Source organism: Micropterus salmoides, unplaced genomic scaffold, assembly GCF_014851395.1.
Source record: "Micropterus salmoides isolate LMB-PRFRI ecotype aquatic unplaced genomic scaffold, ASM1485139v1 Ms_hic_scaffold_8, whole genome shotgun sequence".
Lineage (NCBI taxonomy): Eukaryota > Metazoa > Chordata > Actinopteri > Centrarchiformes > Centrarchidae > Micropterus > Micropterus salmoides.
Window position 1 is genome coordinate 37,213,510 of NW_024044570.1, and position 230,069 is coordinate 37,443,578.

General features: G+C 42.6%; 4 protein-coding genes across 12 annotated transcripts; 2 read left to right on the forward strand and 2 right to left on the reverse strand.

Moving 5' to 3' along the window:
- The first annotated feature begins 2,756 nt into the window (after positions 1 to 2,756).
- LOC119893069 (craniofacial development protein 1-like) lies at positions 2,757 to 13,782 on the forward strand. The gene is made up of 4 exons (XM_038704996.1): positions 2,757 to 2,817; positions 4,040 to 4,205; positions 11,011 to 11,169; positions 12,314 to 13,782. The coding sequence occupies exons 1-4, from the start codon at positions 2,757 to 2,759 to the stop codon at positions 12,402 to 12,404; spliced, it is 477 nt and encodes a 158-aa protein (XP_038560924.1). The 3' UTR covers positions 12,405 to 13,782.
- Positions 13,783 to 16,958: 3,176 nt separating this feature from the next.
- On the forward strand, positions 16,959 to 107,030 carry bcar1 (BCAR1 scaffold protein, Cas family member). 2 transcript variants are annotated; one of them, XM_038707192.1, is made up of 8 exons: positions 16,959 to 17,416; positions 76,293 to 77,000; positions 94,267 to 94,416; positions 100,677 to 100,772; positions 101,566 to 101,940; positions 103,587 to 104,462; positions 104,757 to 104,843; positions 105,616 to 107,030. In XM_038707192.1, exons 1-8 carry the CDS (start codon positions 17,405 to 17,407, stop codon positions 106,159 to 106,161), a joined length of 2,850 nt encoding a protein of 949 aa, XP_038563120.1. In that variant the 5' UTR covers positions 16,959 to 17,404; the 3' UTR covers positions 106,162 to 107,030. The 2 variants fall into 2 exon arrangements, with proteins under 2 accessions (XP_038563120.1, XP_038563119.1); XM_038707191.1 differs by lacking the exon at positions 16,959 to 17,416 and adding an exon at positions 56,767 to 57,149.
- Positions 107,031 to 109,718: 2,688 nt separating this feature from the next.
- Positions 109,719 to 126,716, reverse strand: zgc:158868 (uncharacterized protein LOC791147 homolog). Of its 7 annotated transcripts, none has more exons than XR_005442922.1 (8): positions 126,403 to 126,716; positions 124,767 to 124,821; positions 120,837 to 121,033; positions 120,546 to 120,594; positions 119,399 to 119,517; positions 114,105 to 114,215; positions 113,664 to 113,860; positions 109,719 to 110,313 (listed from the first exon to the last, which is right to left on the reverse strand). XR_005442922.1 is itself a non-coding variant. In XM_038707196.1 (8 exons), exons 1-8 carry the CDS (start codon positions 126,547 to 126,549, stop codon positions 110,304 to 110,306), a joined length of 756 nt encoding a protein of 251 aa, XP_038563124.1. In that variant the 5' UTR covers positions 126,550 to 126,712; the 3' UTR covers positions 109,719 to 110,303. The 7 variants fall into 7 exon arrangements, 5 of the variants coding, with proteins under 5 accessions (XP_038563124.1, XP_038563123.1, XP_038563126.1 ...); XM_038707196.1 differs by lacking the exon at positions 113,664 to 113,860 and adding an exon at positions 111,022 to 111,089 and having other exon boundaries at positions 126,403 to 126,712; XR_005442923.1 differs by lacking the exon at positions 109,719 to 110,313 and adding an exon at positions 111,578 to 111,843.
- Positions 126,717 to 147,111: 20,395 nt separating this feature from the next.
- LOC119894289 (G1/S-specific cyclin-D1-like) lies at positions 147,112 to 152,843 on the reverse strand. Of its 2 annotated transcripts, XM_038706959.1 has the most exons (5): positions 152,281 to 152,843; positions 150,598 to 150,813; positions 150,081 to 150,240; positions 149,034 to 149,182; positions 147,112 to 147,509 (listed from the first exon to the last, which is right to left on the reverse strand). In XM_038706959.1, the coding sequence occupies exons 1-5, from the start codon at positions 152,482 to 152,484 to the stop codon at positions 147,348 to 147,350; spliced, it is 891 nt and encodes a 296-aa protein (XP_038562887.1). In that variant the 5' UTR covers positions 152,485 to 152,843; the 3' UTR covers positions 147,112 to 147,347. The 2 variants fall into 2 exon arrangements, with proteins under 2 accessions (XP_038562887.1, XP_038562889.1); XM_038706961.1 differs by lacking the exons at positions 147,112 to 147,509; positions 149,034 to 149,182 and adding an exon at positions 149,227 to 149,518.
- Between the last annotated feature and the right edge of the window lie 77,226 nt (positions 152,844 to 230,069).

Consider the following 230,069-nt stretch of genomic DNA (forward strand, 5'->3'; position numbering starts at 1 on the left):
TATGGCACTGAATCATCCTCACGTTTTGAGACCGTTTGACGCCCTGTAAAAATATTTGTTTTTTATAAATCACAAAAAAGTTTTTGGAAGAAGGCAAACACAAAGGTCACACACAGAACATCCTTTTATTTGTTAAAAATGAAATCAGAGCTTTTAGACACACTGTTAAAGCTAGGGCAGGCAACGTTGGAGAACTAGTAATGAGACAGAACGCCCCGACCCCCATCATTTGAACCCACTGAAATGACCGGCCGTGTTTATTACAGTCCTGCGACAGATACTGGATGTTTGATTCATTGATTGCTGTCGAGATGTAAAGAGATTATAATAAAAAGCGCAGTTCTGAAATAAACTGCCTGCCCTAGCTTTAAGTTGCAACTTAACTGAAATATAGTGTAGCAAATAAATTAGATTAAACTTCCTGACATCCTGCTGATGTAATACTTCTTTGTCCATTCAGTGCAGTCTCCACACGCCGCAGCATAAACGGATAACTTTAATCCATGCAGGGCCCTGATCTTTGGACATGGATATCTGTGTGATCCAGATATTAGGGCTGTAAGGGTTCTGAAACAGAGACAGACACCGCGACAAACTTCCACGGTCTCGTATCGCGGATTCGATGGACAGAACCGTGACACACCCACTCCCCGGGCTGTTGGGCTCTCATTAAGCTTAACTGTGGCGGCGGCAGCTGTGCTGGGGCAGGGTGGCGGTGTAAAACGGATTTGTATTTGATATTTCATTTTCAAAGTCTTAATCTGCTGTACATTGGACAGTATTCAAATGCAATAAGTGGAACATCCCCCCAGCTCTACCTAACGAGCTGGGTGCACATAGGAGACATTTGCCTCAGGCCTTTCTGCCAGAAAGCCTTTAAGAAGTCAGGTGACGTAGCATAAAGTGTGACACAGTCAGCGTAGGGATGAGGTTGGATGGATGGATCTAACAGAAACACAATATTTTCACCGTGGGGGCCGCTGTTTGTGTCCCACAGGCTGGATGAATAACAGTGTGCTGGCAGATTTCTTTTGGGCTCTCTGGGCTGGAGTCATAATATGAGTTTAGTTTTATGGCTCTCTACAAATTCTCAAGTTGGGTTTGTACAGTCATTTAACCTCTTAACATGTTCAGCCGATCAGAGTTGATAAATATGGATCATAACTGCCCCAGAATCATTAGGTGGATATCTTAATCATCATGATCAGAACCTGATGTGTGTCTAGAACTCTCATCAGTTAAAGGGGCTATATGTAGTTTTTCAATGAAACATTAGAGCCTCACTGTCAGCAGGCTCTAACGTCACTCATAAATAAGGCCTGTTTTTTCTGTTGGATCAGCCATTATTCTGTTTTAATGTGAAGGAACCGGGTCGGGTTCTCTGCGTGCGACAACAACACAGCTAATGATATGCAGTCCACTAACACCACAAAACAACCGGCTCCCAGCTCCTAACGCCGACTAATTGCTAATTTTATCTGGTACGAAATACTACAGTTATCCTGTGTACCACTGGTATTATGTTGTGTTAAGTGTTAATTTACCGCTAAAAAGCAAACATGGAGCGTTTTTTTTTTATACTAGCCTATAGCGATGCAGCCAGCTACTTCAGCACAGATCCACTGTTGTTTGCTTCATAACGTTCAGTATAGATTTATTGTGGTTTTACTGATACTCTGGTAGACAGCTTCTCCACCTCTCAGTCGCCCACATAATCTACAATAATGCAACAAAACAAAGTGGAAGACTCATTCGCTACAGTAATGTTACTTACTGTGATAAAGTGTGACAATCTCATTATAATATTCAGTCCAGCTCACTAACGGTTTCATTATCATCCAGTACATGTAGCTGTGCTGACATTGCTGCCTCCGGTGACAATGCTCAGATAGTAAAGATAGTTACTGAAAAGCAGCAGGCGAGCTAATGGATATGTGTCACGTCTGCTAAATGCAGTCAGTGTACCGTTATCATGTAATGAGCATGGATTAGTTGAACCTCGAGCTCATAAATATAAAACGCTGCAGTGGGAGTTGACCTGAGTTTCCAGCACGTTGTGTAATACTGTCTCCTGGTGTTTTGGTCGCTGAAAACATACATACATATTACTCCTTTTAAAATAATTTAAACACACACAAAAAAGCAGAAGTTTTTATTGTCTTTTGATATTCTCACAATAATCATCTCTTTAGACTGTGCTTAGCCTCTTATCTCTGGTGAGATTTGAAACCAGCATTAGTTCTCATGTAGTAAACAGTGTGACAGAAAGTAGATCAGTTCTTTTTTAATATGATTATGTTTACATGCACACAAGCATCCCAGCGTTGAGTCTTCTTATGGTAATATCTGTGACACAGCATTTTCATGGAACGTGGAGAAACCTGGTTATCCAGCTCCCTGTAGACATGATTCTAACAGTGTCCAGGTTTCTGATAGTGAGGGCTTGTCCTGTGGTGGCGAATGATGAGTGTCTTCTAGCCTAAATGGCTGCAATTTAGGAATTACATTTGTAATCAGTGGAATCAGCATAGTGCAGATTTGCAGTACATTATGTAGATCCATGTCTTTCATTTTTCAAAATCAGGATTTCAAAGTCATTTCTGTAGCGACTGACTTACCTCAGCAGCTGGGACTGGACCCAGTGTAGTTATTTTATCAGAGCGTTCATAGCTTTCTTGACCTTGCCTGTAGTGCCACCATCAGGTCATGTGTCCTTGTTGTGTCCTGATTTTTGGTACGCTCATTCATTTTCCCACATGAATGAGTTCCTATACTTTAATGCCCTCATGGCCTTTCCTCTAGCACCACCCTCAGGAGGTTTACAATCAAAGACCGGAAACCAGGAACATGTTTGAACCTTTAGGCCAGACTATGACAATTGATCCTGCAGTGTAATCAATAATCCTGTGCCTTAAATATATATAGCTGATAATGTGAGCAGCTCAGTGAGCCCCTGAGACAGACTCACGATTAATTATGACAGCTCATGACATTTCTTCAATAGGAGCCACACACACAGCGAAGTGTTTCCCATAAAAACCGTGTAATTATAACTGTATATCACACAGGCGGCCACGCCCCAGCAGCCAGACAAGATGCTAGTTATGTGGAGCAAGGAATGTCCCATCCTAAACGTTTACATCTGAACCAGATATGATCCTGCGTATAATTCATGGGACTGATTATGCATGAAGCTGTGTGCTCTGTAATTACAGCAGCATAAGATTAGTACATGGATGATGGCTGTAACTGTCCCCAGAGCCCCAACAAATGCTGCCGGCTCTAATGTGTGATGTGCACACTGTAGACAGCTATTGGCTCCAAATAGTACTATAAATATAGTAGTATTTTGTATTTATAATAATATGCGGATGTCCATCACCTGAGCTTGCTGTTGCCTTTGTGTGAATGTGTGTTTAAGTTTCTTCTCCTTGGAACTTGGATATCTTTCTCTTGCCTGATGAGACACGCCCTTTCACAATGTTCTTCCTCATCATCTACGGGGCTGTGCGCTCTGTGTAATTATGGCTGCATATAATTAGCATACATAACAGGGAAAGCTTTTCAGAGCCGCCATGATGGATGCAAGTGGTTGTGCAGTGCTGATGGTCCCAGAGGATGCAGCGATTGTTGCTCACATACAGTAGTTTCCCTATCTAACCTCGCAGTGAAACACAGACAGATGTGTCTCTCCCTGTGTGTGTGTGAGTGAGTGAGTGAGTGTGTGTGTGTCTCCTTATATAGCATGTGTGTAGAGGGAGAGGCTGGGGTTTAGATGCAGAATGGGCTCAGCAGCTGTATAGATTAGATAGGTGCTAAAAGGATGCCATTTTGTGTATTATTATTTATTCATTTGTTAGGGAAAGTGCACATTAATCAACATCTGAATGTTTATTCAGACATTATCCATGAATATAAATATACTTTCAGTGTTTCCTGGTAAACAGATTTTTGGTGAAAGGCTAGTTTCACCACAACCAGCTGTTTCAAACTGCTCTATAGACATACTCTGCACTGTTGCTGTTATTTTTCCACACAGAGTTTAGCACACTGTGTGTCTGTCTTCCTGTCAGGGTGAATCAAGAGGTGTCAGCAGACTCCAGAGAAGCTAAGAGTTATCTGAAGAGCCAGAGCACCAAACCGGAGGAGAATGGTGACGAAGAGAAGAGGTCATCGGCCAGCCAAGCGCATCTTCCTGGCCCCAGGTACCCACACACGTCTTTACATAACATAACATTCAACCCCAACACCAACATATACAGATGAATTCATGATGAATGAATGGATTAGATGCAGTGTTTCTCCTGTGAGCACTGTCTGCCTCTGCTCATTCTTCAAAGGACATCTAAATGAAAGGTGCTGTTATAACAGCAGCGCGGCTCCTTAAATGAATAGGGCAGTATGTAATGTGTGTGGTTGACTGAATGTTTGAGTGTGAGCAGAAAGTGAAAGCGAGGGGAGCAGAGGAAAAGATGAGTAGTAAGTCTGTATGTCAGTCTGGCAGTAAATGTACAGTTTACTGGCTGTCTGTCTGTTATTTCCCAACAGCTGGAATAGTGAAGGGGGTTAGCTCTAGCTAACATCTCCCCTGGGCTTCAGACTCTGGTCTGGAAGCTGAGCAAGAAAGCTTACTGTATTTTAACATTAGTTACATTTATAGGAAGAAACATTAATTAGCCGCATGTCATAACTACCTACTTGTCCAGTGTTACGAACACCAGTCACAAGTTAAGACTAAGACTAGCAGTCATCTTATGTGCATGTGTTCTCGCACAGACTTCACTCAGTAAATAAACTGGTAGGCTATGAACTTACGTTACAAGTCACGGAGGATATTTTACGCACGGACCAGGTAAAGCAACATTGAACACACAGGGTGCAGATGTTGGTTTCAGTTGTTTGATAGGCTGCGTCATTAATAAGCCAACATGCTGCTCACCTGCTGCCGTGATAACGGATCGCAGGTGGAAATATACAATAATAAGAATGTTAGTGGTCATTAAAACCTGCTTTCACAGGGTGGTATAATGTGAAAATTTGAGATTTTGTTGCTGGGGGTGCAGGTTTTTACAATGACGATGCTGGCTCAACGTCTGTCTGTCAGCCGTGGACGATGGCATCGTCTATCAGCATAACCCTAATGTCTAATGACCCTGAGGTCATATTAACAGGGTTTCCCTGTCGTTATAAGGTTTATGTGGTGAGGCCCAAAACAGCTGGGGGGCTGTGCCATGAATTTAAAATCACTGTGGAGAACTAACTAAATGTCTTCCTCCAGTAGACTTCTTCTGATATGTTGGCTAACTAATGAATGGCACTGCAAGTGGTCTTGGTGACAGGACCTTCACCACAAAGGAGCTCCAGCGTTGCCTGAGGCATCACATTTGAAGTAATAGTGGTAGAAACTTTAAAGAGATGTGGATATTTGTTGTCTTGTCGAGTAGACTAATCGAAATTAGACTCTATTCACCCTGCACTGTATTTTAGCAATCCTAGGTGTGTGGCAGTTCATTTTGTATTTGAGCTTTCATTTAGACATCAGTGGACTGAATTTCCCCATTACTGTAGGCACTGTGTGTGTGTGCGCACGCGCTTTTCCTTTCCTCCTGTTTTAATACCTTTTGTTGCCATGGCAATAAGTCATCTGGGGATGTGCACATCTTCCCTCCAAAATCCCAGACAGGAAACAGGAAATCATCTTCCAGCAGACAGGAAGTGCAGTGTCTCCAAAAGCTATAAGTTATTTTCCTATTTATCTCAGTTGTGTGTCTGTGTCTGTGGGACACCCAGCAAACAGGAAAGGGCCATCAGCACCACTCCCTCGTTAACCTTGTGTGAGGTTAGTGTTTGTTTGTTGCAGATTGGGATGATAGCACGGCTCTTATGTAACATGGCAGCAGCAGCAGTGTGTGTTACTGCAGGACGGCAGCTTTCTGTGCAGAGTTTTGCTGTGGAATGTGAAAATGTAGAAAACAGAGGAGCAGGTCCTCCTTCAAGTGTTCCAGAATGTGTTTATTAAAATGAAATATTGAGTGGAGCGTCTTTTTAATGTTGTGGTGTTAAATTGTAAAATGATGTCAGCCTCTCATTCCCAGTGAAGTTTTAACAGGGTGCCTGTAGGGCCTTATAAAGGCTTGAATGCAGTTTTATTCAGTACAAGGAGCAACTTTTATTTCATTACACAACTTTGTATGATGAAATGAAAATTTGTAGTCTCTTCATGCTACACACATAGAACTAAAACTTTGCTCCGGTGAACAGGTGACAAGCGCTCTGCGACTAAACGGCAGCGCTCTATGGAGAGTAACCATGGCTCTGATTTGATTACATTACAATACTGTGTTTGCAAACCACATTATTGCACTTTTGTGTATATAGCAGTACATTTAAATTAAAAGTGGCAATATACTACTTTCGAATTCATTATCTGAGTCTGACATTTGGGAAACAGAGTCCATCATGACTGCGTTGGAGCACCAAGCATCATCGACGTAAACGTAAAGTCCGCCTCCTCTCATCTTGCCAGAGTCTTGTGCTCTGACAGCTTGGAACATGCTCTGCAGGTCTCTGTAGATACGTGTGCACAACGGTCTCTGACTTCTGTTGCTTAGCCAACCTGAGTCCCATTTTGTCGAGACTGGACTTTTAGGAGCAGCCCTAAGTCCTTGGCGAGCATGGTACCTATACCGGCTCTCTTTCCTTTCCTCTGAGAGGCCACCACACTTGCAGTGGTGCATCGTCTGGTGGATCTGTCTAAAGTCCAAAAACCCAGCTTCCTTCCCCAGTGACTGTATTTCTGTCATAGGTAACACGTGTTTCAGCAATAAGACTGAAAAATGCTGATGAAAAACAAAAGTATAGTGAAGTTTGAAGGCGCTATCAGCTGCTGCATCTACATGTGCTGATGTTGCCATAAAAAACTTAAATGTATTATTGAATAAAAAAAAACATTTTTGCAGATTTCTTTTACAACAGAATCAGGACCACCAGGTGCACATTTTAGACAGAGAAGATGGATGGTTTGAAAGAGGTGTCAAGGAAGCATCTACACCAGGGTTGAGAAGCCGTCATTGAACAGGGGAGGGGGTCTACGCCACCACTTATCCCCCACTTACAATGCTGTCCTTTCATCACTTCCCAGGAAACTCAACAACAAACGTAACCTATTGGCCTCAGGTGAAGATGCCAACGATGGTCGTTCAGTCTTGGCCACAGGTAGTCTTAACGACTGTAATGACTGTCGTCACAGCAACAAGGAACACTAACGAACCAGCGGTATCGATGACCCGGGCCAACGACCCCACTGAGGTTAAATAGCTGAGTTTCCCTGCCAGTCAGTCAGAACTGAAGAAGTCCTTTGGATGAGGGACGAAACATCTTCCAGTATCTTCAACCAAGTCCAGTTGCCCTTCATTTTAACCCCTCGTTGGATAACTATGACCTGGATGACTGAGAATCTTCATAGACAACAGAATCAGGAGTTTTGATGTACCGTTTCTCTTTCTGAGAGTGAGATGTTCAGATGGATATCCATCTCATGTCTGTGTGTTAAATACAGAGCTGCAGTGAGGGTGTTAGTTTAGCTTAGCATAAAGACTGGAAGGTATTCTAAAAAACATTAGAAAAAAAAAACGCACCTCGAGACCGTGGACTCCTATATCGCGGATTCAGTCTCAGTTTCCTAACCGTGACATGTTATAAATAATAAGTGTCTGTAGGTGTATTTTGAGCTTCGAACAGAGCAAATGCCAGCTGTTTCCCTCTGCCTTTATGCTAAGCTATGCTAACCACGTCCTGACTCCAGCTCCAAACAGACAACAAACACACAGACATGATGGACATCGCTCAACTTTTCATCTTACTCCCAAAAGGAAAGGGAATAAGCATGTTGACCTACTCTAACATATTGTACAGCTCTGTTTACCTGAGCATTAACCTTTATACTCCCAGCTGCTCCTGACTGCAGGCGCAAAGCTTGTTGCAAGTACATTTGCAGTTTACTAGATGTCCAGGCTTTATATATGACATTACAATGTTCAAAAAGTAACAAGCCTGATTAAATTGTACCACTAACTTAACATTAAATGTAACTCTCTAATATAGACAAACAACCTGTTTGAACCTTTATACTAAATGGGTTTGGGTTATGGATATGTACTTAGATGCAGCAGGGTCCAACCAATAAACTCTCATTTTATTTCCATAAATGGAAAAAAAAAGTATCAAATATTTATGAAATGGTGTTACACAAGATTCCACTGTAAGGGTTTAGTTTAACTGAAGGTGACAGTTTCTCAGGAAAATGTCTGCAGAATGGATTTAGCATCACTGCTGGTTATTAAGTAATGCATGTCCCGGGGAGATGCAGAGACATCAGTAAGAATCACAAACAAACAGCAAAACAGAAGCCACACATGCTACACTTACAAGAAATTCTAGTGTCTGAATATATTAACAGTACAGGTGGAAGAGATTAACTGTGGCTGCAGTGCAAGCCCACTCTGAAGTTATTGGACTATTCATGAACACGTCTCAGCCTGCACAAGGACACGTGTTAGGACACACGCACACACTTGAAGCAGGAGCACTACAGCAGCTGGCTTGGCTGTGTGTGGTGAAGCACTAGGAATAGAGACTATACAGAGAACCAAGATGTTTAGTCATAGAAGGAGTTTGCACTGCACACTATAAACTAAACTAGCAAATTTGAATTGTCTCAATTTAAAGCCGTGTTAAAATACTCTAAACAAGTTTGGAAATGTGGCATTTGGTTGAGCTTCACTGCATGAGCAAACCAAACATCAACACATTGCACATACATTTAAGTGCTTTAATGAGGTTCTTGTGGCTGTGTGTAATTGTGGAATACCAACATGACTGTAATTATCAGTGTCAGTGTCCGGTCATGCAGCAGTAAATGAAAAGCTCGGCCTACTGTGGTCTCCAGTAGAACGTGCTTTCACAAAACTTTAAACTTATGCTTATTAGTCATTCAACTTAAATCTCATCACTGCTCACTCTTAATCATGCTTTATCATTCAACTTGAACCTCCTCATCAGACTGTTCACTTTCTACAATCAGCCTCTTCTGGGCTCCTGGTTCTGACAGAGCCCTGGGGCCACAGCATCACAAGGTTTGTGGGATCACCATTTTTTTATACAGCCCATGGATCATTCTCCTTGATCTGTGGGGAGGACAGCAGGACCAACAGAAGATCTGACTGGACCGCCATCTACCTGCTAAAAGCACTCCTAGTACAACTTTTGTAATCCGCTCCTAACACTAGCTTTCACGCTGGCTTATTTCACGGGGGTATTCGGCCAACCTGCCGGCTTGCTGCACTTTATGAAATGTATGGAGCAGATTTTATCCGCCTCTGAGCAGGGAAAGTTGATGACAGACAGAGACAGAAAGACGGAACGATCTGTTTGTGAAAAGCCACAGCTGACGTGCCGCGGCACGCCGCTGGTTCCTCTGGACAGCTACGTGACTGCGGGATAAAGGCCTTTTCACATGGGATAAAGCTGCAAACTTTTGTTCAGTATGAAGAAGCGAATGCAACGTAAATGCGGATATCCTTTCCGCGCTGATCTCCGTATGAAAGCGGCTACACTCTCATGGTGCGTTCCATTTGATTTGGGAAGTCGGAAATTTAAAAGTCGGATCTCCTACTTGGAAAGTCGGAGCACGGCACTACCATGGGGTAGTGTATCTTGTATCTCAAGATGGCTGCTCTGAGTATCTGAGTAAGCTGTAGTTTATATTGTTTATTAGTACTTCTGTGTACTTGTGTCTCATATAAATTTTCCAACACAAAGTGTGACAGTTCACTTCCCCAGTCCGACTGCTGTTGTGCCGTTGCCTGTTGTGGGCTACCTTCCTGCTGGCTTGGCTTCACAGCATCTGTTGATGGGTCAAGCCTCTGTGGTCTTGGTGACAGCGTCTGGTCTGGACGTTAAAACGAGACCGTTTGGATCTCACTCTTCGTATGGCCCTGATTAATGTCAGATCACAGGCCAAGAAAACTTTTGTGCGGAATTACTTTTTTACATCCCATAAATTGGACTTTATGCTGCTGACCGAGACTTGGCCTCTTGTTGGTGAGTCCGCCCCCTTTTCTGAGCTCCTCCCTTCAGACTGTACATTTTTTAGGTCTCTGTGCACCACTGGCAAAGGTGGAGTACTTGCCACCTTCCAGTGTGGGCTGTCTGCATCTGTCACCTATTCTATTTGAATGAAACGGATCCTCTCGGACGCTGTGTGCGGTTGTGTATCGTCCACCGGAATTCAACAAGGATTTTATGCAAGAGTTTGCTGATTTTATAGCAGGTATCAGGTTAAACTATGACCATTTTATAATTTCTGGTGACTTTAATTTACATGTATGCTGTGATCCACCTGCAACGCACAAATCTCCCGGTGCAGACTCACTCCCTGCTCATTTTTATACATAAAATATTTAAAAAATGTTTGCAGGTCACAGATGTGCGAGTAGTTGTAAAAAATACCGTCTCAAAAAATGTTGCAAAATGCAAGCATTTTGGTTGCTGTCTGGAGCCCTGCTGAGTGTGGCTTTGAGTTGAGCTCATGCATTTTCATCGGCCCCTCTCTTGTTACGCAGTCTCTGCATGTACACAGTCGTACAAGGCTCCATGACAGAGTTGTTTGTTCTAGAAACAGCTGATACTGAAATCCTCTCTTTGTCACACACAGTGCAACTCCCAGTGTAACTTTCATACCTGTTCACCGTGATGAATACATTTGTTCCAGTTTACTGTAGTGATGTGCATCTGGTGGAATCCTTCCACTTCTGTTCATGTGAGTTTAAAAAGTCATTTTGACTGAGAAGACTGTGACAGAATAAGATGACCATAGAACAGAAACATTTGCTTTGTCCTTCATTATAATGTTTCTGCCATGTAGCAGGAGCATGATTGGCTGCTGTAGCATTTCACCTTGAGTGTGAGTCTATTTGGGTCAACTAAAGGTTCCCCCTCTTGTGTTTGCAGCGCCAAGCGGCCGGCTGGCATGACGAGCCTCCTGAGTCGTATCGGGGGGAAAAAACCCAAGATGAGCACACTGGAAAAATCTAAGATGGACTGGGACGCTTTTAAATCAGAGGAGGGCATCACTGAGGAGCTGGCCATCCACAACCGAGGCAGAGAGGGGTAAGAGACTGTCAGTGTGCGGTGGTGTTCACCTGTGAAGTGTTCATTGGAATTGGAATAAAATGCTAGGGTTTAACTCCTACTACATCATTAGGGCTTTTACTGAATCCTAAAACACATGTTGCCTTTTAGCTGGAAGCAATTACTGCTTTCAGCTAAACAGCAGCAGACTTGAGTCTAGCATTTAGCATTGATGGATTCAAATGTCAGTTCAGTTCTCATGATCCATGTTGAGTAGCAGTGGATATGTTGTACAGAGAGTGTAGAAAATGCAGTACAGAAATTAAATGTTTTGAAAAAGGCAATTTTGAGGTCACCGTGCTATTTGCTAACTATGGAGCCACATGCCAAAGAATGGCAGTCAGTCTGTTCTGCTGTTCATCACTTCTACTGTTTCTACCGGTTTGACAAAACTGTAAACAAGGCTGCAGGAAGTACAGTGGGCTGGGGTTGAAGCAGTGATCTTTAAGAAAAGAAACAGCAGCTCACTGTGTCTCCGTCCGTCTCTGATCTACTTCAGTACTTGAATTTCTCCAGACCTGCATGGGTTTGAGGTGTGGCTATATGCAGTTAGAGCTCAGCAATAAATGAAGATAAGGTTAATACTATGAATAATTCCATCATAGATTTAATAATTAATAGCATATAATATGTGATAATTATAATATGGAGATACAGTGTCCAGTGAGTACTTACAGGGCTAGATGGCAAGCTACTGTAGCTGACAGGCTAACTACAAACATACCAGCCAGCCACCCCAGGGGAATATCCTGAGTGTGTACTGCACTCTGTTAGCTGCTTAATTGTCATTCTGTGCCTGTCTTACACACACACACACACACACACACACACACACACACACACACACACACTGATACCAACATGTACTAACTACTTCTAACCAAGCAAAAGGAAGGGGGCTACTCAGACACAATAGGGACTCAAATCATTCTTTGCGCACGCACGCACGCACGCACGCACAGGGGGAAAATTGTGTAACTGCTTCCTGTGCCAGGTGGAGAGAGGTGTGTGTGTGTGTGTGTGTGAGATGAGCACATTGCTTCTATATTTGTCCTTAATTGTATTTTTAGTATGTGTTTGTACTTGATCAAAGTAGGTCTGATGTTCTGTGTGTGTGTTTTAGGTATGTGGAGAGGAAGAACTTCTTGGAGCGCGTCGACCACCGGCAGTTTGAGATAGAAAAAGCTGTGCGACTGAGCAACATGAAACAGTGAAACTCACAGTACACACACACAGCGTGGAACCGATGTTTAGACTTCCTGTATCCAGCTTTCTCTCTCCCTCTAATGACAGAGTTGCTATTCCCCCACTAAGAGGAGTTCTGGTGCTGTGGCTTGAGTCTATATCAGGATGGGGATATTAATAGGCAGTGTGTGTGGTGGGGTGGGGTGAGTGTTCCTGTACTTCCATCCTTTTGAGAACCAATTTGAGTTTCAAACCTTTACAGTGAGGACGTTTTTGGAAAGTGAGGTTGTTCTTGGTTATTCTGGTCTATTTACAACTTTTGTCTTATTTTTGTAGTTGTGACCATTATTTCTAACTGTAATTAATAACATTGTACCTAACAAGTTAAGTGCTGAGATGTGGGAACACAGTGACAGTCACTGAAAAAATGTATCTCATAAATACTTTAATGCATATGTTAGGATCTGGTTAAGGTTGCATTAAAGGTTGAGGTTGGGTCGGACAGCGGGTATTTTTTGGCACTGTAAATTTCCCTTTAAAGTTCACCTTCAGACCCTGCTTCCACATGGCAAGAACATGTTATCTGTGCAGTCAGTCGATCTCAGCCAGGTGTAATCTACATCTATAGAGGGTGATCTCATCCTGAGGAGAAAAAAATACCCCAAGAAGTTGAAAGGTCACCTATAACTCCGCCTCTTTCTGCTACCTCAAGCTGCTCAACAAAAAGCTTCAGGTGCTACCTTCCTCGGCAAAAGAAAACTGTTTCAGCGGTGTCAGATGGTTTGAACTCGAGTCAGGAGAGTTTCATGTCCATCAAAGTTTTAGAAATACTCCAAGCGATAGTCACCTAATATTGCAGAAGGAATCCTGCCCCAGACACTACGTTACGTAGTGCTGATGGTTAAAGCCCCCATGTGTAGGTTTTGAACATTTCTGACTTTATCATTTCCTATTTGTACAATAAAATAACACAGGAGTGAATGAATGCTGTGAGGTTTGATATGTGTCAGATGTTTGGTTAGATTCAGACCATTTTTGACTATCTTCCATTCTTTCAGTGTTGATGTAATGCCTTTTAAGTTTGAACATTTTCATACTTTGTATCATGAGACACTGAAACACCATGCTGACCACTGAAATGCTGATAATGTGTTCATGCTTTCTGCGGACCCTGTAATGTGTACTACAGTAGAAGTGTAATCAGCCAGATCCATCATATCAGCGGAGGAGCACACTGGTTGGAGCAGATGTGATGGCTGATATCGGCCTGTCCATCAGGTGTTGCTTTGTCCTGTTGAGCTGACAGGTGGAGCGTATGCATTGTTAGTTTGACTGGAGGTTTGATACAGTGCTCTGTTTCTTCATGTAAAAGTTAAACATCCAATAAACACAAACGGATCATTTTAAGTCTGCTGGCTGATTTATTTTTCTTTGCTGAGATGCCAAACTGTTCCTGCTGTAATTCTACTGCTGACTGCACTGACCACCTGCTTTATTTTGTTAGTGCATGACAGGAAGAGCAATGTATTGGATAGCACTGTTGGCGGCCGCACCCTCACACCCCATACCAAAAGGCTTATTGTAATGTGTATCAGTGTAGTTGTCCATGTAAAAAATTGGAAATAGTATAGTAAAATAATAGTAGTTTGACAAAATGATCTTAACTCGAGGTCCAACAGCATCTCATGGTTCAGCATCAAATTGAAGTTGACTTAATTGTCATGGAGATGGCTCTGTTTTCATTACTAGCCAACTCCATGACAGCTGAGCCAGTTAGGACTGAACTTCCACGATCAGATCTGATCCTGTTTTTCATTTGTCAGATCAGGGAGCTCAAACCTCTAAGCCCTGTCCAGAAAACTGAAAACATAAGTCCAAATCGAAACGTCCCCTGTGAAGTTTTCTTCATAAATTTAAACTGTTTACCTGTTCGTTTGTTGGATGAATATAATCTAATCATGATGATGATGAAATCCATCAACTGCAGTATGTCAGGTGGACCACAATGACTGGATCAGACTAGAATTGACTAAAACGACATCAGCATTCTGTATATCCTCTACAATGGATTGTGAATGTGTCTGAAAATAGCTTCTGTTGTTTAAACCACAGCAGGGATTCTGATTGTGTTCCTGCAGAAAACACACACACACACACACACACACACACACTGACACACAAATAGTCAGAAAGGGCAGCTGGGCTCAGCCATACCACACACCATCCTGACAATTCATCCATTCCAGCTATTCCAATCATAAAGACCTACTGATTTCAAGCAGCTCTCTGTTACCAGAGGTGTGTTTATGAATAACAGACTCAGTTTCCAGAGTTTGCTAATAGATTTTCAAATTGTAAGGAGAGATGTGAGGACCTCTGCATGCAGTACAAACATGTTGAAATGTCTTCATACTGCATATGTTCTTTAATATTGAAATTGAACACTGGTCTATGTTGTATAGTGAACCAATACCGTATTTAAACCATTCAAATCTCCCAAACATACAGCAGCATGACCTGCAGAGCAGCTGTCTGCAGGCTGATGTTAAGTTTTATTAGATCTTAGTGCTGCATTTGATACCATTGACCATCAGATCCTATTACAGAGACTGGAACATTTCATTAAAGGAACCGCTCTAAGCTGGTTTAAGTCCTATTTATCAGATCGATTTCAGTTTGTACATGTTAACGAGTCTTCCATGCACGCCAAAGTTAGTCATGGAGTTCCACAAGGATCTGTCCTCGGACCAATCCTGTTCACTTTATATATGCTTCCTTTAGGCAATATTATCAGGAAATGTTCCATAAGCTTTCATTGTTATGCAGATGATACTCAGTTATATCTATCGATCAAACCAGATGAAACTAATCAGTTAGCTAAACTTCAAATGTGCCTTCAGGATGTTAAAACCTGGATGACCTGTAATTTTCTAATGTTAAACTCAGATAAAACTGAAGTTATTGTTCTGGGGCCTAAGCACCTCCGTGATACATTATCTAAAGATATAGTTTCCCTGGATGGCATCGCCCTGGCCTCCAGCACCACTGTGAGGAATCTTGGAGTTATCTTTGATCAGGACATGTCATTTAAGTCTCACATTAAGCAAATTTCAAGGACCGCCTTTTTTCACCTTTGTAATATTATAATCAGGAACATCCTGTCTAAAAATGATGCAGAAAAACTAGTCCACACATTTGTTATTTCTAGGCTGGATTACTGCAATTCCTTATTATCAGGCTGCTCGAAAAAGTCCATTAAGACTCTTCAGCTGATCCAGAATGCTGCAGCACGTGTTCTGACAGGAACCATAGGATAGGATCATATTTCTCCTGTTTTAGCTTCTTTGCATTGGCTTCCAGTAAAATCCAGAATAGAATTTAAAATCATTCTTCTTACCTACAAAGCTCTTAATGGTCAGTCACCATCTTATCTTAAAGAGCTCATAGTACCTTACTACCCCACCAGAGCACTGCGCTCCCAGAATGCAGGGTTACTTGTGGTTCCTAGAGTCTCCAAAAGTAGACTAGGAGACAGAGCGTTCAGCTATCAAGCTCCTCTCCTGTGGAACCAGGTTCCAGTTTGGGTTCAGGAGGCAGACACCATCTCCACATTTAAGAGTAGGCTTAAGACTTTCCTCTTTGATAAAGCTTATAGTTAGGGCTGGCTCAGGTGAGTCCTGAACCATCCCTTAGTTATGCTGCTATAGGCCTAGACTGCCGGGGGATTTCCCACGATGCACTGAGCTCCTCTCTCCTCTACTTTCTCTCCCTCTGTATGCAACCTCATCCCATTATTGCATGTTACTAACACAACTTCTCCCCTTTCTGGTAGTCTTGTGCTTTCTCGTCCCTCTCCTCTCTCCTCCTATCACTTCCTGCAGGTGTTTCTGGCTCTGGAGCTGTGGAGTCTGGATCTGTGGTTGCGAGTCACCTGCTACAACTATTGTTACTAGTCCTATTGTTATTATTGTTATTATTATCATTAACATTACGATTATTATCACAGGCATTACTGTATTTATCTGTACCATTTTTCATTTAGTCTATAGCAACATCACCTTTACTGTCTGTACCTCTGTGCGCATATTATGTAGGCTGCCTTCCATCTCTCTCTCTCTCTCTCTGTCTCTCTGCCCTCTCTCTCTCTCTCTCTCTCACCCCAACCGGTCGAGGCAGATGGCCGCCCACCCTGAGCCATGGTTCTGCTCGAGGTTTCTGCCTCTTAAAAGGAAGTTTTTCCTTGCCTCTGTCGCCTAGTGCTGCTCTTGGTGGGAACTGTTGGGCTTCTGTAAATATCATGGCAGAGTATGGTCTAGACCTGCTCTTTTATGAAAAGCGCTGTGAGATAACTGTTTGGCGCTATATAAATAAAATTGAATTGGACTGAATATACATCATTTGTAGTAAATTGTCCTTTAAAGGTGTGTTCCATAAATGCCCCTTTGGTACCGTGCAGTGGAGGTGAAGTGCGCTGTAGGTTGTGGGAAGTGAAGTCCTTGCAGTGAGACTGTTCCTTTAAGGCTGGCCGGGATCGTCCCTGTGGGCGCACGGCAGCAGACAGCGGCAGAGGCGGCGCTCTTCCCCGTCCGCTAACGGTACAGACCTGTCAGCATAACGGCGGTCGCTTCACCTCCCGTGTCATCTTTTACTAGCTTTACTGAAACATTCCTAAAGGGGTCGGAGAAAGAATCCGTGGGAGAAGAGAGGAGCGGCGTAGGGACACGCAGGGCGGGAGGCGGAGTAGAGAGAGCCGGGTCTGCTGGACGCTGAGGCGGCCGCGCCGCTGCTGCTGCTGCTGCCGCCGCAAAGCCTGCTTTTTCTGCGGACACATTTTACACTTTCACTCCCGACTCAGCGAAGCCCCGACCCCTCTGTGGAGCTGGATGTTTGCCTTTCCTACAGATTTCACCATGGAATGGATGAAGGAGGACTGACACTTGGGGAGCCGTGAAGAAAAGATCGATCTGTTGGAAAAGTAGCATCTGGAAAAAGCCCACCAGGAGCCGAGGAGAGTGACAGCAGCAGCAAAATGTCTGTCCCTGTAAGTATGCCAGCCCCGAGGCTCAGGAAATACTTTTTTTCTGTCCTTCAACGTTTGCTATTAGCTGCTTAGGGGTGATTCTTCTTCATGGTAGAGCAAGACTTAACACGGTTTACCAATTGACAGTTCTTCTCCATCCAGCACACACCCAGGTAAACCGTTCCACCAAGCACCACTATTAAAATATCAACTTTCAGAACTGATATTAGCCTGTTGGTCATTAAAATCGCTGGCTGCTGTAAGCCCATTCTGAAAATGCACACTACATTGGACTTTAGTGTTAACGTCACTTGGTTAGTCTGCTGGAAGAACCAATTGACTGCTATGCTCAAGTGTAATACCAGCTAGCTACTGGAGCTTTGCTCATTAGTAAAGGGGCATTAATGTGCCAGGTCTGTGAGTGCTCTTTGGTTGAAGGCCCTATACTGGGTCTGTAGTGTTATACTGTAGCTATTCTGGGCAGGCCTGGCCTGTCAACACACAGACACAGCTGATCTCACTGCTTGTGTGTGTTCTTGGGATGGATTTATGTCTGGGATTTTCTAGTGCAGGCTGCTGCTGTTGTTCTTCATCACATTCCTCAGGATCTGTTTCACAAACTCTGCCTGGAGTGAGTGTGTGTGTGTGTGTGTGTGTGTGTGTGTGTGCACGTGTCAGCCCTGTGTAGTCAGCTACACCACAAATGGAAAACGGCTTACATTTATTGGATGACTTCCATCATTAGGAATGCACACTGGTGACAATGAAATTTCCACTGTCCATGTGGTTGATAATACTTCATTTCCTCAGCAGAGTACCATATGTGTAGTTTCAGAGTACCTGTTGTGCTGTATACACAAGCAGATGTGCACTCCATAAAACACTGCTTCGTTATGCCCAGATTCATTGCTAGTACTAGTTGATTTCCAGTGGGATTTCAGAGGGAATTCACGAGTGTGTGCATGTTTGCTCTTGCATTTTTTGTTGCCACAGGCTTTTAAAGCCTTCTTGGAATATGCTGTCAGTTTTTGTAAAATGAAAATGAAAATATGCTCCTTTCAGGCACTGCCAGTTGATTGTAAAATGCACATAAAGTTAGATATCACCTATAACCAACCAAAGTTGGCATGTACTGTCGAACATGTAGAACATTAGAACATTAGAACAGAATAGCCTATTGTAGCTATTAAGGCTTATGCACTAGTAAATAACTAGTGAATCACATATGAAGTATATAAAGGTATGTTTTGTGATGTGTTGTTGATTGACAGCTCTCTCGGCATATCAGAGCCAGCTGTGGTGGTTGCTGCTCTCTACAGAGGACCAGGCTGTCATCTGTATGAATGTATATTAGTCGCAGTGTGGAAAGGTGTTGGTCTCCACCCGCTGAGGTGCCGAGGTGGGACTGCTGTTCACTTTGTCAGTGTGGAAGGATGTGTTCTGATCTGCTATACCTGGCATGCACACACAGACCTGCTGCCTCCTGCTGTCTGACGAGACACTCAAACATGTGCGTTCCTGACACGGGAACACAAAGGCAGAAATTGTGATGATGCCATTAAAGTGTGTGTGTGTGGGTGTGGATGATACAGACAGACAGACACCAAATGTTCAGCTGGGTGCTTCTCAAACTGTGAAATATCAGTTGAAAAGCTTACTTTTCAGGATAACCTCATGTTTTACAGTGGTCTCTGGAGGGATACATATGTTTAAGCCATTGGTTAGAAATGTTTCAGTATTGTTTCAGAGAAAGCTTGAGCCATAATCCAAAATTGATCAGAAATCCAAACTGGATGAGTCCATTTGCTCATTTTATGAGTTCTACAAAGCTTAGCTTCTAATTTCATTCCAGCATTAGTTGTGTGACAGCAGAATGTGAAGTGTGCTGATATAGGTCACTGAATTGGCTAAGAAATCTGAGGATTGCCCTGATCAGGTCATGAGAATCACTGACTGGTTCCTGTTCTCAGATATCTTTTACAGATCACCTCTGCATAAGAGACCCTGTAAGTATGTTTCTTTAATGTTCTGTAGCCATGCGAGCGGCACAGCTCTGTGGATGGAAGTTCTTCAGTTGGCTGTTCCTCCATTTGTTCCAGACTGAAATATCTCAACAACGTTTGGATGGATGGCTATCACTTTGCTTCACAGGACAAATTATAATAACTGTGGCAAACCTCACTAGCATGGCTTGAGACTCTTAGTTGTGTTTTCATAAAGTCCTCCAGTCATATCATTTGTAACTCCACATGGAACTCCTCTGTAAAAGTAAATTTAAGACTATTGTAACCTTTAAGTGAGTTTAAAACTGCAGTGAAAGAATTACAATTCTACAAGAATTAATTATCAAAATTGTTGGTTAGTATTCTGTTTATCGACTAATCAATAATGCAACCGATTATTTCAGATCCACTCGGTATGATCGGTGATGATGATACAAGATAGTTCATTTCTTGTGTTGAATATGTGTTGGCAATGCAGTATGAGCAGTCAAAGAAACGGACTGGACTGTTTGTTGAAATTCCAGTGCATTGTCATTGGTTGTTTTAAAATATTAATTTAAATGAAGGGATTCTGATGATCGTATAATTTAGGGCTGTAAAAGATTCATGTCTGTAATTACTGGACACACACAAACAGCATTTCATGGTGGTGGTAGTGTTGGTTCAGCAGCATGTTGCCATGGTTACAGAGAAATAATAAGTGTTTACCTACTAGTGGTGTCTGCTGGTGTGCGTGTGCACATGCACACTGTGTATTTGCTCAATAAGCTGGAGCAAGGAAGTGCATTGTGAGGTGTATTTGCTGTGTACTCCAGATGTTCTCAGGTACCGCTCTGTTACTCTGATACTGACATCTGGTACTGACATCATTAGTGACATCACCACACAGAGCAGAATCAGCCAGTGACCTCCTAGCTTCCACAGCAACCGTTCCCATGATCCCTCTCACCTGGTCAATGTCACATTTATCTGTGCTGTCTCTCCCAATGCGCGCGGACACACACACACACACACACACACACACACACACACACACACACACACTCACAGCTTTCCATGACGCACATGAGCATGGCAGGTTTGCTCCTAGAAAGTGTCTGATTTTGAAGCATGTTAGACTGAGCGTGGGAAAGCTGATGTGGGATGATCCTGAGTGATTGCTCTGCTTCTGTGTGGAGCTCAGCCTAGCTGACTGGCTGGAGGCTCCTCTAGTGTCCATTAGTCTTTTGCTCACGCTTACATGTGGCATCAGAGAAGGGCTGACCTGACAGGTGTTTACATCATTCATGCACACAGACACAATAATAAATGCGTGCATACACAATTCACCTTGAACTCATTGACACCTGAAGCTCACTACCTTTAACAAAAACGTTTTAATTAAATCATTACACTGATGGAAAACATGTAAGTCAGAAGCTCCTGTGACATGAGATAGCTTATACACACACAAACACACACATATATATATATATATAGTAGGGTTGGGCTGATAGACGATGCCATTGGTCCATTGGCGATGGCTGACAGACATCACGACGTAGAGCCGGCATCGTGATTATAAACCCCCCCCCAGCAAAAAATAATCCCAAATTTTCACATTATACCACCCTGTGAAAGCAGGTATTAATGACCACACACATTCTTCTTATTGTTTATTTTTCTTCTTATTGTTTTATTTTTGTTGTAAGTATGCTTTGCACCTGCCTCGGAGTTATTCTCTTCTCTTCTCCGACACACCTACGCCTCAGGTAAACACCGCCTCTCTCTCCCCCTGTCTGCTCCATTTTCTCTGTCAGCAGTAGGCTGTTTTATAAAGTCGATGGAGAATTTGTGTTTTTTCCGTATATTTCCACCTGTGAACGGTAGCAGGTGAGCCGCACGTTGGCTTATTAATGACGCAGCTATCAAACAACTGAAACCAACATCGGCACCCTGTGTGTTCACTGCTGCTTTACCTGGTCCGTGTGAAAAATATCCACCGTGACTTGTAATGTAAGTTAATAGTCTGCCATTTTTTTTAACTGAGGTCTGTGCGAGAACACATGCACATACGACAACTGCTGCCCTGCCAAACAGTTATCTCACATCGCCCAACTCTATGTTGGAGGCTACGCTGTTGACAAACGTGATTGTAGATTGCATTCAACCGCAGGTCACCAACGTTATCATAGACGGCATGATTTAGACAGATGGGGGTTGAGAAATGGTTTCTCGTAGCTTCGGTTAGAATTCAAGAGTGCTGGTAAAGCCCTCAATATACTTGCTTTTTAACAATGCGTAGGCGTAGACAGGCGTCTGCAATGCAAACGGCACTTTTCACATACTTGCCTGTGTACTTTGCGTGTACCTGGAGGATTAAACCTGAATCCACTAGGGGGCAGACCAGGACTGGATCATCCCTCCCCGACACCGGATTATCTTCCTTGACAGCCTCCGAATTTGCACATCGTAAACAAACCAAACATACCCACACTCGAGCAACTGCATACAGTTCATGTGCAATTGTTTAGGTGTTCACTTTTTGAGACTGAATCTATTTTATTAACATTCAATCCATTTAGGAAAAGGTTTTATAGCCCACATACAGAACAGCTTTCAATATCTGCCTGTTCTAAGTAACACACACAAGTACAGTAAAAAGGTCTACTATCCAAATCATTCTCAAAATCTAAATATTGGCTCTTTTTCATTTTAATATCGGCATTGGCCCCCAAAAACCCATATCGGTCGTGCTCTAGTTTTAATTGCCTGCATTGTAGTTAGTAACTAGCTAGCTTTTCACTGTCTGGACCAACTCTGCTGTAAAGAGCAGAAGATGCTGTACATAAATACAAACCTATTCTTTCTTTTCTGTGGCAGCAAACACAACACTCAGCCTTTAGTAGGTGTTATACTGCAACCTGAGCTTATCTACTGACTAAAGTAACGTAACTAGACTCGCTTTTACAACAAACCCCCTAGACTCTGTTACACACAGGTTTCCCACAAGCCACCTTCCTTGTAGGGGAAGGCTCGGCCGGTAACACACAGGTGTAGTTAGACTATGTGTGCGCTAACCAGAGGTTTAAATATTCAGGTTCATTACTTAAGCAAAAGTACTAATACCAACCTTACTGTGAAAATACCTCACTACAAGTAAAAGATCTTAGTAAGGCAAAAGTATGCAAGTATTATAGAAAATTTACCTTAAGTAGTCATTGTGCAGTAAATGTTCCCGTCTGTGTGTTACTATTAAATCTGATGTTTCTTGATTAATATTCCTACTCTACGAATGTGGATGCTGTACATGTTTCAGGTTGTGCTCATTTTAATAACTTTATATTGGTTAGTTTCTACAGCAGTGCCCCGAGTAAACTTCAGTGTTGTATATGATATACACTCCCCTGATTCTATTCCAGGCTTTTACTGCAGCTTCTTTCAGTTCTTGTTTGTTTTGGGGTGTTTCTCCCTTCAGTCTCCTCTTAAGGAGGTGAAATGCAGCTCTATTGCACATGTGTCAAACTCAAGGCCCGTATTTTATGTGGTCCACGAAAGCTTTAAAGATTCATGATTGTCCTAAAATAAAGGTCTATGCTGCCATAAACTACATCTCCCACAATGTATGTCGATTTTGTGACCCGAGAAGTGATGGCATCCCACCACTAGATTGCGATGTTTCCACACCCACTACGGTAATTTTCTGACATGAGATGAGAAATGTATACAAACAATCCCTAAATGTCCAAGACCAGAAGAATTCATGCAGAAGGAAAGCAATTTCATGAATGGTGGGAAAGTGAATAAAAAAACCTTTGTGCTTCAAGGAGAAAACCTGTCTTTTGTGTTATGAGACAGTATCAGTGATGAAGGATTATAAGGCAAATGGGGCTAAAAATCGTGTAGTGTTAACTAGGCTTAGGCTCCAGTAGCCGTAACGTCTGCATTTTTCCAGGTAATCAAACTGTCTGTCATTAGTTGAATGGATCCCCTCTGCAAGGCTGTATGCAGCTGGACTATTTGTTTTATGCCACATCTGTCCCTCATGTTATTAGCAGCTCACAGTTATTTGTTTATACAGTCTTACAGTTGCAACTGGCGCTTTGAGGGTAACCGTATTGCTTATGTGGCCCTCGGTGAAAATTTGTTTGACACCCCTGCTCTATTGGGTTAAGGTCAGCTGACTGACTTGGCCAGTCTACAACCTTCCACGTCTTCCTCTGATGAAGTCCTTTGTTTTGTTGGCAGTGTGCTTTGGCTCATTGACCTGCTGCATGATAAACTTCCTCCCCATTAGTTTCAATGCATTTCTGCATAAACTGGCAGACAAAATGTTTTTGTCCACTTCTGAATTCATTCTGCTGCGACCATCATCAGTTCCATCGTCAATAAATATTAATGAGCCTGTTCCAGAAGCAGCCACGACATTACCTCCACCATGCTTCACAGATGAGCTTGTATGCTTCGGATCATAAGCACTTCCTTTCTTTCTCCACACTTTGGCCTTTCCATCACTTTGCCAGAGATTAATCTTGGTCTCATCAGTCCATCAGATTGGGTTCCAGAACTTTTGCGGCTCATCTCTTTACTTCTTTGCAAATTTCACTCTGGCCTTCTGATTCTTGCTGCTGATGAGTGGTTTGCATCTTGTGGTGTGGCCTCTATATTTCTGCTCTCTGAGTCTTCTTCCAGCAGTGGATTGTGATACCTTCACCCTGCACTGTGGAGGTCGTTGCTGATGTCACTTCCTGATGTTTTGGGGGTTTTCTTCACAGCTCTCACCATATTTCTGTCATCAACTACTGTTGTTTTCCTTTTCCTTTGCTTGCTTTGCCCAATGTTTGTCCAATGGCTCTGCTCGATTTTCCTTCTTTTCTCAGCTTGACAATGGCTTGCTGTTCTCCCACAGACAGCTCTCTGGTCTTCATGCTGGTTTATCCTCTTTAACAGGAAATGGAGTCTTTATAGGTTTGAACCAAGGATGAAAACTTAGACTAGTCATGCAGAGCTATTTAATGTTAAGACAATCAACCTAAAAGGCAACACCTGGGCAACAAGAAACATCTGTCTGTCACATGTTCCAATAGTTTTGCTCACTTGAAAAATGGGTGGGTTCAAACAAACTTTGCACGTAATTTCGTACTACAGCGTACTGTGGAATGACAATAAAGAAATCTTGTCATAACCCTTATTTGGTGCCACCCTTCTCTTCTGTCTCTTCTCTATCAGTTATAAATACACAGACATGTGTACCATGTATAACTACTGTTAGCAACTGTAAGTGGCTTGCATATAATTAATACTATATATTTGTTTAATGTAATTGTTTAGGCTTTTTTGGTTTTGTTTAATAAATTTTCTTACGGTTCCTCTGATGAATGTACACATGGACAGTTGCTTGTAAACCTTTTCCTCTGCTGTTGTTGCTCTGCTGTCCCTTTCAAAAATAAGACGCGCAAACACCTACACCACCACCCTGCAGTAGGATAGGTGGGGTTGCTGCTTGGCCACTGAAGTACTAGCCGTGTTTGTGTGTGTGCAGTAGTAAAGCTTTTCACCGCCATATTAATCATTGCCACTTGGAGATAGAAGCACTTCCTCCCATCCCAATGCACACACACACACACACACACACACACACCTTGCATCTCAATGTCCCCTTGTTCTCCACATTCTCTGCAGGGAGTTGTTAGGGGCAACAGTGTGTCAGTCACACAGAGGGAGCCAGGTGGTGTTTTTGTGTAGGACAGGTAGACATGAGTCACAACAAAACCTGCTTCCAAAGAACACCAGTGGATTGTTGTGAATGTAGGTGTGGACACGTGTGGCTGTTTAATGTTTTACAACTGGCAGAGCAATAGCAGACTAGCCGAGAGGGTGGAAAAACAGATGTATAGAGGTGCAGGTGCAGAGGTGTCAGTACATTTCACACACTGTTGCATCTGTTTGAAGTGTCAGTCTGCTAAAACGGTGTCAGGTACAGCACGCCTTAGTGTTTGACTGCAGTCAGCACAGCAGAACACATGCTGCACACACTAACATTCATGTTTATATTATCATATTATTAACACAATTTGAAGGGATCTTTAGCAAAATGTTTGTTCATGTCATGCATTTGTGTTAAATGAATAATGCATTGTTATTGGATTTTTAGAAAATCTCACGTCGTTATCAGTATTGGCCTCCATTAAGCTCTAATTTGAATTATGGTATGAGCCTTCAAGCCCTCAGTAGAAACCTTGTATGTATTGCACATAATGTTTAGTTATTGTGAGGTTATGTCCTTATCCATGCCTCCATTAGCCATAAATGCTTTAGTATTGATTAGCCACTATGCTGGTACAGAGCTTTATTGATTGATAGACATGTAGGCTACATGTACAGTTCAGAAATCAAATCTCTCTATCTCGCACTCTCCATTCTCTAAAATCTACTATCCTCATCAGGAGACTTCCATCTGTCTTTTTCACTACATTCTGTGTGTGTGTGTTCCTGTGTGATACACAATAAGGATCAGTTTGTGCAACTATTCATCTAAATATTATTCTCATTGCCATTCAGTAGTACTACTGCATATCTCAGGATGCATGTAAATGTTCCATCATTTCCTCGCACTACCTTTCTTCAGCATGTGTCGCTTATTTCACCATTTTAATTATACTTCATTCTACCTTGTTTAAGTGTCACTTACTTATTAAATCTGCCTCCTTCAGTTCTCTTCGTACTCACACACCTAACATACCCCTGCTGCAAACACGTCTCTCTCTGCCTGTATGTCTGCCATAGTGACCTTCTCCGTCAGTAGTAGGCAACATTGTATCAAGTCCCCCAAAAAAAACAGAACTTGTCTTCTGGACTTTTCCTCCCGTGATTCCGTTCACTGCAGCAGCTGAGCTGCATGTTGAGGAGGCATGTTGAGGAGGCGTGTTGACGACGTAGCCTATCAAAACAAAACCAACGTGGTAGCTAACGAATAACATCTGGCTGGTGTGTTCACTGTCGCTTTACCTGGTCCGCTCTTGCTAAATATCCACCGTGTCACTACTTGTAATGTAATCACTCTGTGTTTCTCTGATAAATGCTACAATATGTCGCTAAATATACCTGGGCGGGCCGCCGAAGTAAAGTGTATGTGTGGGAAACACTGACTGATCCGTTGTTTTTCCTTTTTACAAGCCAGGTGTTTAACAGTGTCGACGAGACTGTGTCTCCCTCCATGTTGTTAGAGAGTTTGTGAGTAGACGGCTGCCTGCAGACGCAGAGGGAGAGAGAGGAGCAAACTTAGGCAGGAAACATATTAAGTAACTCAACATCAAACTATATCGGTATAAACGGTATTGACTAATTTTCTATCTCTTTTGAAATTATATCGGTATACCGATATACCGCCCAGCCCTAGTTAGTAGTCTATATTGATTTTAACTTTCAGTTCACCAAAAACAGACTGCGGCATCAAACTTTAGATTTTATGTGTGGAAGACCGCCCACTACAGATTTTCGCCAAGTAGTTGTTGTATGTTGATTGACAATGCATTTACAGCTGTACTTTCATGTGGTTGAGCACTTACCAATTGCAATCCAATCCCCCAAAAAGCATTTTTATGGCAGGTGTACAATGTGTCCTATGTCTTTAACCTAGCTTGGCACAAAGACTGGAATTGGGCTGCGAAATAAATCTAATTTTATTTTTAATTGTAATTTTGGCTTCCAACAATTATGAAAACAAGATAATTGAGATAAAACGGTGAACAGCACTCCGTTTCACAAGAATGCTCTCGTTTTGTCTTGTGTTATAAATCAGCCATTGTAGGATGGGTTAGTAACTTAAATCCAGCACACGCTTTCCTTAACAGCATCACGCTTTTCACACCTCCCTAAAAGGCTGTGGCATGTTCAGCTCACTGCGGTCAAGTGAGCCGTCGTTTGCGAAAATCCTGTTAAAACAGCCGCTGCTTGGATTTTGAGTCTATAAAGGAAGTGGATGTAGCTGCCATGATGTCGCCTGTTGGTTTGTGTTTTAAAGCCTCTAGTTTGGCAGTTTGGCCGTCGCCATCTTGATTTTTTGGAACCAGTAGTGACCACATTTGGACGAGAGGGTGGAGCTAGCTAGCTTGGTAAGTAAGGTGCCTCCGTAATTCATGTTAATATTAATTGTGGGGGTCGCCGTGGTAGCAACTTACAATAATGGAAGCATACCCTGCTTTATCGTCTATTTTCTTCTAAATGAGACCATTATTTACTAAATGAACCTCATAAACTCTTTTTAAAGACACGATTTTTTTTAAAAAGTTAAATAAATGCTTGTAATAAATGTTTCCAAAGATTGTGATTTTTGCTGTAATTGAGCAACCCTAGACTGGAAGCAGGGGAAACTGCTGGCCTGGTTCAGCCATAGTGAACTGGCATTGATCAACAACACTTGCAAAACCCTGCTGGCAAATAACGGTTGTTTTGTTCAATGAGGCAGTTTAAAATATTGAGTGTTCCATTAAATGCAGCTTAGTGTGTGTGTGTGTGTGTGTGTGTGTGTGTGTGTGAGAGAGAGAGAGAGTGTTTTTGAGTGTACTCATTGCCTGAAATCATTTAAAGTCTTTTCTTGTGGATTAACATTTTAATAGCATCTCCTATGATTGTTGGAAGGAATCCATAATGTTTTTATGTCATTGAATCCTTTCATAAATGAGGAAGAATAAACACATATTTGGTGCTTTTCTGTATTTCATGAACTCCATTCAGATATGTATTCATAAAGACGTTAGCTGGGTTATGGAGAACAAAGGTAGCACGGTGATCTTCATTCTTCCCCCTCCCTGACCTTCTGTCTGCCTTTCACCTCTTCCTCACCACTCTGCTATCTTCTCTCCATCTGTCTGATTGTCCATCTACAGTACATCCCTCTTCATTTGACTCTAGAAAATTAGACTTTGGTCTCATCCCAAGCTCCTTTACCTTCTCCCTCTATCTTTCCCTCCTCGCTCCTCCTCCAGTACAGCCCGTGTGCAACAGACGCTTATAATGAAAAGGAAAACCCCAATTTTTATAAATTGCAACCACTTTTTGGCAGATTCCATGACATTTCACATTTAACAGCTGATAACATTTTTATTATTGAAGTCCACTATTCAGTCCGCGTTTCCCGCATCGTGGAAATCATAGGTCCCTTGCTTTTGGGATCTTCTCTGGTTCATATTAGTGTAAACTGGACATCTTTAGATTTTGGACATGTGGTCCCCTTGGTTTCATTAAAGAGGTGATGTTGACTATTAAAGATTTTAATAGACTGAACCATTATTCAGCCTGTCTCATTTTCTCCTTGAGTCACTGAATACCTCTATTTATCCAGCCATTTTCCCTCCACCCCTCCCTGCATCCTCCCAGTTGGATACGCTTCATCCCAGTTTGTCTGCACATGACCTCTGGCCCCTGTCATGATGGGGTCTACATCAGGCCTGATTGGACAATTTACACACTGTGGAGGCAGCAGAGGAAGGAGAGCGAGGGAGAGCAGGAGAAATAAATGGAAGGAGGGAGTGAGAGGTGGATAATGAAATGGTAATTGGAAGGAAGAGAAAGGGAAAGAAGGAGAGAGATTAATGATGTGAAGAGGTAGATCTTACTGTACCCAGACTGACAGATGGAGGGCTTGAATTTCCCCTGCATCACTCACCTTTCACTACTTTCCTTTCACCTCCCACCGATGTTATGCATTTTACCATTGTAGGTGCAGAAGGACAATCATCAATTTTGGGCTATCAGAAATAATCAATATTTTTACTAAATGATAGAATTTAACTTGCATTAAATTCACCTCGGGGCACCACCCTTAAAGAAAGGAAAATGATGACCACTTAATTCATTCACTGTCATAAAATATACCGTCAATCAGTTTGAGCTCTGGTTAATACACATTCACATGAGCTTGCAGGTTTGTCGTTCTCAGGCAATGAAACTTTTGGACTATCAAGTCTTGATTTGTAAAGATCATTTATTTTATGCCATGTACATTTTCAAATTCTTTTAAAATATCAACAGCAACAACATATACTACTGCTGCTAAGAATAATAATAATAGCGCTATAAAATCAATTGTTGTTATTTCAGTGTTGGTGCACATAAGGACAGAGAGAGCGGGGGGGACTCTCTCAAAGACACCAGTGAGCCAGCAGTGGTTTTTTTTCTTTTTTTAAATGTAGTGATTTTTAAAAGATGTTCACAACGGTGGAAGACTTGAACAAAGTATAGATGTGATACAAATTTAATTATTGTACTAAATCGCAGAAACATGCACTGCTCTCCCCCGCTCTGTGAAGTAACGTGAGAGGTGAAACTAGCTGATGTTAGCTAGTTAATTAGCCACATTTTCTGCCTGGGTAGCAAGCCAATAGGCCGAGTATTTATTTCACCAGTGCTAAACAAGCTAACTCTTAGCCTTTTGCAAATGTTCATTTCAAGATGGTGTCACCTTTAGAAAGAGTGAGGGGTGGTGCTCCCGTAGATGGGAAATCATATTTGACGGCATATCATACGGCAGTCTTTTTCATATTACTTTCTACACTGCACAAAACCTGTGGGATTCCTGCACTTTCCTTCTTTGATGAGACATCAAAAACAGCTGAACAGAAACATTTTGTGGTTTTGAAACCTTGACTTTTTACCGCAGGATACCTTGAAATTGGTAACCAGCCCATGCCTAGCTTTGAACATGACGCGCTCGGATTCCATGTTCCCAACAACCCTGAATACATGAGATATTCTTGCGGAGGTGGAAGTGAAAGACCTGGCAGACAGAAGACTCAGACAGACATTTGGGTTCACCAGTTCTGTCTGGCAGCCTCTCCTACTTTATCAGAGTTAATAACAACACTTTAAAAGTGTCTTAAATGGGTCCACAACACACGCTTAATGTAACGCTTATTGAATTTGAGCCAAGATTCCCTGTATGTATGGTGAAGAAGATGGAGTTAGCTTTTTTAACTTAGAATATACTCAATAAGAATAGTCAACTTTAGCCAATAAAATAATAAAATGTAAAGAGCTAACACATTGATTCAGATACAGCAAATGATTGTGTTAAACCACATCAAGCATGTAAATATCTGCAGCAAAATATAACAACAAACTCAGATGCCACTAGTGTTGTAGTACTCGAGACTGGTACTTTTTGATGGTCTTGGTCTCGTCTGATTTATTTGTTAACATCCTAACTTTGATTGGATGTAAAACTTATTGCTTCGAATGCAACCAATAACCCTAATTAAAAATGTGTTGTTACCGTTAACGACTGACAGAAAGACGCTTACGTTGATTTCAGCTCTTAGTGTTTGTATGTGGGTGTTTTAATGGGAATGTGGATCTTTCAGATCACTTTGAGAAACACCTATGATCTCGTTCCACATTTTATTGTGTGTCATGTAATGTGGGGAACTGGTCTTGGTCTTGACTCGGTCTCACCCTCCCTCGGTCTTGGTCTCGACTTGGTCTCAGTCCCTAAAAGTATTGGTCTTGTCTCGGTCTCGATAAACTCTGGTCTTGGTCTTGACTTGGTCTCGGTTTGGGCGGTCTTGACTACAACACTAGATGCCACCTTTTTCATTTACCAAAGCCGTTCAGAAGAAAGGGGGGTAGAATTGAACGTGGTTTTATGGTGAAGGGCAGAGTTTATTAGTCAATGCTCACGGTGTCACATCCATGTTAGGAATCGATTTACTAGTATATGTATTTATAGTTTAAACATATCATTTCACTATTGTGACATAGTCAGTAGAGTCAAAATGAACCATCTAACTCAAACCAGAGTGACTGAACTGAAAACAGAATAAGATTTGTAAGCCATCACCCAAAAATGTACCCCTGCTCAATGACACAATCTGAGAAGAAAGATCACATTTTGATTGAACAGCTCTCTCAAGACCGTAGCCTGGATTAAGGGTCACAGAGATAAATAGCTTCATTTTAAGAGGTTGGATGTTGTTTGTTATACATTTAATGCCAAGTTTATGGTCAAAATTAGATTTTTACAATTTTAGCAGTGTGCATGTTCAGAACACTTAGCACACATTGTTTATTTTCAATTTCGGACCCACAATTCTCTGTACCTCGACTTTTTCAAAACTGTTCAGTTGTCTTTACCGACATACATCTCAGCACAGCAGCTAATCTCACATGCAAAATGCACTGAAGCAACCAAAACACTTTAGGCACATCTCAGAACAACTTCTTGTACTGACATTTGTCTCCCAACAGTAACACATTAAACAATAACCTAAATCGTTGCATTGTGACTAGACTGAACACACGTGTAAATGTGTTGTCAATCCACATACAGTGGCTGCAAATACGGTCCGGTCACAGTTTCTGCAAATAATATTAGCCTATATAGTAATAAAGCGTTTCTTAGACCCACACAAATCAGGAGGATGTGACGTTCCGTTATTTGAGCTGGACAGAGCTCTATGATGTTGTACTTATGCACAGCAAACGTTAGCATGCTAACATGCTCACTGGATCTCTATGTGGACAACGGACACGCATTAATACCAGGTGTATCAGGTTCAAATTATATCTAGGCACAATCTGGATATGAGGAGAAAATGTTTATTATAAGAGATACAAAATGGTCATTGGAATCCACATTGATGATGCTATACCCCTCTGGCCCGGGACATCCACTGTCCAGCCCTGAACGGGCCAAAGCTCGACGCACAAACACACGCAGTGCTAAGAGGTACATTATTGTATACCTCAAACATAACTAGCAGTGCCACCAACAATCATGCCCACAAATACTATACAGACTGACCATCACAGAGAAGCAAAGCATGCAACAGAGAATGCTCTGCACGTATTTGGGCTCAGTGAAAAGAGAGACATTAATCGACTGAATCGACTCAGGCTGGCAGACCTCTAATCCACTGCCTCTCTGTTTCCAATCACGCTTCCTCCTTGTCAGCGTGTAATGGTCAAGTTTAAACCATCCTCACCTTGGCCGGGCCTCAAGCTGCATTCCTACTCCTGTTTTCTCCTGGCTGTCTCTCTCTCTGTCTGGCTGGTTCCATGTTTACTAATTCCAAAGACATGCCCATTCATTTAGAAGGCATGAAATTGAAAAGCATCATCACCTGGGCAGATAATGGGATTCAGCTGTGGTTGGTCTTTTCTATTTCCATTTTTATGTAAATGTAGCAGAATTTAACAAATTGCGGTCATTTTCTGTTAACAGTTTTTACAATGGTATGTATGCGCAAAACAAACAACAAAAAACAGTTTTGGCGTTGGAAGAGTGAGAAACAGTTCAGTTTAATTTTCATTGAATGCATTTTGTGTCAAAGCAATGAAAAGTGACCCAGGGCTTAGTCCACATTGACTTCTGTTGTGCTGACTGTGTGAAGAGTTTTGAAAAAGGGAACTATTGAGAAATGCATTACATTTCTAAAAACCTGTAATACAAAGAGGCAGAACTACAGAAACAGTGTGTGTTGTCCTCTCAGAGAGAAATGTAACATCAGACAAGAGCTAAACCCCTCCACATCCCCTCCACCTTTATCTCTGTACACTTCCTTCCTCTCATTTCCCCAACTCCCAACTCCCAGCATCCCTCTGTATCCCCATCATTTATCCAGTCCTCCACATCTTTCTACTACAGCACTCTTTATCCCACACATATTGCATCTATTCCTCCCCTCCCATCCCGTCTCAATTCCATCATACTTACACACGCGCGCACACACACACACACACACACACGCACTGCTCAGTGGTGTGGAATGGCCTTTGTAAGGAGTAAATTGCTTGGCCTCTCGGTTCACAACCAATTCATAGGATGGCAGCTGGGCAGATTAAACTCACAGCTCCCATGGAGTGTGTGCATGTGTGCATGAGGGGGGTGGAAAAAGTCATGGAGGAGAAGACGCACATACAAACGCTTGTGGGATAATTTACTAAAATCAGATAACAATTTTAAAATGATCATTCCACATAACTTATAAATACATTGATAAGACAGACCAGTGTATATATTCAGAAAGGCATTTTCACACCTTAATGACATCATTGTCTGTCTGTCCACCAGTTAGTTTTAAAAACATTAGGTTTAAACGGATTAGAACTAATAAACTATCTAATATTTTTTTCTAATTGTATTGAAGTAATTGTGAAAACATTTTAAATTAACATACTAAGATTTACTTGGAATGATTTTTAATATATAAGTTAGAACCAATATTAATATTTAATCAATTCATCGCCACAATGGCGTTGGTCATGTCTCATGAAAATGAGTGTGTATAAGGTATGGGGAATGGGTTACAGTTAATAAAAGCTAGCTAGCAGGCAGCGTAGAAGGCTAGCAACACTATAGTTATGTTAGCTGATAGGGCGTACGCTAGACAGCTGAGTTATCTGCTCTGTTAGTTAATTTATATCATCCCAATTGGGCATGAAAGCTGTGCATGTGATAAGGTGCGTGTGGATCAGAACATGAATAGCGTGCACGTGTGGATAAGGTGCGTCTGTATAAGCACATGGATAACGTCCTCGCCTCCGTTAGCATGTACAGTGCACTCTGACTGTCCCAAGTTAGTTTCGGGTGTAAAGTTTTGTGAGGCTGTTGTGCTGTGACTACACACATGACACATAAATGCCTTTGGATTCACAAGTTTATTAACCTTACACCCATACCCAATGTATGCAGTTCCTGCTGTTTAGTACCACATTATTTGGAAAGATTAGGGGAAAACTCTGAGTTATGGAAATCAAATCTCTATACAGAACTGCACAGTTTTTGCCCTAAAATACATGGTATCATCAAACTTGGCACAAAAGTGAGGCTCTTTTTAAGCTGGTCATAACAGTTGCCAATTCAGAGCCATCGCTTATTTATTCCATGTAAAAGCTGGATTCCACTGAGCTGGAGTTGATTGCAGCCATTCCAGACAATGCTCTGACTATTCTTGATGGGAAAAGAAAACTGTTCTCGTCCAGAATCATCTAAAGCAAGTAAGTTTATCTAAAACTTTATCCCAACCTTCCTAAAACAAAGACTTTGAACTTAAGAAAAACAAGTTTGCCAACTTATTTGAAGCAATTATGTCCTTATGCAACATGATGGAAAAAATATAATCAGGTCAGCACGATAGCACCAGCAAACTTGTTTTTATTTCACTACATAAATCATGTTCAACTTAGTTCCACCTTGGTCATCCCTTCCCACCTGCAGTGGCTCTTTTCCCTCCCTAGGAGGGATGCATGCAGTCGCCCTACTGTCTGTCTGTACAGTTGGTTCAGCTCCAAATATGCTGAGCTACTAGAAAGTGAGAGTGAAACATGGCGAGAAGATGGAAATGAGCTGCTGATTATTTTGCAGCCCCCCCCCCCCCCCCCCCCAACAACAACAACAAAACATGTAATTTATGAAGATGCAGAATGCTTGCACTGCATAAACTAATTTTCACCCAGTGTTGCATTATAGATTTTTTTTTCCATTTAATTTTCACCATCTTAAAGATTAATTTCCTTCTTGGTAACAAATCCAATGTGCAGACCCAAACCAACAATTAATGTAGCCTCCTCCCTAGTATTGTGTGTTTCAGAGCCTGATATGTCTTACTCCTCTGCACCGTAGAGAAACATCAGATTTGATTTAGATTGATTGTCCCAGAGGGAAAATTCATTTTCACATCTGGTAGAACACAGAAACATAAAGATATAGACAATTCATACAATCTTCATGTAAACATTCATGCCCCTTCCACCAGTGTCAGAGAGGTGGTTTGATCAGGGCTGCGGGCAGAAGGAACTAAACTCCTGCTAAAGTGAGCTCTTCTCCATGTTAAAGTCCTGTATCTCTGACCAGCTTGTAGTAATGTATAGTGTTGTTGGAGGGGATGAGCCGTGTATTTTGCAACTGGGAGTGATGTCTGTGTGATGGCTCTGTTCTTGTCTGACAGATTGGGTGTAGGAAGGCAGATGATTTTGGAGGCTGTCGGGAAGTTTGTTTTGTGGGAGATAACAGTAAAAAAAGCAGGTGGAACAGGACAGCAGGATGCTTTTGTAAAGCTACAACAAGAGGTGGGGAGCAACAGACAGTGGTCTGAGTTTGCGTATAACATGGAGACTTTGCTGGGATCATTTATTGATCAATGATGTGTTAATCAAAAGATTTCTGAAGCTGCTCACCTGTTCAGCTGTCTTGCCGTGGATGGAGGCTCTGTCCAGTGTGGGGTGTTTGATGTGTTAAATGTAAATGCTCCGTACTTGTAAAAAAGCGCTTTCGACCACTCAAAGCGCTTTTACACTACATCTGCATTCACCATTCACACACTGAGCCTCAAACGGAAACTAACATTCACTAACATTCATACACTGGCGGAACAGCCGCCAGGAGCAAATCGGGGTTCAGTATCTTGCCCAAGGACACTTCAACACGCAACCAGGAGGAGCCAAGGATTGAACCGCCGACCTTCCGATTAACGGCCAACCCGCTCTACCTCTACGAGAAATAGAGTTCTAACAGTTACTGTCATGCGTAGTGAGACTATGGCAGTGTCATCAGAGTGTGCAGTGTGTGGCCATGGGTGAAGGGCTGGTACAGTGATTTGTGTACACCATTAGAAACAGATTTGCACCTGCTCGGCCAATGCTCAATTTCTGTTAAGGACTGTTTTGCATGAAACTAAAGCCAGCTCAAACATGATTGGTCAATTCTACTCTGATTACAAATGGAAAAAAACAAAAATAAAATCCTATCCCTTGTATACAGATGGTGCATACATATGGATATCTGTATTAAGAGATTAGGTTTAGTGGCCATTCCATTGGTGTTAGCAAGAGATCATTTGTATGCTCATCATTCCAATTCCAATTAGTTGCAACTGTTATATATTAACACTGTTTACCACATGAACAGTATAATCTTATGACTTGACAATCCACTAACCTTGTTCAGATAGTCTGGAAAGGGTGCAAATACTAAGGGGACCACACTTCATGCACAATTCACCCAGGTCATACTTCTGTGATGACATTTTTTTTGTTTAACTCTCTCTTATATTCTTTTTCTTTGATATTTCAAAAGTGTTTGATTATATTGACACAAATCGGATTCCGTACATACCGCCCGCTGTGTGTGAGACCCCTCGTTGAGCCCTGGTTTTAGGACACCTATGTGTGGCCAACAGCTTCAACCTGAGCCACTGTGGTTTAAAGAGCAGGAGAGTAGTGGAGCCGACATAGGTAGAGTTTCTGCTGAGTGAAGCTTTTTAACACGGATTTTTAGCTGACTGTTCCAGTAAGCTGCACATCAACTTCAGACGGTATAGGATGTGTGTGTCCTGTATGCTGGCACTGTGCTAACGTGCATAACAATGGACAGTGAGAGAGGAAGACATAAAAAGAGGGACGTTTGTGTCTGTGCTAATAGAGTGATAACTAAATACACTGAGACAGCATGCTGCATGCTAAAACAATGTTTTACATAATTTTACACACACACAAACACACATACACACACAGTCAGAACCATGCCCGGTCGAATTTCTTGTGTAATTATATGATGATTTCCCAATTGTTAGATTGCCCGATATTTGAGCTGGCCATGATCATTTTTAGAATTGTTAGATTTCACAGTTAAAGGGTAACTTTTTAAATTTTTTGTGTCTAAGTAATTAACGGGGACAACCGTTTTTGAAATTGGTCTAGTATTGAGGAGCACCCTGCAGAGGGCAGCGGTGAGACAGGGCTGCAACCTTATCCTTGCAGGCAATTGTACGTCCACTAAAGAGCTTGTTTTTTCCACTGACAGGCTCAGATTGTTATTGTAAGTGTCTGACAACATTACAACCTTTTTTTAAGAGTATGATCTTTTTTGTTTAACCAGTAACAGTCTGGACTCTCTTGATAATAACAGCAATTTTCCCTTCTCAGAACTCGGGAGTTGCTGGACTAATGAGTCAAGGGAGTGTGGTAGCTTTAACGACAGCGATATAGCAACACATTTCATGATCTGCCTGTTTGTGAAAGATGGTGTGCAGGCCGAAATGTATGACTGTGTGGGCAGTGTGTATAAACAGAACTGTGTGTCTGTTTTTGGATAAAATTTGACCCTTTAGTCCATGACTGCAAAGTACAAGGCAACATAACCTTTGCCCTGATCTTGGAAATCAACTCTTTGCAGTGTGGAGAGATTTCATTCTTGGTGACCGCCACAGACAGTGGAAATCCAGGTTTTACATCCTGTCTCTAGCCATTATCCAGAATTCATAGAATCATAGTTACATACATGTATTGTCTGTAATTTGAAAAAGAGAGAGGATAAGTATGTGACCAAAGGTTGGGTTGCATCTAAACAGGAGTGGATTTGAATTGGAGTTGAATGCATTTGTGGAATATGTGAAGGAGGTTGGTCAACCTAAAACGTGGTGTTCACTTGCTCCTAGCTTAAAATTGTGCTGCTCTGTCTTGAAGTATTTTGCTATTACAAGTCAACCACAAAATCAGCTTCTATGAAACACTTAGCTAGCATAGCTATCAGAGAGTTATAGTCCTGCCCCACTTTCCTTTTTGCATTGTATTTCTGCTTTGAGGCTTTCTTTTGTCTACCATACTTGCCACTGTACTTGCTAATAAAATCTGATCTCGTGCTATTTTTACAGAGACATAACAACTGGTCTATTTTTAACTACAACAGCTCCCACAAGACATTTTAATAGCCAGAGATGTCAAAAAGCCTTTGGTTGGTTCCCGGAATTTAAAAAATCTAGAACTATAGGGAAACAACAGTCTGAATGAAATGAGTTGAATCTTTTCCTTTAACCAACACCAAATATCTCCCAAATTCACCTCAGTTCTCCACACATCACTTGATAGAGTAATTCTTTATGAGGCAGGCTGCGTCGATGTGGGCCAGACAGAGTTATTGCTGTTCCACTTTTATTTAGCTGTGCAGAACTGTGTCACATCATGTATTTATATGCCACCAAAGAGTTCTGGGAAAAACACACTTGAAAAATGTCAACAGCAAAAAAGGATTGTGTGAAAATGGCTCTAAATGTGAATGAGACTGGAATGGGAAACGGTGTAGTGGTTTTAGTAGGATTGTATCTATTACCAGAGACGGCTTTCCTTATCAAGCTGCCGGGATCTGTTAGGAGGCCTGCTGAGAAGCAGTCAATGTGCACTGATCACAACACACAGGAAACGGAGCATTCCTTTCGCCAGACAGAGGGGGGAGTGGGACCTAAGCCAGACTGCACCGCGCGTGTGCATATATGTGTGTGTGTGTGTGTGTTTGGTTCTCTACATTTGTACATCTCTCAAACACATTCTTGACCTCGCTGGAGGAGTGTAGCAGTGAAATTAGGTCAGGATTATTCCAGCTCACATTACAGTAGTCTCCCACCAGGCCTTATGGAAGAAGAGGCCGGCCTATTCAAACTGTTGTAACTTCAAAATAGGTTCTTTGTCCCCATTTATACTCTAGTTTTAGATTATGCTTACTGTATACCCTTTCTGCCTTACTGCACAGACAGTGGTGGGGCTGCAAGATTCTGAATCTGTATCTCATCAACTACTGGCCAGATGTAACATTTAGTTCAGATATTTATGTTCCCCAGGAGATGAGTCCTGATGATTTTCCAAACGCTGACCTTTCCTGTGGCACCCCTCAGGTCAAAATGTCACCTGTGGACATAGCCTAGATTACCATCATAACTTCAGTGGAAGTTCATGGTCCCCAGAGAAGACTATTCATTTTGATGACCATGCCGACTACAAAATATATTTTAATCTAACAGGCATTCTGTCCTTCAAATATTTCCTAGGAATAACTGTGGGCTGTGCTGTGATTTTGGCACAGTGGCCACAGTCGGAGTTGCAGGAGGTGCTGCATAAAGCTGCATTAACTGATTTCTTGGCCACTTGGGGACAACAGAAAAAATGAAAACAGCATTGACATATCACCTTACACATTTGGTATGGTGAACCTAGTTACACATCAAGTAGACATGGATTAACATTAGCATTCATTTGGAGTCGTACTTGTGTCCACCTGATGAATGTCTCCCTTTAGCTCTGTTTTGGTCTCCCCCAGCTCTTGAGGGAAATATGTGCCTCTTTAGCGGCAAAATACTCCACCGTGTTCACCAGCTCATCTCTACCTGTCGTGTGCGGTGGCTGTGTTTTGACCTGCCGCTGCTGCTGAACCACAAGAGTAAAGTTGTTGGTCAGAAGACCAAAACAATGAGCCACGAAAACACTAAAGACACTAAAAGGCACCTCTGTGGGTTCATCACTAAAGTCGAATATACTCTGGAGTGGACGCACACACGGACACGGACTACATTCCACACATGCGCAGTAGATCAGTTGGTGCCCTGGTAGTTTAGTCGGTCATAAAAAACAGGAGGCACGCGGACGCCCGCACAGAGCCTATGCGTACCCCCTCTGGTGACGTTTTTTTTTGTTAGAGAGACCCTAGCGGACCCTCGCGTACTCGCGTGCGCGGAAAGTATAATCCTTGCTTTGACATTACACATAGTCAGGATCCATTGTTGGTTGTTGACAAAATGATGAGTGCAGCTTTAAGCATGGAGGGAGGGTAGGTGAAAATAGTGCATGCTGTAAAGGTCGGAATCAGCTAGAATAGTGAGACCCCAGTGTGGGTATATTTTTGTGACATAGTTCATTCTCAGAAGACCTCCTCCCGTCCTCTTCTTCACTCCCTTATTTCTCCTCCCTGATTCAGTTCAGTTCACTCTGGTCTACTGCACTGGCACGAGAGGACAGAAACCTGCCAAAGCCATCTAGTGTCAGATAAAGTGACATTATAGGCATTCAGAGGTTACTAGTTGTGGGAAAATGTTATAAAGCAGAAACAAGTAAATGTCATCAGTATGAACATTTAGCTAATAGCAGAGAGAGAGAGAGAGAGAGAGAGCACAGTAACCCAGCACCAGTTCCACATCGAGATGGAAACGAAAAAACTGTCCTGTTCAGTGAATCCTGATAGCTTCCTCGTTGATAGCTTGAAAGGATGTACGGATATAAATGGATACATGTACGATGAAAGCATTGCAGTTGTTCATTTGCTCTCCTCTCCCTCTGGCCCATTAGAATAATGTAGGTCAGTCATGTTACTGTGTGCCTCATTCAAACTGACATCTTCACCCTCCCTCCTCCCTTTTACCCTTCTTCCTTCAATTCTGAAGCTAGCGTAGCTTAGCTATGTATTTCAGCTAGTCAGTGTTTGTGTTATGTTTCTACATTTACATTAACAGTTAAAATGATGAATTGATCCACGAGATTAACATCTTTACTGTTCAAGTGCCGGTTCAATCATACAGCTATCACCCCTGTCCTTTCACTTTTTACTGTGGAATATTGTATTCTGTGAAAGAATTGCACTAATAACAAGGCAACAAATGCATTTTAATTAAAGGATTAACAGAAAGGTTGGACTGCAGACAGTAATCATGTAGAATATGGAAGAAGACTTTGTCCTGAGGGTGGCGCTAGACTCCACTGATGCAATTTGCATCAAAAATGAAACACACAGACACAGACTGCTGGGATTTGTGTGAGATAATCTTTCCACTGATAAATGTGGATATATCTGCTCCTTATAATGCCAGATCCTCATAATCATTATGTTCTTCAGCATCAAGCTAATCCAGTAGGGTTGTCTTGTTGTTCCCATGGTTACCAGAAGTGATGGCAGATGATGCTGCATAACTTTCCCTGGTGCAGATTTACCTAAATGTAAAGAGATATGGGCTAAAATGAATTATCAGTGCTAAACTCTATGTGGCCAGTGACTCCAAGGTCATTAGAAATCTGGGAACCATGAATATCCAAACCAAACAGCACTGCAGGCTGTTCTTTAGGTGTCAGTACATGTTGTTGCACCTGGACTAAAGTGGACCAAAGTGTGAGCCTGCTGCTGGTGAAAGATAAAAAGATTATTCTGATTAGTAGTAAGAGTATGCAACAGTCCTACCTCAGGCAGGTTGTGTAGGAGCCCTGATGGTGAAAATCCTTCTGTAATCCAGTTAATCTTTTCTAATCTACATATTATGTGGATTATAGAGCAGCCAGTAGGATCTGCTGATCAGGCTCCTGTGGGGGTAAAAGGTCTCTGACGCAGCTGGATGCTTTAAAACTCATCGGTCACTTCTTAATATCAGCTCTAAAGCTTACAGGTGCCCAGGGTAGCCGACCTGAACTGAGGCTGAGTTGATCTTCTCTGTGTCGTCTGACAGGTGTGTGGTATTCCAGCAGCATGCAGCTGACAGCGGGCCATGGCCGGGTGTTCTTCTGGTCCACATTAATGCTGAATGCTAATTAGCCTACTCTACTTCTGATGGCCTATTAAAAGACAGCACAGCCTCTAGAGAACTTTGAGTGACTGATCTGTCCTCCTGCTCTTCTCTCCGCTGCAATGTGATGATGTAAATGGATCTGTGTATTTACTGCAGTCAGACTTCCAGTACAGCATCCAGCCTGAATTCTCATATTCTGTTACATGCATGCTGTCACTGATTTGAGCATTTGTTGGGGGATCTACAAGGTTAGATAGAATAGTGAGAAGCAAGGGCAAGCATTCTTCACACCCACAATGGTCATTACTGAATCCAAAGTGAGAAAAAGTCCTTCAGCTGCAAAATAAATCCATCACTCGAAATCGTTATTTTCCAACCCTATGAGGGCTCCCTCTCCAGGTACCAAACATTGCACGAGCAGCAGCTCTTTTTGTAATGGTCATGTTTGAGTAAAGTCATGACAAAACATTTACTTAATAAAGACTTGTGATTAACTGGTAAAAAAAGCCATTACTTTAACATACAGATGAAACCAGCAATTGGCTGTAGATATCTTGTGTGCACTGGAGGAAAGTGTCCAAAAATGGAAACATGTCTGAGTGAAAGTCTTTAATCTACCCTTTAGATTTTAATATTTTTCTGTACTATTGAAAATGTTGGCCTAATGGCCCCCAGTGGAGAGGTCAGGGTGTCACAAAAACTCCCAGGAAACATGAAATTCACAACACACTAATGGGAATCTGGACAGTAGTAGTTGAGATCTCTTGCTCTTGGCTCACACTAACTATACAAAAGCAAAATATTCTTTACTCGTCCATAGAATTACAGTGGCTGCAATTTTTACCCTGCTGGTATATTTACTGTGAAATTTCAATTAATAGCTGAGTCCCAGTTATCTGCCTACCCGGTTTCCTGGCCTGGTGTGGGAACACAGTTTGACAAATTAACACAGGTCTCCATTAAACGCCTGGTCTAGTTTTTAAAGAAGTTCTTTGGATGTATAAAACCTCTTAAACCCCGCGGGATCGCCCCCTTTAGCTGCTTCTAAGCTGCTTATATCGTTGATACAAATATTAATGTTTAAAGGTATGATCAGTATGTCAGTGTGGACATGCTGCACATCGTTAGATCGGTTAGATCCTTCACAATTCAATCGTTCACTTCATTTAAGGGAAACAAGAAGTATAATTCTTGTAGATTTACTGGTGTAACCGACATGGTACAAGCGGGGGAGAAAAAGATGCCGACTCCCGTTACCTCTGAAGCGCTCGTTAAGTCCGAATAACGTCCATTCCTTGATTAATAAATTCCTTTACTCTGTAAGGGTCCAAGGAATCAAAACAGCTTTTCAAAAAAAATGAATCCAAGTGGTGAATCCTGTCATGTGAAGTCCGTCGCTCTCTGTCTGCTAACTTCTGCCACACTTCTCTCATCCTGCACCATGCTGTTGTTTTCGTTACATTGCTGCCTTCAAAATAAAAGCACATAAGCTGTCTGTTGGAGCTAGATATTATTTGATATAATATTTTTTATACAATTAATATTCATACTGTTTGAAATAAATACACTGTTGTCACAGTAGTTTCAGTTTTGACTAGTTTCGGACTATTATTCAAAGTTTTACGGAATCATATTTATATTCAAGCCGTTACTCATCATTTCTCTTGTACTCTTATCAGATATAACACCTTATTTTGCATTCCTGTGTTAAACCTGTTTCATTCTTATGGTCATTGCATAGACAGCAGGTATAGAGTTAACAAATGCAGTGAATATGTTACAATAAATCTGTTATCAAACTGCACTTTCCATCATGTCAGAAGAACACATTTCAGCCGAAGCAGCATTTCATTATGTTCTAAATGTGGTGTTCTTGTAAATGTAGTGTGTGTGTGTGCGTGCTTTGATAGCTCCTCTCTCGTTGCATACACTGTACCATCTGTGTGTGTGTGTTTGTCTGGGCATGCAGGTGCAAGTGTGTCTTTCTGCTCAGCTTGTGTTTTGTGTGAAGATGTGTGTGCTGTGCAAATGCAAGAGTGTGTGTGTCCTGTATACGTGTTATCAGCAAATCTAGATCAGTCCAGACTGATTCACTGGCCCTTCAGGCTCGGTTGCCATAGTAACCTCCCTGTGTGTGTGTGTGTGTGTGTGTGTGTGTGTGTGTGTGTGTGTGTGTGAGGTAGGTCCAGATTTCAAATGACATTCGATCCGATGGTAAGGTTCCCTTAAACTGTATCTGTCAAACACCTCGGTGGTCAAATGCACCTCAAGCTGATGAACAGTCAGAAAGAAGATATTTTACATATAAACTTTCAGAATTGACTTGACTTTTAAAAAGAATCTTTTCCACAGTTGTACTTGAATGTTTTCCATGCTCATGTGCGTGCTGAATTTTCTGTGGTCCCTTCCTGTCCTCCAGGTGATCTGTAGATTGTTTGACTGCCTGCAGGGGGCACCACAGGTTGAGGTAGGTTTGCATGGACTGGAGTAGTAACACCAAACCTGTGTTCAGTCATTTGATGTGTGGAGAGGGAACAGAAACTGACAGAGGAGTGATATCTGAACATTGCAGCAGAGTTCAGTGACTAACAGGATTTACTGTATGTTTTACAGAAGCATCATGATTGGTGTAGAGGGCCACATTTTAATACAGTGTCACTAGGGCTGGGCAATAAAACAATAATGATTATTATTGCAATGTAATTTTCTTCAACAACAATATGGCAAATGTATCAATATATCATCAATAAACGTTTGATTGAATTCATTTGATTCACAAACAAATTAGCACTTAACTTTTCTATTAAGATATTTATTTTGTTGAGGTAAAAGATTTACTAATTATATTTTTGAAATATATTTTATCATAATTGTTTTGAATGTTCTGCCTCAGATTTGTGAATCCACTGTTTGGCATCAAGTGTTTGTTCTGAACATGAGGAAAAGTTTTAAACCACAATTAACCATCTGGTTTCTTCAACTTTCACTCAGGAGCAAAAATCAGCCTTTAAACCTGAAAGACATAATGATTTGACATTTATCCTGGTAATTATAGATATCAAATGGTATGAAATGTTTTTATAATGATAACATTTTTAGCCATATCGCGCAGCCCTAAGTGTCTCTTGAAATTAATTCAGATAGACTATCTGCAGAGATTTTACCTTTAAAGAGTAAGGTATGCATTCATACTACAAGGAAATTAAAACAGGAGCAGCCACTTGTGAGCATTAAGTATTTTACACTGCTTTAATTTGAAGCCATTATGTATATACGTGTCAGGTCTAGTCCTGCTTTATGACAGTAAACACAAAGTTGCAGTAGCTTTAGTCCCAACATGACATCAAGGAGAGGTGCAACATTTTCAGAAACGTATTTAGAAACACCCAGTTGATCAAAAATAGACGCGCAAACTGTAGGACATGTTTTATTTGCATAGTAAGCCATAAGGTTGTGAAAGCAAACATTCATTATAATTAAGCAGTCCAACCCAACTACTCATTAAATTTACTTCACACTGTTACTTCACAGCAAGATTGTGAGCCTGGAGTGCCACTCAGTGTGATGTGGAAGAGTGATATAACCACTGAATGAGACTGATGGTGAACACAAGTTCATCTGTGCATACTGTGTGGATTCCTGCTGCATGGAACTGTTCAAATCTATATCTGTGTGAACTCATTTACTCAGCCAGGGTCTCTCACTGGATACACTTAGGCTTCAGCCATTGAGAACATCATACTGATCAAAACACAGAAACATAGAGGCCTCAGTATACAACCAGGTTTAATTCAACAAAGCATGTTTTGCTTAATATTGAGTGTACATGGTAAATCTCATGACAGACATGGTCAGTAGTAGTAAGCACATCTTGCTCTGCACTAAACCAACCACCATCATCAATAAAAAAAAACAATATACAAAATACAGTAAAATAACCTCACAAAAACACTCTGTATGTATTAATATAGCAGTATGTTATACACTCGTGCACTGATGGCAGAGGCTGCCATGCAAGGTGCCAACTGCTCATCAGAATGGAACTAGCATTCACACATACTCACACACTGAGCAATGTGGGGTTCAGAATTTTTCCCAAGGACACTTGGACATGCAGACTGGAGGAGCCAGGGATTGAACCACCTTCTGATCAGTGGGCAATATGTCTTGTGTAATTGTAAATATATTAGCACTAGTAGTTGCGGTTTCACTGTAGAAGTAAATGGTGAGCGGGTTAGAATCATTAATCATTAGGCCTATCTGTTATTGTTATAAACCAAGGAGCTGATCGTTGATTTCAGGAAGAAGGAGATAAAGACACACACTCCTGTCTACATCAGTGGAGCTGAGGTGGAGCAGGTGAACAGTTTCAGGTTCCTGGGAATAAACATCATCTCATATCTCCACGCTGGTGAAGAAAGCTCAGAAACGACTGTGTTTCTTGAGGAAACTTAAGAAGTCTAAGTTCTTGTCAGTTTTTACAGAGGAGCAATAGAAAAGCATCCTGACTGGAAACATCACTAACATGGGATGTGCACGGCCCAGGACCAGAGGGCTCTGCAGCGGGTGATTCAAACTGCTCAGGGAGATCATTGGCATCTCCTGAGCATCAGTGATATCGGTGAGGTGAGGTGCCTGCAGAGCCCAAAGGATACTGAAGGACAGTACCCAGCCAGCCACAGCCTGTTCACCCTGCTGCCTTCTGGGAAGAGATATAGAAGTTGAACTGCAGAGCAGCTTTTTCCCCCAAGCTATCAGACTTTTACTCTCCACTGAAAATAGTTTGTTTTTGTACCATTTTTATAATTGCTTCTATATATGCTAAGTAGCAGACCGAAGTTACAAACTCAGTTTCACTCTATAACCTGTTGTATTGTGTCAAAATAAATCTACCTACCTGTCATTATAAGGGAATTACACTTCTGCAAAGATGCAGGTAAATGAGAAGGGTGTTGTGGGTAATATGTAACTGAGGCTTAAAAATGTGCTGTGTGGTTCTGCATTTCAAACACACTGATAAGCTGATCCAACTTCCTGTGGGAAGGTGGGTTCAAATCAGAACCCTGGACAGTTACGTTATAACCTAAATCAGCATACAAAGGAAACGCACCACGACAACCTCTGATCCACACCCATGGAGAAGCCTGTTCCAGCCTGTAGAAGCAGCACAACTGATGGCTGTAGAAGAAATAGAAATAAGACAACTAGTTATTTAAAGTGGTAATTATGGCTAATTATATGAAGTGGAACAGAAGCAGGATATGCATCAATAGTAGCGGCACTTTACTTTTTGTGCCTCCTGCTGATTCAGATGTACTTGCTCCGGGAAGAGAGACAGCTCACTTCAAAGAGTGGAATGGTGATGGTGTGTGAGACAGGAAGGTGAATAGGTTCATGCATGACCCTTCCAATAGGCTGTGTGTGTGATGCTCCCTACAGTGGCTGTCATCTCACGTCACTGTCAAAGAGCTGATTGTCTGACACAGTAGAACCAAGTGTTTCCTCTGGCACAACTGACTCTCCGCTGTGTCAGTCTGAGGAGATGGAATTTGACACAAGTTCAGTATGATCACTACCAGGAATCTTGGGTAATGTTTCGGTACTTTTGAGACACAAAAAGTACTGAGGTTTGATCGCTAGCCATAATCACTACCTTCAAATGAGCTGGACCTGTAGCTGCCTTAAACATCATTGTAAAGACAGTGTGTATCTCTCTACAATAGGTGTCTAGTGTGTTTTGTCTTCTTTATGTTGCACTGACAGCGTGGCATTCATGCCACAGTTTTATGATAATGGCCCAGACAGCTCTGAATGGTTGTTACTGTGCAGTGAATAGGATGCATTCACACTGTGCAGTCCCATACTGAAAGAGATTACAACTGATAAAAAGACTGTTGACCTCCAGTATGGAGGCATGACAGACAGAAGCAGCAGAAGCCTTTTGTACAGAAAGCTTCTTTTATGATTTCACTTGCATGTTCCATTCTGAATTAAGCTGTTTGCCTTTGTTTTATTTCAGTTCTGCTGTGTGTCTTATTGTCTGTGAAGAAATGTTTAACTTCGTTTTGTGTGTGTGTGTGTGTGAGAGAGAGAGAGAGAGAGAGAGAGAGAGAGAGAGAGGACTGTGTGCGAGCATTCTATCCACAGGGTCATTTAATCAACCCCATCATTTTTTGTGCCTGACCCCTGACCTCAGCCAAGCTCTGACATCACTCTCACAGAGGGACTGTTTGTGCAAACCCCTATTACATGGTCTCTCTCCCTTTCCTGTACATGTGTATGTGTCTGTGTGGATGAACCCTCTGGATTTTTCCAGCCACCCACTTTCATCAGGAAGTCTGTCTGAACCCATTCTCTCATCTTTACTAAAAACCTCTTTTATGAAAAAATCTAACAGGCTGATATACAGTATCTAGAATGCATGTCCATGTTCAATTTACGTTATACAGTAATTGCAGTATATGAATGTTCCCAGGGCTAGTGTCCTGCAGGTGGAGCAGTGGAAAACAATATAACACACGGTTATACTGCCAACCACCTACTACACTAGCATTGCGTAGTGATTAGGCCTAAATTTAGCACGTGGTATGCACTACGTAGTATGCAAACAAAAGCAAAATCTGAAGGATGCCAAAAAAGTGTTCTTTATTCAATGTGATGGCCACAACAACTGGTCAGTGATGAAATGGCAAACAGCAACATCCCTTTGTCAGTGGTGGAAGTGGAGGAACATACATACCTAATCACCTAGTGTACTGCAAAATCAATCAATTTAACAGTTTCATGCTGCATACTACTGTGAAAAGCAGCATGCAGTATGGAGTACATACTACTATGGAGTGCATACCCCCTGTTGTATGTAGTAGGCGGTTCCGAATATAGCCTTTGTATTACACTGGCCATGTACAGTAGTGACAGCAGCACGTCAGCAGCTGCAGTCTTTCATTTGTGCTTACACTGGACCTGTTCACACACAGCACTTTATTTTGACAGAGCTCACAGCCCAAGTGGAAAGAATACACTGTAGGAGTGGTGGGAATCTCACCTCAAATTATTCTACAGGTCCCAATTTGATTCAGATTTTAAAAATAGATGAAGATGTGTAGAGTTTCTGCTGTCCTGATGTCAGCAGGGAGCTGGTTCCAAGAGTCTTGTATAGTAAGGGAGTAGCAAGCCGATTTGCAGTAGCAGAACATTGTGGATGGGCTTGGGCGTATGGATGTAGGATGGTTCTGAGCCATTTGCTGTACAGTAAACTATCAGTGTCTCGAATCGGGTTTGAGCAGGTACCGGTAGCCAGCGCAGGGTGCAGAGGAGCAGTGTATTGTTGGAGAACTTGGGTAGGTTGAGGACAGCTGAGCTGCTGCATTCTGGATGAACTGCAGAGGTCAGATGGCACCTGCAGGCTCACCAGCAGGAGTGAGTTATAGTAGTCTAGGCGCAAGATGACAAGAGCCTGGACAGGAACCTGCACCACCCCCAGAGATTGGGGCTGCCACCTGGGTTTCAGACCGGGGACAAGACAGAATTAGTTGAGTGTCATCGACATAGATGTGGGTTGGAGGACATCTACTCCAAGAATTCTCCAAGAGGACCTGGTTGGCGGTAGGGCATAACAATGTTCAGTTACACTGGATAAGTAACAGACAGTGTTTAATTCGAAAGAATAAGTGGGAGCAGGTAAAGAGACTATCTCCATTTGTGGGGATATTAGCCAGTGTGGTCCAAGTCTCAGTGAGAGCAAGAAAGAGATGAACTCAGTCTAGCAGTCCCACAGGCCTCCTGTGACAAGATGTTTGGTGTGTGGGGTGTGGGTGGGGTAAATAACATTAAAGAGGTTATCATGAGTAGATGCATGGTCTACATCATCTATGAGTAGAGTGGTGTACAGGAATGGAAAGTATAGCTATAACGATTAGGAGAAAGTAGCTAAGATACTTAGCCCTGGCAATGTTAGTCCGTCATCTCAATGCTTCACCAAAGGACTCCTACAAAACACTTAGCTGCTGCTTCAACCAAGGAGTGGCCTTTTAAACACAAATGCTAATTATTCAGTTGGTGTTGTGTACTAACCACACCCCTTGTTATTAAGTTATTAAATCTAAAATGTGCCTTCTTTGATGACGAACTGTAAGTAGCTGTAGTGTGCGTGCACAATCTGGCACTGTGCTCCAATAGTTGAGTACTGCCATTTCTGGTACATCAACATAACCTTAATAACTAATGTTATTGCAATTTTTTTCGAATCTGTAAGTGATTTAGAATAATATAAGAATGATGTGAACAATCTTTTTTTTTGATAAAACCTGTGTATGTGATTTTCTTGTGCGACAGTAATGGATTACAGTAGGATATGGTAGGTAGCATGTCAAATCAATTTCAATTTCTGTTTTCCCTGGAAGATAGCTGTGTTTTCTAAAATGAGCAGATTTGTCAAAACAGATTTTCATGTGGATTATATTTCCACACCGGTAAAAAAAAATTTCGTACAGCAGGAAGAAGCCATCACTGCACACTACAGAAAATGCCTCTGGTTTTAGACAGTGAAGAGAAGAATTGAGAGAAAATTCCAATATATCTCTGTTTGGCATTTTCACAGTACAGCCCTCTGCTCTAGATGAAAAGTGCCCTGAGATCACTTCATTATGATTTGGCGCAATATAAATAAAAATTGAATAAGCAACCTAAATGATGAACAGACAGTCCCATGCACACACACACACACACACACTCCAAACTCATCAATTAGTGTGTGTCAGCCACTGGACCAGAGCAGAGAGTTGACAGGGGTTAATGAAGTTATTAGCCATGTGAAAGGAGAGAGAATGGAGGATGAGCGGAGTGACTGAACATGGGAGAGGAGACTGGGGTTTTAATCTCCACTCCAATGAAGGACAGGGATGCAAAAAAAGAGGAATTAATTTATTTGAGTCAGGCAAGCGACTTACAGCCACTACGTGTAAGATTTACCACTCATGCTTATATTTTTTCCTGATCTTCCAAAGACAGATTATTCCAAGGGGAGCAGATTTAATGTTTGACACAGGCTGAAATTTAGATGATTTAAGTGATATATAGCAGAGTTTCTTTAGCACTTTATCTAAGAAAAAATATCCTATGTTACATTCGAAGTTGTTAAATCTTTTCATGTAATGTTATGTAATGTTTTCAGTAGGAGTTGGCCAGTACAATCACAGTGTTCTGCAGGTGTCTCGTGGAAATAACAGAGGAGAGTGTTAGGGTCCTTTCACACCTGAAATTCCGCACCAACAGTTCCTCTTTTCATATATTTGATATATTCTGTTAGTATTGGTTTAGTTTCAAAATGCATTTATGCAAGCACAGTAAAGAACTTCACATGACAGACTTGCGTCATGTCGTCATCATCTGTCTGGGCCGCGTCTCCCTATACTGACATTGATTGGTTTGTAAATGAATGTGCGTCTGACATCAGCGTGTTGTCAGTTCTGCGGGTAGCTTCGACAAGAATGTTATGTTATATTTTGTGCTTCATGGACTGGACTGCTACTTAAAAAGTTCCACAACCAGAAATCGAAATGGACTGGATCCCAACCCTGATTTAATCGGTCTGCTGTTGAACTGAAACACTATTGCACCTCAATATAACACTTAAAAATAAAAACGTGATGATAAAGAGCTCAAATATTCTAGAAGAACTGAATTTAATTTAAGCTTCTGCCAATTTAAAATATGTTTGATTAAGTGTATCCTTTGCATTTTTGCTGTTGTAATTAACTTTGAATTAATAAAACAAACAAAAAAAAAACTTTAACAGGAATGATTGAGTGAGGAATGAACAGATGCATATCCTTGCCACTTTATTGTTATTATGGTATTACAACCCTGCAGCACCAACTATATTAGAGACTAGTTCAAATAGGCCAAATAAACTTGTTGTGCAAACATTATACCATTGAGACCAGAGAGGTGAGTGGACGTCTGCTTCAAAACATGTGCTATGTATAATTATGTCCTTATATCAATGCATTTCTCTGTGCATTTGTTTGTTTGTTTACACAGTAACCACCGGACTTCATGTCAATAGTACATTACCTCTTTTTGTCGGACATCTGTTTGGACCGTGGTCCAGGGGAAGTTTCACACCTGTAATGTTGGTTCGGATCAAACGGAAAAGTCTGAACAAACAAGGTAGATGTGAAAGCCCCTTTACTTAGCATTCGGGCTGAAAAGACTAAGGAGCAATGCTTTGGTGGGTGGTTGGTGAGGGTTTCAAAGTCCACTTTGAAAGTTATCAGACACCAAAATACTCCACTGTAGTTTGTAATACTATAAAAATGGATTACAGCACTCTGTGATCACCAGGTAAACAGTGGAATCGCCTTGTTCCTGTTAGAAAGTACACCAAAGATCAAAGTAATCAGCCATATGTCGGTTTTTGCTAAGAACGAGGTGCGAGCGCTGGGCACGGCGCTATTACATACAAAGTCAATGCAAAGACGCAGAGAGAAATCACTTCCCACTGGGTGGTGCAGTAGAAACCATTGCTGCTATGTGAAGCGTGCAATCATGCGATAAATCTCCTCCAACTCCTCCTCTTCAGACTGTCTGGCTGTCACCTACGGTGTTGGACTTCATTGCTTGACCCAAAACAAAGATGGCAGCCAGGAATCATAGCTTCCTGGTTGTTGGTTTATTTTGGTCCAGAAGTAAAGACGCAGCTTGTGAAGACTCAAATTCTACTTCATCAGACTTATCTTTAAAAACACAGAAAGTTTATTGAATGACTAGCAGTGTTGAGCCAGAGCTCCAGTATGGACATCCTCAAACTGAACTGAGTGAAAAAACAGAAACTGAGTTCATGAAGCTACTTCCTCAGCAGAGACCATCACCATATTCAGATTCACAATGACCTACATCGCTTAATCCTCAATGACTGCTTTCTGTGTGTGTGGCATGCACACGCCATTTGTAGGTCAGTGTGACAGAGGCAGTTGTTGTCGAGTGTGGTTGTCAGAGCGGCCAGAGCCTAGGTCAAGGAGGATGATGTGTGTGTGTAGGTGTGCGGAATGTTCTGCTGGATAGTTGGCAGTGCTGGTCAGCATCAGACACAATGTAACTACTGTCCTTCTGATGTTATGGGAGAAGAAGGGAGCACCAGAGGGTACATGGCCATATTTGGACATCCTACATTTGATACAGGCAGAACCACTATTCAATTAAACTAGAATTTATTTCAGAAAGCGCTCACAAACCTTCTTTATCATTCATCTTTTAAATTCAAAATCTCAATTCAAACTACAAATACAGTAAATAGTGAATGTATATGAAGGTCTCAGAGGCCGCAATAAGCCCAGGAAATCCAGAAGGACACTGGAAATCGTAGATTTTCCTTCCTCTTCTTTAAGGACACTTTAAATGTCACCCTGGTCTCCATCTACACTAAAGCAGTAGACACACAATATCTTTGTTGGGCTGATTATGAATCGGGTGCCACAACGGATCAGGCTAGGTTCAGCTGAGTCAGTTCTAGTTGATAGTTGACAGTTGGGAGATAAAATCATCTTTTGAGTGATAATCATTTGAGAATAATGCAGACAAAATTTTCTTCTTATCATCAAAACCCATGTTCGGACCCAAACCAGCAATGAAGGTCTCCTGTTAATAAGTATTATGGGACAGATCATCTCCAAAATTGCAGCTCTTGTTGGATGTTCACGGTCTGTCTACAATGGGCATGTGAGCATCAGAACTGGACCATGGAGAAAGACGGAGAAAGACGGTGGTCTGCTCTGATGAATCACGTTCTGATGAATCACGTTTTCTTTTACATCACGCTGATGGATTATAGTGGATGTTACTTTGACACGTACCACCAACATAAGCATTGTTGCAGACCATGTACACCCTTTCATGGGAACGGTATTCCGTGATGGCAGTGGCCTCTTTCAGCAGGATAATGCTCCCTGATACAAAGCAACAATGGTTCAGGAATGGTTTGACTAACACAACAATGAGTTCAAGCTGTTGACTTGGCCTCCGAATTTTTCACATCCCAAACCATCATGCATCTGTTGGATGTGCTGGACAAGCAAGTCCGATCCATGGAGGCCACACCTCGCAACTTACAGGACTTAAAGGACCTGCTGCTAACGTCTTGGTGCCAGAGACCACAGCACACCTTCAGAGGTCTAGTGGAGTCCATGCCTCGATGGGTCAGGGCTGTTTTCCAGCAAACGGTGGACCTACACAATATTAGGCAGGTGGTCATAATGTTATGGCTCATTGGTGTATATCCTCTCGCTCCTTGCCATAGGGCCCCACTGTTGTTCAAACACTAAACACTAAACACTTAACAATACACTAATTAGCCACACTGCTGCACTGGGTCATATGTTCCTTCATTTGACCTGTCAGAATCAGAATCAGAAGGAACTTTATTGCCAAGTAGTGTTTTACACATACGAGGAATTTGCTGTGGTGATCAGGTGCTACACGTAAACAAACATACAGTCAACATAAATAAATGTAGAAATATATAAATATGGAATGGAAGAACAACGTTACAGATATATACATGTGCATTATTCTGGGTCTGTGCCGTGCAGAAGTAACGCAACGCAAGACAAAATATACAACGACAAAGATCAACAATCAACAGAAAATATGTGCGACATGCCAGGTCTGAGCCCGACACGAGATGAAACAGTATTTACATGTGCAGAGACATTTGTATCATTTGCAAAGGGGGAGTGTCAGTGGGGGACCCGGGCCTTGTTGATGAGGCTAGTTGCAGACGGGAAGAAACTGTTTTTGTGGCGAGAAGTTTTGGTCCTGATGGGCCGCAGCCTCCTGCCAGAGGGGAGAGTCTGAATCAGTTTGTGTCCGGGGTGGGAGGAGTCAGCTGCAATCTTTCCTGCTCGCCTCAGAGTCCTCGAGGAGTACAGGTCCAGAAGAGAAGGAAGATTGCAGCCAATCACCTTCTCTGCAGAGCGAATGATACGCTGCAGCCTGCCCTTGTCCCTGGCAGCGGCAGCAGCGTACCAGATGGTGACGTGACAGACCTGGCTTTTCGCACATATTTGTTGTTAATTGTTGATCTTTGTTGTTGTATATTTTTATGTTGTCAGTTTATATATTTATATGTACACAATATTCTCTTCCGTTGCGTTACTTCTGCACAGACCCAGAATAATGCACAAGTAGTATCTGTAACGTTGTTCTTCCATTCCATATTTATATATTTCTACATTTATTTATGTTTGTCTACGTGTAGCACCTGATCACCACCTCAAATTCCTCGTATGTGTAAAACACTACTTGGCAATAAAGCTCCTTCTGATTCTGATTCTGTTGAAAATGCTTTGAGAAAATGTTTATTTGCACAATAAGAAAACATGTGAGTCGGCCGACTCCTCCAGATATTTGGCGTACTAGATATTTGGCAGACGTCGGCGATGTGTCAGAAATGTGTCAGGGAGCCGTTTTGATGCTTCATTGAGTAGTTCACACATTATGACTGGTAGCCGCCGATTGACCGCTGATTTACCCCTGATCACAGCCTGATGGTCAAGCTAAATATCGTGTAGTGTGAACTAGGCTTTAGGTTAAGTAATGACTTTAAATTGGTGTGACTGTGAGTGTGAATGGTTGTTTGTCAGGCCTTTGATTGTCTGGCGACCTGTCCAGTTGATGGGCCATAAATCTCCAACAAGACAAACAAGAAAATAAACATGCTCCACATACAGATACAGACCTCTGCTTCCTGTTGCAGAACTCTTTCACTGTCCTCCAGGTGACCCTTCAGAAAGTAGAGTCATGGCCTGCCCTGTGTGTGTGTGTGTTTGTGTGTGTTGGCGGTGCTGGGGGGGGGTTGGGGTAAGAGATAAGTGCTGATATTAACACTTGTTTGTTTTGTCTTCTGGACGCTGCTCCGACTGCACAGTTGTTTTCCGACATGGCCACCGTGCTACACATGACACAGGTTGCTTCCTGTTGCACAATTTGTTTCTTAACGTTTTTTTAAGGCAAGAGGGCAAGAGGGATCGACATTGCGGTCCTGTATCTGCGCCGGAAGTGATCCCTGAGTAGTAAACAGGCTTTAAACAAGCGCGATTGGCTCTTGCCTCTTTTTTCAGACATGGAAGATGTAACAAATGCTGGCTTCATCTATTTATGATGGTTTTCAGTCAGACAGTCTTTTATGTTAATGTTCCTTATGGCTTAATTCAGGAAAATGTACAGAAAGAACCACAGCTCTTGTGCCACATTGCTTGATATTTATCAATGGAATAAAAAATTTGAATATAGTGAGAGAGTGTTGGTCAGACTATACTGAAAGAGAAATCTGTTTTTAGAAACAGCAGCTTTTACATTAATCTGGTGGCATTCAGTTCAATAAAACTTTACACTGACTGAGTGTGTTCTTGTCTGGTTGGAAATGGTCCCAAAAGGCAGATGGCAATTTTATGAAATGTTGGTGTCACGTAGTTCTGCCCAGAAATATGAGAATGACATAATCGTTCACATTTTAACCTCTAAAATGTTTGATTTTCTATTTAATTTCTACTTTCTACTCTACTTTCTTCTCTTTAATTATTTAGTTAAACAAAACATCATGCATCACATATATATATATATATGAATATATAAACCTAAGATGTCATATTCTACATATCTTCATTTCAAAGGAACTTTATTACGCGGCTTTTAACCTTGTATAAGTATAATTCTTATATTTCTAGGAAATTCCAGGAAACTACGGGGTGATTTGTGGCCATGGGATACAGTGATTGCTTCAGGTTAGTTAGCAGCTGTTTAAAGCAGGGTGACAAAGGAACACCAATCTGAGGGTAAAGACAATTAGATGAGGTAATGTTGTCTTATGCTCATGTGCTGTACACTGTATGAGTGTGTCTCAGCAGCATTCCAAAGCACTGACCGTCCCTGGCAGCCAGGGGGAGAGAGAGGAGGGAGCAGTGGGAGGGCAAAGCTTATTTGCATGAGAAGAGCTCCAGGCCAATGGCCAGACTGGATAGAGGGAATATCAGGATCCAACAGGAAGTGACGTGTCGGGTTACACACTCCACCCTCTTTTCCTCAGGCAAGCGAGAGAGAGGGAGATCAAGGGAGAAAGAAGGGGCGAGCGCAGCAGAAGTAAATGGGCCAAGCAGCGATCTCATTCTTGCTGTGTGAGATCACGGAGCGGCAGAATGTGACGGGATCTGCTTGAATACTGAAAACAAGACAGAACAAGGCAGAAGGAGAGACACAGAGAAGAAAAGGAGGCAACAGAAGAACATAGGAGGGAAGGAAGGAAGGAAGGAGGGCGGAGGAGGAGACCTGGAGGAGTTTGGGGATCTTTTGGGATCTACTCTCCACAAAGGATCTAGTTGGCAAAGTGTCTCACAGGGGCTGAGCTACAGCCCTGCCCCGGAGTTACCACAGCCGCCTCACTGCAGCAGGGACAAAATGAACTATCTGGTGAGTGTGTGCTGTGTGTGTGTGTGTGTGTGTGTGTGTGTGAGAGAGAGAGACACTTCAGAGTGTGCATGCAAAATCAAGGGAGACTTGAAAATGTTAAGGGGGAGGAGGGGGGGGGGGGGAAACTGGAGTTAACATTTTCTCTGCAGATTCCTACCTTTTGTTGACTCTCAGCAGGGTGTGTGTGTGTGTGTGTGTGGTTTAAAGTCAGTACACAGGTCAAGGAGACTTCACTATCCTATAATGGAATGTTCAGTCTCAAAGAGGACAAAGTTGCTAAAAAATTCCCCTGTTTTGTTTTCTTAGAGTTTACAATAAACTCTGGTTATCTGTTGTTTCTTTTGTATGAAAATATTTAATTCCACAAAGTTAAAGACACTAAAAGACTTGCCTTTCTCAGGCCAGTGAATGTAGCAAAGAAATAAGAAATAAGTTAATAAAGAAATAAGTTTTGAAATGAAGCATTTCTAGGTTTCATATCTGAATACTTCATAAGAATTCAGTAAGCCATAAACCCATAAACCGCTCTGAGAGCGTTCCTCACTGAATCCTAAAGATACACTCTGCTGTTTTCTTTTAAACTTTCTTCCTTGAATGCATCACTACACAGAATCAGAACACAGAGCAGAAGGCCAGCGTCCGGTTTATGGCTCTGGCAAGGGAGAAAGAAAGAAAGAAAGAAAGGAGAGAAAGAAAGAGCCGAGGTCTGCCTTTCTGCTGACTCAGAGGAAAGTCGAGAGAAATGAAGGTTTTATGGCTAGAGGACAGAGGGAGGCGATCAGTCGGCTGAAAGAGGAAAATGCTTCAGTAAAACAAGAGCAGAGAGAGAAGGAGAGCAGGAAGAGAGGCAGGACGAGATGATAAATGCAAGTATTGAATATGACATTGATTTAGCAAAACAGAGAGAGAGACAGAGAGGACAGGGCGACTGGGGTAGAGAATAATGGTTTGCTGAGGAGGGAGAGCAAAGAAGTGAGACCAAATGGAAGGAGGAGAGAGAAAGAAAGAAAAAGAAGCTGGCAGCAACAAGGCCTGCGTCAGTGTTGGCCCACTGCTCATGTCATACCACTCTGTGTGTGTGTGGGGGGGGGGGGTAGACAGTGAAATACTGTGAAGCAGATCACAGTATGCGTAGATTATAATTACACGCCAGTAATTAGTGTGTAATTAATATTAAATAACATTCCATTGTTGTAGAAGTCAGAGGCAGCCATGTCAGAGCTTTCCCACTGACTGCACAGTGCTGCCATGTTGTGTCGGCTCATTCTCAGTGTTTATCACCAGCTGTGACAGCATGGTTGGTATTACTTTCACCGTGTGTGTGTGTATTGCTGTGTACAGATTCTGTCAACCTGAGAGCATCACAACCGTATGAGATGCAGTCATGGAACTGTACAGGTGTGTAGTTGGATCAAAATGAAGGCAGATTTCAATAGAAATGCACTGATTGTAATTTTCCTGACAGATTCCACTTTTCTAAGGTCTGACCTGCCGAGTCTGACTTTCTTTTGTTCTAAGAACTTTAATTGATGGCACACACAAACATTTTTGTAACTTTCCTTTAATGGACAATTCTTTCTTTATTAGAATCCCCATCAACACCATGATAAGCACTGTCTGTTCTCCCTGGGTCCATTCAAATGGATGTTAATTATAAAACAGTGACTATTAAATAACTTTTCCATTTGTTCCTAAACTGCAGCAGGTTACAGCACCTGCTACCACTCCAAATCACATCTCCAAATAAAAAGTGCTCCAGGTCAGGCTGCTGGACAGACTTTTCTGTACAAATACAAAAAGAACTGCAGTGTAACACGGCTCAGTGTTTCCACAGAATGGCAAATGTATGAGGGCAAGCTGAAATCCGGCTGACGCCGGTCTCTAGTTGTTGTTCAACATTCATATTCTTGCCAAACAACTGATCATTTAGCTCTCTTAGTAAGAATTCTCGGTGGTCCTCATTGTTACAGTATACGTTACTTAGCCATGTATTTCTCCTGACTCACTGACTGAGTCATGGAGGCCTTGGCTTATAACAGGAAGTCCCCTCTATCTCCTGCATGACAGTGGAGGATTCACACACACAAACACATTCACACGCACACATACTTGCCGTCCCTAGCCCCCCCAGGGTGTTGTTCTGGCTTCAGTGATTAGCCGCCGACCTCCATCAACCAAACCACTCATTCAAATCCACGGAGCAAGACGTCTTCACTGGCCCTGAGTAAAATACACACAGGTGTCAGCCAAAAGTCAGTCTGTCAGTGAAGCAGTGAATCAGCCAATCAGAACACAAGCCAGTCAGTCAATAAATAGTCCCTATGTTCTGTCATGTAGACACCTGAAAAATGTTTTCACTTTACCTGACTGTGTCCAACCACCAGCAGTCCTATGTGACTCATATATGCCGGGAACTGTGACTCAGTAGCAGAGCCACCTTTGACCCAGATACCGTGGCGTTCTGGGACACTGCAAAAAGCTCCTGAAAAGGCTTTGGAGACACAGGAGACTGAGAGTTTGGGGCATCAGCACCCAGTTTGGCCTCAGTGATCACTCTGAACATATGCGCCCGATCGCAAGGACGACACCAGGACCATCTATAAACAGCATAGACATTGTCAAGCAGTCAGGGCTGTCCGTGCTTTGGTACTAAAGGAGAGAGGGAATGTGACACAGTTGAACATGACGATGGAGGATTCAGTTTGAAATATGACTTTATTTATTGTGTCATTCTGACCAATAATAACAACGATATTTTAAATATTGGACTGCTGTTTGAGAAATCCTTAACTTAAAGTGATGGTCTGTCTTCTCTGCCACCATAGTAAAGGTTTGTAATGCTGTGTATGTCGTTTTTCTCTCATTGTTGTTGGTACATGGAGGTGTTCAATCATGGGAACTGAGCCAGATGTCAATTTCAAAAAGCTCATATTTTTCTCTGGCCAGACCTGTGATGTGAGCTACAGTGATCCAGTATGCTGCACGCAGTACGCTCTTATCTCAGAGGTGGAAATGGTGAAGAAAAACTTGCATTTTTAAAGGTTCATCTCCATCAGTGTGGGCATGGCCAATAAGGAAAAGCATTTATTTACACTGATTGATTAATTGATTTTAAGTGTCCTGCACCACATGATGCTCAGCCAGTATTGGCTTACATGACACTAAGCAACAGCAACCTAGATGGCCATGAAACAGTTCATGATGTATACTCTGTTTCTTATTTTGTACAAAATATTCAAGCAATTTTTTCCTTTAAGGTCTTGTCCGGGTCTGGACGGGCCATTAGAGAGGACGTTTCCATGCAAATCAGCATTCTTAGTCGTCAGTAGTAATTTCCCAGAATGTGAATAGACTGGACAAATTTTATTTCTTCAGTCATTAACAGGTCAGGTTGTTTTTGAGAATGTTTGATTGTGCTCATGTTTTTCAGCTGCTGATTTATCGAGAGATGGATTCAAAACACGGTGGTCAGTAGTTAGTACTGTCAGGTTCCTGGCTTGAATGCCTATTCTTCTCTTGTTCATGTGGGTGTCTTTCTGCAATCCAAAGGCACAACATGAGAGTCATCTTACTTAAACTTTCCTGATGTGTAACAAAATTATCTAAATCAAAGATGTTTTCAACCACTTACCATCATCTGTGTTAAGCTCAGACAAAACCTCATGAGATGAAAACTTAAGTTATCAGGTGGACCTTTAAGCTTAGATTATTTTAGTTCATTCCCAAAGGTCAAGGTCAATAAACGTCCATGCTGAACTACAGTATCTGGCTGATGAAATACTGGCCTATGAATAAATATATATTTTAATATATATAAATATCAATATCGGCGCTGTATAACTGGAGAATCAGGGTTTAAAAACATCACATCTATCCTAAGTGCTACGACTTAGTTGTTTGGTGTTTTGAACAAAGGTTAGCATCATCTTCTGGCAAAACTCATTACATCATGTGATATACATGTAACGAGCTGTGCACGTACAGTACGGCCCTGTCATTCTGTTCACTCCGTGGACGAGGGGGCTGTAACCATACACGCAGCACTTACTCCCAGTTCAGTCAACCGTGTTTGCAAACAGGTTGCACCTCAGAGCCCACATGACTGGCCTTACTAATATGGTAATGGTAATCCACTCAGATCATTTAGGATCAATAAGGAGGGTGCTTAAAGCAAGACTGGTCAATGCCATGAATGACAGGCCTGCTGTAGCCTGCAATAGGCACTTTATTTATAATATATTTTTAGTTTGCTCTATTTTTAATATTTAATTTACAAAGTTTTAACTACTGTTTGATATGTGTGAATGCACTGTTAGGTTTGCATACCCAATGGCAATAAAGGATTTCTATCTATTCCACCTGACCTACGCACCAAAAACAAGTAACTACAACCTCCACCGCAGGAACAGAAGCAGCAGCTGCGTTCAACATCTGAGCTCACAAACTATTAACATAAATGATTTCAAAATGCGACATGACAAAACATTTGTTCACAGAATCAAGTAGGAGTTTGTGCTCTGACATTTTCAGTCGCAAAAAAAAATATTCCCAATGTGAAATATGGTAATAAAGGTAGACTGCACGGCAGCAGCTTTGAATGAACAATTTATTCTCCAGGTCGATTATGCAGCAGGTTATTACGACCCATATTTACGTTTACGTCAGGTGACGTAGTAGAAAGAGCAGGACTTTCACTAAGACCGAGATTCGAGAAGTGCATGCACTTGGAGCCAAACATCCCCTGTTAAGCATCAATGTAAGGGCAGACTGAGGAGAATAAGCAACATCTGGGACTTCACTTTAAGGATTAAGGATCAGACTCAGGTGCTGAACCATTTGAACTGACTAATGTAATGCATGTTTCACTTACACCTAACATGAAACCTTCCAGGAGTTTTTAAATGAGGAGGCTCTCTTCCATAGTGATGAAGCTCAAAAGCATTCAGTGTATCAATGTGGTTACGACACTAAGGCTAAAGCTGTCTTGCAGATGTCTCGGAAGTCTCACTTGTGCTTATGCTTCTGCCTTCATGGTATCATGTTTTGCCCTTGGTTTCACAGTACAGTAGAGTACAGTTAGCAGACAAACAAGAAGCTGTGAATCACTGGATGTTTGCCCAGCGCTCAGTGCTGAATCATAGAGTCAACACTGCAGGCTCAGCTGCAGCTTTCTCAACAGATTCATCAAAGTGTCACAGTTCACCAGTGTGGAGATTTATGCCCCTGTGGTAACAGGAAACCATTTTAAACCAGGCACCTTTGGTTTGTTAACTTGCTAGAATTTCTAAATATTGATGCATTAATGCTTTTGCAGCTCCATGCCACAGTGGTTTAGAGCTTCTGTTTTTTGAACATTGTAAGATGAGGGCTTCAGCTCTTCATCATAGGTATGTTTTGAACAGAGATATAGATTGAAATCTCTCTGTCAGCCACTCACACACAGTGATCAGAGGGTGTGTAAGCATGTTTTAGCTCAGGTCTTGTGTAAGTGCAGGTTAGTAAAGCCCTTAAACTCAGGTGTGGACATACATTCAGATCTTCTTTTGTTCATTGCACATACTAATTTCTGAAGGTGTTGGATCACAGTTATGCCCCTCGATACTGCGGCTAAGAAAACATAATCTCATATTGTTTTTATAATGAGAGCACCTCCTTATTTAGAGCAGTGAAGTATGATGTACATTTCAAATCCCTTTTTTTGAAAGCTGAAAACATCACAGACTAAAGTTACACTGGCTGATTTAATTTGAGTGCTTGTTAGCACTGGCCTGGTTCCTCAAATAGTTCTGGTGTTTTGCCAAATGATGGAGAAACAGTCGACCAATCAGAGCTTTGTAGCCAAGATAAAAGCTGGGGAAGTCACCTTTTACCAAGCTGCATCCTTGAAAAATAGTGCCAGTAATATGACACACTCACATGAGATGGACGCAGCTGTACAGGCTGTGCTAAGTCAACTTACATAAATAACTAAATCAGTATATTTATTTGATCAGTGTGAGAATTGTGTTAAATGCTACAACCCGACCACAACTTCTGTGTCAACAGAAAATGACATCAGCAGGGTGGGTACGTGAGTCACTATTGATTAGTTAGGGCAAAACAAATACCATCTCCCAATTCCCAGACAGAAACTGGCTAACATGATGATGATGTCAGGCTAAATGAAACACAATGACAATTCAGTCTGATAAAATGGCACAACTAAATCCCAAATTGTGTTTTTCCTCACTTCATTTCTCGCTGTTGACTGCAAGGAGGAGCTGCTTTGAACCGGCCAACTATCTGTGTGCGTGTCTGTGTGTGTCTGGCAGCTATTCATAATTTCCTTACAGGGTTGTCTGTCAACAGGTTAAGCAACACTCAGGCCATGCCTACATGAGACTATCCTGTGCTTCAGGCTACACAATCCCTGCTGTTATTTCTGCTGTTAGTCACAGACTGGAGGCAGGAATTCTTCTGCTGGGATCATCACCCGTTAGAGCAGCAGCCTTAAGTAGCACTTATCAGGGCACATAAAGCTGTGGCTGATTTTGTTATATGTTTTAGCCCCAAGTTTAGCAGTTCCTCCAAATGTGTAGTTTCCAAGACCGAGCTGATGATATCCTCAGTTATTTTTCAGACTTGACAAAGCTCCGCCAGATCCACACAAGATATTATACAACTGTTTTCACAGGCTGAGCGCCAGTAAACTGCTCTTCATAGGTAAAATCAGTGGAGTGCCTCTTTAAGGTTCATGGAGTACCCTTAAGGTTCTTTAGTGTTGTTACGCTTTAGGTTTGATAAGCATGGGTAGTTAAATTTTTCTCCTTTGATGCCAAAAATGCAGAAAAGGATTACCTATTTTTTAAAAGTATTTGGATAATGAAACTCTCCACAGAAAGAAAATATAACAAATAGTTTCACACATGACTGCTCCCACAGAGCAATACATCATTTTAGCTTAGAAATGACGGATGACTAATACTTAGACTAGTGCGTAAACAAGTTGTAACATCAGTGTCCTCCAGCAGTCCCCGCTCCAGCTAGATGCCGCGTTGGGTGGAGGAGTCTTTCTGGTGTCGTACAAATCAGCCATGCACTCGCAGCTATTTCTCAAGAATAGCCTGACATGCCAAGACAGGAAAAGAGGGAGGGGGAGGGAAGGACGGACTGAAGGAGGAAGACGTGGATGTTGGCAGAAAGAGAGAAATAGGAGGATGGAGGGAAGAACATAAAGTGTGTGTGTGTGTGTGTGTGTGTGTGTGTGCGTGTGTGTGTGTGTGTGCGCGTGTGTGTGCGTGTGTGTGAGACATCTCTGGAATGTGAGGTTATAGGAGAGTTGCGTGTTTCTGTGTGTTTGTATGTGAAGTCTGTGGAATGCTGTAGTAAGTGGGGCTGCGTGTGTGACTGAGGGTGGGGGTGGGGACAGGGGGGCAGGTCCAGGCTCGCTTCAGCAACAGAAACATACGCCTCAGCTATCAGAGTATCTGCCGGTCCTGGTGCCTGAAAAAGGCTCAAAAGAATATTTAATCTTTATTCTCTCTCTTAGTTAACTCTCATGACCAGTGTTCACTGTTCATGATCAATGTGACTAATGGGCTGTTTTTTCTGTTCTTTAAAATTGTCCTAAATGTATTACCAGGTAGTGATACCCTGTGATGGAACGGTTTACAGGAGGGAGTAGTAGGAATGGTTTGAGTTGAGATTTATCAGAAAAGTTCTGATAAACAATACTGAGGAAAACATCTCTATCATTAATGTCAGAATTCAGATTATAATTTCAGAAATATAGACACTGATTAGTCAAATTAAAGATTAGTCAACCAACAGAAAATGAAGAGCTGCAACACGTGTGTGTCACTGTCAGCTCGCGTGGAAAAGATAATGACCTTAAATCAAGCTTAGGCGGGAGACTCGGGGAGACTGTGTTACAGGTAGGCTGTGACAATAACATGTCAAACATACTCTGGATGCAGTTTCTCCAATGTGAGGATTTGATCATTGTAAAAGAAGAACTTGGTAGATAAAAAATGTCAACAGTATACATTTTTGGCTGGGCATTTTAATCAAACATTTTATATATTCCTCCTACTTTATTTTATGCTGTGCTCTTCCACATGAGGTCAGAGATGTCATTTAAAATTACAGTAGGTGAGACAAGCAAAATAAACAAGACAGAATTTGCGCTGGGAAGGAACAAACCCGAAACAGTGCAGGTTAGTATGACGGGCCCTTGGGCTACACACTGTGCTGAAATGACCGCAGACTTTTTAGCTATGCTATAACCTTACGAATCACAGTAACCGCTTTCGATTATGATAAATAAGACAGAAGAGCAGCCTACTTATCAACAACACCGTGTCCTGGAAACTCACCAGCTAAAGCACGCACACACTTTAACAGCCACAAGCACATAGGCGATCAGACCCGAAATGATAACATACTGTTTAAACAGGGGCACGGCGGCCTGTAAGATTCACCAAATCCCTTGAAAAAGCACTTGTACTCACCTAACTGTATGGCCATGGCCTGAGCAAAATCTTTGACAATGTCCCTAGTAAAAAAAAAAAAAATCCAAAACAAGCTTTGCGGCCCTCTCCTCCTGTTCTTCTATCTCCTTCCTCTTCTTGCAACCACTTTTATGTTTGATTAGCATGACTGCTAGCTTTGTGTTTCAAGTAGCGGGAGTCTTTCAGGTGATCCAACAGAAACTTAAGATCAGTCGACATACATATTACCCATCAATCATCATTGCACATGTAGGCTTTGTGATACAAATACCAAAGAAAAAGACAAGATTCATTCAGTGGAATCTGTGGAATATATATTTTCTATACTTTGTTTACTACAGACTGTAAAACTACTGACTGATACAATGACAAAGGTGGACGTGCACATTGAGGGTATTAATAGTTTTGAGTCACATGACCTGGAGGGCAAAGCAACAGACCAAGATAGCAGCTCACACCGGACTCCCTTGTAGAGACGCCGCAAAAGCTGTTAAATTTTATTTGGATCAGCTCTCAACCCAAGAAGAAGATAGATATTGACACAAACTGCAAGTGTTGGGCACTTGCGATCCATAAACAGCACCTTAAATACCGCCAGGTCCCTGCCAGCGCTCGACTGTGGTAATGTTTATGTTTACCTAACGCGGCCCCTGTTGGTCTCCTCGTCGATTCGTGCATCCGAAAGCACAACAACCATCCAGCATTTTGGCAACGCAAAAGTATGTGTACCACTTGCTACCTGGTTGGCGGGCAGCGGAAAATAACGTCTTTCTTGCCCTCCAAGGGAGCGTTTTCTTTGGAATGTGACGTTACGTGAAAAAGTCCCACCTCACAACAAGGTGGGGGCCCGCTCCCGAGACGTGCCCCTGTAGAGTGCGGGCCCTTGTGCAGCTGCACTGTCTATAATTACGCCCTTGCACTTATCTCTCTCGTGCTTTTGTCGTGTGAAGGCTTGTCCAGAGATGCTTGCGTGTGTCCCAACAGAGGGATCTCCTGCACACTGCTTGTTCCTTAATGACTGTTTTCTGTCTTGTTTGTGTGGAGACAGCAAGTCTTGTGTTTTTTTGTACCTCACAGCTTGTGTATGTGTGTGTCTGTTAGCTATATTCCATTACAGCACCAACACAAGTCATGTTTTGCTCACATTGCATCTCATAGCAGAATACCAGCCTTTATGTTTTTGCCACATGTTCTCAGGGAGTAATTGGTTGACTGTTGAGATGAGAGGAGCTGCTCTTGACATGCTTGTACCTACAGTATATAAATATGTTTACAGTCTGGTACAATAGATTGATGTTTATCACGTAGAACAAGTCATGAATGTAGTGGCTAACGAGTGACAGTGTTTCACTGACCTTGACGTTAATAATTTGAGGCAGAGAGATGCCTCTCACCAGATCATTGCAAGTCTGGTTTTATCTACACTTTGACTCAGAACAGTATTTCTTCTGGTGGTCGTATGGCCTAGTTCCCAGTGGGGCCTCAGCTCACTGGAGCACAGTGAAACTGCTCACGCAGGCGAGGCTTATGCCGTTCTGCAACAGCGAGAGCGAGGTACGCTTACAGGGACGGTGTGGTAGTGACCTGTTGAAACAGAGTTATTGTCATCCTGCATGTTTAAAATGTTAGAAACAAATGTGTTGAAATGGAGTTGTTAGAATTTTCTGAAGTTCTAAGGAAGCGCTGAATATCTAGCAGCATCTCTGCCATTGTGATGTTGTTTCAGTGTTATTAACGCTGTGTTAATGATGCTGTTTGAGTGTCTGGTTAGCTCAGTCAATAGTACGTTTGGCCCCCCTTTGCATGAACATATATTTTTTTCCCTCTTCAACAAATTAACCATGAAGAGACTGTTTCACACGCTCATAGTAAGCATGTGCTGGAGAGCTGATCCACATCCATCAACCTATGGACGCTTTTTTTCATTCCCCAGCATCTCCAGGCAGAGGAGGAATCCAGTCTCACGTTTCCTGATGGTTATTTCAGAGGTGTGTTAAGCACACCACAGACTCTTTTGAATGTCTTTCAGAACTTTGCAAAGTAAAAGCTCTCAATTCAACTCAAAATAAAACGGTGCTGCAAAAAGACCTTCTTGCGCTTTTATTTTGTAGACACAATGGCTTAAGAGGAAGTGATTATGTGAGTAACTGTTGCTGTCATGACTGACAGCTACATCAAAGTATTTATTTATGTGGGCCTATTTATTTATGTAGCTCCCGGGCCGCCTCTTGCCCAAACCAATGTGAGATGCACATTTTGAACAAAAAGCGCAGGGAGGTGTCAGCTGGTTTAAACTTCTCTCTCAAGCTCTTTTTGTGGAACAATGCCAGCAACAAAACAACAAAACAAACAACATCAGATAATGGCTGTGGGGCGGCTGTGGCTCAGGAGGTAGAGTGGGTTGCCCACTAACCGCAATCCCCAGACTCCTCCAGTCTGCACGTCGAAGTGTCCTCGGGCAAGATCCTGAGACCCAAACTGTGAATGTGTATTTCTGTTTCTGATGAGCAGTTGGCACCTTGGCCTCTGCCAGTGCATGTGTGAGTGTGAATGGGTGAATTTGACGTAGAGTAAAAGCGCTACCAGATCTACCATTTAATGGTTTGGTCAGCCAGCTGTCTGTCCACTCCTACCAGAAGCTGGCTGTGATGCAGTTTTCTTTGTTTGCCAGCTGAAAAGAGGGCAGAAGAGATTTAGCAGTTTGCATGTTGTTTCACTTTGGACAGAGATCTCTGCAAAAAACAAAAAAATGGAAATGCTAATATGGAAGCAAATCATTTTTCACGTGAGAAGAGGTCTCGCACTTCATCACGTCTCACCTGATGAACCTCGACTTCTCCAGATTCACTCCAGGCTGCAAAAAGAACTGTGCGCCTGCAAGACCTGTGGAAGAGCTGACATACTGCAGGAGAGTTGGGAGATGGACGGAGCAGACGACAAGAGCAGGGAGAGGGAGAGGGAGAGCACTGAACTGTGACTGCTGCAGGAATGGCAGCGTGGATAGACACGAAGTGCCTTTTTCTGTTTTGCTTTCTGCAATGTGGTGAAGAGGCACACTCACATGCAGACATTCACACACGCACACACACACAATCTCTTGTGGTGGGCTAGTATTTGTCCCCAGGGGTCAAATAGGAGGCAGGAGACAAAGGACATTAAGCCACACACACACAGATGAGCGACCTGTCTATACTGGGCTCGCTCCACCAGCTGTTCACATTACTTTCTCCTCAGTGGATATCTCTGTTTCTCCCTTTCTCTCTTCTTTCCTTTTTGCTCAATATTTAAAAAAAAAATGTCTTGATCATTAAATTCATTATCACAATAACTGGAAGTCATTACATTGTAGATGCTTTATGATGGTTTTCACCAACAGTGAAACCACACCAGTGCTTTTGCACGTTTTGCATATCACACACGGTTAAATAACTACCAACCATAACTTCCAACGCAGACAATAAGCTTTTCACCTGTTCGTTTTTGATTATCTGCTGATTCTTTTTCTCAATCTAGTGGAAAATACCCATTTCTCAGAGCTCAAGGTTATCTTCAAATGTTTTGTCTTGTCTGACCAGCAGTCCAAAACCCAAAGATACTCAGTTCACAATAATATAAAACAGAGAAACACAACACAGTGGTTTCCATTTAATGTCATAACCATTTCAGCATCAGAAAGTGTTGTAGATTTGTGAATCGTGTTTCACCTTTGAGGTAGCCAGTGGTTTCTGTTTTCTTTATGTGTACAAATCCGTTTAAAAATCAAGTTGACATCGCTTGGATATGGTTAACCGTGTAGTGAACATCCTGTCTGCTGTAACTGTGTTGTGATGGTTCATAATGTAATAAATGGAAATGAATGAAAAAACATTGATATGGTTGTTTTAAAGGCAATTTTATTTAAGACCAAAAGTTAACAGTAATCTGTAAAAGGTTGGATTTACATACTTTTGACCATAAGGGTGTTTTACACCAATTACAAGTGCAGGGTGGATGCTTTTATTTGAAATTGAGTAAAATTCAGTTCTCACTAATTTCCCCGTAGACATAGTGCATGTTTCTTGCTAGTTGCATGCATAACTGGAGTTTTAGATCAAGTCTCGACTAATGACGAGTTGATCAAATTATCAGCTTGCTTTGAAAGTTGAATGTTTTACAGACATACTGTATATGTGGTGCGGGAACTGTTGTAACATATTTGGTAAAAATGAAACTTAGATTTTTAGCAGAACTTCTTTGAAGATTACTCGTAGTTTCATGTGAATATGGATGTTGTGTTCACCATAGTGAGTGAGCCCACCTAGGGCTGGGCAATAAAGCAATAATGATAATTATTGCAATATAATTTTTCTCAATAACAGTATAACAAATGATCAGCACATTTTTGATTTAATTCATTTTGAATCACAAATTAATTAGCACTTGTTTTTTACTCATGCATATTTGTTGAAAAAAAGATTTTATCTTAATAGTTTTGAAGGTTCTGCCTCAGATTTGTGAATTGATCCACTGTTGCAACTGCATCAAATGTTCTGACCATTAAGAACCACAATTAACCATCTGGTTTCTTCAACTTTCTCTCAGGAGCAAAAATCAGCCTTTAAACTAAAGAAATAATGATTTGACATTTATCCTGATAATTATCGATATCAATGATGTGACATTTTTTTATAACATTTCTGGCTATATCGGCCAGCCCTAAGTACACCAGACCACTGCACTTAGTACTCTGTACTCTGCTTTGTAGTGGTTTGGGGGAATAGTACAGTACGCATATTTAAGGGGACTGTAAGGATGGTGTAGGCTACTGGTGGGTTGTGTTTGACTGACTGTAAAGCCTAGTTCACACTACACGATTTTTAGATCGTTTAGTGGGATTCTAAGCCTTTTCAGTCAGATGGTTAGTTCTCCATGCTTCTCCCTTTAAACTCCTCTCTTCATCTTTGGCCTCTCTTTTGTCACTCCTCTGTCGTCTCCCTGGCGAGTCGACGCCATTGAAGTTTTGGCGTCGCTCTGCGGCATCTGGTTGTTCTGGCAACGGTCGTCATGGTAACCTGACATTGTTGGGGCCTGTCGCTGCTGGGATTTATCCTGAGGGGTCTGGGAAATGTGATTAGTTCCCACTGTGTTCTCATTTCTCCACACTCCAGACTGCCTCTGTAGAGTGAATGTACAAGTGTCTACTTGATGGCTTTCTCATGCTGATTAGCAGACAAGGATGTTTGAGGGCTTCCAGCTGTGTCTACACAGAGCTGACTGAGCTTTTAAAAGGTTTAAACTGTGGATTTGGCACTGAAAGTGCTTAACTAATGAAAACAGTAACTTTAAATTTGACCAAGTGCATGCCAAAATGTTAGGCAGTACACAGGTACTTTTTACTTCACCTTTTTTACTGATTGCCGCTACATTGTGTCTGTTGGTTCATCACGCGCTTTGGTTCAGAGCAAAATATTTCTACACCTACTAGTTGGAACACAATTATGTTTACAGTGATGCTCGTGCTCCTCAAAGGATTAGTCCTGATGTTTTTAGCATGTTTCTGACCTTTCATACACCCTCCATTTTGGATGCTCTTGAAGCATTTCCTGTTCTGTCTGCAGTGTGGCCTGAATCACCCTGAGTGAAAGAAATTTGTGGCTACACATTGCAGCCCACAAGTCAAGGCTTCCACTGTGACTGACTTGTGTGCAGCTTTGCGATGCTGCTGTCCTAGGGTCTGTCATGGGTCTAACAGTTTGGACTGAAAACCATCTGAACCATCTCTTTCTTAAAGGGATATTCATGAACTGGGTGGACCCTACTGTATCCTCCCTCTTTCTGTGTTGCAGCAAACCAATAGACACTCCTGTTGTTGTTGGACAGGACTTTCGGCTGATGTCTTGTTTAAGTTGACCAAATTAGAAGCTTTCACTCACAAAGACACATCCTGGATCCAATAACATGTCACCATCAAGAGCTGACACTGACCACACTGCTATTTCAGTGTTCATCTGTAGCAGGTGTTCAGCAACATCAGAAGTGAGAAAACGTCTGGAAGAATCTGCATCTGGACCCTTGTATTTATGTGGAAGACCATGTGTGTTCACCAGTTCGTTAGTATAGCCAACACAGCTGGTGTTGTTCAGGGATTCAGGTGTGGAATTTAGAAAATATTTAGCAAGAGTAGACATGTACTTTACAGGTTCACGTTCAGGAGCAAAGCGCAAGGGAAAGAAGCAAATGGAAATGTCTCCGCTTCCTATTTCTGTCCAGTGCTCTCTCTCTCTCTCTCTCTCTCTCTCTCTCTCTCTCTCTGTTCTCTAGCCTCTCTACTTCTGTTTTACAAAAACCTGCTATGAATCCCAAAGTCACCTCTGTTTGTTGCGACAACATATTGGGATCCAACATGCTGGGTTTGGTGTTGACAGATATGCACACTGCTGTAGAGAAACTGCTTGGAATAAGAAGTTGCTTGGCTGGGTAATGTCTAAAATTGGCAAAATTAGTGCCAATATGAGTTTTAATATCAATACCAAAATGATACTTTTTTCATTTGAAGTTAAGAACAAATCTTACCAGATATTCAATGCTAACTTTCATTTCATGGCAGTTTTCAATACTTTCTGACATATTTGTGCCAAAAAACTATTGAAGTTAACTACATTAATAATTTTCACATCACGATAATTTTAATTATATTATTAACAATGTTGTAACCTGGGAAAAAATGGCTCTGAAGGTGTAGCTAAAATCTTGCCAACAAGTTAAGCCCGCTGCAACTAATTAACGTAAATTCTGTGAATTAACCGAATTACAAATTAGCAACTAGTTAGCTAGGTAGTGGTTGAATGACTGACAGCTGGTAGATGGTGAACTGTAGTCGGAATCTTCTCAGCAGACATTTTCATCATTTGAAATTCTTTAGCCCTATCCAGTACGCAGAAGGTACCGCCTTAAAATGAGGTACACGATTAGGTCTCATTCTTGAACCGATCCCTTTTTATGGCAGCTACATTTGGGGAGCATCTAACTTCATTATTCAACTCACAACGTGACAGAAATAGAGAGGGCATGAGAATCTATTCAGGCTGATTCTGAGACCTCAGGGTCAAGTCGCTGACTCATCCTTCAATCATGAGGCTGTGTGAATCATCCTGCACTTCCTGTTTCTCTGGACATTGGAAGGTGTGTGTCTGTGTGTGTGTCTAGACCAAACTCTTTGTACAATTATTTACTGAGACCCAACAATTTTAGAAAGAGCAGAGAACAGACAGAGACGCGTGTTCATCCTCCAAAGAAACAGAGCTGATTGGCAGCGGTTCTGGAGAGTGTGCACATATCGTACAAGCCAGAGGGACTATAACACGGCAGATACAGTATATCTGAATGAGTGTATCTCTGATTTCCATGGCAGACTAACCCAGTTAGAGGAAACAAATGATGAGCCTAATAGTCATCTGTCCTGATGCTCCTGACATTTACCTGTATCAGAAGACATCTACAATTAAGAGTTCTTCCTGTACAAGAAAGGAGCATACCGTGGTTACTGTTAACTAGCAATGGGAATGATTTGGACAGAAAATAATGTAAAACTACTAGCTGATAGTCCTACATGTTTACCGTCCTCTGGGAATTTGGTCAACAAACATAAATGTGGCATTAAAGAGTAAATGAACACCAAAGGGACTGACTGACTTCTCTGGTTGAAAGTTTCCAGACTATTGCCCTCTGTTGGGTACGGTCAACTGTGATGTCACGCCATCCTGACACACCCTGGAGCACACTTCTGTATCTCTGCTGCAAGGTGAGAACTTAGAACAAATGCGTCCTGAGTTTCAGGGGTGTGCAGCATTCCCAGCCAACGTACTGATCTATATTCTCTGGGCAGGTGCAGTTCTCTGACAAGACTTGATCCTGTATGGACAGTCGATTTAAAGGCTAACTATGACATTTTCAACCTGGACACTATTTGCCCATGTTTTTGTGTCTAAGTAGTTAATTGGGACAACATATTTTGAAATTGGTCCAGTATTGAGTAGCTCGCTGCACCGAGACAGGGCTGCAAAGTAATCCTTGCAGGCAATTGTACGTCTACAAAGTGCTTGTTTTTGCAACTGACAGGCTCAGATTGTTATTATTATACATATTAAGTGTCTGACAACACTATGGAAAGGATCCCTACTGAGAGAGACTTTGTTTTAAATGGTTAAAAACACCAAGGGATTGAACCAGCTCTTGTAAGGCAGAAATCAATCAGTTACAACACTACAACACTAGTGTATCGAGGGGGTGGCCACACACAGACACACCTGTGCGGGGTCGACAAGCACTCCACAGAATTTAGTAACACATTATTGAGCAGCTCCAGTTATGGTTTGACATATAGAAATACTCTGCTTTTAAAAATAAAATAAATTCCCCTTGAATATCCAGAATAGTCCAGAATCTATAAATACCTTTCAAAAGTTAGACTGCTGGGCGCAAGAGTGAGTTTGTTACTGGACCATCATTAGCTCCTGCTAGTATGTTAAACCGATATTTAAGGTGAGCGCAGAGCCACTTGCAAGTGATGGAGCGAGAGGCAAAACGCTGAAGTAGGGGAAGTATGACAAACTGAAGACAAGAAAACGGACTTTTGATCACAAAGCATCTGAATATCACATAATTGTGGAGGAGTATCTGGCATGTGTTTTCTTTCCCTAAAAAGGGAATTTTGTGTGCATGTTAACACAGCCAGTGAATTATTTTGATAAAGTGAGTATATTGGGGTCGAGTGTCATTCCCAGCCCACTCTGAAGCAATGAACAGGCCTTCAGTGCAGGGAAAGAAAAGTCTGACTGAAGTGTGGAAGCCAGTTACATGGCCTCATTTAAATGGGCAGTGCTTTGTGCTTAGGTTAGTGTGTGTGTGTGCGTGTGCGTGTGTGAAGCTGGCGCGGGGCCAGCACAGGCTGTACTACTCTGTGATAGTTGGGGTGGAACTCAGAGAGGGAGGAGAGCAGGCGGAGCTCAGATGTGGACGACAAATATTGGTTTAGTTTCCGAGTTCCAGAGAGACTGAGGGGAGGTGTTTCTGTTTGCACGCTGGGTTTCGGATGGATGTGCGTGTGCATGTGTGTTAGTAGGATTCCAACCAAAATAGAGTTTGGAGGACATGATGGGGAAAATCTTCTGGCTTGTCAATTAACTATATTTTGTTTCTTTTACTGAATGTCACCTTTGACCATGTGGAATTTGAGACTTCTTCCACCTGAGTGTCCAGCTGCTGTGTATACTGTGTGTGTGTTTGCTGGCAGTCAGTGATGACATGCAAAACCTCAGCTCCAATGCAGTAGGATCTCAATTCTGTTCACTAAATGTTGAAATACTACAGATCAGATACATTTTATAAAATGCACTCTTATTACACACACTTATTAGAGCTAACAGCTTCATTTAATATGTTTAATATGTCCAGACTTGACCCCGGACTCTATCCATTATCAAACAGTAACAGCAGTTTAGTGTCCTTGTACTTTGTCCCTCTCCGGCTGCATGGTAACACATGTAGCTGCCATCCTAATTATATGCACAGCTGTGGCTGGGATTCTTCGGTTTTACTCACGTATAACACAGCGAACACTTTACACGGCTCAGCACAATTTATCAAAGCTACTGTGTTCCAGGTCCACACTACATTTTCATTCTAAGCAGATTTTGAGTGTGTAGTGTGTTCACACTGGAAAAGTACCAAAAAAGAATCTTTAAAAGTGAGGCTGCATACTAAACGTGCTCTATTTTTGAGTGTGCTGTCGATGGACACTATTGATCCCTGATGTATTGCACAAAAGTCGCAGAGAAGCTACTCACAGCTCCAAGAAGATCCTGGAGACTAAGTGTTACATTTTTAGAAAACCAATTTGATTTAGAGACAACTAAGCATGTGACTATGACACAAGAGTGCTTTACATCCTATTTTCTACCAATAGTCAGTGTTGATTTCTTCTAACCATAGCCACAATCTTAATCTCCCTAATCCTAAACCTACTCAAACCATTAAGCACAAGGGTGCAAAATGTTCATATGTCATTTTAGAAAGCAGCCTATTTAGCTGTGTGGATCATTTCCTGCACAAAATGGTGCAGTGCATTGATTTCCTTTGTACTAAGTCTGACTCATACAAGATTTTTGATATTTACATAAACAAATAAAAAATAATAATTTTTCAAGTTGACAATAGAGACAGTTTCTAAAACAGCCCACACATACTGGATCCCTGGCATTTCTGTTCTTTAATGTCTTGGTGCATATCAGAATGTGTAAATGTGGTAGCAAATACATTTTGAAATGAAAGCAACTTTCCCCCATTGCAAGTTGGAAATCCATGAGATTTATTGTTCCTGTCTCTGATTTTTAAGTTCTGACTGTGTCATCTATATGATCTACCAATACTGGGGCAAGAAATACCAAAAACAAAATGACAGAGAGCACTTCTGACAGTACTGACTGTAAACTTTCAGTTTTGTTTTACTGCGCTTTTGTACACTGTGTTGTAGTTCTTCTTGCTGTACACAGTAACAAACCCACAGACCAACAGATATCTTCTTCTTCTTTTGTTAAAGCTACAGTAGATGAACGTGAACCAGTTTGAATACGTACAGTATGATTCTCATATATGTCTGTCTGTCCTTCTTCTACAGAACGTGTTGGCCAAGGCCTTGTATGACAACGTGGCAGAGTCTCCGGACGAGCTGTCCTTCCGCAAAGGCGATATCATGACGGTGTTGGAGCGTGACACGCAAGGATTGGACGGCTGGTGGCTCTGCTCCCTCCACGGCCGCCAAGGCATTGTCCCTGGCAACCGTCTCAAGATTCTGGTCGGCATGTACGACAGCAAGCAGCCGACCACACCTTCCACGCCAGATCCAGCCACTTCCTGTCCGCCCCCACATGCGCAGCGACCCCTCCTTCCTCAGGGCGGCTACACCAAGCCAACGGCTGTGCCGTCGTCTGCTGCCAACAAGCCCCTCCCATCAACTCAGTACACGTCTATGCACCCGGCCTACTCCACCCCCAGCCCTGCACAGCCCAATCCTGACTCTGTCTACATGATGCCCCCTTCTCACAGCTCCAAACCAAGTCCCCAAAGCCTGTACCAGATCCCCTCTGGCCCAATTGGACCCCCCCCACAGACCCAGCCAGGACCCCCCAGCAAGGGCCCAGCCCTAGCCCAGAGACAGTATCAGCTGCCTGGGCAGGACATCTACCAAGTGCCCCCCTCTGTAGGCCCAGGGCCAGGCCAGGCAGCAGCCCCAGCTGGGGGGACAGGAGCTGGGCAGGATGTGTACCAGGTGCCCCCCTCCCTGGATAAGAGGAACTGGGATAGTAGCAACAAGCCGCTGGGCAAGGTAAGGAATGAAGGAAGGAAGGAAGGAAGGAAGGAAGGAAGATTTTTGGATCAGACGTGTGCTCTTAGTTTACAGAAACAGTGCGAAAGAAAGAAGGAGGATAAAAGCAAGCTTTAAACCTTAGAAAAGAAACATGGAGGAAAGACGAAAGGGAATGAAGGAGAAAGAAAGAACTAAGGGGCGAATATGTTGCTGATGTCAGTTTGAAAATGAAATATCATGAGAATAGAGCATAGTTTCATTGTTCCTGACCTCAGCTGTGGCTGTTTTTGTATCATGCACACACACGCACACTTCCTGCTATTATCACTGTTTGTGCTTGCTGTGATGTGTGTGTCTGTTTATTGTCAATCCAAAAATTCAAGGTTGTTCTTTGTGCTACATGATAAGGTTTGCAGATATTTGGCTGTTATATAATTACCAGCCAGCCAGTATCATCTGCTGTAGCGTTTCACAGTTATTCTAAAGGTGTTTTTTATCTGTGGCCTCAGTGGAGAGTTTCTGGTCAGTTTTCACACTGTGGCAGATCTGAGTGATTCGGAGAGTTCAGGACCATTAATGAAGTGTGAAAGCTTTACATTACAGTTGTGATATAGAAAGGTGGTTAACCTGCTGACCAGAACTACAGCATAGCCCTTTTCAGACATGGAATACGTAACACTGCTGGTTTTATCAAGCTGGTAAAGTGTTAGCTTTTTGTCATGCAGACGTACAGTGGTTGTTCTTACCTTAATGTGCTGACGGCTTTATTCAGACATGACAGGACGGTTACAGAAGGAAACTTGTGCGTGCAGCACTTGGCACCTGGTGTACGAGAGGAAGTGGGATCACTGTGGTGAGTGAGTTGGGAAGATTTTCTGTTTTCTCACTCGGGACACTTCCCCAGCTTAGTCTCCTGTGAACCTCCTAGTAAATTTTTTCATCAGTTTAATCACCAGATCATTACGTTACATAATTGCCAATATTCTACAGTGCACAAGTGTATAGTGACAAAGTGTTATGTTGTTCCTTTGTTTAACTCCTATTTGCTCATATTCCTATTCATTTATTCATCCATACAGTTAGCATGAATAAAACCTGAAAATAGAAGGAGAGAGAGCGCTCTTCTGACTAACACTGTGGTTATACAAGTATTTTTTTATTCACTTTTGGACCAGTCACCGCTGGTGAAGAATCCCCCTAACAACTTAAAATAGCCTCAGTCACACTGTTTATTAAAGTGATATTATTTTCTTTGAGCATAGGAGATGGAGCGTTTGTCACACATTTATAAAAGTGATATTAATCAGGCAAACACAACATGTGTTTAATTTCCCTCTGTGTTGCAGCCTGCAGCCTTTGAGTTAATCTAACATCATTCAGTTCAGACTCACGTCGTGTTGAGAGTGTTACAGAAATGTTTGTGCGTAGGTCTGACCTGTTTGCTGCTGTGATTTTTACGTAAAAGTGACTTGGGTGCTTTTTCAGACACGAGACAGAGATGAAAAAATTGCCATCAGATTTTTGGAAAGAGGTGCCTGTCTGAAAGGGGCTTATATTTCCTGCTATGAAGTTTACTGATGATACTTTGGTATCATCAGTGGTGGTGAGAAAGAAAAAGAAAGGGGACTTAAATAATTCCTAACTACAAAATTATGTGTCCTCGTGATAGAATCCCATAGCGGCTTTTACCTTCACACTCCACATCACACTGCCCCACTAGACTAAAACAACTTGCAGTTCCTTGTGTGTGAGAGTGTGTGTGTAGGAGGACCACCAGTGAAATAATAAGATGGTTAATAATTCAGTTCTGATCTTGTGGTTGGGTGAGTTGGGCCAGCAGGTGACAGGCTCTGTGTGTGTGTACACTCTGGGAAAGCCCCTCCAGGCTTGCTGTGGTGCACTGAGCCATATGTGTAAGCACCACTGTCAGTTCTTTCTTTAAATATTGCGTGCGTGCGCGTGCGTGTGTGCACGTGTGTGCGCGTGTGTGCGGGTTGTGTGTGTGTGTGTGTGATGATGTTGAGTCCAGCTGCTCTCCTGCTCCTCAACACATGACCTCATCTGTGTTCCTCTGTCTGTCTCTAACTGCTTCATGAGAAATTCATATGCAGGAAGTGAAGTGGAAGATTAGTGAAATGCTTTATCATATATTCAGTAGGGATGTTGGATTGTGTCCTTGGTGTCCTGCAGTTGCTAAAAGAGTTCAGTGTTTCTCTCCAAACTGTATTTTGGAATAAAAAACCCTCTCCAACAGCATCACTGGACACTGAAGGTGGATATGTGGAGTCTCACAACAAGGTCCGACAGAGCATCATCCACCAAGTTGAAAAAGCCTGCTTGTACTGTTTTAGAGCAGCTAGTTCTGAAAGTGGGAAGAGAGCAGTGAGCAAATAGATCTTGTAATGTGCACACACAACACAACTGACTTTCACAGGACATCATGTCAGAGTAAAAGTTGTTGTTACTTTGATGATGTGTTGGAGGTAGAGCCTATGTTCTGCAGCTCTTTATCTAACAGCTCACTGTAGCTGTTTGTTCTAATATTTAAAACATATCCAGTGGGAGCACTGGTGACTATGAGTGTCCACATTGTCTTAGGTAGTCCAAACAATTTCAAACAATAGCACTGCTAATAACAACTCTCCCCATACCAATTCCAATACCAGAGCGGTTCTGCGGTTCTGGGTCAGCAGAGATCTGGGTTCTAGCCCTAAAATCTTTGAATAAGTCAGTCATGCTTTATTGATAAATATTGTAATACAAAAGGTGCTATAGAAATACAGTATCTCACAAAAATGAGTACACCCTCACATTTATGTAAATATTTGATTTTACACTGAAGAAATGACACTTTGCTACAGTGTAAAGTAGTGAGTGTCCTGCTTGTATAACAGTGTAAATTTGCTGTCCCCTCAAAATAACACATTACACAGCCTTTTAATGTCTAAACCGCTGGCAACAAAAGTGAGTACACCCCTTTGCTCTAGTTACCTGCCCGTTACATGTGTTGTTTACTGCCAGACATGGGTAGGGGTTGTCTCCTCTGTAAGTCGGTAGACAACATTGCAGATGAGCATGGTTATCCCCTGCTGTGAGGCCGCAGTCTAAATACATATGGCCACAGCACATCTAAAGTGTTCCATACCGCACCCATGGAAAAGTGAAGGATAAATAATGAAGGGAAAGCATTGTTTTAGCAAGTAATCAATAAATACAAGGTTCCATTGCAAGATATTCCGTGATGTAAGGCCATGGCATCTCATAAGATCATACTTCAAGGAGGATTAATTGGCATTCTGACAGCTAAGACTGACTGCTCTGTATAGCAGTGTGTTTACACTACAGTCACACACTGGCAGAACAGCCATCAGTATCTTGCCCAAGGATGGCTTGGATTGAACCGCCGGCAACCCTCTCTACCTCATGAGCCACAGACTATCTTAGGTTCAACCACATGATACGCACCTGATTCGGTGCTAAGAAAACAAAAAGTCAGTACAGTGTGTGTTTCTCCAATTCTTCCTATTGTTGGTTATAGCAAATGTAGAAGGTTATCTGGCCCTAAAAAAAGATCAAGTGGCATAAATTGTCTCTGCCGTCAGAGATAGAAAGCAGACACAGATACTAACCAGGTACAGGCTCAGTGACACAAACTGGCATTCCAAACAGGAAGACACAAGAAACCATGGCGACCAAAAGAAAACAGAAGATGTGTGTTGGACAGGTGAGGCTGAGCCAGAGATGAACTTCCTCCTACAAAGTAAAACATTCAATGAAATAAAGAACATTTACTTTAACAAGCTCAACTCTGTAATGATTTTAAAGAGCTCAATGACTGTCAACACTCTGAGGAGAATCAGAATCAGCTGTTGATGTTTTCCATCAAGGTCAAATAGTAAGGACTTGAGAAAGGACTGAGCTAGTATTTTAGTCACAGTTGTATTTAGTACTGGACCTTCTATTGTCAGTGTAAGAGCAGAGCATGTGTGTGTAAGTATGTGTGTGTGTCACATGCTTTATGTATTTACCTTGCCAATGCCCTTCATTGTAATGAGTTGCTTTTATGCTTTCTTACCTCCCCTTGTCTCCCTCTTGCACACACACACTTCACTTCTGCCAGTTAGTCATTACGAGATAAGGAATTCCTGCTGAGAGGAGACTCCAGACACCCTCTGTCTTACTCTCGCAGCTGCTGTGGAAGGCTGCAGCTGGGCTTTACATACCAAATGCCCCTTTATAAGACCATTCAGACAGACAGCAGCACACAGTCTTTCCAGATTGTCTCGCAAATATTAGACACATGACTACTAGACTCTGCACAGACCAACAGAGAAGGTAAAAAAAGACAATGTGAGGGAATTCCAAACCATGAGAACATGGGAAAAAAGCCAATAAAATGTAGTTAATGTAGATTTCGTTATTGGTTCAACAACACCCAGAGATCTTGGGGCCATTTCTCAATGGACACGTTTTATTATTTTTATTAAGGGGAGACTTCATCTGAGTGAACAAATAATTTATTGACGTGCACAATGAGTCAGTCTACAATATATATCATGTTAATTTGTTTATAATATTTGTATTATTAATCTGAATCTGCAAAATAATATACAATATTTCTTTCTGAAATGCAGTGGAACAGAGCACAAATGCATAAAATAGAAATACTCAACGTAGCACAGATATGTCAAACACACCAGAGTATAGAACCTCAGCAAATGTACGTGATCTCTCTCTATCAGTGCTTGCATTTGAGGTATATAGGACCTGGCCATTATTATAGAATTTACGGTAATTGATTCATCATCGGACAGGTCACACTGGGAAAATGAAAACAATGCTTCAGAGGCCAGAGTTTGACGAGTGGCTTGCAATACGTTGAACACGGAGGCGGGCTGCAACACAAGGCCTGACAGGAGGCCTGGCAGTGAAGAGGGACACTGATGCTGTGCAGATGCTGAGAAATTTCCTGTGGACTGAAGGAGTGTGTGGATAGCTTGGGTGGAATTAGCCAGAGACTGCACGGTGGCGATCAGGGCATTGAGAAGCAGATGAGGCTGTAAGCAGAGAAGAGTGGAGAAGAGATGATTCTTCTCTTAGGCTGAGGAATTGGACATTGTGAACGATGACATTCGCACCAATTTCACACTGAAAGGACCGCTGACATCAGCAAAGAGGAGAACAGATTTAAAGTTTGACAGCGACTACGTGATTGGTTGATGGAGATCATGGCAAAATCTGATTGGTTTAACTAAAGAGTGATCACCCATAGGCTGGTTAGACAAGTGGCAAGAGAGAGCGAGTGTATGAGAGAGAGAGAGAGTTGTGAATGAATGAATCATAAAGATAATTTGTGTGCATGAATGAACAGAACATGCTGGTATGCAATATTATTAACTTGCTTTAAAAGTTGTATCTTCACAGTCTCTTGAAGTAGTAGTTTGGAAAGAAATCTTAACTCAGGTCCACTAACTGTTGTTATCAATATCTGTGTGCGTGTGCGTGTGCGCGTCGGCGTCTGTGTGTCAGGAGGTTAAGCAGTAGTGTCAGCTGAAACAGCTGTCATCAAAGGCATTGATATGTTAGGAGGGGTGTGTCAGCAGCCACGTGCCACAGCTACTCCCTGCTCTTAACACTCTCTCTCTCACACACACAGTCCACCAACACACCCCTGACTAGCCCCATCACTATTACATACTCACACACACACACACACACACACACGGTGGGATCCATTTGATTACCTGCTGTGGACTCATTTTTTGCTCTGGCTTAGACTAATGTACAGGGAGATGCCCACAGACTGCGTTCAGCTGAGTTGGCTCCATCTTTCCAAAAGTGAGTGCTCTGAACAGGGATTTTATTTTTAAACCTGTGTATGTGGGTTTAATGCATGTGTGTGTATCAGCGGCTGCTGGTGACTCAAAAAATTGGTGAGAACAGAAGATACAACCCACAGTGTTGTGTTACTGTACACTGGTTGGCTACTTCTCTACTCACCGAAAAATATGCAGTAAAACAATGGCTTACAAGATTTCTTAAAAACAAGACTTTTATTCAATCCTGATCAGTTCAATTTAATTCTAATTTAATTCTAGACTAGGGGTGTACATAACACTTATTTTTCAAGTCGATTAATCTAACAATTATTTATTAAATTAGAAAAATAATCTAACAACTAATTTTGTGTATTCTAAAGAAAAAAAGTTGCCTATTATTAGATTAATATACCAATTTATCCAAAATAAATATCAAAAACATGTCTAATCAATAAATCAATATTTTATTCAACCATCCTCATGAATTCCATCAGAATAATGACAATAGCAGTGTATCTTAAAATCAAATCAAATCAAATTACCACATCACTGATGTGTTGTGATAATAACAATAACAGACATTAATTAGGCTGCTTTACTTCAAACTTTTACTGTTTCTGACATTTATTTCAGTATTGAGTAATGCAGTATGATAATTCAGTATGATAATTCAGTATGATAATGCAGTATGATAATGCAGTATGATAATGCAGTATGATGATGCAGTATGATAATGCAGTATGATTATACAGTATGATAATACAGTATGATGATGCAGTACAATGATGCAGTATGATGATGCAGTACGATGATGCAGTACGATAATGTAGTACGATGATGCAGTACGATAATGCAGTACGATAATGCAGTATGATAATGCAGTACGATGATGCAGTATGATAATGTAGTATGATAATTCAGTATGATAATGTAGTATGATGATGCAGTATGATAATGCAGTATGATAATTCAGTATGATGATGCAGTACGATAATGCAGTATGATAATGTAGTATGATAATTCAGTATGATAATGCAGTATGATGATGCAGTATGATAATGTAGTATGATAATGCAGTATGATATTTCAGTATGATAATGCAGTATGATAATTCAGTATGATAATGCAGTATGATGATGCAGTATGATAATTCAGTATGATAATGCAGTATGATAATGTAGTATGATAATGCAGTATGATAATGCAGTACGATGATGCAGTATGATAATGCAGTATGATAATTCAGTATGATAATGCAGTATGATGATGCAGTATGATAATGTAGTATGATGATGCAGTACGATAATGCAGTATGATAATGCAGTACGATAATGTAGTACGATGATGCAGTACGATAATGCAGTACGATAATGCAGTATGATAATGCAGTATGATAATTCAGTATGATAATGCAGTATGATGATGCAGTATGATAATGTAGTATGATGATGCAGTACGATAATGCAGTATGATAATGCAGTACGATAATGTAGTACGATGATGCAGTACGATAATGCAGTACGATAATGCAGTATGATAATGCAGTATGATAATGTAGTATGATAATTCAGTATGATAATGCAGTATGATGATGCAGTATGATGATGCAGTATGATAATGTAGTATGATAATTCAGTATGATAATGCAGTACGATGATGCAGCATGATGATGCAGTATGATAATGTAGTATGATAATTCAGTATGATAATGCAGTATGATAATGCAGTATGATGATGCAGTATGATGATGCAGTATGATAATGTAGTATGATAATTCAGTATGATAATGCAGTATGATGATGCAGTATGATAATGTAGTATGATAATGCAGTATGATAATTCAGTATGATAATGCAGTATGATGATGCAGTATGATAATTCAGTATGATAATGCAGTATGATGATGCAGTATGATAATGTAGTATGATAATGCAGTATGATAATGCAGTATGATGATGCAGTATGATAATGCAGTATGATAATGCAGTATGATGATGCAGTATGATAATTCAGTATGATAATGCAGTATGATAATGCAGTATGATGATGCAGTATGATAATGTAGTATGATAATGCAGTATGATGATGCAGTATGATAATGCAGTATGATAATGCAGTATGATGATGCAGTATGATGATGCAGTATGATAATGCAGTATGATAATGCAGTATGATGATGCAGTATGATAATTCAGTATGATAATGCAGTATGATAATGCAGTATGATGATGCAGTATGATAATGTAGTATGATAATGCAGTATGATAATGCAGTATGATGATGCAGTATGATAATGTAGTATGATAATGCAGTATGATAATGCAGTATGATGATGCAGTATGATAATTCAGTATGATAATGCAGTATGATGATGCAGTATGATAATGCAGTATGATGATGCAGTATGATGATGCAGTATGATAATGTAGTATGATAATGCAGTATGATAATGCAGTATGATAATGCAGTATGATGATGCAGTATGATAATGTAGTATGATAATGCAGTATGATAATGCAGTATGATGATGCAGTATGATAATTCAGTATGATAATGCAGTATGATAATGCAGTATGATGATGCAGTATGATAATGCAGTATGATAATGCAGTATGATGATGTAGTATGATGATGCAGTATGATAATGTAGTATGATAATGTAGTATGATAATGCAGTATGATAATGTAGTATGATGATGCAGTATGATAATGCAGTATGATAATGTACTTCTGCATCAGTGTGGGCCAAAGAAAACAACTGAAAGGATTCACAGACTGTGCAAATATTTAAAAACTACAGTCCTGTGCTTAGCCAAGTAACGTGATTCTATATAATTGCCCAGTTACGTTACGAGTCCGTAAAGGAACTGACGTGCTGGTTGTTGGCTGGCAGGTCCACTGTGATTCAGTGTGGTTCTTTTGCAGTCTTTTGCGGTCGCGTTACAATCTTGCAGATGGAGGACCCGGTCGCTCCTTCTGTACTCTTCAGAGTTAGCCAGTCAGATTACCGTAAATGGGTGTCTGTCTGAACAGAGCTCATGTCTGAATGTCTGAAGCCATCAGTTTAACTGATGGATGAAGCCAGCAATGTTCCATATTCCATGTCTGAAAAGGGCTTTATGTTGTCCATGTTTACCTGTTGTCTTGATAAATTCAGCCCAATGTACATCTCCACAGCACTAATTCAATCAGTACACCAACAGAGTCATGTCATATTCACCACTGTACTGCTTGTACTGTCTATTCTCTGAAACAAGTCTTGTTTTTCTCTAATTAGTTCCACTCATTTCTACCTTGAAGCTTTTTTCAATCACTGTTGAGCTACCATTAATGAAACACTTCCTGCACAGATATTTCATATTAAAAGTCTTCCAGCAGCTCAAAGAGGGTAATCTCTGATTTTCCTGGTGGGTCTTTTATGGTAAAATTTAATTGTTGAGTTACTGACATTAGCTTAACAGTTTTCTTTCAATAGCAGAGAATGCTAGATCTGATTTGTAATTGAAAACTGCATTAGTGTTAAACAAAGAAAGTGAACAGCAGAGTGGTGAGTATGACATGACTGTTGTTGTACAGATGGATATTTTACAGAATTAGTTTTCCCCCGAGCCTTTATTTGTTTGCACTGGCCATTATTTGATGTACTGTAAGGTATGATATGATAAAGATATGTGTGTGTTAAATCAATGGGGATACAGCCAGTGATGGACAGAAAAACATCACGTTTATGTTTTAAGAAATTTCAAATACATTGGTTAATTTAAACTCAGGGTCTAAAATGATGAAGTCAGTATTGTTAATCATTTTTACCTCTAACATATAAATTCAGCTTGTCATCACTTCTTGACGTTTATTTATCAATTGTAGAATCTTAATGTTCCTATGAAAACCTGGAGGGATCCTTTATAATAGCATGTGCTATAATATCCACATATGAGAAAAATGATATGTGTGAGGCTGCACCACATGCTGAGAGATTAACTGGAGGCTAATGAAGTTAACACGGCTGTCTGGCACACTCCCACACATATCTGTGGACACACACATACACACAAACATACAGAAGGCTGCAGTAGGACTCATTTCATCCCTCTTTGGTTTTGCACCTCAAGTCTCATTTCTTTAAATTTAAAAATGAAACTTGAGAATGTGGGTTTCTAAAACCAAGTCTACTGTGTAGAGATGACAGAAAAATCAGTGCGTTGTGCTCACCAAAAATAGTTTCCTTTCAAACCCCGGTTTCACAAATCCAAGGATGCATTTATTTATATTTGAAAACAGCTACAGTCAATAGATATTTTTCTATTCTATTGGACTTACACCAACGTGCCTATCCAAACAGGATTCCATGATTACCTTATTTGTAAGTACACAAATAGAGAGAGGGAGATGGATAAAAACACACACAATGACAGTGCAGTCTGGTGCAGGAAGGTTGTTGAATGTGACATTTTAACATCTTCCTAATACTTTTCAGTTTTCAGAAGTAGCGCTGTTTAACCATAATCACAGGAAATATCACAACCAGTGAAAATGACACAGAGCTTGCAAAGAGAGGAAGAAGTTTCCAACATTATGACGAGTACACAGACACACAGTGCAGCATGTCAGCTCAACAGTCCTTATTACTGAGGATGTGAAACATGTTGTAACCTGTGTTAAAAAGGTGTTCTATAAATAATGTTTTACTTACTAATAGGTTTTATAGTTACTTTTTTCCATCACCATATTCCAACAGAGGTGAATCAGTCCATCTGGAATTGGCCAGAATTGCCAGACAGCAGCCAGTCTGTGTGCACACATGGACAGAACACACACACACACATATACACACACACCAGCCATGCCATGTGGTGTTGGCATCCAGTTTAGTGGGGGGGTAGTGTGTTGGTGCTCTGCAGGAGACATGCCTCTCCCTGCACTAATCTGTTAAGACCCCCGTGCTGCCTCTTGGTGCCTTTTTTTTTGTGTTGCCACATGCCCCATATAGCTGGCATGGCATGGTATTCTTTGTCTTTGTTTTTACTGTATTGTCTTGCTGGATTTTGTGTGTTAAAGTGTTGTTCACCAACTGATTTTCTCACCCACTGTAGTGGTATCCACGTAGGTCATGAGATTTCTTTCTCCATCCAATGAAGGTGAACGGAATTTGGTTTATGTTGCTCAAAGCATGGCAGACTTGATGACAATGTGCTGTGGAGTAACAGGGTTAAACTGACTGGCCACTTTATTAGGTACACCTGCTCCATTGCTTGCTAAAAGAATTGCTAATCAGCCAATCACATGGCAGCAACTCAATGCGTTTAGGCATGTGGACGTGGTCCAGACCACTTGCTGAAGTTCAAATCGAGCATCAGAATGGGGAAGAAAGGGGATTTAAGTGACTTTGAACGTGGCATGGTTGTTGGTGCCAGACGGGCTGCTCTGAGTATTTCAGAAACTGCTGATCTGCTGGGATTTTCATGCACAACCATCTCTAGGGTTTACAGAGAATGGTCTGAAAAAAAGAGAAAATATCCAGTGAAAATGCCTTCTTGCTGTCAGAGATCAGAGGAGAATGGGCAGACTGGTTGGAGATGACAGAAAGGCAACAGTAACTCAAATATCCATTCGTTATAACCAAGCTGTGCAGAACACCATCTCTGAACGCACAACACGTCGAACCTTGAAGCAGATGGGCTACAGCAGCAGAAGACCTCCTGTCAGCTAAGAACAGGAAACTGAGGCTACAATTCTCACAGGCTCACCAAAACTGGACAACAGAAGATTGGAAAAAACGTTGCCTGGTCTGATGAGTCTCGATTTCAGCTGCAACATTCAGATGGTAGGGTCAGACTTTGACATAAACAACATGAAAGCATGGATCCATCCTGCCTTGTATCAACAGTTCAGCCTGCTGCTGGTGGTGTAATGGTGTGGGGGATATTTTCTTGGCACACTTTGGGCCCCTTATTACCAGTTGAGCATTGTTTTAAACGTTGTTTTATTGTTGCTGACCATGTCCATCCCTTTATGACCACAGTGTACCATCTTCTGATGGCTGCTTCCAGCAGGGTAATGCACCACGTCACAAAACTAAAATCATCTCAAACTGGTTTCTTGAACATGACAATGAGTTCACTGAACTCCAGTAGCCTCCACAGTCACCAGATCTCAGTCCAATAGAGCCCCTTTGGGATATGGTGGAACGGGAGATTCTCATCATGGATGTGCAGCCGACAAATCTGCAACAACTGCGTGATGCTATCATGTCAATATGGACCAAAGTCTCTGAGGAATGTTTCCAACACCTTGTTCAAAGTATGCTGCGAAGAATTAAGGCAGTTCTGAAGGCAAAAGGGGGTCCAACCCGATACTAGCACGGCGACCTGGCCAGGGAGTTTATATCTCAAATCCAGGGCAAAACTAAACTATCTGCACGTCTACATACCAACAATAAAAGAGCCAAAATGTTGGCTTTTTATAATTCCAGCAAGAGAACTCTTTAACATTTAATGTGCTCTGTAGTATATGTTTCATTGTTGGTTTGTGGTTAAGCACTGTTAACAGTGTCATGGTGGGAGCACAGAGTAGAGGTCATCATGGATAGCTGTCAACTTTCTCGCGAATCCCTTCACATCTTTGCATTCACTTTGCATGTAATGGCGCCGCCCCAAACCCTTGCTTTGTGTTTGGTCTGAATGCACATGAATGTTAGAGGTCACTACACCAATTGACTTAAAGTGCATCAAACTCGCTTTCATCTTATAACTGCTCAAAAAAATGGAAATTCAAGAAAAGAGTATCATTGTAGAATCAAGTGGCTGGCAGGACACACCAAATGAAAATCTGATGAGAATAATTTTAATGCAAATTGGTGCACGATACAGTACATATGTGCATAGTACAACTTCACACATACATGGCTTTCTGGCATGCATCTCTGCATGTTTATATTATGTATTCACACAGTGGCTATGTTCCACTGCAAATACTGTAAGTATTTAGTACATACAGGCGGCTGTTATGTATAGATTTGTATGCGTAGACTAATCTAGGCATGTTTTAAAAATGAAATACAGTATGGGTTTGTGTGTGTTAATGTATATTTATTTATTTTTGGTCCTGTATATCTTTTTAATGGTATGTTAAACCACGTCTTTCAATTTATATTTTTTCTTGTGTATCTAATTGAAGAATATTTAGGTTGGCTTAATAAAGCTAGTGTCAGACCCAAAAAGTCTTCAGTGTCAGTACAAGGAGCACAGAAAGAGAACATCATTGCACAAATGACTGATGAACTTTTAAATACAGAAAACTACCTTACTACTACAAGTACATGAGGACGAACAATTGTGAAACAGTATATGAGTATTACAAAATTCTTTCTATGCATTGAGAAATGCAGCAGTTTGACTGTATACATATATATCTACCTTGCGGACTTTGATCATTGGACCTCTCATTCTGGATTTCTCCACCAAAACAGGCAGAAACAAAGCAGAGAGCAGAGTGAGAGCATAGCTCTGGATCTAAAGCAGCCATGTCCACCAGTTCAGACAAACCACCCAACCCTCCTACTGTAATTATGCCTCTCTCTAAGATTACCCATTTTCTCTTGAACTTTACATCTGTGCTGTGAAGATTTATTTTGCTTTATTTTATAAGTGTTCTCTGCTGCAGCTACATGTATGTAAAATATATTTGCCTCTGTGTGTGGTTACAGTGGTCATTTTGAAGCTGGAAGATCTGGATTAAATTCTAGTCAGATTCATTGGAGAATTTGCTGTATTTACCACCAGATAATATTTAATACAGTTTTATTTATATAGCACATTCATATTCATGACAGAAAATATCTCATTGCACTCTTCACATAGAGCAGGTGCTCTGCTTGATGTAATATTACACACAGAACAAAGGAGTGAACATCTCAGTTTGTGCCACACATTCCCCTCTGTCAGAGTGTGTGTGTGCATATTTGCATGTAGAGGAATTGTCCTTCACTGAATCCTCATAAACAAAAGCGTGTGAAGTCAGAGTATCTGCATCTTTTATGAGGCTACTGATTTATTCTAAGAATGCGACATGCAGAATATTTTCTTTGGTGGATTTGCAGGTCAGTGAATCTGAAAGCATACAGCTGTCCTCAGGCCAAAGTTCTCTGATGAGACATAAGAAACCAGGCTGAACAGAAACTTGAAACAGCTGTCTGGTGGCTCATGTTGCATGCTGGGAAAGCTGCTCTGTGTATTGAGCTTGCTAAAGCTTAAGAATCAAGTCAAGACAGTCAGTTCAAGGTACTTCAGAGCCAATCCACCACAGTTGTGAGATACTGGTGTTTCCAATGCCACAAATGCATGTGTGTGCACAATGAATGATACAAAGAGGAGGTAACATACTTTAGCAACCTTTGAAAGGAAAATTAACGTTGGTAAGATAGAGCCAATACGTTCTCTGGTTACGTGGTTAGCTGCAGTTAGAGAATGGGAGGTTCACACACGTTCATTGTCAATTCACATTTGTAACATTGTGCCAGTAAATTCGATGACTGCAAACTACACGTGCATCCATACTCCACAGTACAACCGTTCTGTCAGAGGTAGTTTTAGGCCACATCTGCACTATTACATTTTAGTTTACATATAGAGTTTGAAAACAAAACGATCTCCATCCACACCAGCATTTTAGCTGGGTATCAGAATTGATCTACTGGCCGTTCACGTACACTAGGCATGCGCGTGCCGGTGTAAACATGAAGCAGTTGCAGTAGATTTGGCGAAAGAAAAAAGTAATATTAGAGACGAAGAACCACACCAGATATTTGATTTTTGCATGAACCGAGTCCAAAGCAACATACACAGTAGTGTGTAAGTGTTATTTACACAGTACAAAATATTTTAATAAAAATACCAAAACTAAAACTCTGTCAGTAGCTTTGTTTCTTTGCTTTGCATGACTGATAAGACACAGTCAGGAAGCCAAACGTGAGTGTCTGCGTCCTCCGTTTTCTCTCGTCCGCATTAAAACGCCACCCCGGAGTTTTAAAATAAAAACGGGCTTGGCAGCGTTTTCGAGTCACTGTTTTAGTCTGGACGGGAGGTGCAAATGTAGCGAAAGGTCTGTGTTTTAAAAGGAAAACCAGGGATGGGGCCTCAGTCGAAGCAACCTTTCTGTTGGTCATGTGAAGTTCACCAACGCTGATCTCATCATTAGATCCAAACATGAATCCACACGTTATTACTATTACTAGACCGTACACACACACACACACACACACACACACACACACAGATCACTTAGCGTGAGTGTCTAGGGTGTACACAGACAGGCTGGGGATGGCGTGTGTGTGTGTGTGTGTATGTGTGTGTGTGTGTGTGTGTGTGTGTGCGTGTGTGCGTGTGTGCGTGTGCGTGGGTGAATTCGTGCATGTGTGTCTGCAGGACACATCTGGCTCTTAGCCAAGTGTCGGGCAATACTGATGAAAGCTTTCTGACAATGAGGAGAGGGGTGTTTACGTGTGACAGACTAAGAATTAGAGAAAATGATGTAAAACAAATACTGTTTCTCAGATTTTAAGGAATTTGTTCTTATTATTGTACAGCTAGTGATAAAATTATCCCTCTGGAGAAAAAAAGTTAGAATTTCCCCTCCTGTGGAAAGGAACGGAGAGAACGTGTTAGGAGACAGAGGGGGGTGAGGAGGCTGAGGCAGATTATTACAGACAGGTTGTCTAATAGATGGTATTATCATTTGTCTCTGTCTGTCTCCCGCTTGGCGTACCTCTGACAGCTGGGGAGCTGAGCAAATATTATCAGAGAGCTTCCATTAATCAGGGCTGGAGCTGAGTGGGATTAAATAATGATTTGACTTACAAACACAGACAGAGCGATACGGGATGTTAGGTCTGATACTGATGATGGGTATTTGGAATTAAACATTTAGATAACGATTTTCCCCGCAGATACGCTGTATATTATAGAATACACTATAACATTCTGTATTATTCTGTTTTGTTATGTATTTACATTTATGTAGCTCACATGATGACATTTATCTTTAAAGGTTTTTTTGGACCTTTGCTTGATTTCGGTTCTAATACATAGCATGGAACAGTGCAGCACATCATTTATAGCATACTGTAAGCTAGTGTTTGTTTTGTTATGTTTTTTGGATTTTTATTTTTATTATACCTGATTTTACCAGGCAAGTTAATTATGAACAGATTCTTATTTACAATAACGACCAGGCAGGAGACAGGGGTCTCCTGTAGGGAATGGGTACTAGGATTAAATAAACAACAGACAGAAGACGCTGGACAACAACAAACCTTAAAAACCAGACACAAAGAAGCCAAAGAAACCAAATGAAAGAATAATAAAACACAGACAACAAGAAAACATTACAACAGACTTATACGATAATCTACAGACAGTAGACAATACAACAAATGGCACTATAGTTAAATGAAATGATCATGACAACACTGAGCTACATAGAATGTCTGACAATACATCCTATATCCAACTTTTCAGGAATTATCTTGTTCTCTTTCTCTTATCCAGAGTTATCACTTTCATCTTTCTTCAGTTCAGAGATGGATAAGGACGTAGTTAGGCTACACTAGCTTACCCTGAAGAGCAGGGGAACCAGGGATGACCAAATGAGTGTCCACTCCAGAGTGAATGACTGACTGATTTTGGTGGCAGTGTTGGTGGTTAGCGTGCTGGCTAATAAGAAACGATATTCCATTGTTGGGCATAAGGCCTGGTTACACTTTCACAGCATTTCTGCAGCTGACGCGGGTAATATTTGGTTTAACCAGGACATGAAGATATCATGGAAAGCAAAAGGAGAGAAGAGAGGATGATGAAAGGATACTCAGAGTGTGTGCTGTGATAACAAACTTTGTTGTGTGTGTTGTATACCATAGCTGTTGTGGTTTCCCAGGCTTGCTGGTTGACTCTGCACTCAAACCATATAATACACAGTTTAAACAGGCACACAATAGAACAGCCTGGTTCCCACGACAACTATGACAGGACCCCTGCTCTGTTTTTATTGCCTATGTGTGTCTGTGTGTCAGCAGCATGTTGTAATGAGACTGAACAACCTTAAGTCTGTGTTCATTCAGTGTGAAGAAGCGGTACATTCTCATTCAGAGGTGAGGAAGCCTTTTAGGTTTTTAACTTTAGAGTCTGATGAAAGAGACTCGGTGCTGCATTGACCTTTGCAGGTTGCCATAGTCACATAAACACAGGCTAAATGGCTTTTTTAGACAAAGGGACCATATGGAATAAGATAGGAGTTTAATCTTTGTTTGTACTATAACGTTCTGTTCATAAACATAAAGCTTTTCTCTGTCTGTTGATCAAATATTTCTAGTAGGGTTGATATCGTTCCTCTTACCGTCAGACTAATGTGTGCAGTGTGACTACATATCTTTGTGTTAGTCCTGAATCACAGCTGCCTGTTTCTCTGTCCAGGTGGTAGTTCCTACTCGGGTTGGACAGGTGTATGTGTATGACACAGTGAAACCAGACCAGGACGAGTACGACGTCCCACCCAGACATCAGCCTCCGACCCAGCAGGACATCTACGACGTGCCACCCACCCGCCAGCAGTACAACACACAGGTCAGACTGCTGTGTGTGTGTGTGTGTGTGTGTGTGAGTGTGTGAGTGTGTGTGTGTGTGTGTGTGTGGACTGGATTTGTTCCAGTCTGTGTATCCATCTGACCTGATGGATAAGATTCAGTTTGATTCGTTGGCATAGAAAAATTGGATTAATGTTGCTTTCATATTATTTCACCATTGTACGTTTTCACAGCAGTGTTATATGTAAAAGTCTGATTTGCAAAAAACAACATGCATATCTAAATTCTTAACTTTTAAACCCAAAGATAAGTAGTGAAAAACATTCAATCACATGCTCAGTCCAATACAGACGCCTCATTTAAAGTTCAAATCAGTTCATCAATTCAAAATGCCTTTGTAACTGCCAGACATTTCCCATGTGTTTACTGTCAAACAGTTTTGAAATTGCAGTTTATTATTTTGTGCTTTCCCAAAAGGATTGGCTTGTTGTATTTTCAGTGATTGAACTTACATTGATTGAAATACACCACTAGTGTTTGGTATTTGAATAGAACCAGAAATGTTGTTGTATATAAACAGAATATTAAACCTAAACTGAAGCAGTGAAATAATCAGCATCCTTTTGTATCGGATAAATGTAGGATTGTTGGTGGTTGGTGGGTCGGATTCAGCCCTGTGCGCACTCCCGAGCCTCTCTCTGACTACAGCGACAACACGGCAGCTAACGACATGCAGTCCACTAGCACTATAAAACAACCGGCTCACAGCAAAACACAGGCTCCACGTAAGGATACAAAACAACAATAAAGGTGCTGAAGCCCATCAGACCAAACAGGCTCAGGTGAAGTCGAGTAAGAACACAGTGAGCATTAGTAAAGCTGGAGACACACAGAGAAAGTCACATTAGCTCGCAGGCTAACGCCGAGCAGTTGCTAATGTTATCCGGTGCAAAGTTATGCGTGCGTGCACGAGTGCATTAATATTAACTACCAGCTATATACAGCATGCTAGCCTCATTAACTTAGCTCTCCTTATTAGCTAGGCTCCTTACATGCCTGCTAATAACTTTTTTTAAGCTGGGTCTCCGACATTGACAGCGTGCAGCTGTGTTCCATGAGGGAGAGAGAGAGAGGTACGGGTGAGTGAGAGAGACAAGCGAGAGGAAGAGCTGCGCAAATGCGCTACGGCGCTCTGCAATCAAATAAGATTTTAAATAGGCTTAGTAAAAAAAAATCGAAAACCAGTGTGGCGGTCAGCGTTGATTGTGGCGGGCCGCCACAAAAAATTAACGTATGGGAAACACTGAAATGTGGAATGTTGTTTACTAACGTAAAGGAGCAGCTAGCTAATGCTACAGTAGATCCGACCTGCCGCTGTTTGCTTCGTAACGTTCAGTTTAGGTTTATTGTGGTTTTACTGATACGCAGGTACACAGCTTCTCCACCTCGCTGTAACTAACATGACCCACATAACATAAAACACTGCAACATAACGGTCACAACAACACAGAGGAAGAGCCATCCTATATCACTAGTTACAGTAAAGTTACTTGCTGCGGTCTGAATGTTATAAAGTGTGACACAATCTCGTTATAATATTCAGTCCAGCTCACTAACCGTTTCATCAACCAATACATGTAGCTGTGCTGACATTGCTGAGCCTCCAGTGAAAGATTCACAGATAGTAAAGATAGTTACTGAGAAGCAGCAGGCGAGCTAACGCTGTAGCACGTCGGCTAAATGCAGTAAATGTACTGTGATCATGTAACGAGCATGGATTAGTTCAACCTGCAGCCGATAAAACTATTACTGTAACGTTGCAGTGGGAGTATACCTGAGTTTCCAGCTCTGTCTGTTCTCCCTGTCTGTCTATAGCCGCTGTCACTCTGCCTTTTTTCTGGGAGGATTGTACCGATATGCGGCTCGCTGCGCTGAATGAAGTAACGTTAAAGAGCCGGTGTTGATCTGCCTTTGAGACGGGAACATCGAAGTAACAGAGCCTGAACATGTCTGGAGAAAAGCCACAGCCTGCATGCTGGTGTTCCTGTGTTTATTGTGGTGTTTCTGTATGAAAGTGGTTGTGTTTCGGGTTATGCTCGATCATGAGTTCAAGCGAGCACGCGTACGAGCAGACGCCTGGTTGCAATCTTAAAACCGCACCGCTAGTAGCCGCTGGAAACTCCATAATGCCCCTTTGATAAGCAGTCACTTAGAGCACACACACACGGGCAAAATGTACAATGAAGATAAAGCCAAAAGAGAAAGTTAACGCATACAACCATAGCGAAATGATAACTAGGGTTGCAAGAGGAGGAGAAAAGGATGAGAAGCACAGAAAGGAAAGAAAAATGAAGTATAGGAAGATAAGGAAGAGCAGGAGGAAGATGTGTTTCTGTAATAACGTTACAGAAGCTGCTGGGTGTTTTTGAAGTCAGCAATCTGAAAGGTGAAGAATGAGCACAGCACAACACAAGGCACTTTATCAAAATGTCTGCTGTGTGGGAGACGGCTCTGACCATAACAAGTAATCACACACAATACAGCTGTAGTGTACAGCGAGCTGGCTCAGAACACAGAGAGACTTAATTCTCCACAACTGTCTGCGACCATGTCAGAAAACATGATGCTTTTCACCAGATTCTGTCCAGCAGGTGTAATGGTGTAGGGGCTGTCCTTGGCCATGTACTCGTCACATTAATGCCTTTACCTTCTTATTGTCACAGCAGGCTTAGCCATTTGAATACAAATCTTTTATCACAGTATTAATTCTATATCTTTCTAGTTTTTAGATACAATAACCAGATGAGAATGTATGTTTTTGGTTGAAGAGTAACTAAAAATTAAATTCCGCCTGTTAAGAAATCAGTATTGTAACGATTTATAGCTTAAAAGGCATTGGATTGTTTATAGGAAAAGATTCATACACTGATGGAACAGCCATCGGGGGCAATTCGGGGTTCACTATCTTGCCCATGCACACTTCGACATGCAGCCTGGAGGAGCTGGGGATTGCACTGCCGATCTTCTGATTAGTGGGCAACCCGCTCTTCCTCCTGAGCCACAGCCCCCAGAACTGCAGTGCTGGAGGAGGCAAGAAGGCAAGAGAGTGCAGTTTGGGCTTCCTCTGTCTTCTCTCCCAGGAAGTCAAACTGTGTCAGATGTTGTCGAGCAAAACGTCACCAACTCTGTCTAGTGTTTGAGTTTTTCCTAAAGAATTAATAAAATTTATTACATGACAAATGCTTCAATGTTTGAAAGGCTGGCCTTCTCAGTTTCTGCAAGATGGCAAACATTTATGAAAAACAGGATATTCACCTCTTAGTAATAAGTAGGCTAAGTCAGTGACAGGTGTTAACCCAGGTTGAAATAGTAAGTTTGTGTGTGTGTGTGTAGATTTATATACATATAACAAATTAAATTGTCATTATACAGTGAATTACAGGAATGTTTCTTTTTGAGGAGGAGGAGTGACAGGCACCTGGGGACTCTAAGATTTGGCATTGACATGACACATGTCAAACTTAAATTTTGTCTTGTTCCAAGCTATATTTATATATATATTTACACTACATACTAATATGAATGTTGTACTTTATTATCTGCTCAAAGAGTCTAAACACTTTGCATCTTTTCCAGATTAAATGTATAAAACTCTGAATTGCAAAGTTAGTTTTTTTGGTCCCTGTGAGTCCTTGATGAAGTCCACATTATGGACTATTGGTGGGTTAGTGAGGGTAATAAATTGACATGGCTGCGCTCCATTGACTCTAATGTAAAAGGAGTCGTTTTCTAGCTTTCTTTTGCCGTATTTTCCTCAAACGCTGTTCCTGGGGCATCTTGTAATATTTACAGTCGCTACCCAGAGAGGTTGAAAGGAGAAGTACGATTTATTCTCTTTCCAAAACCTAAAATAAATCCCGAAAAATGTTTCCTGTGGATTGTTCCTAATGTGATGTTAGTTAGCTTACTGAATGTAACGTAATAAAGCCCTACTGTTCTGCTTTGTAATGATTGTAATGAATAGAGACCTAATGTTACCCAGCTGTACAGGAACAATGTTGATCCTTAATATCGTTGTCCTCTGTCTCAATAGTCAGGTGATATGGTGGTTCACTTTTACTCTTTCGTCATTATTTTTTTCATGTCAGTCTGACAGCCTGAATACAACCTTCAAATTCACAATGCAACTGCAAAACTGTCTGCTTCTTTCTGAGATCACTTTATCCAAAAATTAGACAATATTTCTCCAGGGAGTGCAGTGTAGACAGTGGGAGCACCGTGATAAAAGTCTGACAGGACCGACACTTTGTCAGACTTAGCAACAGTAACTACAGGGTTAGCGAAGGGAGGTGGGGGGGGTTTGCTTTGTGACCCTGCGGAATGTGATGACAGGATGTTTGGGGGTCCTCACAAAGCCTATTTTATGACTCAGGCCATGTGGACGGAATATCTTCATTCTTTTATCAATAAAAGATACAACATATTGTTCATCAGAATCTGTGTTCTCCTGCAATATCCTAAAAATCAACCTCTGGTGACAAAACATTGTATTCACAAAATGTATAATGCAATCTCTGTAAAATCCCGTCTCTGACTGGGCTGACAGCCAGTTATAGTTAAGGATCATGGGGTGGCGCCAAGGGTGGCAAACCCTGGACACACCCCTGAGCACTGGTCTCTCTCAATCTCCCTTTTTCTTTCAAATTCAAATTTGCTTTACTGGCATGACCAGAATCACGTGCAGTATACATGTTAGGATGAAATATAATGAATGCAATGGTGCTGAGTAGAATAGACAGTTTAATGTGTTGCTCTGCTGGTTTTCCTCTCTGTCTGCCTGTCTGTCATTTTTCCAGTATAAAAGGCTCAGGGTTGTAAATGCCCCATTTGGATGGAAGTGGCATTCCAGCTGCTGTGCGTGCGTGCGTGCGTGCGTGCGTGCGTCAGAGGTCTGACATCAGAGACAGGATGTCATTCCAGTATGTGTGAGAGACACAGAGTATTGAGTGAAGAGAAGACTGAGGGAGCGAGTGTGAGTAGATGGACATTTCCTCAATAAGCTTACTGTCGCATAGAGAGGTGGTCATGTTACCAAAACCACACTGGTTCAGATTCCAGGGATGGCTCTTTGGCCTCTACTTTGCCTTTTTCCATCTCTACCCCCTCCTGTTTCCCTGTTTTTTCTTTCCACCCTCTTCCTGCACCTCTGTTCTCTTTTCTTGCCTTCCTCTCCTCTTTACCTCTTCATCCTCATTCCTCTCCTCTTTTGCTCTCTCCCTACACAAAGGTAGTAGAAGTAAAGCATTCACCCATTCAACTTTGTTTCATGACTTGCTGTGTGTGTGTGTGTGTGTGTGTGTGTGTGTGTGTGTGTGTGTGTGTGTGTGTGTGCGTGTTTAAAGTTTCTGTGTGTGGGATCACGCCTGTATACATTCTGTGGTAAAATTTCTGAGGTGGTTTGAAAAAGTCTCAAGGACCTTTAAAGCATCTGGTCTCTCTCAGTTCTGTACCCCTCATGTGCAAATTCTAAGTGAGAGAAGAGCAAAACTGCGCTGCAGTGGGCTGAAGGGCCATCCTGTTGTATGAGCCAGTACACAACAGCCAGATGTGGGTGTGTCCTGTTGAACTTGGGAAATTATGAGAGCAGGTTTTGAACTGGATTTTGCATTTATGTACATGCTCTCAGAGCCCCTTTCAGATTTTTCTAATTTTGTTGTTTATTACCATCCAGTATACATCAAGGTTTGTCTGTATTTATATTACCATTCCCACACTGTAGTGTAGAGAAATCCCAAGAAAGCAGCAGCTTTTTTTTTAAAAAAAATGATCACCACATCAGGTGCCATTCACATCTCCTGTCTTCCCCATTAGACAGTAGTGGGAGGATTTACACATCTGTAACAGCTGCTGCTGAAACAAAATTCTGTTTCTTTTTTTTGAAAGATGTTAAATTGCATTTACAGGAAATTATGTTTGTATTTTTAGTAAATCTATCAGTGTTATGCTGCTTGTCCAGGCCCAGGCTGCATTGGCTTATTTGATTAGATCATAAAGAATTCCTGTTGTATAGTTCTAGCCATATTGGTTTTCCATGATACTTACATTCTTTGGCTAGTATGATTGTGAAATAGGTAAATTGAGCTCTAAGTGATATTAAAAGGTCTTAAAGTGTTAAATATAACTTGGTGAACCCTGCAGAAACCCTGTGTGTGTGGCAGAGATAGTGACCTCATAACGTTGAACGTGTGTGTGTCTCCAGTGTGATGTGTGAGTTATTTATGTCTTTTTCTCTGTCTTCAGGTGTATGACACTCCTCCCATGGTGGTGAAGGGGCCATCTAGTGGTCATTTTATATATGACACCCCAGCAAGCACAGACAAGAACTCACAGCAAATGGTAAGGCTTTGGATTTAGGAGCTAATGTGTTTTTATGTGTCACAGATTTGTGGTATGACAATTTTGTTACAATTGCTTGATAGTGTCAATTTGAAGATATTACTGTCCCATATCCCTGCAGTCATGTTCAAAACTGTCATTTAAGCAGTACGGGTGTCTTGACAATGGATAACAAACAGAATGTTAAGTAAAACAGCAAAACACAGTACCAAAAGATCATCACAAAAAAAGGGGTAGAATTTAAGACATTGATATTAATAAGACTAGTGTACAGTCATGCTAGTTGATCTGTTGTAATGATTACCATTGTCACCATCTTAGTTAGCATGCTAACATTTTATTAAGTTAGTTAGAGGAACGCCAAATGTATTATAATTCATCCTGAGAGGGACATGAATGTCTGAAACAAACTGCTTGGCTATTGCAGTCCCTAGAGCCACGCTGCTAGCATTGCTAGAAACTGCTTCTACAGTAAAAAGTAGCAATTCTCCTCTAAGATGTAACACATGTAATGGACACATTGCACTGCGTTATAGTAGCCAGCTACAAAGTAACCCACAACCAGCTGACATGTCAAACTAAGGTGATATGGGCGCATGTTGTTCTTAGGAAAGTTATTTTTAAATAGTTAATTGTGCATCATAAGAAGTGTGTTGATCGGTCAGGGAAGACTTAGACAGAAACTAAAAGCCCCCGACACTGTTCAGCAGTTTCACACAGTACTAACTAACTAAAATGAACAATCAAATCAAACACTTTATGCAATACAGGATATTTCCCTCTCTCTCTTCAGGTCTATGACTTCCCCCCGTCTGTCAGTAAAGACGTCCCTGATGCTCAGCCAGTCAGAGAGGAGACCTATGACGTACCACCCCACTTTGCCAAACTCAAGCCACAAGTACCCGTCCCTCCTGGCCAGTACCTGCACAACAACCTCAACGATGATGATGAGCCGCCGATACCAGAGGACGTGTACGACGTCCCACCCCCCATTCTGACTGAAAAGCATTATCATGCAGAAAGGGGCGGAGTCAGCCAGGCCCCCCAGGAAATCTATGACATCCCGGCCAGCCTGCGGAGCGGAGGTCCCCCAACCCAGGATGTGTATGACTTTCCTCGGGAACGAGAGGAGAAAGGAGACCAATATGTCTACGATGTCCCACCACAGGTAGGAGACTTAAAGGGGCTATATGTAGTGTTTCAATGAAATCACTTTACTGCCTTACTGTCAACAAGCTGTAGCCTCACTTAGAAATGAGGCACACGCATGTTTTCTCTGTTGCTTGCAACAGCCTCTATTCTGCTTTTAATGTGTAGGCACCGGGTTGAGATGCAGCCCTATGCGTGCTCCTGAGCCTCTCTCAAGGGCAATTTATACATCTGCGTCACATCGGCGTCGTAGGTGACGGCATAAGCTACGGGGCTACGCAGAGGCTACGCCATCGCCTGACGTGCACCTCCTCCAAAATGTAACTACACGTCGAGTCGACGTGGACCATAAGCTCTGTGATCTTAAATAATGGGGGGCAGGTCAGGAATATGAGCTTTTACGAGTTACGAGACACAGATGCCCACAAATCTATTGAGGGCCCTTTGTTAATGATATTGACAGTTGCCTCATTGTCTCAAAGAAACAGGATACGGTATAACAATTGGCTGCTTTTCCATTACAGCAGTAGAAGAAGCATTAGCTGGCAGGTTCTTTTGGCCATACATCAAAGAACAGCTTATTGAAAAACTCCTAAAACCAACAGAAGGGGATGATATGACTTAGGTCTGAGGTGATCTAGAAATTATGTAGGCCAGATTTTGTTTTTCTTCTGATCTCTGTGAGATCTATCATGGCTGTCAGTGTAACGTTACCATGTAACGAGCATGGATTAGTTCAACCTGCAGCTGTTAAAAATATTACTGTAACGTTACAGTGCGAGTTTACCTGAGTTATCAGCATGTTGTGTGAAGCTGTCTCCCTGTCTGTCTCTAGTCGCTGTCACACTGCCTTTTTTCCGGGAGTATTGTACAAATATGCGGCTCGCTGCGCTCTATGAGCCGGGAACGTTGATGAGTTCAAGTGAGCGTGCATACGAGCACACACCTGGTTGCAATCTTAAAACCGCACCGGTAGTGGCTGCTGACTGCATATTACCCCTTTAAAGTGGCAGTCCCACATTCTGAGAAAGATGTTTGTTTGCTTTTAAAACAAGATTGCTTTGTGGTACAGTACAACACACTCACTCTCCTCAGTAAACCCAGTCATAATTACAAACTCAGCCGCTCACTCACAGTCATTCTTGCTCACCTTGTATTACTGCAACTATGTGTTCTCTGCTGTCTGGGCTTAGCTTGAGACAAACAGAGAGTTTGCCACTGTCATGATTAAGGCCACACTGAATGTTACATTGGCTTGACCTTTTTATGAATGTCTTGTGGACGAACCTGCTTGCTTTCATAGCCTGTCCGTGGTTTTGTTGCCCTATCTTGTTTAATTAAATATTTTATGTTTGAATTTAAATCTGGTACTTTTTTCTGTAACATTTGCTACCACATAGCTGCTGTTGAGACTTTGCATTAAAACAGTAATGATCATTTGCCCATCCTTCTGTCATTTAGTTCCTTTTAGTTTAGGGTTTGTCTTCTTTTCGTTCTGTCGTGTTCACTGTCAAATACTTTACATCATAGTCTTTATTGATGAGATTAACACTGCCAGCTTAGCACACCGACAAAACAGGGGGAAACTGCGAGGTAAGGTTATGTACATCCTGCTTTAATCCAGTTAGTCTCTACATCATTTCAGCTGTGTTTTGTGTTTTCCAGGTTGTGCGTGATGCCCAGTCCACCAGTGAGGAGCTGACCTTCAAGCGGCTGTCTGCCTCGAGCACTGGAAGCACACGGAGCAACCACTCTGCTTCGTCCTTGGACATGGTCCCTGTCCGTGACACCTCCTCTTCCTCCTCACTTTCTGCTCCTGGCTCCACTCCAGCGAAACCCCTCATCTTGGACCTGGAGCAGGCCATGGAGCGTCTGTCTCGTCTCCAGCAAGCTGTTGAGTCCAGCGTTTCCCTCATGATGTCATTCATCACAGGTAACTGGAGAAGCCCTGCTCAACTGGAAGGGAACCTCCCAGCCATTCATCAGGCTGCTGACCGGGTGCGCGTCACTGTCCGAGACTTCCTAGAATTTGCCCGGGGCGCTGTGGCGAATGCGGCCCAGGCCACAGACCGCTCTCTGCAGACCAAACTGGGCCGTCAGGTGGGGAAGATGGAGGAGGTCTTCCAGAGTTTGGTGCGACACAGTCAGAGCTTAGATGGCCTTTCCTGGTCGCACACGGCGCTCACAGCACCGCCACCAGGAGGGGATGACTTAGATCGACTAATCATGACGGCACGAGGAATCCCAGACGACGCCAAGCAGCTCGCCTCCTTTCTGCATGGTAATGCGTCTCTGCTCTTCAAGCGGACCACCCGGCACCAGCAGCAGCTGCCGCTTCCTCCAATTCCAGGGGAGATCAGTGGTCACATGACAGGATCAGGAAGTGGTAGCTATCAGGGAGGGGAGAAGGTGAACATTCAGTTGCGGCCCCTTCCCTCTCCGCCAAAGTTTACAGCTGCAGAGGAAGAGGAAGGTGTGGACAGGCCATATGAGACCACAGAGGAAGGCTGGATGGAGGACTATGACTACGTACATTTACAGGTACACACACATATATATACACTTATACAGTGTGTGTTGAAACGCTACACAGTCTGAGCACAGTAATAAGAAAATGAAATGCATTGTGTCATTACACACCGTTTCAATGTATGTGTGTGTGAGGAGATACTGTAAGGCCATTCATTTTATTGCAGTTCATGTTTGTCACCCTTAGAGGGAGACAGAGGTTGTATATTAATTATGATCCTCCCACAGAACCACAAACAGAGAGATGTGTTTTAAACATAACATGTAAGTTTGTACAAGTGGTGTAACTGTGTGTTGCTCTGTCAGGGAAAGGAAGAGTTTGAAAAGAACCAAAAACAGCTGCTGGAGAAAGGCAACATCATCAGACACAAGACACAACTGGAACAGCAACAGGTATGTGTGTGTGTCCTCGTCCTTCTCTGCCTCAGTCCATCACCCTCACTTTACTTGTTCTGTGCTTTTTTTGTGTGAGGATGAACATAGATGGCAGTAGAAATTAGTAGTAGGCCGTAATAAGAACTGAAGATGCTTTAATGCTCGGCCACTAGGGGACAGACAAACTCCAGAACAAGTGGACAGGCACACAAGTGTGACATCCTCACATTATAATTGTGTTATAAAGTCAAAACTATGAGCTTAAAGAGGCTAAAAAGCTCAGTAGACCCGCAGAGTTTCATAATAATTCTGACAGAACAGCTTAGTTATTTAAAATCTTACTCAAACAGATTTGAGGTATGTAATTGAAAAACCAGCTACACTCCACTTGTTTTAACTGCTGTTAATGTCAGTCGGAGTGACAAAATAGGATTTTACAAAGCAAAATTGTGTTTTCATCTAAATGTTAAACTGAGTTTGAGTTTGATTTGTGACCTACACAACAGCACTTAATTAAAGCACAAGTAGTTAGATCTGCAACTAACAGCTATTTTCATTCTCAGTTTCTAATAATTCATTATCTAACAAGTAATCGATCATTTGCTTAGTTTATAAAATGTCCAACAATTGTGAAAGAAAAAGGTGCCCAGTGTTATATTTTTAATTACTTGTTTCGTCAGATCAACAGAGAAAAGCTGGAACCAGAGATGTTTGCAGATTATTTTTCTATCGGCTAATTGTTGCAGCTCTACAAGTATTAACTGTCTCCTTCCTTCTCTTCTCCTTCCAGATTAAACAGTTTGAGCGGCTAGAGCAGGAAGTCAGCCGGCCAATCAACAATGACATGACTGGCTGGGTCCCGTCCCCGCACCACCCTCTGGCCAACCACTTGGCCCAGAACGGCTCTGGAGCCCTCACCTCGTCCAAACTGTGCAACGGCGACCGGCAGCTCCTCCTCTTCTACCAGGAGCAATGTGAGCAGAATGTCACCACGGTGACCAATGCCATCGATGCCTTTTTCACCGCCGTCAACTCCAACCAGCCACCCAAGATCTTTGTGGCGCACAGCAAGTTCGTCATCCTCAGCGCGCACAAGCTGGTGTTCATTGGCGACACACTGTCACGCCAGGCCAAGTCTCCTGACGTGAGGGCCCGGGTGGCCCAGAGCAGCAACACCCTTTGCGAAAAACTCAAAGACATTGTGATCAGTACAAAGACAGCTGCTCTTCAGTATCCTTCCCCTGGAGCAGCCAGAGAGATGACTGAGAGGGTAAGGGAGCTGGCAGGGTGTACGCAGCAGTTCAGGATGGTGCTGGGACAGCTGCTGGTGATGTAGGGGGAGTGGGGGGAGGAGTGCTGCCCTGTACACCCTTCCAGTGTGAGGTTGGAGACCCTGCGTGCCTCGACAGGATGAGGCTTTCCATCACTTATGCGCTTGACATGTAGCATGAGAAACCCTGTGTGGCCCTGGGTCCTGGGGGTCTGGCACCCTGTCTGGGAACGGGGACACTGACCTCACTTCCATCCTCTGCTCTTTCCCTACCTTGCCTTTCACTGGGACCGTTCTTCCCTCATCCCTCCTTCCTCTGTGTGCTTTTTAATCTAGACAAACTAAAAGGAACATTTTATCTTCAGTGGGCTGGGCCAATGGTTGTAAAATAATCATTGTAAATATTTAAGTCACCTATTCAGTCAGAAAACCAGAAAGAGAAAGACTTAAGAACTTCTAGTATATAAATATAAATATATGGTTCTCTTTTTTTTGAAGAAAGAAAAGATGGAAACACAAGTGTAGTTTTTAGACTATATCAATAATTGCTATTATTATTGCTATACCGTATAATTATGACTCTGATTCTTGATCCTTGTATCATTATTGTTATGGATGTGTAAATTCCAGATATGTATGACTGTATGTTGTAGTATGTCTATGCTCTTCTCCATCCACTAAAACACTGGAGCACACACCCGTCTTTAAACTTTAAACTATCCACCAGTTCAGGCAACACTGCTGCCAAAAGATGTCCACGTAACTGTACAGTTCCTGTGCTGCAGTTATTAAAGATGATCTCAGTGCCATGTCAGTTGCTTTTTTGGAAAACTATACGTAGGTTGTTTTGTAAGAGGCATGTATTAAAGAAAAGGAGTGTAAAATGTTAAAAACTACAAATGAAATTAAAGATGCGTTCATTCTTTTCACTGACACTGTGGTTGTCACTGGGTTTTTTAAATAATCAGAAATGATGTGAAATGGCAAATGTATCACACTAGAATCCCCTGTAGACACTGTGTGGGGCATTTGCACATGTGTGTGTTTCACCTTAATTTCCTACCCTAATGCAGACGATGATCTCAATAGTCCACTGAATTTGCTTTCAGAATGTTATCAAATATCTATTGCAGGAAGAAAAGGAAAAGAAGACAGTATCATGGGGTAAAAAAATGACCACAAATTATTATGATGTCCTTCACAGTCAGAAATGAATGTGCCTGCCTCAACTAAAGCTATGCTCTATTTCAGTCAGGACCACAACTTTTATTTTGATCTGCATTACGTTATATTTGGCGGTATGGCTCTGTTATGGGACCTCAGAGCAGCAGCACAGACCCCCAAGCTGACCATACCAGGCATACCTCCCTGGCCTTGCATGCACATGGAGTAGGAAAGTCAATTAGACTAAAATGACTTACACTGAGGCCAGTTGAATTCACACAGATTGCTAGTTTGAAGAAGGCAAGAGGAAAACCAATCTCAGAGGCTGGCTTGAGTTCGGCTTCTCAGATAGCGAGTCATAGAAAAACCAAAACACCCATCCGTAAAATATTTGATACATTTTTGCAGGTGTTAGAGTGAATACAGCATAGATCTTTAATCCCTTAACACCTGAATTTTTTCAAAAAATAACAAAAATAATTTGTGTTTTCATTTGCTTTCAAGCCGATGTGAAGATTGTTAATTTGTCTATAGAACATAGAAAAAAATATAAAAAAAAAAATCAATTCAGGAAGGATGTAGGTATGATGCAAATGATGCGACAAGAGGCATAAATGAGAGGGCTTGCAAAAGGTTCCTAGGTACATATTGAATATGCACAAACAGGCATTGGGGGAATCCATGCGCTATCTTGGCTGCAGTCTGAAAGGAAGAGGTGTGATGTGAATTTGCAACAATCGGCGTCAAGGGGTTAAAATCAGATCTCGTATAGAAACCAGCAGAGAGCATATATAGTAGGTTGCAGTGTTGTGTTGAATCTAGTTTGAATAGTTGTATTCAAACTTAAATAATGGGGGGCAGGTCAGGAATATGAGCTTTTACGAGTTACGAGACACAGATGCCCACAAATCTATTGAGGGCCCTTTGTTAATGATATTGACAGTTGCCTCATTGTCTCAAAGAAACAGGATACGGTATAACAATTGGCTGCTTTTCCATTACAGCAGTAAAAGAAGCATTAGCTGGCAGGTTCTTTTGACCATACATCAAAGAACAGCTTATTGAAAAACTCCTAAAACCAACAGAAGGGGATGATATGACTTAGGTATGAGGTGATCTAGAAAGTATATAGGCCAGATTTTGTTTTTCTTCTGATCGAGGAATACCCGATTTTGCTAAATGGTAAATGGTCTGTACTTGTATAGTGCCTTTCTAGGCTTCTGACTGCTCAAAGCACTTTACACTAATTGACTCATTCACACATTAAGAGGCAGGACAAGATGTGTGTTCATGTTTGTAAGTTAGATAAGAAGGAGGTTTTAACAGAAAAATTATTGTGGGTGGTGGTTGGGGTGTTTGTTGTCTCTATGTAGACAGAGAACTAATAGTATTACATTGAATCAATGCAGATCTCGTAAATTTCTCCCTTTTGGTTTCAGCTCATGTAACTTCCAGGGTGAAGTGATTACTTCAGAATGGGACTACACTGTAAGAAATGGAGGACAAAATGTGTAAATATTTTCAGATTGCTGAAGCTAAGAGTTGGACAGATGTTGTGTGTAGGTTTATTGCTTGTGTACCATGTATCCCTCGGCCACAGTTCAGCAGAGACATTTTGTGATGGAACAAAAAAGAGAAATTCTTACTTAATCGACTGGAAAATACCTACTTGATTTGTCTAACTCAGACTGCTGAAACCTCATTTCAGCTTCAGCTGAACTTTAGAACAAGGCGAATGATTACTCCGAACTTTAACTCTCTACACAGTAACACATATGTGAGCCTTTTATTAAAGCAACATTACGTAGTAATTTCTCTTAAAATAACAAATTAAAAATCATTTTGATGGTACACTGACTTGTAACAGGGTCATCGGCGTCTCTGTCACTCCGGGCTCGCTGTGCCTGTGACTGCGCTACGTAACATTGGAATTATCATGACAACAGCGTAATGCTCTTCAGCTATAAGCAGCAGCAAAGAGTTGTGAAGAGACCGGGGAAATAACCTCTTAATAGGCCTATGGGACCTTTTTCACCTCAGTGATAAATGAATTCATTTTAATTCAGTTATAAACTCCTGGACTTTAATAGCTCAAGTGTTTCAGCAGGTATTCTGCACATTCAGAATCTCTCCCACATCTGTTCTGACATGTCCAGGAAAAAAAACAAAATCGCCTAGCCTAGTCATTTAATGATAATTCATTTTTAATTCTAGCTGGCCTCTACTCTGCATTACGTTATTGATCCGCTGCTACATAGCCTATCCCGTTAGAGCTGCAAAAGGTGAAGTTTCTTTTACTCAGTAACAGCTGTGATTTAAAATGTAGCGAAGTACAATAATTAAAATAAAACATAAGTAAAATTAGGTTAGAAAACTACTTAAAAAAAAGCTACTCAATTACAGTAACATGAGTAAATGTGTTGACTTGCTAGTTTTTGAAATAATGTAGTCATAACAAATGCACGTGTACAGCTCCTTAGAAGCTCCTAAGGATCTTTATTACAACAGTGAATTACACTCTGAGGTAGGGATGCCACATCACACAAAAAACAAATCTTACATAATGTTGCTTTAAGGTGGACTTCAAAAAATCAGAACCTTTCTGTTAATGTACCAAGATGTGAAAGTCAGATGTAATGCAACATTTAGTTTTTAAATGAGGAAAACAAAGACACATTGGCAGTTGTGTTTATAATGGATATAACCACTGAACATAAAATCAAGTAGTCTGCCAAATGAGTAAATGTAAATATTATGCTAGGATATGTTTAAATAAATGGTATAAAATATCCATTTCAAAATGTGACTAGCATGTTTTTCAGCCAAATTGTCCAATGAGAAGTTAGAGACAACATGTTGCTAAAAAGCTTTTAATTTGACTCTCAGATGTCAAACAAAGGTGGCTGTTGCTGTGTTTAGTCGGTAGGTCTGGTGTGGTTGCTACCAGGGGATAGTGTTTCCTTGCCAGTCCACAAGCATCCCACAATCTTTGTTGCTGAGTGATGACATCACACTGAGCATGCCAAGTACGCTGTCCTGGGTGGTTAAAGGAGCCTAATGGAGACAAGAGATAAGTCAATAAAAAATGAAAGTGGAAACTGCATTATTCATTTATTCACTACTACTCATGTAAGGTAGGGCCTAAATACAGGAGCTTCACAGTGGTGGCAATAGTGGAACTAATTACCCAGGGCCTATTATAGGGAAGGCCAAGAAGCTAAAAATTTTAAGTTTGTTTTCACCTGCAATTTTAAGATTGAAGATTACAAAAACATTACTGTTTGAGAAATTAAACTTTAACCAACAGACCCAGCATCCCTCCCCTCTAACATCTAGGTACACCTTAGAAGGATTGGACAGGTCTGTGTGCACTGACACTATAAATAGCCTTATAAACAGCCATAAAAAGTAGGAAGCAAGAAAAAAGTTACTACAATTCCTCCTGAGGGGGATATGAATGAAATCATTTCATGACAATCCATCCAATACTTTCATCAAGACTTTTCCACTCTAAATCAAAAATGTCAGCCATAGAGGAAAAGTCATCCTCTGGGAACCATGAATGTCTGTGCACAATTTCATGGCAATTCATTCTGTAGTTCAATTCAGTTTTATTTATATAGCGCCAAATCACAACAACAGTTATCTCACAGCGCTTTTCATAAAAGAGCAGGTCTAGACCGTACTCTGTGATGCTATTTACAGAAGCCCAACAGTTCCCACCAAGAGCAGCACTAGGCAACAGATGCAAGGAAACACTTCCTTTTAAGAGGCAGAAACTTCGTGCAGAACCACAGATCCAGACTCCACAGCTCCAGAGCCAGAAACACCTGCAGGAAGTGATAGGAGGAGAGAGGAGAGGGACGAGAAAGCACAAGACTACCAGAAAGGGGAAAAGTTGCTGCATACATACTGGTTGCATACAGAGGGAGAGAAAGTAGAGGAGAGAGGAGCTCAGTGCATAGTGGGAAATCCCCCGGCAGTCTAGGCCTATAGCAGCATAACTAAGGGATGGTTCAGGACTCACCTGAGCCAGCCCTAACTATAAGCTTTATCAAAGAGGAAAGTCTTAAGCCTACTCTTAAATGTGGAGATGGTGTCTGCCTCCTGAACCCAAACTGGAACCTGGTTCCACAGGAGAGGAGCTTGATAGCTGAACGCTCTGTCTCCTAGTCTACTTTTGGAGACTCTAGGAACCACAAGTAACCCTGCATTCTGGGAGCGCAGTGCTCTGGTGGGGTAGTAAGGTACTATGTGTCACAGTTTGTCGTGTGGAGGCAGGTAGTAGGACCCAAATGCAGGACACGGATAGTGCAGGTATAGTTCAAGGGGTTTTAATAAACAAACAAAGGCGAGCAAACTGAGTGGCTGATGACAGAGTCCAAAAACAAAGGTTGTCCAACAGAAATCCAACATCCAATAACAAGCAGGGAAACACAACAAGTGAGGCTGACGACACAAGAACACACTGCAACACAGGGGGACAACATACAATAACCCAACAAAGACAAGACAGAAACACCAGGTATATATACACAAGGACTAACGAGCAGGGCGGGAGCAACACAGGTGAAAGACATGAGGCTAACGAGGCAGAGAGAGAAAGAGAGAGCAGGGGAAAACAGAGACAGACATGCAGAGGGATCACTGGGGTAACAGACATGACAAGGGTTACTGAATACTAGACGACAGACAAGACAGACCCCCAAAACCCAACAGACCAAAATAACGCTAACTAAATACAAAAGTGCAAAACACGGCATGGCAGACAGGCAGAGTGTGACACTATGAGCTCTTTAAGATAAGATGGTGCCTGACCATTAAGAGCTTTGTAGGTGAGAAGAATGATTTTGAATTCTATTCTGGATTTTACTGGAAGCCAATGCAAAGAAGCTAAAACAGGAGAAATATGATCTCTTTTCCTGGTTCCTGTCAGAACACGAGCTGCAGCATTCTGGATCAGCTGAAGAGTCTTAATGGACTTTTTCGAGCAGCCTGATAAAAAAGAATTGCACTAATCCAGCCTAGAAGTAACAAATGCATGGACTAGTTTTTCTGCATCATTTTTAGACAGGATGTTCCTGATTTTCGCAATATTACGTAGGTGAAAAAAGGCGGTCCTTGAAATTTGCTTAATGTGAGACTAAACGACATGTCCTGATCAAAGATAACTCCAAGATTCCTCACAGTGGTGCTGGAGGCCAGGGCGATGACATCAAGGGAAACTATATCTTTAGATAATGCGTCACCGAGGTGCATTGGCCCCAGAACAATAACTTCAGTTTTATCTGAGTTTAACATTAGAAAATTACAGGTCATCCAGGTTTTAACATCCTGAAGGCACATTTGAAGTTTAGCTAACTGATTAGTTTCATCTGGCTTGATCGATAGATATAACTGAGTATCATCTGCATAACAATGAAAGTTTATGGAATATTTCCTGATAATATTGCCTAAAGGAAGCATATATAAAGTGAAGAGGATTGGTCCGAGGACAGATCCTTGAGGAACTCCATGACTAACTTTGGCGTGCATGGAGGACTCATCGTTAACATGTACAAACTGAAATCGATCTGATAAATAGGACTTAAACCAGCTTAGAGCGGTTCCTTTAATGCCAATGAAATGTTCCAGTCTCTGCAATAGGATCTGATGGTCAATGGTATCAAATGCAGCACTAAGATCTAATAAAACCAGTACAGAGACAAGTCCTTTGTCTGATGCAATAAGGAAGTTGTTAGTAATTTTCACCAGTGCTGTCTCTGTACTATGATGAACTCCAAATTCTGACTGAAAATCCTCAAATAAACTATTGCTCTGTAGAAAGTCACACAGCTGTTTAGCAACTGCTTTCTCCAGAACCTTAGAGAGAAATGGAAGGTTAGATATAGGTCTATAGTTGGCTAAAACATCCGGATCAAGTTTGGGCTTTTTCAGAAGAGGTTTAATTACAGCTACTTTAAAGTACTGTGGTACATAGCCTGTTGATAGAGATAGATTGATCATATCTAGTATGGAAGTGCTGACTAAGGGTAAAACTTCTTTAAGCAACCTAGTCGGGATGGGGTCTAAGAGGCAGTAAAGATATTTCAGTCTGGACCAAAGTGGTGAACTAACTGACCAACCAACATTTGTATCCATAGCTGCACACTGCTAACAAAAAACAAACTTACAAACCCCTCATTAGTATGAAGGACACTGTAGCTCATGAAGCTGATGGATACCGGTGGTGAAGGTAATTTACTTCAAAGTAATAATGCCACGATGTAAAAATTACATTACACCATTTCAAGTCCTGCATTAAAAATGTTAATGTAAGCTTTAGATTATTATGTTTTATTGTGGGATGATTTTTTTCTGATGCATTATAATGTTGGAGATGGTGGAGGTGGAGCCAATCTTACCAACTTTATTTACTGCTGAGTTGTTTGGTCTACAAAAATGGCTCAGTAGCTCAGGAGGTAGGTCACAGGATTGGTGGTTCGATCCCCACCTCCTCCTGTCCACATGTGAGTGTACTTTGTCCACAAAGTGTACTTTGACAAGAACTGAACCCCAAATTGCTCCTTATGGTTGGCCAGCACCCTTCCTGGTAGTTACCCTACACACGGGGTGAATGTGTGCGTGAATGACTAGCTTTGGATAAAAGCGCTGTTTAATGTAGCTATTTACCATTTATGCCCAAACCAACAATAATGTACAGACAATATAAACTCCACAGAGGCTGCAGCACACACAAACACAAATATTAAAGTAAGAATTAAAGAACAGAATATATTTTATATATATATATATTATATTTAAAAGGCATACAGTACTTCTCTGTAAACGCTCCATCACCTCACCTGTTCTCCTCCCATGTCTGTGCGGACCCAGCCGGGGTGGATTGCTGCTACCAGTATGTTGTGTATCTTGAAGTCCTCAGCTAGACAGCGAGTCAGCATATTCAGCGCTGCCTGGTGAGCACAGCAGAAAGGACAGAAGCTTTGTTTTTCCAAAAGTCAACAATATGGGAATTGTTAAATATTGTGTTACAAAAATGAATTAAGTGTAATAGTATTGAGTGTTAATCATGAAACCCAGGATGTGTGGGTCCCTAGGATCAGCTCAGGTTAAAGACAGTAGGCCATGTGTGACATGGGGTCATCCTCTGTATGATTTCTAGGAATGTGGAAGTTTTAATAAGCTGAGGAGTTTAAGTAACTCCTTATCTGTAACAAAATAAAATAAATAAATTACACATGGTGCTTTTTTAAAGGTTCAGTGTGTAAGATTCAGTCTACAGCCTCCCCTTTCAAAGAGTGTAGGATACCTACGGTGGCTGACACAGTAATACCATATGTTATTGTGAAAATGATTGTTACTTATTCATCAAACAACAGCAACATCAAGAAATGAAGTGCTACATGATGTCTCATACTCCTGTAATACATTACTGTACTGTACTGTAATCATACGTTTTGTTACATCTTGGGAGGGTTGGCTCATCTGGACTAGTATGTAGTTAAAGTAAATGAAGAACATCTCAAAAACTATCCCATCTAGTGTAAGGATGAGCTTTGCCACTGACAGACAACAGGAAAATGTAAGTGTGAAACATCACTGTTTCTGCACCACAGTCCATTATAAACCACATAATAGATGAAATTTACAAAGGCATAGTCAGGTGAGGATCAAGACTCCTTTCCACTTTGTTCAATTAGCAAATAAGCAAAGCCAAAATACAGCGTTGTGGAATAACGCTGTATATCATTACTTTTTCTTCTTCTTCGTATATTTGTTTTCAACATAGTGATGAGCATCTACACTGCCGGAATTCCAAAAGAAGACGAAGAACGTAGAGTAGTTTGTCCGTTTGTCCGCACAGTGGGAACTGTCAAAATGTCAAAACCATCCAAGTTAAAACATTTTTGGATAAGTTTCACATATAAAGACCTCATTGCGAATCATTTCCCCTATTTTAACTTCTTTAACCCTTGACAAGTACATTTCTATTTAGTTCTTAATTTGTCATTTCAAAATGTTTGCTTAAATTTTTTCAAGCTTTTATCTCAATTTCTGATTTGTGCTAAATTCAAAAACATGAAATATTTTGTTTTCTTCTCCTTTATTTGATCAAAACTTCATTGAGCGTAAAATCTTCTATTCAGGAGGAATAAGACCAACCTTCACAAATCAGGAGACAAATTTCAAAGGCCATATCCCATGGCACAGTCCTCAGAGTGACTGCTATCACCAAGAGAACCAGAGCTGGCCTGAGGAAATACTGCACAGCCTCAGCATCATACCTGATCTGTGCAGTAATGTGAATATTTCAGAAGCTGAACAAAAAAACAGGGAGCTCTCTTATGACAGATACTTCCTATGCCAAATGAAGGAAACACACTTCTTGTTTTGTTTAAGCGTGGTCTTCCATCTTTACAATGACATCATAAATTAGAATGCAAAACCTGGAAAAGAGAAGAAAAGATAAATGACTTCAAATGACTTCAGATGGACTGCTGACGCTCACGGGAACAGGTAATTGTGTGACAAATTGTAATTAGTGAAACATGTTTTAAACATTATTTAATGCAAATATGAATTTTCTGAATTGTGGTTATTTGTGTCTGGACTGCTAGACATATAGTTCATAGACTTGCTGAGCATTAGCCTGTAATTGGTCGATGACATATGCAAACCCACAAACAAAAGAAAAATAATTTCCTTATAATTTTCATAAATTGGTCTGTTTTTGTAGATGGAAGCCCCCCAATCACAGCTGTCTATTTTCTGAGACATTAACTAGGGCTTCTCATCTTTATTGAACGGTGTAGTAGAGAGGGGATTCGTGCCAGAATGGGATTTAAACCCCCAACAACCTGGCACCTTGTCACAAAAGCTCCATACATCACAATAATGTGTTAAACTTGTTACTCTGATTTCAACTTTTATCATTGCTGCTGATCTAATTCTCAATTTGAACCGCACTCCCACCAAAACACCTGTGCAAGACACCTGGAAAGTAAATGCTCTGTATTTGTATAGCGCCATTATAGTCTTTGCGACACCTCAGAGCGCTTTCACACAACATCACATTCACATTCACATTCATATAGTGAATGTAAGTGCTCAAACGGAAACTAACATTCACACACAGTCAGGATTCAGTATCTTGCCCAAGGACACTTCGACATGCAGCCTGGAGGAACCAGGGCCTGAATCCTTGGAAACCCGCTCTACCTACTGAGCCACAGCCAAAAGTGTCTGCAAAATGACCATTGTGTCTCATCTCTTTGGCTCAGAGATGATGTAGGAGTACAGTGACACCAAAGGTTTAAGTACTGATAGCTTTACTTGTTCCTTTACAGGTAGTCAATGCGAGACTACTCCAGCTGGCAAAATCTGAGCAGAATGTGAGATAAGATTTGGTGTCAGTAGTCTTTGTAAAGACTTTCGTGCTACCAACAGGCTTGTCCTTTGATCTTTGCTGGTGATTGATTTGCAAACATACCATGTCACAGCTTGGTGGAGAAACTGGCTAAACAGGGAATCTATCAGCTTCCTGCGTTTGAAATGCATCAGGTGTGCCTGTGTCTTTTATCTGCACGTTCTTCCCTTTTGCTTTATTTTACAGAAGTATATATGACAGTAACAGACTACAAATAACTTTATACTTTGTAGAGCTGAGAGACCATCAGATTCCTTCTGTGGGTGACCACTGCACTGAAATTAAAATGCTGTTTCTTGTTTATGGAAGACTGTTTTGGGGACATTTATACTTTTTGTTAAACAGTTAAAAGTTGAGAGAGATCGGAAGGTTAGGGGACAGAAAGGGGGACAACTTGATAAAGGTCCTGGGCCTGATTCAAACCTGACGTCACAGTTACAGATTATGCTTCTTAGCCCACTGAGCCACCATCAATATAGTTATATATCTTATTACATAGAATCAAACATGTCTGTTATTTTTGGCTGAGCTTTTGAAAACATATGGAGCCTGTCCGCACTCTGCCCATGCACTCACTGCACATGAACATATGTTTTGGGGGAGTGGCTTTGGAGCAAGGCCTGAAGGGAGGAGCTGGGATTTTTTTGGTTGGATTCTTTCAACAGTCTTGCTAGTTCTTCAACGTTGCCCACCCCACCTTTATGTAGCAGGATATGTCTGTCAGTAACAGTTCTTTAACAAGTGTGACACAAGTTGTTTTTTATTTATGAAACCCCGGGGTTATTTAGTTCACAAACCCTAGGATGTTTCTATGTTTTTAGTCACGCAATGTGTGACATAATGTTATGCCTGTAACTATTTACATGTTGTAACCATTACCACAAAGAGTAACTGTCTACATGAGGAATGAGTAATGTAATTTCCTATGACAGTGAATGCAGTTTGGGAAGTTTATTTGTAAGGCACAGTTTCTGCACATGATAAGGTGTAAAAACCTAGCCTGCTAATTCTGCATCCTATAATGTTATTTGTTGTATAATACATTTTATTAGTCAGTCATGAGGCAACATCAAGCTCCTTATTTCCTGATTCCGTTTGACTCTGTGGTTATTTGCAAGAGGATGCTTTCGACTACAGTTTTGTGCAGCTCTCTGTAGTGAGTGTGGGCATCCCCTGTCCTCACTCCAGATGCGCTTGGCTCTTCCACAGCCTCCACTATTTCCTTGAAGACACCATCAAATTTTGCTCACTCACTTTCAAAGTTCTACCAAAAAATCTTCTTCAATTCTAGACAGACAGAAGTGGACATCAGGCTCTTGAGAATTCCAAGAAGCATGTTGACAAAATCGTCACTCCTCATTGGCGCTGAGTATAGCTACCTCGGTGTTAGGTGCGCTTTGTTTTGTTTTGTTTTTGTGTCTTAATTCAGTTTTCGGCTGTGATTCGACTGTGCAACAAACTGGACAAACTTCAGCTTCTGGTGGGGAAAAACAGAGACTTTTATTCATCTTCTGTTCTGTGCTTCACGAAGACCTGGCTGTCTGAACTGATACTGGACTCCGCGCTGCAGCTGGCAGGCTTCCAACATGTACAGAGCGGCGACACAGAATTCTCCGGCAAAACAAAAGGTGGAGGTGTTTGTTTTTATATTAACTGGCTGGTGTACCGACTTAATTCTGTGAAGATTCTCAGTCATCCAGGTCATAGTTATCTAACGAAGGTTAAAGTCAAGGGCAACTGGACTTGGTTGAAGATACTGGACTTGATTCAGCAGCACTGTTCTCCTAATCTGGAATTTCTTATCATTAACTGTAAACTGTTTTACTCCCCCGTCAGTTTGCATTCCCTCTGGTTCCCGCATGCTGGCTGACCAGATACTGTGTGTGGAGCAGACAAACCCGGACTCCCTTGTTATTGTCCTCGGTGACTTTAACAGGGGAAATCTCAACAAAGAACTCCCCAAATACAGACAGTTTATAAAGTGTCCAACCAGAGAGGGGAACACTTTGGATCACTGCTACACCACAGTTAGCAGTGCCTATCACGCCGTCACACACGCCTTTTATGGTAAATCCACTGAAACCGACCAGTGTGAGCTGACAGGCAGGTTTATCCTGTCAGTTTCTGTCTTTACAAAGACAAGTCTTGCAGGATGAGAGTCCTACCTGAAGAGAGGCTGTGAAGTCTTCACGTTACGCAATAGGAGAACCACATACAACATTATTTATCAAACTGGGTCAGAGGATACACATATGACAACATCTGGTTTTCAAAATTATAAAGACAGCAATTATAAAGACAAAGAATCTGGGTGAAAGTATGGATCAGCACACGCAGGTAGCAGGGATCGTCTGAGCTACAGAGAGAGCTGGAGGGGAGTAAAAAGTGTTTTGCAGTGAAAAAGTAGCAGCCTGCTCTCATTGGCTGGATGTGGATGTCGAGTCGGCCGACTCCTCCAGATATTTGACGTGCCAGATATCTGGCTGACTGTGATGTGTCACAAATGTGTCAGGGAGCCGTTTTGATGCGTCCTTGTGTAGTTCACACTTAATGACTGGTGACCACTGATCGCTAAAAATCGTGTAGTGTGCACTAGGCTTCACTCATTTTCTTGGAGTGCGTGTGTAGGGGGGGAGGGGAAAATGATATGATGTACCAAAATGATATACTAAGCATATTAAAATCAGATTTTGTGTAAATCCTTTTTACCTTGCTGGTCCTATACGAGTACATCTGTGCTATAGGGAAGGTTTCTGGACATTTCTCTATGGATGAGATGATCGTGGAGATGTTGATGATGGCTGACCTGCTGCAGGACATTTCATCACCTGAGACAGAGAGAGAGATGAAGTAATTTCCATCATGGAATAGGAATAATAATAATAACTATAATGTAAAAATTGGAATGTTCATGTGATATAAATAATAGTTTTTGTACATGTATGTATTTTTGTGTATAAATCACAGCGATTCATACTGTTTCCACTTCATGAGATCTGTCTATATTCTGACTTTTTGTTAAGTATGGAGGGGACTAAGAACACTGGTGGGCCCCTTGGAGTCTTGTAGATGTAAATATATCTGGTAGTCCAATGCATTTAATGCCTGAACACATCTGCTGTGATAGCAGTGAGATGTTCTTCCGACAGAACTTTCTTCATCTGTTTTGTGGGAACATTCAGATGCTGGCACACCGGTAGTGATGCGTTTTATGCCAACAAGCAATGACTGATTTACCAGAGCTGAAAGGGGAGCACCCTACAGCCATGTAGGGAGCTCCACAATATGCCATTGTTGTGAAAAAATTCCCCTGTAGAGAACTTATAATTTTTTATGATTGTATAGTTTGTGTTAATTTGCTTTGGCACTGTTTTATTGTATGCAGTCATGCCAATAAGGTCACTGATCTAGTGATGGAGTAGCTCCAGCAAGAACAGTTTCTAACGTCCAGATGCTCCAGATAAAAAGAAACTCTGCTTTCAGGGGAAGGATTACAGTCAAAAACAGGATGGAGGAGGTCAAACATGGATCACCATTGGTGTAGCTTTTCCTTATTGAAGAGCGCTGAGAGAAGAAAAGGACTGAGGGCAGACAACTATGTCGCAATAATGCTCTTGGACAGGTTGCTATTTGTAAAACAGAATGTACCATTTAGATCCACAGCAAGACACACCATCACAGGTCACTGCTCTGCTCTACTTAATGCTAAAATTCCATGCGCAAAAGGAGAGCGTGATGGGGCAAGAAACCATGAGTATCCATTGATTCTCTGCTTTTTCTCTGCTTTTTTCAATCCCCCATAATCCCTGTATCTGAGACACAAATTCTAGTACAACATGAAAGAAAGGATATTTACCCTTGTTCTTTTCCCTTTCTGCTGATCTCTGGAGCAGTGGGAGAAACATCTGAAGATAGAGAGGAGAGTTTACTGACTAGTGATCAATTATACTCCCAGAGTGTTTAAGTTTGTTGTGTAATTAAACAGCTGACAATGCTTCTGGACAGTGGTGTGTAGGTCTGTACAATGCTTTAAGCTATAAATGATTCAACTAGTTATATTAATACCATTTGAATACACACCTACATATTTCAAATTTTCGGTATCTCATTTCTGTGTGAGTGTGTGAACACTATAAGCAAAGAGTACCTTTGCAATGAGAAATGGTCCGACCACATTGGTTTCATACACATCCATCATGTCATTTTTCCTGGTGGCAGATAATGGTGCTGGTGAGGCTGGTTGGTTGATGGCAGCATTGTTGATGAGGAGGTTCAACCCACCGGCCCCGATCAGCTTGCTCACAGCCTGGACAGCAGCAGAGATACTGTCCTCATCAGACGTGTCTGCAGATGGACATGCATGTACACAAATGTACATTATTAATATTAAAATGAAAATGTTCTGGGTTCACATTTTTGTGCTTTCTTGCCCCTCTCCTCTCTCCTTCTGTCTCTTTCTTCAGTTGTTTCTGGCTCTGGAGCTGTAGGGTCTGGATCTGTGGTTGTGGGATTCCTGCTGTCCCTATGTTCCCACCATTACCTTTCTATTTCTATTATTTTACATCCCTGTGTTGGGCTACTGTGTGTTCTCTATCTATGTCCCTCTCTCTCTCTCACTCACTCTTGTATACTTACTATATGTAAAAATATATGTTAGTTGTAGCTATTACAGATATCATCAACTAGTGTATTAATAGTAGTATTATTAATAGTATAGTAGTATTAATTCTATGCTCTCTCCATCGACTGTCTAACAAACGTGCGGTGCAGTGTTGATAACGGTGGATGGGCACACTCTGGACTTTTTAAGGTTGTGGTGATGATGTTGCTTTTTCTGATCATTCCTGTGTTGTTTTTGAGACTGTCTATCTGCACACAGATGTTTAAACGGAGATTTTCACAAAAGTTACATCCCTGAAAACACCAGTGAAGTGTGAGCAACACTGGACTGGATCACTCTGAACCAGATACAGACATTTCAGCACTACCAAATCCGGATTACCAGTGCTGTAAATGGGACTACACATCACAGTGTTTTTGGCTTTTTCCCTCTCCTTTATTGAGTTATATATCTTTTTATGCATGTACTAGGTTTGCAAAGTGAAAAAGCCCAAAGTCCAGCCCAAAGGGAGTTCCCATCTCCCACAGAAAACTCTGCTCTGGACTGCCTGAAAACAGCTTGTTTTTACTCCAGCCTTTACTTCCCTTTCTTGTGACGTCACAATGAAAATACGTGTCATAATGCTCACCTAGCAGCTAGTCAGACACGCCCTCAAAAACACCAGTGGAAAAACAGTGAGCTGCACCACAGCTCTCCTCTCCCTGCCAAACACTAGCTACCCTCCAGGCAGTCAGTGGACATAAAGTTGTTCCTGTGATGTAGAGACAGAGCTCAGTTAAAACTTCATGGATGAAAGATACTTTTGTTACAGATTAATGACTCGCCACTCTGAAACTCTTGCTCCAGTCTATGTTGCCAAGCTGGTCAGCTACAAATACCTTGGGGTGCCGCAGGCAAACAGAAACCATGAGGAGGCAGCAAGGAAGTCCACCACAGCCAACAGAATACAACAGTACAACAGAAAGATGGTCCCCAAAGATGAAGGGCTTAGTGAATACCTCAGGCAGCAGAAACCCGAGGGTGAGGACAAGGAAGATGAAGAACCTTCATGGAGGGATAAGCCTCTGGTCCGCATGTACCACAGACAAATAGAAGAAGTGGTTGATATCCAGAAATCCTACCAGTGGCTGGAAAAGGCTGGACTGAAGGACAGCACAGAGGCACTAATCATGGCGGCACAAGAACAGGCACTCAGTACAAGATCAATAGAGGCTGGGGTCTACCACACCAGGCAGGACCCCAGGTGCAGACTGTGCAAGGATGCCCCTGAGACAGTACAGCACATAACAGCAGGGTGTAAGATGCAGGCAGGAACAACATACATGGAACGCCATAACCAGGTAGCTGACCGAGCTAAGATCCTGTGGGACTTCAAAATCCAGACTGACAAACTGGTGACGGCTAACCAACCAGACATCTTGTTGATCGACAAACAGCAGAAGAAGGCTGCAGTCATAGATGTGGCAATCCCAAGTGACAGAAACATCAAGAAGAAGGAACACGAGAAGCTTGAGAAATACCAAGGGCTGAAAGAGGAGCTAGAAAAGATGTAGAAAGTAACAGCAACAGTGGTGCCAGTGGTAATCGGCGCACTGGGGGCTGTGACCCCCAAACTGGGAGAGTGGCTACAGCAGATTCCAGGTATAACATCAGAAGTGTCTGTCCAGAAGAGTGCAGTCCTAGGAACAGATACTGCACAGAAAAAATAAATGTGGAAATGTGGAAATGCAGGCTTAAATAAATGTAGAAATAAATAAATACATATAGAAATAAATGTAGAAATACAGAAATAAATTCATGTAGAAATGCATAAATACAGAAATAGCCTTTTATTACAAAAATATTCTTAATTTTAATTTATTTATGTATTTAATCATTTATTTCTGCATTTATTTATTTATTCCATTTGTTATTTTTGGTCCGTCATACACATATCAACCTTCTTTAAATAAATAATTGAAAAGACAGATTCAACAGTTGAATGCTTTTCTTGGCCATAAACAATTGTTTTGACAATTGATTTTCCAGACAGAATGTCGACCACACCACAGAGACTGCTCTTGAAGCTCTTCTATGACATCCATTTAAACACAAACAAGTTTAAGTCTTGATGTCTTTACATCTCAGTTCATATAGAATATTATTAGACCAATCTGAAAGACTGGGGGGGGGGTGCTTTCTGGCACAGTAACACGGTCTGAATACTATTTGAGGGATCCAACGAAGGTTAAAATCAAGGGCAACTGGACTTGGTTGAAGATACTGGAAGACGTTTCGTCCCTCATCCAAAGGACTTCTTCAGTTCTGACTGACTGGCAGGGAAACTCAGCTATTTAACCTCAGTGGGGTCGTTGGCCCGGGTCATCGATACCGCTGGTTCGGTAGTGTTCCTTGTTGCTGTGACGACAGTCGTTACAGTCGTTAAGACTACCTGTGGCCAAGACTGAACGACCATCGTTGGTATCTTCACCTGAGGCCAAGACTGAACGACCATCGTTGGTATCTTCACCTGAGGCCAATAGGAAACTTAACAAACGTAACCTATTGGCCTCAGGTGAAGATACCAACGATGGTCGTTCAGTCTACCAGACATTGGAATGATTTCTAAGCCAAAGGACTATACACAATCTATACAATACAATCTTTCATACAGTTCTTAAAATGTTATTCTAAAATTTGTTTTTTAAACTGAATGTCTGGAGTCAAACTCACTCAAAGTCGATCAATTAAAGCTTGAGCTGATAACACCATTAGATTCCTATCACAGTGTGATTTGAGGTGTCCCTACTGAGTGTTACGGGTAAATGCATTATTCTGTAGGACTGATTGTAGCTGCCAAGGAATGCATACGCTGTTGTAATTAGTGATAGCCTATCTATCCCCCCTGACCTACTCCTCCTACTTTTCTCTCTCTTTATACTGCTGATGTCTGCTGACTTTGACTGCATTTCAAAACATTACACTAGATGTCCAGAACAGAGGAAAACAGCAGCTCTTACTGATGTTTCAAACTGACAGGCGCAATCAACATGTTTCTTTTCAGTGATTAGTGGGATAAGTTGGCGACATGTAATGTTTACACATTACATGTCACCAACGGCTGCTTTACTTCAAAAGATTTGACTGGATAACCTGAAGTGACCACTGCTGTGCCACGTGTGTAAAAATGTTCTTAATATGTTGACACTAGGATCCTCCCTGCTGCTGTGTGATGGCTAAGTATTTAATAATAAATATAAAAAACTAATTATTCAATGACATGTAAGCATAATAGGCTAGATTTATTAATCTATTGCTTTCCTAAGCCTCCTGAGTAACCCTTGTCCTGCATGTTTTAGATCTCTCCCTGCTCCAACACAGCTGGTTTAGCTTGTTGTCAGGCAGATTCAGGAGTTCAGTATTTCAGTTCTGACAGTGTGTATTTAATCTACACAGATGAGGGTGTGTTGTGTTTACCTAGTTTGATCAGAGTGATCTTTCCAGGATACTGATTGGTGAGGTCTCTCAGGGCCTGAATGGAACAGAGGGAGACATGGAGAATGAAAGAAACATAGGTGATAAGGGAAGACTGTATGGACAGAGACAGACAGAGAAACTAAAGAAATACTCTGTTCATTAACTAATTTCACAGGTGGTCTAAATTCAGTGACCCCTGCTGGTGTGTCCAAACAAAACATTTACAGTGATTTGGGCCTCGGCAATAAAAATGGAACTGATCAATTTTAGCAGTGATTTAGTATATACTTATTTACTACTTTAATGCAAGCATGATATTAAGTTGTGGACACAGACAAAAACTCATAGCTGCAAAATACATATTAAGATTAATTATATACCATCTAATACATACACAATGTGTCATCATAATTTAATTCAAAATGGAGTTTTTCCTTGCCTCTGTGGCCAAGTGCTTACTCAATGTGGGTATCATTGTGTCTCTGTAAATATTACAAAGAGTACACTAGAGTACTGAACATTTCTTGGTCCTACATCTGTATGGACGTACAGATAAAACTCTTATCTGCCAATGACCTGGAGATGCTGGACTGTTTGATTAAAGCTCCTGTTGTTGCATGAGTAATATTTGGATAATATGTAAATGACAGTCATGATTACGCAACTTACAACTTGTTCACTTGCACTTGACATTCAGAAGAACCACCTAGTCACTGAGGAACCCCTCCAGTGTTTCAATATGCTTGGACCGTGATACTGTCCAGGGTTACACCCACAAGTTTAGTCTCAAAGGTTGCTCTCTATGAGCAACCCAGTCTCCTGAAGATTACATTTATGTAACTAATAAGCAAAGCAAATTAATTATTAGGGAAAAGTTATAAGTGCAAAGTGACAAAATGTTCATTCTGTATGTCTCAACAAAACGTTGACTGACAGCGTATTTCATTGGTTTTCTCTACAACTCTCCTCCAAGAAGAACAATAGCATCAGTTGTTTCACCAAGTTGCTGTTTTATTTATTTATTTTATTTAAATTTTTAATATATTTAAATTTTTCTAACACAAACACACACACGCTTTAATTACTTTACGCTTTAATTACTTGTTTAATGAAATGTATGGGGTTGATTGTTCTTATGTACTTTGTATGATGCTTTGGCAATATTGTTGTTACACATTCATGCCAATAGAGCTAATTTGAATTTTAATCCAAACATGATCTTGATAATTACCACTCTATAATGCTGAAAGTCATCCTCCCTTATGTTTCAACATTCCCTAAAGGTAAAACTGGACCACTGATGTTTCATGCTGTGACTTTTTACCTTGAAACACCTGTGTACCCAGTGAATCAGGGCTGAAAAATGCAACAACAGGTGTCACTGCTTAATTATTACCACTTTAATATCACACTGTTACCCAACTATTGTCATGTTAAATCCTAGCTGTAATGTAAAGCTCAACTAAAAAATATTTTAATAAACTTAGTTAAATTAAGTAGTTAAATTAGGACAACAGCACATAAAAAATCTCTCAGTACTCACAAGTTATTTTTAAGTCATTAAAAAGTCTTCCTCATGTGTTGTGGGTCCATTGCACACAGAGAAACCGTAACTCTTGATCTGTAATTGTCTCACCTCAGCGCTGGTTCCAGCAGGTTCTCTGCAACAGGCATAGATGTGAGCCACCTCTCCTGTCTTCTCTGCCAGCTGTTTCACCAGCTCCAAACCAATGCCTCTGTTGGTCCCAGTCACTAAAATGTTGCCTTCCAGTTTCTCTGACATGTTTGCTGATCAGCTGTCAAACCCCACCAGCTGTCTGACTACACTCTCTTGACAATGACTAAGCATGTGTGAGAGCACAGTGTTGTTGTAATGCTAGTCCTGTGTGCGTCATTGATAGAGGTGTGTACTGTGCAAGAAGGAAGGAGTAAGCCTCTCACCTCTCTGTGTGTATACACAGGACACCTACTGCACATTTGGACCACCTTTAACTTACATTTTATTATACATCATATATATATATCATCTGTCATCTTATCAGCCAGCCAGCACCCTCCCTAAAGTGTCCCTGTTTGACTTGGAGTGACATTTTGTCCTTCTGGGACTCCAGTACTGAGCTTTGTCTGTCAACAGAGTCTTCTCTGGCCCCATAGTCATGCTTTGCTCATGAGCTAACCGCTTATTTGTCCTGACACGTGCTTGCCGTTTTGACAGCGGGAACATTTAAAAATGTGGTAATTCAGGATATACAAGATACCATTTGTCCCCTAAGAGTGAAGTTTGATATTGTCCCACAGAGAATGAGTACATCTGCGATGATGTCAAGACAAGAATATGTGGAAAGTTTGTGGTTAACCGCAGCTGCAGAAATATAAAGTTACCACTTGCCAGAAAGTAAAGAATTGTGCCTCTTCCTGTTTCAGGGACACCATTTTGAGTAAGGACAACCAGACGGAATGTGCTTAAGTATGAAGGTATTTTTGTGTCTTTTTAATTCAAGCAAAAAACGCCAACGCAAACCCATGATTGGTCAGTCAAACCACCAATAGAATCTCTTATTTAGACCTTTTTTGACTCGCAAAACTTTTCAACTTGCAAAACTCTCTCACTTAAAAACCAGTTGAACCTGCAAAACTTTTTGACTTGCAAGTAAAACTTTTTAACTTGCAAAACTTTTAACTTGCAAAACTTTTTAACTTGCAAAACTATTTAACTTGCAAAACGTTCTAACTTTTTACTTGCAAAACTATTTAACTTGCAAAACGTTCTGCCTCGCAAGTAAAACTTTTTAACTTGCAAAACTATTTAACTTGCAAAACGTTCTAACTTTTTAACTTGCTAAACTTATTAACTTGCAAAATTTCTGACTTGCAAGGAAAACTTTTCAACTTGCAAAACTCTCTCACTTGCAAACTGGTTGAACCTGCAAAACTTTCTGACTTGCAAGTAAAACTTTTTAACTTGCAAAACGTTCTAACTTTTTAACTTGCAAAACATTCTGCCTCGCAAGTAAAACTTTTTAGCTTGCTAAACTTATTAACTTGCAAAACTTTCTGACTTGCAAGGAAAACTTTTTAACTTGCAAAACTATTTAACTTGCAAAACGTTCTAACTTTTTAACTTGCAAAACTATTTAACTTGCATGTTCTGCCTCGCAAGGAAAACTTTTTAACTTGCAAACAATAAGGACAAATTAGCAATTAAAACTTTAATGACACAAAAAAAGGCCTGTTTATTTTTAATTACAAACTTAATTTTTGATTGCAGTGTGATAAATATGCTTTTTTGCTTGCATTAAAAAGACACACAAATACCATCATACTTAAGCCTCTCACAATCAGGCAGCAATAGATAGAACACTCATCTTGTCAATCCAAATGCTTGGTTGTTGCAATTTAGTTTACACTAAATTTCAGCTGCATCTTTAAAGCTGCTCCAACTGATATTTTCAGATTAACAATCGCTGAAATGAATGTGTGAAATGTTTAAAGAACTGCTCACACAAACCCACAGATAAAGATCACCAATTCTATCTCTCCTCAGCTCTATACAGCCCACAACTTTGTAGTTTTGGTTCACTCTCAGCTTTCACCAACCTTGTTTCCAGCAGCAGCAGGCAGTTGTTTTCAGTGAAAACCTTCTGTAGGGATCTTCCCATCAAAAATTAATTTGAGCTCTCCACTTTGGGTGTATATAATTTCTTATACCATGGTGGAACCCTAAATTCCATGATAATTCTTTTTCTGGCATCCTCTCTTTATTTATAACATTCTTTTTAAATCAATGGCACATCCTTCCTATTATTCCCTCATTGTCTCATCCCCTCCCTGTGCTCAAAATCCCCAAGGCTCTGCACAGCGGCGTAGAGTACACCACCAAACATACAGATACAAAAATAAATATAACAACACACGAATATGAAAAACACACCAATCAAGGGAAAATGCTTTTTAAAGAGACATCTTGGTATTCTAATACAAATAGACACTGGCTTTCCATAAATTCTATTATGGTGACCAAGTTTTATTTTGTATTTGCTCTAGCTCAGCTGGTAATATGGACAGCACTTGTTTCACCTGGTGTTTAAGATTATCAGAATCAGGAAAGGTACAAGGTAGATTTATTTGTCACAATAAAAAAACAGGTTATATATTGAAATTTAGTTTGTAACTCCCTTCTGCTACATAGCACACAATGTACATTAATATAAAAGTCAATATAAAAATAAATAATGATAATAAACAGAATTAAACTAAATTCAATGGAGCAGTGCTGAGGATGAATTAGAGTTTAAGAGTCTGATACCTTGGGGGGAAAAGCTGCTCTGCAGTCTGGTGGTGCGGCAGCAGAAACTCCTATATCTCTACCCAGAATGCAGCGGGGTGAACAGGCTGTGTCTGGGTGGGTACTGTCCTTTAGTATCCTTTTAAAAGAATATTTATAAATAGCATGCTGGGACTGGGTTCAAATGTCTCCATGTATACAGTATGTGTATAAGCCTAAAACATAACTGCAGGAATCAGCATGACCAAAACAGCCCAGTCAGCAGGCCTATCTGTGTTTCACCATTCCTCTGACGGATATTCCCTCATTTACATCCCCCACCTTTATTTAATCAGATCATCTCATTGAGATCCAGAGAGAGCTGAGTGCAGCAGATAGAAAGAAACACCAACACGGCCAGACATACAGCATCAGAGACAGTCACACACACACCACTACATGGATCTGAAGATGAGAGTTTATATTCTGTCACTTGGTCTTATGGAAATGGTGGTGGACAGCGTTGTCGTACACAATGATCCAAAATTTTCATACTCACCAAACCATTCATTGAGCCCTACTGCGCAAAGCATCAGCATTTGATATTTCTCAAATCTTTTATTCAGCTTTTTCCCTTAATCTGATGGCCCCATTTGCATGTCCCAGATAGCTGCAGTCAATCATAAGTCACCACATGGACCAGAGTCAGTCATCATATTCAGTTACAGTATGTTCACTACTTTAACTTTCCAACAAAAGTCCAATAGATCACATTTTTATGTGGCAAAAGTCTACATGGATGAGACAGTAACCTCTTAATCTTTAAAATGAACAGCGTGTGAAACCATGTAAAATCATTGATTTTTCCTCATCACCTTTTCTCTGAAAATAAGGAGCAAAGTCCATGTGTGTTCAAAGTTGCAACACTTACCAGTTTAGTGTCATCATGAGCTAAAACAGTGCCCAGCTCAAACTCTAAAGAAAAAGATGGTTTGCTTGATCCAAGTAAGAGGAACAGGTGCCCTAAGTTAAGGAGTTTAGTACAAAACCCCTTTGTGTGTCCTGGAAAGTGTTTTCATGATGAGCATTGGTAGCGGGATATATCATTATATAATATATATGACAACACTGCACAGCGGTTTAAAATACCATGTGAAAGGTTTTTAAAGGCATGGGAATTATGACTCTTGTCTGTTGGTAGAGGAGGAAATAGTGTGACATTATTAAAGATACACACAGCCTGCAGCAGGAGGTCAGGGTGGATCGTTGTGTCAGCACAATGTTGGGAATTGACTGCTGTTCACTTCCTCTTTCCTACCAAAGGTCAATGCTGTTTTTTTTAACCATGACCTCAGTGTTTCCTTAACCGTAACCAAGTTATTTGAACCCAAACCATGATGGAACCAAGTTTTTTTGTGCCTATAACCAACCAAACCTTCACCACAACATTGTCAAAAGTTTTAATGAACAGTTATTTGTAACAGTTTTGGAAGGTACTCGGAAATGATCTCGTCCTGCTGATGAAGGTGTCAGATATGTCTTACACACAAGGCAATCTGGAAAGTGATGATCGTTTAGCCTCTCTTGATGAACTCCAGGCTTTAGCAGAGTGAGCAAGATTGTGTGTCTTGAGTGTGGCAAAAAGGAAAAAGTCAGACTCCGCCCACATCTGTCTGAAGAGCCCCCACCACTGCCATGAGGGTCTCATTTCATGCACAAACAGAACCAGCGTGGACACTGTTCATTTGTTTTGTTGTTGATTCTAACAGGGCCTTGCCATACAGGGTTGGATAGTACCTCATTATAAGTAACACAAAAGAGTAAAACAGTCATTTTTTAACAAGCTTGACATTTCACATTCATTTTTAAAACTTTTTTTACTCTTTACTCAAGTATTATTGGGCCAATAATGTCATTACATAGAACATCGCCGGTGAAACTGATCTTGGCTTTCACTCAGTAGGCTACCAGCTGTGTATTTATTCAGGAAAGAAGTTTTTGAGGAGAAGGCAGAGAGTAAATATGGGTGGATGAAACTGTTCTGTTGGGCTTTACACGTGAACAGATACAGGCAGCGATAGTACGCTTGGCAGCTAACAAGAAGTGATGTTCACAATACCTTCATGTAGATTAGTAAAATAATTGTATATATTTTTGATTAATTGTATAAAGAAATAGGTAAATTATAATAAACAGCAAAGCGGATTCCCTAGAAATAAGCATGTTGCACAGCAGATGAAACACTTATCATTCCAAAAAGAGACTTGAGACTTGACTTGGACTGTAAAATGACTTGTGAAGATCTCTGGCTTGCACCCAATAAACAATAATGAAACACTACGTAACTTGTACTTTCAGTACTTTCTTTTATAATTTTACTGGTTTGTCAAACAGTACTTGTTACAACCCAAGGGTTGTATATTTGTTGTGGTGTGTGTTCCTTCTTTCTCTGCTCTCTCTCAGTTGCCCTTCCCCCTTGCCTCTCCTACATGAGTGGCAGCAGGTGTGCCTGATCACCACTCAGTGCCTGGAGGTTAAGTAGGCTTGGGATAGCACAGCAGTTGTCTTGAGATCACAGTGCAGAACAGATTAGGATCTGCAATTCAGTGAGCAGAGCGTTGTCATCCAGCCAGCTCAACGGACAGTGGACGGGACAGCTGATGGTTTGGCCAGTGGGCTGAACAACGGCTTGGCGTGTGGTGCGCCCTGGTGATCGCTCAGCAACCAGTGGGCCAGCCTACAGATCGGGCACTGCGTAGAGTGCTATGTAGGCCCAACTCTGTGAGTGAAGAGCCATGTGTCTGGGTTAGCCTCCTCAGTGGAGGGAGGACTTTAACTGCTTACTTATTTAGTTAGTGTTGAACATAACTCCTTTAGTTGCTTAGCCTGTGTTGATTATTACCGAACCGGTTTGATCGCTTTCTTCTTTTGAGAGAGTAGTTTTTTGTTGGTTTGCACAATTGTAAATTTTTTGTTGGCACACTTATGGTTTCCTGTCCCCTCTTGCCCTGGTTTTATTTTAAATATTGTACTAACAGTATAACAGTACTTTATCCACATGGACCCTGGCACCTATTTCCAGGACAAGACACATGCCTTTGGTGTGAGAGACCGGGTTCGATTCCCACTGTGACCCATCCACCATTGTGTCCCTGACACTTAACCCTTAGTTGCTCCAGAGGCGTGGGACCTCTGACATGTATAGCAATTGTAAGTCGCTTTGGATAAAAGCATCAGCTAAATGAATAAATGTAAAATAACATACCCAAAATAAATCAGTAATAACTCCTCAACCATTAGGCCTAGATGCATAATTCTGGTCTGCTTTGAAAGGTCAGAAGCTAAGGAATATAAATCCATTGTACATTAACATTTATTTTACCATTACAGACTACATGGAGATGAAATACAGAAAAAATATATTTTCATCCTCGCCTGGTTAAAAAAAAGCTTTATTTTATTGCAATAAACCATCAAAACCATCATAAGATAAATTATAATGCACCTGAATATCTTCTAATACACCTGGAATACAACTGTAACTGTAAATTTGATGAAAAGAAACTGATATACAACAGTTATTACACAATCTTTCAAAAATATACCAGGCGAATGTCCATGTTTTGCCATATTTACTGTTTATACACTCACCTAAAGGATTATTAGGAACACCATACTAATACTGTGTTTGACCCCCTTTCGCCTTCAGAACTGCCTTAATTCTACGTGGCATTGATTCAACAAGGTGCTGAAAGCATTCTTTAGAAATGTTGGCCCATATTGATGGATAGCATCTTGCAGTTGATGGAGATTTGTGGGATGCACATCCAGGGCACGAAGCTCCCGTTCCACCACATCCCAAAGATGCTTTTTGGGTTGAGATCTGGTGACTGTGGGGGCCATTTTAGTACAGTGAACTCATTGTCATGTTCAAGAAACCATTTGAAATGATTGGAGCTTTGTGACATGGTGCATTATCCTGCTGGAAGTAGCCATCAGAGGATGGGTACATGGTGGCCATAAAGGGATGGACATGGTCAGAAACAATGCTCAGGTAGGCCGTGGCATTTAAACCATGCCCAATTGGCACTAAGGGGCCTAAAGTGTGCCAAGAAAACATCCCCACACCATTACACCACCACCACCAGCCCACAGTGGTAACAAGGCATGATGGATCCATGTTCTCATTCTGTTTACGCCAAATTCTGACTCTACCATCTGAATGTCTCAACAGAAATCGAGACTCATCAGACCAGGCAACATTTTTCCAGTCTTCAACTGTCCAATTTTGGTGAGCTCTTGCAAATTGTAGCCTCTTTTTCCTATTTGTAGTGGAGATGAGTGGTACCGGGGTCTTCTGCTGTTGTAGCCCATCCGCCTCAAGGTTGTGCGTGTTGTGGCTTCACAAATGCTTTGCTGCATACCTCAGTTGTAACGAGTGGTTATTTCAGTCAAAGTTGCTCTTCTATCAGCTTGAATCAGTCGGCCCATTCTCCTCTGACCTCTAGCATCAACAAGGCATTTTCACCCACAGGACTGCCGCATACTGGATGTTTTTCCTTTTCACACCATTCTTTGTAAACCCTAGAAATGGTTGTGCATGAAAATCTCAGTAATTGAGCAGATTGTGAAATACTCAGACCGGCCCGTCTGGCACCAACAACCATGCCAAAATTGCTTAAATCACCTTCTTTCCCATTCTGACATTCAGTTTGGAGTTCAGGAGATTTTCTTGACCAGGACCACACCCCTAAATGCATGAAGCAACTGCCATGTGATTGGTTGATTAGATAATTGCATTAATGAGAAATTGAACAGTGTTCCTAATAATCCTTTAGGTGAGTGTATGTTCACTTTAATTGGGAGTTATCTTCAAAGATCTCATAGTTGTTCAAAAGTTTTGGTAGCTGACGCTACAGTACTTTAGCTTAGCCGTTAGCGACTTTAGCTTAGCAGCTAGCGATGGCTTCTCCTTCTCCCTCTCTCTCTCCTACTTTCTCCTGCTCGGTGTGTCAGATGTTCAGTTACTCGAGTAACTGAACATCTGACACACCATCTGACACACCGCTAAAGGAGGCAGAGGATCCTCTGCCTCCTTTAGCGGTAATGTATAACTAACTAACTTTATATATGCTTCCTTTAGGCAATATTATCAGGAAACATTCCATAAGCTTTCATTGTTATGCAGATGATACTCAGTTATATCTATCGATCAAGCCAGATGAAACTCATCAGTTAGCTAAACTTCAAATGTGCCTTCAGGATGTTAAAACCTGGATGAGCTGTAATTTTCTTATGTTAAACTCAGATAAAACTGAAGTTATTGTTCTGGGGCCTAAGCACCTCCGTGACGCATTATCTAAAGATATAGTTTCCCTGGATGGCATTGCCTTGGCCTCCAGCACCACTGTGAGGAATCTTGGAGTTATCTTTGATCAGGACATGTCGTTTAAGTCCCACATTAAGCAAATTTCAAGGACCGCCTTTTTTCACCTACGTAATATTGCGAAAATCAGGAACATCCTGTCTAAAAATGATGCAGAAAAACTAGTCCATGCATTTGTACTTCTAGGCTGGATTACTGCAATTCCTTATTATCAGGCTGCTCGAAAAAGTCCATTAAGACTCTTCAGCTGATCCAGAATGCTGCAGCACGTGTTCTGACAGGAACCAGGAAAAGAGATCACATTTCTCCTGTTTTAGCTTCTTTGCATTGGCTTCCAGTAAAATCCAGAATAGAATTTAAAATCATTCTTCTTACCTACAAAGCTCTTAATGGTCAGGCACCATCTTATCTTAAAGAGCTCATAGTACCTTACTACCCCACCAGAGCACTGCGCTCCCAGAATGCAGGGTTACTTGTGGTTCCTAGAGTCTCCAAAAGTAGACTAGGAGCCAGAGCGTTCAGCTATCAAGCTCCTCTCCTGTGGAACCAGGTTCCAGTTTGGGTTCAGGAGGCAGACACCATCTCCACATTTAAGAGTAGGCTTAAGACTTTCCTCTTTGATAAAGCTTATAGTTAGGGCTGGCTCAGGTAGTCCTGAACCATCCCTTAGTTATGCTGCTATAGGCCTAGACTGCCGGGGGATTTCCCATGATGCACTGAGCTCCTCTCTCCTCTACTTTCTCTCCCTCTGTATGCAACCTTATCCCATTATTGCATGTTACTAACACAACTTCTCCCCTTCTGGTAGTCTTGTGCTTTCTCGTCCCTCTCCTCTCTCTCCTATCACTTCCTGCAGGTTTTCTGGCTCTGGAGCTGTGGAGTCTGGATCTGTGGCTGCGGGTCGCCTGCTGCCCCCGTGTTCTGCTCGACACCCTCTACTGCAACGACTATTGTTGCTAGTCTTATTGTTATTATAATCATTAACATTACGATGGTTACCATTAACACTATTATAAATATCTGTACCATTTTTCATTTAGTTTATAGCAACATTACCTTCGCTGTCTGTACCTCTGTGTGTATATTGTGTAGGCTGCCTCCCTCCCTCTCTCTCTCCTTACATCCCTCTCTCTCTCTCTCTCTCTCTCTCTCTCTTTCTCTCTCTCTCTCTTTCACTCTCTTCTCTCTCTCTTCTCTCTCTCTCTCTCTCTCACCCAACCGGTCGAGGCAGATGGCCGCCCACCCTGAGCCATGGTTCTGCTCGAGGTTTCTGCCTCTTAAAAGGAAGTTTTTCCTTGCCTCTGTCGCCTAGTGCTTGCTCTTGGTGGGAACTGTTGGGCTTCTGTAAATATCATCACAGAGTACGGTCTAGACCTGCTCTTTTATGAAAAGCGCTGTGAGATAACTGTTGTTGTGATTTGGCGCTATATAAATAAAATTGAATTGAATTAATGGTACGTGTAATAAGTGTAGTTCATTTATAGACATGGAGGCGAGGCTCAGTGATTTAGAAGTCCGGCTCCGCACCTTGGTAGCTAGCTAGCCAGTCCCCGGTAGTCGGTGCTTAACGGCCTGAGTTAGCCTCTGGTAGCCGTCCCCCGCATCTCCTGTGCAGCCAGGAAGGGGTGGCCAAAGGAGGAATAGTCGTAAGCATTCAAAGTCCACGGGGCATCATCAACCTGTTCACGTTTCTAACAGATTTTCCCCACTCAGCGACACACCCGCTGAGAAACCAACTCTGATCATTGGCAGCTCCATTTTGAGAAACGTGAATTTAGCGAAGCCAGCGGCCATAGTTAAGTGCATCCCTGGGGCCAGAGCGGGTGACATTGAGTCTTATTTGAAACTGCTGGCTAAGCATAAACGTAAATACAGTAAGATTGTTATTCACGTCGGCGGTAATGACTCCCGGTTACGCCAATCGGAGGTCACTAACATTAATGTTGAGTCGGTGTGTACATATGCAAAAACAATGTCGGACACCGTAGTTTTCTCTGGACCCCTGCCAAATCTGACCAGTGATGACATGTATAGCCGCATGTCGTCATTCCGCCGCTGGTTGTCGAGGTGGTGTCCAGCAAATGATGTGGGCTTTGTAGATCATTGGCAGACCTTCTGGGGAAGACCTGGTCTGATCCGGAGAGACGGCATCCATCCCACTTGGGAAGGAGCAGCTCTCATTTCTAGAAATCTGGCCAAGTTTATTAGTGGACCAAATCCATGACAACCCAGAGTTGAGACCAGGAGGCAGAGTCGCAGTCTAACACACTTCTCTGCCCTTCTAATTCAGCAGTTACCCACCAAAACCCTACGCAGAGTCGCAGTCTAACACACTGCTCCATTCCACCTCTATTCCAGGAGTTACTTAGTGAAAATCCTATAGTGACGGTGTCTGTCCCCCGACCATCGAAATTATTTAAATCAAAGGTAAACAGAAGAGGAGCTGTACATAAAAATTTAAACCACAAGAGCAATAGTGCAAACTAATAGGAGAGTTAAATGTGGACTCTTAAACATCAGATCTATCTCTTCTAAAGGTGTACTAGTAAATGAACTAATCAGATTATGATATTGATTTATTTTGTCTTACTGAAACCTGGCTGAGTGATGGAGAATATGTTAGCCTAAATGAATCCACCCCTCCCAGTCATATTAATACTCACATTCCTCGAGGCACAGGCCGAGGAGGTGGAGTTGCAGCTATCTTCGACTCTACCCTACTAATCAGCTCTAAACCTAAACTAAACTATAACTCATTTGAAAGTCTTTTTCTTAGTCTTTCGCACCCAAGTTGGAAATCACTGCAACCAATTCTTTTCGTTATAGTGTACCGAGCACCTGGTCCGTACTCTGAATTCTTATCTGAATTTGCAGAGTTTTTGTCAACTTTAGTCCTTAAAACGGACAAAGTTATTATTGTATTTTAATATTCATGTGGACGTTGAGAATGACAGCTTCAGTACTGCGTTTATCTGTTAGATTCCATTGGCTTCTCTCAGAGTGTTCATGAACCAACTCACTGTTTTAACCACACCCTCGACCTTGTTTTGGTGTATGGTATTGAAATTGAAAATTTAGTGGTGTTCCCACAGAATCCCTCTTTGTCCGACCACTGTTTGATAACTTTTGAGTTTGTATTGCTGAACTACACGCCATTGGGCAAAAATTTCTATACAAGATGTCTGATAGTGCTGTAGCTAAATTTAAGGATGTGATTCCATCAGTTCTAAATTCATTATCAAGTCACAAAGTAACGGAGGACTCCTATGCTAATTTCAGTCCCTCCCAAATCGATCATCTAGTGCTGCAGGCTCGCTGCAAATGACTCTGTAGCCCCTCTAAAAAGAAAATAATTAAACAAAGACGGTTAGCTCCATGGTATAATACTGAAACTCGCAAATTAAAGCAAATATCGCGGAAACTTGAGAGGAATTGGCGTTCCACCAAACTGGAAAATTCTCGTTTAATTTGGCAAGATAGTATTAAAACTTAGGAATCGTCATTAATAGAGGAAAATAGGAACAACCCCAGGTTTTTTTCAGCACTGTAGCCAGGCTCACAGAGAGTCACAGCTCTATTGAGCCAAGTATTCCCATAGCTCTCAGTAGTTACGACTTCATGAGCTCCTTTAATGATAAATTCTAGCTATTAGAGACAAAATTCACCAAGACCTGCCCTCAACTGGCACTAACTTATCTCTAAACTCAGGAACCTTAGAAACAGCTGTAAAACCAGATATATGTTTAGACTGCTTTGCTTCCCTCAATCTTTACCAACTAACTTCAATAATTTCTTCATCTAAACCATCAACCTGCCTCTTAGACCCCATCCCGACTAGCTGCTTAAAGATGTTTTACCCTTAGTCAGCACTTCTATACTAGATATAGTCAATCTATCTTTATCAACAGGCTATGTACCACAGTACTTTAAAGTAGCTGTAATTAAACCTCTTCTGAAAAAGCCCAAACTTGATCCGGATGTTTTAGCCAACTATAGACCTATATCTAACCTTCTATTTCTCTCTAAGGTTCTGGAGAAAGAAGTTGCTAAACAGCTGTGTGACTTTCTACAGAGCAATAGTTTATTTGAGGATTTTAGTCAGGATTTAGAGCTCATCATAGCACAGAGACAGCACTGGTGAAAATTACTAATGACCTCCTCATTGCATCAGACAAAGGACTCGTCTCTGTACTGGTTTTATTAGATCTTAGTGCTGTATTTGATACCATTGACCATCAGATCCTATTGCAGAGACTGGAACATTTCATTGGCATTAAAGGAACCGCTCTAAGCTGGTTTAAGTCCTATTTATCAGATCGATTTCAGTTTGTACATGTTAACGATGAGTCCTCCATGCACGCCAAAGTTAGTCATGGAGTTCCACAAGGATCTGTGCTCGGACCAATCCTCTTCACTTTATATATGCTTCCTTTAGGCAATATTATCAGGAAATATTCCATAGGCATTCCATTATGCAGATGATACTCAGTTATATCTATCGATCAAACCAGATGAAACTCATCAGTTAGCTAAACTTCAAATGTGCCTTCAGGATGTTAAAACCTGGATGACCTGTAATTTTCTCATGTTAAACTCAGATAAAACTGAAGTTATTGTTCTGGGGCCTAAGCACCTCCATGACGCATTATATAAAGATATAGTTTCCCTGGATGGCATCGCCCTGGCCTCCTGCACCACTGTGAGGAATCTTGGAGTTATCTTTGATCAGGACATGTTGTTTAAGTCTCACATTAAGCAAATTTCAAGGACCGCCTTTTTTCACCTACGTAATATTGCGAAAATCAGGAACATCCTGTCTAAAAATATGCAGAAAAACTAGTCCATGAATTTGTTACTTCTAGGCTGGATTACTGCAATTCCTTATTATCAGGCTGCTCGAAAAAGTCCATTAAGACTCTTCAGCTGATTCAGAATTCTGCAGCACGTGTTCTGACAGGAACCAGGAAAAGAGATCATATTTCTCCTGTCTTAGCTTCTTTGCATTGGCTTCCAGTAAAATCCAGAATAGAATTTAAAATCATTCTTCTTACCTACAAAGCTCTTAATGGTCAGGCACCATCTTAAAGAGCTCATAGTACCTTACTACCCCACCAGAGCACTACGCTCCCAGAATGCAGTGTTACTTGTGGTTCCAAGAGTCTCCAAAAGTAGACTAGGAGCCAGAGCGTTCAGCTATCAAGCTCCTCTCCTGTGGAACCAGGTTCCAGTTTGGGTTCAGGAGGCAGACACCATCTCCACATTTAAGAGTAGGCTTAAGACTTTCCTCTTTGATAAAGCTTATAGTTAGGGCTGGCTCAGGTGAGTCCTGAACCATCCCTTAGTTATGCTGCTATAGGCCTAGACTGCCGGGGGATTTCCCATGATGCACTGGGCAACCTCATCCCATTATTGCATGTTACTAACACAACTTCTCCCCTTTCCGGTAGTCTTGTGCTTTCTCGTCCCTCTCCTCTCTCCTCCTATCACTTCCTGCAGGTTTTCTGGCTCTGGAGCTGTGGAGTCTGGATCTGTGGTTGCGAGTCACCTGCTGCCCCCGTGTTCCTGCTCGACACCCTCTGCTACAACAACTATTGTTACTAGTCCTATTGTTATTATTGTTATTATATCATTAACATTACGATTGTTATCATTAACACTACTATACATATCTATACCATTTTTCAATTAGTCTATAGCAACATCACCTTTACTGTCTATACCTCTGTTTGTGTATATTGTGTAGGCTAGGTCGAGGCAGATGGCCGCCCACCCTGAGCCATGGTTCTGCTCGAGGTTTCTGCCTCTTATAAGGAAGTTTTTCCTTGCCTCTGTCGCCTAGTGCTGCTCTTGGTGGGAACTGTTGGGCTAAATAACATCATGGAGTACGGTCTAGACCTGCTCTTTTATGAAAAGCACTGTGAGATAACTGTTGTTGTGATTTGGCGCTATATAAATAAAACTGAATTGAACTGAAAACTTTATTTCTCTCCATACAACCACATCCATAAACATAAAGCTTCGAAAACATTGAAATATTGATAAAAACAGTCAATATTCCTGTGACCAAAAGCACTCCCATGCTTTACAGGCCACAGCTTGAGAACAGAACATCCTACAAGTGGCTGCAAGTGGGCTCTGTCTGTTCGTATTGAAGAGACGAATGGATGTCTGTGTAGCTCCTACGGGTCGCCAGCAGAGGCTGATAAAGACCGCCTTCCGCCAAAGCAAACTCTTCTTCTCTACTTAAATCTGACCACAGAAACGAAACTTAGCGACGAAGCCGACCTCACCAAGATGGCAGCCCACCAGATGGTCTCTGTTAACTCCACCGGAGAAAACGGAAAACAGCTAGAACAGTGAAAATCGATTACATCCCCGGTATCGGGCAAGTCTGTTTCCAAGTTTACTTGAGTAATTTTTATGGGAGTAATTGTACTTTTACTTGAGTAGAGATTGCCAGTACTCTAGAAAGTAGAAATTTTGCATTCACACCTGCAGTTTGGGCTGACTGAACTCAACAAACAAATGTGCTCTCCAGATGGCTTCATTTTGTAAGGGTGGTGCTGGGGGTTGGTTTGTGGTGTTCCACATTTCCCAGAATGGATTTTGATTAATAGTGGTCAAGTTTCACGGCGTATGGCCGGATTGTTGGCCTGTTTTCAGTTGCTATTTTATTCAGGTCTTTTCTGATGGTCTTGCATTCTTGATGAAACCATTTTGCCTTTTATGGGCATCCATTCTTCTTTTCATCAGATCAGCTTTGATAGCTGCCTTATGAAATATCATCACATTTATACTTTTATTCACTTAGCTAATGCTTTTATCCAAAGTGACTTACAATTGCTATGTGTGTCAGAGGTCACACACTTCCGGAGCAACTACGGATTAAGTGTCTTGCTCAGGGACACATTGGAGATGTTACAGTGGGAATTAAACCCACACTAAAGGCAAGTCTTATCCACTGTGTCATTGCCACCCCACACCTTAATGGCCTTGTTTATACCATCACTGGTAGGGACATAGTGATTTAGGTCATTCATCAGATTAGGTGAGTTCAAGGCCATGATGAATTTGTCTCCACTGTCTGGGGCTCATCTATAAGTAGGATAAAATGTATACAGCTTACAAAGTTCCCTTCTGGTGTCACTGATTTGACCTGAGAGTTTAACCACATTTATTTGGTTGTGTTCTGAAAGGAGGGGTTGCTGCCTGACAGTGAATGCAAGTGGAGAAGTCCATGACAGTGACTGCATAGTGTACTACACTAGACCCAAGAACTGAGGAAATTTGTAAATGTGAAGCTCCCTAAAGAGTCTCCTCGAAACCTACTGTTACCTTTGTACAGGCTTAAGGCCAGACAGAAATGCACTACCTCCCTGCCACTTTGATAGTGAATGTTGTTCCAATTGGTGATGGTCGGACTGACAGGAGAGACTGACCAAACAACATGGTTGTTGCCCAGTGGGTCAGTGACATCAGGTTAATTTCCTGTTCGTCCTGTAAAAGTAAAAAAGATTCACCATTTGGGTTTTATCATTTATTTATTCTATTAACCATGAAACTCTCCCTTGTGCTGCTTCTCCATTTAAAGTGTGGCATCTAAGTAACAGCAGGTGTCTCTGTCCAGGTTTGTTATCCTTACAATGAAGGCTCCATAGGGGAGAATACCATGTTAGGAAAAAACCAGGGGTTGTTTAAGAGTTTAAGTTATGCCAGCGTGTGACCATGGCATGTTCAGCTCATGTAATTCAATTCAAGGAGGTGTTAATGACTCTACTTACCATCTGAATTCCAGCAGCAGAGGCAGCAGCCTGACCTGGCTTCTCTGTCTATATTGGGCATACATTTACACACTTACAATTTGGACATTGTTTGCATACTGTTTATTTCTGTTTTATAATTGCTTCTGTATTAATGTATACTGTCTGCTATATAGCAGAATGGAGTTACAAAGCTCAGTTTCATTATATAACCTGTTATATTGTGACAATAAATGTACCTACCTACCTATGTTTCATGGAGCAGTGCTGATTAATTCGAGTCAGAGTTCAAAAGTCTCACGCCCTGGGGGAAACAATACATCTCACTCAATAATAATGTTGACCAACAATGAATCTAATCCAACAAATCGCTTCACTCTCGATCAACACCGGGCAGAACTCTTAAAGGCTGTCACCCTAGCAGCAAGATCTGGTTGACTGTACCAGTTTCACTGTTTCAGCTAGAACAGCGAACATCGATTACGTCCCCGGAATCAGGTCAGTCCGTTACCATGTGAAGAACAGCCACCCTCTCCTCCTTGCAACATTCTGGCGTTCAGTGCAGAGAATTGCTGACTCTCAAGGCTTCTGCAAGCAATTTTACAGGAGCTCAAAACCAGAGTTATGTAAAACAAGAGTCATCAACTCACTTTTATTCCAGTGCACAGCTGCGCTGCACATATATCTCCCCTCTAAATTAAACAGAAAATTAACAAAATTGTCCTTTAAACGGGTCAGTTCAAACCTTTAAAAGACAACATGAAACATAAAAACAAAACTACCAGCAGAAATACAACTTGGCAAACAAGAAATTGGTGCATTACCGCCACCAGGAGTGTGGATCAAAGGATTAGTACTTATATTATTTACATAAATAAATAAAATAAACTCATATCCTCTCATTCATATTGTTTAGTCTAAGATACTGAAAAACAATTAAACTTATTAATTAATTAATTATTATTAAACCAAAGTGTACTATTTATCCTTCTGAGGTTTTGAACTAGCTGCCTTCTTACAACATGCTCTATTATTTCTTCTTGTCCACAGCAGTCACAACAGTGACATAACAGAGTTATGTTTGCCTATTTTCAATTATGTACTGTGTATTCCAGTGTGTACAAATCTAAGTCTTGATAGGATTGTTTGGTCTCTCCTGTTCCATCCTGCACATCTAATTTCTCCAACTATCCTGTGCAGTGCTGGCTTACCTGATTTGTATTTGTATAGCTCCCAGCATTATCATTTACATATGAAAGCCTCATGGGGGCAACACTGACAAACAAAATCCCCGTCAATTCCCGGCAGTCCCAGACATTTTTTGGTACTGGCCAGAAATTCTCTTGTGCAGGTGTTAACCTGAACTTCCACTTCCATTTTTCATGCAGTGATGTCTTGGTGAACTAGAAAGGAAGCTCAATGTCTGTGGGCAAGTCATTTAACATTACTAACAAACACATCATGGCTAGAACAGCTGGAATGGTTTGGCAGGGTTGCGTGCCACTTTGTTTCCCATTTACAGGTCCAGGGTTGAGTACAAACACTGGTTTGTTTTTTTAGCAAATATTGAATTGAACAAAAAGACGAGTTGGATTAGAATATCTGACCCACCTTTAATTGCTGCATTGCAGTTCACTCATTCCTTGAACAGCCCTCGCTCACCCATTTACTACTCACTGTATAACAGACCCACAGACGTTTCTTCTACAGTGAGCAGTAAATTTCGATTTTGGACACTTCTCAATCATCCCTATTTTTTGTTATCACTGACGGTGTATAGTTGTACAGTTTTTTGGATTTTTAAAATGTAGTGCATTGCATTGTGGGATTGTTAGCAGAAAGTAGTGAACATGAATTGACACATTTTAGGTCCACTTTTGAAAAACTATATTGGGCATACATTTACACACTTACAATTTGGACACTCAAATAAAATGGTGGGAAATATAGTACACAGTAAGCGATTTCAGCCATGTAATTAGTTTCATCCACGGTTCCTGCTGTGACAAGTAGAATGTCTGCTGTGAAAAAGGCCTGAGAATCTGAATCAATGGGAATGATATATTTCACATGGATTTCAATTTCACAATAGAAACTGCTCTATATTCTATTACAAAACAAACAAATAATTAATATAGCAGCACAACACACAAAAGAAACTAGTTTCAGTGAAAGAACACGATGGGATTTTCAGTTATATAGTCTGTGATGTTCTTCATCTCTCAGTAGCCCGTTAGCTTAGTAAGTTTTACTTGTTGAAGCAAATGGGTGAATTGTAGCCACAGTTTGATTGTTTAAGAGGCAGCACCCATTAGTTTATATGGACTTAATCAATTAAATTAAATAAATAACTAAATCAAATTGATTTACAAAAAACCTCGCTGCTGTGGGATGAAAAAAGACAAGTCTGATTTTGCATCATGCATTTCATTGAATTAAATCTCTATTCTATCATCTGAATTTTGAAAATGAATTGAGCTCGATCAAATTTCAGTTTCACTGTGTACTGGACTGCAAGGTGTCTGAAAAAGTTGTTCTCGAAATACACCACTTTTACCACTGGCAATCTTTTAGAAAAGTCCCCCCTTAAAACTGGCAGAGTCATTTGTCAGAGCAAAAGGGTCACAACAACATACAGAAGACCATCAAAGTGAGTGAAAAGGAAGCTGTGTTCCTAAATATTAATGTGGTAGATTTGCTAGACTAACAACTAATGCTGATTAAAATTGTGAATGTAATGACACACTGTTGTCCTACAACTTCCTGGGGCCTCACACAATCTGTCCCGGGCAGTTATTGTGGTAATTTGTTTGTAAATGTATTAGGTCGATTGCAGCAGTATAGCACAATATAACAAGAAATTGTGAGAAAAACTAAACGTACCAATGCTCTCTTCTAAAGTAATTTTTAAATTGATGTAATCTCTGCTGTCTAAAAACTGCTGCAGCATTTGCTCCCCTCTGTGCTGCTGTTAGCTAACTGCAACTCCTCGACTCAGCTTTTGGCAAGCAACGGCATTCAGCAACCAAAGCAACCTAGGGCTTATGGGAAATGTTGTTCCTTATGGGCCACTAAAAGCATAAATATAGAATAAACATTATTAGAAGATTCAAAATCATAGTGTTTATTTCAACATATGAAGTGAGCCACACTCAGAAAGGCACCTGCTCCAAGGTTGGATTTTTAGTTTTTAGCACAGGTGTAATGTCAATGGGATTTTGAATGAGGTTTTCTTAGTTCTGGAACAGAACCGGATTCCAGTCACTTCGGGCGCTCTATGTGACCGTACCTTTAGGTTTAGGATTACTCGTTTTGGCTGAAATTGATCACTTCATCTACAATGGGCCAATAAAATGATGCCACATATTATAGGCTCAGAAATTATATTAACATCACCAACAGGCTTTAAGAGACAGTTTTCCTTTAATTTATCTTCACACTTTGTCCTGGGACAGATTAAAAAAAAAAAAAAAAAAAAAAAAAAAAAACCACACACACACACACAATAGGGCTTAACCTGATACAAGCTTATGTCATGAGGGCAATACCCTAAAAATAAAATAGTTCATCATACCACTGTGTAGGTACAACAATTTAATTGTTGCTTCTCTATTCAAGAGGCAAAATGTTAGTACCTTCAAGGACCACTGTGTGGTAATGTTAATAGAGCAGCTGAATCCAGAAAACTTTCCTCTTTTAGAACAACCTTTAGCAGTCAAGTGATAAGAAATAATAAATATCAGAAGCTAAACAAAGAAGTTCACCAGATATCTTCCTTTACAAAATTAAAAATGCTTCATCCCTTTCGCCAGGAGAACAGAAACACATGTGGTTGGAAAAAGGTTTTCAAGTTCTTGTTGTCCTGTCTGACAGACAAACAGGTTGCAGAAGCTTCAAATGACATTACTCCTCAGTGGACTGACAAGTAACCAGCAGCACCCAGATATATCTACATTTATACATCTACAGTTTCTTTGATCATTCGTCTTCCATAACTCTCAACCATATAAAGTAATGCTTTGCTACTGTGCCTTTTTTGCTTCTGATGCAAACAGAAAATGTGACGTGTCAGCACAAGCATGACATTCAAGTCCAAAATTGTCCTCTTGATCAGACAACGATGCTGCTGGATGCCTGTTATCTCTGTCAATCCAAAATTGAGACTGATGTTTGGTTGCTACTGCATTCCACTGACTGCCCTCTAGTGGTGTAAGCTGTGCACTACATTGCATCACATTAGAACAGTGGTTTCAGTTTGGCAGTTTATGATACCTTTCCATTTGTGCTGCTCAAGTGATTAGATATTATAACAATTTCCATATACTATGGTATATTTTATAAGCCAAACACCACACAGCCATATGTGCTATTTGGATCTCAATTTGGGAATCTCAACCACAGAGAATTTCAGATGTTATGAGGACATTTTTTTGCCAATTGTCCATGATGTCCTGAAGAATCATATGCAAACATAGCTCATACTGTAAACTACATCACAGAACTTTTCCCACTGCAGTTTACCATTTTGTTGTCTGTTAGAAGACAACTGTCAGCTAATAAACATCTTACTTTACATGTTGACCAGGGCCCATATTTATCAAACTGCTAAACGGCAGTTGGGTTCTTTGATGGCTGCAGTGCAGACATGTTTTAAAATGATAATACCGTTATACTGTATAGGTAATATGTAATGCGAAGCAAAAAATAAAAAGGAGTTTGCTCTGTAGAGCATTGTTCCGTGTAATTCTTAAATGTTTAATAAATATGGGCCGAGGGAGGTCGTAATGCACCAACTGGTTTTAGTCTCTCAGGCTAGATAGTTTCCATTTGGGAGGAGGCCTAGGTTCAGACGGGCCTACCAGACGTTAAAACAACACCCGTTACACCCCCCCCCCCCACCAGTAAAAAGCCCTTAACACACATGGTGTTAATCAATTCCTCTTAAGGCTATCAATGTCCTGGACGTGATTGTGTTTAGTGAGCATCTCCCTTTGGTTCCCCGCACAGTTCATACAGGACTTCATATTGACAGTTCGGATATACTGTTGAGTCCAGTCCAGTCACTTGTAAGCTCTCCAAAACACACCACATCATGAAAACAAAGCCATGTGTGTTTTTGTATGTGTGTGTCAAAGATGACCGTCCACTTAATCAGCTCAGCAGGCACTTCATCAGATGTTTATGTCCCGGACATCTGTGGGTGTAGTCGAGAGGTCCTGCCCCTCACCGATGTTCTTAGTTTCCATGGTAACTGAGTGTTGCAGTTGTTGTGCCTGTCTGAGACTGGTTTCCAGCAGCGACTCGATTTGTTCCTGACACGCCCTGAGACAGTCCTGAAGGGCGAGAGTTCAGGTTAGTTTGAAAGTCAGAGATCATCTAATGCCTTGATTGCATGGCACGGCACGGCACGGCACGGCACGGCACGGCACGGCACGGCACGCTTGGAAATGTTCTTTTATACTTTTCCATTGACATCTCTGTTAATATAACAGGGTACAGTCTAGACCTGTGGCCTGTACTACGAAGCGGGGTAACTTATCCAGGTAACTTCACGAGTAACTTTGTGACGTCAGGTGTAACTTCCTGATTAACCCGTACTACGAAAGGAGGATAGGTGTTAACCAAAGTCTGTTGCCATGCCAATTTACGCTGCATCTCTTAACTGCTCTGAGCCGATTGTGTTCGTGGTTAACTCGAGGTCACCCTGCACGTGGACTACACACCACATCTGAACTCACTGTTAATGAGGAGAAGTACACTATTACCACTTGATAAAATATTTTTAGGTTTCATCCTGACTTGTTCCACTGGGGCTGCGGCTGAAATGAAGTTATTCTTAACACAACAACATTAGGCTACGTTCATACAGCGAGCCCTGCACCCTCTGTGATTTTAGGGAGGAGATATTAATTAGCCTAATTAACCCAACAGTTTCTCAGATGTAGCCAATCTTAACTGTTTTCATGTATCTAGATTGACTATTTAACTTGTCCAAAAAATACGAAGCCAGGATGGAAGTTAATAAACCAAGAAAAAAAAAAAAAATCCTAGATGAAAGTGGCAAATTCACAAGAACAAAACTCTTTCAAAGTCACAAAAAATTATAATCAGTCTGGTGTTTTCTTCTGAAAACGCCCAATCCCCAGCAAAGTCTCTAAGGTACATGATAATATAGTGATTGTGGGCTAAACTCACAAGTATTTCCTCATTGCTAAATCTGAACTGTCTAAGTTAACTTTCCATTGCATGCATAATACACGGCAGAGGTGTGTGTGATGTTGCAGCTTTGCAAAGTGAAGTTAAAGTATAAAAGATATGACTATAATGTCACAGAATATTCACGGTTTTTACTTGTAGATTAATCTCGGAAGTGAATGAGTCCATAAAATACTAAATAGAGAATTAGCCTACAATAAGAACACTGAAGATAATGACAAATTCCTCAGTGCGATGCCACGGTGTTAGATTTAGCCGTAAACGTGTCTTTAAACTCCTCATATCCTGACACAATCAACGTGCATTCTTCTAAGAAAAATACGGAGCATGCGGCCAAACACACCCCTTCTATGCGAATGCGCACATACTCTACTTAAGTTAACACCAACTCAACTAACATCTTATTCGCCGTCGTGGTACCGTTTAACAGTGTAGGCGGTCAGATTTTGTCAACCCTGAGTTTGCTTGATAACCCTGAGTTAACTCTGAGTAGGCTGCTGTTTATGCTCTATATGAAAAATGCTATTAGGTAACTTCTGCTACCTAATTGCATGTTTGTCATTGGGACTATGTAAATAAACCTGCTTTGAATTGTATCAAGCAGAGCTGAGCCAAGTCATGTCACGGACAGATGTACCCACCGGGTCACTCCTGATGGTCTGGGCCAGGTGCTCTGTCAGTTTCTGAGACATCATGGCATTGCCCACCATCGTCATCTGTAAGCCCTCCACTGCTGCTACCATGCTGCCTGCTGCTACCATCGACGGAGGGCTGGCTATGAATTTAACATCTGCGGAGCATTAAAATGGAACATGATGTAAATATTGCACCTTTCAAATAGCTGATGAGAATAAAGACAACCAAATAAGGACAAAAAACATTCAGAATTCAACTTCCATAGTCAAAGATTATTAAGATTTAATTCAGACTGAAAACACACTTGCACTGGTCCAGTCACACACACACACACACACACAGAGTCAGACAGTAATCTAGCAGGAATGTGCACATGCATATGTTTGGCCAATGTAGTGCCACGCCACATGACGTTGCAGCATAGGTTTAGCCTGGTTCAACTTTCCTGCTGGGCACCCTGCGTTATTTTGGTGGAGGTTGCCGCCAAGCCCTGAAACAACCATATGCGTGGTGGAGTTTATTGTTTGGCAAAAAATAAAAATCAACTTGTGGAGGGATGTCAGGATGTTACTTGCAAGATCAAACAAGTGCGCTTCCATAATCCACTGCTGTGTTTTTGTGTTATTTGTGTAGCCACCGAGCAGAGTCATCCCAGTGATGATGAGACAAGGGCAGGAAAAAACAGAACAGATAAGAGTCTATATTTGTCAAGCTGCACTTGTGTGACTAAGGAGTTATTGAAGTTCTTTTTTAGAAACATTATAATATGAAAACTAACTTTATAAAGTCAACCTAAAGCAAACATGAAATTATTCCATCATTCGTATCATATTCGATGTTGTAATAAACACTGCTGCTGCAGGGTCAGTCTGCCAGACTGCTATAGTGTGCAGCCTACTGCATAACAAATAAGGATGGCCTGGCTTAAAAAGTGCCTCAGTTGAAGTGCCACTGTGTTTATAGTGCTTATGGGAACACCTTACATACCTAAGAGACATTTCACCCCTTTTTATAAAAAGACAGTCATGTAAGTAATGTGGACCCATACATACCTGTGGCACACAATGCCACGAAGGTACGAGCATGCTTCCGGAGTATGGGCCTGTTCTCTCTCCTGACAGGCAGCTGTGACAGGAAGTGGTCAATGAAGTTGAGAGGAGTTACTGAGGCCAAGTCCCACTTCAGCTTGTTCAAAACCAGCAGCTCCATTTGCTGTGCGTGGATGAGGACAGAGAGAAGAATAAAAGGACAAGTTCAAGTGTGAGCCAAATAGACAGATGCAGGAGATAACAAAGATGGTGATGGTTTTTGTCTACTTGTGGGGACATTTAAACCATTAGGAATCCTCCTCCAAGGACCATAAACATCCACAGTGAACTTCATGGTAATGCAGCACTTTTTTCAAGACACTTAATCATGGCCTAAAGAATTGGTCAAGAAAATTTTAAATCTTGTGGTGGGGCTCCTTGATCTGAACAAAAATGTACAGACAGACACGTAGGCCAAATGCCCCCCTTCTGACGTTAGATTATAGTGTTTTAATCCATAGGTCACTACTGAATGACCTACCAGCAACTGAGAAAGTGTGATAGAGTTGTCTGTGTAGATGCAGAGTTTCTCAGCAGTGAGTGGGATCGTCTCCTTCAGTTTGGATGCCAGGAGCATACAGGCAGCTCCAGTTAGCTGCAGATGGTTCTTCTTGGTGGGTTCAACTGACAAGAAGCGGTCCATGTAGTTCATAGCTAGGGGGAAAACCTCCTCCTCACACTTCTGCTCCTCACACACCTGCACAGACAAACCAGACAACAGTACTGCTGTTAAATACAGTTAAGTCACAAAATGCAACTGACACAGCTTTTAGCACCACAGCTATCCCTGCCCTAATGTTCTCTTACCCTATAAAAATAATGCCAATACGTGAGGTATACAGATTTTAAAATCGAAGAAAAGAGAGAACTGGTATCACTTTCGGCCCATACCCTTAGTTTTGTTCATCCCAATCACCTACATGCTTCGTTGTGTACTTCATTTATACCTCATGTACAGCATGCAAAACAGGTCACAAGCCAGTGTGATGCCTGTGTAAGCTTGAAGGAATCCTGTTTTTAGTAGTATTCTGCAAAAAAGTGCTGCTAAAAATACTTTCTATTTGTGAGAATGCTTTAGGTATGGTTTCTAATGGCAAGGCTCATGATACTGAGAAATGTTGTCAGCAGTTAATACAGTGATGGCAACTAGCCGACGCATGGCATAGTTAGGTAATTTAATAATAATTTCACAAAATAACCACCCCCAAAAAAGACAGTTTTCATAATAGTTTAAGTCCATTACCAACAAAAAATAAATTATGTCAACAAAAACGGGTCTGGCGGAAAACTGACGTTATGCTCAAATACAGTAACTGTAAGATACAAAGATGAAGAAACATCAATTTCAGCTCTATGGAAAGAATTAATGGAGGTAAAACTTCCTCGCGAGCCCCCAGCACAAAGGCGGCGCGTGGTCTGCGTATACCGCAGCATTTTCCAAAAATACTCCAAAATATTCTTTGAGTTGTTCAACTATATATTATGGATTGCATTCTCTGTGGGCTTGAAATTTCATACTATACAGTTAAAAGGGCATGTGAACAGGAAATAGTTTATTTTATGTAAAGACGGCGTCGATATGCTTTTGTTGAAGCCATGAGAATGCTAACTTACTCTTTCACTCAATGACCTGCTTTAAATGCCCAGTGTCCACATGGCAGCGTCATGTTGGCCGTCTTAAGAGGCTACACCTAGTTAAAAAAGATGCATTATGGCCCAGTGTCATGCCCATGGTGAACCTATGTTTTGTACCCGATAGCAAACCTTGTAACGTAACTCCTGAAAACAGAATTCCAGACTCCATCAAAAAACACCAGTGAGAATCCAAAAACACTGTTTATGGGCAAGACTGCATTACATGTAACCCGTCTGTGCACCACAGAGTCTTTAGGAAAGTAACTTCAATAAGGCATCAACTTTGTTTAGGCTACTTGAAAAAATAAAAATCGCATACACCTTTTATTCGTCTCTTCCACAGAATCAACAGCAGTGCTAGAGCAGTCTGAATCCCCTTCTAAAGTTAGTTAGTTTGACAGTTAAATTACATATAGCGGGCCGAAATAACCAGCGACTCTCAGATAGCTTAACTTACTCACAAAAGGACAATCCATTATTGTACCAAGCAACTCTGCAGATAAGCAGAGGAACTTTGGCCTTTACTCACCTCCAGCATCCAGGTAGCCACGATCCTCCTCATACACGGAGCCATTTCTCTCTGGACGCATTTGAAATAGTTGGCAGCGGGGAGGTACTTTTCTTCTGCCCGCAACAGGGCGTGCAGGACCCGGTCAGTCAACAGGTTGGAGTCCCGGTAGGCCCTCCGGATGGCAGGCCTGTCCCCCTCACAGCACAGCAACTGAGGTTCCATTGACTCTGCCCGCGGCACGCTGTGTCTGTTTCAGCTGTGTGTTACTTGTCACTGTGGTGAAAACTTCCACCTTAAAGCAAGCCTCGGCTTAGCTAACAAAAACGAATCATTAGCCGCTATAATAACGTTACATAGAGTGTGGGGGAATATCACCTCTAGGTACCGGTCCGGTCAATGTACACAATGATATGATTCTCCGTAGCGCCAGTGCGTTTGTTTAATCCTTCCCCGTCGGATTATGGGTTACTTTGTTTTGTTGCGCACAACAGGATCACAGGGCAGAGCGGAGTAGAAGCGCTCTTCCCACAGCAGAGAAGCACGCTTACCACCATCACCACCCTGCTGCTGCTGCACCGGGGTCACCGCTTTATGACCGCACCGCGTCAATACCGTCAGTTTAACAGGATCACACGTCCGGCCAAGGATTTCAAAATAAAACAGCGCAGCGTTTTCATTTTTTTACCAACCGCTGAATATTACGTCTATCATCAACTATAGGCTATTTACAGGGTCAATTCACCCACATTAGTCTACAAAACTACTACTTAAAATACTACCTAAAAATGCTTTCCTACTTACCTCGAGTAATGGATCCTGTTGCACAAATTATTGTGAAATTACACTGAAAATCTTTTAGAGGGAATTTCGTTTACTAGAAGTCAGTGGTGGCTCCTGCCAAATCTCACAGGGCGCAATTGTTGCGATGATGGCTAAGGTGACCAGTTCAATGGTCTGTCAGCTAGAATGATTGTTCCTTAGGTTACATACTGTACAGTATTTGTGAACAGCTACATCCTGAAGTTTATTGTCAATGTCTATAATGAATGAACATACCACAGTGAAGATCAGTTTAAAGAACTTTGGATGTAAAGGCAACTGCTTTAACAATAATGAAAAAAAGAATGACTTTCACAATCATCTGATTTAGCTGTGACAAACCTTTTATTTAGGCACAACAAATCCAGAATAAAGCGCAGTGGCGTTCACAATGTGCAAAGAATAAAATTATTTACAGTTAATCTTGCGTTGCAGCTAAGGGACCCGTCTCAAGTAACAGGCTACAGTAATGTAATAACGTCGCATATACTGTATATGAAGGTGGATCAAACATAGCTATTCATAAATGTTTAATAACGGGGTACAGATGAACCTAGTATTTATTTTCATTCTTTCATTCAAGGTAAGCAGAGAGGAGTAAAAAATCTTGTTCTCCACTTTAGTTACACGGTAATGTTAGAGGTGTGGGCTGTATTAAAAGTATCTTCTGTTCTCCCACTCTATAATCACACAGTAACAATGAGCTATGTGCTGTTCTCCCATTCTCACTCTGTATTTAAACATACACAACACGGCACATAAGGGGAAATATAAAAGGTATATTCTATTGTTTTTGGTTTATTTTCTGTGTTGCTTTCCTACTTCTCTTTCTTCTTCTTTTTATCCTCCTCTGACCAAGATGCCATGGTTCGCTACATTTTCAAACATATCCCTTACTGAGTCAAAAAAAAGTGCAAGGAAAAACTCGCGACCACTTTGGCTTCAAGTGCAGGAGAACAACAGCTTTATCATGATGCAGTGTAAACTGTGAAAAAATGCTGTATTAAGTTACTACTAATGCAAACTGATCATTCCCTGCTGCAGCAGCTTCACAATAAAAGCGTTTAAGGGGCGAAATACATGGCTTTTATTTTGAAGTTGTCACAGGAAATGCAATCTGTTTGTAAGTGAGATCAGCGCTGACAGCTGCAAGTATATCCAGCTGCAGCCTGCAGACCGTGAAGGAAGTTGAACTTCCAAATATGGTTTGTCCCAGAAGACACTGCGCACAAAACGCGATGACTTTCATCTCGGCTTACGTACATGATAGATCCTAATGCAAACCGTTTTATTCTTTAGAAGCCAACAACAGAACTTTAAATACAATTCTGAGAAGTTTTTAGGTGAGAAATCAACTGTGTAGATTTCGAAGATCGGCATTTTTACGAAAATTGGCAGCGAATCGAAAATGTGTTCAAACGTTTTCGGAGTTGAGAAGCTCCACAAGTGCCGACGGGTGTTATAGCTGCAGTAACGTTACCGGAGGCTGCACAGCAACACCGCTGTAGGGTTAACCAGTCGACATGCATATAATCAATAACTTTAGGCACATACCCTGGTTGGGGTAAGAGGAATATACTTCGGGGGGCTGTCAGGAATATCTAGCTAGCTACGGTTAGCTCCCCCAGGCCCAGTCACACAGACCACTGCAGCCAACACAGCAGACGTGTCCAGATAATGTTTGTACCACTGTTATTCTGTCAATAAATTCTCAGTAATGTTGTAAAGTTTTAACCTAAATCGAGAAACATCTGGCTTGTGATGTAACATTACAGAATATTCTTGGTTTGTGAAACTTAAAATCACTTTGGAAGAAATAAAATATACAACAGTGGTATGAATTGAAACATTGCCTTATTATTATCATTAGGCTATTATAAATAAGTATTTGCAGGAATTATGGTATAAATATACTATATTAATAATATATAAGTATAGTATAGTGAATATTAACACATAATGTACACTGATTACCTCTTTTTTTTAATTTAACAACTAGGCGTGGCCGAGCGGTCGAGATAAACATCATCACGTTTTGTGCACGGTGGCTTCTGGGACAACCCACGTCACGTTTGTCTGGTTTTTATATACAGTCTATGGTTCTTCTCGACCGCTGTCATGTAGACTGCTACAATGTGTCAACACGTGCGTGATTTTCAACTGTTTACTGACATTTACTCATTTAGCTGATGCTTTTATCCAAAGCACGCCTCTGGCTACTCAACTTGGGGTTAAGTGTCTTACTCAAGGACACATTGGTGTCTCACAGTGGACTCGAACCCGGGTCTCTCACACCAAAAGCATGTGTCTCATCCACTGCCCCATCACCGGTCTGCTGTTTACTGACTGCAGACCAGTATGAAATATGGCAGTGAGCAATGCAACAGTCAGGAGTAGCAGACACAGAGAGCTGTTAGATACAGAGCTGCACACCTCCACCTTCTCAGCCAGGTAACCAGCTCCTTTCCCTTTTGCTGTTCGCAGACTCATGTTGTGTGCAGCATAAATTCAGATCATAACTGCTCCTAGAATTATGGAAAATACCAATTACTCCCCGACAATAGTTTGTTTAGCTGCCCCAGACGTCTGTGCCCTATGCTATTAAAAGGCATCTGCTGTTAGCACCAGTAACTACAGGTGTCTCATGCACAATATCGGGCAGCTAATAGCGTCAAAACCGGTAAATTAATGCCAATCATTACAGATTTTAACCATCACTCCTCAGTGAACTCATTGGCTGCGGTCTGAGAGCATTTTCTGGTTGAGTAAACCCATGTAGCAGCCTATGTAGACTTATCATTACGGATTTTGGCCTACCATGTTTTTAGGAGTCTGTTCACACTGATAGAAGCTATTAAAATGTTCATTTTGCAAAAGTTGAAAATATCAAACTGGAATATGGCAATTATTTTTGTGCGGCGCCCACAGTGTCTGCTTAGAACAAATGTAGTTGAGGACCCCTGGTGTAGATGTCAGTTAAATAGCCCACTTCCACTCCATGTGTACTGTAAGGAGATGGGGAGCATGTTGAAATACTGTATTATGCCATCTTTAAGATATCAAGGGTAGCCTATTCTGCTCACGATCAACCACTGTCTTGACGACATGCCCAACAGCAAGATTGCACAGATTTATCGGCATGGAAAAAGACCATGCTTGTGGGTCGTGTGCATGTGCAGAACCTCTAAGTAGCCATCTCTATAGGTAGCATAACTCGACAGAACAACGGCTGCCTATTCTCTGCGGAGCGTAGAGCCACTTCTAGGACTCAGGAGCACTGACTAAAATGGCTGCGATTATCTCCGGCAACCATGGCACAGCCGTAACGCGACGCAGCTGGAGTCAGTGGACTTTTGGCACAAGAATAAACGTAAATACAGTAAAATTGTTATTCACGTCGGCAGTAATGACTCCCCATTACGCCAGCTGGAGGTCACTAAGAATAATGTTGAGTTGTGGTATATGACTTTGTAGTTTTCTCTGGACCCCTGCCAAATCTGAACCTTTCCATCCCTCTCTTTTTCTCTCTGTTCCTCTCCTGCCCTCTCTCTCTCTCCTTCACCCCCAACCGGTCGAGGCAGATGGCCGCCCACCCTGAGCCATGCTTCTGTTCAAGGTTTCGGCCTCTTAAAAGGAAGTTTTTCCTTGCCTCTGTCGCCTAGTGCTGCTCTTGGTGGGAACTGTTGGGCTTCTGTAAATATCATCATAAAGTACGGTCTAGACCTGCTCTTTTATGAAAAGCGCTGTGAGATAACTGCTGTTGTGATTTGGCTCTATATAAATAAAACTGAATTGAATTGAATTGAAGACTTTTATAGCCGCATGTCATCACTTGGCCGTTGGTTGTCGGGGTGGTGCCCGGCAATCGATGTGGGCTTTGCGTTGTGGTGGCAGCCCGGCTGACGGCGAGTGTCCTGTTTATTTCTCCTTTTTTTCCTACATTCTGTTTTCCCCTGCGTTTTGCCTGCCTCTCTGTGTCTCCTCTGCTCCTCTAGCTTGTGTTCTCCCTCTCTCTCTCCGCTCCTGAGCCCAGCTGACGATCCACACCTGCACCGTCTTCTGTCGTGGCGGCTGGGCTCGCCTACAGTACCTGCCCTCTCCTCTCGGGCTTCCTCCATGTCGTCCTCCGGGCTCTTCCTCGTGTCTCACCAGTCAGCCCGCCACCACACTCCTCTACCAACGCCCCCGGTCAGGTCTCCCGTGCCTCCTCCCTTCTTCGGCTCCCTAGTCTCAGCCTCATCTACCCCACCTGCTCCTCGGTCCTTGGCCACCTCTTCCTCATCTCCCCTCCCTCAACCCCTTTTTCCCTTCATAAAACCTGTTTCGTCTGAGCGTTGCGTTTGGGTCCTCTCTATTCAACACACAACACTTGCAGTTTATTGGCAGACTGTTTGGGGAATAACTGATCTGATTAGGAGACCCGCGTTCCTCTCACTTTGGATGGGGCAGCTCTCATATCTAGATGTCTGTGAAGATTCTCAGTCATCCAGGTCAATCCAGTCAAGGGCAACTGGACTTGGATGAAGATACTAGACATTTCATCTCTCATCCAAGAGACTTCTTCAGTTCTGACTGACTAGTAGGGAAACTCGAGTCGTTTGCCAGGATCGTCGATACCGCTGTTTCGTTAGTGCTCCTGGCTGTTGTAACGACAGTCGTTAGGGTCATTGGAGCCACCCGAGGTGGTCTGAACGACCATCATTGGCATCTTCACCTGAGGCCAAAAGGTAACGTTTGTTAAGTTTCCTGGGAAGTAAGGAAAGACTGACTCCTGACTGTAGGTTTTGGAATTTCCAGGTCTGCTTTTCCTTGCTCTTGGTGTGTTGAGATGTCTGGGGGGTGTTTTTTTAAATTATTATTTTTTTTGATGAAATCCATGACCTTTTCCAGTACTGTACTGGGCAGATGTATTTCCAGTTTGTGATGTATGTTGTATGATTCTTTGTTCAGGGCTTCAATGGTGAAATGGGTTTATCTCACTCCCTCATTTAGTAGCTGGTGTTGCGCTTTCTCCAGGATCATTGAAGGTCTGTGTCCTTTAACAGTGGAGACTAAAAGCTCGTGCAGACTACACGACTTTCAGCGTTGGCAGATCGCTGTGCTGTTCAGACTACACAACTTGCCGTCTTGCGATGGGAGTCTTGAAGTCGTTGTGGCGTTTACACTATGTGACTGATTGGAGACAGGGTCACACACTACACGAGCTGATAATGGCTGTGTCACCCAACGCTGGTGTGTCAATGTGAAACGGGTAAATTATGCAAATCTACACACATAAAAGACTTTGTTTATTATTATAAAGATTGTAATTATAAAGACAAAGAATGGATTAGCACACGCAGGTAGTAGGGATTGTCTGAGCTACAGAGAGACCTGGAGGTGAGTAAAAAGTGTTTTACCTGCTCTCATTGGCTGGATGTGGATGTCGAGTCGGCCGACTCCTCCAGATATTTGGCATGCTAGATATCTGGCTATGTCAGTGATGCGTCAGGGAGCCGTTGTGATGCGTTGCTGAGTAGTTCACACATTATGACTGGCGACCGCAGATTGATTGCTGATTTACCCCTGATCATAGCCTGACGGTCGCCGAGCTCTCCAACCGGTAAATCGTGCTTAAAACTGTGTAGTTTGAACTAGGCTTAAGTGTAGGCTGTTGGGTTTTTGTTGTCCTGACTATGCTTTCATACTCCTGTACCAATCTGAGGGGATCCTCCCAAAATTATTAGCAAGATGTCTGTGAAGGTTCTCAGTCATCCAGGTCATATTTATCCAAAGAAGGTTAAAATCAAGGGCAACTGGACTTGATTGAAGATGCTAGTAGACGTTTTGTCCCTCTTCCAAGTGACTTCACTTCTGACTGACTAGTCCAAACAACACTGACTCCATACATGTCTGGGGTACCAGAGAAACTCAGGAGTTTTCAACAAACACCACATCCCTGTGGACACTCTAAGACAGATACTGGTACACCCCAAGGACCATACACCCACACACAGGAAAAGCAATCTAGTGTATGCGGTCCAATGCAGTGAGGAATGCACAGAACTGTACATTGTGGAAACTAAACAACCACTACTAACTAAGGCATAAACTGAACAAAGTTCACAGACATATGAGAAACAGAAATGGAAAAATATGTCAGAACAAAGGGGGCTCAAAATCAAAAGTAACAATCAGTATCGGGTGTGGCCCTGTGGTCCTGTGAAGGTGTTGTCATGTGGCCTGCCACTGAGAGGACGATCAGCTTTCTGTCCTGTCTCCCTCTAGTGCTTTCTTAGGCAGCTCACAGTACGGACATTGCAATTTATTGCACTGCAGCATCAGCAGTCCTAATGGTGCTTTCAGACCAAAAGCGAAGTGAGCATTCGGGGCGGTGAGTTTACATACAAAGTCAATGCAAAGACGTGTAGAGCCGCGATTTCCTGTTGGGTGGCGCGAAGCGAGGCAAAAGGGGCGGGGCCGAGACACGAAGGAATTCGCATTCAATTTTATTTATATAGTGCCAAATCACAACAACAGTTATCTCACAGCGCTTTTCATAAAAGAGCAGGTCTAGACCGTACTCTGTGATGTTATTTACAGAAGCCCAACAGTTCCCACCAAGAGCAAGCACTAGGCGACAGAGGCAAGGAAAAACTTCCTTTTAAGAGGCAGAAACCTCGAGCAGAACCATGGCTCAGGGTGGGCGGCCATCTGCCTCGACCGGTTGGGGTGAGAGAGAGAGAGAGAGAGAGAGAGAGAGAGAGAGAGAGAGAGAGAGAGTAAGGAGAGAGAGAGAGAGAGGAGAGAGAGATGTAAGGAGAGAGAGATGTAAGGGGAGAGAGAGGGGAGGGAGGCAGCCTACACAATATACACACAGAGGTACACACAGTGAAGGTAATGTTGCTATAGACTAAATGAAAAATGGTACAGATATTTATAATAGTGTTAATGGTAACCATCGTAATGTTAATGATTATAATAACAATAATAACAATAAGACTAGCAAAAATAGTCGTTGCAGCAGAGGGTGTCGAGCAGGAACACGGGGGCAGCAGGTGACCCGCAGCCACAGCTCCAGACTCCACAGCTCCAGAGCCAGAAAACCTGCAGGAAGTGATAGGAGAGAGGAGAGAGACGAGAAAGCACAAGACTACCAGAAAGGGGAGAAGTTGTGTTAGTAACATGCAATAATGGGATAAGGTTGCATACAGAGGGAGAGAAAGTAGAGGAGAGAGGAGCTCAGTGCATCATGGGAAATCCCCCGGCAGTCTAGGCCTATAGCAGCATAACTAAGGGATGGTTCAGGACTACCTGAGCCAGCCCTAACTATAAGCTTTATCAAAGAGGAAAGTCTTAAGCCTACTCTTAAATGTGGAGATGGTGTCTGCCTCCTGAACCCAAACTGGAACCTGGTTCCACAGGAGAGGAGCTTGATAGCTGAACGCTCTGGCTCCTAGTCTACTTTTGGAGACTCTAGGGACCACAAGTAACCCTGCATTCTGGGAGCGCAGTGCTCTGGTGGGGTAGTAAGGTACTATGAGCTCTTTAAGATAAGATGGTGCCTGACCATTAAGAGCTTTGTAGGTAAGAAGAATGATTTTAAATTCTATTCTGGATTTTACTGGAAGCCAATGCAGAGAAGCTAAAACAGGAGAAATGTGATCTCTTTTCCTGGTTCCTGTCAGAACATGTGCTGCAGCATTCTGGATCAGCTGAAGAGTCTTAATGGACTTTTTCGAGCAGCCTGATAATAAGGAATTGCAGTAATCCAGCCTAGAAGTAACAAATGCATGGACTAGTTTTTCTGCATCATTTTTAGACAGGATGTTCCTGATTTTCGCAATATTACGTAGGTGAAAAAAGGCGGTCCTTGAAATTTGCTTAATGTGAGACTTAAACGACATGTCCTGATCAAAGATAACTCCAAGATTCCTCACAGTGGTGCTGGAGGCCAAGGCGATGCCATCCAGGGAAACTATATCTTTAGATAATGCGTCACGGAGGTGCTTAGGCCCCAGAGTAATAACTTCAGTTTTATCTGAGTTTAACATGAGAAAATTACAGGTCATCCAGGTTTTAACATCCTGAAGGCACATTTGAAGTTTAGCTAACTGATGAGTTTCATCTGGCTTGATCGATAGATATAACTGAGTATCATCTGCATAACAATGAAAGCTTATGGAATGTTTCCTGATAATATTGCCTAAAGGAAGCATATATAAAGTGAAGAGGATTGGTCCAAGGACAGATCCTTGAGGAACTCCATGAGTAACTTTGGCGTGCATGGAGGACTCATCGTTAACATGTACAAACTGAAATCGATCTGATAAATAGGACTTAAACCAGCTTAGAGCGGTTCCTTTAATGCCAATGAAATATTCCAGTCTCTGCAATAGGATCTGATGGTCAATGGTATCAAATGCAGCACTAAGATCTAATAAAACCAGTACAGAGACAAGTCCTTTGTCTGATGCAATAAGGAGGTCATTAGTAATTTTCACCAGTGCTGTCTCTGTGCTATGATGAGCTCTAAATCCTGACTGAAAATCCTCAAATAAACTATTGCTCTGTAGAAAGTCACACAGCTGTTTAGCAACTGCTTTCTCCAGAACCTTAGAGAGAAATGGAAGGTTAGATATAGGTCTATAGTTGGCTAAAACATCCGGATCAAGTTTGGGCTTTTTCAGAAGAGGTTTAATTACAGCTACTTTAAAGTACTGTGGTACATAGCCTGTTGATAAAGATAGATTGATCATATCTAGTATAGAGGTGCTGACTAAGGGTAGAACATCTTTAAGCAGCCTAGTCGGGATGGGGTCTAAGAGGCAGGTTGATGGTTTAGATGAAGAAATTATTGAAGTTAGTTGGTAAAGATTGAGGGAAGCAAAACAGTCTAAACATGTATCTGGTTCTACAGCTGTTTCTAAGGTTCCTGAGTTAAGAGATAAGTTGGTGCCAATTGAGGGCAGGTCTTGGTGAATTTTGTCTCTAATAGCTAGAATTTTATCATTAAAGAAGCTCATGAAATCGTAACTACTGAGAGCTATGGGAATACTTGGCTCAATAGAGCTGTGACTCTCTGTCAGCCTGGCTACAGTGCTGAAAAGAAACTTTGGGTTGTTCCTATTTTCCTCTATTAATGACGAGTAGTAGGCTGCTCTGGCATTACGGAGGGCCTTCCTATAAGTTTTAAGACTATCTTGCCAAATTAAACGAGAATTTTCCACTTTGGTAGAACGCCAATTCCTCTCAAGTTTCTGTGATATTTGCTTTAATTTGCGAGTTTCAGTATTATACCATGGAGCTAACCGTCTTTGTTTTAGTATTTTCTTTTTTAGAGGGGCTACAGAGTCGAGTGTCATTCGCAGCGAGCCTGCAGCACTATCAACAAGATGATCGATTTGGGAGGGACTGAAACTAGCATAGGAGTCCTCCGTTACTTTGTGACTAGATAATGTATTTAGAGCTGATGGAATCGCATCCTTAAATTTAGCTATGGCACTATCAGACAGACATCTTGTATAGAAATTTTTGCCCAGTGGCGAGTAGTTCAGCAATACAAACTCAAAAGTTATCAAACAGTGGTCGGATAAAGAGGGATTCTGTGGGAACACCACTAAATGTTCAATTTCAATACCATACACCAAAACAAGGTCGAGGGTGTGGTTAAAACAGTGAGTCGGTTCATGAACACTCTGAGAGAAGCCAATGGAATCTAACAGAGAGATAAACGCAGTACTAAAGCTGTCATTCTCAACATCCACATGAATATTAAAATCTCCTACAATAATAACTTTGTCCGTTTTAAGGACTAAAGTTGACAAAAACTCTGCAAATTCAGATAAGAATTCAGAGTACGGGCCAGGTGCTCAGTACACTATAACAAAAAGAATTGGTTGTAGTGATTTCCAACTTGGGTGCGAAAGACTAAGAACAAGACTTTCAAATGAGTTATAGTTTGGTTTAGGTTTAGTGCTGATTAGTAGGCTAGAGTCGAAGATAGCTGCAACTCCACCTCCTCGGCCTGTGCCTCGAGGAATGTGAGTATTAATATGACTGGGAGGGGTGGATTCATTTAGGCTAGCATATTCTCCATCACCCAGCCAGGTTTCAGTAAGACCAAATAAATCAATATCATAATCTGATATTAGTTCATTTACTAGTACACCTTTAGAAGAGAGAGATCTGATGTTTAAGAGTCCACATTTAACTCTCCTATTCGTTTGCACTATTGCTCTTGTGGTTTTAATTTTTATGAGGTTTTTATGCACAGCTCCTCTTCTGTTTACCTTTTTAAATAATTTCGATGGTCGGGGGGCAGACACCGTCACTATAGGGTTTTCACTAAGTAACTCCTGAAATGGAGGAGCAGAGAAGTGTGTTAGACTTCGACTCTGCGTAGGGTTTTGGGTGGGTAACTGCTGAAAAAGAAGGGCAGAGAAGTGTGTTAAACTGCGACTCTGCCTCCTGGTCTCAACTCTGGGTTGTCATGGATTTGGTCCACTAATAAACTTGGCCAGATTTCTAGAAATGAGAGCTGCTCCTTCTTGAATATTTTCAACTCAAGCGAGAAAGTCACATGACGCTGAGATTCTGCTCTAACAACTACGCCGTTTACTCGCGGGAGGAGCTCGGAGCAAACTGCTTTTATTAAATTAGCTTTTTACTTAAGTTTTTTGGGATTACAACGTTGATTTATCTTCAATGGAGCTTCTCAGCAGCTAGCTTCTGTACACATCCGGTTCCATTGTTTTTGTTAGCGTCGTTAGCTCTGTTGGACTACGACTTCATATTTATATAAAAACCAGACAAAACTCGATATTAAGAAAAGAAAGTGAGGAGGTTGAACTACCTGGTGACTTCAGAAAACATGTGTCTGTAACTTTATTCCAGCTATCATTGTACTTTACTATTCTACCAAGTTAGCATAGAATAGCCCTGATCGATCCAAACTCCATTCAGAAAACAAACATTTTAGAAGTTGTTGTCCTGCTGTCTTGCTGACAGACCTGTTTAACAAATCTGCATCATGTTGTAGTTATTTGGGCATCAGTTTGATATTGCTATTTAATCACAGCAAAATGTTTACTTTGGGTTCATACAGTTGTAGTAATGGCGAGTTGTGTTTATTCACATTATCGCGTTAAAATCGCCTTCTCGCGTTGTGTGTGAACACTTGCAGTGAATGTACTCACGCGAGGAAAGCGTCGCAAGGAGAAAATTCGCAGTTGACCTGAATGCCACATAATGCCTCCTTGCAGCATGTCTGGTGTTTTTTAGAGTCAGTAGAAAGTTCTCTTTAGTCTCTTAGTTTTTGTAACGTGATCTTAATTGCCTACTGTCTGTACGCTGTTATAATTCCACAGGTGCATGTTCATTGATTGTTTGCTTGAAGATGCTTGGTCTGAGCTTCGCTGAGCAGTCCTGGGATATACTTCCACTAGGGGGCGCTACACTTGTAAAAAGTTTATACCTCGTAACTCGTTGCATGGATTCGTACAAAATTAGTCACTCTATATTTTTCAGAATATGCTAATTCAATTAACATCTATATCTCCACAAGTCTTTCTTCAAACCCTACCAAAATCAACACAGTCATCCTCTAGATTGCCGATATCAAGTGTTTCAAAGGGTTTTTGGATCGGTCAAATGGTGAGTCTACAGTGATATTCAGTATCTTGCTATAATTTCTACAGTCTGTATAACATTTGCTTTTTTGCTGAGTGTTGGATACAATGCAACCAAAATAATTGACAACACACCCAAAACTAAATCATGTGTGATTTCTTTCAGAATTTTATCACCAACCGTTTGACTGTTGTAAGTGTTCTAAGTTTAAACTGACAAAACTTTCTGGGTTTTGCACATTTGACATCATTACCTCAACTTGTAAGAAGGTTTGATGCGAGCGCGGAAGTCCCTTAAACCTGCATTCTATCGAATGACAAGCAGGGGGCGACTCTTCTGGTTGCAAAAAGAAGTAGAAGAACTTCTCAGCTGATTTATTACCTCAGTAAACACTTTCCTAATGAGTTTATGGTCTGAATCACTAGTTTGTCTTCTTCATACAATATACATACAATATGCTGTTTATTTAGTAAATTATGGTCCCATTCAGAGGAAAATAGACCATAAATCAGAGTATGCTTCAGGGCGGGATTATCTATGATTGACAATTCATTACCATGACGACCTGTCAATCAGGCTAGAGTGACTCGTACCCACGGCACTGGGTGCGCGGCCGTCTGGGTCGCCCTCTGGGAGCGATCCTTCCTTCCCTTCCGTCATCTGCAACCCCTACTGAGACCTTTGGAGAGATCTCGCCTTCATCGCCGGCCTACTGCTCAGTCTCCGGAGCGATCTCACCGACGATCTCACCGACGGAGCACGAGGAACAGGAGAAGTCGGCTGGGCCACCAACGGAGCTGGTGTTGGTCGGGCCACCGACGAGGAACCAGGAGTCGATCGGACCACCGGTGGAGCCGGTGCCGGTCGGTCCACCGACGGAGCACGAGGAACAGGAGGAGTCGGCTGGACCACCAACAGAGCTGGTGCTGGTCGGCCCACCGACGGAGGGCCATGGAGCTGGTCTCGATGTCCTGAGCCATGGCGACCAGGTCGCCTCCGATGACCACCACGGCCTCCCAGGAAGATGGCGAGGCGACTTCCCTCGAAAGAGGGCTGGTCGTTGGGGGTTGGAGTCTGCCGAGATGGGCCGGCTAGGTTGTGGACCGGTGTTCTTGCACCTCGACAGCGGGATCCACGTCGCCCTCCAGCTGGCCTTACTGGAGGTGGATCAGACGTGGAGCCGTGGGAGAAACTAGCTTCCACACTAGTAGGCCGCAGACTGGCTGCCCGTGCTTCTTCCGACTCCCTGGCCTTCATGGCAAAGAAGGCCAGGAGAGTCATGGTCCCAGAGTCCTTGCTGGCAGATGGGCAGGCCAGGCTGGGGGCTAACCACTGGAGCACTAGCAGGCCGGGAATCAGGCTGGCGGCTAGCAACGCTAGCGTGCCGGGGATCCGGAGAACACACAGGAGCTGGTGAAAGCAACAGGCTAGACAGCTGAATGCTGCTGCTGAGCCGAGGAGCAGAGTTGTGGAGGAAGCGATGAGCCCATGGTGGTAATGAGTCCCTCAACCACGGCTTGGCAGCAACTCTTCCATGAGCCAGAGACCCAAAAGCCTCCCGTTCCAGATCATCAAGGGCTTCCTTCCACAAAACTTTTTACTCGATTAAGTCGCATACTAGCTCACAAAGTTCATCCGAGTAGTCTGCTGGGTCCATTTCTGGTCACGTCCTACTGTCACGGATTTGGGCGCTGAGTGCAGACTGGTGCGAGGACCCAAATGCAGACAATGGCAAGGCGAGGAGGTTGCAGTCCAAGGCAGGCAGGAACACTCAACTTTAGACGCAAGGACGTGACAAAGACTGGAGAGACAAGCAGGCATACATATACACAGGGACTAATGAGCAGGGCGGAAGCGGGATCAGGGCTAACGAGGCAGAGACAGAGAGACAAGCAGGCAGGCAGAGAGACAGCAGGGGGAAACAGAGAGAACACTAGACAAGCAGACATGGGGCAGAGTGAATAACCAAGAAGACAGAAACACACACAAGTTACAAAGAACCAGAACCTAAATGAGAACACAGAACTAGAACAGTTAGTTTTAAGCCTGTTGATCGCTAGACAAAATTTTCAGCACTGTTTAAATAACAGTTAACGTGAATTACAGATGCACCTGCCTAAGCAAGCTAGCTAGCTAGCACACGTCCGTTAGCTCCACTGTCTCGTCCAAATAGGGTCACGTCCAGTGCCGCTGGTTGCAAAAACTCAACATGGCGGCAGCCTATCAGCCAAACTCGAGGCTTCAAAACAGCAGTCCACAAACCAACGGGTGACGTCACAATGACTACGTCGACTTCTTATATACAGTCTATGGTATATAGTGGAGGTATCCGATCTGGACAGCAATGGCTTCTATATACTCCCAGATGTTCTCACGCAAAAGAAAATACCAGTCACTTCTGATAACATGGTGACCCCTGAAGACCTGGCTACCTGGCCATACTTGTCAAAAGTACACATCCAAAGCATAAAAGCAAATGTCGACCTCTTGAATGGAACCAACGCTTCTAAGGTATTGGAACCTTGGGAAGTCGTCAACAGCTGCAGGTATGCTATTGGGACTGTGCTGGGATGGGGGACTTTGGAGGCTGAGTGAAGTGGAAAGTATGTCCCATTTTCTTTTGTATAGTATATATCACAATGTTTTAAGAGAGTTAATGTTTCTGCAGAATTTTGTATTTCTCAGTTGTCCGAAGGCTGGACAGTGTTGTTCTATTTTTTTTACTTTTTGAAAACGTATACACTTCACTCTGGTCTTGGCTTGTACAAAGTTATGTTGTCCATGCAGGCTGAGCGTAGTAATATGCATGAGATAATAATAACAATTTAAATTCATTCATCCATTAATTCTATGTGCATTATATTTTATATCTTGGTATATGTTTTGTATATGATATCAAAGTAACCAGTGTGTTAAATAAAGGTAGTGCAATAAGAAGCACAATACTTCCTCTGAAATGTAGTGAAGTATAAAATAGCATAAATTGGAAATACTCAACTACAAAGACCTCAAAATTGTACTTAGGTACAGTACTTGAATACATGTACTCAGTACTTCACACCACTTGTCTTCAGCTTTCACTAATGGCGCCTGCCACAGAGTTTGGAGATTGAATGGTTCCTGCTAAAATAGAATCATAGGAGTCGTAGTTAACTTCTCCCCTGAAGTCTTTATGTCCATAGGCTTGTTCCTTTTGACTTTTGATCATCCATGCCAATTCAGGCTGTAGACATTGTTGTCTACAGGAAAAATTTAGGACATATATTTGTGGAACCAGGGTTGCCTGAAATAATTCCTCCTACTTCAGAACTCTAAAAGAACCAATGGTACTTGGGGCTGACTACCATATTGAGAGATGGACTAAAACATTGTTGGTGATGGTCTTCTTATGGGATTTGTTGACGATAATAAAACTATAGAATATCACAAGCCTCATGCTGGAAACACTGGGTACATGAGGTAATTAAACACCCAGTGATGACATTTCCCAAACATTTGTTTTATGTTAAATCTGAATGCACCTCAAAAATGAGTGTAAAAATGTTGTCTGTCTGCGTGGGTTAGTCCTGCCATAGACTGGCAACCTTTCCAGTTTAGAGCATGTAGTGCAACGCTGCTGAAGCGACCCATGATCCTAACATGGGTGGAAAAGGATAGAAAATGTACTTTTTTTTTTTTTTTACTAAGAACTGATGTACTCATCATGGTTCTGGAGTGTGCAATGGACTCTTTAGAGTGATGTTACAGTAAAACTTAAAGTCACTTGTCTCACAGAGAGATCTACAGTCTCACAATTGAATTCATTTCAAGGTGTAGATGATCTTGGGAGAGAGAGGGAGACAGAGATTTATGAAGCCATGTCTTTTGTGTGTGTGACCTTCAACCTCAGTTTATCAGGGTAGCCGGGTCTAGGGTCATACTCTGGACACTGCATACAATAGCAGTCTATAGGTTCTTTTGATTCTTCATGATTGATCCCTCTTACAATAGAGACTGATCTGTGGTGATCAGCTTCACTAGCCTTCTGCTAGGCCAGCAGAGCTTAAGACCAGGACTAAAAACACTATAATTTATTCATTTAAATAGTGTTGTCTTTAGGCACTATGCATCCAGGAATAGAAACATTTTAGTTTCTACCAATTGCATACTGTGACTGCACACTTCCTCATGTGATTTTAAATTGAATTGCAATTGCAATCTGAAAGTTCTGTATCACATTCCACAATTGTCCAAATAAACATACATTCACTACTCTACAAAGATGCTGACTAAGATCGGAGCAGGTGGAGAATGGCAAAGAGTGTGTGAACCCAGTAATAATGCTGAAGATGAATGTGGTGGCAGCTATACAGAGTACACAGAGGTCTCCATGCTGAGGAATCTAACCTTACCATCTTTAAGTGGAGATAAATGAAAAGAAATGGACCTGACAGAATGACTTCACAGAGACAGAAAGGGAGAGTAATGGTCAGAAATAACAGGCAGTTACTTTGCCACTGGTGCTGGGTCTTTGGAAATGAAGCTGGCAAGGAACATTTTGCAGATAACTATTGTGATCAAAGTTACATGAAATATATGCAAACAATGCACATATTCATTGTTCTTCCTTCTAAAACTTAACGGGACACTAAAAGTCTACTCAGCAAGATGACCGACAATCTATGTAGTCTGGAAACCTGTATATAATTTGTAAAATAAAAATATTTACAGTTATTATTTATGATAAAAATTACAACATAATAATGTTGAATGTTTAACAATAGGTAGAGTCTTGTGTGTCATATTGCACATTGCTGCAGCTCCTCTTTTCACCCTATGTGTTGTACACTCAGCTCTTGAGCTACAGAGTGATGCATCTTATTTGTACAAAATCTTTGTTGGGAGTTGCACATGCGCAGTTCCCAGGTAAGGACTACTAGCCAATCAGAAGCAGACAAGGACGGTCGTAAGAAACAAGTGTGATCCAAATCAAAGCCGCTTCAGACTGAGACCGTAACCTAGCAGATGGTATAAGTTACTCACAAGTCCACAACCACACAACATCATTGTTCCACATCTTACCATAAACCACTACAAAAATCACCATATTTCAACTCAATTTTACATAAAAATTGGCCAAACAATTTCAACGTTTGCTCAGTAGCTTTCACATCGGGTGTAACATTAGCATTATAGCTATAACTTTAGCTGTGTTAGCCAACGTTTACAACAACTCCGCACTTCTGTGAAGTTACATTGCTGTGTTTATTTTAAATATAATTCACAACCAATAAAGCATAATTACAAGGACTAAACGCTGAACTGTTGCCAGTGTTCTGACGATCTTTGCTACCTTGCCGAAAAATGCTAGATAGACTCGACTCTACTCGGCCCTGCCCCGTTTTCCATTGCAGATAGTACCCAGAGATAGTACGTAGCTTGTCGTCATAGCGATGCCACACACAACTGCCGTGACGTAATGTTCAATGCGACACACACACCAGCGATCCACACAGCTTTCTCTTTTTTAAGTTAAAACGTTTAACACTCCTCAGAATGTAAAGACAGATAAGCGGTATGAAAACCTTCCAGCTGTGTTTTCCTCTGCCGTTGTTGCTGCAGCGGTCTGTGTGACGGCGGGAGCAGAGGGCTCTGTGAGCGGGCGGCTGGTCGGCCTCACACGCTCCTCCCGCGGGTTGGCGCAGGCTTCCCCCACAGCCACTTCCTCAACTCCGAAAACTTTCAAGCACATTTTTGTTCCGCCATCACTTCTCATAAAACTGTCAATATCCAAAATCTACAAAGCTGATTTCTCACCTCAAAACTTCTCAGAAGTGGATTTAGTGATGAAATTCCCTACGAAAACTGTAAAATATAAACCTTTCTGTTGCTGGCCTCTGTCTGGCGCATGCAATAATGATGCAGTGAATAGTGAATATTCTCTCTGACCAATCAGCAGTCTGTCATGTTTTCACGTTACATTTTAGTATCCCTCAGCTCGCTCGGAACCTTGACGGAGGTGAGGTGATACGAAAAAAAGTACCTGGAAGCAGGTACAGGCACAACATTTCTACAATGGAAAAACAAACAAAGGCGAGTCGAGCCAAAGGGCCTCCGCTCAGACTAGCTTGGTTTGAGGGCGTGCCTGACCCTTCTAGCCACTTGGCAAGCTTTATGATGCGTTCTCCTTGTGACGTCACAAGTAAAGGAAGTGAAGGGCTGGATTACAAATGAGCTGTTTTCAGGCAGCTTTCTGTGGGAGATGGGAACTCCCTTTGGGCTGGACTTTGGGCTTTTTCCCTTTGCAAACCTGTTACATGCACAAAAAAGATATATAACTCAATAAAGGAGAGGGGAAAAGCCAAAAACCATAATACCACCTCTTTAAGAATTGTTTGCATCAGGGCTCTGGATTCACCTGTTTCAATGGCTGAACTCCAGGAAGCTCTCTTACATATGCCGAATAATAAAGCCCCTGGGCCAGATGGTTTTCCCGCTGAATTCTGTAAGGAATTCTGGGAAATACTTGCGCCCACATTCTATAGGATAGTTATACAAATTAGGGGTACTTGCATGTTGCCTCCAACAATGAATTCTGCTAATATCAGCCTGCTCCTTAAACCAGACAAAGGCCCCACACTCCCGTCCAGTTATCGCCCAATATCACTTATTAACGCAGATCTTAAAATCATCTGCAAAACCCTAGCAAGAAGGCTAGAGAAGGTCACTCCTGGTATAATACACTCTGACCAAACAGGATTTATTAAGGGCAGGCACTCCACCAACAATACACGCAGGCTACTTAACGTAATAGACTATGCCACTATTCATAACTTGGAAACTACAGTTGTTTCTTTAGATGCAGAGAAAGCATTTGACAGAGTAAATTGGAAATTTCTATTCGCTACTTTATATAAATCATAGATTGGATTAAAATCTTATACAGTTCCCCAAGAGCTTCTGTCAAAACAAATGATCATACTTCTCCATGCTTTAGTCTCCAGAGGGGTACCAGGCAGGGTTGCCCACTCTCTCCCTCGCTATTTGCTATTTTTATAGAACCACTACCAGCTGCTATCAGACAAAATAATAATATTAAAGGAATTCAAACAGAAAATATACACCACAAGATAAGCCTTTATGCAGATGATGTATTACTTTTCCTCCTAAACTCACAAACTTCTCTTTCTGAGACAATCACACTTATAGATAAATTCTCATCCATTCTCAGACTACTCCATTAACTGGAGTAAATCCATAGTTTTACCTGTAAAACTATGAGTATATCTACCACACCACTAAAGTCTGGGAATATTAAATATCTGGGTGTCAATATTTCCTCCAGGCTGTCAGAACTGACATGGCTAAACTACATGCCTTTACTTAAATCAATAGAGGATGACATCATTACCTATTTCACTCATGGGAAGAGTCTCCACCATAAAAATGATGGTCCTACCTAAAATCAATTACCTGTTTTCAATGTTACCCACCCTCTGCTGTCTGGTTTAAATCACTGGACTCAAACATCTCGAAAATTATGTGGAAAAATAAACCCCCACGAATCAGTTTAAAAACTATGCAAAAAGCAAAAGACTGTGGTGGTTTAGAACTGCCAAATTTTTATCATTATTTCCTGTCCAATAGACTACAATATATCTCAAAATGGATCAATCAGAGCCCCCTGGACCACTCTTGGATGGACATAGAACAAACATTCTGTAAGGAAATTAAAATTTCCGATATGCCATTCATCAGTTACAGCATCAAACATCATACCTGCTTTAAAAGCATTAATATAAGCACTTCCTTGGCAGCTTGGTGGGAACTTCTCAAAATATCTGGGTCTTCACCTATACCATGCAGATTTACCCAAATCTGGAATAATCCTGACATCCTGCAAAATAAGAAAACACTAAATTCCCCACTGTGGTATGACAAAGGGATAAGATATCTAGAGCATGTAATGCAAGGAAGTAACTTTATTCCATTCCAGGATCTAGTGGCACAATATGGAATAATAGCCATAATAGATTTCTGGAATTTCAACAGTTTAAATCCATTATTCAGGCTAGATTTAAGGATAAAATAATGGACTTAGATTTACCTCCAATGATAACAGACTTTCTTAAACTCTCGCCTTCAAAACTGTTATCAAAAGTATACATGTTACTGTTAAAAACAGATAGTTCAATCTCTCTCCCATTCTTAAAGTGGGAGACAGATATATCCATTAGTCCAGACCAAAACTTTTGGATGCAGATATGTTTAAATACCTTTAGAATGACTACAAATCCCAATCTACAACTTATACAGTATAAAACTCTCCATAGAACACACTATCCTGGACAAAGGATGTTCAGAATGGGTCTTATGCAGTCAAACATCTGCCGGAACTGCTCAGGTAACATATCTGATAGTTACATGCATGCTATGTGGCAATGTACACCTGTTCAAAAGTTCTGGCAGAAGATATGTGAAGACCTATCGTTAACCCGTCCCAGTTTCCCCATCACGCTGCGTGCTAGGGGGCCTTAAGTGACATTAGTATAGAGGTTGACACATCATACATGCTTCTCACTGCCTTATGCATTGCCAAGAAAACTTTCCTCATGAACTGGAAGGCCAAAAAGAATATAAGTATCACCCAATATCGGAATGATGGTATTGTGCCAGCTCCGATGGCCTGGTGGTGCTCCTGATTGTGTGGGAACGGTGAGGTGGTGGGGTGGCAGTGGGGCTGCCGGAGGGGCCCCGGCGAGGACAGGGGATTGTTGGACTTTGGGTTGGGGCTGCATTGACCTGCCTCGGGGGGTGTGTGGGGGTCTGGGGCTCGGGGCTTTGGAGCCTCTGGGTCTGGGGCGGGTCTGCGTGCTGGGCCCCCCCTGGACCTGTCCTGGGGCTGGGTGGGGTTGTCGCTGACTCTGGGGTGCTGCCGGTGCTAGAGGGGCTCTTGCTGTAAGCCCTGGGCTGGAGGGACCTGGCGTCCTCCTGCTTAGGGGGGTGGGGGACGGGACTGAATGAATGATCGGGCCAGTCAGGAATCTGGTCCCAGTGAGGAGGACCATTCTAGCCTCGCCCTTCTTCCTCCCCCACTGGAGGACTTGGGGGGTGGGAGGGGCACGATGGGAGGCTCCACTACCTGACAGTTGTGGGGTGACTGTGTCACGACTACCCTCCAATTTTAACTGCACCTTAGTTACCACACACCTTATCTTTACTCCACCATACAACACTTCACAATCCATGACATGCATCCAACACAAAACAACACATTTACAGAGGCAGGCAGAGGGGTTGAAGGAGTGGGGGAGATTCTCATTGGCCTCGTGTCCTGCCCCTGGAGCCCCGGGCGTCGGGGGTGCTGTGGGGTTGGTGGCGGCCTTGCCTGATCTGGGGTGGGCTGGGGTGGTTGGGGCTCCCCTGGCGTGGGGGCCTGCTCTTGACCTAGGGATCTGGGGACTCGGGCTTGTGGCTTTTGCTCATTTCTGGCGGGTGGTGTGTCCCTGGGCCTGGGGGCCCCGTTGTCTCCTCTCCTCGCCTGGGCCCTCTTCGGCAGGGGTGGGGCTCCCGCTGCTTCCCCCTGCCAGCTCTCTCACAGTGGGGGCATTCGGGAGTCTCTGGGGCGCATGGCCGGTGTTGTCAAGGTAGGTTTTGGTGCTCCTCCTTGGGGGTGCTTGACTGGGGGGGGCTGGGCCCCCGTCCAGGGATGAGATCGGCCTCGGGGGCTGCTGGCTCTGCCTGCACTCTGGGGAGGGATGCCTCTGGCTGGGCTGGGCGTTATCGCTCCCTGGCGGCAGGGAGCTTCCCGGCACGGCTTTCTGCTGTTCTTCCTTGGGGCAGGGTACAGCTTCCCCCGGGACATGCGGTCTGGGGTCCTTTGCGCTTTGGGGGGTCACGGGATGCCCTGGCTTCTGGGGGTGGGGGTCTCTGCGCGGGTTGATCCGGTTGCGGTTTGGAGGGCTGGGTCTCTGAATGGCTGCTGGGCGTTTAGTTTGTGCATTGGAGTCCGGGGGAGGCATTTCCTCGTTGGCTTGGAGGGACCAGTTTGCGTCCCTGTTTTGCTTCGTTGGCCTCGGATCCATGCTTCCCCATTTCTCTGTCAGCCAGTTGTTGGACCCCTCTGGATACTGAGGTATATAGTTAGTTTTCGGCATGTGCAGTGTGGGTGTGCGGGGCAGGGCTGTGCTCCGGTTTGTTCTGGGCTTGTGTCTGGAGTTCTTGGCCCTTGATGGGTGGGTGGGTTGGTGGTGGCATGCAGCTGAGCTGGTTGATTTTGCCTCGTTGCTGGTTTGGCTGGTGTTGCACGGCGGCCAGGGACGGCGGACTTTTATTGGCGGGTGCACGGTGACCTGTGCGGTGCATTTGCTGCTGGGATGGGACTTGCTGCTGGTGTTTCTCTCCGCTGGCTTTCGCTGTCGTGTTATTCCGCTTGGTCTCTCTCGTTTGCCCGACCTCGCACGCGGGATTCGCGGGGGGCTGCTGGGCATTGGGTGTCGGCGTGCTCGCGCAGTGTGCGCATTGGGCTCATCACTTGTGCATTGGTGTTGATGATTGCGTGGCATTTGGGCGTTTTGGTTGTTTGCTGCGCGGCAGTGGGGGAGCACTGGTCTATGTTGTGTACGCGCCGCAATCGGTCCGGGCGCTGCCCTTCCGCGGGTTACACTTCTTGCGTTCCGTCGGCATTACGTTGTCAACTGGCATTTGGGTTGGGGTCTTCCGCGTTTGCATCGTGGTGCATCTGGGAGTCTTTGTTTTTTTGATTGATTTTTAAATTTTTTTTTCCTTTCTCCCACCCCTATTGGCTACTGGGGTTCTTGCCTGCCTGTTGCTGGGGTAAGTGTGGCACAGTCGTGGCGTCCCACTCTCACTAACAACTACATTCTTTAACAGGCTTATGCACACACACACATGTACACACACACATACAGACACATTCACCCACACGCACACAGACACACACAGACACAAACAAATTTAGGTTGTCCCTGGTAGAATTATTCCTAATGCTTTTCTTTCAGTTACTTATTTAAATTAATTGTTATTATTCCAGCTCTCGTGGCTGTGCTGTTTTGCTTATTTAGTGTGCTGGACTGTTTCTTGTTTTCATTTTTCTCTTATTTGTCATACTATGTCAGCTGTTTATTGCTTCTGTTCGGCTGGTTGTCTTTTAGTATTATTATTAATTTTATTTTTTGTTTTTGTTTGTGTTTGTTGCATCAGAAAATGCTTATGTGTTGTTCTAAAGGGCAGTAACAAATGATGTATTTTGTTTAATTTGGAGGACTTAGTGTGCAACAGATAATCGCAACACACAATATCAACACCCAGATTCTGTAGAAATGTCAAAGCAAGTCCTGATACAATCAGAGCAGGTAGCATCAACAGCATGTGTTCGTTAGCTGCTAATGAAGTAAAAGTGTTACACAATAGACAGTGTCCCAAACACCCTACAATATATGTGTGTGTTGGGAAAAGGAAAGACGCTCCCAGTGGTTCTCAAGGGCGTCAGTGCCTTTCAAGTCCTTGAATGGCCTGGTATCACGGCTATCAAGTCTGGACACCAGGACAGAGAATGGACCAAGGCATCTTCCTTAAGAATCTGTTTTTTAGGCCCCACCACCAGCCCCAACTGCTTTCCTAACTGGGGGATGGTACTGTGCTGTTTTTCCACTGGGGGTTTATAACTGAAAAACTATTTACTGTAACAAGATTGCACTAACATTTATGAATTCATTTGGGAGGCCTTTTTGATTAGAGGTGAAACATCCTCAAGAATCTAAAGCAAATCCAGACACCTTAGGCTTCTAGATACTTGACCAGTATGACTGCGTCTTCACTGACTTTATGGTAAATCTACCACATAAACTTTTTCACCTTTACTTGTGCAGTTCAGGCCACACAGCAACAATGCTTAAATAATACGTTCTGTTAAAAGTTATTTTGTCAGCAGTTGGCAAGTATGTAGCTAATAATTCACTATTTCTACTTTGGATACATTAAGGCTCCACTCAGCTGTAGATTGTAGACTAACATTAACAGACTATATCATGTTAGCAAGCTTCTTGTTGCATGCAGTCACTGCACCCAACTGTGTTGTCTGATGAAATGCTCCACCGCTAACTTTGCCCATTTTTCATTTCTACAAAACAACATACTGTACACAGCTTAACTCAAACACCTTTGGCATTTGTAAGAGATGTATTTATCTATTGATGGAGCTAACCTAGCAGCCTGCCCTTTCTCCCCATCTTTCTCAATTTTTCTTAAATTTTTTTCTCAGTTTTTAAGCCAGGTTAAACATGTAATCAAACTATCCCTGGACATAATACACAGAGATGAAATTAATATTCATCCTCTTTTCTGACTTAAAAAAATGCATTTCTCAAATGTTGGACTGGTGTTTTTATTAAGACTACAGTTTTGCCATAATATACAGTATATAACAATATGGCAGGGATACAATATTTATTTGCCTTTAACATGCCACTAAATCTGCCACTGACCCTGAACCTAAATCAGTATCATCACTGTTTTAAATGGTACAATGTGAATGTTGCCAAGAAGAAAGAGTTGAAAGGAGAGAAAGAAATGGTTTCCCCATAAAAGCTTTGTCAAACAGAGGGTACAAACACAATGGACCATGTTGAAAAGATGGATAGAGTAATTGTCCTGTTAAGTGATCCGAAAAGACAGGGTAGGGAGGGGGTGGAGTAGATGGCGGTTTGTGTGTCTATGTGTGTGACTCAGCACACTGAGAGGGCCAAGGGTGCTAACAAGAAGAAAACCCCTAGACAATACACTCCTCAGTGGGTGCCCCTCAGTCTGTCTCTACCCCCCAAAAGACCTACAGAAGTAGACTGGATGAAAGACCACAGGAGCCCACAATCTTTGCCAGTGAAGTAGTCACTTACTCTTTATCTGCAGCAGTCAGTGTGGTCTGCCCCAAGTATATTATGATCCTGTTTCACTGATCAATGAAATCAACATTTTAGTTTTTTGTGGGATGAAATTGTCGTCTGTGATTCTGATCCTGCTGAAATGATTCTACACTCAGATTGTACCTAATAAAGTGGCCATCAATACAATCCAATACAACAGCAAAGCTAGAGTGTAATGTTTTTATGTTGTGTTAAGGCCTCATTACGCTCGAAATAAACAAGGTTGTATGACGTGTTGTCTGGCTAAAACTACAGGCAAAAGTGTTTGTGTTCTGAATGACCACACGAGAAACGCCTGCCATCATAGAGAGGAGCGGGACGTGATTAATCGTACAAATGAGGATTTTGGACTGTCCCTCATCAAAGACATCCATGGTGCTGCACTCACATTAAGTGACGGTACGAGTTTTGTTAAGAATGAAAAAAGAAAGCTTGAGAGAGAATGATTAATGTGTTGCCTCCTTTCACACTGCTGGCCAGTCGGTGCATGAAGTCAGCATGTGGGATTGTTCTTTTCAGAAAGTTACAAAAATTGCCAGATGCAGCCCCCCCCTTAAGGTGTGTGTGTGTGTGTGTGTGTGTGTGTGTGTGGGGGGGGGGGGGGGGGGGTAATTATGCGTTCCACTTCAAAAGGACCAATGAACATAGGAGACAGTGTCTAGGAATCAGTCTTTAATGGAATATTTTTAGAAAAGAGACAAACCTTTGGACCTGTTTTTTACGCTTTGGCGTCCAGTCCAGTGGCGATCTAAGATGTAGTCATTGTTGTCTGCAGAAAGAGGTCTTGTTTATTACAGCCATGTGTAAAAGAGCCTGACCGATTTATGGTTTTGCAGATATTATCGGCCGATATATGGTACTTGCCAATATGACTATTAGAAAAGAGAAACAGAGAGTCGGATCCTTCCCTCATGTCATGAGTGTTGCATAGTTTGCCCACAAGAGGGCGCGCTACAGCTCCTCTGTTCAAAACACTGCAGCACCACAGAACAAAACATCAGCTGACCGCAGTCTACCGGAGCGGCTCTGCCGGAGCTCCGGTGAGGAGCTCGCTAGCTCCTGGTAGCACTCACACTCACTGTTCACAGTGAGTTAATTTGTCATGTCATTTACATGACTTAAATAATAATAAACAAAGCCCTCATCACTTCTCCTCTCCTGAAAACATTCATACCAGGTTTGCTAACCCTCCCATTTTTCACTGCACTCTCCCAGGTCACAGCAAGATGTTTCATGTCACATTGCAGGCTTCAAACATAAAGATATAAAACTGTAATTTTTTGTGAAGAACCAACAACAAGTGGGACACAATCATGAAGTGGAACGAAATTTATTGGATATTTAAAACTTTTTTAACAAATAAAAAACTGAAAAATTGGGCGTGCAAAATTATTCAGCCCCCTTAAGTTAATACTTTGTAGCGCCACCTTTTGCTGCGATTACAGCTGTAAGTCGCTTGGGGTACGTCTCTATCAGTTTTGCACATCGAGAGACTGAAATTTTTGCCCATTCCTCCTTGCAAAACAGCTCGAGCTCAGTGAGGTTGGATGGAGAGCGTTTGTGAACAGCAGTTTTCAGTTCTTTCCACAGATTCTCGATTGGATTCAGGTCTGGACTTTGACTTGGCCATTCTAACACCTGGATATGTTTATTTGTGAACCATTCCAGTGTAGATTTTGCTTTATGTTTTGGATCATTGTCTTGTTGGAAGACAAATCTCCATCCCAGTCTCAGGTCTTTTGCAGACTCCATCAGGTTTTCTTCCAGAATGGTCCTGTATTTGGCTCCATCCATCTTCCCATCAATTTTAACCATCTTCCCTGTCCCTGCTGAAGAAAAGCAGGCGCAAACCATGATGCTGCCACCACCATGTTTGACAGTGGGGATGGTGTGTTCAGGGTGATGAGCTGTGTTGCCTTTACGCCAAACATAACGTTTTGCATTGTTGCCAAAAAGTTCGATTTCGGTTTCATCTGACCAGAGCACCTTCTTCCACATGTTTGGTGTGTCTCCCAGGTGGCTTGTGGCAAACTTTAAACGAGACTTTTTATGGATATCTTTAAGAAATGGCTTTCTTCTTGCCACTCTTCCATAAAGGCCAGATTTGTGCAGTATACGACTGATTGTTGTCCTATGGACAGAGTCTCCCTCCTCAACTGTAGATCTCTGCAGTTCTGTCCCCCTGTAGATCATGGGCCTCTTGGCTGCATCTCTGATCAGTCTTCTCCTTGTATGAGCTGAAAGTTTAGAGGGACGGCCGGGTCTTCGTAGATTTACAGTGGTCTAATACTCCTTCCATTTCAATATCATCGCTTGCACAGTGCTCCTTGGGATGTTTAAAGCTTGGGAAATCTTTTTGTATCCAAATCCGGCTTTAAACTTCTCCACAACAGTATCTCGGACCTGCCAGGTGTGTTCCTTGTTCTTCATGATGCTCTCTGCGCTTTAAACGGACCTCTGAGACTATCACAGAGCAGGTGCATTTATACGGAGACTTGATTTCACACAGGTGGATTCTATTTATCATCATTAGTCATTTAGGTCAACATTGGATCATTCAGAGATCCTCACTGAACTTCTGGAGAGAGTTTGCTGCACTGAAAGTAAAGGGGCTGAATAATTTTGCACGCCCAATTTTTCAGTTTTTTATTTGTTAAAAAGGTTTGAAATATCCAATAAATTTCGTTCCACTTCATAATTGTGTCCCACTTGTTGTTGATTCTTCACAAAAAATTGCAGTTTTATATCTTTATGTTTGAAGCCTGAAATGTGGCAAAAGGTCAAAAAGTTCAAGGGGGCCGAATACTTTCGCAAGGCACTGTATATTATTTTATATTTTTGTATATTTTATTTTGTTCAAAGTACTATTTGTAACAATAAAAAAGTAAGATATAAAACTAAGATGCAAGATATACTGTAGCAGAACTCCATTTATCTGTATAAAACACTGCACTTCTGCTCAGCTACTTACTGAATTTCATTAGCTCTGTACCCGTACTCTGCATAATGACATTAAAGTTTAATGTAGTATAATCTAATTCCAGGATGACAGGCAAAGCTAGAGGAATGCACCAAGTGGAGAACCTACGAACCTGCTACCATAGTCAGGAACAAACATATGGTTTGATGGGCCTTTATCTAGGTCTGGTTGAGCTTGCTGGGCCTCCCTCACCACTGACTTGATCTGCCAGGTGACTGCTGCCAAAACTGGCAGGATGGTGTCATTACTGGGGGTGCCTTCCTGGGAGATATGTTGGTCTCCGGCTTGATGTGTTAGGAGTGTGGTTTGTGTTCATTATTTTCCTGTTTAAGTCTGGTTTTGGTTCTGTGTTTTTCTGTGTAGCCTTGTTTATTTATTCACATGTTATAGTTTATCTGTTTTCATGGGTTTGGTTTTGGATTCTGTGTTTCTATAGCTTTATTTGATCGTCATGTTTAGGGTTTTGTGGCTAGTTTAGTCCTTTGTTCATTCGCATGTTTATGTTTTCTTAGTATCTTGTCTCGTATTCTAGTTATGTCCTGCATTTTTATTCGTGCCCTCTGTATATATGCCTGCTTGTGTCTTCAGTCTTGGTCACATTCTTGCATCTTGGTTGAGTGTTCTCCCGTGCTCTGCTCTCTGTGTTTTTGGATCTTACATACTTTGTTCCTTGTTTTTGGATTTTGACTGTGGATTATGTTTCTGTTGGAATTACCTTTGTTTGGACTCTTGCATTGAGCTCTCGTGGAAGCCTGTTTAAGTTAAGTTGTGAGTTAATAAATATCTGAACTGCACCACCTCTCGTATTGTCAGCATTTGGGTCCACACCTCAGTCTGCACTCAGGTGAGAGTTCAGTCTCTAACCTGTTTAAATGTAAACTAGATTTTTGTGGCCATTCCACACCACAAAAGGCTCCTCCACTTCCTCCAACCATTGTCTTCATTCTTCTAAAGCTAATTTGACTGCTAGAAGTTACTGGATGGGAGAGCATGAAGCTTTTGATCCAGCTCAGAAAGGAGCTGAGTCTCAGGAAGTAGAGCAGGTTGCCCTTTAATCGGAAGATCGGCGGTTTGATGCATCTCGAAGTGTCCTTGTGCAAGATACTGAACCCCAAATTGCTGCCAATGGCTGTTCCATTACGTAGGTAGGTGGGTTTATTGTCACATTATAATAAGTTATAGAGTGAAATTTAGTTTTGTAACTCCCTTCTGCTATGAAGCAGACAAAATACATTAATATAGAATCAATTATAAAAAATGGTAAACAGAAATAAACTATAACAGACCGTTCTCATCTCAGGGCGCCCAATAACGACACTTTCAGAAAAGTGACAAAGCGTAGTTATTTAATGGAGACGCTCTGGGTGCGTCTCGTACAGACTGGAAGTGCTAGCTAGCTAGCAATGTCGGAGGTGTTGAAAGTCCCCCGAAGCCCTCTACCCCTACCATAACCATCAGAAATGTTAGTGCCTAAACCTAAGTCACTGACTTTATCAGGGTACCCGCGTGGTCTTAAAAGTATTTTTAAAAAGTCTTAAATTTCATATTCCAAAAATAAGGCCTTAAAAGTATTAAATTTTGTTTACCAAGGTCTTAAATTTGTTCTTGTCCCTTTTGAAGGATAAAATAAATGCCGTAACGTCATAAACACTTTTTATGTGTGTGACTATAATTTACTCCGTTGTGACTCTGTTATACGGCAGAACTACAGGTAACGTTACTGTTTACGTCAGTGTTTAGCTTTACGCTCTGGACTGTGGAGTGTTCGCGGTGCACAAGCTCTGGCATCCAGCTCTGGCATCCAGCTCTGGCATCCAGCTCTGGCGCGAATAATCAGTCAGTTGTTAGGAAAGTAAACAAAACATCACTGACGTTACTAACACACTAATGCTAGCTTGTCGCATGAGAATGGGAAAGTGTGTGAAATTCAGAAAGCCAGAGACACGGACAACTGGCGGTTGAGGCCGAGGACAGTGGCGTTCGCTCTATGGCGAGCACTAATGAAACAGCGGAGCTGGAAGACCCGCCTGCAGGTTCCTGGTCAGTGAATGTTACAACAGCAATGGAGAGACAGTTGTGTATGAGATGAGGACCGTGTCTGTGTGTCGGCGTTGTGCCGCTGTTGTAGGGTAATGTTATGTGAATGGAAACATCCAACATGCTAACGCACATTAAACTTACATCACTGAGATGCGCCGATCACCGGGACGAGGAAAAAAACAAACTGGAGCCCAACTCCTTATCCCTGTTGCTTTCAAGCCAATACTATATAATACTATATTTCAAACAGCCTTAAGATGCAAAAACCAAACATGATGAATAATCACTGAAGCAATTAGCATATTATATTACATTACCATATCTAGCCAATGTGTAACTAATTGTAACCACTCATACTGCACAATTTGTTAGTATTTTTTATTTCACCCCTTTGCACAAATATTGTATTCATTTCATAGGTGTCATTTACGCCGGATATACTGGGGACATGTCTCATCACTTTTTTTGAAGCATTTGTTAAATATTTTATGAAAAATGGCTTGCAACAAGAAATGTTAAAAAAACTAAACAAATGAAAATACTTTGAGAAAGGTTTATTTGCACAATAAGATAACATGCAATGCCATGCAATATAGAAGAAACAAATGTGCATGTCCAAAAAAAGTTTAAGCAAAAAGAAAACAAGCTGCTGAGTACTACATTATATTCAGTTTGAATTGTCATCTGAATCACTTTATATAAATAAAGACAATTCTACCATAAATTGGTGCAGAAAATGTCTCCAGAATGCAGGAAATTAAGTGTTTAGTGCTCAAAACTTTCTAGGGGACCCCCAGATCCCCTATTTGTATATTTCAGCCTTGAATATTTCATCAAAATAGTGTTAAAATATCTTCTTGTCTTGTTCTCATGAACCCAATATTGTAAATCGTGCATGTGAGCTAAGTGTATCGTCACACCCCTAATTTGAACCCCTATATATTATATGGCAGTGAAGTTGGTATTAAATTTCATCCTAGGTGGTGTTAAAAAGGTCTTATTTATTTAATTTAACTTTGAGAATCCTGAGGGTACCCTGTTTATGCATGTAGACTGGCTAACCCTACAGCTGCAGGTAGGGTTAGCCTCCTTAGTGTTGCGGCAACGTAGCAAATGGTGGCGTTTCATACAGATACCGAAAGGTACCTTTAGCATAAAATAATTACGCTTCGTCACGCTGTCTGAAAGCGTTGGTAATGACGCACTGAGATGAGAATGCATTGACTATAATCAATGGAGCAGGGGGAAAAAGCTGCTCTGAAGTCTGGTGTGGCAGCAGAAACTGGGAAGAGGTATCCCAGAAGGCAGCAGGGTGAACAGGCTGTGGCTGGGTGGGTACTGTCCTTTGGTATCCTTTGGGCTCTGCGTAGGCACCTCACCTCACTGATATCACTGATGCTTGGGAGATGGGTACCAATGACCTGATCAGTTTTAAAGCCTTTTCACACGGGAAGCCATTTACGTGCCTCGTAATTCATTTTCAATGAGAAGTGAGCGTGTAGAAAGGGAGGCATTGCGTCAAGCGTAGCAACAAGCCCTGCCAAAGCTGAACTGACTTGAACTTTCTGTATGCGACGCGCAGCACAAAAAGAAATGGATGAGAGACTGATCCTCATCGTGACTTCCCTGAAATATATAACTATATATTATCAGGACATTAACAGGAGGGCGTTTGCATGACTAGATTTAATAGTTATAAGAATATGAATAATAGGCTATATCAACTAGCGTAGGTCGTGGGTTCAAACCCCGGTTGCCCCGGCCTTTCTGTGTGGAGTTTGCATGTTCTCCTCGTGTCTGCGTGGGTTCTCTCCGGGTGCTCCGGCTTCCTTCCACCATCCAAAGACATGCAGACTAGGTTGACTGGTGACCCTAAATTGTCTTTAGGTGTGAGTGTGAGCGTGAGTGGTTGTTCGTCTATGTGTGGCCCTGCGATGGACTGGCGACCTGTCCAGGGTGTACCCCGCCTTTCGCCCCAGCGCTCGGGTTGCCTAGGGCGCGGGCTTGACGGGGGGACCGGTGTTTGCCCTGTATTCGGCGTGCCGCTGCTGCGGGGTGGGTAGCCACTCTGCTTAGGTGTCGCGAGGTTGTTGGTATCGGTGCGCGGGTGGTGATTTTGACTCGCGCGCTGTGCGGATGTGGTGGCGCTCGGTGCTTGGCTGCCTCCCTGTGTCCTGTGTGTGGGTCCGGGTTGGGGGGAGGGGCGGGCGGCGGGCATGGCGGTGGAGGTTGGTGGGGGGGGATGCTTGTGGTGGGTTTCGGTCTGGTGGTGAACGTGCGGCGTGGGTCACGGTGTAGCCGTGGGTGGGGTCTGTGGTCTCTCTGGCTGCGGGGGGGATGGGGGCGGTTTGCGCCGGCTGGCATCTCTCCTGCGCAGCGCATTACTTGGCTGTTGTGTGCCGCTAGTTAGATTGGTAGCGGGGTAGTGTTGATTGGCTCATCTGTAGGTCATTATTGGCTTGCGTGCTTGTCGGGGGTTGGGGGCATCGGGTGCGGGCCGGGACTGGGCTGGTGTGCGGCTCTGTCCTGTGTGCATTCTGTGCATCCTGATAATTGCATTTCGGTTCTCTGAGGGGTCTGGCGACTGGTTGTTGGAGGGGTGGGGGACCGGGAAGAAGGGGTTGACGGGGTGGGTTGGGGGTGCGGGCTGGTCCTTTTTGAGCTGGTTGGGGGGTGTCTCCTCTGGATTTTAGTGCCCGGACTGGATGCTTGGTGGTTGTGCCGGGATCCTGTGTATGGAGGGATTGTGCTTTGGGGTGTGTCGATGGTTGCTTGCAGTCGCGTCGCGGCCCTCTGGAGTGTGGTCGTGTTGAGTCCTAGGGGCTATTTGCATCTGCTGACTCCCTAGGGCTGAGGGGCTGTTGCTGCTGTCGCGGGGTGATTGCTGTCTCTTTTCTTTGGGGACAGTGGGGGTTTGTGTGTGGGATGCTTCGCTACTAGGGAGGGAAGGGTGGGGGTCTTCTGGCCTGACCTGGCCTGAGTGGCATTGCCTCCTGGGTGTGGGCCGACCTTCGGATCTGGGCTGTTGGGCCGTTCTGTCCTTGGGTGGGGTCCTTGCTGCCCCGGACCTGCTCCCTTGGGGGCTGGTGGTGCTCGGAGTACTGCTGATTGTGGGGGAGCGGTGAGGTGAGGGGTTAGCAGTGGGGCTGCCGGAGGGGCCCCGGCGAGGACGGGGGATTGTTGGACTTTGGGTTGGGGCTGCACTGACCTGCCTCTGGAGTGTGTGGGGGTCTGGGGCACGGGGCTTTGGAGCCTCTGGGTCTGGGGCGGGTCTGCGCGCTGGGGGGGCTGGGCCCCCCTGGGCCCGTCCTGGGGATGGGCGGGGTTGTCACTGACTCTGGGGTGCTACCGGTGCTAGAGGGGCTCTTGCTGTAAGCCCTGGGCTGGAGGGACCTGGCGTCCTCCTGCTTAGGGGGGTGGGGGACGGGACTGAATAAATGATGGGGCCAGTCAGGAATCTGGTCTTCTAGCCTCCCTATGACCTCCTTCACCTTTCCCCCTTTGGTCATGTCTCACAACATACACCCTTAGGATCCTGGGGGACGGGCAGCCTGCAGGGCGTTTGGGGGGTGGGGCTGCTTTATTGCGGCCTCGCACTTCTTCCTCCCTCACTGCCTGCCCCTCAATTTTAATTACACATTAGACACAGAGGGCTTGGGGGGTGGGAGGGGCACGATGGGAGGCTCCACTACCTGACAGTTGTGGGGTGCCTGTGTCACAACTACCCTCCAATTTTAGTTGCACCTTAGTTACCACACACCTTATCTTCACTCCACCATACAACACTTCACAATCCATGACATGCATCCAACACAAAACAATACATTTACAGAGGCAGGCAGAGGGGTTGAAGGAGTGGGAGAGATTCTCATTGGCCTCGTGTCCTACCCCTGGAGCCCCGGGCGTTGGGGGTGCTGTGGGGTTGGTGGCGGCCTTGCCTGATCTGGGGTGGGCTGGGGGGGGTCGGGGCTCCCCTGGCGTGGGGGCCCGCCCTTGGCCTAGGGTTCTGCGGACTCGGGCTTGTGGCCTTTGCTCATTTCTGGGCGGGTGGTGTGTCCCTGGGCCTGGGGGCCCGTTGTCTCCTCTCCTCGCCTGGGCCCTCTTCGGCAGAGGTGAGGCTCCCGCTGCTTCCCCCTGCCAGCTCTCTCACGGTGGGGGCATTCGGGAGTCTCTGGGGCGCATGACCGGTGCTGTCGGGGTAGGTTTTGGTGCTCCTCCTTGGGGGTGCTTGACTGGGGGGGCTGGGCCCCTGTCCGGGGATGAGATTGGCCTCGGGGGCTGCTGTCACTGGCTGCACTGTAGGGAGGGATGCCTCTGGCTGGGCTGGGGGACCGTTGGCCTGGTTCTCCCGCGTTATCGCTCCCTGGCGGTAGCGAGCTTCCCGGCACGGCTTTCTGCTGTTCTTCCTTGGGGCGGGGTACAGCTTCCCCCTGGACATGCGGTCTGGGGTCCTTTGTGCTTTGGGGGGTCGCAGGGTGTCCTGGCTTCTGGGGGTGGGGGTCTGCGGTGGGATTGTGGGGCGATTATCGATGCATCTTGATGTATTATACTTTTTCCCTGGGCAGGGTCTCTGGATGGCTGCTGGGCGTTTAGTTTGTGCGTTGGAGTCCGGGGGAGGCATCTCCTCGTTGGCTTGGAGGGACCTGTTTGCGTTCCTGTTTTGCTTCGTTGGCCTCGGATCCGTGCTTGCCCATTTCTCTGTCGGCCAGTTGTTGGACCCCTCTGGATACTGAGGTATATAGTTAGTTTTCGGGATGTGCAGTGTGGGTGCGGGGCAGGGCTGTGCTCCGGTTTGTTCTGGGTTTGTGCCTGGAGTTCTCGGCCCTTGATGGATGGGTGGGTTGTTGGTGGCATGCAGCTGAGCTAGTTGATTTTGCCTCGTTGCTGGTTTGGCTGGTGTTGCATGGCGGCCGGGGGCGCGCTGGGCATGGGGGATGTCGGCTGGCGCCGGCGGCCTTAGTTTTTTCCGGCGGTTGGGGGGACGGTGGACTTTTATTGGCGGGTGCACGGTGACCTGTGCGGCGCGTTTGCTGCCGGGCTGGGACTTGCTGCTGGTGTCTCTCTCCGCTGGCTTTCGCTGTCGTGTTGTTCCGTTTGCTCTCTCTCATTTGCCCGACCTCGCACGCGGGATTCGCGGGGGGCTGCTGGGCATGGGTGTCGCCGTGCTCGCGCAGTGTGCGCGTTGGGCTCGTCACTTGTGCATTGGTGTTGATGATTGCGTGGCATTTGGGCATTGTGGTTGTTTGCTGCGCGGCGGTGGGGTGCTGGATGGGGGAGGCCACTGGTCTATGTTGTGTCTGCGCCGCGGTCGGTCCGGGCGCTGCTCTTCCTCTTTTGCGTTCCGTCGGCATTACGTTGTCAACTGGCATTTGGGTCGGGGTCTTCTGCGTTTGCATCGCGGTGCATCTGGGAGTCTTTGTTTTTTTTGATTTGATTTATTCTTTTTCTTTCTTCCACCCCTATTGGCTACTGGGGTTCTTGCCTGCCTGTTACAGTCGTGGCGTCCCACTCTCTCTAACAACTACATTCTTTAACAGGCTTATGCGCACACACATGTACATACACACACATACAGACACATTCACCCACACGCACACAGACACACACAGACACAAACAAACTTAGGTTGTCCCTGGTAGAATTATTCCTGATGCCTTTCTTTCAGTTACTTATTTAAATTAATTATTATTCCAGCTCTCGTGGCTGTGTTGTGTTGCTTATTTAGTGTGTGTGACTGTTTCTTGTTTTCATTGTTCTCTTAGTTGTCTTAATATGTCATTAATATGTCAGCTGTTTATTGCTGCTGTTCGGCTGGTTTTCTTTTACTATTATTATTATTTTTATTGTTTTTTTTGTTTGTGTTTGTTTGTTGTTGTTTTTCTCCTCCCCAAGCCCCCCTCTCTGTTCTCTTGCAGGTTTCGTTGCTTTCTGCAATTGGTGTTTCCCACAGCTTTTCCCTGTTGTCCCCACCCTCCATCCCCCTTTCCCCCTTCTCTTGCAGGTGTTGTCCTTTCTCTGTGCTGTCTGTTTGTGCCCCCCCATCCCCGTGTCTGCCCCCCTGTCCGGCCCGGTGACAAATCAATACATAATTAAATAAATAATAAAACAGACAAAGGAGTATTTTAATACTCTCTTGTTAAAGTAAAATCTGTCTGGCACAATATGGTATCCAGGTCATTATACTCTATACCAGGCTGCTGGGCAGGACAGGTTTAAAAAAAAAACAAAAAACAAAAAAACAAAAAAAAAACTAATGTTACTGATAGTTTTAATTTAAGCTAGGCTATGAAGGAATACAGTAGCGTACAGAAGCCATTGCAATGGTTACTATCTATAGAGCGCCTTCCGTTTACTCGCGGAGCGCAGAGTGACCCCAAAGGGCCAGGCGACTACACAGGCGGAGTGTCGCTTCCCGTGTGACTCATTGCACAGCCTCGCTGGTTTCCGTCACATGGGCGTTTAGCATAGCCCAGACATTTGTGTCCGTTTTTTTACTCTGCATGTCACAATGTTTGCGGGTGAGGGCAGGAGTGTATAAACATGTTGCGGGAATGGACGGTAGAGTAACACACATGTTGCAGGAGTGGGCGGTAATGGTCACAAAATCAGCGGGAGTGGGATAAAGAAAACAGTTCTGCGCAGGTCTCTACTGCAGAGCCCTCCGGTCCTGGGCCGTGCACATCCCATGCCAGTTTGTGATGTTTTCAGTCAGCATGCTTTCTATTGCTCCTCTGTAAAAACTGACAAGAACTTAGTACAGGAATTTGGTCTTCTTAAGCTTCCTCAAGAAATACAGTCGTTTCTGAGCTCTCTTCACCAGCGTGGAGATGTGAGATGACCACGTCAGGTTCCAGACCCGGCGCCAGGATGAAGTGACTAAGGGGGCAAATCTTTTTTTATTGTAAAACAGTAAGTTATCATCTATCATCCTCCTGCTATGCCAATTTTTGCATTTGTTTTGGCGCTGTAGATATAGGTGCAATTTTGTGTGTTTGTGCGTCATGGCCATAATATGAATTAGGAATATTTGCGACCGATTGCAAGAGCCTATACATTCTCTCTCCAACATACCAAACCAGCAGAAAAATGAACCAACTACATTCTCTTACCTTTCCTCAGTAGAGTTGCAGCCTCTTTTGTTTGTTGAACTTCCTCAATAAGAGATCCTTCCAGTCTTCTTCCCTAAATCGTTTTGTAAGATCCCGTTTGAACGCCAGTTGGATCAAGAATTCTCTGGTGTATCATGCTTCGTCTGCGCTGACTGAAGATGTTGGTTAGCGTTGAAAATGTGTCTGAGGATGCCCCAAAGATCACTGTCACCATGTTTCAGTGCAGTAAGCACGCTTGGCATGGCAGCGAGAGGCCCAGAGTAGAGCTGCAGAATGGCAGCAGGGGTCCATTGCTCTTTGGTAAAGCGGGTCATTTCAGAGTGTATAAAAGTGTCGAGCTACAGAAAACTCAGATTCCATCAAAGCTGTGTTGGTGAGCTCCAGCAGCGGTTTTACCTGCTGTACATCCAAAAAATGAGGACTGTCTGGGTCAAGGGCACACATTGCCTCTACCAACAGGCTGTTCCGTTCGCTAAATCTTGTTTTCATCTCCCCAGTGACGCTGTCCAGTGTGCTGAAAAAGAGCCGCTTGCACTCTGTCTCATTTCCTGTGTCCTGCTGCTGCTGGCCTACAGTGCTCTCCACCACGTACTGCTTTAGGAGTGCTGGAACGTGGCGCATTCTCTTACTTTGCGGAGGAGCCGCTGTTTCCGATGCGTCATTTGGGCCAGTGGCACACTTCTGTGCCCAAATGGCTTGGAACTCCAAGTCACTCCTGAGCTTCTCCATGCAATCCAACGCACTTTTCACAACCTTTACTCCAGTGTAGAGGTCTGTTTTTCTATCCTGTAACACTCTGTTAGGAGGATCAAGGAGGGCAAGGATTCTGTGGACCATAACTGCAGTAAACCTGAAGTGGGTTAAATCATCTCACTGATTGCTTTTAGGAGCCCTGCTGCCTCTATTTTCAGTTTAGTGAGCTGAAGGCCACTGCTGTCAATCTCCGCAAGGAACTGCACAATAGCTTCATACCTGTTAACAATGACTGACACGGTAGCCAAGTGACCGGTCCACCTTTGAACCAGCAGCCTTTTCAGATGTTCTCCTCTGTCAAATGCAGCCACAGTTGGCTTTTTCAGAAACCGGTAAAGCATGTCACACACATCAAAAAAGGCCTGTAGTGCATTCTCTGATGACATGCCGTGGATAACCACCAGATGTAGTTGATGGTTGAAACAATGCACATACAGGACTTCTCGTTCAACTTTCTGTTGTAGTATTTTCTGTACACCCTCTCTTTTCCCTGACATCACGCTTGCACCATGATAGATTGGCAGAGGATTTTTTCTGGGCTCAGAAAGGACCATATTTGTCAGACTTAAGGCATCACAGTTCTCTGTAGTGGCCATTACCAACAGACTGTCGTGAGTCATATTATTCCTGTCTAAATAGGGGAGCACAATCGCAGTCAGTTGGATCCTTTGTCCCGTCCACGTTCAACGTGTACCAGCCATCACTTATTTCTTCAACTATTTCACTGGTCACCTTTTCACTCATGAGCGATATTAATTCATTCTGAATTTTGTGTGATGTGTAGGTGGCAAACCGAAAAGCAGCTGTTTTGGCTCTGGATAGAGCCCTCACCTCTCCATTCATCCAGGCCTTCTGATTAGGGAATGATTGTATCGTTTTAGTGATCACCACATCATCAACACATTTGCTGATGTATGATGTCACTGATGATAGATTTTCCTCAAGGTTGATTGTTTTGCATCTGGAGGAATGTAAACAGCAACGACAAAAACACTGGAGAATTCTTTGGGCAGATAGTATGGCCGATATCTCAACATTAAAAACACTGTCCATCCACTTTAGGTGCGTTTGAGCACCATTTATTTATGATACACAGTCCTCCTCCCCTCGTCTTAACGGACTCTAGTGTCCTGTCTGCACAGAATAAACTCCTCCCGTCAAGTGTGACAGCTTCCTCAGGTACGCTGCTATGCAGCCAGGTCTCTGTAAAGATGAGAACACAACAGTCTCTGCTTTCCCGTTGCTGAGCGAGCCTTAGTCTTACTTCCTCAATTTTACTCTCCAACGACCAGACATTAGCCAGGAGTAGGCTGGGGAGTGGGAACGCCTTTAGTCCAAACTTATTTTAGTTTCACTCTTCTCCCTGCTCTCGTCCTTCTCTCGATGTTTCCTCTGGCTTGTTTTGTTGGGAGATGCCGTTGCCACCTCCGCCGATGCATTGGTAAAACGGCCTGCATGTTGCAGACTGTGTATAAGACGGTGGCAGGTGAATGTGCGGCCTGTCATCTGTCCTCCAACACCACACGCACAGATGCCATAATGAACATACCTACTGTAAGTTCTAAGTAAATTACATGATAAATTGGTTAGCTAGCTCACAACGATGTTTATCGGTTTGATGCTCTGATTTAACGAGGCATGACAGTGCGCCTGCGCAAGCTTGAAGAATGACGTATGACTTAAGGAATTACTATAGTCATACGTCACCACCCCATTTTAACAACTTTGAGCACAAAATTAAGCTATTTGTCAAAAAATATTTGGCGAACTATGTGGGTAATCAACATTGTAAGGAAATATCAAAATACGTTTGAGGGGGGCTTTAATGTGACGTAGTGTAAAAGCGCTTTGAGTTGCCGGACGACTAGAAAGGCGCTATACGGCTCCATTTACCATGAGAGAGGACAGGCCCACCCTTCTGCAGCTCTAATCTTCTTTGGATCTATCTTTACACTCCTGCTCTTGATGATGTATCCCAGGAAACTTGCGGTGTGTGTGTGTGTGTGAGAGAGAGATCCATCCATCGTCAACTGCTTATCCTGCGTACAGGGGGGGCTGGAGCCAATCCCAGCTTCTCTGCGACTTCTGAATTGCAAAATTGTAATTAGTATATTTAAATATAAATGTTGTCGGTCAGTGACTAATCAATGTATTAACAAAAATGGTTAACAGTTGCCGCACAGTAGTGAGAATCCTGGTGTCTCTGTCCCCCTCGCTGTGAGACACTGCAGTTTTACAGTAGTTGTCTCCAGGATGCTTCATTCCCTCTAAAGCGGCTGTGAGCTGCACTTTATCAGAAGCGCAGTGGAACATTTGTGTGGAATTGTGGTGATACTGCCGTCTGAAGTGTTTTCAGTTTCGGTTTTCTTCCTCTGATGAAGATCAGTGCACTCATCTCATTGAGTAGGCTACAGTCCCAGACTGTGTCTGTTAGACGGTCTAACATGGGTAGCCTCAGGGGTGGACTGGTAATCTGGCATAGGCAACCGGCCGACGAACCTTTAGGGCCGGTGTTACGTAAATTATTTAGGCCATTTATACAGGCCTAACTGATTTTTAAATAAGTGGGCCAACAATCAGCCCATAAAGCATAGGGCTATACTGACATTGGGCTGACCTAATCACATCTTACTACCACTTAACTTTTGGCCTTCCCTTTATAAAAAATTTAAAGACATTTAAATGTTTAATGCTCAAAATCTTCTTGGGGGGGGGGGGGGGGGGGCATTTTATCAATATTTCTTTTTAAACTAAATTCAAATTAATTAAGCTAATTTATCATTAAGGTGAAAAGGTACCACATGCACAAAGACTTTAGGCTACTTCAGGCATGCCTGCTTGTATGTAGACTCAGCTGGTATTAAATTAAATGAGAAAAGTTCATCTACAGGAGAAACATGACAGCAACACAGAATGCCTGACAGCCTTACTGCATTATATTACATTATATTCTACTTATTTTGAATTGTCACCTCAAACATTTCCTGTCAGGTTTTCAGGCAGAGAAGACCCAAACGCAAATCTGAGTTAGACAGTTTATTCAGAAGAGAATGAGCAGGGGAAGTCAGAGGTTCGAGGCTGAGGCTCTCTCCCAGATCCAGGGTAGGGGGGAAATCCGAGAGCGGGGAAGTGTCCAGGCTGCGGGCAGAACCGAGAGCTTACAGACTGGCGGTTTGCTAAGGCGGTGGAGGTCTTCTGAGACAGAGAGAAACAAAGGTTAGACTGATGCAAACGATTCTCACAATGCAAGACAGATTCTAAGGTTGGCTGGGGCTGATACGACATACACGTGGAGATTCAACAATCCGGCTGGGACTTGATGTCTGAGCCTCCTATTTGAGCCGTGACTGATTGTGAACACAGGTCAGGTGCGCTGATTGAGGATGAGTCTCAGGTGAGTGCAGAGCCCACAGCAGACACGCCCACAGCTCCCAGACTGGAGAGAGAGAGAGCCAAGCAGAGACAAACAAAACATGCTCACCACACGCACTCCAGACAAACATCCACAACACTCGCACCAGGCTCACAGCCGGGCCCTCGTGACATTTCCTCAATAAATTGGTGCAAAGAAATTCACCAGAATGCAGGAAATTAAGTGTTTAAAGCCCAAATTTTCAGGGGGAGGACCCCCCTCCCCCCCAGTTAATATTATCAGTGTTAATTATTATTAGAACATGAGACAGATGTTAGAGTTACTGTGTAGAGGTCATTAACTGTCATTGAAATCTTTCAAAACATGAAAGATTTCAATGACAGAACTCTAGAACCTTAGAAACAGCTGTAAAGCCTGATATATATTTAGACTGCTTCATTTTGAGGGCGGCTATTCTAGTCAATGTTTGTGAGTCCACCAGATGCGGCCGCAGCGATTCCCAGAAGCATCCCAGACACGGCTCTACACTCCGCAGATAAAAGGTAGCAAATCTGGGATTACGTACTGTAACCCATATTCTATGAGTATAGGCACAGCCCTCTAAGGCTATCGCTATTAGGTTTACCCCTTCCGTGCGCCTGCGCGGCACTGAGAATTTTAGTCTACGCCCACCCACAGCGTGGGCCTCTCCTACGTCTGCACCTTGTATATATACAACGGTGAGACCCAGCCTTCGGCTCCCAAGTGCCTTTTCTTCAGCACTATGGGTTACATATTGGTGGTGTCTGTGGTCACCACCTGCAGAACCACTCCTTTATTGGGGGTGTCTTGCTAATTGCCTTTAATTTCCACCTGTTGTCTATTCCATTTGCACAACAGCATGTGAAATTGAATTGAATTGTTTTTTTTGAATTTTTTTAGACCTAAGTTAAAGTCAAACATGGTGCTTAGAGAATAGTCACATGGGATCCACCTACTATACCTCCTCTGACTGACAGGTGAAATAGGTCATCGTCCTGTAATTGGAAAGGCCGTCCTGCGACCTTTCTTTCTTCCCTGCCTCTTGGTGCCTCATTCCAGATGTTTGTATCTGGATCTTCATCCTCCAGGAGATTCATTCATGTTTACAAGCTATCTATAATGTTGACATCTCGATTTTCTATATTGTAATTGAGCTATCTTTGTCTATTCTGCACATACATCCATTTCCTGTCCTGGGAAGGAGATCCCTCTTCTGGTGGTCTTCCTGAGGGTTCTTACATTTTTTTTTCTTTGTTAAAGAAAAGAGAACAACTGCGTTAGAAAATATCTGTCTCTTTCATAAAAGCCAGAGGTAAGCCTGTAGTCTGTGGACAAGATTAAATTAACTAATAAGAGAAGTCAGCTCCAACTTACAAAGAGCATTGCAGCCCTGTACATCAATGTGAAACTCCTCTTGGTTTCATATTTTTAGTATTCATCCCAAACGAATAATAAAGTTTGACAGTGACTAATGACACAAGATGAAAGATGTTCAAAAATGTAAAAGTGGGTTTCAGTGGGTTAAAACCACCATTTTATCAGACCAGATATTACTGTGCATTGCATTATTACATACATGATTATGCAACAGTCCAGATGCATATGCTCCTTATCCATAATCCTAAAACAGGATATCCTTATGGGATTAATACTGAACAACATATGGTTCATATCTTGCACACACACACACACACACACAGTCCATAATTAAGCATGGCCTAGTTTTCCTAAATACTGGTTCAGTAAGCAGATGACCAGTTCCTCTTGGCCCACATACAGAACAATAGACAGACTAAAGGTCACATAAACAAGACTGTGGGAAGACATGAAGGGATGGAGTTAGGGGTCTGAGGTAAAACAGGCAGAGATGGGGGTGAACTTGGAAGCTCATGCCATGTGATGAAGCTGATATCAATCATAATTGTCTATAGATTGTAATGGTCCTAATGTTTTAATGACCCTTTGACCTTTCCTCTAGCACCACCATTAGGCCGAGATATTTAGAAAAGTAATGGCTGCATTTCACACAAACTATGCTGTAGACATTCAGGCTCTCCAGTGGTAAATAAATAAAAACATTGATAAACGTGTGTTGTGAAATCTTGTGTACGTTTACCCTAATCTTCCGCTTGTGCTGTATGTAATATATGTCTGTTATGAATATTCCATTTAGGCTCAGCTACTTGGGAGCCTCTGATCATCTGAGTGCTTGTGTTTCTTGGCCCGTCAGACTTATTTTTAGCAATGTTCCCAGATATAAAATGGAATTACTTACTTATATTTTGAAATACATATTATTTCAGTTGCATCTTCTCCCAGTGTCTGCATGTGTCTGAGTTCAGATGTATGACAATTTTAGCCTGAATTTTGCAACTGCAACCCCAGGTGGACTTGAGAGCAAATAAATATAAAAACATAATTCAAAGCGGTACGTAGGCTTACTGTCTTATCTTATAAGTACAAATGTTCAAGGCTTTATTGCTTTAATTTGTCTCCGTTGTAGGATGATATCAGTTTACAAAAGCACAATGAAATGGCTCTGACATTGGTTGCAGCCAACAGAGAAACAATGAAATGAAGACAGGAAGGGGCCCTCCTACAGAGGAGTACACTAAGAAGAGAGGCTAGGGGAGAGGTCAGCAGAAATTAGGAGGGCCAAGTTACATTAAAAAAAAAAGTTAGAGGAGAATTTAAGCAGCAATAACTTGGCGGCAGCTTGGGATAGAATGAGAAAAATTACAGTCTAGCAAAAACCAGAAAACAAGTCATTTAACATTGCAGGTTATGATGGTAACAAAGACTTAGCTGACGCACTTAATACGTTTTATTCACGAATTGATACAGAGGATTTTGCAGATGACCTCAGGGAAATATGCAGAGAGTCTGCCCTCCCCACAAAGACAAATCTGATGTTTAATCCTCAGGATGTTATGGCAGTTTTTCAGAAAAATAAGATAAATAAGAGCCCAGGGCCAGATGGTATTACAGGGAGACTGCTCAAGAGCTGTTCAGAGCAGCTTTGTGATGTGTTCTGTTTTATTCTTAAGATGTCTTTGGAGCAGCAAAAGGTTCCAAAGGTGTGGAAGGAGTTCATTGTTGTTCCAGTGGCAAAATGTGGAAACCCAAAAGAGCTAAATGACTTAAGACCAGTGGCATTGACATCACTGGTTATGAAATCTTTTGAGAGGTTGGTTAAAGGGGAATTGGTAAAGGGGTATTGGAAATGGTGGAGGAGGCTCTGGGCTCCATGCAATTTGCATATAGAGCTGGGATGGGAGTAGAGGATGCCAAAATCACATTACTTACTTACTTCCTGCACAGTCATCTAGAAAGTCCTGGTATGCATGCTAGACTTTTATTTTTGGATTTTTCATCGGCATTTAATACTATCCAGCTACATGTTTTAGCTAGGAAATTGCTCATTTATTTTAATCTTGATGTTAACTTTGTGGGCTGGATTATAGCTTTTTTTAACGTGTAGGTCTCAGAGGGTGAGAGTAAATGGCTTTCTGTCAGATCAGTGCTCCTCCTCCACTGGCTCTCCTCAGGGCTGTGTCCTGTCCCGTCTGCTGTATATTCTCTACACCAATGACTGTAGAAGCCAGCACGAGGACAGGCACATCCTGAAATTTGCTGATGATACAGTTATCATTAGCCTGCTTAACAAGACTGAATCTGAGCACGGGCCGGTGGTAGATGAATTTGTTAAATGGTGTGATGAGGCCTTCCTCCAATTAAATACTACAAACACCAAGGATATGATCATAGATTTTAGAAGGAAATCATCCAAATCACCGTCTCAGACCTTCATTAAAGGAACCGGTATTGAATTTGTAGAACAGTATAAATATCCAGGAACAATCATTGATAGTGACCTGAAATTTGATGCTAATTCTGATGCAATTTGTAAGAAGGGTCAGCAACGTTTGTAATTCCTCAGGACGTTAAATGTTCTCGATGTTGACAAGACAATGATGTGTTTTATTCTTTTAGTCTTTTAATGAATCTCTTCTTACTTTTTCTATGATTGCATGGTATGGAAACTTGAACATTAGGGACAAAAAACACCTAAACAATATTGTGAAGGTGGCTGGGAAGGTGTCCCACAGACTGCTATCTTTGAACAGCAGGTTCTCCGTAAGTCCATGTCTATACTAGACTGTAAAAACCATCCTCTACATTGGATGTAGTGTGTGCTTCGCTGGCGGATACTGCTACCGGCAATATTTCTCTCCAACGTGCGTTCACTGTGCAACAAACTGGACGAACTTCAGCTTCTGGTGTGGAAAAACAGAGACTTTTATTCATCCTCTGTTCTGTGCTTCACAGAGACGTGGCTGTGTGAGCTGATACTGGACTCCACGCTGCAGCTGGCAGGCTTCCAACTTTACAAAGCGGACCGCGACACAGAACTCTCCGGCAAAACAAAAGGTGAAGGTGTCTGTTTTTATATTAACAATGGCTGGTGTACCGTGACAGTGATTCAGCAGCACTGTTCTCCTGATCTGGAATTTCTTCATTAACTGTAAACCGTTTTACTCCCCACGTGAGTTTGCTTCATTCACTCTGGTCGGTGTTTACATTTCACTGCACGCCAACGTTCAGGATTCACAGAGCATGCTGGCCGACCGGATACTGTGTGTGGAGCAGACAAACCTGGACTCCCTTGTTATTGTTCTCGGTGACTTTAACAGGGGAATTCTCAGCCAAGAACTCCCCAAATACAGACAGTTTATTAAGTGTCCAACCAGAGAGGGGAACACTTTGGATCACTGCTACACCACAGTTAGCAGTGCCTATCATGCCGTCACACGCGCTCCACTGGGACACTCTGATCACGTGATGGTCCATCTGATCCCTGCTTACAGGCAAAAACTAAAGCTCTGTAAACCTCCAGGCATGTTTGGACTGTCATGACCATCTCCACTGTCTTCTGAGCGTTGAACTCCAGACTGTTCTGGCTGCACCAGGTCACCAGATGGTCGATCTCCCACCTGTAGGTGGACTCCACCAGAGATGAGCCCAACGAGGGTGGTGTCATCCACAAACTTCAGGAGCTTGACAGACCGGTGACTGGAGGTGCAGCTGTTGGTGTACAGGGAGAAGAGAAGGTTAGCCTTGAGGGGAACCGGTGCTGATGGTACTGGAGTCAGAGACATGTTTTCCCAGCATCACGTGCTGCTTCCTGTCTGTCAGGAAGTCTGTGATCCACCTGCAGGTGGAGTCAGGCATGTTCAGCTGGGAGAGCTTGCCCTGCAGCAGGGCCAGGATGATGGTGTTGAAAGCAGAGCTGAAATCCACAAACAGGATCCTGTCGTAGTTTCCTGGGGTGTCCAGGTGCTGGAGGATGTACTGATGGGCCATGTTTACTGAATCATCTACAGATCTGTAGGCGAACTGCAGGGGGTCCAGGAGTGGGTCTGTGATGGATTTAAGGTGGGTCAACACAAGGCGTTCAAAGGACTTCATTACCACAGAGGCCAGGGCGGTCTGAAGTCGTCTAGTCCTGTGGTCCTTGGTTTTTTGGGGACAGGGATGATGGTGGAGGCTTTGAAGCAGGCTGGCACATGGCATGTCTCCAGTGAGGTTTTAAAAATGTCTGTGAAGGAAGACTCCGGTGGCGCCATGTGGTAGGAGGCAGCATGGAAATTTGCTATTTTAAAAAAAACAATTAAAATAGCTCTTTAAGACTACTTTCGGAGCAGAAACCCAACTAAACCCATGAACATTTGATAAAGAAAGTAAATTAGGAGAGATGGACAAACAAGTAAGTAAGTAAGTAAACTTTATTTATATGCCTTTATTTATATATACCTTTCACCGACAAGAGGGGTCACAAAGTGCTTCACAGTAAAAAATAGAATAAAATAAAACAAATAACAACAACAACACTTAAAATACAAAACTATATGGCTAGTTAAAAGCTTGTCTAAAAAGATGTGTCTTAAGGTGTTTTCTAAAAGTTTCCACAGGATCCAAGGTCCAAGGTCTTGGCCAGAAGATCTCAGAGAGCGACCAGAAATGTGTGCATGCAACGGATCCTGGATGTAAGAGGGAGCTTGAGAATGCAAGGTTCTGTAAGTAATGGTTAAAATTTTAAAATGTACTCTAAAACCAATTGGAAGTCAATGAAGAGCCTTAAGCACAGGAGTAATGTGCGATCTCCTGTTGGTTTTAGACAAAAGCCTTGCAGCTGCATCCACAGATTTAGCATGACTGTTAAAACACATAGATTTGTCAAAAATGACACCCACAACATTACCGTCAGAGGATGATAGAGCCCCTGGGGCAAAAATCACCACCTCAGTTTTGTCTGTATTTAGTTGCAAAAAGTTGTCTGCCATCAATTTGCTAATGTTGGCTAAGCAATTGTGCAACACGGACAGTTTGTCTTGCCTATGAGGACTAAAAGATAAATATAATTGGATGTCATCAGCATAACAATGATAAGATATTTCTTCAAAGCTACCAATGATCTTTCCAAGAGGAAGCATATACAGACTGAACAGCAGGGGGCCAAGCACAGAACCTTGGGGCACACCACAGGACAAAGGAGCAGAGTCTGACATATATGTTCCTATGGACACAGAGAAACTCCTGTCAGAAAGATAGGAGGAAAACCAGTCCAGAGCTGATCCAGTAATGCCCACTGGTGTTTTCAGTCTATCAATCAAAGTGCAGTGATCAACAGTATCAAACGCAGCACTGAGATCTAATAGGACCAGCACAGAACATTTACCCCCATCAGCATGCCCACTAACTTAATTATGTCATTCAGGGTAATGGGGCAGAAGGAGTCCAGTATTGAAAGTCTGTGTCTGTTTATGTTTAACTATATGGGGGTTTGCTGATAGAACAATGCCTGCCCTGACAGCTCTAACCTTGTCCACAAAGTGAAACAAAAAGTGGTTGCAGGCAACATTAGGGACAATACATGCAGCAGGAGAAACAATGTTGTTAATAGTCTCAAACAGAGCTTTATGGGTTTTTTTACAGGCAGATATCAGGTTAGTAAAGTAACAGGATCTAGCATCCTTGATCATTTTGTTTAAGTCTATTAAGAGCTCTTTAAGATACAGGCGGTGGACTGAGTCGCTTTCCATGAACGCTCAGTTCTCCGACAGACACGCTTCAAGCTGCGAATGCCGTCATTCATCCACAGGGATGTATTAACAGAGGGTATTTCTCTAGTGTTAAGAGGCGCCACTTTGTTCAACAGCAGGGCGCAGTGATCATTAAATGCCTGTGCACAAGCGTCCACGTCATTCGAAATAAGAACCGAGCTTGCGTCAAATGCACAATAAGCTGGTTAATCAAACGTGAGCAGGACGCTCTTTTAGCAGGCAGAGGAAGAGTACGTGCCAGCGCTCATTGACTGGCAGATAAAATGTTTTTTAAAAACCACAGCAAAACCTCCACCACGACCCGTGAGTCTTGGCGTGCTGATAAAAGTACAGTTCACAGGACAGAGCTCATTCAAGTGATGCTGATGATTCCATATCCCGTTGCCAAGTCTCCGTGAGCAACATGAAGTCCATGTTCTTGAAAGTAAATAAATCACTGAGCAAAAGAGACTTGTTTGCAATTGAACAGGCATTTATCAAACCCATTCTGAGCGGTGCAGGAACAGACCTCAGATGCACAGAACACACAATATCAGTGGTAGGGTTTCTCCAGGGCACCGGGACCAGAGTCCTGGGGACGTCAGGGAAGACAGAACAAAGACGTGAAGGTCTGGCATCGCAGTCAAAGACCCCCAGCTTCAAGAGTTTTTTCAGATGAACCTGCCTCCTGTTCCACTCCACATACATCCGTCACCGCACTCCGCCATGGAGGATCGGATTAAATGTATCAATCTTATCAGATGAGATGGTAGTAAAGGAGATAAAAGAAAATCTAAAGGAATATTTGGAAATAAATGATAATGGCGGGGTATCACCTGGGACTCTCTGGGATGGGGGCAAAGCAGTGATAAGGGGGAAAATCATAGAAATAACCTCTAGGATAAGAAAGGAACGTCTAAAACAGCAGAGGTCGCTAGAGAACAAAACCAGAGATTTAGAAGTAGAACATAAAAGGAAACCAAATAACTCATATAACATATAAGGCAGAATGAGCTCTGCGCTTCACAAATCAAAGATATTATGAAATGGGGAATAGAGCAAGTCGTCTTCTAGCATTCCAACTTCGAAAGGCTCAAACAAATAGGATTACTTCTAAAATAAAACATCCCATTTCCAAACAACTTGTGGTAAGGCCAAAGAGATAGCGGAAGCTTTTGCACAATATTATAAAGACTTATATAATGACTTTGAGCAAGACTGCCTGGAAAAGAAGACTCACGCATTTCTTAAAAAATTTTATCTACCATCACTATCGGCAGAAGGGGCATTTGAAATGATATAGCCAATTACAGTACAGGAAATATCAGATACTATAAAAAATCTGAAACAGAATAAATCTCCTGGTACAGATGGGTTTCCAGGGGAATTTTATAAAGGGGAGATCACACCAGTACTATATAGAGTCTTTAATTATGCTCTGGTGTCAGGTGACTCGCCAAAGACTTGGTCAGAAGCCATCATTTTGGTCTTACATAAGGAGGGCAAAGATCCAACTTCATGTGAGGGATATATTAACAAATATAATGGCACGGAGAATGCAGAGGCATATAACTAAATTGATTAAACCAGATCAGACAGGCTTAATTCTTGGAAGACAAGGTGCAACAACATCATGAGGACATTAAATCTTATTTCGTGCCACAAACAGATCCCAGCCTGCCCTGTTGCTTAGCTTAGATGCACAAAAAGCATTTGACCGGGTAAAATGGAGCTTCCTTAACCAGATATTAGCAAATTTTGACTGGGTAGAAATGGTATACAAAAACCCCAAATCACGGACAAGAGTCAATGGGTGTTGCTCATACTCAGACAAGGAGACTAAGTCCTTTACTGTTTGCTGTGAGTATTGAACCACTGGCTGAGTCAATAAAACAGAATAAAGATATAAAGGGATTGAGGGATGAGGGGGGGACAGAACACAAAATATCACTATTTGCAGATGATATACTTACATATATAAGCGAACCTTCCACCTCGTTAATAACCCTGGGGAATCCTGAACGAATATGGGGAGATATCAGGATACCTGACCAATGAGGCTAAGTCAGTAGGTATGATGCTCTCAGGTAAATGTTCAGCTGATGTAAAGGGGAAATTCAAGTTCAAATGGACCAATATAGGGTTCAGATATCTGGGTATCATTATTACTCTGGCTACGTCACAGCTATTTGAATCGAACTATGGGAAATTGATAACTGAAATTAAAAAAGATTTGGTGAGGTGGGAGATTTTGCCTTTGACTTTGATAGGGAAGATAGATACTGTGAGAATGATTGTACTGCCAAGATTGATGTTTGTTCCAGTCGTCGCCTATTATGGTTTCTAACTCTACCTTTAAAATATTAGACAAGATTATATCCAAATTTTTTTGGAAAAACAAAAGGGCTAGAATTAAATATAAGATGCTTCTTTGTCCAAAAGAGAAGGGAGGATTGAATTTACCTAATTAACAAAATTACTACTGGGCTGCCCAACTCAGGGCTATAATTATGTGGATTACAAGAAATACAAGGGATACAATGTGGTTGGGAATAGAACAAAATTCTTTAAATGTACCTATAGAGTTGCTTCCATTTTTGAGTGACGTAACACTAAAGAGGCCAAAGGTGGGAAATGTTTGGATCAGGGGGACAATGCGAGTATGGTCAATGGTACGTAAGAAATTAAAACTGTCAAACTCCATCTGTAGAGCCACCCGAATCTCGACAAACCCTGGTTTTCTGCCATTTATGATGGATGCAGGATATAATAGATGGACACAACAGGGGTAAAAATATATTGCACAAGTGTTTAGGGGACAAACATTAAATTCATTCCAGTTAACACAAGAATTTAACTTACCAGTCCATGGTTTTTATAAGTTTCTACAACTAAGACATTACCTTAAGACACATCAGTAGTGGGAGAATATCTCTAAAACCCCATCGAAACTAGAAGAATTATTAATGGCATATACAGAAGGAGAGACAAAGAAAGTGATTATATCAAAATTGTACAAGGTACAACGGAACACGTGTTCCGTTTATTATTTTGTTCAGTATACTTTGGGAAGAGAAAGTCGTTGTGGCCTGATTAGCCGAAAACAGGCTGAGACTGCACTCAGTAGTCCAGAGGCCCTCATGGGCCATGTGATATGTTTGACAGCACCAATCAGAGGTTAGCCATGATGAGGACTGCATCTCCATGGTTAGCTTGGTAGGACATCATGTAGCTCAGACAGTGCAGTGTTCGTGTCAGCCTGTGATACAATGTAGACCACACTGAAGATGACTGAGGTGAACTTCTGGGGAAGATATAAAGTGTGACATTTAATGACCAGGAGGTCCACGTTGGTGTTATTGGCACAGGTGTTATTTACCATGAGACGGCCAGCATTTTCTTTGTTTTGTCCCTCCTTAGGATCACACTGGGCCAGGTAGTTTGTTGCATGAATCCGAGAGTCAAAATCGTCTTAAGTGATGGGTGCAAAATAGTGTAATAAAGAGTGCACAGAAATAAATAAAAGCAAAGTCTTAACAGAGCGGGCCTAGTCATACCTACTACTGCTATCTTGTATAGTTGAATACAATAATGGGGCGGCTGTAGCCCCCCTGGTTGCGTGTCGAAGTGTCCTTGGGCAAGATACTGAACCCCGATTTGCCCCTGGTGGCTGTTCCGCCAGTGTATGAATGTGTGTGAATGTTAGTTTCCGTTTGAGCACTTAGGCTCAGTGTATGAATGTGTATGACTGGTGAATGCAGATGTAGTGTAAAAGCGCTTTGAGTGGTCGAAAAGACTAGAAAGGCGCTATACAAATACGGAGCATTTACATTTACAATAAAAAAAACAAACAGCCTCAAACGTGTGTGCAGTACTGATTAGCAATGTTCAGAGAAAGTAGAGCATGGGACATTATCATGTACAATCAACTTCATAGCTCATGTGAAATGAGTTGTGTGTTGTTAAAATCTGAGATGCTACTTTTGTCTGTTTATTAATAGCCAGTTAAGCTTTTTTCAGTGGAATTACATGAACCTAACATACAGGCCAGTCTGGTGTTTATTTATTTTGGCGCACCCAGCAGATTAGGTTTCATCACCACACTAATAGAATAGTAATAATAATAGAAGATAATAGATGTAGAATTTTCAGCTGCCGCACCACCAGACTGCAGAGCAGCTTTCCCCCCCAAGATATCTCAAAACTCAAATTCATCCTCAACACTGCCCATTGAATATAGTTTATTTCTGTTTACCATTTTTACAATTGATTCTATATTAATGTAGCAGAAGGGAGTTAGAAACGTTCACTCTATAACCTGTAATATCCCCGCGACCCTGTACGCAGGATAAGCGATGGATGGATGGATGGATGAACATGTAATATTGTGACAAAATAAATCCACCTACCTACCTACCTACCTACTTACCTATGTAATCACTTGAATAACTGATTGTGTTTGTTGTGCATTCTGCAAACACAAAACTGCTGAAAAGTAGTTCCTCTGCAAAGACTGCAGATGTTTTAACAGTCTCGTCCAAGACACACTGACCATATAGTTCCCCTTCGAGGGAACTCGAACTGCGTCGGTGACGGGTATGGGAACGCCTTTGGGCGTGGCAGGGCTGAAACATGAATGAAACTACTCCAATCCTATTAGTGTTGCTAGAACGGTAGCGTGTGACGGCGTAACTGGAGGCGTATATAAGCACGCCGGCACACCGGCCACATTAGCCTTTTTTTATTTAGCAGACATGTTTGAAGACCAAAGCTACAGCAAAAACCGAAGAAGCTCTTACCTGGAAGGAAGTCAGATGGCAGACAGAGAGATGGCTGTTGAACGATTCAGGCTGTGTGTTTTTCCACGCCCGCGATACATCACGGCTGGGGCCACTCATACCCTGTGTGTTTCCTGCTCTCGAGGGGGCTGCTTGCGGCCATTGCGAGGCCCTGCCCCTGAGGGTGCTGAGTTCCCGTGCGGCTCTCTTTTCCGAAGACGGCCGTAGGTGCTCTCCCCGTGGCTCGCGCCTGGCGGTCGCTGAGGCGGCGCGGTGGCTTCGGTCATAGGGCGCCCAGCGCTACATCTCCGAGGGCATCGGGACTGCCGAGGCTTTTTCCCGTTCCTCGTCTGCTGACTCCGCCTCCTCTCTTCCCCGTTCGGGAGTCCGTTTCTTCTTGCTTCTCCCGCCCGAGGTATGAGATTGGGGAGGCTTGCACAGTCTGATTCTGAGGAGCTAGACGTGCTTAGCATGATGAAGGATGACTTCCGTCATCAGACCGCGCCCAGCTATGAGAGGCGGGGCAGGAGCCGCAGGCCGGCAGTAACCTCTATGATCTTTTCTGCACCCCCGCGTTCTCTCCTGATTTGCACAATGAGTTATGTAAATCATGGAACAGACCAAAAAAAAAACAAAAAAGCTGCTCTGGACGGCTGACTGTGTCCCCTCTGCTGGACTACAGCAGAGTGACAGAAACTAAGCTAAAGAGAACGGAACGATGCCTTGGGGGGAGGAAGCGCTCGTGAGATATCTTTCTCCCACCCTCGCTTCGTTCCTTCAGATGTCGGCGCTCCCCACCAAGCTGTGTCGGACGAAACATCCGCTTTGGTGGGCAAGGCCTACATGGCAGCGGGTCGAGCTGGTGCAAGCCTGCACACTATTGCCATCTTGCAGGCGTACCAGGCCGATCTTCTCAAGACTATGACCTAGGGGGAGATCCCTCTGAGGAGGACCTGACTGAGCTCCGTAGAGCTACGGACTTAAACGCTCCGTGTTACTAAGCATTGGCTGCTCCATGGCAGCATTGGTGGCTACGGAGCGCCATCTGTGGCTCAACCTCTCGGGCATCCAGGGGAAGGAGAAGGCTTTTCTCCTGGATGTGCCCCTCTCTCCTACTGGCCTGTTTGGTGAGGCAGTGGATGCTGTTTCAGCACGCTGAAACGCAGGGAGAGGCGTTTGAGCAATATCTCCCCCGCCGGTCTGGGTCCAGGACGGCGACGGCTGAAGAGAGAGAAGCTCAGCCCTCGTCTAGCTCCTACCGCCGAAGCCAGAAGCGAAGTGTCACTTCCCGTAGTCCTCAATACATACACTGTACGTAGACCTCAACAAACCCGTGACGCGAGGTGTCGCTCTCGCCCACAGCCCCGCGAGAGGCTGACCGAGGTCCCCTCCCTTGTGGCGGCTCAGGCAGAGCCAGGTGTTGGGACAAGAAGTTCGCTCTCTGCTGGAAAACGGGGACAGAGAGCTTATTTCCCCGCCAGTCAGGGAGTCCGGGTTCTACAGCCGGTACTTCATAGTTCCCAAGAAGGACGGATGGGTTGCGTCCGATTTTGGATCTGCGGTCCCTGAACCAATCTCTGAGGAGATTCAGGTTCAGGATGCTCACCATCCCCACCATCATCAGTCACATCCAATCCGAGGATTGGTTTGTCACGACAGATCTACGAGACGCATATTTCCACATCTCCATCCGTCCCTCTCACAGGAAGTTCCTGAGGTTCGCCTTCGGGGGCGTGGTGTACAAGTATGGGGTTCTTCCGTTTGGCCAAGCACTCTCTCCTCGCACGTTCACCAAATGCAAGGATGCAGCTCTGGCCCCGCTGAGGCTCCAGGGCATCCGCATATTAAACTACATCGATGAGATGTTATCCTCGCCCACCTTCAGCATTTGGGGCTGCGGCTCAATGCGAAGAAGAGTGTGCTGACGGCCGCCCAACGGACTACATTCCTAGGGGTGGTGTGGGACTCGACGACGATGCGGGCCCACCTGTCGCCTGCACGCGTCGGGTCCATTTTGTCCTAGGTGACCAGAGTGAAGCTAGGCCGCACCATCACTGTGAAACACTTCAGAGGGTGTTGGGTCTCATAATCCTGTCTGGCCTGCTGCACATGAGAGCCCTGCAGTGGTGGTTAAAATCCAAGGAATTCTCCCTGAGAGGAAATCCGTTCCGTCTGATACGGGTTACAAGCAGGTGCCTTCGTTCCCTGTCAGTATGGAGGAAACCTTGGTTCCTGTCCCAGGGTCCCATGTTGGGAGCATCATGTCGCCGGACAATTATTTCGACAGACGCCTCACTCGCGGGGTGGGGCACGGTCATGGACAGCCGCTTTGCGAGAGGCTCCTGGCAGGAGCATCATTTCTCTTGGCACATAAATTGCCTGGAAATGTTGGCGGTTTTCAGAGCTCTGAGGAGTTTTCTGCCCGCTCTCTGCGGTTGCCACGTCCTTGTCAGGACCAACAACACGGCGGTGGTGGCCTATTTGAATCACTAGGGTGGTCTGCGCTCGCGCCCGTTATGCAAGCTGGCACATCAGATCCTCCTGTGGTCCCGGCAGAGACTGCTGTCCCTCAGAGTGACATACGTCCCTGGGACCCAGAATCAGGGAGCAGACCTGCTGTCGAGACAGGGGCTGAGGCCCGGGGAATGGAGACTCCACCCCGAGGTGGTGGAGCTAATGTGCGAAAGGTTCGGCCCTATAGACGTGGACGTCTCAAGAGACTACGCACTGTCCACTGTGGTTCTCCTGTGGTTCTCCCTCTCGCCCCCAGCCCCGCTAGGGCTGGATGCCATGGTACAGATGCGGCCGAGGCTGCGTCTGTATGCCTTTACCCCAGTCGCTCTGCTCCCAGGGGTTCTGGAGTGGGTCCGTCAGGACGGTGTCAGCCCACTGTTAGTAGCCCCATTTTGGCCGGCCCGAGTGTGGTTCTCGGACTTAATTTTGCTCCTGGAGGGCTCACCATGGCAGGTCCCTCTGAGGAAGGACCTGCTGTCTCAGGCGCAGGGCCAGGTCTTTCACCCTTGCCCCGCCCTATGGAGACTGTGGGTCTGGCCCCTGAGGGGGCCCAGTTCCTGGAGGCGGGCCTGATGGCAGGAACAGTCGAGACGCTGCTCAGCTCCAGAGCCCCGTCCATGAGAAGGATGTACGGCCTGAAGTGGAATGTGTTTGCCACCTGGTGTAGAGAACGAGCGGTGGACCCAGTTACCTGCCCAGTGACTATGGTACTGGAGTTCCTCCAGGACCGTTTCTCTGCTGGCCTTTCCCCATCCACACTCAAGGTATATGTGGCTGCCGTGGTGGCGTTCCACACCCCTCTGAGGGATGGGCCTCTGGGGAAGCTTCCACTGGTCGTGCGCTTCCTCCGTGGAGCTCGGAGGATGTGACCCGTGACTCGTTCCAGGGTTCCCACTTGGGACCTGGCGGTGGTTCTCGAAGCGTTGGCTGAGGCCCCCTTCGAACCCCAGGAGTCGGCTGAGGCCAAGCACCTGACCCTTAAGATGGCCTTTCTCCTCACTATCACCTCTCTGAGGAGGGTGGGGGATCTCCAGGCACTTTCGGTTTCTCCTCAATGCCTGGAGTTTGCCCCGGGGAGGGTCAGAGCCATCCTGCACCCCTGTCCGGGCTATGTCCCTAAGGTTCCGTCCAGATTGGCAGGGTCTACGGTGCTGCAGATGTTTCATCCCCCACCTCATGTGACGGTCAGAGAACTGAGTATTTACACTCTGAGGTCCTCACGGTGGAGGAAAGCAGACCAGTTGCTGGTGTGTTTCGGGTCCTCCAAGGCTGGGCTCCCCGCTTCTAAACACACGATCAGCAACTGGATTGTTCAGACTATTTCCCTGGCCTATCAGGTGCGCGGGTTACCTTCACCTATGGCCGTAAGGGCGCACTCTACTCGAGGCATGGCGGCCTCTAGGGCCCTCCTCGCAGGGGCTTCGCTCCAGGATTTGTGTGAGGCAGCTGGCTGGGCCACTCCTCACACTTTCACCCGGTTTTATAGTCTGGACCTTCCTTCTTCACCCGGCACCCGTGCGCTCTCCTCTTGGTCGGGCCTACAGGTTGCTGCACGGCGCGGCCTAAGTGGGTATCTCATTCCCATAGTGTCGTCACCGACGCAGTTCGAGTTCCTTCGAAGGGGAACGTCTCGGGTTACGTATGTAACCCTTGTTCCCCGAGAAGGGGAACGAAACACTGCATCGGACCGCCACACCTCACCCCACCTGGAGTGCCTTGCTTCATAGAAAAAAGGCTAATGTGGCCGGTGTGCCGGCGTGCTTATATACGCCTCCAGTTACGCCGTCACACGCTACCGTTCTAGCAACACCAATAGGATTGGAGTAGTTTCATTCATGTTTCAGCCCTGCCACGCCCAAAGGCATTCCCATAGTGTCGTCACAGATGCAGTGTCTCGTTCCCCTTCTCGGGGAACAAGGGTTACATACGTAACCCGAGACGTTATTCTCTCCAACTTTATCTAATTAATTACACAATTTTGTGAATGAAATGTGTAATATCAAAATAATTTACAAATAGTTTTACAACCATGGGTCCACAGAATAATCCTTCAGTCTTTGCTTAGGCTGTGTTGAGTCTAATATTACTTCCCTGGTGCTATACATATAGTATGTATGAACTTTCAACGTCCATAGACCACTCACTGTCCATTAGATTTTCCAGTTCTTTGATTCTACAGGCCCCATAATGCAAACCCCACACCTCGAGTTTGTAATGCAGGCTTTTGGTTACAAATTAAAACTCTTAAGCCCAATCTGACAAAATCACAATGAAATCTACTACTTTGATCTTCTGATGATCTACTACTAACTCATTCTCTTCCCTTTCCCGTAGTCTATGCTTTCTCTTCCCTCTCCTCTCTCCTCCTTTCACTTTCTGCAGGTGCTTCTTGCTCTGGAGTTGTAGAGTTGGATCTGTGGTTCCGAGTCACCGGCTACAATTGTTATTACTAGTCTTATTGTTATTATTAGCATTAATATTACTATAAATATCTGTACCATTATTATTTATTTTCAGCCTGTACCTATATTGCCATTACTGTCTGTACTTCTGTATGTATATTGTGTAGGTTGCTCCCCTCTACCAATAAGGTGGGAATTGTTGGGCTTCTGTAAATAACATCACAGAGGTCTAGACCTGCTCTTTTATGAAAAGCACTATGAGATAACTGTTGTTGTGATTTGGCGCTATATAAATAAAATTGAATTGAATTGAATTGAAATCTCTGGGTTCAAAACTTGAGACCAGATGATACTGTCTTCACAGGTTGAGAAGCACTCTACGTGACGAGTTAACTGAAGTTCATGTATAAAATCAGCGCCACTTGAAGAGGACAGCTTTCTGTTGCCTATAACCCTCTCTTTCTTTACTAATGCCATGCAAATATGACTTGAGTCTCCCTAAGTTGTTATAAACTGGAATTGTCTTTCAAGCAAGTCTAGGCCGCAATGTCTGTCTTTGGAGCAGCTCAGTAGCTAATGAATGTAATGTTGTTCTTCAGCCTAACTGTTCCACTGTGTGTGCCCCGCATCGGCTCTTTGTTGTGTTAACGCAGTCGTGTAGGCTCGTGGAGCAGCTGAACACTGAAAGGACAGGAAAGAAAGAGCCCATCGAGCCTTCTCCTCTCACTACAATGAAAGATAATGATGCCAGCTGATGCCAGCTGCCTGCCTGGCAACCTGCCTGGCTTGTGGCGTGTAATTTGGAGGAGGAGAACTTTTATAAATGTCCACTGAACCATAACTGGGTTTGCTTTGCTGAACAGGAGGCTCACTGTTTTTTAATAATGTATGTATATATGTTCTGTGTCTTTGTGTGTGTGTTTGTGTGTGTGTGAAGTTTGAAAACACTTACAACCCCGTTTTCGTTTTAAAACTCTGGGGTAGTGTTTTAGTGAGGACGAGAGAAAACAGAGGACTTTAAAAACGATGACGCAGACACTCACATTTGGCTTCCGGATTGGATCAAAGAAAAAACAAAATGCTACTGACAGTGTTTTTGGTTTGGTATTTTTATTAAAATATTTTGTGCTTTGCAAATAACGCCTAACGGTACTGTGCATGTCTCAGTATTTACTTTGTGACAACTCCCTGTTTCTTTTTTCTGCCTCCACAGTGGCGTTGGACTCCCATGTTACTTTCAGTAAGAGTTCCACCTTGTTGTCGCAAAAAAAAAAAAAAAGATCTGGTGTGATTCTTTGTCTCTAATATTACTTTCTTCTGTTGCCAAATCTGCAACATGCGGAGTAGAGCTGCTTCATATTTACACCGGCACACGCTTTCCCAGTGTACGTGAATAGCCACTAGATGTCGTGTTAATATAGACGGAGTTTTTGATACGAATTCTGATACGCAGCTAAAATGCTGGTGTGGCTCAGTTAGATTTGTGTTATTTAGCAATATTACCTTATTGTATTGCAATGAAGTGGAAGTGTCATTGATAGAAAAAAACAATAATAGTGGTTATTGCAAAGTACAGATACAAGTAAAGACTTTTGTGAACAAAGGACGGATTTGTCATCGGGCTGATAAACAGGGAAGTGTTTATCAGTGATGCACACCCAATGGGTGTCCACTCAGTGCTGCACCACCACAGGTGCTGCCTTTGTCTCTCCACCAAATTAGACCCCATAGTTCATCAACCTCCCTGATTGTCCATGGCTGTATCTATGAATATAACTCAGTGTTCAATTATGTTTTGCCTGTCTGTGTGTAATGATGTAGTGCTCATTTGAGTTGAGCCATATGGTGAACTCTACATGGTCAGATCCTTACAGCGACTGTGCACACTCACTGGAGCTGGTCAACTCCCCTGACGCTACTATAAGGCAGACTTTAGGTATTATGACCTTTTGATTTAATGTTTTATGACTAAAAGTATCAATATCAGAATCTCCGACTATGTTCCATAAAACATTATAACCACAGACTCTGCCTCCTTATGAATACACTTTAGTCACCATTTACAATTAGTGATATAAAATGGAATAATAGCTTATAGTAATGTTTAAAGTTATATAGCATGTCTTTATTTGCTTTAAGTAAAGTGATACAATATCTATCCCTGTATAATATATTACAGGTGGACATAATACCATATGAACTAATTATAAGACCTTGTAACACGTAATTGTTTGCTTTAAGTAAAGTGACACACATTTTGCGCAGGAAAACAACTTTTATTTATGTTTCTTCACTTTATGAACAATATGTATGAATTTTGAACATTTTACAGTTTAGCACAAAAACACAACATAATTACATCAAAAAAACTCATTCTCAGGGTGGTGAAAGATCGCTCAAGAGAAGACCTGTTGCCGACCAACATCATGTAAGAAGAGGCTCAGATGCTGTCACAGATGAATGGCGAGCCAATGGACAGGCCCTAACACATGTTTATGACAGACAGTTTGTCTCGTTGTCCAGTCAGTGTCAAGTCATGTTCCATGGAGTCCCGCCTCTTTTGGGGCAATCTCAGTCTAGTTGTAATTCGTCCAGATCTCTCTCATAGACTTTCATGTAAAGGCAGTTTTTTTCAACCTGCGGCTGCTGCAATGCAATCTCTATGGGTTCCGGGTGGATGTAATGTGTAAAGCTATGAAGAGCGGAAAAGTCTGCTAGCCACTAGGCAAATTTATGCTATGTAAAATGCCATAGGCTAAGCTAATAACTGTGACTGTAAAAAAAAAAAAAAAAGTTATTATTAAGCCAAATTGTATGTTTATGTTAAATGTGATTGCTCTTAAGCCATGTTTTATGTGTGGTGGTGGAGTCAATTTAAAGTTAACTTTACTGCACTTCACCAGTAACAATTATTTTATGTGTTGTTTTTTTCTTTTATTGCCAGAAACCACAGAAGAAAGAGGAGGAAGCATGATGTGACCATCGCTGGCATCTTGGTCAGAGGATAAGTAGAAGGAGAAATAGGAAAGCAACACAGAAAATAAACCAAAAACAACAGAATGTACCTTTTACAGAGTGAGAATGGGAGAACAGCACATAGCTTTTTGTTTCCATGTGATTACAGAGCATGGGAGAACAAAAGATACTTTTAATACAGCCCACACCCTTAATATTACTGTGTAACTACAGGATAACAAATGATTGACAAATGATGTCATCATTGTCAACTTACAATGCTGTCCTTTCATCACTTCCCAGGAAACTCAACAAACGTAACCTATTGGCCTCAGGTGAAGATACCAACGATGGTCATTCAGTCTTGGCCACAGGTAGTCTTAACGACTGTAACGACTGTCGTCACAGCAACAAGGAACACTAACGAACCAGCGGTATCGATGACCCGGGCCAACGACCCCACTGAGGTTAAATAGCTGAGTTTCCCTGCCAGTCAGTCAGAACTGAAGAAGTCCTTTGGATGAGGGACGAAACGTTTTCTAGTTTTTTCTTCTACAAAGTCCAGTTGCCCTTGACCTCAACCTTCGTTGGATAACTATGACCTGGATGACTGAGAACCTTCACAGACAACAACCGTAGTGCAAGTAGCTTAGGCTATGTACGATACAATGCTGTAAAATACACTATATGATTACAGTAAGTTTGTTTCTTGCATCAGTGGTTGTTACCTATAGGATGGATATTCGAAATGATAGATTCTGTAAATGCTGGATATTGTACGTGTATTGCCTAATGTGAAAACTGTTATCTGTCTTTTATAGTACTGTAGCATACTACTTTCAGCACTTCTAAGGTGATTTGAAACATGTATATTGCATTGTTTGGTATTGGATTAAATTTCCCCTTTCTCCAAAATCCATGAACTCTTTTCTCATTGCTACTTCACCACCTGCAAAACACAGTATATCTGCAGCACATTTTTCAAATGATAACACACTGTGTTAAAAACTATTACAGTTTTTTTTTTCGATTGCTTGAACACATTCCTTCAAATTATGCCTCTTTTTCTCGAAACTCTAAACACAAATCCACAACTTCTCACCTAGTTCCCCAAACGTCCAATTTTCAGTTCAAAATGAAGCTCTCCACTTAAAACCATTCAACTTTGCCCTCAGACATAACACACAAGCCCTCAGAAACACACGCTACAACACAGTCTGACACACTGGTGAGATAAATTCAAAACAATCCTACAAAAACTGGTTATTGGTAATGTTGCTTGTGGTTCTCCCCCTCAAAAACCATTTCACATGATGAATACAAAAGAAAAAACAAACATCAACATTTGCACATATTTTTTTATTCCTTAGTGTGCTGTACAGTACAATACACCAAACAACTAATTATTCTGCCCCAGCGTGCTGGGACAGGCCAGAGATTATTGTTCTCCATCTCCTTCTCCACCCTGCTCCTCTTCCCTCTACCCCCTCCACCCCCTCCACCTCTTCATTTTCCTTCTATCCCATCTCCTCCTCCAACTACTACTGTTCTTCTTCCTTCACCTCTTATTCCTCTCCATACTGCTCTTCCTCCTCCTCTTCCTCCTATCTGGTGTCCTCTACCTCTTCCTTCAGATTTCTTTGGATCCATTGTTCCAAAACTGAATGAACTGACGCTGGCCCTTGAAGCTTCTGATTTGTGTGTTATCAGTTATGACTCTTTGTGTTCCCACCTGGGTAGCTGTGTGCTAATTGAGCTCAACCTGTGCTGATTGAGTGAACAATATTGAATGTCAGTGTTTTCTCAATGATCACATAGGCAATGAGAAATGAAGGGGTTTGTGTGTTGAGTTTAGCGAAATGGGTGTGCTTTTTGAAAAATGGAGTTATAGTTTTGAAATTTTAGTTCAAAAGCCTGGTTGCAGTGAGAAAAACTGTAATCAAACAGAATGATTGCAAAAATGCAGGATATTTGCAATCAACATTTACGTACATTTTATGTTTATGTCTGCGCGTAGAGAACTGTGTGTAGTGTTTTGAATGTGGTTTTACTGCAAGCTGAGTGTAAAGCAAGAAATGTTTTTGTATTTTTGTAGAATTGGTTCAAAGGTTGGTACATTTTTTACGTACATCTTGTGTTTACGTTATGTGCGTAGAGAAATGTGTGTAGTGTTTTGAATGTGGTTTTACTGTAAAACTGCAAGGTGAGTGTAAAGCAGGAAATGTGCTTGTATTTTAGCAGAATTGGTTCAAGGTACTTCAATTACAGGGTGTGGTCATTGTTCTTCAGGTACCAGTTTTTCTGTGTAAACAACTGAGAAAAACTGTATTGCAGCACTGAAATTTCAGTAACTTCTTTTTTTCACAAGTAAATTACTGAATGCATTTCTGATTCATTCTTGTTACAGTACATATACTTTAGTACAGTCAATAAAGTGAAAATATGTTATTGTTACATTTTTTGTATTTCTAAACTATGGACACGGTTTGGATGACAATGATTGATAACATGGCTGCACTTTTTCTGTATGGCATAGATCAATTTCAACAGCACAGAGTTACAGTAAACATTGCAAGAGTCTAATAGACATATGTAGGAAAATGCAGATTATGACGTGTTCAACCATTTTGCATGTAGTGACTTATGCAATGAATTTATGAGTAGATGTTCTGGGGGTTAAGACTACTCAACAAAGAAGCAGTATACTGACAATAGTAGACAATTGTACATAATTATTTGCATAAATGTGTCAAAGCATTTTCACAATTTCTTTTAAAGAATTATTTTTACATTTGATGTGCAAAAGTGACTTGATGATGTGGAGGTTGAACAAGTAGTTTTGAGAATTTCAATTCTGATCTGAGAAATACACCAAAGTGACTGAGAACAACTATATACTATCATGAAATACAAATTTATATGGAAAAATCTGTCACATTTCAAAGATTTTGGATTTTGTAGAAAGGTAAACAGATAAACTCTATTATCACAGAATGCCTTGAGGAAAAGCAATATACAGTAGTTTCCCACTGAGAATGCATGGCAGGCATGCACAGGCTCATTGTACACATGTGTTTTGTCATTACCTGTCATGGAGGGTGATCAGAAAATATAACAAAATTAAACAACCAACCAAGAAATAAACATGAATTCTTTTATCCCTTTGTTTTTGCCTTTAGTGGACAGTTTTATTGTGATGATCTAAATACTGTGTTACAGACTGCTCAAAGGAATGAATGGTGTGGGCACTGAAGATGCTACCCAACTAGCATCAAATTCAGTCCTGTGTGTGTGTGTGTGTTTGTGTGCGTGTGTGTGTGTAGGAAAGGCATAGGAAAAACATCTGCAGTCCATCACAATGCTGGAGGACATGCTTGATAAGACATTAATTTTAAATGACATTATTCAGCTGATTATGAAGCAGGCCATGCCACCCGCTGAGGTTCAACAAGCAGCAGAATCCTCTGACGCCAAGCGCTCCCTTCTACTCATAGTCACCATCATCATCATCAGGTTCATCATAATTGCTGTCTGTGTTCAAGATAAACTAACCATGCCATCATTATTTTGTTTCTTGCTCTCATAACCATCATCATCATCATTGTTGTTAGACAAATGTAAATATTCACCACAATCACGTCCCCCCCAAGGATTAGGCACCATCTTGGAATATGATATCCAGTTCTCTTAATACATTAATTACTTACAAAATTAATTATTAACTGTTCCACTAAAGAAAGTGAGACTGAACTGGTCAATTTAATAAACTGTGTCAACTTATTATCTGGTTAGTAAACAGTCAGTAAGTGCGCTAGCTTGGAGTGCTTTGGGTGCTATGGTGACCGGTGAGTGCCTAGTACATGTTCCCAGCTGGGTATCATGTTGGCAGTTAGCTCACCGGCGACAGTTTGCCAACTAGCTCTGCAAGTAGTCACTACATAAAGCATTCCATACCATCTATTCTGTGAAGATGGACAGATGAAATATTTCATAATCTGACGTGACAAGCATTACTGTTTGGAAAAGTTTGACATTGTTGGTCAACTGTTTAACGTTCAACACTATGAACAGCACCTTTCTCTGAGAGTTGGCTTCTGGATTGCCCAGGTTTGATTCCAAAGCCAAAGTGACCCCTACTAGCTGGTCAGGGCGCCTGCATAGAGGGGTGGATCTAGACTTTGATAGTGGTACCTCTACGCTTGTAATGCCATCCTAGTGAGGTTCCTTATTTTTGGGTGACTAGCAAAGTACTGTTTTGAAATCTCACCGGCTGACTCACCAGCCAGTGTACTAGGTACACCTTGCTAGTACCGGGTTGGACCCTCTTTTGCCTTCAGAACTGCCTTAATTCTTCGCAGCATACTTTGAACAAGGTGTTGGAAACATTCCTCAGAGACTTTGGTCCATATTGACATGATAGCATCACGCAGTTGCTGCAGATTTGTCGGCTGCACATCCATGATGTGAATCTCCCGTTCCACCACATCCCAAAGGGGCTCTATTGGACTGAGATCTGGTGACTGTGGAGGCCACTGGAGTTCAGTGAACTCATTGTCATGTTCAAGAAACCAGTTTGAGATGATTTTAGTTTTGTAACTTGGTGCATTATCCTGCTGGAAGCAGCCATCAGAAGATGGTACACTGTGGTCATAAAGGGATGGACATGGTCAGCAACAATACTCAGGCAGGCTGTCGCATTTAAGCAATGCTCAACTGGTACTAAGTGCTACTACAAAGTGTGCCAAGAAAATATCCCCCACACCATTACACCACCAGCAGCAGGCTGAACTGCTGATACAAGGCAGGATGGATCCATGCTTTCAGGTTGTTTATGTCAAAGTCTGACCCTACCATCTGAATGTTGCAGCTGAAATCGGGACTCATCAGACCAGGCAACGTTTTTCCAATCTTCTGTTGTCCAATTTTGGTGAGCCTGTGAGAATTGTAGCCTCAGATTCTCAGGTACAGGAGAGGCACCCTGGTGTGGTCTTCTGCTGCTATGGCCCATCTGCTTCAAGGTTCAACAGCAGGTCAGTGACGTCAGACCAGCATGGATCATTTTAGAAAGTAATGACAAATGACCTATTTAGAGTAGGACTTTGCTTATAGTAGGAGTTGCTTTTATATCAGCACACTCTTAACTTACATTTTCCTTTTTCACTACGACCGTGTGAAAAAGGAAAGTGAACCACATCCATGCTTTGAACCCATTTTTTCTCTGTTCATCACAAATCACAAATGATTTTCTTTTCTGGGTATGAAAAAATGTATAGTTATTAAAAGTCGTTCAATTTGGACTTCCATGCAGATACCCTGTCTTTGTATTCCTCAGCATGTCACAGCACACTCTTTCTGTGTCACTTACCCATTTGATGCCATCCAGCATTTGGTTTTCTCATACCCATCATCTTTCTTTTTTTGTCAGCCTATTACCCCATGGTTCAAGCCAAGCTGTGCTGTCTCTTTGTTTTCCCCACGCTTCGATCGATCTGACATGGCCTGGCCTTCAGCAGCATAATGGCCATCAAGATACACAGGAACTCAGTACAAACGGGCTGGCTTAAACAATACCAGCAACAATACCATCACATAAGGACAATACCAGCCAGCCAGATTTCACTGAACAATGGAGAAAGCTGCACACACACACACACACACGAAGTAGGCCAAATGATGCTTTGTTCATCAGATTATAGATATTTGCATTTCACACTTCATAAATCTAATAATAATAACATCTTTTTTTTAAGATGTCCCCTTTGATGTATTTACAATTTCAGCATCTTGATAGATAGTTGGATGAAGCTTTTAAAATAACCGTTCGGCAGCTATTGTTCTCACAAACAATGTAAAATATCAGGCTAAATGAACTGCGCCCTGCAGATTGTTCATACATTGGGACTCCGCGCCTGTCAGGTCATGGTGGAGTTCCTTCTGTGGTCTGGGTTCTGACCAATTTGTGAGCACAGAAACTTTCACAGAATCTGCTGAGAGGGGTTGAGAACACTGTAAACACCAATGCAATGTTCAAACAGAAAATATTTATTTAGCTAAACATTACAGTTGTAACAGTAGCAAAGTATTGTATACAGTAGTATACAAGAAACAAAAACCATAAACATATGTAAACCAAAAGTATCATTTTTAGAATAAAGAACAAATTTGTGTGTGTGTGTGTGTGTGTGTGTGTGTGTGTGTGTGTGTGTGTGTGTGTGTGTGTGTGTAAGAGTGTGTAACCCTTTCAGAATTCAACAGTGTGAGCGTGTGCAGTTTAGTAACTGTACAAAATATGCAATATATACAAATATATACAATATATAACAAAATATTGTAGTTCCATATGACAACCAACCTCATTCATACAATGCAGTGCAGTAAAGGGTTGGCTCAGAGCAACAAATGTTTATGTCAAAACAATTCAAAACAGGTAATCTGACCTTTGACCTATTTATAGGGTCTATACTAAAGCAGTGATGGACTGACAGCAGGCTTTCTAATCATCAAAGTAAATCGTTTAAGATAACACTCATAGGAGATCAATATAACACACAAGAAAGAAATCACCTGGAAAGCTACAGGTACCGGTGGAGGTGGGGTAAAATGATCATGCAAATGCTGGTCTCTAAATCTGATAAAATAATTAGTTGTTGGGGGGCGGTTGGATGATATATGCGTTTAGGCATATATGAGTTCCGTTAATGTCCAAGCTGATCCGTGCATCACACCAAATCAGCTGCTATAACCGTGATAAAACAGTGCACTGAGCTGCTGAAGTCAAATTATTAGGCTGTAATACGAACCAGAGCATTCAGCAGTTTTTTTACAACTGTTTGCACACACAATCTTTACATGTCACACGATTTCTGAAACCTCTCAGTGGAAGAGCAAAACCTCACCTCAAATCTCCAAACCATGAGCTATTTCTCAGCCTTTCACTCAGTTTTCAATTGCATAAAACACTTTTTTCAGTACACTACACACAATTCTCTACCTAAGACACAAAAATCTAACAGGAAGTGACTTGCTTTCCTTTTCCAAACACAACCAATCAAAATGCTCCACTTCTTCACCAGTTAGCAGTCCACCAGGTCACACACCCATTCCTGTGAGGAATGGGTGTGTGACCTGGTGAACTAACTGCTTTACTGATCACTAACCAATCACTGCTTTAGTATACAGTAGACCTATACATACTGTAGGTCAAAGGTCATATTACCTGTTTTGAACAATGGACAGAGAACAAGGGGAGTAGGGTGGAGAGGTAGGGGACGACAACCAGGACAAGTTCAAGGAGGAAGAAGAGGAAGAGGAGAAGGACGAGGAGGAGGACGAGGGCAAAGAAGAGAAGGAAGGAGAGCCACCTATGAAAGACAAAAATGGTATAACCAATAATTTACTATTATGAAAAAAGTGTTTGCCATCTGACAGCGCTGTGGCCTCACAGCATGAAGGTCGTGTGTACCTTCCCGGCCTTTCTGTGTGGAGTTTGCATGTTCTCGCCGTGTCTGCGTGGGTTCTATCCGGGTACTCCGGCTTCCTCCCACCATCCAAAGACATGCGGACTAGGTTAATTGGTGACCCTAAATTGGTGTGAGTGTGACTGGTTGTTTGTCTATGTGCGATGGACCGGCGACCTGTCCAGGGTGTACCCCGCCTTTCACCCGATGTCAGCTGGGATTGGCTCCAGCCCCCCACGAGCCTGTACGCAGGATAAGGTTGACGATGGATGGATGTTTGCCATCTGATGCCAATGCTTCATTTTGGGGTGTGTTTATGGCATTCTGAATGCAGCTTTTCATTTTGAAGGACATATGAGGCATTTTGCATTTTGTGTGAGCAGTTTTGGGAATTATGTGTCGAGTTTTGAAAAAAGGAGACATAGTTTTAAAAACATGTGTAAGCAGTTGTAAAAAACTGTAATAGTGCCCATGTAGTCTGCACATGTCATTCCAACAGTAGAGTCCTATGATGACAGTTTTAATTGGGGCTACATGACACAGCCTAAATGTTACTGTGTCATTTTGTAAAGGCTCTGTGCTGAAATTATCTGTTTACAGGCAAAAGGCACACCACAAAAAAAGTAGTACTGTGTAGCCAATGAATGAATGAATGAATGAATGAATGATTAGGCTGCTGTAATCTGACAGATGCTATAATGTTTTTTGGAACCTCGAGATGTTTCTATGTGTTGACAGACATGTTTCTGGATGGTGAAGAAATGATCTGTAGCCTTTAGTGCCTGTAGTTGGCTGTTGATGGATGCATTTATTTGGACATTACATGCCATGAACTCAGATAAACTGTTTCAGTTTGCTTTGTCTTAGATATTGTAAATGTAAGCCATTTAATGCTCCATCTTTGTGTTGTCATATCAGACCACTGAGTCATTACTCAGTGTTTATTACCACACTTCCGATTTCTGTAATATCCTTGGATTAGTATTAAAAACAGAAGGCACAAAGGATTGTGCAGGATTACATCACAATGGAACATCCTCATCTGCAGACACAGCCTGCCTCCAACGCTTTGCCAATTGGCAAAGAATGTGAACGTGACTTCAAATCAGTGTCAATATCCCTCATCATGCATGCTGATCAACCACTGTTGTGCCTATTGAGACTAACAATTACATAAAAAACGAAAGAAAATACAGTTTCCAGTAAACCATTTTAAGTATTTCAGCATTCACCATTTTGGAATAATGCAATAGATGCTGACTGGGTGCCCAAAACAACACATGAAGCTGGGAAAACATCTCTCTGACTCCAGGACCATAGCACTGGTTCACATTAACCCCTTGACGCCAATTGTCGCAAATTCGCATCACACCTCTTCCTTTCAGACTACAAGCCAAGATAGCACATGAATTCCCCCAATGCCTGTTTGTGCATATTCCATACGTAGCTAGGAACCTTTTGCAAGCCCTGGTTTCTCGTTTATGCCTGTTGTCACTAATTTGCATCATACCTACATCATACCTGAATTGATATCTTTTCTATGTTCTATAGACAAATTAACAATCTTCACTTAAAACACAAATACTTTTTTTTTTTTTTTTTTTATTGTCAAAAAATTCAAGGGGTTATGGCTGTGTTCTTTCCCCCCTTCTCTTCTCCCCGTACACCAACAGCTGCACCTCCAGTCACCAGTCCGTCAGGCTCCTGAAGTTTGCGGTTGACACCACCCTCATTGGGCTCATCTCAGGTGGGGGTGAGTCCGCCTGCAGGTGGGACATCGACCATCTGGTGACCTGGTGCAGCCAGAACAGTCTGGAGCTCAACGCTCTGAAGACAGTGGAGATGGTCGTGGACTTCAGAAAGAGCCCAGCTCCACCCTCCCTCATCATCCTGTGTGACTCCCCAGTCACCACTGTGGACTCCTTCCACTTCCTGGGCACCATCATCTCCCAGGACCTCAAGTGGGAAATGAACATCACCTCCCTCACCAAGAAGGCCCAGCAGAGGATGTACTTCCTGCCAAAGACAATGATGGCGCACTTCTACACCGCCATCATTGATTCCATCCTCACCTCCTCCATCACCATCTGGTACGCTGCTGCCACTGCCAGGGACAAGGGCAGGCTGCAGCGCATCATTCACTCTGCAGAGAAGGTGATTGGCTGCAATATTCCATCCCCTCCCCGTGACCCTGTACACAGGATAAGCGGTTGACAATGGATGGATGGATGGATTCTATCCCCTCAGGACCTAAATACCTCCAGGACTCTGAGGCAAGCAAGTCCTGGAAAGACTGTGACACAAACGCTTTCGGAGGATGTGGTCCATCAGGACCCTCTGCAGCTGGCTTTATCAACAACACATCTTCAGATGAGGAAGAAGGTTGTAGCTTTACTCAAATCCAATAGGTATGATGTCTGCTTTGTGCAGGAGACACACCTAACAGAAAACAAATGTAGGAATCTATGCAAGGGCTGGGCTCAGTGACAACATAATCCAACATGCAACTTATAAGAATAGACAAGGCACTGCAAGACCAAACTGGAGGAAACCATTAATGATACAGAAATGAGGTTTAAACAGAATATGTAAGTAATTGCTGAAAAAAATAAAGTATTCTTTACTTAGAGCAAGGCAAAACTATTTTGGTGAAGGGAGAGAAGCTGGAAAATTGCCAGCTAATTATATTAAATAGAAACACTTTCATTGTACAATATCTGCCTTTATGGGGCAGGATGGCTCATTGCTGACAAATATTGATGCTGGAGACTTTTGTGCTGACTTTTATACTTCAGAACTCTAGGTGGAACCCCAAGAAAATTAGACCATAAACCTTCCCTCATTCTCTAATGGACAGAAAGAAACTCTTGATGAAAGACCCCACCGACAAGTCTTTGCCCAGTACGTTTAAGCAACTGTGATGGGAACATTCTCTCCAAGATTCTGGCCAATAAGCTGAATAAGGTCATATTCTCTCTGAGCCCCCACCCTACCTATTTCTCACATTAGAAGCTTTTGGGTTTGGGAAATGTTTGTAGACTGGATGTGTTTGCTCTATATTAAGCTAGCCACAGCCATTAATACCAATGGGCTTATTTAAGCTTACTTTACCCTAGGCTGCGGGAGCCAACAGGGATGAACACTGCTGCTGCTGCTGCTGCTGCTGCTGCTGCTGTTGCTACTGGAAAGAAGGTGGATGAGTGCAGGTAGCAAATACTTATTTGCAACTGTATCATACAAATAAATAGTTAAAAAATCATACATTGTGATTTCTGGATTTTGTTTTTTAGATTATGTCTCTCACAGTGGACATGCACCTACGATGACAATTTCAGACCCCTCCATGATTTCTAAGTGGGAGAACTTGCAAAATAGCAGGGTGTTCAAATACTTATTTTCCTCACTGTACATACGTAACCCGAGACGTTCCCCTTTGAGGGAACTCGAACTGCGTCAGTGACGACACTATGGCAACGAGAATACCCACTATGCCACGCCGAAGCCTCCGCCTGCCCCCCCAGCTTGCAGTAACCTGTAGGCACGACTAAGAGGAGAGCGCACGGGTGCCGGGTGCAGAAGGAAGGTCCAGACTGTAAAACCAGATGAAAGTGTGAGGAGTGGCCCAGCCAGCTGCCTCACACAAATCCTGGAGCCAAGCCCCTGCGAGGAGGGCCCTAGAGGTCTGCTGGTCTGCTTTCCTGCACCGGGAGGACCTCAGAGTGTAAATACTCAGCGCTCTGACCGGGCAGAGCAGATGAAGTCTCCCGTAAGAAATATGATCTCTTTTCCTGGTTCCTGTCAGAACACGTGCTGCAGCATTCTGGATCAGCTGAAGAGTCTTAACGGACTTTTTCGAGCAGCCTGATAATAAAGAATTGCAGTAATCCAGCCTAGAAGTAACAAATGCATGGACTAGTTTTTCTGCATCATTTTTAGACAGGATGTTCCTGATTTTCACAATATTACGTAGGTGAAAAAAGGCGGTCCTTGAAATTTGCTTAATGTGAGACTTAAACGACATGTCCTGATCAAAGATAACTCCAAGATTCCTCACAGTGGTGCTGGAGGCCAGGGAGATGCCATCAAGGGAAACTATATCTTTAGATAATGCGTCACAGAGGTGCTTAGGCCCCAGAACAATAACTTCAGTTTTATCTGAGTTTAACATTAGAAAATTACAGGTCATCCAGGTTTTAACATCCTGAAGGCACATTTGAAGTTTAGCTAACTGATGAGTTTCATCTGGTTTGATCGATAGATATTTCTGAGTATCATCTGCATAACAATGAAAGCTTATGGAATATTTCCTGATAATATTGCCTAAAGGAAGCATATATAAAGTGAAGAGGATTGGTCCGAGGACAGATCCTTGAGGAACTCCATGACTAACTTTGGCATGCATGGAGGACTCATCGTTAACATGTACAAACTGAAATCGATCTGATAAATAGGACTTAAACCAGCTTAGAGAGAAACTATTGCTCTGTAGAAAGTCACACAGCTGTTTAGCAACTGCTTTCTCCAGAACCTTAGAGAGAAATGGAAGGTTAGATATAGGTCTATAGTTGGCTAAAACATCCGGATCAAGTTTGGGCTTTTTCAGAAGAGGTTTAATTACAGCTACTTTAAAGTACTGTGGTACATAGCCTGTTGATAAAGATAGATTGATCATATCTAGTATAGAGGTGCTGACTAAGGGTAAAACATCTTTAAGCAAACTAGTCGGGATGGGGTCTAAGAGGCAAGTTGATGGTTTAGATGAAGAAATTATTGAAGTTAGTTGGTAAAGATTGAGGGAAGCAAAAGAGTCTAAACATATATCTGGTTCTACAGCTGTTTCTAAGGTTCCTGAGTTAAGAGATAAGTTGGTGCCAGTTGAGGGCAGGTCTTGGTGAATTTTGTCTCTAATAGCTAGAATTTTATCATTAAAGGAGCTCATGAAGTCGTAACTACTGAGAGCTATGGGAATACTTGGCTCAATAGAGCTGTGACTCTCTGTCAGCCTGGCTACAGTGCTGAAAAGAAACCTGGGGTTGTTCCTATTTTCCTCTATTAATGACGAGTAGTACGCTGCTCTGGCATTATGGAGGGCCTTCCTATAAGTTTTAAGACTATCTTGCCAAATTAAACGAGAATTTTCCAGTTTGGTGGAACGCCAATTCCTCTCAAGTTTCCGAGATATTTGCTTTAATTTGCGAGTTTCAGTATTATACCATGGAGCTAACCGTCTTTGTTTTAGTATTTTCTTTTTTAGAGGGGTTACAGAGTCGAGTGTCATTCGCAGTGAGCCTGCAGCACTATCAACAAGATGATCGATTTGGGAGGGACTGAAATTAGCATAGGAGTCCTCCGTTACCTTGTGACTTGATAATGAATTTAGAGCTGATGGAATCGCATCCTTAAATTTAGCTACAGCACTATCAGACAGACATCTTGTATAGAAATTTTTGCCCAATGGCGTGTAGTTCAGCAATACAAACTCAAAAGTTATCAAACAGTGGTCGGACAAAGAGGGATTCTGTGGGAACACCACTAAATGTTCAATTTCAATACCATACACCAAAACAAGGTCGAGGGTGTGGTTAAAACAGTGAGTCGGTTCATGAACACTCTGAGAAAAGCCAATGGAATCTAACAGAGAGATAAACGCAGTACTGAAGCTGTCATTCTCAACGTCCACATGAATATTAAAATCCCCTACAATAAGAACTTTGTCCGTTTTAAGGACTAAAGTTGACAAAAACTCTGCAAATTCAGATAAGAATTCAGAGTATGGGCCAGGTGCTCGGTACACTATAACGAAGAGAATTGGTTGCAGTGATTTCCAACTTGGGTGCGAAAGACTAAGAACAAGGCTTTCAAATGAGTTATAATTTAGTTTAGGTTTAGAGCTGATTAGTAGGGTAGAGTCGAAGATAGCTGCAACTCCACCTCCTTGGCCTGTGCCTCGAGGAATGTGAGTATTAATATGACTGGGAGGGGTGGATTCATTTAGGCTAACATATTCTCCATCACCCAGCCAGGTTTCAGTAAGACAAAATAAATCAATATCATAATCTGATATTAGTTTATTTACTAGTACACCTTTAGAAGAGAGAGATCTGATGATTAGTCCACATTTAACTCTCCTATTTGTTTGCACTATTGCTCTTGTGGTTTTAATTTTTATGAGGTTTTTATGCACAGCTCCTCTTCTGTTTACCTTTAATTTAAATAATTTCGATGATGGGGGGTAGACACCGTCACTATAGGGTTTTGACTAAGTAACTCCTGAAATGTATCCTAAAGTGTGTTAGACTGCGACTCTGCGTAGGGTTTTGGGTGGGTAACTGCTGAATTAGAAGGGCAGAGAAGTGTGTTAGACTGCGACTCTGCCTCCTGGTCTCAACTCTGGGTTGTCATGGATTTGGTCCACTAATAAACTTGGCCAGATTTCTAGAAATGAGAGCTGCTCCTTCCAAAGTGGGATGGAGGCCGTCTCTCCGGATCAGACCAGGTCTTCCCCAGAAAGTCTGCCAATGATCTACAAAGCCCACATCGTTTGCTGGACACCACCTTGACAACCAGCGGCGGAATGACGACATGCGGCTATACATGTCATCACTGGTCAGATTTGGGAGGGGTCCAGAGAAAACTACGGTGTCCGACATTGTTTTTGCATATGTACACACCGACTCAACATTAATCTTAGTGACCTCCGATTGGTGTAACCGTGAATAACAATCTTACTGTATTTACGTTTATCCTTAGCCAGCAGTTTCGAATAAGACTCAGTGTCGCCCGCTCTGGCCCCAGGGATGCACTTAACTATGGCCGCTGGCTTCGCTAACTTCACGTTTCTCAAAATGGAGCTGCCAATGATCAGAATTGGTTTCTCATAGGGTGTGTCTCTGAGTGGGGAAAATCTGTTAGAAACGTGAACAGGTTGATGGTGCCCCGTGGACTTACGACTATTCCTCCTTCGGACAGTCACCCAGCCCCCCCTTCCTGGCTGCTCAGGAAATCCCGGGGGACGGCTACCAGAGGCTAACTCAGGCCGTTCCGCACCGACTACCGGGGACTGGCTAGCTACAGTAGCTAAAGACTGATCTACCAAGGTGCGGAGCCGGACTTCTAAATCACTGAGCCTCGCCTCCATGTCTACAAATAAACTACACTTATTACACGTACCATTACCGCTAAAGGAGGCAGAGGAGTAACTGAACATCTGACACACCGAGCAGGAGAAAGTAGGAGAGAGAGAGAGAGAGAGGTAGAAGGAGAAGCCATCGCTAGCTGCTAAGCTAACGTCGCTAACGGCTAAGCTAAAGTACTGTAGCGTCAGCTACCAAAACTTTAGAACAACTATGAGATTGAACAGCAGTCACTAAAAGATGGAAAGAACTGTGAGTGCTTAGGCAAAATTACTGTAAAGAATAAGTGTTTAGCGGACAGTTGGCTGCTGTAATCTAACAAATGTAACTGTTATTTAGCGAGAGCAGCACAACACGGTACCAACACACAAGCACCGGAAACGGAAATGAGTCGACATGCTTACCGCAGTACCATGGCATCCAGCCCTAGCGGGGCTGGGGGCGAGAGGGAGAACCACAGTGGACAGTGCGTAGTCTCTTGAGACGCAAACAGGTCCACGTCTATAGGGCAAAACCTTTCGCACAATAACTCCACCACCTCGGGGTGGAGTCTCCATTCCCCGGGCCTCAGCCCCTGTCTCGACAGCAGGTCTGCCCCCTGATTCTGGGTCCCCGGGATATACGTCGCTCTGAGAGACAGCAGTCTCTGCTGGGACCACAGGAGGATCTGATGTGCCAGCTTGCATAATGGGCGTGAGCGGAGACCCCCCCTAGTGATTCAAATAGGCCACCACCGTGTTGCCGGTCCTGACAAGGACGTGGCGACCGCGGAGAGCGGGCAGAAAACTCCTCAGAGCTCTGAAAACCGCCAACATTTCCAGGCAATTTATGTGCCAAGAGAAATGATGCTCCTGCCAGGAGCCTCTCGCAAAGCGGCCGTCCATGACCGTGCCCCACCCCGCGAGTGAGGCGTCTGTCGAAATAATTGTCCGGCGACATGACGCTCCCAACACGGGACCCTGGGACAGGAACCAAGGTTTCCTCCATACTGACAGGGAACGAAGGCACCTGCTCGTAACCCGTATCAGACGAAACGGATTTCCATTCGGGGAGAATCCCTTGGATTTTAACCACCACTGCAGGGCTCTCATGTGCAGCAGGCCAGACGCGATTATGCTGGACGCTGCCCCCATGAGACCCAACACCCTCTGAAAGTGTTTCACAGTGATGGTGCGGCCTAGCTTCAATCTGGTCACTGAGGACAAAATGGACCCGACGCATGCAGGCGACAGGTGGGCCCGCATCGTCGTTGAGTCTCACACCACCCCTAGGAACGTAGTCCGTTGGGCGGGCGTCAGCACGCTCTTCTTCGCATTGAGCCGCAGCCTCAAACGCTGAAGGTGGGCGAGGACGACATCTCGATGCCGAACCGCTAACTCCCGAGACTGAGACAAAATGAGCCACTCGTCGATGTAGTTCAGTATGCGGACGCCTTGGAGCCTCATCGGGGCCAGAGCTGCATCCATGCATTTGGTGAACGTGCGAGGGGAGAGTGCTAGGCCGAACGCAAGAACCCCATACTGGTACGCCGCGCCCCCGAAGGTGAACCTCAGGAACTGCCTGTGAGAGGGACGGATGGAGATGTGGAAGTATGCGTCTCGCAGATCTATCGTGACAAACCAATCCTCGGATTGGATGTGGCTGACGATGGCGGGGATGGTGAGCATCTTGAACCTGAATCTCCTCAGAGATTAGTTCAGGGACCGCAGATCTAAAATCAGACGCAATTTTGGGAACTATGAATTACCGACTGTAGAACCCGGACTCCCTGACTGGCGGGGAAATAAGTTCTATGGCCCCTTTCTCCAGCAGAGAGCGAACCCCGTTGAATCTGGGGGGC

Excerpts from the sequence above, each read along its gene's own strand:
- LOC119894289 (XM_038706959.1), bottom strand. The coding sequence starts at position 152,484 with ATGGAACCTCAGTTGCTGTGCTGTGAGGGGGACAGGCCTGCCATCCGG. Across the intron at positions 150,814-152,280 it reads TGGCTACCTGGATGCTGGAG|GTGTGTGAGGAGCAGAAGTG; the intron begins GTGAGTAAAGGC and ends TTGTCTGTGCAG. Across the intron at positions 149,183-150,080 it reads CGTGGCATTGTGTGCCACAG|ATGTTAAATTCATAGCCAGC; the intron begins GTATGTATGGGT and ends AATGCTCCGCAG.
- zgc:158868 (XM_038707193.1), bottom strand. The coding sequence starts at position 126,549 with ATGTCAGAGAAACTGGAAGGCAACATTTTAGTGACTGGGACCAACAGA. Across the intron at positions 120,595-120,836 it reads GACCATTTCTCATTGCAAAG|ATGTTTCTCCCACTGCTCCA; the intron begins GTACTCTTTGCT and ends CTCTATCTTCAG. Across the intron at positions 114,216-119,398 it reads ACTCGTATAGGACCAGCAAG|GCAGCGCTGAATATGCTGAC; the intron begins GTAAAAAGGATT and ends TGTGCTCACCAG.
- bcar1 (XM_038707192.1), top strand. Across the intron at positions 101,941-103,586 it reads TCTACGATGTCCCACCACAG|GTTGTGCGTGATGCCCAGTC; the intron begins GTAGGAGACTTA and ends TGTGTTTTCCAG. Across the intron at positions 104,844-105,615 it reads CACAACTGGAACAGCAACAG|ATTAAACAGTTTGAGCGGCT; the intron begins GTATGTGTGTGT and ends TTCTCCTTCCAG.
- LOC119893069 (XM_038704996.1), top strand. The coding sequence starts at position 2,757 with ATGAATGAGTTCCTATACTTTAATGCCCTCATGGCCTTTCCTCTAGCA. Across the intron at positions 4,206-11,010 it reads GCGCATCTTCCTGGCCCCAG|CGCCAAGCGGCCGGCTGGCA; the intron begins GTACCCACACAC and ends TTGTGTTTGCAG. Across the intron at positions 11,170-12,313 it reads CACAACCGAGGCAGAGAGGG|GTATGTGGAGAGGAAGAACT; the intron begins GTAAGAGACTGT and ends TGTGTGTTTTAG.